This window comes from Hippocampus zosterae, chromosome 3 (genome assembly GCF_025434085.1).
Source record: "Hippocampus zosterae strain Florida chromosome 3, ASM2543408v3, whole genome shotgun sequence".
NCBI lineage: Eukaryota > Metazoa > Chordata > Actinopteri > Syngnathiformes > Syngnathidae > Hippocampus > Hippocampus zosterae.
The window spans coordinates 5,539,934-5,765,041 of NC_067453.1; the positions used below are offsets into that span (position 1 = coordinate 5,539,934).

Genomic DNA, 225,108 nt, shown 5'->3' on the forward strand with positions numbered 1-225,108 from the left:
TCCACATCAAAGTCTTCTCATGAGCTAATTCAGCAGTTCCGGCAACCCCCGAACAGTCAAAAGAGTTCAAAAATCCCACAGTGTTTAGCAAATAGAGCATATCAGCACACCATGTGGGAAAGAAAAATCTGCTTGTGTGTGTGTGTGTGTGTGTGTGCGTGCGTGTGTGTGTGGGATCGAGAGAGAGACAGAGAGAGAGAGAGAGAGAACGGGAGAATACATTACCACGCTGACATGACAATCATTTATCTGACACTATACTGCATCAAAATCACCTTTTACAGTAACTAGAGAGGAAAGGGAAGTTTTTTAGCTAGCTCATTCCATTTATCAACTTTATTATTTGTGGAATACTGTAATTTCTCCTAGCAAAAACTTGTGATGCCGTTTGATCGTTGTGACTTTAAAATATGAGTACATTTTTAAAAGAAAATATGAATATGAAAATATATATGCAAATGTACCGCTGAACGATTGCGTTTGTATGTACTGGATCGGCATTTGCCCTGATTTAGAGGCACAGAAGTGCTCAGTAGCTATTAGAGGACAGGGTTTTGTGAAGTAGAGGCGACATTTTCAGAATTCTACATCATGAAGCTTTTATAAGCAGGAGGCCGGATGTGGTCCACACCTTCACTTCCAACCCGTTAAGACACAATCATTTTTAATTTAACAGCTTTCCCAGCCTTCACCAGTCTCATGTATGTTTCAGTTCAGTATGCCTGGAGAGGTCTGGACTCCTCGGTGTGCAGCTGTTGACACTTTAGGTAGCAGAGGTGCATGCTGCGCATTGTTCTCCTGTTTTCAGTGAAAAATGAGCACGGTTGGAATATAACAATTTGTTTTCCAATACAGCGTGACACCTTGATCCTTCACCCCCCCCCCCCACCCCCCCTAATGTTCAGATACTCCCCCCCATTCCTGCACCAGGACGTCTCCATTTTTGCACATACTCTCACTCTCATGCTGTTGATCCTAATGCACTGACAGGCAGCTCTTAGGGAATGCCGAGGGATTGGCTCTGACAGAGTTACAGCACTGTGAGGACTGCACCACAGCGGCCTCTTTGAAGGAACAAAAATACCCATTTCAAAGTTGCTGCACATTAACGAACATTCCCACTCAAATTCAAGTGTATGTGCTTGCGCTCAAGAAGACACACGTTCATATTGCAACTTTGCCGTATGAGTTGTAATCAAAGGTAGCGGAGGGCTTAGAGGAATTGTGAAATTATTGGAGAGGGTGGCAGACCGTGTGTGTGTATGTGTGTGTGGTGTGTGTGTGTGTGTGTGTGTGTGTGTGTGTGATTGTGTGTGTGTGTGAGTGTGTGTTTGTGTGTGTGTGATGATGATGAAAGCGTAGAAATAAGCTGCAGCTCTCCCTGCCTGTCACCTGCTGTCATAGCATCTGAATTCTGAGAGATAATTGCTTTTTCTCGCTGCCACTTTCAATCTCTTTCTCCTTCATTTCCTTCCATCGGTTGTCCTCTGTCTGCTATGTTTTCCTTTGTCTCATCCTCGGAATGAGGAGATACAGTATTTCCAGCAAATGTAGTCTGTTTCTCAGGCAAAAGAAAATAACTCTTTCAAACCTTGACTGTAACAATAGGGTTTTCACTTTAGGTTATGCATCTATCTTTTATTTCTAAATCACCTCCCCCAGGGCCGCGACACAGCTATTGGGGTGTCATGGACATGAACACTCGGGTTGAAAGGTGCATGGTTTCCAAATAAGAACTTCACAGCAGTGATCTGTGATCTGTCCATTTTGCATCGTCCTCCCGTGGAAGTCTGCTTGCAGTTCTTAGCATGCTTCAATCTCTTGCATGGAATCCATTGAGACTTTTTCTGCTTCAGCCATGTCAAAGACCGTCTACTTCTCACGTGCTGAGGTCAAAGGGAAGGAGAAGATCCGCTTCAATAGGATGCAAAGCACCTATTTCTACCTGTGCGCATCCCATGCACGTATGTAGACTGTGCTTTGCCTCGAGACTTGCGCTGGACACGCAAATATTCTGCCTTTAAAACCGAAAGACCAAGTATGAAACCTTTCCATGCTGATAGATTTGAATCTGATTTGAAGCAGCCATATCACATCAATCACTGAAACAGCTGAATAACATACATGTCAAACAAATGTGACAGTGAATGCCTGCATGCTACAAGCAGACCAGAAGAAGCGTTCTTTTTCCATATTTTTAACTCCACTAGACCTGACTATTTTATCGGTCTTTTCCCGGACTCACTCAAAAGAAGATGCACATGTGCTTTTGTGATATAAATACATAAATAAATACATATTTGGGGAAAAAATTTAAAAAAGGGACTATAGACCCAGTTCTAGATCATGGGATCATGGGGAGATGGTGGTCAGGACCGTCTATTATTATTCTCCCAAAAGAATTTGATGTCATGAATTCATTTGCAGCCCGGTAGTCCAGTGGTTAGCACGTCGGCTTCACAGTGCAGAGGTACCGGGTTCGATTCCAGCTCCGGCCTCCCTGTGTGGAGTTTGCATGTTCTCCCCGGGCCTGCGTGGGTTTTCTCCGGGTGCTACGGTTTCCTCCCACATTCCAAAAACATGCGTGGCAGGCTGATTGAACACTCTAAATTGTCCCTAGGTGTGAGTGTGAGTGCGAATGGTTGTTCGTTTCTGTGTGCCCTGCGATTGACTGGCAACCGATTCAGGGTGTCCCCCGCCTACTGCCCGAAGACAGCTGGGATAGGCTCCAGCACCCCCGCGAAACTAGTGAGGATCAAGCGGCTCGGAAGATGAATGAATGAAATGAATGAATTCATTTGCGGATCAGCTACTAGCTTTGCAGTTAGCAAACGGAGCATGAGTTCAAATGCTACGTATACTTTCCAATATTTCACCTTTTATGTTCAAGTCACTTTTTCAATACTGCACACCACATTGTAATTTTATGCACCACATCCAGTCCCTCGTCCTAAGTAGGAGGGCACTGTCTTCCTAATCGGTCAATGCCAAAGAACCCATCGAAGGATGATGTAGGACATTTCATTCTAGATGAGGAACAACAATTCTGAAATGCCAGACTTTCACAGTAGTGTTCGTGAAGCGTCCAGTAGAGACGTATGTCCAGTAAATACTGTGTGTTTCCGCAATTTCAAAATATTCTTCATAGTTACAAAGCTTTATCCACAGTTGATTCGTACATGAATCAAATTGTTGCAGTGTTACTATATATAGCACATGTCACATGTAATTCCATTGGCACTGCTTTGTTTTGTTTTTTTTTAAATGTATTTTCCGCCGAACACGCTGTCTTCCCATCAGGTTTTGTCTTCCGCTCCCCCACCCTCGTTCCCTCACGAGACAGTGCTCCAGCAGCAGAGTGACGAGGATAAGCATTCGCTTGTTCGTTGACAGTCCGACCCCACAGTCTGTTTTCTCTCATAACGATGCAAAACAGTGGAACCAGGCTGTCAGTGACTTCCTCGTCTTCAGTTATTCTCAAACTGCTTTTCCAGAGCTCTTATAAAAACTCAGTCTCAACTATAAAGGAAAGTGTATTGAAATGATTCTTGCATCCATAACGCATAAAACAGGATGATATGCTTTTACTACCAGGCATTCACTTTCAATGCCAAGACCAAAAGAGGGTGCTGGATAAAAATTGTCCCTTTGAGATGCGTTATTCCTTGCTGGTGTACAGGCTTATGATCATCCTTGTTTTTCCAGATTTAACTACGGTATATTTTACAATCCAGGTATCTCATCGTCAAAATGTTTACCCCCAGAGAAACATTATTTTTCCTCAAGGACAGTCAAGTAGTCTAACCTGGGCTGAAACCTCAATTCTCCGAGCAGCTTTTCTGACAGGTTCCGGTCCAGAGGGGGACAGGAGTCAAACAATAATAAGCAGGGAGGAGAGAAACAGGGAGGAGAGGAACCATGTGTGTGTCATCCACATTTGAAACTTACAAGGGCATTTGCGGGATGTGCTTAGTAGTCAAAGAATATGGAACCCCCCCCACACCCCCCCATTCTGGTATTAGGGGGTATTAAAGGCTTAATTGGAGGAAATATGGTCGAACACTATGCTTCAGCATCATTTGTCTTCGTCGTGCTGTATAAGAAACCTTGCAAACGGTCTCCAAAATGTTTGGCTATGAGCTACTTCTATCCCCCTCATTAATTCATCACATCACTTGCTTCGCGATAAGACAACGCTAGGCTTGGGAGGGAATACATTTAATCCGCTTACAATTACTCCAATGCCAAAATGTTGAACATTTTTCAAATAAACAACAGTCTCAACTACAAAGGAAACTGTATTAAAATGAAACAAATGTTTATACATTTGTCAGGTCTTTTCTATCTAATGGCTGTTGGATATGCTTGGTTTGGGAATGCTGGAGGGAGCCAAATCCAAAGCACAAGAACTGTGCTTTGATTTCTACTCACCAATCATGGAAGAGAATGTGTCCTACAAGTCGGAATTTATCTCACCTGTTTTGTATTCATGCCTTCTTGAGGTAGAGTCGTATTGTAACCTAATAAATATGGGAAAATGTACTTGTTATAGTCCACGGGTGTCAAATGCAAGGCCCGGGGGCCAGATCTGGCCCACCAGGTCATTTTATGTGGCCCCCTGAAAGAAAATCACGTGCGTCAACTTACATGATCCTTGCAAAAAATGCACTGAAATAACAATTGTGATGTGTTATAAATGACGTTGAGATTTTGCAATAATTTTGTTACCCATAAAAGTAATAATGCGATAGGTGCTATTAAACATTTTTTCATAACGGCCCTCTGAGGGAAGATGTAACTCAAAAATGGCCCCGACTATAATATAAGACCTGTTAAGAGGTAAGGTTGTTCTTATTTGCAACCACCGCAAGAAAATAGATTTCAATCAAGATTTCTGCTGGTATGGCTGTCCAAATTCAGGCTGATTTTATGTCCTTATAGGACTGTCCAGACCTTGCACCAACCACTTTTGGTTGACTTTTCCACTTCACTCTCAAGAAAGACATTATTTCCTCTGGGGCCTGCCTGACTGTAAAAGTCACCTTCTAATCTACAGAAACATCTTGGGAACTTTCTCTGACAACCTGCAGCTAGCATACAGGGCAGTGATGACACTGTTCTAAAAGTAGTAAATGTTGAAACTTTTGTTACATTTCATGATTTCCAGTGTATTTTATTTAAATGCTTCCAGATGTTCATTAATAAATGCTTTCTGTGTTTACCCCATCCCTTCTATAAACCTTGACTGCAAGAACTAACAGGTTTCTTGTTTGCTCAGTTCAATCTGAGTAGTAGTATTCCTGAGCTCATGCAGATGGCATGTTACACAGACTTCATTGTTGCACTTTGGACTACATGTTACAATTGGGAAGCTGATTGGATTTAGAATATTTTCTTAAGTTGCAGACAATATTCATAATGAATTGATTTATTTGGGATTTCACTTTTGTCCTAGGTCACTCAAATCACAAAGGACATGCACTGCCCAAGATTGTGAGGAATAAACTTTCTCAGCTGAGAGACAATAAATTCATTCTAAGAACCATAACGGAATCTGACCGTCATACACACCAAAGTGGAAACACGAACAATACATATTTGACTTGACTTTGTGGTTTGCATTTTTTTTATATGAATATAGTAATAGTCAAACGTTTGGACACACTAACAAATAGTACAAATGACAAATCCAAATTTTGATTCAAAGGCTTCTTGGCTTGTGCCACATTTAACAAGGCAACCCATGTTGAAATGTACATCTTTTTGAGCCTTCTACATTGAACTACTCTTTCATCTTAGGCTGTAAGCACCTCACGGACCAAACTTATAAATGTTTCAAGTACACATTCAATGTATGCACATTATAAAAAATGCCCTTTGAATTTTTCGTCAACACTTGATGGTTCCCACGACTCTGAACAAAATCAATGTCAAAAATTGGAATGAAGACTTGCCCATAGCGTGTCGACCTCACAGTGCAGAGGTGCAGGATTCGATTCCGGCTCCGGCCTCCCTGTGTGGAGTTTGCATGTTCTCCCGCGTGAGTTGTCTTCGGGTACTCCGGTTTCCTCCCACATTCCAGAAACATGTATGACAGGCTGGTTGAGCACTCCAGATTGTCCCTACGTATGAGTGTGAGCGTGGATGGTTGGTTGTCTCTGTGTGCCCTGCGATTGGCTGGAAACTGGTTCAGGGTGTCCCCCGTCTACTACCCGAAGACAATTGGGATAGGCTCCAGCACCCTCCACGACTCTAGTGAGGATTAAGCGGTTCGGAAAATGGATGAAAAATGAATGAATATTCCACAGCCTGATTTTATTGTTGTTGTTCTATTACCTTTACTGTATGTTTGGTAATTACTTTCATGTATATCTTGTTCTGTAAACCTCAAGTCTCCCAGTCTCAGAGACTGATGGTGGCCCAATTATGACGATAGGTGAAACCTCCTCTGGACTCTGTCCAATTTGGAAACCAGCCCCATGTTGGCATGGATGATGTTGTCACCTACCTGATGCATCGTCCTCACTCACATCTAGATGAGAATGGAGACACTGTGTGGGTCATGTTGTTTTAAAGTGGATGTTGGTGCTGATGCATGAATGCTGTTTACAAGCAGCAAGATGTTAGACACTTTCAACCAATTTGCGTCAGCAAGTGCAATCTACTTGCTGTTGTCTGCTGCGGGAGCACTATCAGTGCCAGGGATGAAAAAATGATCAATAAACTCATCAAGAAGGCTGCGGACACAAGATGGACACGTTTGGGCAAACTTCTTTCCATTTTGAACAATCTTCGAAACTCTATGACAAGCTAGAGCAGGGGCGCCCAAACTTTTTGATCTTTTTTCGATCAACTAACCTCACGGGATCTACCCTTACCGGCGCGCGCACGCACACACACACACACACACACACACACACACACACACACACACACACACACACACACACAAATTTAAGATTTACCTGCTTTATTTTATTTTTTAAATATATTTTTTTAGTGAAAATGAGACTGATAAGATGATTAGTGTGCAGTGTATATTAACACAAAAAATATATTACTAACATGTACAAAGACACACAAATGGTTGTTTGTTTTTTTTCTTCTCGACACTCCTCGGATCTACTTGGGACCTGTCTTAGATCTACCGGTGGATCAGGATCTACCTAATGGGCACCCCTGAGCTAGAGTATAGGAGCTCTTTCTCAAAGAAACTTATTCAGCTTCAGTGCCGGAAACAACTCTTCAGACCATCTTTGATACCATTCGCCATTCATTTATATTGCATACACTGGTTATGAAGAGGATCCACCTGGACACTGCAATAGCACATTTTTCACATGTGCAATGAAGATTATTTGAATGTGCAATATCCTTGTGCATTTGTAATGGCTATTTACAGGTTGGCTGCATGTTTAATACATACCGGTTTATTTGAATCATTAACGTGGCATTGCATATTCACTGCCATTTCAATTAAGTATATTTTTCTTCTCTCTCTCTCTCTCTCTCTCTCTCTCTCTCTCTCTCTCTCTCTCTCTCTCTCTCTCTCTCTCTCTCTCTCTCTCTCTCTCTCTATCTCTCTCTCTCTCTCTCTCTCTCTCTCTCTCTCTCTCTCTCTCTCTCTCTCTCTATCTATCTATCTATCTATCTATCTATCTATCCATCTGATCTAATCTAATTGAAAAATCTAATCTTATTTTACGGAATGATGTTTCCACATGTAGCTGCGCAGTGAGGGCAAGGTTTCTTCCCATATTCCACAATTAACACTGAAGACTTATGAATGGGTTGAATGCGATTGTGCATCTGTGTTTCACTGTACAGTACAATATGTGCCAGGAAATTTGAGTCCAGGGTGTACAAAGAAAATAGAGGATGAGAGGACGAATCGTGGATTTTCGTTTCAAGCGCTTATCTACTCACAGTGCATTGTTGCCCCCTGGTGGATGCTTTTATCCATACGACCATCCATCCATTTTCGAAAACGCTTCTCCCCTTTCATACAATCACTATAAATTGGACGACGTTTTGCCTTCAACACGGTCCAAAATGACATTAGGGCTTTTCAGTGACACCTTTTACTTCTGTATGTACCCGGGCATAAACATTTTATAGTCCTCGCGAATGTGCACAATCAGTAATTAACTCAACCGGAAGAGGAAGGACAGAACTTTTTAGCTGGCTTTTCTCATGATCACTGCCTCTTCGTTGAATTGCCATTCCATGTTCATGCACCGGAAGTCTTATCCTGGCTATTTTTTTAAAATTTCCCCCATTACAGTTTTTAAAACAGCATCGCGATGTTTTACGTGATATTTAACAAAAAATACGTGACGGATACACACTGCAGCGGCAGTTGCAATGTGAGATGATGAGCCTCACTTCATGTTTTTTTTTTGGACATTTGTTCATGATTGAAGTGCGTTCATGTTAAAGTGACGTTCTGAGGCATGGATGCCCCGAAGAAATAGCTTTATGTACTTCGGGGCTAAGTTCGACTGAAAGTTTTGATCATTATTTTTACAAAACACTGAGCATTATTAATTTGGAACAGTAAAAACTGAAGTGCCGTTACCTGCCAATCAAATCACGCAAATTAGGTTAATGTACTTCATTACAACCGTTTTCAATTTACCAATATATGCTTCTTTTATGAGCTCTTTGCGGGGCATTGATTAAATTGTACTTTTTTACAATGTCGCTTTAGCGAGATGACATCATTAAGTTGCCGCTTTATGAACAGAACATTTCACAATGATCACGAGACTTCTTTTATTCGTGCCTGTTTTGACGTCTTCAAAATGAGCTTCGGGTCCGTCGCTATGGTAACAAAAACATAACCAACGAAGGCTGATCACCTCGCCTGGATTTTCTAGTCGGGTGAGATTTGTATTCTTTTATTTTCTTCTTCTTAAACTATGTATAATTTCTTGTTTTATTTCACGATGATTGCTGTACATTGTTTGGCTGTGACAAAAGACTTCTTGATTTACTTAATGCAAAGTAGTTGATACTGCATCGGGATAATGAGACAGTTTGTGTGAAACGACACAGAGTAATATTGAGGCTGGACGCATATTTGGTTCTGCGTAAGATGTTAAGATGTCATTCAACATCCTGTTTTCCCCTTACTGAAGCAGTTTGATAGACATATGACAATAGCAAAAGTTATTGTGATATTTATACTTCAAAAGTTAGTTTTTTTCTTCATTGACCTAAAAAAAAATCACAGTGTCATTGCTATTATCTTAATACTGTACTGTATGTGCTTCCATTGCAGGTGCCGCCTGATGTTGATACGCAGAAGATGTTGCAGTCTAGAAAAACGCGCCTTACTTCGGTGGTCAATGAAATGCACCCACCTCGATTCCTGGACCTACTTGACCCGAGCACGACGGTCCATCAAAATGTAATCATGAACTATTCTGAACTATTCTAAAAGTTGGTTAATGAACCAACTTTTAAAAAAAATGCAATCTTTATTTTTATGGTTAATGAAAATAAAAGGTGTCATTTTTTTCAATACAAATTGAGAGCATATTTTAAATGTATGCACCAATGAGGGCCGTGACCGCTTGAAGTAAAAGATAAAGCATATATTCTCTTTCTAAAACTGCACTAGTCTCATGATTAGATAACTGTGGATAGTTTAGATCAGTGGTTCTTTTTTATAGGTACCGAACCCAGCCAGTTAATATGCACATTCACGGAACCCTTCATGAGTGAAAAAAAAAAATGCATATATTTTATATATATTAAAACACATTTATTAAAAACTGAAAAAAAAGTAAATAACATTTCAAGAGATAAGTATACTTTGTTTTCTTTTTAATTGTATGACATACTATCACGACAGGGCGGCCCGGTAGTCCAGTGGTTAGCACGTCGGCTTCACAGTGGAGAGGTACCGGGTTCGATTCCAGCTTCGGCCTCCCTGTGTGGAGTTTGCATGTTCACCCCGGGCCGGCGTGGGTTTTCTCCGGGTGCTCCGGTTTCCTCCCACATTCCAAAAACATGCGTTTTGGAACACTCTAAATTGTCCCTAGGTGTGAGTGTGAGTGCGAATGGTTGTTCGTTTCTGTGTGCCCTGCGATTGGCTGGCAACTGATTCAGGGTGTCCCCCGCCTACTGCCCGAAGACAGCTGGGATAGGCTCCAGCAACCCCCGCGACCCTAGTGAGGATCATGCGGCTCGGAAGATGAATGAATGAATGAATGAATACTATCACGACAGTCACACGTTGACCACTACGCAAACGACATTTCCCACAGCACTGATTGGATAAGCAATGTAATGTGACCATCTGCAGTCAGTGACTGCCAAGCGGACGTAACTAATTAACATGCTGAGTCGCCGTGTGTCTTACCCTCAATGGCAAAGGCTCCGTCGACCCCTGAGACCGACTCACCAAACCCCTGGGGTCCGATTGAACCCATGTTAAGAACCACTGGTTTAGATATTTCATCACTAATGTACACATCAACTGCCTTTTGAGCAACCTATGTTGGTGCTCTGGATTTTGGAATCTGATGATAAAGGGTTGAAGGGTTAGTCATCCGATTTTGGGGCGGAGTGAAAAAAGTGTTACACACTCCCAATGAATTGTGATCAGGACTTGCAGACCTTTGAGCACTTATCAATAATGCAAACACCCATCAGTTTGGTGCGATTGTATGAGACCAAGACAATAATGATGATAACGTTGAGACAGCATTAGATGTCGAAAAGATACCTTTGTTGACTTGAAGAAATCCAGACCATGCATTATTAGAGTACAAAATTCAGTTATTTTGGATTGGACGCCAACGAGACCAGAATGCCTGTGATAGAAAACGGATAGATAGATAATTATAGTATGAATGTATTATTTATACTCTCCGTCATGTTTTTGTGTGTGTGTGTGATTAATTTTGAAGATGTCGAGTTGAATTTGAAGAAAGAGTAAAACTCGTGTCGGTGTCCACATTTTTTTTTTTAAAACAAAACTTGTATTTTTGCAGATGCCCCTGGTGGATGTGGATGAGTCACTTTTTCAGCCCCACCCTGCTGAGTTAGTTTTCCAGAACTTTACTCCCGCACAGTCTTACAAGCTACCTCTACAGCTGTTCAACAATGACAAGGTGTGGATTTAACTGAGCTGATGCCATATTCTAGCATTTTGTCGGACCAAAGCAGCACACAAGCAAAAGTCATTTGTTGTGTGTGTTTGTTTGTTTGTTTGTTTGGGCATGTCAGAAAAAAGTACTGTATAAAACATACTTGAATGTTTCCAACTGTGTGTTTGATGCTCTGTTGATTTGAGAATTTTCATCATGCCTTTGGCAATTTGTGCTTGCTTCATGTCAAGATATCACGGCATGTCAAGCTGGAGCATCAGGAGTCCGCTTATTTCCACGTTGAAGGTCCAAAGGAGGCAAAAACTAAAGTCGCGGCAGGACTGTCGGTGGGCTTCACAGTCTGCTTCACTCCACAGGAGAACAAGGTACCTTTACTTTCACTAAGATACAGTTAATATACAGTACTTTGCTTCAAATACACCACCTGTAGGATTTGTCTGTGACACAAATAGATTTACAATTATTTGTTTCAATGCACCACTATTTTTGATCACACATACCTGCACTGCATGATTACTTGTTTATACTGCACATTGTTCACCTTCATAATCAACAAATAATTTGTGGACCTCAGCAGACTCATGTCATTCCAATATTATTTCACATCATAATAGGCACTGGTAGCAGACCAGGAATCAGCCAGTTATGTGCATTTTACCATATTCAAGTGGCCAAGTATTTATAGAGCACTTTCAAACAGACATCGCTGCATACAAAGTGCTGTACATGGAGCGATTTAACATACACAATAAACAGTAAGACGAAATGGTAATAAAGGCAGTAGAAAGCACCAAGCAGTAAAATCATGCTGAGTCGAACGCCAAAGAATACAAGTGAGTTTAGAGGAGGGCTTTAAAGAAGGGCCAGAGTCAAGAAGATAAAATGTCATCCTATGTAAATGTTTGACTTGACCAGTGCAAATTTGGGAAGTCAAGCAAAGTAAGCAGAAATAATAATGACAGATTATTTTCTAATAACCTCACCTTACACATCATTGTTAGTTTCTGACAACCCGTTCTTAACTTTTCTTGACAGGATTACCACCATACTCTGTTTTTTGTGACAGAGCGGGAGCACTTTGAGGTGCCGATCCGCGCCATTGGCCCAAGAGCCAATTTGAACTTCCGCGATGAGTTACATTTGCCCGTCTGCCTTGTGAAAGCCTCCACGCAGAGGACTCAGCTTGTACGCAACCTTGGAGACCGCATAGCCATCTTCAAATTACAGACACAGAGGTGACTACTGAATTGAAAATCAAATTGTGAATGGACACCAAAAATATGATGTGTAAAAAAAAAGGAGTCCGTTTCAACATTTCTATTCATAGCTGTAAACTCAATTTAGCAGCCTGAAGCTGAATTGGAATTGCAATGCCATTTTTCTTCAGGCTGCCGGCTGCCACTTTCCCTTTTTTGGCTAAGTAGCACCACCCCTTCAGCAAGCCTAAAAAGACCCTGAAAATTGTGAAGAGTAAGCATGTTTTATGGGAACTGTGCAATATGTGCCTCTTAGTAAAAATGTTTAGATGTATTTCTAAATTAATATAGGATATTGAAATTCATTTGTACTTTTTCCACATCATTTAAACTTACTTGTAGTTCTGATTCAACGCACCAATTGTTGACCTCAAACAGCATGATGTACGTTGATGGTTTGCCTAAAATTATTTTGTTGACTGAAATTACGGAGAGAAACTCCGTAATTGTGCTGTGTATTTACCTTTTGTCACGTTGTGCCCGAAGCGATAGAATGATCGCTCCGTGCACAACAAAATAAGGAAGTGGATCCCCGAAATAGCAGACACAAAAAGAGATTTTGTCAGATAACAAAAGGAGTCTTTAATAACGAACACAAAATAACCTGACAGGGAGAATAACAAAAAGCGCTGGTCAAAATAGGGACCAGGGATAAAATAAAAGGACAACTGAAAACGCTTGCGGAAAAAGATGGCAAGGAGGGTCAGATTAGAACAATGAATATAAGTTTCACTCGCAAGAGGAACAACGACGCATAATAATAGCCACAAGGCTAAGAGGCAATGAATAAATGCAAGTAGGAATTGGGCGAGAGAAATTTTGGCACGGCGTGGAATTCTCCGGCAGTGAGTAGACTGCCAGAGCGTCCAAATAAAGACTGAGCAATTACTCCCTAATGGGTGACAGGTGTGTAAACGGCGGGCAGAAAGCCCGCCCCCTGCTGGCAACCCCGGGACGTGACAGTACCCCCCTCCTCAACGGACGCCTCCCGGCGGACTACCCGGTTTGGACGGATGAGCAGCGTGGAAGTCGCGCAGAAGGGACGGATCAAGGATCCAGGAGCGGGGGACCCATTGCCGCTCCTCCGGTCCGTAGCCCTCCCAGTCGACCAGATACTGGAACCCCCTGCCCCTGCGCCGAGAGTCCAGGATGGCTCGAACCGTGTACACCGGGTCACCATCGACGACCCGCGGAGGAGGGGGCGGAGTGGGAGAAGGAGCCAAGGGACTGGAGGTCACTGGTTTGAGCAGGGAGACGTGGAAAACGGGGTGAACCCTCATGGAGGCCGGTAGCCGGAGCTTGACCGCGACGGGGCTGATGACGGACTCGACCTCGAAAGGTCCGGTGAATCGGGGCCCCAGCTTAGCAGACGTGCCGGCCAGGCGAAGGTCCCTCGTCGCCAGCCACACTATTTGTCCCACCACGTACGTAGGTGCCGGGCGCCGACGACGATCCGCGATCTGCCGGTTCCGGGTCGCCGTGCGGGCTAGTGCAGCCCGGGCCTCCTTCCACACGCGATGGGCCCGTTTGAGGTGGTGCTGCACCGAAGGGACCTCCACTTGTCCCTCCTGGGACGGGAACAGAGGCGGCTGGTACCCGTAGGCCGACATGAAGGGGGACCTACCAGTGGCTGAAGAGACGAGGGTGTTGTGCGCGTAAGGTAAGTGGTTGGCCCAGGAGGAGGGACGGTGGAGACACACACAGCGGAGGGCCGCCCCCAGATCCTGGTTGGCACGTTCAGCTTGACCATTGGATTGGGGGTGATATCCCGAGGACAGACTTGCGGTGGCCCCGAGGGACCGGCAGAACCGCTTCCAGACGCGGGACACGAACTGGGGCCCTCGGTCCGAGACAATGTCCATTGGGATGCCATGGAAACGGAAGATGTGCTTGACAAGGAGGTCGGCGGTCTCCAGCGCAGACGGCAAGGTCGAGGAGGGATGGGCAACGGCTGGAGCAGCCCCGCCGGGGGCCGACGTGAGGACTTGCCGCAAGCGCAGGAGGAGCAGGCACTGATGTAATCCACCACATCCTTCCGGAGCTCCGGCCACCAGAACCGCTGGGTAATGAGTTGCACAGTCCGGTTCACCCCAGGATGGCATGCCACCTTGGACCCGTGCCCCCACTGCAACACCTCCGAACGTAGCGGTGGGGGCACGAATAGCTTCCCCGTGGGACATTCCGCCGGAACTTGGACCCCATCCAGAGCTGCTTGGATCCGCTGCTCAATCTCCCATCTCAACGCCCCCACGATGCACTGTGCCGGGAGAATGGCCTCCGGAGTCCGGTCCCTTTCTGCGGGTCGTGGAGACGGGAAAGGGCGTCGGGCTTGGTGTTTTTGGACCCTGGGGAGTAGGTGAGGATGAAGTCGAACCGGGTGAGGAACAGGGCCCACCGGGCCTGACGGGCGTTCAGTCGTTTGGCGGAGCGGGGGTATTCAAGGTTCTTATGGTCTGTGTACACGGTGAAGGGTTCTTTCGCCCCCTCGAGCCAGTGTCGCCATTCCTGTAAGGTGGCGACTACGGCCAGCAGTTCACGGTTGCCCACGTCGTAGTTCGATTCGGCAGCACTGAGTCGATGAGAGAAAAAGGCGCAGGGGTGCAGCTTCTGGTCGACCGGGGAACGCTGGGACAGCACCGCCCCCACCCCTGAATCCGAGGCGTCCACCTCTACAACGAACGGGAAATCAGGGTCAGGATGTTGCAATACGGGGGGACTGGTAAATGCTGCCTTCAGGGTCTTAAATGCCGCGTCCGCAGCCGGGTCCCATCTGAAAGGGACTTTAACGGACGTCAATCGGGTCAACGGGAGCGCCTTTTGGCTTTAACCGCGAATGAAACATCTATAGAAGTTGGCAAACCCCAAAAAGCGCTGTAATTTCTTCCGGGTAGTTGGAATCGGCCAGTTCGTTACTGTCTGCGTCTTGTTGGGGTCTGCTCTTAACTTGCCCTGTTCAATAATAAACCCCAGGAAAGAGATGACGGGTACATGGAATTCACATTTCTCTGCCTTGACGAAGAGCCGATTCTCTAATAGACGTAACACCAGTCGGACATGTTGCTGGTGTTCATGTAGCGACTGGGAGAAAATTAAAATGTCATCAAGGTAGACGAAACAAAAAATGTTTAGCATGTCCCTTAACGCGTCGTTGATAAGACTTTGGAATACGGCGGGAGCGTTTGTCAGCCCGGAAGGCATGACTAAATATTCAAAGTGACCAAGTGGAGTCTTAAAAGCCGTCTTCCATTCGTCCCCCTCCCGGATGCGGACCAAATGATAAGCACTGCGTAAATCTATTTTTGAAAATATTGTGGCTGTTTGTAAAGGGGCAAAGGCGGAGTCCAACAATGGCAGCGGATACTTATTTTTTATCGTGATGTCCTTCAGACCTCGATAATCCACACACGGTCGCAGGGATTTGTCCTTTTTTCCCACAAAGAAAAACCCCGCACCTAACGGTGATCGCGATGGCCTAATTAGACCTGCAGCGAGCGAGCTGTTTATGTATTCCGTCAGCGCCTTGCGCTCGGGTTGGGACACCTGATACAGCCGTGAGGTTGGCAACGGAGCGCCCGCCTGCAGGTCTATGGCGCAATCGTAGGGGCGGTGCAGGGGCAAAGAGCGTGCGCGATCCTCGCTGAATACCTTACGAAGGTCATGATAGCAATCTGGCACTCCGTCAAGGCAGATAGTTTCGGGGGGTTCGTCACTGGCACGTTCGTGCTCCCCTACGGCCGAACGTAAACAATGTTTATAACAGTATCAGCTCCAACTGTCTATTGCCGGGCGCTCCCAGGAAATCACGGGGTTGTGAGTCTTGAGCCAGGGCAAACCGAAAATAACCGGAGCGTTTCGAGACCGCATTAAATAAAGACGTCGATGCTCGACATGGTTACCGGATAGTTGGAGTTTTAGAGGTTCCGTTCTTTGCGTTACTACCGCCAGGAGGCGCCCATCGAGATCACAAACTCGACCAATTCCTCGATAAAACAACCCAATACTGTCACGTTCTGCTCGAGGGGAAAAAATCGCTCCGAGCAGAACAAATGAATTAAATAAGTTGGATCCCAGGTAAAGCAGACAAGAGAGAGTATTGTCACAAAATAAGGTGTCTTTAATGACAGAACGAAAAAACAACAGAAAGAGCCCGACAGGGAAAAACGGTAACAGAAAACGCTGATCAAATAAGGATCAGGAAACAAACAGAAAACGCTCGCGGCTAGAGCAAACGCGAGGAGATAATCGCGCTGGTGAAAATAGTATAAAAATACGAAATATCGAAAGTCGAAATAAGTGGGCAATAAGTATAGGTCGTAAGGCAAGTATGCAACGAGGCAAATAGCAATAGCGCAAATAGATAGCGAGAGCGAATAATGGCTCGGCGAGGAATTCTCCGGCCGTGAGATGACTGCCGGAGTCGCCTAATAAAGGCACGTAATCAGCCCGAAATAACGGGCAGGTGTGCCGAACAGGCGGCGGGAGAACCCGCCACCTGCTGGCGAGCACGCGGCGTGACAGTACCCCCCCCTCAACGGACGCCTCCCGGCGGACTACCCGGTTTGGAAGGGTGTGCAGCGTGGAAGTCGCGCAAAAGGGACGGATCAAGGATCCAGGAGCGAGGCACCCACTGCCGCTCCTCAGGCCCGTAGCCCTCCCAGTCGACCAGATACTGGAACCCCTTTCCCCTGCGCCGAGAGTCCAGGATGGCACGAACCGTGTACACCGGGTCACCGTCGACGACCCGCGGAGGGGGCGGCGGCGTGGGAGGAGGAGCCAAGTCACTGGAAGAAACGGGTTTGAGAAGGGAGACGTGGAAGACGGGGTGCACCTTCATGGTAGGAGGTAGACGGAGCCTGACAGCAGCCGGGTTGATGACGGCCTCGACCTCGAAGGGACCAGTGAATCGAGGACCCAGTTTCGCCGAGGAGCCGGCCAGGCGAAGGTCTCGAGTAGCCAGCCACACCTTCTGCCCCACCACATAGGGGGGGGCCGGGCGCCGACGACGATCCGCGATTTGACGATTTCGGGACGCCGTGCGGGACAATGCCGCCCGGGCCTCCCTCCACACGCGATGGGCCCGCTTGAGGTGGTGTTGAACGGAAGGGACCTCCACCTGCCCCTCCTGCGACGGGAACAGCGGCGGCTGGTAACCGTACGCCGTCATGAACGGGGATCGGCCGGTTGCGGAGGAGACGAGGGTGTTGTGTGCGTACTCCACCCAAGGCAAGTGGTCGACCCATGTCGCGGGCTGGTGGAGGCACACACAGCGGAGGGCCGACCCCAGATCTTGGTTGGCGCGCTCGGCCTGTCCGTTGGACTGGGGGTGGTAGCCGGACGTCAGGCTGGCCGTGGCTCCGAGGGACCGGCAGAACCGCTTCCAGACGCGTGACACAAACTGGGGGCCCCGGTCCGACACAATATCTGCAGGGAGGCCGTGGAGACGAAAAACGTGTTTAACCAGGAGGTCGGCGGTCTCCAATGCCGACGGCAACCCGGACAATGGCACGAAGTGGGCCGCTTTGGAGAAGCGGTCCACGATAGTGAGCACGACTGTGTGACCTCGGGAGGAGGGAAGACCCGTCACGAAGTCCAGCGCGATGTGTGACCAGGGGCGAGGTGGAATGGGCAACGGCTGGAGCAATCCGGCCGGGGGTCGATGGGAGGACTTGCCGCAGGCGCAGGAGGTGCAGGCCCTGACGAACTCCGTCACGTCGATTCCACCAGAATCGCTGGGCGACAAGTTGTACCGTCCGGTTCACCCCTGGATGGCATGCCACCTTGGACCCGTGTCCCCACTGAAGAACCTCCGACCGCAGGGATGGAGGCACGAACAGTCTCCCCGCCGGACACCCCGCCGGTACCTGCACCCCCTCCAGGGCGGTCTGGATCCGCTGCTCCACCTCCCATTGAACGGCCCCCACGATGCACTGAGCCGGGAGGATGGTCTCTGGGGATAGGTCCACTTCCGGGGGGTCGTGGAGACGGGAAAGAGCGTCGGGCTTGGTGTTCTTGGAGGCTGGGGAGTATGTGAGTAAGAAGTTGAATCGGGTCAGGAACAAGGCCCACCGGGCTTGACGGGAGTTGAGCCTCTTTGCGGTACGGAGGTAAGCGAGGTTCTTGTGGTCCGTGTAAACCGTGAATTGTTCTTTTGCCCCTTCGAGCCAGTGTCTCCATTCCTGCAGAGCCGAGACAACCGCCAACAGTTCACGGTTGCCAACGTCATAATTGGCTTCGGCAGCAGAGAGTCGACGGGAGAAGAAGGCACAGGGGTGCAGCTTCTGGTCGACTGGAGAGCGTTGGGACAATACCGCCCCCACCCCTGAATCCGAGGCGTCCACTTCTACAACGAAGGGAAGATCAGGGTCAGGATGTTGAAGGACGGGGGGACTGGTAAACGCCGCCTTTAGGCTAACGAATGCGGCCTCCGCGGTAGAGTCCCACTTAAAGGGAGTCTTAGTTGACGTAAGGCGGGTCAGGGGGAGCGCCTTCTGACTATAGCCGCGGATGAATCGTCTATAGAAGTTTGCGAACCCCAAAAAGCGCTGCAGTTCCTTGCGGTTAGACGGGACTGGCCAATCCCTGACTGCCAGCGTCTTGATGGGGTCCGCTCGTATTCTACCCCGCTCGATTATAAACCCCAGAAAGGAAATGACGGGAACATGAAACTCACACTTCTCCGCCTTGACGAAGAGCCGGTTTTCTAATAAGCGCTGCAACACCCGCCTGACATGTTGCTGGTGTTCCTCTTCTGACCGGGAGAAAATCAAAATATCATCCAAGTAGACGAAACAAAAAATGTTGATCATATCCCTTAAAACGTCATTAATGAGGTTTTGAAAGACAGCGGGGGCGTTAGTGAGTCCGAAGGGCATGACCAGATACTCAAAATGGCCCAGAGGGGTCTTAAAAGCGGTCTTCCACTCATCTCCCTCTCTGATACGGACCAGGTGGTAAGCGCTGCGTAAATCCAATTTAGAGAATATAGTGGCGGATTGCAATGGGGCAAAGGCGGAGTCTAGCAATGGTAGTGGGTAGCGATTCTTTATGGTGATGTCGTTTAATCCACGGTAGTCGACGCAGGGGCGCAGAGTCTTATCTTTTTTGCTCACAAAGAAAAAACCCGCCCCTAACGGTGAACGCGACGGTCTGATGAGACCTGCGGCGAGCGAGCTGTTTATGTATTCCGTCAACGCCTCGCGCTCAGGTTGAGACACCTGGTACAGCCGCGAGGACGGTAACGGAGCGCCCGCCTGCAGGTCAATAGCGCAATCGTAGGGGCGGTGTGGAGGTAAAGAACGCGCTCGATCCTCACTAAATACCTCCCCGAGGTCCCGATAGCAATCCGGCACTCCGTCAAGGCAGACTTCCACGGAGGGGGTGACATGTTCGTACCCCCCGACGGCCGACTGTAGACAGTGTCTATAGCAGTAAGGGCTCCAGCTGTTGATTGCTGGGCGCGCCCAGGAGATTACGGGGTTGTGTACTCGTAACCATGGTAACCCGAGGACGAGGGGAGCGTTGCGAGACCGCATGACCAAAAAGCGCCGCAGCTCGATGTGATTACCCGAGAGTTGGAGCTTCAGTGGCTCCGTTCTGTGGGTTACGACCGCCAGGAGACGCCCATCGAGATCACGAATCCGCTTCCTATCGATCAGTCTCTCTAACGCACAACCTAGCTCGGAAGCGAGCTCGGTGTCAATCAGGCATACGTCCGCTCCTGAGTCCACCAGGGCCCGAACCCGCTTAGACCGGGATTCCCCAGATATCGTTCCCTCAAGTACTAGTCTGTTCGGTCGCGTGTCGACTCGATCAGACTTGGGGTTTAACGCGCGTGACGGTGACTCACAGTACTCATGTTCGAAGGAAACAGATGATCCCGGGTGATTGGTGATGGTTGAAAAGGAATCTCTCTCCTCGCCACCAATGTTCTCGCTTCCCAGCTGCATAGGCTCCTCTGCTGGTGCTGTCTCCCGGAATACTCCCCCACGTTCCCGGCTTCGCTCCCTCAGGCGATTGTCCATGAGTAGGGCGAGATCGATCAGTTCTTCCAGGTCGGTGCTGTGATCACGGGTCGCCAGCTCGTCCTTGAGTTGGGAGTTTAATCCTCGGCGAAACAGCCCACACAACGCTCGATCCTCGTAGCCGCTTTGCGCCGCCAGGATCCGGAACTCGATGGAGTAATCGGCGACCGATCGTCTCCCCTGGTGGAGGGCGAGTAGCCGACCCTCTGCCTCTCGACCCCGCACGGGATGGTGAAACACCCGGCGGAATGCTGTCACAAACTCCGGGTACGATGATCGGAGATTTGGCTTGGCCTCGCTGGTCGCAATCGCCCATGACGCCGCCGGACCTGTCAACAAACTCATAACGTAGGCCACCTTGGCGGCATCATTAGCGTAGGCAGACGGCTGCTGGCAAAAAATGAGCGAGCATTGGTGGAGGAAGTGACCACACTGCCCATGCTCACCCCCGTAACGAGGTGGGTGTGGGAGCGAGGGTTCCCTCGACATAGTGGTCTGAGAGAGGGGTGCCTCCGGAGAGGTTGGATAGCTCCCTGAGGGGGGGAGTCTCCGTTCCTCCACCCGCACCAAACGAGGTTCGAGTTCATCGAACCGATGAGCCAGCATGGAGACCGTGCCTCGGAGTTCCGAAATGGCTTGGCCCTGCTGACTCATTTGCTGCTCTTTTCGGGTAAGAGCGGACAATATTCTCTCTACATCCGCGGGATCCATGGTGGCCGGAGAATTCTGTCACGTTCTGCTCGAGGGGAAAAAATCGCTCCGAGCAGAACAAATGAATTAAATAAGTTGGATCCCAGGTAAAGCAGACAAGAGAGAGTATTGTCACAAAATAAGGTGTCTTTAATGACAGAACGAAAAAACAACAGAAAGAGCCCGACAGGGAAAAACGGTAACAGAAAACGCTGATCAAATAAGGATCAGGAAACAAACAGAAAACGCTCGCGGCTAGAGCAAACGCGAGGAGATAATCGCGCTGGTGAAAATAGTATAAAAATACGAAATATCGAAAGTCGAAATAAGTGGGCAATAAGTATAGGTCGTAAGGCAAGTATGCAACGAGGCAAATAGCAATAGCGCAAATAGATAGCGAGAGCGAATAATGGCTCGGCGAGGAATTCTCCGGCCGTGAGATGACTGCCGGAGTCGCCTAATAAAGGCACGTAATCAGCCCGAAATAACGGGCAGGTGTGCCGAACAGGCGGCGGGAGAACCCGCCACCTGCTGGCGAGCACGCGGCGTGACAAATACAGACGCGAGGTTAGTGTCCATCAAACAATCATCAGCCCCCGAGTCTATCAGGGCCCTAACCCGCAGCGACCGGGACCCCCCCAAATATCTCCCCTTCGAGTTCTAGTCTCTTGGAGTGCCCCGGCCGGGAGTCGACTCGCCGAGGCTCGGGAGGCTCTGCGCGGGGTCGTGACTCACAGTACTCAGGGAATGAAGAGAACGAAGACTCCGGATGGCTGGGAGCAGCGTGAGGACCTTGTTGGACGCTGTCAGACACAGCCCAATCGTTGAATCGGCGCCTTCTCCCCTTCGATCCAACGTCTTTTCCACCCAGCTGCATCGGTTCCTCCGCGGTGGCCATGTTCCGGGATCGAGGGAGGTCTCCGGGCCCTGCTGCCCGAAGCGCCCCATGGTGTTCCTCGCGGTACGTGGCATGCCGGAACGGGAACCGATCACCTCCGCGCTCCCGGTTTCTCTCTCTCAGGCGGTTGTCCAACAGGAGGGTGAGCTCGATTAATCCTTCCAGGTCGGCACTGTTGTCGCGGGTTGCTAGTTCGTCCTTGAGCTGGGTAGTTAACCCGCGATGAAACAGTCCACACAGCGCCCGATCATCGTAGCCACTCTGGGCGGCCAAAGTCCGGAACTCGATCGAGTAGTCCGCCACCGATTGCCTCCCCTGGTGGAGTGCAAGTAACCGGCCCTCCGCCTCTCTGCCCCGCACGGGATGGTGGAACACCCGCCGTTACGAAGTCTTGGAACGAAGACCGGAGGCTCGGCTTCGCTTCACTCGTCGTCATCGCCCATGACGCTGCTGGACCTGTCAATAAGCTCATAACATAGGCCACTTTCGCGGCGTCATTAGTGTAGACGGACGGCTGCTGAATATGAGTGAGCACTGGTGGAGAAAGTGCCCACAATGCCCGTGCTCACGCCCGTAACATGGGGGGTGTGGAAGTGACGGCTCCCTCATCATTGTGAGGAATGATGCGGGTGCCTCAGGGGTGGTCGAACGAACCCTGGGGGGAGGTGTTCTCCGTTCCTCCACCCGTACTAAACGGGGTTCGAACTCATCGAACCGATGAGCCAGCATGGAAACCACGCCGCGGAGTTCTGAGATGGCTTGGCCCTGCTGACTCATCTGTTGCTTTTGTCGGGACAGAGCGGACAAAATCTTATCAATGTCTGCGGGATCCATGGTGGCCGGAGAATTCTGTCACGTTGTGCCCGAAGCGATAGAATGATCGCTCCGTGCACAACAAAATAAGGAAGTGGATCCCCGAAATAGCAGACACAAAAAGAGATTTTGTCAGATAACAAAAGGAGTCTTTAATAACGAACACAAAATAACCCGACAGGGAGAATAACAAAAAGCGCTGGTCAAAATAGGGACCATCGATAAAATAAAAGGACAACTGAAAACGCTTGCGGAAAAAGATGGCAAGGAGGGTCAGATTAGAACAATGAATATAAGTTTCACTCGCAAGAGGAACAACGACGCGTAATAATAGCCACAAGGCTAAGAGGCAATGAATAAATGCAAGTAGGAATAGGGCGAGAGAAATTTTGGCACGGCGTGGAATTCTCCGGCAGTGAGTAGACTGCCAGAGCGTCCGAATAAAGACTGAGCAATTACTCCCTAATGGGTGACAGGTGTGTAAACGGCGGGCAGAAAGCCCCCCCCCCCTGCTGGCAACCCCGGGACGTGACACCTTTCTGCCCATGCACACCTCTACATAAGTTGAAGTGCCAACAGGTTGTCAAGTAATGCAATATTTAGCCACTCTGTGACCTTGAGGTATTTCTCTTTCAGTCCCTTTTCGGTAACTCCCTTCTCTGGAACTCTTGATATTGGTGAAAGCATGCAAATCACCGTGGCTTTCAATCCCATGACTGCAGGAGACCACCGTCAGGATCTGTTGCTGCACTATGATACTGGTACAATATGTGAAAATCTTTTTTCATAATGTATGCTATCGAGAATTTTCGGTTGGTTTTTTTGTGTGTGAATTCAAGTCATCATATATTGCACATCCATATGCTTGTGGGGAAATAGTGTAATGTGCCTTCAAAATAAAGTTACAACCCAGCAGAGTAATGGTGGAAGTATGTACTTATATTTTTATCCTATGGTGGCAAAAGTGAGTCCAAAAAGTTGTCAATTGTTGTGTTGCCACTTCTGGCATTTACCTCGTTTTTCGATGGTTGTTTTGTTTTCAGAAGTAGACATAGCAAAATAAATACCGGTACGTAATTTAAAAACATTTTTTACAGCCCCCCTCGCTCCTTTTCCTCTGCTCAGGTGAAGATGTCCACATCAGCCTCCATGGTTCCTGTGTGGAGCTGAAGCTAAATCTAATCCCTGAACACCTTACTTTAGAAAAGACCTACATATCTTTGTCCAACACACATACGGTGTCACTCAGCAATAGTAGTGATACCACTCTTAAATACTGCTGGACAACATGGTCAAGCCAATCAGAAGAGATCCAGTGAGTATACTTTGCTTCTGCTTTTCCTGCAGTTCCATTAAAAAAATAAAATAAATGTGCAATCACAACAAAGCACATCTTTACATTCATGCTAGTTTATAGAAGGCTGTTACTTTTCAGGCAAACTCTCTATCTGTTGCTTGCTGTTTCTCTTTCTATTGCTTTTCCCTTGTCCCTCGACTCTAGGGATTGCGCAGGACTCGAGTTGCAGCAGAATGTGGCTTCACATTTGCTTGTTCCTTGCCAGTCTGACCCCACAGCCGATCATCGACCGGGCCTCCTCGCTCTTTCAAGAGGATGCATTACAGTAGAACCAGCAGTGTGTTTGTGACTTCCTCTGCTACATCCACTTACTAAAATTAATTTTTGTTGTTATTATCCCATTGATTTTGACTGGAAAATACATTTTTTAATGATGTGGAAAGGAATTGTAAAACCATAAATGCACAGGAAAATTATTGCATCCAAAAATATGTAGCTGTTGTTTGTAAATCAGACTTTTGAATGTCTCGGTGGCTGTGTTTGGGTTTACTTCTAAAGGAACCTCAGCTAGCATGACTTGGTCTTTTTCAGTATCTTCAGTCGTCATGAAAAGAACTTCACACCGTGTCTGCCTGTTTGGCCTTGACTCTAAAATGCCCCTTTCCCATTTCTTTAACAGTTGGGAGAAATATGGCCGAATACCACGGCACGTTTCACTGTTGTCTTCAAACCCGATGAAGCCAAACTATACCAAGAAACCATATATTGTGATGTCACAGGTAAGTGCTGAGCTATTCACAACTTACTGAGTTGAATCAAGCATACCAATTAAATCACAACTCATCTTTATCGGGTTGCTGGTTTAACGTGGAATGTTGACAATTGTGGGAGATTGGAATACAGTTCTGCTCCACCAGGGTATACAAAACCATATGACACATGATACACTGTATATACTTTCCAGTGGCCATACAAATAAAGATACCTTTTCTAATTTGACTTAATTAGTTCAGTTTTTTTGTGACGGGCGTTAAGTCCTGCCCAGCGCTTAGTGTATTTCTAAGTAAAAGCTGGTTCCACACAATGCCAGTAATTTCATAGACGAACACAAGGCTGGTGGGACTGCAAGAGGAAGGGCTACGCCACTGTGATGAGTGATCACAGCCGACTTTAATCGTGGGAAATCAAGGTGTGCTTTCATTCCCTTGAAATGTGACATGTCAAGTCAAAACAAGTCAAGTCAACATTATTTATAGAGTACTTTCAAACAGCCATCGCTGCATACAAAGTGCAGTACATGGAGCCATTTAACATGCACAATAGTAAGAAAAACAGTAAGACAAATCGGTAATAAAGGCGGTAGAAAGCACCAAACAGTAAAACCAAGAACAAATCTAAGTCATGCTGAGTCGAATGCCAAAGAATACAAGTGAGTTTTGAGGAGGGCTTATACTGAAATCTCGACGTGGCAGAAGCACATCTGAGCTGTGATGTGGGCACTTGGAGATGAACTCTCACTACTACCACCCCCTACCCCATATATGTGGCGCCCAGGGAGCTACCCAGCTTGATGGAGACTGGTTTGCCAATTTGGCAAACATACGCAGCGACTCTTGCGCAGCTACAAAAATAATTGAAAATCCTCCGGCATTTGCACCAATCTACGTAAAAAGAAACCACACGTATTCTTTGTTTTACTCTGACTCCTTCAGGTCATTTGTGCTGAATAAACTTCCTTGTGCTTGTTACGCTGTACTTTTAGGCAAAAAATCTTGCATCCCTCTGATAGTCAAGGGTGAGGGTTTGGGACCGGCAATGCACATCAACTGTAACCTAATGGAAATGAAAAACATATTCATAGGCCACACTGTCTCTTATGAGGTAAGACTTGACCAGAAAAATATCGACCAGTTTGTGAACGCAAACATTGCAGGAAATGTTCTCATCCTTTTTGGATTCCCGCAGGTGCAGCTGTCCAACAACGGGCTGATTGATGCCCCTTTTGAGTTCTCAAGTCCGAGAACCACTTTTGGTCAATTTTTCTCCTTCACTCCCAAAAAAGGCATTGTTTGCTCCGGGGCTGGTCATGTGGTTAAAATTACCTTCCACAGTAACATTTTGGGAACTTTCTCTGAGGGCTTACTGTTAAGTGTCACTGGGCAGCCACAACCACTTATTCTTACCTTCAGGTGAAGTTCGAATGTAATACCTCTCTCGCTGTGACACGACACAATGACTTTGATAATGAAAATGGTTTCAATATTGTAGTTAAAGTACCTTGTATGATTTTTTGCCTTTGCAGTACAATAACTCTGATTTTCAAACATTGGTTGTTGGTTTTTTTTTTTGAATATTTAAACCATTTGATTGATTATATTTTTGTTTTCTGTTTCAGGGGCTGTGTTATTGGGCCCACTTTTCACTTCAGTGTTTCAGAACTCAATTTTGGAGATGTTGCCTACGGTTAGTCTATCTTGCCTGGATACTCCCTGTTGAAGGAAACATTTTGTCCCCACAATGACAGGAATAACATTTTTCAAGTGTTGTAATAACATCAAGTCACATCTGTGACATGATCTTGTCAAAATATACCAAGAATCACGAATTTTGGTGCAATTTTTAAGTTCGGGTTTGAGACTTACTCATATGAGCCTGTTTTGAGGGGGCGGTGCTGTCTTGCGTGCTGCTTTCAATTAATTGACCGTCTTGCAGCGGTGTGTGCAACGCAAGTACAGCTTGTGTGGGGCTGTGAAAGGGCGCTACCCAATTTAATGTGAAAAACTCTTCACTGTTTTTATGGGATTGACCTCTCACTGCAGATTAAAGCTATTATGACCATGACAACTGGGCATGGAGCTAAGAGGTTGAACAAGGCAAACGGCTTCCAAATGAAGCCCTGATTGCGGAAAAGAAGCAAGTGCCTGAAAAAGACAATTAACTCTTTCATTCCACAAGACGTACTTGTACACTGAAACTCCTCTACAATGAAATCATGTTTGCAGCAAGAATTTTTTCACAACAGGGTTTTTTTCACTGTAGCAAATTTGATCTCAGATGTAAGCACACACAAACACACACACACACACACACACACACACACACACACACACACACAAACGTATGTGTACACGCGCACACAAACTACGTGTACTCTATTTTTATTCCAATAGTGCATAAGTATGAGCACACACTTATTTGTCACTTCATATTGTCAGTGTAGAAAGAAAAAAATGGAAAGAATTTGTGAAATGTACGATCAGCATTCACTTTCACTTACATCAATTTCTTGGATAATGTCTTTTATTTTGCTTGCTCTATCTTTCATTTTGATCACTTTTACCCTCTCTTCCGGCATCAGAGCTCTTCTTGTCTTAGCTGCTTGACATCCAATGGTCCGTTTTGTAGCCATTTTAGCAATGCAACGTCCATCCTCGTCTGAATCTGACAATAACATACTTCCTGGCATGAAATGAACTTTTAAGCCAGCCACGGGAGGCTTCGTAGTCCTCAATGGCCATAGTTAGCTGTCGAAGGCTAGCGCTCCAGTTAGCGTAAGGTTTCTAGCCTTCGAGAGCTAACTATGGCCATCGAGGACTACGAAGCGTCCCGTGGCTGTTTTTAGCATGATAACAAGTAAAGCATTCGAGGAAACGTTTGTTTATTTGAATGTCCGTCGAGCCATAAGCAATTTACTATGAGCAGCTAATCGGATGCTATAGATCTAGCTTCAGTATCTGTTGGATTCACCTGGCGAAGTCAAGTCATTTTTCTAGAAATTGTACGTTTTGTATTGAAACAAAATAATTTACCCTCGCAGCTTCATTATGTTTCACGTTACATATTTTGTATTTTACTTTTCATGGTTTTTTTCTGTTTTTGGCAGGTTTCCCACAAACAAAAATGTGTTCCCTCATTAACACTTCCTTTGTTCCAATGAGCTTTTCCCTGCGCGTTGTGGGAGACGGAATAGGCTCTCCCAGTGTGACCAGTGATCAGCAAGTGTGTGAGTTGTGTAGGAACAACTGGCAAGGCAGTACTGCTCATGACGGCAGTACTATGCCTGTTGAGTTCACCGTCAGTCCTGCTTTGGGTTCTGTGCGGGCCATGGCAGACGTCAGCATCAAGGTACAGTGGACAATTAAATTCCAGGTTGTATTAAGTTTGTCCTGCCCACTTCTCCATTTTCAGACAATGAACTCCTCTCACTTGTGTTCGACCCACCGATGCCTCATTTGTTCTTGGGGTCATTAGTTTGATTTTGTTGAATTAAGATTTAATAGATTACTTACTCTCTTTGTTGCTGCACTCAAAGGCAAAATATAGCTTTTTGCCAGATTCCATAATAATGTTCGAAAACAAAATATGATTTATTGAAATGGAAATTCGGAAGGAATACATATTTCGCTTTTTAAAGGTCCTTATAGTGTAAGATGTTTGATACATTAACTTTCAGTTGATTTATTGCTCTTTACCCCATGTTGTAGTAATTTAGCATTACTAAGTTATTTCATTATTTGAAAGGAGAAATTAAGTCATTATACCTTGTACACACATGGATAAGACTGTTGCTACCCTTCTGTTAACCAAAGAAAACCCCACAGTTGTCACAGAAATGTATTTGATAAATGTGACAATAAAAATGTGATGAAAATCAACCAATGAAAATCTGACATTGCTTTTCATTTGCGTTTTAAAAGGCTTATTTATAAAAAGAAACTCATGAAACTATCCTTTTGAAGATCTTTAATTCAACTTTTTTTTTCTTGAAGCAAGCAGTTAAAATAGATTGATTGTGATGGCATATTTGTATTCATTTTATTTTTTTGTGATGTGATTAGAGCCAAATCTATCTCTCTATTCATCCACCCTTTGATCCATCACGGTTTCTTCATAGTGCATGTTTGTATATTGTCTCAACAGGTGTCATTGTGCTCCAACACAGTCAAAGATTACAGGATGGCTCTGGTAATAGATGTTGAGGGTGTTGGAAAAAAGATCATGGCTCTGCCCATTATTGCAAGGTAAGACACACATGTAGAAAATAAGCTGAACCCAGCGGACCAAAATCAGACCGGCAAAGCAAAGTAAACTCTTTAATTAATAATATATTTTTAAAAAAATAATATATTTGTCAAGTGAAGTACCTCGAACAACTCTTAAGTCAAGGCACTTGTATCTCGAGGAACCACTGTCCAAGCAATGAAAAAGTCAAAAGCTTTCCATAATACTGTATGCCCCTATTATTGTTGCGATCAGGAAGTGAGGCTCAAAAAAACATGTTCTCCATTCCCCCTCTGCTCTTTGGAAAAGGTGTATTGTTCCAGAAATAATGGTGGAGACCCCACTGGTGGACTTTCAGAAGTGCTTCCTCAATCATCCGTATGAAAAGAAAGTACATCTAACGAACCAAAGTGCTCTGCCTGTCTGCTATGGCATGTTGGAACAGGTAAAGCAGTCTACTGTTGCTAAAAAGATAAGAATTAAAATGTCACATGATGATAGAATAGAATTACAGGTTTTCATGTTCCATTGGAAACCTTTAGGCTTCTTCACAGCCACATAGATGTGTGTGTGTGTGTGTGTGTGTGTATGGGATTAAAACTAAAAGCTTCTTTCTTTGTTTAACAACAAATAGAGCAGGGGTCGGGAACCCTTTTGATAAAGAGAGCCATTTATATATATAATATGTGTGAGTGTATACATATATATAATCTGTATTCTAAAAGTGAATTCAACAAAATGTTAGTGTAATAAGCCTCTGAATGTTTATTTTTTATATAAATTTGTTATAACACTCACCATTGATGTGAATGGTTTTCCGTTCCTCGCGATTGCTCAAGGTCCAGCAAAGATAGCAAAATTACAGTATAGTCATCTTTCCAGGTGCATACTTGGAGTTGCTGCAGGCTTGCTTGCAGCCTGCTCAGTAGCTTGCACGCTACCTTTATGTTGTCTCCCGCAGGGGATTTTGATGCGAACGTCACATGACGACTGAGATGGTTTGGACATGTACAAAGGAGGGACAGTGGATACATTGGTAGGAGAATGTTAGAGATGGAGCTAGCAGGTAGTAGAGAGAGAGGAAGGCCAAAGAGGAGATTCATGGATGCTGTGAGGGAAGACGTGCAGGTAGTTGGAGTCAGAGTAGAGGATGCAGAAAACAGGGAAAGATGGAAATGAAATGACTCGCTGTGGCAACCCCTGAAAAGGGACAAGCCGAAAGGAGAAGAAGAAGTAGCATGGCGCGTGTCAAAGTGCCGCCTTACATTCGACCGTTTCGTCGATGATATTTTGTCATTGCAAATTGGACACACCACAGAATATGTTCTCTCCACAAAGAAGAATCCTTTGGTCCATTCGCCCTGAAGTGTACCGTACTCGTCGAAGGATTAGCTTTGAGCTAATGACCGAGCAGGCTGATTTAAAAGGGGGCCTGTTACCCGGCAACTGCCAACATAGGCCAGTATAATCCAATTAAAATTGCTCCTGCCACCAACTGCAGCCCTGAACAGGACATGAGCAGTGAAAAATCGATGGATGGATTAAACAAGCGAGAATATGCAGTGTGATGGCATATGCACATACGGGTATACAGAGGCTACATGTACACGATGCAGAATAATTGTATACATAATTTCCCCGTGTTTAGGAATATGAGGAGAGCCCTTCGGTAATATTTGGGAGTACTTCATCCAGGGGAGTGATTCCTCCTCACAGCTCAGCAGATCTTCCCGTTTTCCTACTGGTGAAGAATGTTGGAAAGCATCATCACACTCTTTACATTGCTCTGTTTGGCAGCATTCACCCACCACTGGTAAATGTGTGCTCACATTACGTTACCTTCTACTAGCCATCGTTCTCTTAATTTATTGTCTGTTTGCTTGTCCCCTTGTTTCCTGCGCCCCTTCAGGAGGTTGTCTTGTCATGCACTGGGCGTGGTCCAATAGTTCTCCTTCAGTGTCAGAATCAGCATCTAGAGTTTGGCAAAATACCTGTTCTGACAGACGTGACTAAAACTATTCCCCTGTCCAACCAGTCACCTATTCCAGCATGCTTCACAGCACGCATGGTACAAATACTCAAATTGGATGAGCCTCTCAATAAATGCAATTGACATCACATAGAAAAAAAAAGAGAGCTACCATTCAGAATTATTGTTTCTATTTCTATAGAGCCAAGGAAAGTCCCCATGGCATGTTGAACCCAGCGAAGGAGAAGTGCCACCACAAGGCCAACTGGAGCTCAAGGTTGTGGCGAATCTAAAAGATACACTTTTGTTTCATGACAAACTTGAGATTTCCATCCAAGGTAGTCAAACCCTCACCGTTGCCCTGTCTGCAACGGGCACAGGCACCACGATTGTCAGTGACAAACCCTTATTTCCAAATCTCGACCTTGGCACACACTTCAGGTAGTACGAATTGATTAAACTAAGAAAAAAAATCACTTGAAATCATATCGCATCTTGTCATACTTTAAAAAAAAAATGTTATGTGTGTCCTCAGCCATGGATCGTGCGACTACTATTTCAAGGTGACCAACTATGGCCAACGAGTACACCGACTTTATTGGAAGATCGAGTGCTCATCTGGTCGGACTTTCCTACCCTCCATCTCAGCTGTAAAAAAGAGGGATTCCGTTACCACTGGGTGGTGGTCATCCCCAACTGAAGACAGACCAGTATTCAGCATCAGCCCGACGCGTATAGAACTTTTCCCGGGTGGCTCGGTTGACATGACACTGAAGGGATCTTCAGACTACCCCAAGGTGAGATAGCAGAACATTACCAAGAGACACTTTTTCCATTTGAATACTGTTCAGTACCTACCGGTTTGTGTGTCTGTTGCTTAGTATTTTATGTGTAATGAGCTGGTGGCTGTTGCCAGTGGCTGTTCCATGTCAAGTGTACGCTGTCAATTTTGTCGACCCGTGTAAGTGGCCTCAAGACCTCAAAAGACTTGGGCATTGACCGTTTGGTTTTTGGTGGGGTGGGACAATAAGTTCTGTCAAGCTGTTTTTTTGTTTTTGTTTTGCTTTCATTGGTAACATGTGTTGCTGTTTACACTTCTCAGACAAGAACCTCAATGTCAGTCTCTGAGATTGTCGCTACCCTCTTTGCCAACATTTTGGATTTCTTATAAAGTCAATAGGAGGCGATTCTCAAGGCAAATGAGGAGCGCGAGCTTGGCAGTTTTGAGGAACATGAGCGATTTATCAACACACACATTACTGGTGTGTGTGACAGGTGTCCATACGTTTGATCAATACAGAGTTATTTATTTATATTTACACACACACACACACACACACACACATTTTGGTAAATTTGGCCCCTGGTCACTCCCATGATTAACAGTGATATTTTACTTTTCTAAAGTATGGCCAGTATTTAGGTATACATCAGGTATTTTAATCATAAATGTTATTTAAACTCAAAGTTGCACTTACAATCACATCGCTAATACAGTAGTCAAACAGTATTGTTTTGGAATGTTTCTCATTAACAAGTACAGATACTGAATACAGTACTATATTAAAGCATGTGTGCCTCATTGAATTGCCTTTATTCAAATAACCTTTCCTTGCCCACTCAGGTTGTGAGAGAGACTCTTGTCTGCTGTGGCATTGTCGGTCATCAGGGGATTAAGGAACATATATTTTCGGTGGAGGTGACATGCCAGTTTGTGACCCCCATACTCAGCATGTCTTCCCAGAAACTGAATTTCTACATAGAAAAGGTTGAGCAAAGAATTGCCATCATCATATTTTTTTTCACCTCGGAACTTTATGTCACCATTGCCTAACCATGATACTCATTTACATATGTGTCTGTCAGCTCCCGGGTGTAGATCTCACCCAACTCTATGAGGAGCTGGTTTTAAAGAACGTCTCATCTCTGTCTCTATCTATGGAGCTCTCACTCGCTACTCCTTTCTCCCTGTGCGAGGCCCGAGGAGTCCTGAGTACTGCTAACATTAAAGTATGTCGTCACGTCTCCTACTTTTCTTTTTTTTCCTGTTTAATTGTCACCCATGTTTTCATTGTGATATCTTGGAGCGACAAAACAAGATAGTTGACTGGATGGGATTGCCTTGTATTGATCTCGCTATCCAATTTTGGAATTACTTTGCCCTGCCCATGCAATACTTCACATACTGTAGTTGAATGGAAGAGGGTGCTTAAATGCATTCATCCCATCGAGGAAATGTGTGGTATTTATGCGGAGAGTGGTTGCAAACATTGTGTCACCCTAATGGCACAGTAAAAAAAAATCATTGCAGGACATCTGAGGCTATATTTGTGCAAAGTGTTTGGGCAGGACTCTACAATGTTGAGGCGTGCACCAAATGAAAATGATACAAAAGAAAGCATTGATCTCAATATTTTATTCAGTTATCTGCTGCTTTCATAGAAGCATTTGTTGTATTTCTATTTCCCTGCCCAATGGCTCCACTACCATAAAGCAATCAAAAACTATGTGGGCTTTGTTCAAATGGTTGTGGCTATAATTAAAGGCCACAGGAGCCACATGTAAGTGTAGAACGATGTCCAAAAAAAAGCACTGTAAAAATGAAGACTGTCGATGATGATCTTTTCACTGTGTCAACCATGAGATTGCTGAAGAGTCCTTTCTTTCAGAACATAGCATTAGTTCAAGGGGAAGAAACTCACTTGTGGATATGTTTTGATCCAACTTGCTTCCATGGTCAGCTGTCACAAGTGGTGGATCAGGTAACATGGTGCTTTTTTTAAATGTTATTTTTGGGGGGGGGGGGGGATACTGTATCTTTTCCCCAAGTTGCATAGTACATTACAATGAAATAAATGGTTTTATAATCGGCACACGTTTTTGATAATCTTGTATCATGGGGAACATTAACAGGTATCTTGACGGGCAACTATGTTTAGGTTTCAATAACCTGAATGTTAGTAATCATCATGTAAAATGAAATCATTACATGCATGTTTTTTTTTAAACTTATATATCTATATTGACATGTAGACACACACACACACACATATATGTATTCATATATTGGACATGTTTTCCAGACCCTCAATATTTGCTACAAAGGACACCCACAACAGGACAAGGTGGAAATGCATGCTGAAGTCCATTATCCCAACCTCCATTTTTCCTCCACCACAGTGGATTTTGGCAGCGTCCTCAATTCCACAGAAAATCACCAGGAAGTCACCATGACAAACTGTTCCCCACTACCGGTATTTTACCACTGGGCCTGTTTGGTGGATCATACACATTGTGTCGTCAGGTACTGTATATCAACACGAGACATTGACGGTCGACATCGCTTATAAATTGTGTTTCAACCGAATTATAAAAAAATAAAAATACAAATTCATGAAATGGCCTGGACAAAATTGATTTCTCCAAATACCTTTGAGCCATTGAGTGTGCTCGAACACAGTCATGCTTGAACTCTGTCATTAATTAATAATAGTATTTTTGTGAATCTTATAAATTAAAGCTCCAAGTACACCTCAATCATGTTAACTATTTAATTTCATTTACATATGCAGGCAAAGTCACAGCTCAGTCACTTTTCCAAATATGTCTGCATATTGTATTTGCTACCTTGTGGAATTGTATTAGAACATTTTAAATTCATCTGTGGGAAGAAATTTCATCTGTACTGTCTGTTACACGTACAGTACATTTGACAATAAAGTTTATCCAATCCAATCCAATCAATATGGCTATTATAATTATTTCTTTAGTTTACTCCTATTTTTTTACGATTCCACACTGTATCCATTTTTAAAAAATAATATAATACTTCTTCCTCAAAAGGTCTTCTGACCCCTCTGTACCTGCTCTCAGCGATGAAGGTATTATCCCAGACCCGGACGTCTCACAATGCTCTGTGTGTGTGCAAGAGGTACGCTTCAACATGCAAGTAAACAACAGTCATTATGAAAAGCTCTTTGTGCAGATTATGAATTATTATCCATCCATTCATCATCTGAACCGCTCATCTTACTGAAGCCCATGGGTGTGCTGGAGCCTATCATAGCTGACTCGAGGCACCCTGAACTGATTGCCAACCAATCACAGGGCACACAGAGACAAAGAATCATTCGCACTCATAATCACAACCGAAGGACAGTTTAGAGGCCTCAATTTGTCTACCAGGCATGTTTTTGTAATGTGGGAGGAACCTGAAGAAAACCCACGCAGGCACGGAGAAAACATGCAAACTCCACGTAGAGAGGTTCGGATTCAAACTGACAACCTCTGCGCTGTGAGGTGGACGTACTAACCAGTCGTGCCACTCATTATGTCATGGATTGGAGTACAGTATTCTTTATCCATCAATTTTCATGGTTCAGGGGTGAGTTTGAGTCTGTCCCAGCTGTCTTTGGGTAAGGTGGGTGGGGGCATAGATAGACAACCAACCATTTAAACACATATTTACACCTTATGAAAATGTAAAGACTTTTACCGAATGAGCATATTTTTGGAATGTGGGAGGAAGCCACACGACTGAAACCCACACAAGCACAGGAAGAACATGCAAACTGCATACATGATTGTGTGACCCAAAATTATAACCCAGAACCACTTTGGGAGAATGAATGCTTTTGGGCCGTGGTGCCCAAAAATGTAGTATGTGACTACAGTAGTGTGGATTGAACTGATGTTGGTATTCTTTCTGTAGATTTTTGATGTATTGCCAATGCATGGACATCTGAAACCCGGCGAGCAGCAGTTGGTCACGTTCATCTTCCACGCCCAGGACTTTGTTACCCGAGAGGTGGTCGCACAGTGCCAAGTAGAACATGGACCGATATATAATATTGAACTCAGAGGGGAAGCATCAGAGATCAGCTTCATTCTGGATTCAACTACCGTCGACTTTGGCCTACAGGTTTGACTGCCTTTAATATACCAATTTGCAGGGCTGGCCTGAAGCTAATATCTAAGCCTCAAAATTGACGCTTCAGTGCTGACATAAGTTTGCTCACAGAAGGATGAACTCATTCCTAAGCAACATTCATTTGACTGCAAAAGTGCCGTTATCGCTCACATTTCCTTATTAACATACATTATACAAGGTCGTTATTTCCTTTATAATGTACTTTGTGAGATTTGCAAATATAAAACAATGAATAAAAATTTGAGAAGCATTTAATTTTTTTTTTCCCCAGCGTTTTGATCAAATTGGCGAATCAACTCTAATTCTGAGGAACACTGGAAAAGTTGGCTTTAAATTCGCTACTGAAAAGCCACAAAAGAAGAAGACCACGGTGGAACAAGAGAAGCAAGATACCACGCTGGAAATTGAGGATGAGCAGAACGAGGAAATCCGACCTGGTCAACCAAAGGTCATTCCGGCTAAGGTGAGCTGAAGATGAGACCAGGAACGTCAATCATTTAATCAACAGAGTCGGGTTTTTTTTCCAACTCAGTGTTTTGTGTGGCAGGGTTACATTGACGCCGGCTCGAAATATTGTTTGCGTGTACTCTACCTTCCTGGCATCCCTGAGAAGTTTGAAAAGCAGTTTCAACTGGATGTGGCTCACTTACCACCACAGATTATCACACTCACAGGCGAGGGAGTGTTCCCAAAGATCTCCCTGAATTTGCCTCGCAGCCTGGGTAAATGTGCAATGCAAGACACAGATGTGAACCTATTGAGAACATGAGAACATGGAACTGTAGACCTCTTTTTTCCAAATCTATTATTTCTTTGCAGCTAAGGAGAGCCACAGTGATGTACTTGACCAGGCCAGAAAAACAGTCAAAATGGAAGGTACCAGTGCCCTTGATGTAAGTCCTTAAATTAGTCCTCAAAATAAATAAACATAAATCTTCTGTTCTTGTAAGAGGTCATTTTTGATGTGTTTCAATTACCGGTAATTTAATTACCGTATTTTTCCGCACTATAAGCCCTCCCACAGCCTGCTTTTCCCACTCACTTTTAATGGTACAAAAATAGGAGTACTACTCACAGAACCCGTGTAGTATTCTCCGGAGCCAATAGAAGTTACGATGGAATGTTATGTCATGCCCAAGGTAATTATCCAACTGGTCCATCTATGGGTCTGTACATATTGTACGGGGAGCCTTAACCTGAATCTGCAGACCTCTGAGCCCAACTTGGTTTTAATTTCAAGTAGGATTTCTTGAATGTATTCAGGACCCAAACCATTCAGTACTGTATTTTCCGCACTATAGGGTGCACCAAAAAGTCTTCAATTTTCTGAAAAGCTCACTGAGCGCCTTCAAATCCAGTGCGCCTTGTGTATGGTCTTTACGGTAATATGTCAACCTCAAAATGGCTTCTACAGATTTTATTTTGTGACTTCTTCATTTGTGAATACAGTACGCAACAAAGGAATAAATAAACACTTCTGAGACAGTGCAGTCTCCTATAGTCCAGTCTCCTATATTTTACTGAGATCCGATTGTTCTGTTGGAGTTACGCTCAAGGAAATGCCAAAGTAAATTCTATAGGGGGCTATAGAATTTCTTTTGAGATTTCCTCGCTTGATTTTCTGTTTTGATGCATTATTTTTCATTTTTGTAGTTTCATTGAAGGAATAGTTAATCTTCGTTTTTCGGAAACGGTCATGAACGCCTCTCGAGTCAAATGGATGGAGCATAGCTCCATCTAGTGAATGCATTGTAGATTGTGTTTTATAATCCAGTGCGTCCAATATCTGAAAAAAATTACAAAATAGGCCATTCACTGAAGGTGCACCTCATTATCCAGTGTGCCTTTCAGTGCGGAAAATACGGTAGGTTACATTAAAGGGATTGGAACAGATGGATTGAGTATCTTAATTGCAACTAAGAATGAGTATTATGTGTCCTGGAAACAGCGACTATATCCTACATGTACACATTGACTTTGAGCTCATCTGTCCTCTTCTAGTATGAACAGTTGCTTCTTTTGGAAATTGAGAAATTGCTGGTCACAGAAAATGCTTTGGCTGTCAGCAAAAGGCTTCTGGAGGTGGGGAACTCCCAAGGTTCCACAAAAAAATGGAACAAACTCAGCAAGTATGTATTAGCATGCCGACGTACAGCTACACGTTGTGAAATCTATGCGCCAACAAATCGACCTAAAAACCATGTATTGTACTGTATTGTATTGTAAATATGAACTGCCCCCCCCACCTGGACATTTAGATCAGGAATGTTGAAAGTGTGGCATAGTGAGCCTCAACTCAGAGAATGTAAAACTTTTCTATCTCCTTCTTCGTCCCCCCAGGTTCCTCCTCCCAGAGTACGTTCTGGATTTTGGTTATGTTGTTCCGAGCCAAGTCCTCAAACAAACTGTTAAGATTACCAATAATGGGCCATTACCAGTGTCCTTCCATGCCAACTCCAAAGTCACTGCAGGTAAAATGCATTTACATGTTTAATACAAACATTGATGTGCCCTTTTCAGTACTTTAAGATTTGATACTTGTAATGTTACGTTATCAAAAAGAATCCCTTATGATTGGATTTTTAATGTAGCGTGATTACGATGTTCTGCCATATAGAGTCAAAACATGCTTTACTGCTTTGTTGTCTTTCCTAATTGGTGCCATATGCTATTGAATTGATGTGCTTATGTGCTTGGTCCTTCAAGGTTTCAAAGTTGAATTTGGTAGTGTAAGGAACCTTTCCTGTGGCGAGAAAGAGACTTTCACCGTTGAATTTGATTCCCAAAAGGGCAGCCTGTCGTTGGGGATTAGAAGTGCTATCATTCCAATTCAGGTACTCGTCACTTCATGAGAGTCATTTTCATTTAAAGTACATGTTATGGAAATGTACCTGGCCCTATAGTTGGCTGCATCTTTTACTGGAAAGTTTTGGTTCTATACCTTTCACTGGTGCTGAAAAATGAGCCTTCCTTTAGGAAGTAAGCGTCTTGTAGAAGTCGAGCCATTCTGTTTTCTGATGTCCGTCTTAAGTTTCTCCATGGAATTGAAAAGGCATTTCGTTAAGGCAAGCCAGATTTGATTTGATTTTGATTTTACTTTTTATTAGGTCTCCCATAGGAGAAACTTGTCTTGGAGGACAGTTCCTCTGTGCTCCTACATGCATTGAGCAAAAAACATGCACAGCACAACATAATTAGAACAATTACATACAAGACAATCCACTCTACACACATTGGACACTACATTACAGTCATCTGCATCCCCTCACCCCCACCACACTTATGTCCTTCCACTTGTCTCTCTGCCTCCCTCTAATTGTTTCTTGATTAGACCGGTATGAATGAGTTTTTATACCGGTTTAATTTTCAGAGAAGAGTCCTATACCACTTTCCTGAGTTTCCTCATTAATTTGTTAATGCTTGGTTCTGCCTTTTGTCAGCCATCTCACACTGTTCAGCTTTGGTTTCAGCAAATTGCAGTGAAGGCTACTGGATGACATACTGACACTTCCACAGGCTACAAAAAGGCTTCTGTGTGAAGCTAACTAGCTGTGTGTTAGCCTTCTCCCGTCGAGTTTTTTTGGGACATCAGTTAAGAGCTTTCACTCCGGACAGTCCATTTACATCCACATACTCTATTTTCCGCACGAAAAGGTGCACGTAAAAGCCTTCCATTTTCTGAAAATCTCACAGCGCACCTTAAAATCTGATGCACCTTGTGGTTATTACGGAAATATGTCGACCCTCAAAATAGCTCCTTGCTAGAGATACACTTACAACGCTGAGTTCAAACTGAAGGTGATCGGGTTATGCAGTTGAACACGGAAAGAGAGCAGCGGGAAGAGAGTTCAACGTTAACGAGTCAGTGTTATAACTTGCTCTTGGTTAATTGAACTGTGTCGATGCTTTATGAAATAAGTTTTACTAACGTCTGATCGTTCTGTTGGCATTTCCTTGAGCGTAGCTCCGTCTAGTGGATGCATTGTAGATTGCATCTTATAATGCGGTGCGTCCAATATATGAAAACATTTACAAAATAGGCCATTTATTGAAGGTGCGCCTCATAATCCAGTGTGCCTTTTCGTGTGGAAAATACGGTACACCTAAAGGCAGTGCACTTCATCTCTAGTTCTGCCATCTTTGGAAGGAGTTTGTCGGAGGCATCTCGTTCTTAGTCTTGTTGCTTGCAGCAGTCTTATGCTATTAGCGGGCAGCTGACATAACTATGATGAGGAGGTAACAAACATGTTGAAAATATACAGTATATAAATGAGGGCATCGATAAAAATTACCTGACACAGGGCTGCTTCTTCAAAAGGAGCTTCTCAATGAAACAATACAATGAAGTCTACAAGAATAATTTTTCTTGGTCTACTTTAATTGTCAGAGGGTTTTATTCAGACACAAAGCAACTGTTTTAAATTCTTAAAAAGAGAGAATATGTCTCCTTTAATGCAACGTCCAGTTGTTTTAATTGTAAAATGATATCCTTCACAATGCAAAGTATATATGGGATGTTTCCTAGATTTACAGGTTATTTTATTTTGGGTTACAGGTCATAGGTGGTCCATCAGTGCAAGTGCGTCTTTGTGCAGTGGTGACTGTGCCGTCAATCTCTGTTTCCTCAGACACACTGCAGTTTGACATTGTGCGGTGTGGATTGTGTAAGGTAATAAATACAATGTGATAAATTAACATGCTGTTTGGCAACATGATTTTCAACAAAATGTATTTTTACCTTTACGTCATATGTCATTATTTGCACGGAGTGACATAAGAATACCATGTGTAGCGTATGTTGCCTTTTGGAAAACGTGCAGGAAAAAGTCGAGCCAGCAGCTAAAAAATGTCAAGTTTTATATTCCACCAGATTCAAACAATGCAGCTATTTAACCATGAATCTGTGCCCTGCCAATGGAGCATAGTGGAGGATGTGAAGCCTGTAAAGGTACTCAACAATACAAGCTATCGTCCGCTCCCAATTACAAGTTAATACATGTCACTCCATTAGCTTGAGACTTAGATTTTTTCTACTTTTCGCTCAGGTTGATAAATTCCTGCCACTCCATCAGCTCAGCAAATATCTGCAGCAGCACCCGCCACCACCTGTGATGTTTGAGATGACTCCTTCTTCCGGTATTCTCACCCCCGGCGAACGGGTCAATGTGCAGGTCAAGTTCAGTCCCACTGAAGGGGTAAACGCATTCATCTTGTAGAGATTGCACCGAAATAATGCAAATACAGGGAAAATAATGATTGTGCAAAATGTGGACAAGCACATTGACTCACAATAAGTTGATTTCTTTGCAGTGTCTTTACAAGAGGCATTTGATAATAACTGTAAATGAGGGCACCCAGCCGGTGATCATCACAGCCCTGGGACAGGGTGAAGACCCAGAACTGGTCTTTTGTCCACCAGATTTGACTATGGGGCCTTGTCTGCCATTCAGTATGGAGATTGAAGCAGAGGTCATCGTTAAAAACCCTTGCTCTTACCCCATCGAGTTCTACTCACTCGAGTTTGACACACAGTACTTGAAGGAAGAAAAGGTAGAGTTCTTTTTGCAAACTGTTTTTAATGAATCATATAATTCCATATTTGATGCCATATGTTGTGTTCTTGGGTATTTTATCAAGCCACACGTAACTATGTAAAAGCTATTGTTTTGGGTGCGATTGCTATGATGTGTCCATTCACTCATTCATTCATTTTCCAAACTGCTTGAACATGAAATTATTTTAAGGAAGAAAAATAACTATTGATGGGGGGGCTTGTCAACAGTCAATCAGAGGGCACATGTAGACAACTCTTCATGCCTGGATGGATTATTTCGTGTCTCCAATCTTTCAAAATTGGGTGCATGATCTTATTGTGAAATCATTGTTGGAATTGTGTCATGCTGTGTTAAGGTGCCCTGTAACAAAAGGCACATGTGCCGAGTACATGAAAAGTCTACCTGAGTAATGGTTATCCAATATCACTCTCAAGCCGCTTCAACTGAAATTTGATCCATCCATTTTCTGCACCACTTTAGCTAGAGGCCCTCTGAGAGTACATCTTTAACTGGACGCCAGTTAATCACAAGGCACAAACAAGAACTACAACAACCAATCGTATCCACACCTATACTCATTTTCGAGCAATTTGTTCGAGGGCTGAGAGCAATTTTCTCGAGGGCCACTTTCCGGCATGTTTTAGATTTTTCCCTCCTCCAACACACCTGATTCAAATTATCCGAATCATTATCAGGCTCTTGCCAAGCTTACTGATGAAGCTGATAAGCACAGAGAGAACAAATACACCAGAGATTCAAAGTCAGAGTTCTTGACTGTGAGGCAGAAACACTCAGCAGTATCATACCCTGCTACCCTTAAAATATAATCCATTTTACCTTTTTTTTCCAAACCTCAGTTTTCTGTATTATCCTCAACTGCTGCACATCCTCTGAAGTACTTTAGTACTTCAGTTTAGTTCTCCATATGGGAGGCATGTCATTGGTATCATTATAAGGAATAATGGACTGAAATCCAGCATTTTGCTGATCTCTCTCTCTCGCTGACATACTCTTTCTGTATTTATTTGATATGTGTCCCTTCTTTACTTTCTTACATCACTCGATCAAGATCCTGAATCTTTTGGATGGATATGACGCAAACGATGTACTGTTGTTGCCTCCAAGATATGCCGGAGAGAGTCTACCTGTAGAACTTATGGACTTCTACAAGGATCACTGCTCTCGGCTAAAAGGTGATGGTAGTATCAAGCATTGGTGCCTATGTGCATTTGACAGAAATTATTTTATTCATAGGGTGTTGACTGCAAATTTAATGACCTAATCTACCTTTATACTCCAGATAAAAACGTAACTGGAATGAGTCTGCAAAAACGAAGAGGTGGCAAAAGGGGTGAAAGACGTAGAACTGAACTCAGTGAGTGTGATTGCTCAAACTTTGCAAATCATCGCTGTCCTGTGAAAAGCACTCGTGTTCATTTTTGTCATATTTTACAGTCATGGGGTGTTCGGGTTTTCAGACATCCCATGAACGTAAAAATGGAAAAAAATAAAAAATAAAAATGGACTTGGGTGTTTTTCACAGGACAGCCACAAATTGCATTCAAACAACTTGAAATGGGAGATCCTTCGGTCAATTATTTTAAATAATCAAATTGATCATTGCAATGTACTATCATTTTTATTATTTTAATGTTCTTCTGTGTATGTGTACTTAAGTCATTTCAGATATAATGAAAGCAGAAGCTACTGGGAGTCTAGGAACACTTGAGATAAACCCTTTGTCCAGTGCAATTGCCCGCTACATGGGTGTTGACCTGTCACCTAATGGTCTAGCTGCTCTGAACTGCAGAGGCATTGCTATCATTATATATGGAGCCCCATTAACAGGTAACCAACCAAACAATGGCGAATCAAGTCTTTCCGCAGCCCAAAAACAAAACAAAACAAAACAAAACAAAAACACTTGATGTGATGTACAAACAAACCCCAATTCCAGTCAAGTTGGGGCATTGTCTAACACAAATAAAAACAGAATACAATGACTTGCAAATCACTTTCGACCTGCAGTTCATTAAATACACTAGAAAGTCAAGACATTGAATACATCCATCCATTTTTTGATCCGCTTCATCCTCACAAGAGTCGCATGCGTTTTGAAGCCTATCCCAGCTGTCTTCGGGCACTAGGCGGGGCACACCCAAAATAAAATTGCATTGAATGACGTTAACTCCAATGTCTAAATACACATTGACTCTTTTTCACCGACATCACGCATGACATCTGAGCTTTTAAGTGACTGTAAAGGCGTTGTATTTTCACTGTTATGACGTATCTCTGGAATGTACTATACATGAACAGCACACCTCTCCGTGAGCCGTCACCTTACCGTGGTGGAGGGGTTTGTGTGTCCCAATGATCCTAGGAGCTAAGTTGTCTGGGGCTTTATGTCCCTGGCAGGGTCACCCATGGCAAACAGGTCCTAGGTGAGGGACCAGACAAAGCACGGCTCACAAAGCCCCTTATGACAAATAAAATCGATGGTACCCAGTTTCCCTTGCCCGGACGCGGGTCACCGGGGCCCCCCTCTGGAGCCAGGCCTGGAGGTGGGGCTCGTTGGCGAGCGCCTGGTGGCCGGGCCTACACCCATGGGGCCCGGCCGGGCTCAGCCCGAAGAGGCAACGTGGGTCCCCCTTCTCATGGTCTCACCACCCGTGGGAGGGGTCAAAGGGGTCGGGTGCAATGCGAGCTGGGCGGCAGCCAAAGGCGGGAACCCTGGCGGTCCGATCCTCGGCTGCAGAAGCTAGCTCTTGGGACATGGAATGTCACCTCTCTGGCAGGGAAGGAGCCCGAACTGGTGTGTGAGGCAGAGAAGTTCCGACTGGATATAGTCGGACTTGCCTCCACACACAGCCTAGGTTCTGGTACCAGTCCTCTCGAGAGGGGTTGGACTCTCTTTCACTCTGGAGTTGCTCACGGTGAGAGGCGCAGAGCAGGTGTGGGCATACTTATTGCCCCCCGGCTCAGTGCCTGTACATTGGGGTTCACACCGGTGGACGAGAGGGTTGCATCCCTCCGCCTGAGTGTGGGGGGACGGGTCCTGACTGTTGTTTGTGCATATGCACCAAACAGCAGCTCAGCATACCCACCCTTTTTGGAGTCCTTGGAGGGTGTGCTGGAGAGTACTCCTGCTGGGGACTCCCTTGTTCTACTGGGGGACTTCAATGCTCACGTGGGCAATGACAGTGAGACCTGGAGGGGCGTGATTGGGAGGAACGGCCCCCCCGATCAGAACTCGAGTGGTGTTTTGTTATTGGACTTCTGTGCTTGTCACGGATTGTCCATAACGAACACCTTGTTCAAACATAAGGGTGTCCACGTGTGCACTTGGCACCAGGACACCCTAGGCCGTAGTTCGATGATCGACCTTGTGGTCGTGTCATCGGATTTGCGGCCGCATGTTCTGGACACTCGGGTGAAGAGAGGGGCGGAGCTGTCAACTGATCACCACCTGGTGGTGAGTAGGCTCCGATGGTGGGGGAAGATGCCGGTCCGTCCTGGCAGACCCAAACGTATTGTGAGGGTTTGTTGGGAGCGTCTGGCGGAATCCCCTGTCAGAAGGAGTTTCAACTCCCACCTCCGACAGAGCTTTTCCCATGTTCCGAGGGAGACGGGGGACATTGAGTCCGAGTGGACCACGTTCCGTGCCTCTATTGTTGAGGCGGCCAATCTGAGTTGTGGCCGTAAGGTGGTTGGTGCCTGTCGTGGCGGCAACCCTCGTACTCGCTGGTGGACACCAGCAGTAAGGGATGCCGTCAAACTGAAGAAGGAGTCTTACGGAGCCTTTATGGCCTGTGGGACCCCAGAGGCAGCTGACGGGTACCGACTGGCCAAGCGGAACGCAGCTTCGGTGGTCGCCGAGGCAAAAACCCGAGCATGGGAAGAGTTCGGTGAGGCCATGGAAGCCGACTTCCGGACGGCTTCGAGGAAATTCTGGTCCACCATCCGACGTCTCAGGAGGGGGAAGCAGTGCACCACGAACACTGTGTACAGTGGGGATGGGGCGCTGCTGACTTCGACTCGGGACGTTGTGAACCGGTGGGCAGAGTACTTCGAAGACCTCCTCAACTCCACCAACATGCCTTCCTTGGAGGAAGCAGAGCCTGGGGACTCTGAGGTGGGCTCTCCTATCTCTGTGGTTGAAGTCACCGATGTGGTTAAAAAGCTCCTCGGTGGCAAGGCCCCAGGGGTGGATGAGATCCGCCCAGAGTTCCTCAAGGTTCTGGATGTTGTGGGGCTGTCCTGGTTGACACGCCTCTGCAACATCGCGTGGTCAACGGGGAGAGTGCCTCTGGATTGGCAGACCGGGGTGGTAGTCCCTCTTTTTAAAAAGGGGGACCGGAGGGTGTGTTCCAACTACAGAGGGATCACACTCCTCAGGCTCCCTGGTAAGGTCTATTCAGGGGTGCTGGAGAGGAGGGTCCGTCAGGAAGTCGAGCCTCAGATTGAGGAGGAGCAGTGTGGTTTTCGTCCCGGCCGTGGAACAGTGGACCAGCTCTACACCCTTAGCAGGGTCCTTGAGGGTATGTGGGAATTCGCCCAACCGGTCTACATGTGTTTTGTGGACTTGGAGAAGGCGTTTGACCGTGTCCCTCGGGGAGTTCTGTGGGGGGTGCTTTGTGGGTATGGAGTACCGAACCCCCTGATACGGGCTGTTCGGTCACTATACCACCGATGTCAGAGTTTGGTCCGCATTGCTGGCAGTAAGTCGGAATCGTTTCCAGTGAGGGTAGGACTCCGCCAAGGCTGCCCTTTGTCACCGATTCTGTTCATAACCTTCATGGACAGAATCTCTAGGCGCAGCCGAAGCGTTGAGGGGGTCCGTTTTGGTGGCCTCAGTATTGCATCCCTGCTTTTTGCAGATGATGTGGTGCTGTTGGCTCCTTCAAACAGGGCTCTCCAACTCTCACTGGAGCGTTTCGCAGCCGAGTGTGAAGCGGTTGGGATGAAAATCAGCACCTCCAAATCTGAAACCATGGTCCTCAGTCGGAAAAGGGTGGAGTGCCCCCTCCAGGTCGGGGGGGAGATCTTGCCCCAAGTGGAGGAGTTTAAGTATCTTGGGGTCTTGTTCACGAGTGAGGGCAGGAGGGAGCGAGAGATCCACAGGCGGATCGGTGCAGCGTCTGCTGTGATGCGGACGTTGTATCGGTCTGTCGTGGTGAAGAAGGAGCTGAGCCAAAGGGCGAAGCTCTCAATTTACCGGTCGATCTACGTTCCAACCCTCATCTATGGTCACGAGCTATGGGTCGTGACCGAAAGAACGAGATCCCGGATACAAGCGGCCGAAATGAGTTTTCTCCGCAGGGTGTCCGGGCTCTCCCTTAGAGATAAGGTGAGAAGCTCGGTCATCCGGGAGGGGCTCCGAGTCGAGCCGCTTCTCCTCCACATCGAGAGGAGCCAGATGAGGTGGCTTGGGCATCTGATTCGGATGCCCCCTGAACGCCTCCCTGGTGAGGTGTTCCGGGCATGTCCCACCGGGAGGAGACCCCGAGGAAGACCCAGGACACGCTGGAGAGACTATGTCACCCAGCTGGCCTGGGAACGCCTCGGGATCCCCCGGGGAGAGCTGGAAGAAGTAGCTAGGGAGAGGGAAGTCTGGGCTTCCCTGCTAAAGCTGTTGCCCCCGCGACCCGGCCCCGGATAAGCGGTAGAAGATGGATGGATGGATGGATGAACAGCACAGGTTCAGAATTGAGATAAAATCCTATCAATGTTTTTTTTGCAGCGACGGCTGTTTGAAAGTGCTCTATAAATACTGTTGACTTGACTTGACTTTTTCTGCTCTTCCATTTATTCAGATCAAAGCAGCATAGCGACTGCTCTGGCCAATCACTATGGAGGGGCTTGTCTAAGTATGGATGCGATGCTTGCTGACTCACTGATGCATGGGACTTCCCTCGTTAGCTTGGCTGGAAGACAGCTGTTTAACCGTGCTGCTGAGGAGCACGCTCAGAGGATGGAAGAGGCTGGTATGCACAGTATTCTCTATATTCAAACTTTTTAGACTATGGCATCATTGAAAGAGGACATAATAATTTGCCTCTATAATGTCTTTCATTCAAATAGCTGTTTTTCCAGAATGGCGGGCATCAAGTGTGAAAATTAAATAACTGAGGAAATCTCATTTAGAATCAGAATCAGAATCAGAATCGTCTTTATTGGCCAAGTATGTAGAACACACAAGGAATTTGTCTCTGGTATAACACGCTGCACTAGTATCAACGTAAACAACAAAATCATTGAACCATTTTAGAGTTGTTTATAAATATACAGTTACAGGAAAACGTATGACGTAAACTAATTGTGAGATTAATTAATTATGATCTGTAATTAATTGATCTAATTAATCTATATTGTAGTCGATAGTCCAGTGGTTAGCACGTCGGCTTCACAGTGCAGAGGTACCGGGTTCGATTCCAGCTCCGGCCTCCCTGTGTGGAGTTTGCATGTTCTCCCCGGGCCTGCGTGGGTTTTCTCCGGGTGCTCCGGTTTTCTCCCACATTCCAAAAACATGCGTGGCAGGCTGATTGAACACTCTAAATTGTCCCTAGGTGTGAGTGTGAGTGCGAATGGTTGTTCGTTTCTGTGTGCCCTGCGATTGGCTGGCAACCGATTCAGGGTGTCCCCCGCCTACTGCCCGAAGACAGCTGGGATAGGCTCCAGCACCCCCCGCGACCCTAGTGAGGATCAAGCGGCTCGGAAGATGAATGAATGAATGAATCTGTATTTGAATCTCATCTAAAAAGTGCTAAGAAACTCCCTATTTTCATTTTTAATTCATTACATTACTGAGGCAGGTCATAAAACAAAAAAGTGGCATTCTAAAGTATTTCATTGTTTGTAAACAGATTTGAACAGATGCAGTTCTAGCCATTCACTTGCTGCTGTAGTTGAGACTAGTCCCAAGTCCTACCTGCAACTTTTAGTTTCCACCACCAGGGTGAATATCACCGCTTTGTTTGTTTTTTTGTAAATCTCCAAATAATTACAAAATTAAAATTAAAATAGAACATCAGGTCCATAAAAAGTGCTTAGGTTAACATACCAAAAACAGTAACTTATATGTTTTTGTCAATGTAAATCAATTTGTGTTGTCTATTTCAGCTCATATATCTGCAAACATCGGCTCAAAGCCAGATTCCCCCGTTGAAAACATAGATCCAAACTCAGTTCCCACTGAAACTCCTTCAAAACATGCTGAAAGCTGCAGCAGTGACATGAAAGTTCCAAATGAAAAAGGGAGCACATCCAGCAGCCAGGTACATTTGCTCAAGTCCTCAATGAATGTACTTAGAATTTGTTGGTTTGTCTTCGGAAATTTTCATTTCTTCATTCTAAAACCTGACCTCTTTTTAACCCCCCCCCCCCCCCCACACACACACAGACTTAAGATAATCAAGCAAATGTTGATTTCAGACAAAGAAATCTGAAGTAAACATATAATGCAGTATTTAGAGGAATACACTCGCACCATGTTTGACTGATGACCTTCTACTTGAAATGCTGTGTTGTTACTTTTGCTCCAGATGTAACGAGTCATGCACCTTCCCAAAAAGTCCAAATTTCACCCAGACCATTCAAAGTCTCTAAATTATTCTCCCCAAAATCTTGGGAAGCAAATGTGTTTTGCAAAAATGAGATAAACCTTTGTTTTTATTTATTTTTTTGTTGTCATTTTTGCCAAGTCTTTTTGTCATTGTTTAGTCATGAAGACTGTTGACTGGCACGGTGCCAGGATTGTTTTGTTTTTCAGTGCAAGCATTCCACGTCGCATGAGCATGTCCATTATAACAGGAGTTTTAACTGAATTTGACCAAAGGATATTACACAAGAAACAAAATACAATACAAGTGACCACAGGTCAATGGCAAAACCTTCAGCCTAAACGCTGCAACACACTGCGATGCTTTTGAATTGCCCATTATGCTATGCAATGAGTGGACTCCCCTTGTGATGTAAACTGCAAGCCTCTGTCATGTTTTGAGGCTGCCCACATTGAAGTGTATGACTTTGTTTACTCCATAAAAAAGGGTTTTCACTCAGGGAAAACGCAGTTTCTTACAAAAAGAGGACATACATTGATGAGAATTAAAGGAAATTTACAATTAAAATTAGGATGTATTGAAGGTGGGGCCTACTCCTATTCACTTTAATCGAACCGAAACGATGTGGTTTGTATGCCACTCATGTACAATTTTACCATAAGGTTTGCTCTGTTATCCACAAGTAGATACATATGTAGATACATGTGTATTTCTGTATTTTTATTCCTTGGCAAGGTCTCAGGGCAGCCCAGTGGTCCAGTGGTTAGCGTGTCGACCTCACAGTGCAGAGTTCAATTCTGGCTACGGCCTCCCTGTGTGGAGTTTGCATGTTATCCCCGGTCCTGCGTGGGTTTTTTCCGGGTACTTCGGTTTTCCTCCCACATTCCAAAAACTTGCATGGCAGGCTGAATGAATGCTCTAAATTGTACCTAGGTGTGGGTGTGAGCGTGGATGGTTGTTTGTTTGTGTGTGCCCCCGCGATTGGCTGGCAATCTGTTCAGGGTGTCCCCCGCCTACTGCCCGAAGAAGGCTGGGATATGCTCCAGGAGCCCCCGCGACCCTTGCGAGGAGAAGTGGATCTGGAAATTGATGGATGGCTAGGTATCACTGTTAAAACCGGAAATTGGTTTGTCATCGGTGTGGAAGCTTTTGTACATTTTGATTGGGCATAATTTGCAACATCACCACATTGCGCAACTGGAATTCACATTTTGTCAAACTTTCTTGTTAATTTCTAAGGGGTCAGACGTTACACCGAAATTGGTTTCGACACTTGGAGTTAACTGGGATGCAGACGTATGACACTATCAGTGAGCCAGCATTTTTCTAATTATATCTCCCCAATGATGACATTTTTGATCTTGAAAGAAGTAGCAGCCTGATTGTATTTGATGCCCCCTAAAATGATGTCTATAGGTTGGTGTAGGGTGGAAGATTTTGAAACTTACTGTCAATATGTAGCTGCTGTCTGCTTGACTGGATCCCTTCTTTAATGCGATGCACAATAGATATTTTTGTTGATGAGCGGTGGTGTAAAGGAAGGAAGATTTTGCCATTTGCTGTTGAAATACAACCACCACAACAATGGGGAAATTCCAATATTTTCAGTGTCATGGCTCTGAACTTTGAACTAGTTGTTGGAGAAAAGCAACTTTCCGAACACGGGCTGTATTTTATTTTCATTGGAATCTTTTTTTCAGCGCCAAAAAAGTTTTTCTACGTTACCAACACCAATTTTCAGTGTCAAAATCGGCAGTGTTCTCGCTCCATCTCGTTTCAGGCAATAGATAAGGCCACACTCAGCAATCTCTTGCCTGAGCAGATCCTGGTTGAAATTCTAACAGAGAGGTTTCAGGTAGGATGACGCTTGTGATTACACAACTGTTAATATTGTACTTTGACCACAGAACTGATTTATCTATTAATCACTGCGTCTTTTTTATTTTGTCTCCTCCTGTCATGCAGTTTGATGACTGCTATTGTGGCATCATAATTCATGGTCTTGATTCAGTCTACACCACGTCTGTGACATACTCTCTTCAAGTTGTTCTCAAGGCCCTTAAGAACCGTAAACATATTTATGTGATGAACTTAGTTGACACATACAGTGCCCTGAAAGCTCGGAAAAAGGCACAAAAAAAAGCTGAAGGTAAATAAGCATGCACAATTACTTGTTCGCGAATGAGAAGGTTTAATAATTTTCAGGATGAGCAAGGAGCAATGGTTTACAATAGTTATGATAGTTGTCAGCGGACCTGATGCAATGATCATTTATAGTAATGATCAAATTATTAAGTGTGTGTGTGTGTGTTGGGCGGGGGGTGTCACGGTCAGATGCCATGCTGAAGGAAAAAGCACTACTGGAGGAGGAGTGGCTGCAGAACATGGATGAAGAGGAATACGAAGCTCTGCCAGAGGAAGAGAAGGAGCGTATTATTGAACAACAGAAACAAAAGAAACTCAAGTAATGAGGGAATAAACACAGCCTTCTCCCAATTTCACAATATAATATCTTCATGAATTAATGATCTGACATTAACATGAAACACTACGTGTTTCTGTCTGTCAGAGTTCTTGAGCGAATCAGGAAAATGCAGAAGGACAAAAAGCAACAGGATGAAATGAAGAAACTCCGACTCGATGAGTTAAAAAAGAAGAGTAAAAAGGGTGCAGTTAAGGAAGGCAAACAAGCGTCAAGGAAGAAGGGTTCCGTGGAGAGTAAGCAGGTCTGTGAATTTCTTTCAAAAACAAACATTCAAGCTCCCAAGAGGAGGACTGAAATACACCCGAAAGTATTCCAATCAGCCGGTGTGTGTTCAGTTAGATTATTTCATAAAACAGCAAATTCTTGAATTTGTAATCATGCATTGTCAGTGCCTGTAAAAGGAAAGGAAAAGAGGCAGCTGTGAGATGGCAGCCTGTTACAACAGCTTGGCTAACTTTCTCCTTTAATTTTACTTCTCCATCCTTTCATGCTATGCAGTATTTGTTTTGCATTGTGCTGAACCTCTATGCACAATTTACTGTGATTTTGTTCTAGCAGAGAATATTGGCGCTTGTACTGTAGTACTCATTGCTAAATTCAAAGACAGCGGTCGGCAGGAATGTCGGCCCGGTTGAGCTTACTTGGAAATCAAAGAAGGGTTTCTCCAAGTCGCAGACAAATTTAAAGGATCGATTGTAGCTGTGGACATCCTTCTAGCTATGTTAAAGAGTTTGTACATCTTTTATATATATACAGGATACACCTGTATATAGTAATATATATAGTAATCCAATTTCAAATGGTTTTGTCCCTTTAGCCATCTAGTGCAATGGCCGCTCCACGAATGCCATCTTCAAAAGAATCCCTAGTGGACAAGAAAGATCAATCTTCAAATGATGGTGCCAACACATTTACAGAATACCTGCAAAATTATATTAATTTGTGTATTAGCAAAGTATGATTCTGTCTACGTTGTATTGTCGTGTCACTTCTCTTTATTGATGCAGCAAAGCAAGGCAAAGAAGAAAAGAGTAAAGAAGACACCATAGGAGACACGCAGTCTGATCCAGCATCAGAAATGGTAGGTTTACTGTGACCAGCCTAGGTTGTAGCCCACCTCTCAGACCCAAGTCAGTTGAGATTGGCTCCAGCACCCAAATAAGGATACGTGTTCTAGTCGATTGATCCATGGATTGTAGAATTTTCAAAGAACTGTCTTTACTGAGACTTCATTTCTGTTATTTGTGTCATCTTTTTGCCAAGCCTACAGTAGATAAACTGCACGGTATGTTCAATGCATATGAAAAGTGCCAGACCCAAGTGGAGCACATTCTCCATCACTGGGACCGTGAGAAGGGCTTGTTGCGGGTCCCACTACCTGGTCAGGAGCCTCCGCAATCCCAAGAGGACCACCCAGCAGAGAAGCAGGTACCGGTACTTGTTTTGCTGTTTTATTTTAGATCTAATAATATATCCACATTCGTAAACAGATGAACGGATACTCTCTGGATTTGACAAATTCCATGATCCGAAACGTTCGCTCTTCCTACAAAACTCATCTTCATAATTCAATGGTCCTTTTTCACAGGCCCCTGCAGCAAGGAAGAGCAAAAAATCCACCAGCAAGATCCCGTCCCCAAGCAATCAGATGGAGCCAGCCAAATCAGAAAAGGCAGCAGAGAAACCAGCCATTATCCCTCACATTGTTCTTAAACTGGCAGGCAAAGACTATCCAGATGTATTGGAATTGCTCCGAAGAAAATACCTGCCTCCACTACATGAGGTGGAGCCAACAAATACCATGTTGTTTCCTGCATTTATCAATCATCATGCCAGTATAGTTCCTGTTCTTACCTTTGGGATTCCCTCTTCAACTTCCATAGGTACTTGATGAGCTTGGTTTGGGAACGGGCACACTTTCTATCCCTCCACCTATTATCTTCTCAGTGGTCCATCTACCCAAAAATAGGGAGCGGAATAAAAGACAACTGAACTCTAACTGTTTTACCTTTCTGAGTCGTTCTGCCGGAGATGATCGAGATGAGAGAAAAGAGGAAGATGATGAAGATGTACAATCGATCAAGGTAAACTCTACAAATGCAAATTCAGCATTTTATGGCGAGCGGAATTCCTGAAGGACACACACATTAAACAGAATTTACAAAACATTGAGATCACCATGTTCATGATCAAACAATATTTTTCCCTCTGTAAAAAATGCATAAAAGATCAAGAATTACAGCATGTTTCATACTCTGTTGTCACAGTCTTGTTGGAATCATTCAGCTTTGGGAGGGTGGTTTTGTCTCACGCAAATCCTGATCATGACATTTGTGACTATAACGAAGATGGAAGGAGCCATTGTATGCCATTGTGGTGATGCAAGAGCTCTCTAGTGACCTTTAAAAAAAAGTGTTGTTGAGTCTGGAGCTTCTGAGACTCCTTCCAAATCAGATTATGCATGTCGGTGTTAAAGAGGCCTTCTGCAGAAGTTGGCTGTAGTCACGCATGATTTAGCTTCGCTTTCAGCAAATTTCAGGGAGTGCTGATGGACGATTTACTGCCATTACCGTTTCTTTTGGCTACATTGTGGAGATAACTTCGTGTCTCTTAGCATGTCTACTGTTTTAAGACCTTTGTCATGTGATTTCATTTGCCAATTGTCCATTTACTTTCATCAACACTTCGAGGTGGTTCAATTTCACGCACTGCTATCATTTCAATACCTTTATCAAAGTACTTTATGCAGGTATAGTAGCATCAAAATCAAAAATTTACGATTGCTTCTCTGCCGTCTCTGATAAAGCTATTCCTGTCGCAGTGTGGTGTGTTTTGACGCAACAATTAACCTTTCATACACCAATAATAATAACCTGTAACCTGATAATATCATATCATAACCTGTCCACTGTAGTGACCGCTGTCCCTGAAGGGGTTAAAATAAAATTCAAAGCATTTTCCAGGTTAATTATGGGTTCTTCTTTCATCATCAATAGGCTACCACCAATTTTGTGTGTGTGTATACAACCAATCAAAAAAGGAATTGTCCTTTTTAAAGGAGACAAGAGGTATGTGTCACCTTTCAAATTGAGTATCAGAAGTGTTTCAAAACACCTTTTCAAATGAAATGCTGACTGTCAAGGTACCCTTGAGCAAGTATGTGCCGCATCACACGGCCATCTTTCCTTGCATGCCTGATTGTGTGTGGTCTCCTCTGTGTTGTATGATGTAAAAAAAAGGAAATAAATAAAATTACATTTCTGTCTTGATGTCTTACAGACACCAAAAGGTCGCAGAGCAAGTGCAAAGCTTATGAAGGAAAAAGATAAGAAGGGCAGAGAGAGTCAGAAGAGTGTAAAAAGACCTGCTGCCCTTCCAAAAGCCAAAGGTTTGGAGCAAACTTTAACTTCGGCACTTGCGTCTTCCACAACTGATCTCGCGGAACAAGATCCCCACCATGCAAGTGTGGAGCAGAAACGCAACCAGAGGTAAAACAGCAACAAACAATAACATTTTACATGAGATTTCATCTTTCATTGTCTTCTTTTAAAGCTTCCAAAGGATTAATTTGCTGTTTTCTTAATGTATGCACATACAGGTTTTTCAATTGTACGCTATATTTGTATTATTTCATTTAAATGTGGTTGTGAACGATAATAATGCATTTTACTGTGGATTACAAATTGTTGTGTAATGTGCTACAACGGCAACTTCAACCCACCTTGAATTGGTTGCTCGCCAATCTCAGGGCACACTGAGACAAACAACCATTCATGCTCACAATCACACCAAGGGACAATTTAGAATGTTCCATGAGCCTGCCATGCATGTTTTTGAATGTGGGAGGAAACCGGAGTACCTGGAAAAAACCTACATGGGCACGGGGAGAATGTGCCAACTTCACGCAGGAAGGCCAGGTCCAGAATCGAACCCTGGACCTCCGCACTCTTAGGCGGACATGCTAATCTGTTGATCACTGTGCTGCAAATTTACTGTATATATATATTTTGTATTTATTGACTATATATTTTTTGTAATCAAAAGGCAACTGTGTGTACTAATGAACATTTATATCTAAATATGTCAGATTATAGCAGTTGGCTAGTTTTAAATGTAGTGTAACAGAGGATAGGCACATCCCTGACATGGAATTGCCAAGCACTTGGCTTTAGTTAAATCAAACAAAGCACTGCTGGCTTCCCAAAACTTTTTGGAATAATCAATATTTGAAATATTACGTATTTTAATTTGAATGTAATGTAATCTGCTTGTTTCGGTATTCCCCTAACACTTCCAAGTCCATCTCCTCAAACTTCATTTTGCACACATCATCAGCATTGTGTATCAGGAATGAACAAGCAATTTAGCGCAAGATATTTGTCATCTGAGTCAATCAGGCCGCATGTGTTTGTGTCTTTGTGTGCAGCCTCACAGCATTTCGCTGGGTTGTACCAGCGAATGGACAAGTGGTGTTGAAGATATGGTTTTACTCCGGCTCCCCTGGGAAATTTGAGCAGACCTTCAACTTTGAGCTACTCGGGACTCACAAAGTATATCAACTCCTCTGCAAAGGAATTTGCACATTTCCCTCCTTCTGCAAAGACTACAAGTCAGTCACTTATAAATAAAGATGCCGAGTATTATATTGTACTTATGAACTGTAATGATGAGATTTTTGTTTTTCACTGCAAGATGTTGCCACTATCTCTAAAATCCTTGTTGGAATTCGTAAAAGAAATGTCTTCCATTTACGGATTGAGCCTATACTAGACTTTGTATAATAATGAGGAAATATTTTGAATTCATTCTTTTAATTTTTCCGCAGGGTTCTTTTTCCCTATTGTCGAGATGTGCCAAAATTCACCCAGGGGATCAAGAGGACATATGTTGTGAATCCTGGATTCTATGAGTTTGGACCATTACTCTGCAGCAAGACCAGAGACAGGTGAGAAGAAAGAAATGAGGCTGGAACTGTTTTTTTTTTCTTTTCTTTTTTCTCCCCCAGCTGCACATGACTTGGAATATGTCTGTCTGCAGATACAAGGACAACCGGTATCCAGAAAACACAGAGAGAATGGTGATCAAGAATAATTCCGGACTCGAGGCCGAGATTCAGTTCCATTTCCAAAATGACACACAGGCCATCACATACATGTTAGATCCTCCCAGCATGACTCTACAACCTGACCAGGAGCAGGTAACATGTTTACTGTCACTTCAAATTGCCCCATAGAGTTGATTGTTTCCACTTGCCACGTGTATGGTCTATCACAACAGCTACAGGAGAATAATTGGTCACCATTTTTTTTAATTTGGGCTAGCTGTTAGCCATCTGTAGTTTAGTGCACCAGTGGTTTCTTTTTTTTTCATGGTCATTGTTATATTGTCAATGTCCAGAGTTTGTGCAATGGTAATGGTTGGTTTTCCATGTTCTCTTCGCATCCCAAATGCAATTTATTGTTTGAATAAAAGGAAGATATCAACTGTACTGTACTGTACTTATAGAGATGACTGTTTTCACATTCTATTGGATTATTATTCTACCTTGTCAGGAGTTGACGGTCTGGGCTTACCCAACAACTCCGGGAGAAATCAAAGACAATATTGTGTGCTGTATCAAGGATAATCCAGAGCTTTTCACCATCGCTCTCTCCTGCTTGGGAGTGAGACCAGAGCTGGAGCTCGAAAGCAAGCGTATGCATTTCAACAGGGTTTTACTTCACAGGTAGAGTGGCTTTTCCAACAATCACGATCCGTCAGCCATGTTTCCCATGCGTCAGAGGCATGTCTTTTGCACTAAAGGCAGGAGAGTCGAAGCGTGAAGCTCCACAACAGGACTCCTCTGCCAATATCTTGGAGGCTTCATGGCTTAGAGGAACTCGGCGATGAGTTCAGTGTATCTCAGGACCACAGTGTCGTTTTACCCAACACTTCCCTTCTCTTGACAATGCACTTTTTGGCCAAAAAGCCCTTGAATATTAAAAAGCAATTACGCCTTGAGGTAAATGACAATAATGCATGGATACATGACATTGTGGGGAGTGCTATTTATCGGGGCAATTTCACCCATGATGCCTATCTGATGTATTTTTTTTACTCCCCCAGGTTTCGGATGCAGAAAATATTTTGGGCGTCTTATACACTGACAAAATACAGGTTTCTGCAGAGGGCTTTGATATAGCCATGGACATCACGCCAGGTACAAATCTAAAGAGCTTAAAATACACAATATGAAAAATATTTCTTTTAGATATTGGTATGGCATAGTTTTGCCAGGTTATTAATTAATCTCTGTGGCAGATGGCTGTCTGGATTTTGGAACTATAAAAGTCTTTGAAGAGGTAGAACGTACCATCAAACTGAAAAACCAAGGAAAATATGAATTTGTATACAAGTGAGTATAGGTGACTTATAGGTATTTAATGTGTGCCTTGGTAATACTGCATTACTGTTGAGACTTCTTCATGGAGATAATTTTTTTTTTAAACAAGGATTTTAGTTGGAGACAAAAATCCCAACCTAATCTCAGCCTTCACGATGTCCCCTGCAACTGGTACCTTAATTCCTCGAAAAAAGTACACATCGATTCAGATTGTCTGCAAACCCAAGAAGGAAGTCTCCGTCACAGACAAGCCTGTCCTCTCCTGTCAGGTAGCACGACTGCAGGCATCCACAAAAAACACACGAGCACACACACGAGCACACACACACACACACACACACACACACACACACACACAAGTGGGTGCCAATGAAATTTGATTATCGAGGGAAAAGTCGATTAATTTCATTAATGTGGTTCAAAAAATGAGACTTGGATGGTAAATTACTTCACCAAGCCTGTATTATGGCAGAAAGACACAAAAGTAAAGAATCCAGTGCAAGAACTGACTTACTTGTATTATTACTCTCTCACTAATTATAATTAGTGTCCTGGGTATGACGTTAAACTGCATCCAACTGGTCATCCAGGTTGGGGGTTGGGCGTGAGGTTAACAACCTCACCCTGTAAAACAAAAACCTGTTACAGAAACGACGAGAGGAAGCCATTCCGGTAAACCACGGCGAAGAAGAGACGGCACATCCTTGGATATATCTATGACGGGTGAAATCCAGCAGGAAGCCCGACCCCTGATGACCCCGATCTTTGGAACCAAAACCAAAACCAGAGTAGGCAACTGGAATGTGTGCACAATGTTCCAGTCTGGTCGCATGGTCCAGGTGCTGAAGAATATGAGGGACTATCGCCTGGACATCTTAGGCGTTAGTGAAATCTGGTGGACGGGGCAAGGGCGCCTCATGGTTAATGGAGCAACTTTTCTGTACTCTGGGAAGCAAGACCACCATTCCCATGGAGTCGGCATCATCCTTCTCCAGTAGTGCAGCAAAAACATTGATTGGATGGAAGCCGGTGAATGAACGGATTATTACAGCACGGCTCTACACCAGATATGCCAAAGTAACCATCGTATAAGTCTATGCCCCAACCAAAGCTGCCTCAGCGGATGATAAAGACACCGTCTACAACCAGCTCCAGACCGTGCTTGAGGAGATACCCAGACATGACATCAAAATGCTGATTGGAGACTTCAACGCAAAACTGGATCATGACAGAAGGGGCCTGAATCCCACAGTTGGACCACATGGGTCTGCGAGCTCCACGAATGACAACGGGGAGAGACTGTTGATGCTAACCAGTACCAACGGCCTCAGCATTGGCAACACCTTTTTTGCGCACAAGCGGATCCACAAAGTAACCTGGGTTTCACCTGGTGGCGGGACCTGGAACGAACTGGACTACATCTGCATCAACACAAGGTGGCGCTCGTCATTGCTCGACGTTCGCTCCTACAGAGGTGCAGATGTGGGTTCAGACCACTTCCTTGTGGTGAATAAAATCAAGCTGAAGCTGAAGAAGGTGAAAAGGTGCAGCCCAAGAGACCTTACACGGTGGACAAGCTAAAGAATAAAAACTTCTCAGAAAGCTTCTATGAGGAGTTGAATAGGAAGCTCAAGGTATCACAACAACTTGCAAACATTGAGGAGCAGTGGAGTATGTTCTCTTGTGCCATTGCTGAAACTGCAGAAGCAGTTATAGGCAGAAAGAGGGGTACCAACAAAAAGAGATGGATAACAGACAACACCTGGAAGTTGATTGATGAAAGGAAAGTGGTTAAGATAAAAAGAGAACAAAAGAGGAGGCTCCGGAGCTAGAGGATGGAAGACGAGGAGTACAAACTCTTGGACAGGGCAGTGAAGAAGAGTTGCAGGAAGGATAAAAGACAGTGGCTAGAAGAGAAAGCAAGAGAGGCGCAGGAAGCAGCAGAGAACAACGACACGACGACCCTATACAAGATCGTGCGGGAGTTAACCAACTCCAGGAGCAGCTCTAGCGTTCCAATCAGGAGCAAGGATGGCAAGACACTTCTAAGCGACGAGGAGCAAGAAGCAAGATGGCTGGAACACTTCAGGGAGGTTCTCAACCAACCAATACCTCCCGTGCTCTTCAATTTCGATCAAGAGACACCAGCTCCAGCTCTAAATATGACATCGAAAGAGATATCCGAGACTGAGGTTGCCAGAGCAATCTAGGGCCTTAAGAACAACAAGGCACCGGGACTCGATGAGATAGCTGCTGAGCTGTTGAAACATGGCCAAGATGCTGTTGTGGAGAGCCTTACCCACCTGTTCAACCTGATTTGGCATGCTGAAGAGGTTCCTGCTGACTGGAGACGTGGGGTCATTGTCATGCTCCCTAAGAAGGGAAACCTCGCAGATTGCAATAACTGGCGGGGCATTACACTGCTGTCAATCCCCAGCAAGGTATTCTGCAGTGTTCTGCTACATCGTCTTAAAGATGAAGTGGATAACATCTTGAGGGAAGAGCAAGCCGGTTTCAGGAAGGGAAGGTCTTGCGCCGAACAGATCTTTACCCTTCGAAACATCATAGAGCAGTGCCAAGAACTTCAGATACCACTCATGATCATCTATATCGATTTCAAGAAAGCCTTCGACAGCATCCACCGGGAGTCACTGTGGCAGATCGTCCAGCTGTATGGTTTACCCCTCAAGTACATCAACATCTTCAGGTCATTGTACCACAATTCAACCTGTTGTGTCAAAACCAACAGTGGCACAACTGATGATTTTGACATTGTCACTGGTGTAAGACAGGGTTGCATTCTGTCACCCCTATTCTTCATCATCATAATTGACTTTGTGATGAGGAAGTCCATCACAGTAGCAAAAGTTGGTATCAAGTGGGGGGGAGCAGACTAGCTGACCTGGAATTTGCAGATGATTTGGCTCTGTTAAGTCACACCCATCCCGCACTTCAGGAGTTGACCAACAATCTGTATGAGCACGGAGTTAAGGTCGGTTTACGAATTAGCCAGGAAAAGACCAAGGCCATGGCCGTCGGACAGCACCAACACCTTCAACCACTCACTCTACACCAACATGACATAGAGTACATTGACAGCTTCACATATCTTGGGAGTAACATCTGAATTGCAGGTGGTGTGGAGAAAGACGTCAACAGTAGACTTGGTAAAGCTGCGGGAGTGTTCCAACGCCTCCGCAACATCTGGTCATCGAAAGCCATCACTACGACCACCAAGCTACGCCTCTATGTCAGTGGTTATCCCAACAGCGATTTACGCCTGTGAGACATGGATGAAGACAGCCAACATTACCAACAAGTTAGATGTCTTCCATCGGCGTTGCCTGAGATCCATCCTGAGGATCTAATGGAGAGACCACATCACCAACGAGGAGGTCATGAAGAAGGCAGGAGTGGCTGAACTGTCAGACATTGTCTCTGAAAGGAGAAGGAAAATGATCGGCCACATACTCCGACTGCCAAGAGGGAGACCGGCAAGTGTGGCCATGGACTGGATGCCAGAGGGTGGAAAGAGGAAGAGAGGTAGGCCAAAGAAGAGATGGAGACAAACTGCCAAAGAAGACCTCAGTGAGATGGGTGTCAGCTGGCATGGAGCAAGAAGGGTCGCCAGTGACCTGAACAAATGGATGAAACTCGTCGCCCAATGTTCCAAATAGGAACGGGCGGAACTAACTAACTAACTAACTAATTATAATTATATGTGAATGAGCTCAACTCAAGCGAGAAACTTCAATCACGAACACAGCAATCTCCAGCCAGTTGTAATTCTAACATCCGTTTTATATACCGGAGATCTCGCATTGGGAATGTAAAGACCGGTGGCCCGGTAGTCAAGTGGTTAGTGTATCGACCTCACAGTGCAGAGGTCATGGGTTCGATCCGGCCTTCCTGTGTGGAGTTTGCATGTTCTCCCCGTGCCTGCGTGGGTTTTCTCCGGGTACACCAGTTTCCTTCCATATTCCAAAAACATGCATGGCAGGCTGATTGAACGCTCTAAATTGTCCCTAGGTGTGAGTGTGAGCCTGGATGCTTGTTCGTCTTTATGTGCCCTGCGATTGGCTGGCAACCGGTTCAGGGTGTCCCCAGCCTACTGCCCGAACGCAGCTGGGATAGGCTCTAGCGTCCCCGCGACCCTTGTGAGGATAAGTGGATCGGATAATGGATGGATGGATGGATGTAAAGACTGAGTAGTGTTGGCAGTGGCTTACAATACTGGCATTAGTATCATTATGGAGCAGCTTCGAAGGCACAATAAATAATAAAAAGAAAAAAGCAGACCTCCAGCTCTTCATAGGCTTCCCAATTCCAGCTCTGAATGACTCTCGGTATCACAGTAAGCCTTTTAACATATTAAGGTGTGAGCAACATCTAGATTGTGGTCTGGTAATCCAAGTGGGGCATATGGGTGTCACGCGAGATGCAGTTACGTTTACATACAGCAGATCTTGTGTATAGTAATGCCGTGGACATACTGGCAAAATACAGGTAGCAATGAGCTCACTCTGCAGAAAGCAGACAGCGATTCATGATGACAAAGCATATTGTGCATGTTCACCTAAGTATGTTGTTCAACTGTAGTCACTGATTTAAAAAGAAAAATACAGGAACAATTTGAAGAGGTTATGTAAGTAATTGCACTTGTCTACTGCAGGTGATTGAACCAAGCATTGGGGATGGAGGACATATCGTAGCCATTTTGCCCATCAATGTTACAGTCCAGTCCGTCTTTTCCAGGTTTAATTTAAATTTTTACCTTTTTTATTTTTTTATTTTTTTTACAATATGTACGTATAAGTTGCTGATGCTGCACTGAAAATTTTGGTAGAAAGAACTTTGTAATAGCAATGAGTGCAAACATAGATAAAATCCTTGTGTTTTACATATGGCAGAAAATTAATTTTGGTAATGGAATGATTACACCATATCTATTTTTTTTGATCTGGTATACTGTAGGTACACAATCTCACCTTCATGCGACATCAATTTTGGTCCTCTTGTTTATGGCTCCAAGAAAAGTCAGACCTTCATTCTTGAGAACAGTGGAATATTTGAGACCCATTACACCATCTCCTGTGTGGGCATCGGCATTTGCCCTCGAGCAAGGCAGGGGTAGGGCAGCACCACGGCGTGAAACACAAACATTTCTGTGCTGTGTGCATGATTGTATTTCATTTTGTCTTTGCATAATCTGTGCTTTATCAGAGGAGATACTGTACAAGACTGTATTGTATTTTGTGTCATTTTGTGCCGGTCACAGTGGTAAGAAAGCCACTCGAGAGAGCACTTCAGAGAAGTCTCATACACCCGGGACCAAAATGAAGAGCGAGTCCTTCCAGAAAGACTCAAATGTCTCACAGGTGAGAGACTACTAGCGGAAATAATTAAATGGGCAAAATTTGATCCATACGTCTCTGCTTTTAGTTATTCTATCAATGTATTGTGTCCCCCATGTTTGGCATCAACATCAAAGAGGACACTCCTTTGAAAAACAAATATCAATTTTTCAATGAGCTTTATTACAGCTCTCAATATGTCAAAAGTGCTGCTTTTGGTTATTTGAAGCTAATGTTAACAGCTAACAAATGCTACTTTATGTGTCCCAGCATGCGTTAGATACATTGAACTCTATTTTCGGGACCAGTGCATATCTGGTCAGAAGCGGAGTATAAATGTGTGCAGGCGAGGGCTAGACTTTGTTGTGGTATTTTTGCAGCACCATATAGCTTGGGGCGTAATTTAGAACTTGCATTTTGTACCATTTTAGGCGTCAACATATACTAAGTGAAGTGTCCATAGAAGGTCGATGAGAAACTGTTCTCCATCGCTGCACCAGAGCCAGTGGGATGATTTTAAAAATGAATTGTCTTCTGCATTGATTCAGAGGGTTTGATGCATGCTGTTGACAGATTAATGAATGAAGATTGATGACATTCTTCCAATGGTCAAATTAGATTTTTATGTTGTATGAAGACGTTGGCTATAAATTGATACATATTCACTAGTTTTAAAGAGTCCTAAATTAACATAACATAAACATATTTAAAAGATCTGTCTGATAATGCTCGTCTCACTTAAATTCATTAATTTTTGATGTTGTACACCCATAGGCTACCAAGTACAAGAAAGTAGTGAGTTCCACACAGTTTGAATACTAAACTTTACTTCTTTACTTTTTCTACAATCCAGAATCGACTCAGCACAGGTGTATTCGCGGTGTTCCCTTGCACGGGAACAATGCAACCAAGGACCCGGCAGGCAGTGACGGTTGAATGTATCGCTGAACAGCTTGGCAGCTGGAGCCAGAATTTGCTTATCGACATCAGTGGCCGTGACCCCTCGGACCACCCTGAAGGCATACCATACAAACTGATAGCTGAAATTTGTAGGCCAGGTGGGAACTGCTTTGAGTCACTCTTACCTCTTTAAATTGTAGACCACTAAACTATCGAGGCTTTTTCTTGCTTCACACCAAATCTTAATTGAAGGATCACAACTATCGCAAAAATGTACATTCCTGCGCAAAGAACGACCTTTTTAATTTTTCTGCCTGCCCTCCAATAAGCTCTCTAAAGCTGAACACATTTTATTCAAACAATGATTGAACAACTTCCCAGGGAAACCTATTAGAAGTGAATTAATTGGTTTCAGGCTGAAACTGTCGCAAACATACACTGAACGAAAATATAAATGCATCACTTGTTTTTGCTCTCATTTTTCATGACCTGGCCCCAAAGCTTTCAGACCTTTTCTGTTTTATGTACAAAAAAAGTGTAATTCTCTCAAATATTGTAAGATCTATCAAGCAGTATTAGTACACACTTCTCCATTGCCACTAGAATCTATCCACCTCAAACAGGTGGGCTGTGCATTGATAAAGCATATTTTGTCCCCTCTTTGTTTTCTCTTTATTAATTGACTTTTTTTTGTAATGAAGGCATCGTGTTGGACATGGCCTCTATCTTTGAGGAGCACCATATATGTCAAAGCATCAGTCAGTTAACATCGGAACCATTTTTCAGTGCTGAACAAGTTTTTATCCTGGATGACAACAAGCTAATTTTCAACAAAATTCTCGTGGGGCGAACTTCTCAGGCTCGCTTAAAACTCACCAACAACAGCAAGGTGCCATACACACTCAACTTGGGCATCAGATATGTTGGCATTAAGGTACACATCTGTCGACTCTGCGTGGAATGATACATCCTAACTGAAGAATGCATAAAATGACCATTATTCTTTTTTTTTCCCCAGATGTCCGGCAATGTCGATGTTTTTGAATTGTCTTCTCCAACACTGTGGGTACCAGGCCAATCCCAAGCATTCACATCTTTGAGCTTCACGCCACACACGATGCATCTCTACAACGCTGTGTTTGAGGCGACGTTTGATAAAAGCAGCAGGTATAGTTTGGGATGGAATGATGTTTTGATTTGTTTTTTAATCCTTTGAGTCATTTGTAAGAGGCACGTTCATACAGATTTTTTTTCCTCCTCTCTTTGTTGAAGAATAACAACAAACCTAAAGAGCAAGGTCCTGGAGTTTGACATAATTGGTGAAGGCTGTCTGCCGGTTGTGTCTGTGATACGTCCGGCCAGTAAATCAAATCCAGTCTTACGGTTCAGACGGACATTGGTAGGGCGTACTAATACGCTACCCTTGGTGCTGTTAAATGATGGCAATGTGCCAGCTCAGGTGAGAGAATGCATCTTCTGTTCTTGCTTCATTTTATTGTCAATACTGCACTGTATACTGTGTGCCAACAAATTTGTACGTTTTTATCGTTTATGAGACAAAGAAAACTTTGTTTACAATCATGTTTGTGTTTTAAAGGTCCAGATTGACATGACGGATAAACACAATGTGTTAACACTCAGAGCTGTTCCTGAAAACAAATGTGGCACCATCAACTTCTCTCAATTTGAGGACACCCTTGACTCTGGTAATAGTAATCATAATGATAATAATTATTATTATTCAAAATTCCTGTAAATGGTAATTTGACTGTGAATGTCATGACTCGAACTTTTTAAAATTATTGCTGTGCGCTGTGTATAATATATGACCCAACTAGATGACTAAACTTCTTATTAATCCTTTTATGTAATAAAACAATGGCATCTTTCCGATGCTTGCACCCGTCTTCATTCAGCTGTTCTTCTCAACAGCACGTCGGTTAGTCCACAGAGCCTGCCTGAAACTTGATGTAAATGAGGAGGTTGAATTTGAGGTCACTTTCTCCTCAACCAAACCTCTGAGGGTGGAGGACAAGATTTCAGTGCAAGTAAAGGGCAGCCTTTACAGCAATGCTACAATACAAGTGACTGGAGAAGCTTACCAGCAACTCGTCAGTCTTGACAACCTCAGAAAGCCGCCAAGAGAAATGAATCCAAACTATGAGGAGGAAGGTAAGAGTTAAAGCAACTAAACCCGAAGACTGGGGGGCAGTACAATTACTAGATTGTACCATAATAAAAAAAAATGCAGAAGTATGAATTGGTTCCCAACAACCTCACAGACGTTTTTGCATCTTATCAGAGGCTAATGCTGTTAGCTAACTCCATCCATCCATCCATCATCTACCGCTTACCCGGGGCCGGGTCGCGGGGGCAACAGCTTTAGCAGGGAAGCCCAGACTTCCCTCTCCCTAGCTACTTCTTCTAGCTCTCCCCGGGGGATCCCGAGACGTTCCCAGGCCAGCTGGGTGACATAGTCTCTCCAGCGTGTCCTGGGTCTTCCTCGGGGTCTCCTCCCGGTGGGACATGCCCGGAACACCTCACCAGGGAGGCGCTCAGGAGGCATCCGAATCAGATGCCCAAGCTACCTCATCTGGCTCTTCTCGATGTGGAGGAGAAGCGGCTCGACTCTGAGCCCCTCCCGGATGAAAGAGCTTCTCACCTTATCTCTAAGGGAGAGCCCGGACACCCTGCGGAGAAAACTCATTTCGGCCGCTTGTATCCGGGATCTCATCTCGTTAGATGAGGGTTGGGACGTAGATCGACTGGTAAATTGAGAGCTTCGCCCTTTGGCTCAGCTCCTTCTTCACCACGACAGACCGATACAACGTCCGCATCACAGCAGACGCTGCACCGATCCGCCTGTCGATCTCCCGCTCCCTCTGGCCCCCACTCGTGAACAAGAGCCCAAGATACTTGAACTCCTCCACTTGGGGCAAGATCTCCTCCCCGACCCGGAGGGGGCACTCCACCCTTTTCCGACTGAGGACCATGGTTTCAGATTTGGAAGTGCTAATTTTCATCCCAACTGCTTCACACTCGGCTGCGAAACGCTCCAGTGAGAGTTGGAGAGCCCCGTTTGAAGGAGCCAACAGCACCACATCATCTGCAAAAAGCAGGGATGCAATACTGAGGCCCCCAAAACGGACCCCCTCAACGCTTCGGCTGCTCCTAGAAATTCTGTCCATAAAAGTTATGAACAGAATCGGCGACAAAGGGCAGCCTTGGCGGAGTCCTACCCCCACTGGAAACGATTCCGACTTACTGCCGGCAATGCAAACCAAACTCTGACATCGGTGGTATAGTGACCGAACAGCCCGTATCAGGGGGTTCGGTACCCCATACCCACGAAGCACCCCCCACAGAACTCCCCGAGGGACACGGTCAAACGCCATCTCCAAGCCCACAAAACACATGTAGACTGATTGGGCGAATTCCCACATACCCTCAAGGACCCTGCTAAGGGTGTAGAGCTGGTCCACTGTTCCACGGCCGGGACGAAAACCACACTGCTCCTTCTCAATCTGAGGCTTGACTTCCCGACGGACCCTCCTCTCCAGCACCCCTGAATAGACCTTACCAGGGAGGCTGAGGAGTGTGATCCCTCTGTAGTTAGAACACACCCTCCGGTCCCCCTTTTTAAAAAGAGGGACTACCACCCCGGTCTGCCAATCCAGAGGCACTCTCCCTGTTGACCATGCGATGTTGCAGAGGCGTGTCAACCAGGACAGCCCCACAACATCCAGAGCCTTGAGGAACTCCGGGCGAATCTCATCCACCCCTGGGGCCTTGCCAGCGAGGAGCTTGTTAACCACATCGGTGACTTCAGCCACAGAGATAGGAGAGCCCACCTCAGAGTCCCCAGGCTCTGCTTCCTCTAACGAAGGCGTGTTGGTGGAGTTGAGGTCTTCGAAGTACTCTGCCCACCGGTTCACAACGTCCCGAGTCGAAGTCAGCAGCGCCCCATCCCCACTGTACACAGTGTTTGTGGTGCACTGCTTCCCCCTCCTGAGACGTCGGATGGTTGACCAGAATTTCCTCAAAGCCGTCCGGAAGTCGGCTTCCATGGCCTCACCGAACTCTTCCCACGCTCTGGTTTTTGCCTCGGCGACCACCGAAGCTGCGTTCCGCTTGGCCAGTCGATACCCGTCAGCTGCCTCTGGGGTCCCACAGGCCATAAAGGCTCGATAGGACTCCTTCTTCAGCTTGACGGCATCCCTTACTGCTGGTGTCCACCAGCGAGTACGGGGGTTGCCGCCACGACAGGCACCAACCACCTTACGGCCACAACTCAGATTGGCCGCCTCAACAATAGAAGCACGGAACATGGTCCACTCGGGCTCAATGTCCCCCGCCTCCCCCGGAACATGGGAAAAGCTCTGTCGGAGGTGGGAGTTGAAACTCCTTCTGACAGGGGATTCCGCCAGACGCTCCCAACAAACCCTCACAATACGTTTGGGTCTGCCAGGACGGACCGGCATCTTCCCCCACCATCGGAGCCTACTCACCACCAGGCGGTGATCAGTTGACAGCTCCGCCCCTCTCTTCACCCGAGTGTCCAGAACATGCGGCCGCAAATCCGATGATACAACTACAAAGTCGATCATCGAACTGCGGCCTAGGGTGTCCTGGTGCCAAGTGCACATATGGACACCCTTATGTTTGAACAAGGTGTTCGTTATGGACAATCCGTGATGAGTACAGAAGTCCAATAACAAAACACCACTCGGGTTCTGATCGGGGGGGCCGTTCCTCCCAATCACGCCCCTCCAGGTCTCACTGTCATTGCCCACGTGAGCATTCAAGTCCCCCAGCAGAACAAGGGATCCCCAGCAGGAGTACTCTCCAGCACACCCTCTAAGGACTCCAAAAAGGGTGGGTATGCTGAGCTGCTGTTTGGTGCATATGCACAAACAACAGTCAGGACCCGTCCACCCACCCGAAGGCGGAGGGAGGCAACCCTCTCGTCTACCGGTGTGAACCCCAATGTACAGGCACTGAGCCGTGGGGCAATGAGTATGCCCACACCTGCTCTGCGCCTTTCACCGTGAGCAGCTCCAGAGTGGAAGAGAGTCCAACCCCTCTCGAGAGAACTGGTACCAGAACCCAGGCAGTGTGTGGAGGCAAGTCCGACTATATCCAGTCGGAAATTCTCTGCCTCACACACCAGCTCGGGCTCCTTCCCTGCCAGAGAGGTGACATTCCTAGTCCCAAGAGCTAGCTTCTGCAGCCAAGGATCGGATCAGGGTCCCCGCCTTTGGCTGCCGCCCAGCTCACATTGCACCCGACCCCTTTGGCCCCTCTCATGGGTGGTGAGCCCATGGGAAGGGGGACCCACGTTGCCTCTTCGGGCTGTGCCCGGCCGGGCCCCATGGGTGTAGGCCCGGCCACCAGGCGCTTGCCAACGAGCCCCACCTCCAGGCCTGGCTCCAGAGGGGGGCCCCGGTGACCCGCGTCCGGGCAAGGGAAACTTCGATCCATTTATTTTAATCTTCATCAGGGGTCTTTCATCCGTGCTTTGTCTGGCCCCTCACCTAGAACCTGTTTGCCATGGGTGACCCTGCCAGGGGCATAAAGCCCCAGACAACTTAGCTCCTAGGATCATTGGGACACACAAACCCCTCCACCACGGTAAGGTGACGACTCACGGAGGAGCTAACTCTGTTAGCTAACTCAATGTTTCTCTTTTTGCCTTTTGGATTAGTGTTTCAGACAGTGAAGCACAGCGGCTGTACAGCCTAGCTGCCAAATCATCGACACACAAACTCTGTGCTAAGGAAGTTATAACGATACATCAATTAAATTATAACCATTTGGAATGTACACAATGTTTTGTGTCTCCACAGATTATTCCGACTTGCTCAGTTTTGGTCACTGCCATGTAGCTTCTCCAGTCAGAGAGACTTTCACTTTGATGAATCACAGCAGCAGCAACAAGGTGGTCAGATTTGAGTGGCCCTCAGAGGACTCATATCTCACCTTTTCACCACAGGTAAACACTGTTGAGAAGTCGTCTCTCAAAGTCTAATATTATGCATTAATTGTTTATTTGTTTATTTATTTATGCTGATTTTGTGTATTGCCAACTGAAACTGGTTCAGAAATATCAATGGCTTTAATTATGGATTTTCTGGGGCCTGCGTGGGTTTTCTCCGGGTGCTCCGGTTTCCTCCCACATTCCAAAAACATGCGTGGCAGGCTGATTGAACACTCTAAATTGTCCCTAGGTGTGAGTGTGAGTGCAAATGGTTGTTCGTTTCTGTGTGCCCTGCGATTGGCTGGCAACCGATTCAGGGTGTCCCCCGCCTACTGCCCGAAGACAGCTGGGATAGGCTCCAGCACCCCCCGCGACCCTAATGAGGATCAAGCGGCTCGGAAGATGAATGAATGAATGAATGTACCACTTATCCAAACAAAGGTCACAGCTAAACTGGAGCTTGTCTGTTCTTTAATAACTACCAGCTATCATACTGTTTGTGCTTCTGTTATATTTCATGCCGAAAGGTTGGTCACCTCCATGCAGGCTGCTCTAAGGAAATGACAGTCATCTTCTGCGCCAAAGGACGAGTGACACTAACAAAACAGCAAATTACATGCAAGATTTGTCAGGTGACATTCCAGCTGCCATTGGATCAGGTTCCTGATTGGGATGACCAAAAGAAGACCGTACAGGGTTCATGGACACAGCCACAGCAAACTGGAAAGAATAAGGTTTGCATCCTATTACATTTCTTGACAGCGGAAATGTTTTGCATCTATGTACAGAACTGCATCTATTTATTTATGCACAGAAACAAAATTCTGAGCCAGGTTGTTCCGTGGTCAAAGGCTCAGATTGGGATTTGCATTTACGTGTCAGTGCAGTTTGCGACTTTGTGAAGTTTAGCTGCAACACAACAAATATCCGATATAAAGACACCTTGGCTTACCAAAGCAGCACCCACCAGTAAGTTCTGTTATTCCTCCCTGAGACATTTCAAGTGTTAGTAATGTATATAAATGCTTGTTGTCAATGACAAAACAACCCCATATTGATTGAGCTTCCGAATGAATCAGCCTCTACCATAATACTGTAAATTGCTTGCAGGTTCAAATTTCTTATGGAATCCCATATCTTTGTTTCATGTGTAGAGTGCAGATAGTTAATGAGGGTGCTGTGAGACTGGAGTTTTCTTGGCAAGTCTTGATAGATTCAAGCAGCTGTCCAATGAGCCAAGAAGGTAAACAATTTGATATTAATTAATTTAAAAAGGCTGCAGCTTATACACCAACACTGGCCAGCCTTTTCATACTGCACTTAGCAATGCACAGCATACTTAGCATTGTGCAGCGTACTGTCAATGAATTCCACTGGGCAAGTGCAGCGAGTGCTCAAATATGGAATGCTGTATTTGCATGTGCAGGATAGGCGTCTTCCATGCCCTCAAATTGAAAAAAAGTTCAATTCGAGAGTGCCACTGTGACAACTGCAGAAGGCGGCAATTCGATAGGTGAGGGGCTGGCGGGGTGATTTTAGAATGCTCAGAGCACAGTGGGTAAAGCCTTGTCTTAACTTCTGGGTTGGCTGCTACTCAAAAACATCTAAATGTGGGCAAGCTTGCAGGGCGCTTTCGTCCTTGCACGCTGCCTCTCGACAAACATTCCGAAAACCAAGTGCAGTGTGAAAAGGCCTTCAGACAGCGTCAATTGTAGCTCGGCATTATTTCCTTTTCAAAGCCAAATTTCTAGATACTATTCTTGTGTCGGATATCATAATTTTTTTCTGCGCAAGTGGTCTCATGTTAATATGGCATCCTCCCTCATACATGTTCAGGTGGCATGTCATCAAGGACCGTGACTGAGGAACGGCCTCCCAGCACTCTGACCACTGAGAGGTCTCTTCTGATGGGAAGCCCCCATATGCATTATTTTACTGTGGAGCCAAGTATTGGGGCCATTTTGCCCGGTACTGTCCAAATTTTCAGTGTTTGCTTTTCACCTTTGGAAGCAGGCCAGTTCCAAGGGAGATTGCACTGCAGGTAGTTGAAGTCTGACAATCAGTTCAATTTGTGCATATGTTAAAACATGTACTCAATGCAAGTAAATCAAAAGAGAGTATTCCAGCACAATGCAGAATGTGTCCAACTTGTTGGAGTTTTTAAGCCTTCATGTAACCAGTGACTTGTAATGCCTGACTCTATTATATCCACGTTTTACAGTTGTGACAAATCTAACACGTTACGTCTCCCACTGATGTAATCTGACTACAGTTACTCGGATTATAGATTAAGATTATAAAAGGTTATGGCCTAGCAATTAATGGAGTTGAGAAGTAGGTAACATAAATCTTACTGAGATTTACCATTCACCAGTTAAGTGGTAATGCAGTCAACTATGTGGGTGCAGTAGTAACAAACATTTGACAACACTTGAAAAGGGAGCGCATAGTTTTCAATCAGTGTTCACTCACACATGTATGTGGAATAAAACCAATAGTTAAGGAATAATAAAATAAAAGAGGAGAGCCCATTTTTAGAAACAACTGAACATTATATTACACATAAGAAAATGAACTACAGTGAATACAGCTTGTGAGAGGTGAAGCCTTCTGCGACAATTTAGCATTCATATAAAAAAGTGACGGCTGCACCATTTCAACATGTGAACACATGAACTATATCCAGAGTAGTTACATAAATCACAAGAGGTTTAGAGAAGAGAAGGAGAAGAGAGATTTGCATTTTCAAGATGGAAATCCAGTCGCTATTTTAAATTTGTGTCAACCTAAGAAAATATTAAGGTACATCATACACTTTGTGCTGTTGACAAAGTGTTATATATCTTAAAAAACCCTACCTTTAATTAAAGAAAACATTTTTAAAAACCACCATTAATCGCAGCACATTCAAGCGTAAAGAGAAAGACCCACAACACTGTGTAACTGTATGAGGTCCCTAAATTAAATTGGATTTATGAACAATGTACATTATAAATAGGTTTTGGCATGACAATATGAAGAGTTAAATGTCAGACCAAAACTGATTGCCTTAAAAATATTTACGTTGCGAAAATAAATAAAAAAGTAGCAAGGCTCTTTATATTAAAAAAATAAATAAATACTCAAATCAAAAAAGGTTATATTTGTATTATTGCTAATTAAAAAAATATATTATTAGACATCACTGTTAAAAATCCACATCTGAATTAATTATTGGCAAAAGTGGTTGTCACTTTTGTGTTTAGTTGGGTTGTTGGTTGTCTGTTGATTGTAACTAATACAGGAACTTATAATCGTACCATGTTTTTTGGACTATCACTCAAAAAATGCATTATAACCAAGACCAAAAATATTGGTTTGGAGTGTAATGTTTTTCATGCAGTTTGAACTGTACAATTCTCATACAAACGCCTCTTTTGTAGGTGGATATGTGTGCGATACTTGGTCTCGGAGCTTGGCAAATACGCTCAGTGCATTACTGCCATCTTCTGACCAGCAGTGCTAATGCACCAAAGTTTTCACACCCAGCTAAAAGAAAATCACCACGATTAGGGAAAGGGCAGCTTTTGGGTGCCAGTACAAATTTAATTTTAATATATACAAGTCGCACCTTAGTATATATTGCAGTACTGTACCAGCAAACTATGAAAAAAAAGTTACTTATTAACTGATAGTCCCAAAAGTAACTCCTTTTAAAATCAAGTAATCAGTAAAGCTACTTTTTCAGGGTAACTATGACAACAATGCCTGCGACAAGGTGTTTCCATGATGTCTTTCAGAGAAGTAATTTTGCAAATTTCACCAAGCTTTTACTGAGAAAAGCTTGTTGAATATTGCCAAGACTCATGGGAGATGTTTATATTTTTCTGTTGGTACCGGTAATTAAAATGGGGCATGAAATGTTGTTGTTTGTCTTTGTAATTTGTGCCTAGAATAAAACCAAATCTGTGTTTTCAATGGGATATCAACATGATTGCTTGATGGTTTCTCTCTGTTAATGCACCTATTTTTTTCCAGTATCCCTAATTTACGTGCTGGGGCTCAGGGGCCAACGATCTCGTTTTGTGGGCGCAGCATATTGCCCCATTGCCACTTTGACCTTGAAGACTCTGACTATATCAGCGGGAGCCGACGCAATCCTGAGTTCAGGACTTATTTGGAACCTAACATCAGAGTGATAGAATGTAAAACTCTTGGCCTCTTCACCCCAGCAAAAAGGTTAAGGAAATACGATACATTAATCTAATATCTGATGTTTAGTTCATGGCTATGACTAGAAAGATGACTTGTGCTCATAAATACCGTGCTGACCATTCTTTGTGCAGATCTTTTACTGTGTTGAACCCAACCAATGTAGCATACTCATTCCATTGGAAGTGTGAAGACACCGGTAACAGTCCATTTAGCTGCCTCACACCATATGGCTGCATTCTGCCTGGAGGGAAGTCAGAGGTAAGGAGCAAAGTGATTGCTATTTTAGCATGATTGATGTAGCTGTGTTCCCAGTGACAGTAATAAGATAAGATAAGACGTCCCGTTCCAGCTGTACCGAACCACCGGTATCACCATTCATTTTCTATACCGCTTTCCGTCATCGCGTCACGGCCTATCCCTCCTTTTCCTGGTTGCCAGTCAGTCATTGCACAACTAGACAAACATTTAGACTTACACTCACACTTAAGGGCAAATGTGATTCTTTAAATGATCTTGTTTCTGCAACATGGGAAAGGAAGATGGAGTGCCCAGAGATGACACAAGCATGGGGAGAAATTGCACACAGGACGAGACTTTACACAGATCCGATAGGCCGGATTGGATCTGCAGATAGTTTGCATTTTAAGCAAAATCGGTCATAGGTTTTAATGTGATAATTTGACGATCCGTCAATGACATCATTGATCGAATCTGCAATATAAGACATGACACTAAAGAGAATCGCGTTCACTCAAGGGACATTCTGACTCACTCAAGGGACATTCTAAGATTTCTTCGCATATACGGTCAGATCTTTTCTCTTTTTCTTTTCTTCTTTCTACTCTTTTTTTTCCAATATTCTCTAATCAACAACCCCCCCAGATTTTCTGTGTTTCATGTTCGACAGCATTTTGGGGAGAACTTTTTTTAGGGTTTCAAATTTTCCCCAATACATTTCACATTTGATTTTATGCAAATTTTGAGTCTTTGTAGGCCAGTCCGGTCCCAGTGCCCTGTGTGAAAAGCCGGGGTCGGAGGTACGGTACAAGAAGTTGCTTGAATAGCCAACACAGGATGACCTGTGCCAAGATTTGAACCCAGAACCTCTTGACAGTGCAGTTAGATGTGCTTACCCACTAATCGACCGTGCTTCCTACTTTTACCTCAGAGCATAGCATTGCTCTGAACACTAATAAAGTGTCTGAACTACTTTTTTCCTGGCGAGGACTTCTTAACACTATGAAGCTGCTTTTTTGTGTCACCATTTAAGATAAGAAGTCCTTTATTTGTTTCACAATGGAGAAATTCCCAATTTACAGCAGCAAAATTATGAAATAGGACATATCTCCCCCCTGCAATCTCCCCATATGTCTGTTTGGCTCTCTTGAAGAATCATGATTTTACCGAACCTTCAACATAATCTTTTTCTGTTTTTAGATGTGCTTTAAATATGTAGCCGAACAGGTTAATGATGTTGAGTCATTCTGGAGCTTTGTGATTGAGACACTGTCTCTATCCATGCCCTTCCTTTGTGTGGGCTCCATGAGAGAACCTCTCGTCTACTTTGAAATACCTCACATCGACTTTGGCGAACAACTTATTGGTATGTCACGTCCGTTGGCAACCAGTGACATCACACATTATAGTCTCTGTATTTGTCAAAATCAGGACTTATTAGATCAGGCCTTCTTCTTTTACTCATTTGTATTGGGTTTTTATTTTTTATTCTCTTTTTATGTTTGAGATAAAGGAAGATCAAATCAAATGAAATCTCACTGTCAATGTGAACAATTGTACAACTGAGCATGCGTTTCATATTTTGTAGAATAATTCTTGACCATGAAGCAGTAAATGCATTGAGTATTTTGTTTTCTCCTTCAGGTAATAAAGTGTCAGAAACAGTGAATATAGTGAATAGAGAAAAGGAACCGTTTCACTTCACTGTTTTGCAGCCATCATTACTCTGCGACGATCAGGAGTCCAACCTCATTTTGCAGCCAATGTCTGGCACGGTGCCGGCCAACGACAGGTGAATGACATTCAAGGATCCACTTCAATGTAACAGAATAGAGTGGATTTTATGACCAAGAAATGACTTGAACATGATGAGGTTTGACCTGTGACATATGATGCAGGTTTCCCTTGTCGGTGTCCTTCAGTCCTTGCCGACAGGGATACGTGAGCTTCAGAATAACCCTGAGGGTGAAGAGAAAGTCCCAGTTCCTCATTCTCACTTGCAAGGCACATTGTTTTAAAATGACTGCCTCTGTTCAAGTGGAAAATCCAGATGGCGGCCTCAGAGAGCTGAGTCCTGACATTTTAGATACTTTAGACTTTGGAAAGGTAAGAATACCTTCTCACAAGTATGATGTTGGAACCCCGACACTGAAAAAAGTGAGTTGTACATCATGTGGACATGTGTGTATACTGCAGGTGGGGATTTCCGAGCAAGCCACCTTCAATATCCTTGTGACCAATACAGGGAGACAAAACATGGATGTGAACTTTGAACTGGAAGGGCCAAGTGAGCTGCTTCAATACCTACTAACGAAACCCAAAAAATCCACCATCGCTATTGGGCAGAAGCTGCAGTCTGCAATCTTCTTTTCTCCCCGGAGCAGTTGTACCCTCACAGATATCAGACTGATTATCAGGGTAAGATGCAATTGAATACAGAAAAGGGGTGTCAATAGTTGTGCATTCGGGCTCACGTATTCTGGAAAAGGAAAAAAAAGTGGACTGATACCACAAGGTTGGAAGCACAAAATTGTCCAAAATGGTGAACATGAGAAAAATTAGATGTATATTACATTAAAGATATTTTTGTGTTTGTGAAAGGTTGAACTAAGGCATGGGTCGGCAACCCAAAATGTTAAAAGATCCATATAGGACAAAAAAAACAACAAATATGTCTGGAGCCGCAAAAAAATAAAAGCCTTCTATATGTATGGATGTAGGAGTCTGGACTGTCTCAGAATTGTTTGTTATGCATTCCTTTGTTGTGTGTTCACAAACGCCCCCATAGAATTTATTTTGTCATTTCCTCGCTTGATTTTTTTGTTTTGGTGCATTATTTTCGCTTTTAAGATATCCTTTATTTGTCCCACACTGGGGAAATTTACAGCCTCTAGCAGCAAGAATGTGGGTAGAAGAAAGAAGAAACCTCTTTCTTGGACTTTCTTGGTGTCAGTGAAGTGATCATTAATTTCCGTTTTTCTGAGGCTCTCTTTGAACACCTCTCGAGTTGAAAGAGAAGAGAGAAGGCACGGACGGACGTGTTGGACGCAGACTGTGTTTGTCGAGACTGTTGAAAGCATAAATAAAGTGTACGTTTTAAAAAAAACAACACCACAGCTCTCCATTTTTTCAGAGCTGCAACATGTATCTATCGCTATTTGAGCTATATTAGCCTACTATCAAAATATTTTTCCATTTTCAAACGTTTTTTATAAAGCTCCAGTGAGCCACTAGATGTCGCTAAAAGGAGCCGCGTGATGCCGACCGCCGAACTAAGGAGTCTAGCCTAACACTTAACGGACTAATTTTTCACAGACAATCGTCCCGGGACTGTCAATAAAATGTGTTGACTAGAATGGTTTAGTTATGTTTGTGGGCATTTAAAACTACTGAAGTAAAAGTCAAATGCCCAAGGGAAATCAGAAATCGTAAACCTTCCTGCTCAACACCAACTCCAACCCATGTGACTCTTGAACTCTTTAGGTTAAGTTCTCCTGCTTTTGTTTCAGGTGAATAAAGGCCCATTGTTTACCATCGCTATTGAAGGCAGAGGTGTGTCACCCGAACTTGAATTCTCTTTCACAAAGTACAACTTTGGCAAGAACTTTGTGTATTGTCCTGGCATGGTGCCAGCATCCCACACCCTTGTGTTAAAAAATAAAGGGAACAGGGACATCAGGTTCGTAGCTCTTCCAGCCTGTGTCCTTGTTACGTCAAGATGAAAACTACATCAAGGAACGTTGTCATTAATACATGGGATTGTGTTCCTCAGCGTCAAGTGTCAATCGAAAAAGTGCTCGTTCCTGGAAATTGGATTCAAACCAGATGTTTTGTGCCCTGGCGCAGTGGTGGAGGTTCCCATCACCTTTTACCCCCGTGAGCCACGACGTTACCACGAAAGCGTCATCTTCTTAATAAACAGCTGCATTAAAGAACAGGTGGACATTTGGGGACAAGGAATTGAATTGAAGGTGAACACATTCAGAAGCAATCTTTGCTCCATTTTCCCAATTTCAGCACCTTATAAAACTTTTTTAACGCTTTACTGAAATTGGAGATTCAAGCTTCACCCACAGTTTGTTTTGTCATCTTTTGCCAGTTGGGGGTGTTGGCGCCCAAGCACCAGAAGGTGAAACTTGGAAATCTGACACCCGGTCAGAAAGTTGTAAAACGGGTGCAGCTAGTCAACCGAAGTATTTTGGACATTTCCTTCACCTTGCAGCTAGACACAAAAAAGCCACGTCTCGATACCAAGGTATGGAAGCATGAATTAAATCATTAGGAGTGGTCAACAAAACAGTCGCACAAAGTACATTCCATCTTCTTTTTTTTTATTCACCTCCAGGATTTATCAATCAGCCCGGAAGCCGAGCTGTACCTCAAATGTCTTCAAGGTTCATGTAATGTCGAGATTTTGTTCACACCCCACCAGCGTATTTCTCCCTTTACTGCTGAGCTCAATGCTGAGATTGACAGCTATTTACATCCCCTGCTGAGCATCCAGGGATGCTGCCAGGTACGGTTCAAATGTGCAAGGCAAACCCTGTAACATTCGATACCCAACCCCCTTCTGAAACGCTTGTTCATTTCTTGTGAGCGAGTGAGTTAGTGAACGAGGGAGTGTATGAGTGAGCAAGTTCCCCTAACAAGGAGGCAGGCACTCACTGCGTCTACACTCTGACATCTCCCTTGTAAATTGAGACACATCCATAGAATCAACGTGTGCACGTGTTTGAACTGGTTTTGTGCTTGTATTTCAAATTGCCGTTATTGCAGTTTATTTATTGTAAGATTAAATAAATGCGATTGGCTGGCAACCGATTCAGGGTGTCCCCCGCCTACTGCCCGGAGACGGCTGGGATGGGCTCCAGCACCCCCCGCGACCCTAGTGAGGATCAAGCGGTACGGAAGATGAATGAATGAATGAATGAATAAATAAATACACTAAAATCACAAATGAATCAAATCACAAATTGAAGAGACAATCGTGATACGGTTGGTTACTAATTGTGGGGTAGGATAATGCGTTTCTGATTCATATTTTCAGGGTGTAGAGGTGCGTCTCGAACAGGACCACCTCGGGTTCGGAGCAGTTGTCCAGCATTGCCAAGGCAAAAAGAAAGTTGTCATAATCAACACAGGAGAACTTTGTGCCCGGTAAGAATGATTTCTGAAATTCTCATTTGTAAAATCGCAAAGACGAAATGTGGAGAAATTTCTGCTTTTACAAATGCACTTATTATTTTGTAGTAATAGTCTGATCTGATTTTTAACACCATCCCCTTCTGCTCTTTGAACAAATAAAAAGGTTTCAGTGGAAAACTGAAGACTTTCCTCCAGAGTTGTCCGTCCACCCAAGTAAAGGCTCGATCCAGCCAGGAACGGAGGTTCCTCTGGAATTTACATTTGCCCCCGTTCGCTTGAATAATGACTCAAGATACGAAAACTTAACTTGCTGCATAGAAGGCACAGCTTCACCCATCACTCTCACTGTGACGGGCTCCTGCATTACAGCCGCCTCCAACAAAGAGGTTTGGTTCATTTGTACAATATTTATACTGCTTATGCTCATCTGCGCAGTGTTTGATGAAAATAATTTTCAGTGAAAGACATTTGTGTATTGATGTAAATGTACTCAGAAGTGGTATGATCAAATATATTCATTTCTTCATTGCATATCAATGAGTATTAGTTCGGAATTGTTTCTTTTTTTTCTTGTTCTGTTCTAAATTGTGATGCTTTCCTTTTATTTCCTTCTAGGTCATAAATTTTTCTTGCCCAGTGCGTGGTTCACACACCCAGACGCTGTCTGTGGTCAACCCAACAAACCAGTGTTGCAGCATACGACCTGTCATCAATGGCAAGCACTGGAGAGCTGCACCGTCTGTGGTTCTTGAGCCTCTCCAAAGCAACTCCTATGTGGTCACCTACAGACCGCTGACCATGACTGTTGATGGAAAGAAACATTTGGTAAAGTAACGATTACGTTGACAATTTAATTTCCATCTGTTTAATTGTTTATATGCATCTAATTATAGTTAACGTTGTATCAAATTATCCACTAACTGACACGACTGATTAGTATCGCAGCCGTCTTCGGACAGTAGGCAAGGGACACCTTGAACCGGTTGCCAGCCAATCACAGAGACGAACAACCATCCACGCTCACACTCACACGTAGGGACAATTTGGAGTTTTCAATCAGCCTGCCACATATGTTTTTGGAATGTGGGACGAAACCGGAGTACCCGGAGAAAACCCACGCAGGCCCGGGGAGAACATGCAAACTCCGCACAGGGAGGCCAGAGCCGGAATTGAACCCCCCCACCTCTGCACTGTGAGGTCATCGCGCTAACCACTGGACCACCGGGCCACCCCTTTTCGTTCTTTTGAAAGTAAATTATTGGGGGGTTTTTTTGTACCCTCCTTCCTTGCCTTCCTGCAGTTGACCAGGTGAATTCCAGACCAAAAAAAGTACAGATACACCCCCACCACCACCCCTCCTCACTCCAAATGCTTGCATTATTTTGAATGCAAAAAAAAGACATCAACTCAGCAACCTTTTGCATTTTTTCAAAGTCGCAATCGTAAACAGCAACAACAAAGTTAATGCAGGATCCTATGAATTTTGATGGAAATTCCAACGACAGTGAGATTGATCAGAGAAGCCTGAAGAAATTGATATTTTTAGATTTTTACAAAATTAGTCATCGATATCATTTCACATTGCCATTTCTAATATCAGCTATCGATTTCTCCTTTATCTTCAGGGGTCTGTTTTTTTCTCATTCCCCAATGGAGCTGGCATGCTGTATTCGCTGCAAGGAACTACTGAAGCTCCGAAAGCAGAGAGCACGATTGTACATGAACTACCGGCCAAGACCCATCACACACAGATACTCCCTGTGACTAACTGGCTCTCAAAGCAGAAACGGTAAAGCATGCATAGTAGATTTACCACTTCATTCACACCTAATTCTTTTAAATCTCGGGTTGTTAATTATTTAGTTTTTGTTTTTTAATTTCATTTGTTTTTTATTGGTTGTTTCTCATCAACTCAAAATTAAAGCTATACCCAGAAAAGTTTGGCACATACAATATTTAGTCGCGCTGGAGTCAGTGTCCCCTTAAAAATGGCAAATGTCAGAAAACATATCAACCACATATGTTGTACAAAATAAGTTTCTTTACATCAGTGAATTTACTCTGCAGTCACAAAAAAAAGAAAAAAACAGAAGTGCTTTTGACCAAAAGTCTTGAAAGTTGTGCATTCTTGCAAAAAGAAAATATTAATTCATTCATTCAACCGAACCGCTTGATCCTCACTAAGGTCGCCGGGGTTGCTGGAGCCTATCCCAGCTGTCTTCGGGCAGTAGGCGGGGGACACCCTGAACCGGTTGCCAGCCAATAGCAAAAAAGAAAATTGTTGTTACAATAGCTTGGATAGCTGAAAATGATACATATCAAATTCTGTGGAATCAAACGTGTTGATGCAGAGCCCCGTCATAAATGTTTATGTGTGCCCAGGTTCCTTGTCATAATAGAGTTTCTAAGTCCTGAAAATCCAGATACTACGGTGTCTCTGAAGGGTCGTGAGTACATTGATGTTCCGGCTTTGTCTAAGAAGGACTACAAGATTCATTTTTACACATTCAGAGAGGGCCAGTACAATGCCAAGGTTTGAATACAACCACACATTTGAGTTCTGATTGAACTATTTTATTAAGTCACATGAGCCTCTCTCAATAGGTGACATTTCTGAATGAGGCATCGGGGGAGTACTTGTTCTACATCATTAACTTCAAGGTTACCAGCCCGGTAGATTTGTCTGTAGTCGAATTGGTGTCAAATGTCCGCGAGAAGACTTCAGCCACCATAGAAGTGGAGAACCCCCTGACCACACCTATCTGCCTCACAGTTGACTGTAAATGCCCTGACATCAGTGCCCCAAGTCTGCACACTGTTCCAGGAATGTCAAAGGTGAAAGATTACACAGGGCATACCCAACGTGCTTTGGTTTGAACCCACAAGCACTATTTATGTGTTCTCTCTCATTAGGGTGCTCTCACCTTCGACTACCAGCCTCTCCGTGTCGGCGAGACGACCTCCCGGCTGTCTCTGTTTTGTAGCGATCTTGGTTACTTTCACTACGGCCTTCTTCTCCGAGCGCTGCCTCAACCACCAGAGAAGACGATTCAATTCAGCGCGTCTCTGGGGAGCAGCCACAGTGTTGCTGTTAAGTTCCTCAACTTCTCCCACTTCAAAACAGAATATGCTTGCAAGGTAGGAATGACAGTGCGGTGTTGAAATTTAAAGTGGAGCCCGACATGTTCTAAAAGGGTGTGACATTTTCATTGTTTGTATCTTTGTGTCTCTCCTGAGTGCCTGCTTAGCCATCAGTGTGACATTAAACAATCAAGACTTCTGAATGCCTATTTCTGAATTGAGAATATATTATTTTTTACAAATCATCTTATTTCCACAATAAAATGTCCCCACAAAAATATCCAGAACTCGGCCGCCAGGTTGAATGACGATCTGCCCCTCTCAGGCGACAGCCAGATGCCTTTACACATTATCACGTCAAAGGCAAAAGATAAGCAAAATTGCGCAGAGTTTTGCACAGATTAGCACAAGTTTATAGCATTAGCTTCTGCTAAAGAGTACATACTTGATTGCTCCCTGAAGTTGTCAATGCGGGGAAGGAGGCGTGGTGTATATGTGTGGTGGTGTGTTTGTGCCACATGCGCAGATCAGCACAATAATTGACTCTTGTACGAAGTGTAGGACCTGAAATTCTGCCTCTCTAAGTGAACATGTTTTAACTGTCTTTTTGGTCACTCCGCAATGAGAGGCCACTCACCTAGTTACAATCAAGTGTCAAGTACAACTTTATTGTCAAATGTATAGTTACCAGCTGTGCCTCAGGTGATCATTTTAATACTTCTCTCCATTGACTCTACAGCATAAATCACTTGCATGTGAGAGGACCACTGGCTCAAAATGGGCTAGATTGTGGGAAGAAGTGGACAATAATTATTTATCTTTGTGGGTTTTTTTTTTCTCCATGACGCCTGATAAATGGACAGTGCAATAGTAGATCACTGACTCTCACTCCTCGGCGCCTTGAAAATCTTCCCTACGTACTTTACTCCGGTTGTATCGTGCAACGCGTTGCAGGACGAGACAGCGTAGGATGGCCAACAGTTACACATGTTACAGTCATGTTTAGAGACACTTAAAAATTGTTTTCAGAAATGCTTAACATGTCCCCTTTAAGGAATTTTATCGACAGCATGTTTTGTTTCTATCTCCCGTTCTTCCCTTGCCCACTTGCAGACTGACTGCCCAGCGTTCCTTGTGAACAAGACTGTGGCTGCATTGCCAGGTAACCAGACAGGATCTCAAGTCAGTGTGGAGGTTTGTTTTGAGCCTTATCATCTTGGAGAAGTGAAAGGCCAGCTTCACCTGTCTTCTGGAATCGGGGGTGAATATGTCTTTCTATTACATGGGGTTGGCCTCCCTTCCAAAACACAAGGCCCGTTCAACATTCGGAATGGCCGTAGCATCTCTATCCCCTTCAAAAATGTGTTCCTGCAGACCACAGTATTTTCTTTTCAGGTATTGTATATGACATCACGGTCAAGTAACTCCAGCTTCTAAAATATGTTCATTGTTGTCAAATATACAGTATGTAACTAAACAGCGGTATGTTTCACAGGTGGACAACCCCTGTTTTACAGTCAAAGCAGCAGACACCTTCCTCTCGAAAAAAACACAACCCATCCAGGTGTACTTTGTGGCCCCAGAAGGAGGGTCGCCAGGGCCATGTATTGGCAAATTGACCATCACCAACCAAGCCACAGAGGCGCAAAGTATCTGCTCATGGATTTATTACTTGAGAGGGAACCTGCTGGAGTCATCCTAGTCCCAACAAAGATGGAGTACGCAGAACCACAAATAATACTTGTTCAAAATGTTGTGATTTGCTGTTAAAAAAAACAGTTTGTTGTCACATGTATAAAAAAATGATAAACAAGCCCATGTCCTCCCAAAATAAATCCAACAATACTGTACAGCAGTGGTCACTAAACTACGGCCTGTGGGCCGGATCCGGCCCACCTCCACATTTGGTCCGGCCCCCCTGACCAATACCAGAAAGTCTTTTGATTTATTTTTCATTCATTCATTCATTCATTCATTCATTCATCTTCCGAGCCGCTTGATCCTCACTAGGGTTGCGGGGTTTATTTTTCATCTATGTATATTTGTATTTTATCATAAAATATGGCTTTTGCACTAAAATATTCCTTAGTTATGAACTATTTTCATGATTAACTGTTAGCTAGTAACAATTTCATAAACACATACAGTATAACGTGACATTTGTTCCATCCTTCTGCAGTCTGTGCCGTTATCTGGCAACTCCAGAAAAAAAAATCCTAAATCCGTCCCTCTCAAAGAGAATGTAATCATGGCGAAAAGGTGAGGTAAAAGAAAAAAATATTCAGAATACAGGGAATTTAACCCAAAATGGAGAAACGTTTTTTTTTAATGCTAACAAAAGATTGTCTGTCTCATCTGTCGGGTTCGGTATTCAAAGAATACAATCTGCGGAGACACTATGAATCCCGTCACAACAACAAGTACGATTTTTTGCATGGGCAAATGAGAGCAGACAAACTGTCAACGCTAAAAAGAGGAACGTTAGCTCAACAAAATACATTTGTACGCCAAGCTCAGCTGAACCAGCCATCTGTTCGGGCGAGCTTTCGGTTTGCTCAACTGATAGCAAGCAGCGGTAAGGAGAGTTTGTCAAGAAATGCATGAATGCTATCGCAGAGGTGGTGTATCCCGAGAAGAAAGACGTCTTTAATACCGCGAGTGTATCAAAAAAAGTTATTTGATTTTCTGTGGGTTTCCGGGAAACAATACATTTTTACGTCTAGGTACTCTTGCAGTCACACTTTTGCTGTTACAAACTGACACCGGCCTCCCCATCAAAGAAGCAAAAAGTTAAGCTACTCTTTTCAGGCATGTGATGCAGAAGTAAAGAGTGACCCCAGAAGCTAGTACACAAAAACAAACGATCAAAAAACACTTCCTCGGAAAGGTAAAAAGATCAAATCATATGACTGAAGAAGAACCTACACCTTTCAAGAAAAAGAAAGCCGCATTTGAGAAACAATCCATCAAGAAGCAACCCGCATCGGCACTCGCTGTAATGACCAATGACCACACGAGGGCACTCGTGTTTTGTCTATGGACACCTGTCTGTGACCAAAGTCCCATCATCTCTTTAGGGCCAAAATTGTGTTGTTACGATCACATTTTTGTTACGTTCACAGTTTTGAAGAAGCTGGAAAAGACAAGGTGATAGTTCCTTACAGTACCACTGTTTGTAGTAAGGAATAAGTCTTTGTTGTTGTTTCACAAAATCTGGCACATGTGCCTTCGTTCGTGATCCTGTGTAGAGGCCTGATTGAATCACCCTCGTAATCCCACCGCCAAGCTCTTAATACCACTACCATATGGAAACCATCAATTACATATAAAAGGGTAATATAACAGCTGCATGATGTGCCACATCTTCGGCAGCAATTCCGAATAAATATGTTTGTAATGACAGGAAAAAATCAGAGCAAACCTTGAAATCTGAATGATCTCATTGCTAATGTAACAAAGTTAAATGGGCCAGCAATATTGATGATATAGGCCAGCACAAGTTATTCTCAATTTTCTCAGTCACACTGTCGTGGGTGGGTTGGGTCACCCGCGTATAAACTACCAAACTTTACATGTGAGTAAGTGAAAATATGTATGGAAATAAAATATATATATCACATACTGCGTATATATAATACTGTATGTCAATAAATACGAGAAAGCAGCCAAGAAAAACGCTACAAATCAGACACTCTGAGAAAATAATTTCGAATATTTTATTAGTATGTTATCAACTAAAATGCGGGAGCGGTTTACCTGGGGCCACACAGAGTTCTGACGAAGTCATAGCACCCCCTAGCCTCGGGGTAACGCCATCCCTGCTCCAAATGGAGAGGAGACTGAAATCAAGGAAGACATACAGTATTAGAATTTAGTAAAATCAAGTGCAACCTTTACATGTCACTTTTCGAGCTAAAGTCAAATTTCAGCAGCGATTAGAGAATGTCTTGCTGTGCCTGACCACTCAGCAACGGCACCTTTACAAACAAATTGTTAAATAGTAAGCCGTATAACAACATTTTTAATGGAATTGTTTAAACGCAGTAGTATAATTCACAGCAATTCTAGCGTGTTTTGTATGTGATTAAGTGCAGGTCATTACTCTAAAAGGTACAGAAAGAAACCTTTAAAACGCATCATGGGGCGAGAGATGACCAGTGTCTTGTCGAACATCGTGCATGGCAGTCAACGTGAAGTACCGTAGTTCAACTCTCCTTTTGTCGACGTGTAAAAGTGGCGACCGTTCAGCGTGTTTTAGGGTGGGGTTGTGATGTAACCGGGAAGGGCGGCTCGGGGATGGGGGGGGGGGGGGGGGGTCGCTTCTCCCCCATCGAACGCAGCATGAGCGCTCCCGAGCAAAAGGATGTGCGAGCAGGCAGCGCGCTACTGTAGGGACGGAGTCCACAAACTGCTGAACAAAGAACAAGCCAAACTTCGAGCCCAGGAAAGCCGCGAACAGAACAAGCCCGTAGCCGGTCAGGACAGCGAGCCCGAAACGGCAGCTCAGTCCGGAAACAGCGGCGCCCAGCCCGGTGGAATTGACGGGCTCGTCCGCTGGATCGTCACCAAAATGAGCGACAACAAGAACATCTCCAGCCGGGAGTATGCCTCCAGCAAGGAGGAGGTGGCAGTGGCTCAAGAGCAATTCTTTGCCCCGGAACCGCGGAGAGGCATCTCCGTTATTTTGGATGTGAGTACGTAGAACCGAGCCGCCGCACAACTGGTTCAAGGCATCCAGTGGGCAGTGCGCATTTGCGCACGCCGAAGCTCCATTTAGTGGTGCGCTGGAATTTAGCAGCGCCAAAACGTTTTACTTCATGCTAATCATTCGTAGGAATAAGAACGAATGATAACATATGGTTTCAGTGATCTGTGGCAAACTGTAGAATTTGGAAAGACTTTTGAACATTGAATACACGTCCGAGATGCACAGCTTCAGGACCATGGACAGTACCAGTACGCTATTTCTCATCACCACTAAGACAATTCAGCCTCCCAATAGAATGGGTAGGGCACTCGTAAAACATATTTTTATGCCCCCCCCCCCCCGCCCCCAGCTACATGTAGTGCCTTCCACTACTGCTCTACTGTATGACATTTCTACACAGGCTCCCAGAAGGACGACTACTGATGGTTTGGTGAAACAAAACCGTGCACTATTTGACATATGCGCACCACGAGTGTTACTTTCAAGCGCCCCATGTTAGCTAGTAGAAAATTGTGCCTGGAAGTGCTCAAAGCACACAACCAGTGCATAATTTTACTCGTAGCACGTTGTTAACCTACCACTGTAGTCTGACAAAGTTGTTCAGAGTGTGTCGTAAACAACAAAGCGTATGTAGGAAAAGTGGCAAAGAATGCATGACTGTCCGTGTTTTACGTTGTGTTGTGTTACATTATTTTGTTATTTAATGTTAACTGTTGGGCATCCCGGTGGTCCAGTTGTTAGCGCGTCGACCTCTGAGTACAGAGGTACCGGGTTCGATTCCAGCTCCGGCCTTTCTGTGTGGAGTTTGCATGTTCTCCGCCTGCGTGGGTTTTCTCCGGGTACTCTGGTTTCCTCCCACATTCCATTAACAAGCATGGCAGACTGATTAGACGCTCTAAATTGTCCCTAGCTGTGAGTGTGAACACGGATGGTTGTTCGTCTCTGTGTGCTCTGTGATTGGCTGGCAACCGGTTCGGGGTGTCCCCCGTGTACTGCCTGAAGACAGTTTGGATAGGCTCCAGTACCCAGTGCGACCCTTGTGAAGATTAATTGGATCAAAAAATGGATGAAAAATGAATTAATATTCCATAGTCTGATTTCATTTTTGGTGACATTTTATTGTTGTAGTTACATTTACTGTATGTGTGTTACTTTCATGTAGTAGTATTTATCCTTTTTTTTTAAATACGAAGCTTTGAAGGTTCATGGAGAGTACACGTATGCTCTTTCTCCTCACGAGTAAGCAAATTAAGCACCGTCGATGAACGACGGTCGCAGCCACTAGTCATGTTTTATGCACGAATACTGGTTGTGGGCTTAGTTGGCTTACCGAGGAGAAGCAGCATACTACTATATGGATTTTAAACTGGATGTCAATGATGAAGTAAAATAGATAAACTTTTTGGGGACGTCTGTATAAAGTGGTTGGATGATTTTAACCAATTTCTTACAGGCAGAGATGGGTATTCCGTCCCTGGGACTGAACGGTCCGTCCGTTCGTCCCGGAAGGACACCCATTTCCGGTACGCAGGACGAGATGTTTTTTTGTTTGTTGAAAGGATGAACTAATAAAGGACAGAAGTGTGTTTTCGTCCGACACTTCAAATTGTCTCGAACCGGGTTAAGTATGTGTCGAGAGGCAAAATAAGGCCAGAGTGTAGCCAAACACTGTATTTTGTTACTGTATCAGCACGTTTTTCAGCTCAACAGTATTTGTATAGCAACACTTCCACCTAGTGTACAATGAGAGCGCATAACAAAGTTCCTATGGAATTCCATTTCATGTTTTTCCATTCAGTTAAGAAAGCTGGCTGTGTTGTACGACTCTCGGTACCCGCCCACCAAAATGTTAATGGCATTTGCGGCATGGATTTTTAAAAGTGAAGTTTTGCTGTAATTACATGAAATTTTAATTCTATATATGTTAACGGAAAAAAAAACACAATCCTGGGCATTTTGCAATTATTAATGGTATCGAGGCATACAATTTTGTGTTGACTAGTTTTTGTGGTCAACACAGTTCAGCTGAGTCGGTGGACTTTTGTTTCTCAGCCCGAGAAAGGTCCCTGCTTAGAATGCTGCAGCTCAGGTTCAGAGAGACCAGAACATATTACTGAAGTTCAACAGGCTTCACACTGGCTCCCAATTAGCAGTATAAAACATAGATTTTAAAAATCTGCGACTGGTCTATAAATCACTGAATGATCTACAGATCTGGGTTAATTAGTGGAGCCCAAAGTTCAAATTAACATGGTGAAGCTGCATTTAGCTGTTGTGCTGCACGCAAATGAGATAAGCCAACAAAAATGAAGTCAGCTTTTAAATTCAGGTCAAAAACACTGAAGAGCACTGAACTGGTCTTAACTGTTCTGTAAAGCTCTTTGTTACAGCTGCAACTGTAGTGAAAGCATCTGCAGGTCTGCTTGTTAAGCCTCCTCACAGATAATTGATGACAAAGCCCCTGTATCTACCTCAAATGTCCTGATTTTCAACTATGACTATAACATAATATACCTTTGATTGTTCTTCACATTCAACACGCACAATACGTTCCTACACCACACATATTGTCGACACACCCTGCCTGCTCGGTCATTTGCCTTTACTGTAGGTGATGTGTGCCTACCTGTCGCTGCAGAGCTTTTCCTTGCCAAGGTTTAGCTTTACTTTTCAAGCTCTTGCACTTTGTCACTGTGTCCTTATTTTGTGATACAGAACAGGATGAGACACACTCTAAATGTACAGTAATTTACATAGTGTACTCCTCCACACTTAGCGGCCTCTTTGCCAGTTTCTCTTCTGACATGGCGCACGGCCGTAGCATTCGATCCTCCATTTCCTCTTGTAATGTCTCAGCATTTTAGTGACCATATCCATGGCCAGGGAAAGCTCTGAGGCTTTCCCTGGCATGAATGTCAACGGTGGCATTTCTCTCAGGCGGCACCTCTGAATGGCATCATTGTTTACACTGTCTACAAGGCTACCATGAAGCATGTTATCCAGCACTGCCTGGACAGGATTAAGTGATAGAAAATGGATCGATGGGCTCATCAATATTTGGACAATTTAATATACAGTATATTTAGATTTAATAGCTATCCTCAAGTCTGGAGCCCTTAGACAGCACCGTATTTAAAATGTTCTCTCTGGAGATCCCATGCTATTTACTTTCAGTTCCTGCTTGTTTCTGAATTCAGTTTTGTCTTCAGTAAGTGGTAAACAAACATCCTTCGATTCTTTATAAAAGTAGCCTCAAACCAGGGAGGCTTCGTTGCCCTGGAATGAAATTCTTTAGATAAAAACCTGTGTCAACGTGTATTACAATAATGGGAAGAGATTTGTTTGTAGAAGGATAAGAACACCTCATGATCGAAAGCATACTACATCTCAAGTCATTGAGACTAGTCTACAAAAAAATCAACTGTGAACAATTACCGGTATTTTCCCTCTTCTCAAGTTCCCAATTTTTTTCATAGTTTCCCTACTTTAAAGGGCAGGAAGCAATCTTAAAGCTGTGAGCATGATTTAAGATGTCCTTTATTTGTCCCGCAATGGGGTAATTTACAGTCAGAGTTCAGAAAGGAAAACACTGGGTAGGGAGAGGGGAAAAAAAAACCCATGCTCGAACTATCCTCTTCTGAATCTTTGAATCTAGCCTCATTTAAGCCCACCCTCCTCGTGGCCCTGGCCAAAGCCACACCACTCGCTGATGTTTATGCGTACAATATGCACTGTATACAAGTCGACTTTAGCCAAGGCGACTACATTGGTAGCATGTCTTAATCATTTTGGAAACTTGCCAAACAAGAAATGTTGTCGGTTTTATGTATTATTTTGAATGAACGTTAAAGATAGAGGTGAGATGATCAACTGACTTGATGGCACAGTGAGAATGACCAATTTGGCGGTGGTTTTCCAGGTATGGCGTTGCAGTCAGCCACACACACACACAAAAAAATCATTGTATCAATTGACCTTTCATTTGTGTCATGAATCCAGCCCAAAAAAATATCAATGTGACAGCGCTGTGTGGCAGACTGGTTGCACTTTTACACCGAGCTTGTGTGACTGCAAGTGCGCACACGGGAGTTTTGGATGACGTGAAGTACTTGTCAAACTGATCACACATGATGATGATGACGTGATGATTCTCCAATTGGATGTTGCTGTATGGATTCTGGTCCGATCGATATGGGTGTTTTAGGCCGGGTTTTGAAGTTTCCTAAAACATGCATGGCAGGCTGATTGAACACTCCAAATTGTCCTGAGGTGTGTGTGAGCGTGAATGGTTGTTCAATATTGTGTTAAATGTTGCCCACTCGGTATCCATTGCAGCCCTGTGATACTAAAAGGGAATTCTACCATCTGCGGCCCCTTCCCAAGGTTTCTGATTTTTCCTCAGGTGGGATTTGTTTGTTGTTGTTCCTTGTCCCTGTCATTTAGGGAGCGGCTACACTTTCGGATAGACATCATTTACAAGTCAGACAGAAAGTGGATAGGTTCAAACATTTTTTTTTTTTTGAATGAAACAAGTGTATTAACTACAGTTGTTCTTTTTCAGACATTTTAACAGTGTGGATGTTGGATAAATTGAACAGGGCTCATTACTTTTTGACTGCCACTTGTATATTAAAAGCATTGTGATGACCAAATTCTAAATCCTCGAATCTGTTATTTTGCAGGTACTTATTGGAGTTGTATGCTATTTGACTGGGCACGTTGGCACAATTTCTCAAAAGAAAAAAAATCCACACAAATACTTTTGTAAATATAATTTACATAACACTCAGTTGATATCCAGGAAGCACACGATGAATCACGGTGCATAATAATCTGCATTGATTCATATCTGTTCACTTCCCTACTGGTTTCCCCATATGTATTTACTGTGTGTTTTTGCTCTTTTAAAGTGCAGTATTTATATACCAGAGACCCAAACACTGACTGTGAATTCATTGCAACAATTAAGTGTATAGATATGGAGTGTATGGTTGTTGGAGAGAAGAAAAAGTTGTTCCGAATTGCTTGCTCATGTCGATGGAAATTAATCGATGTTGTGTGTTTGAGGGAGAATGTTCATGTACACACAGCCGTTAAAAGTGCATGAATTGACTGGAGATAGTGGATGTGGTGTTGGCAGAGTAAGCTTGAAAAAGTAACTTGGTTACTTTACTGATTACTTCCTTGAAATAAATAACAAGTTACTTTTTTACATTCAACAGACACTCACAACCCCACGTAAAATAAGACCTTATGGGAAGTGTTTATTTAACAGTAATATAAACAGTATTAACAGTATTAAAAAATAAAATCAAGACAGCATTTTTTTGACTTGACATAATTGCTTTAAATAAAAATGAGTGTTTCTGGATTTCACACATACTGACTTCTATAATGTACTGTACGTGCCCAGCCATTCGATAGCAACTGTCCTCGGCTGTAAGGACAAGCTGTAGGTAGAAAATAGATGAATGGACGTTTACATGCTTAGGCCAGGTCCTTTTGAAGTAAGAGGGCTACAAAGCATCACTTATTTGACTACACATGTGTATTGTATTTAAATTTAAAAAAGTCTATCTCGACTTCACTCAACATAAATAATTTAATGATTACAATATAAAGTAAAGGCAGCCTCACAATAGACAATAGAACATAGATGACCTTATCCCACAATGACAATGCTTCATGATTGAAGATGTTGTCATGTTTTGGTTTGTGACCAACAGGTGGCACTGTGGGGCTTTTCCCTGCAGCTGCACACCTGTTGGTCGTTAGGTAATTAGTGGCATAAAAGGACTCCCGGCCGACCACTCATTGTCAGGTCATTGTTAGCCGCTTTTTGCTACTGACATGTTTGTTTGTTGCAGTTGGCTACTGTCATGTTTGTTTGTGGCTGTTCTTATGCTACTGTCATGTTTATTTCAGTCAGGTTTTGGTCATTGTTATGTTTTATCTCCAGTCATGGTTTTTGTTTGTTAAGGATTTAGTTTTCTGTGTTTTATCAATACACACTTCAAGTTCACCGTGCTCCTCCCTGTTGCCTGCTTTTTGGGGTCCGCCACCACCTCGCAACGTGACAAATATAAATTGTTTCCATTTCATTATCTTCCATTATGTACATTTGTTTGTTCTGTGCCTGTTGATTAGTAAATAGGGTGTGTTTTACATCCTTTATTTTGTCATTTGTTCACAGTTGTGTTGCATGTGCAAACATGCATGTACCAAAGAACTGTCACGTTTTGCCCGAAGCGATAGAATGATCGCTCCGTGCACAACAGAATAAGGAAGTGGATCCCCGAAATAGCAGACACAGAAAGAGGTTTGTCAAATAACAAAAGGAGTCTTTAATACGAACACAAAATAACCCGACAGGGAGAATAACAAAAAGCGCTGGTCAAAATAGGGACCAGGGATAACATAAAAAGGACAACAGAAAACGCTTGCGGAAAAAGATAGCAAGGAGGGTCAGATGAGATAATGAATATAAATTTCACTCGCAAGAGGAACAACAATGCGCAATAACAGCCACAAGGCTAAGAGGCAATGAATCAATACGAGTAGGAATTGGGCGAGAGAAATTTTGGCACGGCGTGGAATTCTCCGGCAGTGAGTCGACTGCCAGAGTGTCCTAATAAAGGCAGAGTAATCACCGACCAATGCGTAACAGGTGTGTGGGCGGCGGAGAGAAAGCCCGCCCCCTGTTGGCAAACACGGGACGTGACAAGAACTTGATGCACTCATCAATGAGTCTTAGTTTCTTCTGCAGCCTAGTGGGAAGTGTCTGTTGTCGCCTTCTCTCAAGATAGACTCTGCAATTGAATAATAAGTCATTTTGGTTTTGTCAGAAAAGTAATGGTTCAAAGCAGTGGTTCTTAACATTCTTAGAGGTACCAAACCCAACCAGTTAATATGCACATTCACCGAACCCTTCATTAGTGAAAAAAATATATACTATATATATTAAGATATTTTTAAAAATGCATTTATTAAAAACAAAAAAATAGGAGCCAATTTTTTTTTAATTGTATGACGTACAATGATAAGAGTCTCACGTTGACTACAAAGCAAACTAAATTTTCCACAGCTCTGATTGGACAAGCAATGTCTTTTTTTTTTTACAGCAATTGGACCTTGAAGAGTTTAAGCGCTGTATAAAAACTGATGGATGCCTGAATGACAGTTGGCTTTATGATCTCATTTAGTTATCGCATGTCTTCAAAAGAAAACAAAAAGTGGAAGTCGAGTCTGAAGGCAAGGTACATTTTCCATCAGCCGGTGGAGTGAGTCACCAAAATATGGAATTACAAAACATGTTTTGTTTGCTTGTTTAGCTTCCCGCTTTTTATAGTACATGAAGAAGGTCATAATGTTATTCATGTCATCCATTCTTCTCTTTTCTAATCTGGTTGTCCGCATTAGGGTCTGTGGTTGAGTTCCGAAGCCTAACCCATCTGACTTTGGGCCAAAAGGATGGATCACCCTGGCCTGGGCTCTTCTCCAGTCAATCCCAAATTACGAACACTTTAAGTAACCATTGCAGTCACTGTCACATCTTTGGACAATGTACAATTTTCAATAAACCTAACCTGTACCGTATATACAGTATATTTATGGAATGAAAAACAAAACAAAACGGGATACCCAAGAGAAAAGCCTCACCAACACAGGTGGAGCATCCAAATGCCACAATTATTCCCACAAAGTATACAATATTGATTTGTTATATTCTCATCATTTCAAGCGTCTTGCTTACACAAAGTTTGTCTTTTACTTTAGGAAATGTGAATGGATTCTATGAATCTATTATTTCTGTGTAAAGCCCATGCAATTGTTTGTTTTGTTTGTTTGTTTGTTTATTGAACATAAAACATATAGTAATAATTTGACAGAAAATAAGGTAGATAAAAAAGTAAAAAGAAAGAAATCAGTCTTCATTCAACACAGTTATGTTCAAGGGAGTAGGATGAAGTAAAAAAACTTATCTAGTCCTACCCCGTTATGTGTTTATATCTACTAAATCATTTTTATATCAATCAGAAAAGAAAAAGTAAGAAGAAGTCTCTATTAAGGCTCATACTTTAGCCTTAACCGTGATATTTTCACAACTTTTGGTTTGTATCAGGATTATATACATCCTCACCCTGGCACTCTTGTGTCAATTTTCTCTTGTATTCATAATGGATATTTCAATACCTTTCTCTATTTATCAACTTAGTTCTGATTTATCATTTTATTTAATCTTTAGAATTTATCATTTTAACTCTGATTGATGTAGGTTGTTTGTACTATTTTTTTGAATTTGTTTTTGAAATCAGCAAGCGATTTACTCATTTTTAGGTCCGTTTCGAGATTATTCCACATATTAACACCTTTGCTGGATACACTTCTTTGCTTGATGTTTGTTCTTATTTTGAGTTTTTTGAATAAGTTGGTACCTCTTAATTCATAGTTGCTTTCTCGAATTTCAAAAAACTTCTGAATGTTTTGGCAGTTTAATTGGGCGATTTTAAAGTCAACCAGGTCATAAAATTTCATCGTATTTAATTTGATAAATAGTGGATTTGTGGGTTCCGTATATTTTGATCTATTAATAATTCGAATTGCTTTTTTTTGTAGTTTGAGAATAGGGAGTGTGTTTGTTTTGCAGGCATTTCCCCATATTTCCACACAGTAGGTCATGTATGGTAATAATATCTTCTGAGCCGCTTGATCCTCACTAGGGTCGCGGGGGGTGCTGGAGCCTATCCCAGCTGTCTCCGGGCAGTAGGCGGGGGACACCCTGAATCGGTTGCCAACCAATCGCAGGGCACACAGAGATGAACAACCATCCACGCTCACACTCACACCTAGGGACAATTTATGCCATGCATATTTTTGGAATGTGGGAGGAAACCGGAGCACCCGGAGAAAACCCACGCAGGCCCGGGGAGAACATGCAAACTCCACACAGGGAGGCCGGAGCTGGAATCGAACCCAGTACCTCTGCACTGTGAAGCCGACGTTCTAACCACTGGACTACCGGGCCGCCATGGTAATAATAATGAAGTATATAATGTGTACAAAGATCTCTTATGTAGCACTTCCTTGGTTTTGTAGAGGATCCCTAAGGTCTTGGCTATTTTTTTTTTTTACGTTATCGATATGTGGTTTCCAACATAGTTTTGAGTCTATTACTAATCCGAGAAACTTGGTTTCATACGCTCTTTCTATTTCAATTGAGTTTACCATAATTTTAGCTTGGTGTTTGATTGGTCTTGTGCCAAAAACAATTGACTTCGATTTTTCAGGTTAAGTGACAATTTATTTCTGTCGAACCAGTTTTTTAATTTGTTTAATTCGTTTTCTACGGTTGTCAGGAGCTGTTTCAGATTTGTTCCAGAACAGTAGAAAGTTGTATCATCAGCAAATAGGACACATTTAAATAGTTTTGAGACCTTGCAGATATCATTTATATATAAGATGAATAGTTTTGGACCAAGCACTGACCCCTGAGGAACTCCGTGAGTGATTTTCAGTTGATTCGTTTTTTTATTGTTGAGTTGCACGTACTGATATCTGTTTTCTAAATAACTTTTTATCCATTTATAAGCTACACCTCTAATGCCATATCTTTCTAGTTTTTTCAATAATATACTGTGATCTATTGTGTCAAAAGCTTTTTTTAGATCTAGGAAAACCCCAACAGTAAATTCTTTGTTGTCTATATTAGTGGCTATTTCTTCCACAAACTCCATAACTGCCATTGAGGTGGTCCGTTTTTCCCTGAAGCCATATTGATTCTCACTTAACAGATTTTTTTTTAATGTCGTCTACCTCTTTTTGGGTAAAGTTGATGCTGGTTTTTATTTCTTGGACTTCCCTGGTAAAAGTGTCAAGTCGTGAGTTTGTTGAGTCTATTATCATCTTGACAAATCCTTTGAAATTTTCCTGTTGTTGTTGCAAGAGCGCCGTAAAAAGTTCTTTTTGTTGCTGGAGTAATTCATTTACTTGAGTGAGGGTCAGGGAATCCTCTTCCTGCTTTGTGTCTTGCTTCTGTTTGGATGGCATTTTGTCGGGTCTCGTTGCTAGCCGGTTGTATGCTAGTTTGTGACGTGTCCAGTAGGCTTGCTGCTGGGTGTTTCTAACGTGGCAAGTGGGTTTACCGGCTCCCTCACGCTCGCTGGCGTTTGGTTGGTTGGTCTCTGGTCGTGGGTTCCAGCTGCGTAGCGACTTTTCGCAGTTAGCTTCCGTGCTAACGTCCGCGGTTAGCTTCCGTGCTAACGAGCTAGCGTTTCGTCCAGCCCCCTCTTCACGTCGCCAATTTCTACACACGCGCTGCCACCTTTGTCTTTGCATATCAAACATAAATATTGTGTTAACATTTGTGAATATATAAATTTGTAAGAACTAATGACAGACCAACATGTAAACTTTCACTTAAAATTTGTTAATATTCTTTGGTGTGATTGCATGTGTTTGAATGTGAGTGCTGCGATTGGTTGGCAACCAATTCAGGGTGTCCCCCGCCTACTGCCCGAAGACAGCTGGGATAGGCTCCAGCACCCCCCGCGACCCTAGTGAGAATCAAGCGGTTCAGAAAATAGTTGTTAATAGCAGACCGACCAATCCAAGTCAAACACACAGTTGATAGTGTTCTGTAAAGATCTCCTGCATACAACATCTAAGAGTGAATGATGAGCAAAGTCTCATGACACCAGCGGTCATGGTGCTTTTTTTTTTTTTTTTAATCGGTGGGCCAGTTCAATCGCTGTTCTCCGTGCTTTATTATTCAATAAATGAATTGGCATTGCCAATATGTGTGCCAGACTGATTTTCACACAGATATACGATGAACATCAGTGGATAACTATACTGAAGCTTGTTTTTAGCGGGTGTCACTGTCTGATCGTTTGGCTTGCTTTGCTATCATCACACAGACACACCAGCAGATGTAGTTTTCTAGAAAGGAATGACAACTACAAAGTTTATTTGACAGAATTGTGATATTTACCAGGCAGCCCATTGTGTTTTTGAAAGGTTGAACTTGAATGGAAACTTGGATTTACACTTTGAAATTTGAGCGGAAATTTTATTTGAATTTGAATTAAACATGGTCTCTTACTAGTAGCAGTGTTCATGTGAGACTTACCAAAAGAAACATTATAGGATCAAGACAGCAATGCACACGTGTAGTCAAATAAGTGATGCTTTGTAGCCCTCTAAGCATGTAAACATCCATTCATCTATTTTCTACCTACCACTTGTCCTTACACCCAAGGACAGTTGCTATCGAATGGCTGGGCACATACATTATAGATAAAAAAAAAAAGACAAGCGACTGTTCACATTCAGGACAATTTGGAAGATTCAGTTAACATAACAGGCATGTTTTTTGAATGTGAGAAGATTCCGTAGTAATTGGACAAAAGCCTCAGTGAGAACATACAAACTCCACACAGAAAAAGAGCCCGGATATAAACTCATGACTTCTGAATTATGAAGGGGATTTGAACCAGTCGGGCGTATAAACAATAAAAGAAGTTGAGCCATCCATCCATAATACGAGCTGCTTATGCTTAACTCTTTTATTCCCCGTGATGTACAAATACATCAAGAAAAGCCTCTACAACGGCATATCCATGACGTATTGATACGTCTTTTCCTTTTTTATGGCGTCCTAGAGTGCAGAAGGATCTGATGTAGCCTCTGACAAAAAAAAAAATCTTCCACCATGACAAGGGAGATGGAGTTGCTGAAAGCAGCAAGACACTTTTCTTCCACGCAAAAGTATGAAGCAGCCATCAAAGAGGCTCAGAACATCGTCTGCCTCATGCAAAAGCCACACCGCAGCCCATGTGCCTTCGCAAAGGCAAGCGAAGTGAAATCAGAATGCGGTGTAAGTCATGGTGTATGCCCTTGTGTCAGGGCAATTGCTTCATTTTATACACACACACACACACACACACACACACACACACACACACACACACACACACACACACACACACACACACACACACACACACGTACACAAAATATAGATATGTATAAATTGCAGGATGGAGGGGACACACATGATTTCACATGCACGCAAACATGCACAAGTCCAAGTACAGTGGATTTACACGTGCTGATACTCACATGCACACGCTCACTGAACCCATTGTTTCACTTCTCTTCATAGTTCATTTCATTAGTGCAATAAAGTGCAAATAAATATTTTTGCTAGCAAAAGCCCCTCTGTGGTGTTTAGGTTGTTTTGAGGAAGAAAACTCTTATTTAGATGTTTGAGATGTCATAAAAGCAAAAAACAGTGGTGCCATATTTGAAATTATGCTTGCAATCCATGCTTTTCCAAAAAGGTGTTTTTCTCTTTATTTTCCTGGCAACCGGTTTATGGTGTACCGTGCCTTCTGCCCAAAGCATGCCCGCGATTTATGTGAGGATAAGTGTTTCGGAGAAAGAATGAATGAATGGATAAAAATTAACTATGAAAACAGATTTCATCAATACTGACTCACGTTCATTTTGTGTCCACAGATCTTCAGAAGAGCTGACAAAGATGGTGAGTAGCTGTTGAATTTACTCGCAGCATCTTAGATTAGAGTCAAATCATCATTTATCTCCGTACTTTGAGGGGAAAAATTGCATAGAAATGAAAGCAGACACAAATTTGTCACAGGAAACAACAAAACTAAGTGATACATGAATATACATGAATAACAAAGACAGTGATAATTAAATGGCTTGAGACTGAAGGAGGTTGGGGATTATCGCGCATAGTGTATAGTAATAGATGGAGTTTAGGCCTATTGTAATTCCATATGAAATGTGAGAGGGGGTCTGAATTGGGAGGTGTGATATTTGATTTCCTTCTTCATTAATCTCCTTAAAACCTCAAAGAAAATGGAAATGAGAAAATAATTAATTGCGCAACAAATATCCACACTACACATAGAACGTAAATATACAGACCAACAAATATTTGTTTATATATAATATATATATATATATATATATATATATATATATATATATATATATATATATATATATATATATATATATATATATATAATTTGTTTGTAGACCATAAAAATGTGAGTATGTGTACCAAGCTTTAACTGGTTTTAACTGTGCAAGCGTGAAAATAGATAGGAGAAGGTGGCGAGCCAGCAAGTGGAAGGTCACATTAATAGAAAAAAAAAAAAAAAATACAGCTCAATTTACACTCCCAAATTCTTAATGTATGAGGCCTAACTCTAAAAGTAACCTGAGGGCCTGCGTAATTTTTACTACCTGGACATGCGACCCACTTGAAATGGTACCGCAACCTACTTTTTGGTTTGAGACACCATTTGGGAATCCCTGCGTTTCGTGCCTCGACAGTGCTGTTATCTGCGTGTGGCTGTGGGTTCACTATCACCTGGATGACAGCGGTGACAAATGTTGCAGAGCTCTCAGTTTTTGTTTTTAATTTTTAAAGTTTCAAGTGTTCCAATGAAATTACCTGGAATTGATGCGTGTATGCTGGAATAAAGAGGGTTCAAATTTTTCTTGGAGGATAATTAATACAGTATTTTCACGACTATAAGGAGCCATTAAAAGTCTTCAATTTTCTCCAAAATGGACAGGACGCCTTATGATGCGGAGCGTCTTGCGTATGCGCTAAGTTCCAAAATCTGACTGACAGCCGACACGCTGTTTATATAGAGAAAAGGCGGAAGTGACTGTGGACAGGCATGCAGCAAAGAAGTCTGCCAATCAGGGAAGGGTGGGCGTGTATATATACATATATGGAGAGGGGGAGAGAGAGAGAGAGAGAGAGGGAGAGAGAGAGAGAGAGAGAACGCAGACGTGAGAGAGGAAAGGCATGCGGGGGAACAGTCCGCCAATGGGTGAAGGGTGGCCGTGTAAGTGGATGCTAAAGGGTCGCCCCAAGCAGGTACCAACACCTGTATAGAGTGTGGCGATGTACAACAACTTCGGTTTTGGTTTCTAAGAACCCCCGAAAATAAATTCTAAAAAGAGACCACGCCTACGAAGCTCAGTTCAAACTTCAAGCCATCGGTTATGCTTTTGGCATGCTTGCCCATCTTACAGCAGCGGTGAAAAAACAAGTCAAGAAAATGAACTCTGAGCTTGCCGTTATTCCCGGAGGCTTGACTAAAGAATTCCAACCGCTGGACATCGGCATCAACCGGGCGGTCAAAGTAAAGTTGCGAATGGCATGGGAACAATGAATGATCGATGGCAAACACAACTTTACAAAGAGTGAGAGGCGCTGGGTGAGTTACGCCACAATTTGCGAATGGATTGTGGCTGCTTGGACGAACGTGTCTGCTTGCACTGTTGTTCGAGTTTTTGGCAAAGCCGGTACATTTCTGTGGAGCCACTTTGCAATGAGAGTGACTTTGACAACAAGAGGGAACCCTGAGTTTTTGATGGATTACCGGTACTTGCACAATTGTTTGATTCTGATACAGAGTATGAGGACTTTGGATTTCTGGGTGATGATTGATCGAAAAATGTGAGTACATTGTACGATGGCTAAATAAAATACAACCGAACTCAGTTTTGCTTCCGTTGCCTTTTTAAAAACGTGTTTTTAGCTTGTATCTGTATGTCTTGGCATGCTACCGTATGCTTCAAGCTAACGTGTTTTTAGCGTGCGCGCATGCATGCCGTATGTTTAAGCTGGCGTATGTTTTACCACACAAAACTGCGGCCAATAATACAGTGCGTTTTGTCTATGTGTAAAATACAGACATAGCACCCATTAATGAGACTGCGCCCAACAATACGGTGCGGCGAACGGTCGTGAAAATACGGTAATTATACGCTGTCGAACACTAAAAATTATTTTCGTCTCTTTTCTTTCTTACCGCTATTTTTTATTTTTCTTCTTTGTGCTACCGCTATTTTTATTTTTATTCTTTGTGACAGGGGTTAAATTTGGCTTGGAGAGTCAAGTTCGCTTCAATGATATCTGGCACCATCTAGTGTCGTAAATGGGGATAATGTCTAGACCCCGAATATAAGACGACGCCCACTTTTTCAGTCTTATTTCAATGCAAAAAACACCGTCTTATATTCGGGCCAATACAGTACTTCACAAGTTAGTTAGTTAGTTCCGCCCTTTCCTATTGGGAACATTGGGCGACGAGTTTCCTCCATTTGGTCCGGTCACTGGCGACCCTTCTTGCTCCATGCCAGCTGACACCCATCATGGGGGGCACAATACATTGATAGAATAACTAAAAGCAGAGACGTATGGATCAAATTTTGCCCATTTAATTATTTCCGCTAGTAGTCTCTCACCTGTGAGACATTTGAGTCTTTCTGGAAGGACTCGCTCTTCATTTTGGTCCCGGGTGTATGAGACTTCTCTGAAGTGCTCTCTCGAGTGGCTTTCTTACCACTGTGACCGGCACAAAATGACACAAAATACAACACAGTCTTGTACAGTATCTCCTCTGATAAAGCACAGATTATGCAAAGACAAAATGAAATACAATCATGCACACAGCACAGAAATGTTTGTGTTTCACGCCGTGGTGCTGCCCTACCCCTGCCTTGCTCGAGGGGAAATGCCGATGCCCACACAGGAGATGGTGTAATGGGTCTCAAATATTCCACTGTTCTCAAGAATGAAGGTCTGACTTTTCTTGGAGCCATAAACAAGAGGACCAAAATTGATGTCGCATGAAGGTGAGATTGTGTACCTACAGTATACCAGATCAAAAAAAATAGATATGGTGTAATCATTCCATTACCAAAATTAATTTTCTGCCATATGTAAAACACAAGGATTTTATCTATGTTTGCACTCATTGCTATTACAAAGTTCTTTCTACCAAAATTTTCAGTGCAGCATCAGCAACTTATACGTACATATTGTAAAAAAATAAATAAATAAAAAAGGTAAAAATTTAAATTAAACCTGGAAAAGACGGACTGGACTGTAACATTGATGGGCAAAATGGCTACGATATGTCCTCCATCCCCAATGCTTGGCTCAATCACCTGCAGTAGACAAGTGCAATTACTTACATAACCTCTTCAAATTGTTCCTGTATTTTTCTTTTTAAATCAGTGACTACAGTTGAACAACATACTTAGGTGAACATGCACAATATGCTTTGTCATCATGAATCGCTGTCTGCTTTCTGCAGAGTGAGCTCATTGCTACCTGTATTTTGCCAGTATGTCCACGGCATCACTATACACAAGATCTGCTGTATGTAAACGTAACTGCATCTCGCGTGACACCCATATGCCCCACTTGGATTACCAGACCACAATCTAGATGTTGCTCACACCTTAATATGTTAAAAGGCTTACTGTGATACCAAGAGTCATTCAGAGCTGGAATTGGGAAGCCTATGAAGAGCTGGAGGTCTGCTTTTTTCTTTTTATTATTTATTGTGCCTTCGAAGCTGCTCCATAATGATACTAATGCCAGTATTGTAAGCCACTGCCAACACTACTCAGTCTTTACATCCATCCATCCATCCATTATCCGATCCACTTATCCTCACAAGGGTCGCGGGGACGCTAGAGCCTATCCCAGCTGCGTTCGGGCAGTAGGCTGGGGACACCCTGAACCGGTTGCCAGCCAATCGCAGGGCACATAAAGACGAACAAGCATCCAGGCTCACACTCACACCTAGGGACAATTTAGAGCGTTCAATCAGCCTGCCATGCATGTTTTTGGAATATGGAAGGAAACTGGTGTACCCGGAGAAAACCCACGCAGGCACGGGGAGAACATGCAAACTCCACACAGGAAGGCCGGATCGAACCCATGACCTCTGCACTGTGAGATCGATACACTAACCACTTGACTACCGGGCCACCGGTCTTTACATTCCCAATGCGAGAACTCCGGTATATAAAACGGATGTTAGAATTACAACTGGCTGGAGATTGCTGTGTTCGTGATTGAAGTTTCTCGCTTGAGTTGAGCTCATTCACATATAATTATAATTAGTTAGTTAGTTAGTTAGTTCCGCCCGTTCCTATTTGGAACATTGGGCGACGAGTTTCATCCATTTGTTCCGGTCACTGGCGACCCTTCTTGCTCCATGCCAGCTGACACCCATCTCACTGAGGTCTTCTTTGGCAGTCTGTCTCCACGTCTTCTTTGGCCTACCTGTCTTCCTCTTTCCACCCTCTGGCATCTAGTCCATGGCCACACTTGCCGGTCTCTCTCTTGGCAGTCGGAGTCCGTGGCCGATCATTTTCCTTCTCCTTTCAGAGACAATGTCTGACAGTTCAGCCACTCCTGCCTTCTTCATCACCTCCTCGTTGGTGACGTGGTCTCTCCATGAGATCTTCAGGATGGATCTCAGGCAACTTCACAAGAAGGCTATCGAAGCTGACGTTGGACAAAAAGCAAATCACACCTGGACTGGTTGCCAGTCAATCACAGGTCACTGAACACTCAAATTCACATCGTGACTGAGTAAGAACTGAACACCCACGCTGCCTGCTCGGAAGTTCGGCAAGTGAACCAGTACATCATAAGTAAGACTGAAACTGAACATTCTTATTTTCCAATGTTTTTTTTCCTTCTTAATTTTAATATGTCTTTAAATGGCAATGCTAAATTATACAACAACCAAAAAAACATAAATGGTTGATTCATTATAAAACTTGACGGCACAAATTTTGGCTTTCAGAGATAGGAACAGAAAAATGCCATGATTCATTTTCCTGGTCATGACCCTCAGAGTTCATCGGGCGCAATCCTAACTGCCTCATGGGCCAGTGAAAAAGCTGCTATGCTGTATGTCAATCATGCCTGGGCTGTTGACTGACAAACTTGGGACCCTGGAGAGAGCCAGCAGGACCAGAATGTCAATTCATTTTCGAATGCGCTTATACATCATATCCCAGCTTATCTTGGGGAAAACACATACCATATTTTCTGGACTATAATTCGGCCCTGAGTATAAGTCGCACCAGCCCCCCAACTATGAAAAAAACTGCGACTTATAGTCCGGAAAATACGGTACTACCCGCTGGACAGGTCACCTGTCAATCACAGAGCACATTTGGATTAAATGGTCAAATGAATCATGAAAATATATATTGGCTAGACAAAAAGAAAATGGCACATGTGATATACTTGCAGATGATGCAGATTTGCCACTGCTCTTATCTTCTCTGGAGCAGCTGTTCTAAAGCTAGAGCATCCTTCCAACCCTGCTGTGGTTTGATTCACTAGACATCTCGAGTCTTTCGACTATTAGTGCAGAAAAAAACTGTGTCAAAAGAGTAGGAATTTGGTTGGTACTGTGAGGAAAGATGATAATTATAAGGAAACTTTGATGTATGGAAAGCGGACTGGAAAGGAACCAGCAAGTGCAAGTTGAAGCGAAGCTAATTTTATCCTGCCTCTCTTGGGAGAAGACCGGGGGAACCGTTTTAATGAGAGGGACATGGAAAGAGAGAAAGGTGCATATTTTAGGGAGCGAGACAAAGGGATATGTGGGGAAGCGAAGAAGTGACAACAATAGCAACAAAGAAAAAAGGAAATGACAATGATTCCATTGGACATAATGGCTTTACATTCAGTCTTAGAACCACAGGCTCATTTTACAATGAGCCTCTATATCATTCATCCCTGCTTTCATTAAATGCACACAAGCCTCGGTAGACATTTTTATTTATGTTCGTCGGTAATCGAAGCATAATGCATCAGTGTATTCAAGATGGTTTGCGTGACTTGGTCTATGGAGTGTGTGAGTGCACATGTACCTTGTGTCTGTAGTAATCTGACTTTAAAGGCATTGTTATGCTCCGTGGAGTGTTGCAGTAGCCCTGAACTATGAAATATTAAGTTGGCAGCCCCGCACCTAGTTTAGTGTTTCTACTTGCAGAAACAAACTAAAAAAACAAACAAACAAAAAAAAACTAAAGGGGAATTTCATATAATGCTTAAATAGTTCAAGATACTGACTTCAATTTTTCAATGGCTTCTGACTGAAAGTCATCACAATACATCCATCCATTTGCTATGTCAAGTATCCTGTTCAGGGTCAATGGGAGCTGGAACCTATCCTTGCTGACAGTGTGGGTTTGGTTCCAATTCACCATCTGTCAACGTACCCCATGATTGACTGGGGTACGTTTACACCATAGGTGTTGTTAAGGAATTATTCCGCTAGAAGTAGTAGTACAACACTGTTGAGGAATTTCACCTTGCTATGAGAACTATTGGTACCGGTCTCTGTCCTGAAGATCCGCTACTTAAAACAAAGAATGTAGGGTGAAGTTGGGGTCCTATTTCCCCTTGAGTGATTAACAGCCCCCAAGTGTCTTCTTTTGTATCCCCCACCTCAGGAAAGTTCCTGAAGGCTGCCAAGTTCCCTTGATGAGGGACTCTTATCTCGAGATTTGTGCACAGCAGATCTGGTCTGTACTTTGTCAAAATGCCAAGATCGAACTGCATTGACCTTTCTTTGTTTCTTATTTTTACATAAGGGGAAGGACTGCCCGCCCCTAATTAACATAATTAACATACTATGCCTATATGTACGTGTGACTGTAGTTGCTCAGGGGTTCCTGATGAAATCTGAGACTCACAGGAGCCCGAATCGATTTGTGTTGCGTTGTGATAAACTGAAGAAAAGACAACGTGGTGTTGGGTCTTCTTCCACCTTATAGAGAGATAAAAGAACCTGTAACCAAGGAGGGCCAAAAGCAAATTGACAGCTCCCATTCCTCAACACTGTCAAACTCAGGTCCTGGAGGCCCGCTGCCCTGCATGTCTTCAAGTCTCCCTGTTGCAACACACCTGATTCAAATGATCAGATCATCAGCAAGCTCTGCGCAAGCCTGACATTGAACCTGTTCATTTGAATGAGGTGTGTTGCAACAGGGAGACTTGAAAACATGCAGGGCAGCGGGCCTCCAGGACCTGAGTTTGACACCTATGGTTTACACTGACAACCATTTTTTTCAGTTTTAAAGCACGGCTACAGACAGCAACGCTAATTTGAGGCTAACATTTTATCAGCATACATTTTTCCCCCCATTCATTTCAGATTTATTCAACAGTCCCACACATGTCGGATAATCTAAAATAATACAGCGAACTAATAAGGAATTGACCAATAAGGAATAATAAATACGCCGTATACTGTAAACATCGTCATTTATAAGTTATGATCCTACAAACGGCGTTTGCATCATTGCTATTTGCAAATGTGACTGATCAAAAGATGACAGGATTGATTGCTGCTTTCATCCGGTGGCTGCCAGCTCGTTATTAGCGACTGAACTGCTAATCAAGTCAAGTACAAGTTTACTGTCAAATAGAGCACAGATGAAATTTCTTCCCTCTCAACCAGACAACACGACAACAAGAGGAGGCGCTGCGGGTGCCCGCACCGCCATCATATGTATCGTAATGGATACGTGAGCCACTATTGTATAAGATGCAAGCTGCATGTAAATAGAATGTATTTACGGCGGTTATTATTATGGTCCTCCTCTTCTGTGATATACCCTTGATATATTATAAATACTTCTACATCACAGAATTTTTGGGGACAATTTAAATTCATCATGAAAGTTGACTGCCTGCCTTTAATACATTGTCAACAGGCATAATTCTGACAATAATATTGTAATTCCTACGAAAATGAAGGTCAATACAATCCAAGTTGATCCCATGTTTGGTAATTACCAAGTAATTTGGGAACATATACTGTACAAAACAAAATGCAGAGCGCTTTTGAGCTGCATGTGGCATTGGAGTTTTATTTGAGTGACAGACCGTGACCTTCTGATACAGTTTGACTTCGTACACAATAAAATTGATTAATTTCAGACTTTCAATCAGCGAATGGGTTTTTAATTCCTTGCCCTCCTGTGTCCTGTGACTCATCCACTGTCTGCTAATCATCGTAATTATGTTTGCCGTAATGACAGTGAGCAGAAGGGTTTTCGGTAGGCTTGTTTTTCTTTGCTCTCAAGATTGGACAGAAACACAGCATTGTAGTTGACAGTGTGCTTCCTAGTGTGGGAGTAACACAAGCACGCGTGTTGTACATAATTAATATAAAGATCTGCATGCATTGAAGTGATGTTATCACTATTAGTTTGATGATTGATACATGCAATGCACTCAATAAACAAAAAGTTTACTTCACCACGATGGAACGATACGGAGCATGCATCACAGCAGATTGCTATACTGATCCACTTGTTGATCTCTGGCTCCATCCACCAAGATAGTTGAACTCCTCAACTTGGGGCAGAATCTCATTTCCGACCTGGAAAGGGCACTCCAGCATTTTACCACGGAGGACCTTTGTTTCAGATTTGGAGGTGGTGATTTCATCCCAAGGCGGCCCGGTATTCCAGTGGTTAGCACGTCGGCTTCACAGTGCAGAGGTACCGGGTTCGATTCCAGCTCCGGCATCCCTGTGTGGAGTTTGCATGTTCTCCCCGGGCCTGCGTGGGTTTTCTCCGGGTGCTCCGGTTTCCTCCCACGTTCCAAAAACATGCGTGGCAGGCTGATTGAACATTCTAAATTGTCCCTAGGTGTGAGTGTGTGTGCGACTGGTTGTTCGTTTCTGTGTGCCCTGCGATTGGCTGGCAACCGATTCATGGTGTCCCCCGCCTACTGCCCAAAGACAGCTGGGATAGGCTCCAGCACCCCCCACGACCCTAGTGAGGATCAGGCGGCTCGGAGGATGAATGAATGAATGAATGATTTCATCCCAGCCGCTTCACACTCAGCTGCGAACCAGTACAATAAGAGTTGAAGATCCCGGCTTGAAGAAGGCAACAGTACCACATCATGTGCAAGAACCACATCATGTGCAATTTCCATACTTAAAATATGTAGATGGGTGTCCTGCTGAAGGATGAACTGTTCCCCCAAAATGAAAAACACAATCCTTGGAATTTTCTTAATTTAAACATGTATCTCAGTTGCACATGATTATAATCTGGTAAACTGACATTTAAAAAAAAAATCCTTCTTCTCGTCAATAAATTACACCAGTGTTGCACATTTGAAATGCATGAAGCCAATGGACAGTGGATGTTCAAATTAAGTCAATTCAAATAACTTTTTTTTTCCATGCAGCCTGAAGTTAGGAGCACTGGACTAGGTTTTAATTTAGCATATGTGTGTACATTGTTGAATTCTGCCGTCCTTCAATCCTGATTGGGAGACTCCCCATTCCTGCCACTAACCCCCACCACCCCCCAAAAAAAAACATTTGCACGCCATGATGCTAATTCACTGTGATAATGGCCAATGTTGAGCAGTGCCTGGCATTTACACAGAAGAGGCAAAACAATAATAATCCTTGCCTCTTTGGCGCGGAGACTTTTGTCTCTGATGGTGTGGGAGTTTTTTACGTACCTTTCGGTAAACTCCGACCACTTACGTTTTACTCAGGAGTGACTTCTGTCTGGCCACTGTTTGGTGGATGGCTGCAGAGATGGGTTTTCTTCCAGGAAGGTTCTCTTTCCACAAAGCCATGTCACAATGACCATTGGAATCTTGGTCACCTCCCTGACGATGGAAGGAGAAGGCTCCTCTGATCGTTTAGTTTAGCCAGGCGGCCAGCTCTAGGAAGTGTTCTTGTGGTTCAAAAATCGTAGTCTTTGAAACGGAGGAAGTGTCTGAGGAAGTACCTACTTCAGTGCTTGAAAAGTGAGGCGTGTCAGTGTCACCACCAGCAGGGTTGCCATGGTGAGCAAAGCTCCAGTGGTTGATTGGCAGTCCGCTCAGTGTTTTTTTTTTCTCCATCTCAGAACAGAATCTGGCTGCAGCTGTCGATTCTACACCTTTCCTAATGAGTTAACGGTTGGGAACTTCCACTCAGCGGAGAATGGGGGTGCTGTGCTTAGAAGCTTTGCACACCCGCAGAGTATATTTTTAGAAGTGTGGGGGTCTTCTGTTATGAGATGAAAGCACCAGGGGGACTTAAGACATGACATTTACATGCCATCATTAGCTACATGGCTTTGCTGGGTGTGTCTGAATTTTTGTGTGTGATGTGCACAGGATAAATAATTCAATCTCTCACACCCAAGAGTGACATCTTTATTTATTTGTTTAGTTGTTTTGACTAAATATCTAAATTTCAGTAAAGACAATAAGGATTAGGAGTGAAGAAGGTCAACATAGAATGTATACAAGTCTAAGCTAATACTAAACTCATAATGTGTTTGCTTTTTATGTTGAGCACCATTTACTTTGTACTTCTCTTCAGATCAGCGTGCATTAACCCACAACACCAAACACGACTCTGTTGCCCCTGGTTACAACATGTACTTGTTCTCCAAACCACCTCCCCCGCCCCGAGTGTCATTCGGACCTAATGTTTCCATAGCAACAAATATAACCTCTGCTTGACCCAAGGAATTAGTTCTGGGTCAGAGTGTTCCACTTTTATCAGGTCAACATCAGGCTTGACATAAATTGACCTGGTTCGTGAAAATGGACTATCGCAGCTGAATGATCCCTTTAATGACATTAATTGCTCACACCAACATAGTTAATGCACAGACTTCGTCAATGCTCTGCTGTTAATTGGTCAACTTTAAGCTATAGATTTGTTTTTGTATTAAATAAGTAATGTAATGAGAATGCCTTTAGAGGTGTTCAGCATCGAAGATGACGTGGTGCTGCAGAGTATCTTGTCAGAAGTCTACTCTGTCACCAAGTGCAGCCGGAGGTAAATAAACACGCCCAGAGTTGCTGTTATCAGCTGGAACTGGTTGCAAGCCAATTGTAGGGCAAACATCGACGAACAACCATCTGCGCTCACACTCACACCTTGGGACAGTTTTGAGTGTTCCATTAACCTGCATGTTTTTGGATTGTGGGAGGAAACCGGAGTACCTGAATAAAACCCACAGGCATGTGGAGAACATGCTAACTCCACTCAGGAAAGCCCAGAGCAGAAATCGAACCCTGCACCTCTACACTGTGAGGCCGGCGTGCTATCAGTCGACCACCGGGCCGCCAGGGTCTTTATTTTTGTCTGGACAATTATGTATTCAGAATCACAATCATCTTTATTGGCCAAGTATGTAGAACACACAAGGAATTTGTCTCCGGTACAACACGCTGCATTAGTATCATCGTAAACAAGGACATGACAAATATGCAAGGACATTTCGTAATGTAAGTGAGAAAATGTGCAAAAGTATCAAGCAGAGCTAAAGTGATCAGTGGTAGAATACAATACGATGACAGTTTGTACAGATGGTGCAGAAAATCATTGAACCATTTTAGAGTGACCAGTAGCAGTATTTGTAGTACAAGAAGAGTGACTACATCAGTGACTGTTTAGGGAGTTAATGGCTATAGGGAAGAAGCTGTTTAAGTGTCTGCTGGCTTTGGTGCGCAGGGATCTGTAGCGCCTGCCTGAGGGGAGTAGCTGGAAAAGGTGGTGGGCAGGGTGCGGGGGATCCAGGAGGATTTTCCGTGCCCTTGTCTTGATTCTTGCAGTGTGCAAGTCTTCAAGAGTGGGTAGGGCGGTGCCAATGATTTTTTTTCCGCCGTCCTAACTGTCCGTTGAAGTCGGAATTTGTCCTTTTTTGTGGCGGCCCCAAATCAAACCGTGATGGAAGAACACAGGATTGATTCGATGACTGCCGTGTAGAACTGTCGTAGCACCTCCTGTGGCAGGCCATGCTTCCTCAGCAGCCTCAGGAAGTACATCCTCTGTTGGGCCCTTTTCAGGATGGAGATGGTGTTGACTTCCCACTTCATATTGTTGTTGTTGTATATTGTCCATCAATGTGCAGACCACTGCAGTTTTTAAATGACACTTTTCATTTTCTTCCTTTTGTTCTTTTTAATCCAATTGTAAGAGAGATGTGATGTTCTCTTGTGACCAATGACTTGACACCAGGATGTCTGTCAAGCTCCACACTACACATATCGTCAGGTTCTGACGAAACTCGAAGCAAAGAGTGTTGAAAAGTCGGACGGGTGTGATAATTTGGGACCCTTTACAACCGAAATGTGAAAAATGTCTTGTCATCTGAAGCACTCCAGAGTGCTTGATGTAAATACGGCTTCAGTCATCCACTGGGAAATGATACATACTGCACATCACGTAAATCCAGCCAAATAACATTTAAGGGAAGTCATAAAAGTAGTTTATTGTGACACATGACATCAGGCTTTCTTGTTGTAGAAAATGGGCATCCTCCACTGCAAACTCATTAATCTGCAGTGCCGCCACGGCACCATGTTAACAACAACAAGGTGGATACGACATGCTAAGCTGACCTGGTTTCACATACTAGCATTCTATTATCTGCCATTAAACACCATCACGCTGCATTAAAAAGCACCGCTGTGGGCAATGGCAGTCAATTATTGGCGGATGAAGTAGTATATCTGGCTGTTAACAGGAACCATAAAACCATTTGTGCAAATGAGACCTCCCTTAAGGGAGCAGGAGAGGCTGCCAGTGGGTTTCAGATAGTTGGATGTGCAGTGAAAGCAGGCATTGAAATATATCCTCTTTCAGAACGTACTAAAATACAGCAATTATCCACCATCACGCAGGATGACCCATCATCAGGATAAAACCACATCGCAACCCTCGAAACACACATCCCAAAAGTTCCTCATGAGCCCGCCGATGAAGCACGCCATCTACTCCCAGTAAATCTGCTGTGCAACGTTGTGCGCTGCTACACTCCTCCAATGACATGATAATGTTCAGCTAGCAGATTGATGATAATTGCATACTACTGTATTCTACTCTGTGCCGTGCCACAAAATAGGTAAGAGTGGAGTGAAAGATGATCATCCACTGCGTCTCATCTCTTTATTTCGAGAGACAGGCTGACGCGCGTTGTTTAAACAGAGGAAATTATCTTTCACTGAGACATAATCACAAGGGATAATTGTAATCCGGTTGCAGTTGAACTTTGTTTTGTAAATGGTTTTAGTTTTAGTTTACTGATGGTCAAACTCAATTGCGTTGGTATTTTTGTATAACAAGGTTTAGTCCTGCTACTTTGGCAGAAGGTTGAAGACCTCGACATACGAAAACACATGTTTCATGATGCAGTTTGTCATTCACATTAATAATTTTATTTCACTGTTCTGTGTTCAATAGAAAATGCAGATTCAAACAAAATGCCCACAATAAAAAGTTGGGCAGATTCCCTCACTCCAGGATCGATTTAATTCAGTGTTTGATTCAGTAGATCTGACTCAGTAGTGTTGCTGCCGTACAGGTGCAGTTAAAATGTCAGTCCAAAGACTTGCTCTGACATTTCTTTGACTGTGTTCTGACATGAATGGTTTAATCTTCAGCCAGTGAATCAGTTCTAGGTCATCTTGACAAGCAGATGTCACAGATGACCTTAAGAACATTGATGACGATGTTTTATTCTGACTGAGTGGACATCGTGTTGAAATTTAAAAACTGGACTTCATTTAAGATTAGAGATATATAATGGGAAGACTTATTCAATGTGTAGAATGGAAAATGATCCTTACAAATGACAATGAATTACAAAGGGCCATATTTTGGCGCAGTGGTGCACGTGCACCCGGTGTAAAAAGCGCAAATTCATTTTTCATATGGCGAAAATCTAGGTTATCGTGTTTGAGAATTTGGCAGAGAGCTGTCGCTCCCCCAACAAACCTGAAAATTTGGTGACAGAGAGATTGTACATCATTTGTGATTTTGGCAGGTCATGCTACGCCAATCTCCTGCATCCAAATGCCATGCAGGCCGTGTGTTGTGCCTCTTTGCACTGAGTTTCAAGGGAATGGAGGAGTCACCTAAATTGGATGACAAAAAGGTTGGCTGCCTTTCCTCCCCACGACGACATACACTGGCGCAAACCTGTGAGGGTGTAGGAAAATACCAAATAAAATCCCCATGCTCATCCGTACATTTGCACTGCACTTTGCATTTGACTTGCGCTGGGCACAATATTGTCCCATATCATCGTATTCCATTCATAAATATGGCAACAGTGTGGGACAATCTTTCGATATCATTGTCATTATATATATACTGTATATATAATGAAGGAACAATAGCAGACATTGAGGACAGCTACAAGTACCTTGGTATACCACCAGCCAATGGCAACCTCGAACTGGCAACAAGGAAAGCGGCTACGGCCAAATACCTCCAGCGAGTGAGGCAAGTCCTAAGAAGCCAGCTCAATGGCAAGAATAAGACCCGGGCAATAAACAGCTATGCCCTGCCAGTGATCAGATACCCTGCAGGAATAATAAGGTGGCCAAAGGAAGAGATTCAGACCACGGACGTTAAGACCCGAAAGCTCCTAACCATGCATGGAGGGTTCCATCCCAAATCCAGCACCCTGAGACTGTACGCAAGCCGAAAGGAAGGAGGCCGGGGACTAGTGAGTGTGAGAGCCACTGTCCAGGATGAAACATCCAAGCTCCATGAATACATCAAGGAGAAGGCTCCAACGGATGACGTACTCAGAGAATGTCTCAGACAATGGGGAACAGAAGATGAGGCGCTGGAAGAGGGACCATCATGGGAGGACAAGCCCCTACACGGGATGTACCACCGGACTATAACTGAAGTGGCTGACCTCAAGAAATCCTATCAGTGGCTAGAGAGGGCTGGCCTGAAGGACAGCACAGAGGCACTCATCCTGGCTGCTCAGGAACAGGCCTTGAGCACCAGAGCCATCGAGGCCCAGATATACCACACCAGACAAGACCCAAGGTGTAGGTTGTGCAAAGAGGCACCTGAGACGATCCAACACATAACTGCAGGGTGTAAGATGCTGGCAGGGAAAGCCTACATGGAACGCCATAACCAGGTGGCTGGCATAGTCTACCGAAACATCTGTGCGGAGTATGGATTGGAAACCCCAAGGTCAAAATGGGAAACACCACAGAAGGTGGTGGAGAATGACAGAGCGAAGATCCTGTGGGACTTCCAGATCCAGACTGACAAGATGGTAATGGCGAACCAACCAGATATCGTGATCATAGATAAAGGGCAGAGGAAAGCCGTTGTAGTGGATGTAGCGGTCCCAAGTGATGGAAACATCAAGAAGAAGGAACATGAGAAACTCGAGAAATACCAAGGGCTCAGAGAGGAGCTGGAGAGAGCCTGGAAGGTAAAGGTGACAGTCGTGCCTGTGGTGGTCGGAGCACTCGGGGCAGTGACCCCCAAACTAGATGAGTGGTTGCAACAGATCCCGGGAACAACATCGGACATCTCAGTCCAGAAATGTGCAGTGCTGGGAACAGCAAGGATACTGCGCAGAACCCTCAAGCTTCCTGGCCTCTGGTAGAGGACCCGAGCTGAATGAGGGACGGACACCACCCGAGGGGTGAGATGAGGATTTTTTTTTTTATATATATATATATATATAGGGCGGCCCGGTAGTCCAGTGGTTAGCACGTCGGCTTCACAGTGCAGAGGTACCGGGTTCGATTCCAGCTCCGGCCTCCCTGTGTGGAGTTTGCATGTTCTCCCCGGGCCTGCGTGGGTTTTCTCCGGGTGCTCCGGTTTCCTCCCACATTCCAAAAACATGCGTGGCAGGCTGATTGAACACTCTAAATTGTCCCTAGGTGTGAGTGGGAGTGCGAATGGTTGTTCGTTTCTGTGTGCCCTGCGATTGGCTGGCAACAGATTCAGGGTGTCCCCCGCCTACTGCCCGAAGACAGCTGGGATAGGCTCCAGCACCCCCCGCGACCCTAGTGAGGATCAAGCGGCTCGGAAGATGAATGAATGAATGAATGAATATATATATATAAATATATATGCGGCCCGGTAGGCCAGTGGTTAGCACGTCGGCTTCACAGTGCAGAGGTACCGGGTTCGATTCCAGCTCCGGCCTCCCTGTGTGGAGTTTGCGTGTTCTCCCCGGGCCTGCGTGGGTTTTCTCCGGGTGCTCCGGTTTCCTCCCACATTCCAAAAACATGCGTGGCAGGCTGATTGAACACTCTAAATTGTCCCTAGGTGTGAGTGTGAGCGTGGTTGGTTGTTCGTCTCTGTGTGCCCTGCGATTGGCTGGCAACCGATTCAGGGTGTCCCCCGCCTACTGCCCGAAGACAGCTGAGATAGGCTCCAGCACCCCCCGCGACCCTAGTGAGGATCAAGCGGCTCGGAAAATGAATGAATGAATAAATATATATAAATATAAATCCTCGTCTCACCCCCCCTCGGGTGGTGTCCGTCCCTCATTCAGCTCGGGTCCTCTACCAGAGGCCAGGAAGCTTGAGGGTTCTGCGCAGTATCCTTGCTGTTAAAGAGAGAGTGTGTGAGAGAGAGAGCAAGAGAGAGACAGAGAGAGAGATACACAAAGAGAGAGAGAGAAAGGAATGGTCTCTATGTCTTGTCCTAAAGGCTTAAAGCACAGATTTTTTACTTTTTTTTTGTATATTGTTGGTCTTGACTATCCCCCACGCCACCCCCAATGTCTCCTCTCTTCCCCTCACGCTGTTTAAGCTTTCAATTTGGGGCTCTACATGATGGGTTGTCATAGCAACAGGAAGAATGGGGAACTGACCCTGCTTTCAGAATGAGGGCACAACCATATTTTTCTTGCTGTACCATGAAACACATGCACGCATACATGCACACGCACACCAACACACACACACACACACACACATACAAACAAATAGTAAACATCTTCTTGTCTGTCTTCCTTCCACCAACTCTTAATCCAATTTAAATCCCACTTTTCTCTGCCGCCGAGTTATTATCAGATGTCTTGTCTGGCGCATTGTCCGTGTGTATGCATGGATGATAAATGAGGGACAAAACTTCATGTCACCGGTCTGTCGGCTTCTTTCCTTTCTTCCAATCACGCTCCACATTCCACCAGGAACAAACACGCCGCCAACAAATTATTTTGCATCTCCTTCAACACCTGCTCAAGCATTGTTTTAAATGTACTAAAGGGATTGTTTCACTTCTCCGTATTTAGAGTGACAGACTGCTGTTCGGTATCAAGACACCAACACGCACCACTGGGTCCAATCTGTTAGGGCTTCGAATCTTGAACAAATTCTAATCCTACAAGTTCATGACAGTTGTACAGTCGTTAAAGTTGAACCTCTAGTGTGAAGTTGTTCAATTTAGAATTGGCCTAAACATTTGTGTCGAATCTTTCAGAGAGCAATCTCAGAAACTGAAAAGATGAAAAGTAGTCGGTCGGGGCAATTTATTTTTAGTACATGTGGTTTTCTTCATATCTTTTTGTGCTGCAGTAAGGCAGCGATGTATTATCTTAAAATGAAGAAAATAAAAATTGAAAACTCAAACACATTTGGGAAAATGTTATGTTTCAAATAAACCGGGGTAAAAGTTTTGAGCCATCAATTTTGTGTGGAGAGGACAGAATAAACAATTTAGGTCATGTAAAATATGGAAAAAGTGAAGTGCGATCAATGCTGTCCAGAAGCACTCAACAAGTATTTAGAATTGTTATGAAGACGAACTGAATCCACTTTTAAGACTCAAAACACAGCTACCGAAAAGGAAGCAGAGCATATGATTGCAATACAGCATGGATTATACACATTATACCAAATGTGCAAGGTGCGGGGCCAGAGAGTGTTTGTGTAATTTTGCTGATTGACGCACCTTGGCGCAGGTAGACAGAGGGTGACTGCACCATTTGGGCATCAACACAGCCGACTCCAATGGTGTCCAATCAATCCACCGGCTTCTTTCCACCCCCGTTAAATGTGGTCCAACTGACTTGCGGTTTAGTGATGACAGACGAAGGAAGGGCTAAGGATAAACTCCACGCAGAGCAGCGGGTAGTAAGTGTGTGTGTGTATGTGTGTGTGTGTGTGTGTGTGTGTGTGTGTGTGTGTGTGTGTGCGTGTGCGTGTGTGTGTGTGTGTGTGTGTGCGCGCGTTGGCTTCTACCTCCTCCCTCGGCCCCTTGGGGACGTCATCTTTCCTGTTTTATAATTTAATTTGTGTCCGTGAAAAATTGAGAAACACACACTCAGCTGTGCTACGCCCCCCCCCCAAAAAATTGTATATATATATATATATATACACTGTATATATATCTATATATATATAGATATAGATATGGGATATTGTGATCGTAGATAAAGGGCAGAGGGTAGCCGTTGTAGTGGATGTAGCGGTCCAAAATGATGGAAACATCAGAAAGAAGGAACACGAGGGGGGGGTGAGATGTGGATTTATATCTATATATATATATATATATATATCTATATATATATATATATATATATATATATATATATATATATATATATATATATATATATATATATATATATAGATATAGATATAGATATATATATATATATATATATATCGGGTGGTGTCCGTCCCTCATTCAGCTCGGGTCCTCTACCAGAGGCCAGGAAGCTTGAGGGTTCTGCGCAGTATCCTTGCTGTTCCTAGCACTGCACATTTCTGGACTGAGATGTGTTTTTCCCGGGATCTGTTGCAACCACTCATCTAGTTTGGGGGTCACTGCCCCGAGTGTTCCGACCACCACAGGCACGACTGTCGCCTTTACCTTCCAGGCTCTCTCCAGCTCCCCTCTGAGCCCTTGGTATTTCTCGAGTTTCTCATGTTCCTTCTTCCTGATGTTTCCATCACTTGGGACCGCTACATCCACTACAACGGCTTTCCTCTGCCCTTTATCTATGATCACGATATCTGGTTGGTTCGCCATTACCATCTTGTCAGTCTGGATCTGGAAGTCCCACAGGATCTTCACTCTGTCATTTCCACCACCTTCGGAGGAGTTTCCCATTTTGACCTTGGGGTTTCCAGTCCATACTCCGCACAGATGTTTCGGTAGACTATGCCAGCCATCTGGTTATGGCGTTCCATGTAGGCTTTCCCTGCCAGCATCTTACACCCTGCAGTTATGTGTTGGATCGTCTCAGGTGCCTCTTTGCACAACCTACACCTTGGGTCTTGTCTGGTGTGGTATATCTGGGCCTCGATGGCTCTGGTGCTCAAGGCCTGCTCCTGAGCAGCCAGGATGAGTGCCTCTGTGCTGTCCTTCAGGCCAGCCCTTTCTAGCCACTGATAGGACTTCTTGAGATCAGCCACTTCAGTTATGGTCCGGTGGTACATCCCGTGTAGGGGCTTGTCCTCCCATGATGGTCCCTGTTCCAGCGCCTCATCTTCTGTTCCCCATTGTATGAGACATTCTTTGAGTACGTCATCCGTTGGAGCCTTCTCCTTGATGTATTCATGGAGCTTGGATGTTTCATCCTGGACAGTGGCTCTCACACTCACTAGTCCCCGGCCTCCTTCCTTTCGGCTTGCGTACAGTCTCAGGGTGCTGGATTTGGGATGGAACCCTCCATGCATGGTTAGGAGCTTTCGGGTCTTAACGTCCGTGGTCTGAATCTCTTCCTTTGGCCACCTTATTATTCCTGCAGGGTATCTGATCACTGGCAGGGCATAGCTGTTTATTGCCCGGGTCTTATTCTTGCCATTGAGCTGGCTTCTTAGGACTTGCCTCACTCGCTGGAGGTATTTGGCCGTAGCCGCTTTCCTTGTTGCCAGTTCGAGGTTGCCATTGGCTTGTGGTATACCAAGGTACTTGTAGCTGTCCTCAATGTCTGCTATTGTTCCTTCATTATATATATATATATAATGACAATGATATCGAAAGATTGTCCCACACTGTTCCCATATTTATGAATGGAATACGATGATATGGGACAATATTGTGCCCAACGCAAGTCAAATGCAAAGTGCAGTGCAAATGTACGGATGAGCATGGGGATTTTATTTGGTATTTTCCTACACCCTCACAGGTTTGCGCCAGTGTATGTCGTCGTGGGGAGGAAAGGCAGCCAACCTTTTTGTCATCCAATTTAGGTGACTCCTCCATTCCCTTGAAACTCAGTGCAAAGAGGCACAACACACGGCCTGCATGGCATTTGGATGCAGGAGATTGGCGTAGCATGACCTGCCAAAATCACAAATGATGTACAATCTCTCTGTCACCAAATTTTCAGGTTTGTTGGGGCAGCGACATCTCTCTGCCAAATTCTCAAACACGATAACCTAGATTTTCGCCATATGAAAAATGAATTTGCGCTTCTTTTTACACCGGGTGCACGTGCACCACTGCGCCAAAATATGGCCCTTTGTAATTAATTGTCATTTGTAAGGATCATTTTCCATTCTACACATTGAATAAGTCTTCCCATTATATATCTCTAATCTTAAATGAAGTCCGGTTTTTAAATTTCAACACGATGTCCACTCAGTCAGAATAAAACATCGTCATCAATGTTCTTGTGACATCTGCTTGTCATGATGACCGAGAACTGATTCACTGGCTGAAGATTAAACCATTCATGTCAGAACATAGTCAAAGAAATGTCTCCCAGCTGTCTCCAGGCAGTAGGCGGGGGACACGTGAATCAGTTGCCAGCCAATCACAGGGCACACAGAGACGAACAACCATCCACGCTCACACTCACACCTAGGGACAATTTAGAGTGTTCAATCAGCCTGCCACGCATGTTTTTGGAATGTGGGAGGAAACCGGAGCACCGGTGGGGAAAACCCATGCAGGCCCGGGGAGAACATGCAAACTCCACACAGGGAAGACGGAGCTGGAATCGAACCCGGTACCTCTGCACTGTGAAGCCGACGTGCTAACCATTGGACTACCGGGCCGTCCACAAAAAAAAATAAATAAAATAAAATAAAATAAAAAAAACAACTCCCCTGATCATATTTAGTTTTTTTTCAATGGCTTTTTGTGACACCCGTTATAGTATCAGCGAGGGATGTGAAGAGATCAGATGAAAATATCTGGTCGTAAAACTCATTTACACTGTTTTGGTGTCCATCGTAATGTAATGTGATGTGCAACATTGTTTCCATCCATGCTCCGTTAGCTGTGCCACAAATGCTTTGTGGAAGACGCTACCAAGAGAAAGTATTGTTGATATTATACTTCATTCAATGTCCATACAATGTCAGTGTAGCGAAATAATACTCTCTTGGAGTGCGTTCATTATCGATGACCAACCGTCTTGGGTCGACTTGAACGTGTTGACAGGCTTATTATCGCAAATGTACATTCATTGTTTTACTTGCCAGATTGTGACGTCAGTGCAGTGCTGTCACTTATTGCTGGCACGCTGGAGCTAGGATGTCAAAGGCAGAGAACACCTTTACTGGTACACATCTGACGTTGCGAAACGATGTGCACACAGGTGATGGGTCATTATTTTTGAAAGAAGTTAAGGTAGTTACATGCTTGTAACTGTTGCACAAATTGAACGTCATACTGTAGCTTCCAGCATGCAGAATGCCGGGGTCTGGGTTTTGTTCCAGAGTTTTTTCAAATTGTAAAATTGATTTTCTATTGATATTGATCACATGTCGATCGTGATAAATATTATTTTGGAATTATTGCCCAGCCCTAGGAGTACCCAACTAAACAGCAATATACAAATCACATTTTGGCTACAGTTGCGGGCTTGCTTCCTTTTGTGCTCCGTAATGTTGATTAAGGTTAGCTTAAAGTGCTTCTGCAGTAATCCCTCGCTATTTCGCGGTTCGTTTATCGCGGCTTCATGCATCACGGATTTCTTCAAACATTCATTCATTCATTCATTCATCTTCTGAGCCGCTTGATCCTCACTAGGGTTGCGGGGGGTGCTGGAGCCTATCCCAGCTGTCTTCGGGCAGTAGGCGGGGGACACCCTGAATCGGTTGCCAGCCAATCGCAGGGCACACAGAAACGAACAACCATTCACACTCACACTCACACCTAGGGACAATTTAGAGTGTTCAATCAGCCTGCCACGCATGTTTCTGGAATGTGGGAGGAAACCGGAGCACCCGGAGAAAACCCACGCAGGCCCGGGGAGAACATGCAAACTCCACACAGGGAGCCCGGAGCTGGAATCGAACCCGGTACCTCTGCACTGTGAAGCCGACGTGCTAACCACTGGACTACCGGGCCGCCTTCTTCAAACATATTCATGAAAATATACTTTATATATATACTGGATACCTGGAGTACAGTACTGTATATGTGACTCTCTATGTGACTATATGACTCATTATATCAGCTATGTGACTCGCTGTTGTTTTGCAGCTTCTCGCGGACCGTTTGTGGACTGAAATTATTTTTATTTTTTTTAACCTGTATATGTTTATCGGTTGCTACTTCGCGGATTTTCGTTTAGCGAGGGTGGCTTTGGTCCCCATTAATCGCTATAAACGAGGGATTATTGTATACCCGAAGCACAGAATAGATAAAAAGCATACACCCACAGACAATTAGACAAAGGGACCCAACCATCGCAGCAGTCTGATTCTCCTCTAATTGATGTCAAACCATGGTGAGAACATGCCATTATCATAAGTCACACTTTCACTGCCAAAAACCTCATTTCAAATTGTGGCTCCTGCAATGTGCCTTTTTTTTAAACTAAATTGTCGTTTAGTATCAGTTTGGTTGTGTTCGTGGTATTTATTTTTTTGGGATGCTGTAGGCGATTAATTTGGTTTGAAATTACGTACATGCAGAGCAACCGCCACATCAGTGACACAAAAGCTTCTGATTACCGAATGATGAACAATCAGGTAGAGAAACAAACTGCTTCTCGATTACTTTAACTGTTTGCAAGATAGAATATTGTTGGTATGATCAGCCATATAGTGGATCAGCTGATTGCTTTTAGACCCAAATTCAAATATAGCATCGCTTGTAAGTTACCTAAATGTGATTTTGACCTTAAAACTAATCTCACAAAAATAACACTTTTATTGTTTGTTTCAGTCTGTCCTTCTAAAAACAAATAAGGAATGTCCTACTAATGAAAACAAAATGTCATTGAATAAGTCATCACAGCTAGGGTTATGTTTTATTCCATGTGCAAAAGCAACATTGAAATATCCAATCAAGGACAACGCTTTCAGTGAGTGACCCAGACAGAGAGGGATAACAGATGGTGTTGATCACCATGTGTAATATGTGAATGCAAATACGCTAAACAGGTTCTCTGCCCTTCCTTGTGTGGAAAAATGTCTACTGCTCTGCTTCTACCCGTTTTACTGGTGAATTCCTAAGTAGGTTTAACTGGGCTTCCTGGATGCTGACAGGAAACTGGGTCACTACTGAATTAAACACCAGTGCCTTGATTCTCAGGGCTGCTTCACTGCTGTGCCAGAGAGGGCTATGTTAGAAATAGTTATGGCCGGCAAGTCTGAATAAATATCTGAGCCCAGGTGGAACAGCAGAGTATCCATTCTGTTCAGCAGAGGTTTTGCCATGCGTCACCAAAATAATGCATTCATTCTGTGCACTTTAGCACTCCCTCCGAATTCCAGCCTCCATATGTTTTCTCCTAAGGATCGAGAGAAGAAAGAATACAGTAGTGCGAAATGGGACAAAAAGACAGCTGCAGAAATGAGCCTGATCCAATAAAAAAAACCATTAATTGACTTCCTGGAAGTGACAGTTTTCACATCTGTTTTGTAAACAAACTTGAAGCATGTTCCAAAGTCCATCGTGTTGACTTCCACTGTGATGCACATCAGCCAGACTGCCACCATCCTGTATTGGTAGATAATAAAGACATACTGTATGAAATAACTCAGGAGAACACTGAGACACCTTTTTAAACCAAAATACATAAAAAAGTTGTTTTTAATACAAATTTTAAAAAAGAGGTCACTTTGAGATACCGGGCGGATTAAGCGGTTCGGAAAATGAATGAATGAATTTTTAGATACCACGCAGGCCAAAAGAATATAACAAAGTTATGAATGTTATGAAATTGATAGCTTTTACCAAGACAACCTAACAATTACAATTTAAAAGGATACTTCACATAGTCTGGGTCACTCACTGAAAATGTCGTCCTTTGTTTGATATTTCAGTGCTGCTTTTGTCACAATAAATAATTTTGATTACTTATATGATATTTTGTTTTGGTTGTCAGGACGTTCACCATCAATATCTTCTTTGTTTTTCTTTTAACCGAAGAGAAAGCGGGAACATACAAGAGCAGTGTTTTTATCGTGCAAAGTAGGGTTGATATTTGAAAGCGGAAAACAATTAGATTGTTGTTGTTTTTTTTACCTAAAAAAACATTTGTAAACTTAACAAGCTTTGCCGTTTTTCTGTTCTTGGTCTGAAAGCAATTAACTAACTCAATACATACCTGATTCATATTTCATCTGGAAAACAAATAACATTGCACTTCCACTCTTGAGTGTTCACCTTTAATTTTTTTACACTGCCCCCCCCCCCCCCCCCCCCCGTCTTGCCAGAATCTACTTGGCACTCATCAACCATAACTTCAGAGCCCTAGTAACTTGTAACACTAGTCCCGCCTAACACTGACTATCAAACATGTTCTAAAAGCACAATTTAGCTATCCTGAAAAATACTTATCCTGCAGCCATGAAACAGACAGAGGATGAAGATAGCCTACTTTTTACAGGACTGCATTTGAGTTGGACCCTTTGCGAAGCTGCAGTCTCTGTGGATTTGGACTGTGCTGCAGTGGCCCCACAGCTCAACCTGCTGCATCCAGTCAAGCACACTCAAGGACGAGCACACTTTGAGGGCAGGCAAATGAATATTTGATATCCGGCTCTGCATCATGTGGTGAGACAATCAGTCCTATGAGTGGTGAATCCAGGAAAAACCCCTATCTTGCTACAGTCCACCCAAGCGGTGAAATTCTTCTAATGGACGGCGATGAAATAAGAAAAAGCAGATGCACTTTTCAATAACGTTTAAAGGAATGATCATAACACTATGAGTGAATACTCACCAACATATATATATTTTTAAATTAGTGATAAAACATTTGAACATTTGCCTACAGCAGCCTGTGATTTTAAAAAAAAGTATTACAATTTAAAATTTTCAGTACACGTCCTGTTTCCAGCTGAGGGTAATAAGATTACCGTTCGATGAAAACATTTTTTGTTTTGCTCACAGCACTGGTCAAATGTGATGCAAACTTGAAAGCAGAGACAACCAGTGAACGACATTTTTTAGTCTGATCATGGGAACATTTCATGTTATCTCCTCCCAGCAGGGATTTTATCAAGGAGGCAAAGGAGAAAAGGTTGGAGGAAGGCCGTGTTCTTTCCTCTGTGGCATCAGTTCATGGACACGTCAATTAAATATGAAGTTTTTCACGGATGAATCATCTCTGTTGTTGAGTTCTAACAGCTGCTGTGACATTTGCCCACAGCAGATTTCTGATCGATTAAACAATATTACTTACATACCGGATATGTGTTATTGGTTCAAGCCTTGATTCTTTGGTCCCCTGCTCGCATATTTGTGACAGTTGAGGTTTTCAATAAAATGGTGTCGAAGCAGTGAGGGGGGGGGGGGGGGGTTGCATTTAGACACTTGAGACACAACGGCAAAATTTATTGTTAAATAGGAAAAGTCCAATATACAAAGTGATTGAAATCATATGAAGGACATTACTCCAGTTTGTGCTTTTCTGTTTTGTAAACCAACACTGCTCTTATCATGCTGCATATGTGCGCCAACCATTAAATTTTGCGACGCTGAATCAAAACCAACAAGCTTGAGCAAGACTGTAAAAGCTTGTAAACATTATCTAAGTTACACAGTAGCACACACACATACACACCCACACCCACACGCGCACACACACACACACACACAAAACCTCAGATAACGTTGGGTTTCATAAAACAAGCACTCAAGCCTCAAGGTTTTGAAACATAAACAACATTGTGTTCCTGCCGATATACTGACTCAGAGAGGCAACAGGAGTTTGGCTGGTTTGTACTTGACTGAAAGCCATGCTGGATTGATTTCATCGTAGCTTGAAAAAGGATTGAAGAAAGCAGCCGTGCTGTGTATTTGTATAAGTATTTGGTAGCTACTAGCGAGGATACCTGTGAATACTCTCATTCATCCAGGTAATTTTATTCTCAGGGTGTTGAATCGATTGCAACTCGACTGTTCTAATTGACGTTTTGTCTCTTGGGAAGGGTAGATCAGTTCACGCTTTGAGGCTTTGTTAGAACACCACGAGGGCGGCACGTTGAGCGACTGGTTAGCTTCACAGTGCCTGGGTACTCCGGTTTTCTCCCACCTTTCAACAACATGCATGGCAGGTGAATGGAACACTCTAAATTGTCCTTAAGTGTGATTGTGAGTGTGAATGGATGTTTTTCTATGTGTGTCCCACGATTGGCTGGTAACCAGTTCAGGGTGTCCCCCACCGACTGCTGAGATAGGCTCCAGCACGCGACCCTTGTGAGGATAAAGCGGATCAGAAAATGGATGGATGGATGGTTGGTTTAGAAATCCATTTATTTGAATTATTTTTTTTAAAGATTTGAAGGAATTTTAAAATGTTTTGACCATTCCTCCCTGGCTTTGTTCTGTGTGAGGAGTCGGTGATGACTTCACACACAAGCACACAGAGAACCTTGCAAACGTTCGACTGATCCACAAGCACACATTGTAGTTTCTGTCAATATTTAATGTAGCCCATTATGGGAAATGCCTCCTGCTCCTAATGATTCAGAGGAAACGTGTACACTGCATGTATTTTAAAAATGATTCCTTTTGGCTCTGCCCACATCAGTGAGAACAGTTACGTGATTATCAGCTGCAAGGCACTCAAACACAATTCTTCCAACATGCAAATTGAGATAAACTAAAGAAAAAGAAAAGTCACAGTTCTATCTTGACTATTAGGTGTTTCAATTCTGTTGACTTGGAAAAACAAATGACACAAAAATGTGTCGAATTTATCTGAATAAAAATACTAATACCATCCTTGCCTGTCAGTTCTACTGACAAACTACAGTAGTATGAACAGCATTAAAAAGATCATATACTTCATCACACATAAACCGAACAACCTGAACCAGTGCTGCAGTCAGTAAAGAGAAACAAAGAAAAAAGAGCAAGGCTCTAAAAAAGCAATTTTGCAAAACCTTTGGCAAGTGAAAATTAGCATTTTGCGCAATACAGCAAAGCACATTTGCTTCGGGGCCGGCATTTATGTGGCAAAATACAGAGCTGCCAAATGTTACAGAAATCACCACGTGATTGCGAATGTTACGCCCATAAAACATCAAGATATATATTTTTAAAAATCATCAGATGGCTGCAGCAAACAAGGGCTTGGTTTCCCTCCGCTCGCTCTGCGCGACATTTTGGAAGGCGGAGAAACTCCAGCATCGGTCTATGAGGGAAGAGAGCCCGTTTCATGTGAGCCTTCGCGCCAAAATGAAAACTATTTCTTTGATGTACGTATGTAGGTGTCGACAGTGATTGTGGGGTGTAATTCACAGGGCCGAGCCCCTAATCACACACTTAATGTTCGTCAGTTTGCGATGTCAAGCCAGGTTACATCCAGTCTGCGTATGTTCCGTCTTAACATATATACGTAGTGAGGTTTACAAATGGGAGACCTACCAGAGCTTGTCTGTGACGGGAGAACTACTTTCAAACTATTTGTAACTTGTTGATAAAAGTGTTCACACAATTGCGACTCGAGATGAACGAGAACTCCGTCTCGATAAGTCACGTAGTGTTTTTGTTGATCCACGTGTGTTAACGCGGCCGTTCCGATGAACGAAGTGGAGCATATAAACAGCATATCAGAAGTGATCGCGTCACACACGAGCATGTGACCAGAGACTTTCAGTCGGAATCATTTCAATCGGAATGTCCAAAAAGTTTCCATGTCAAGCCAGCTCAGCGCAGCGCAGAGGCCAGTGGGTTGTGCAATTGAGACCACTTTGAAATCAGTTACAATTATCTGACAGCTTAAGTGATGAATATTTACCGCAAATGATGTTTCTTTTTTTTTCCACCGACACGAAAATAAATAAATAAATAATGGGCGTGAGCAAAAGTCATTACACTCCTCGAGGAATATTATCGAACAAGTGAATCATCAAAACACTTGATCTGAAATTAAAGAGCACATTAATCGACATTTAATATGGTTGGATTTTTCAACTGTTTACTCTTGAGAGGGTGTCTTAATTTTAAGGCCTTTCACACGTCCATAATTTATATTCGTATAAAGAATGTTTGTCGTCTTCCTAGTTGGTCTAAAATCCTAAACGCAGACCCATGAACCAAAAGGACTGGATTATGACGCCTGTTAAAATGCAAGCAGCTCAAATGAAGTAACACAATACAAGCCACTTGTATTCAATGCCTTTTATGTTTTGATACAAGAATGTTGAGTTTGTTTACATTTATATTTGTTTGAAATCGCCCCACTGAAAATATTCCTTGAGAACATCCAGTTTGCTGCTATTCAGAGTGTGAATTTAAGAAAGAAAGAATTTGGAAAAACTGCTGAATATAAAAAGGAAACGAATTGGTTGCTCATTATAAAATTAGATGTATTCAGTAAAACTATCATTTATCAGAATACACAGTTATTCTATGGAATTTTCAGTAGGATACTTGGATACTGAAATATTTACTATCCCTACATTCAACCACATTATATTGTCCCTTGCTGCAGGTCGCTGACATTAGCTAATTCAAATATAAGATAAGATAACCTTTATTCGTCCCACACTGGGGACAGCAGCAAGAATGTATGTAGACTGTGTGTATGTACTTTTTAGATACTGTATTTTTATGACTGTACAGACATATCTAAATATACAGACAGATTCTTTGAGTGTACTTTCAAATTTGTTCCAATTTAGTATGAAAAAGTACACTTCATATACTTTATAATGTATACTTCATATATGCTACTTTTTTGTAAGGGTGAGATAACCTGCAATATTTTTTTTTTTAATTAAATAAAAGCCGGCGGCCCGGTAGTCCAGTGGTTAGCACGTCGGCTTCACAGTGCAGAGGTACCGGGTTCGATTCCAGCTCCGGTCTCCCTGTGTGGAGTTTGAATGTTCTCCCCGGGCCTGCGTGGGTTTTCTCCGGGTGCTCCGGTTTCCTCCCACATTCCAAAAACATGCGTGGCAGGCTGATTGAACACTCTGAATTGTCCCTAGGTGTGAGTGTGAGTGCGAATGGTTGTTCGTTTCTGTGTGCCCTGCAATTGGCTGCCAACTGATTCAGGGTGTCCCCCGCCTACTGCCCGAAGACAGCTGGGATAGGCTCCAGCACCCCCCGCGACCCTAGTGAGGATCAAGCGGCTCGGAAGATGAATGAATGAATAAATAAAAGCCCCAGGAAAATTCGGCATTTGCTCCTCAATTGAACTCAATGATGAGTAAAATAGCTCCTCAAAGACAAAAAGTTATTTTGAGCGTCCAGCAGAGAGGCTTGCAATAGGAATTCTTAAACTAAATATGTCGCTGATACTGATGTATGTGTGTGTGTGTGTGTGTCTTTCAGATGATGGTAAACTCTCTCTAGATGAGTTCCAGGCGTTCTTCTCTGACGGCTCGCTTAACGAGGAAGAACTGGAGAAGTTGTTTCATACCATCGACTCTGATAACACCAGGTGAGAACAAACTACCGCCTGCCTCTTTGAGTGCCCTCACACTTTGTCCAGCTCTTTTGTCCTACTTTGAAGCACAGCAATCTTATTGTCGAAATATTCAGTTGGCCTTCAGGCTCAGTTTCCTTGGGCGGCGCATTGCGATACAACACGCACGCGCTGACAAACATGATCTGAATGTGTCTGTGGCGTCTTGAGTTTGAAAATTAAAATCAGACGTTGCTTTTTAAAACTGTTTTTTTTAGTAAGTAGTTGGCATTTATTAATCAAGCTGCATAAATACGATTTTAAGGTGGCAGCAGAAAGCAGGTTGAGTGAAGGCACTGCCGTGGCATGATGATTATTATTTTTTTCATCAGTATCATCATGAAGTATCTGTATCTCTGTCAACGCAGGCAAAGTGTTGTCCCTTGAGTTTTGGTTATGCTTGCTACAAAGTGAAACATTGATTTGCTTTCACGCTTTTCCCCTTGTTTTTCCACTGTTATGATTAAATCAGTCATTATTTAGTCATTTGCAGTTGCTCCTTGTAGACCTCCTGGATTGGCTCTCATTAAATCAATGTACGGACCAGATATGGCGAGCTAATCAAGCCCATCAATTCTGCAATCAGGAGAAGTGATTGTGAGTGCCTCTTATCAGCATTGGCCTTGAACATTTCCACAGCAGCCATACCTTTAAGCGTTGAAAATTCATAAACGAAGCCAGGCAGACCAGAACCTTATCACTATCGTTGTTTAAGTTTTGAAATAATATTATGCATGCAGCAGTACGAATTGTGACGACACGTCATATTTGTCAGTGTGATAAATGGTGATACAGACTCATGGCATTGCCATTAACACATTTCCCTGCTTGGAGCGGGTATATTATTCATCTACACCTTTGCGGTGGTCGCAGACATGAATGATTCTACACATTAATTTAACCAAGCATGACATCACACACAGGTTCCCATGTAAACGCCATAAAAGTATTGATTTGCTCAAGTAAAACCTGAAATAACAGTGTCGGCATTTCTAGAGACAGCAGGAGGCTGATAAGTGGTTTAATGAAGAGGGATGAGCATATGGAACAACTTGCCGCCACTCAGCCGTCATCCATTTGTCTATGTCAGTCATTCTTCCAACCGTCACCAATTGCAATAAAGGGGTTAACACAGGGGTTGGCAAGCCAAAATGTTGAAATAGCCATATTGGACAAAAAAAAAACAAATATGCCTGGAGCCGCAAAAAATTAAAAGCCTTATATAAGCCTTACGTTGAAGGCAACACATGCTGTATGAATCTATGTGAGGTATATTTGCCTGCTATCAAAATGACTAAGTTGGCTAGAAATACACAATAAGCCTTCATGATTAAATGGGTTTTTTTCCCCGTGCAATGCATCTTTTAGAGAAGGGGTGTCCAAACTTTTTTGACGGAAGATCGACTTTTCGATCAACCAACCTCTCGCGATCGACCCGTTACCGCACGCATACACATGCATTTACACACACATGACATAATGAGCAGATGATCGAGGCATGGGACGCACTTTTGCAGCAAGTTAACTATCGTAGCTCGCGTGTCGCATTTAAAATGCTTCTCTCAGCCATCCACATTCCCATTCTTTGCCAGTGTACTCGGTGAATTGTACATGAAATGCTGTTTTTTTTTTTTTCACTACAGCCACCTGCCTGGCATCTCGTCCTGCTAATAGAAACGTGTGTCGCAGGCTATGACGTAAATCCTCGTTGACAGAAATATTGACATTTAATATTTATTCTACACGTGTAAAACATTGGAAAATATTCAGAATGTGTGTGTCATGTTTATCCTCCTACAGATGTCATATGAAAACAAAAAATATGTTTCCCCCATCTTTTTCAATTTTCAAACATTTTTGAAAAAGCTCCAGGGAGCCGCTAGGGCAGCGCTAAAGAGCTGCATGCGACTCTGGAGCCGCAAGTTGCCGGTTAACACAACATATGTATTTGATGATTTGTTACAGTCATTAAGAAATTGCCACCTTTCTCGTATTTCACTCAAATGACAAAAGCAGCTGTGCAATAATCATTACAATAATGTCATTTTTGGTGTGGGTGGGAGGGAAATGGCCAAGTTATGGTGCAACATATTTTGTTTTTTGTTAACGGTGAATATAGTTAATTAAGAATGATGAAGTCACAGAACTTTGCTCTTTGCATTCTACCACCAACAAAGTGTTTTCTTTTTGAATCAAATGAAAAAAAAGAGACATTAGCACTTTATTCAGCTTTGTACCAACATCGGGTCTTCCTCTTGCACTCCACACACCTTGTGGACATGGTTTGAATTTTCTTGCGTTTTCTTTCTTTCTTTCTTTTTTTAATCCAACCATCCTAACAAGTCACAAACTCAATGGTGTCAAATTCAACTCATCACATTTTGTGCTAATAATCTTGGATGTTGTCAATATAACCTGAGGTAAATGCGCTCTTGGTGCTCCACAACCACTCTAGGCCTGGATCAAATTACAATTCTATAATTACTATATTTACTTCTCCGAGTGGCTTCATTCCCCTGTGAATTAGCAATGAAAAAGTAATTTTATTTTTGGAGCGTTCACTGCATTTGTATTATTTACCAACCATCATTCAGGCACTGAGCAGATGGTGTCTTTCTTTCCATCTCCTCCTCTGCTTCGTTATCAGCTACAATTTCTCCGTCTTTGGCTCTGTTTCAATTCTTTTTGTTTTTTTATCTTTCCATCCATGCCTCATCCCTGTTGATCACTTTCTTCCCTGCTCCACCAGACACACAAACAAACCAGACCTGACTCTTGCCAAATGTGTGTGTTTGTATTTGATATTGAATGCAAAAGCCTGTTCTTTTCTAATCCCACTCTTGTCCTTCCTTCCCTCTTTCCTTCCTACCTTTCCCACGGTCTCCTGTGATGCAATAGTAATGTTGACACTAAGGAACTTTGTGGTAAGTATCATACTTTGTATATGCACACACACGCACGCGCACACGCACACGCACACGCACACGCACACGCACACGCACACGCACACGCACACGCACACGCACACACACACACACACACACACACACACACACACACACACACACACACACACACACACACACACACACACACACACACACACACACACACACACACACACACACACACACACACACACACACACAAATGCTTGCTTCACTTCGATCAGGGGTGTCCACAACTATTCCACAGGGGACTGCACGCAGAAAAATCTTTGGGGGTCACTTTGACACTCTTCACATTTAGTTCAACAAATGCACTAAAACCGTTCCATCAGCGGACGTAAAGGTAAGCAAAGCAAGTCTATATTGTTTTGACAAATATTATCTGTATTGGTTTTTGTTGCCTAAATCCTAGTAGAATAGAGCCATTGCACTGGCAACTAGCCGTACTCATCAGTAGCATAACCACATCTTCACATGCGAAAACAAATGGAGCAAAGTGTACCAAGCTGACTAGATTTAAAATTGTTACTATGCTGTAAGGTTTTGTCACAGAGTAGCAGTAGTAGGAGCAGAAGATGCGCTTGCCTTTGGGTCACTTTAAGCTTTATGGTAAGTCATAAAACATGTTGTTCCGATTCTTCAGTTCAAACAACTTCTCCAGAACATAAATCGTGTACAGTGAGCAAATTACGACAGTCCATTAAAAAGAGATACATGTTTTACCGTTGGCATAGTTCTAAATGATTCTTAAAACATGTGGCCAATTGCCCAATACAGACGTCGACAAAATCGTTGGTTTGTCTTTCATTCAAGGAACAGGCATGGTAAAGGGTTTGGTCAGAGAAATAACTTAAAAAGAGCAAAAGTAATAATGAATATAGGTTTGCTTAAAATCGACTAATCAGACATTGCTTCTATCAGTGCAGTGATGCCGTCTTGAATGGTAGGAATAAACTTTTCCGCATATATTTTTGTGTTCAGACTACTTTGCCAAGCACATGGGGGACTACGAGGGAGTTCTGGCCTCACTGGAGACACTCAACCTTTCCATCCTCAAAGCCATGGACTTCACCAAAAAGGTAATACAAGTGTCTGATGTTTTCAAGATGCATAGCATGATTGTTTCTTTGTGTTTAATCACATCTTTTGATTCGATTCTCTTCATTTTCGTGTTTATGGCCTAGACCTGTGAAAACATAAAACACAAAGCAAAACACCCAAACAGCCCACTGTATAATGATTGCTCTTACACACCACATGACCACCAGAGATCTGATAAGTGTTCGAGTGCACAATGGAAAAATTGTACTCCTTACAAAGCGTTCAAAACCCCCTGACAAGGTTTCAAGTCATCACTCCACCTTCTCGGGACTCCCTTTTCGAGACAACAGCATGCCCTGCTCCTGCTCTGGGAACATCCTCTCAGCGTTGTTTTTTACACCTCTTATGGCCCTAGAACAGAAAAAAAACAATTCAATGCGCAGCACAGGGAAATAGTAGTCACGCCTGCTCTTCTCGCTGCTGTAGAGTGCAAAGACTGGAAAAAAATGCAAAATCCCTTTTCATACCCAAACTGTATTTACCACACGCTTCTCTTGCTGCACAGTCAGTAATGGCATGCATTCGCGTTGCGGACTACTGGAAAATATCCAATACACATTTTGTCTTTTGAATCTGTGTGTGTGTGTGCGTGTGTGTCTGTGAGTGCGTATTGTGTAGGGTGTTTTTGTGCATGGCAGTCAGCTATGCTAGTTTTTCCCATGAGCTATATATAGCAGTAGTGCCACAGCAGCCTCCCATATCCAGCAGACGTTTTAGTCGTTACCTGTCTGTCACGTTGTACCCGAAGCGATAGAATAATCGCTTCGGGTACAACAAAAAGCTAGGAGTGGATCCCCGAAATAGCAGACACAGGAAGAGGTTTGTCAGAGAACAAAAGGAGTCTTTAATACAAACACAAAATACCCGACCGGGAGAATAACAAAAAGTGCTGGTCAAAATAAGGACCAGGGATAAATAAAGAGAACAACAGAAAACGCTTGCGGGAAAAATAGCAAGGAGGGTCTAATTAGAGAATGTTATAAATATCATTCGAAAGAGGAACAACGACGCGCAATAACAGCCACAAGGCTAAGAGGCAATGAATAATACGAAATAGGAATTGGGCGAGAGAATTTTGGCACGGTGTGGAATACTCCGGCAGTGAGTAGACTGCCAGAGCGTCCAAATAAAGGCTGAGCAATCACTCCCAAATGGGTGACAGGTGTGCAAGCGGCGGGCAGAAAGCCCGCCCCCTGCTGGCAAACACGGGACGTGACACTGTCCTTTGGCGTGTGCATGTGGTAGAGGCAGTGTCCATTGTCTCGGGTTTGCTCTTATGTCTCCATATCTCCAGCTACCAGCTCCGTCTTAATCTTTCAGCTCAAGGCTACACCACAACATGCATCCATACACAGAGGCACAAGCAGTACAAAATGTACCAAACAACACAGTGATGTAAGGAGGTCCAAGTATTGCGGACTTATTGGGTTTTAGATTTTCCTATCGCATACATATCTCTTTTTTTCTTTGTTTTGCTTCCGCTGACTGCATCACTGGTTCACCAGTTAGGAGAATTGACATGTTGCTCATTTTAATTGTGATGAACTGTGCAAATTTTAGTCATTCATACTGCAGACCATATGAGAATGTTGATCATGAAATAAAATCATATTGTAGGCAGGGCTGGTATTAGTCAGTACAGTTTTTCAATCATGTTTTTCATGATAATTGGTGAATTATGATTATTGTGATTTTTTTTTGGTGTACACTTCAAATCTGCCGTGTTAATTCAACACACATTGATTTTAACATCGACAAAGTGTCAATATGCATTCACGCTGCCCGGTGTCAAAGTAACATTTCCTTCAAGTGCTTTGAAACACTAAACAGTGTTTTAAAGCAACAAAATGTAGTGTTGACAGTGCAATAATGATGACAGTAATGAGCATTTATGAGTGTTGATGCCAACACGATATAATGTGGGGAAATTTTCTCCATGCCTTCCTTAAATTATAGACAAATTTTCAATTCAAAACACTTGTGTTCAATGCATTTCAGACAGCTCATATGTAACAGCAGTAGGGCAAAATGTCTGTTCTTTCATCAATTTCAATGATAAAATCAGGTCAGATACATCATCACAGTGAACAAATCCTCCTCAATTCTAAATCCATTCAGGTAATCATCAAAAGTAATAACAATTGTAGTGAAAAGTAATGCTTTATCTTCAAGAAGAAATTAACAGTTTCCTTGAAATTAGGGAATTCATGATTAGTACCCACACAATCAACGGAAAACAAGTTATGAGGCGCGGTGGTCGACTGGTTTGCACGCCGGCATCACAGTGCAAAGGTGCAGGGTTTCTCTAAGTAGCGCGCCACAGAATTTGCAGTGTTTCCACTTACATTAATGGCAAATTAATTCCATATGGTTTTCAAAAACAAACTTCATTACTAAGGAGTGTGCCCTGTCCTGGACCGACACAAGACAGAGTAAAAATGATTCTGAGATGACCTTTAAAATGTGACCTTGAAAGCAGTCTCAAGACCAAACCGATCTCGAGAAGTACAAAGCTAGTGACTCTGCCACCCCCTCCAAAAAAAATAAAAAATACAGTTTGGAGAAAAAAAAGTTAGTCCAAGCAAATCCACCATTAATGAAAGCAATTCAGAGGAGAGGTGACTGTTTTCGTGAGTTTTGTTTACATTCTGTACCGTTTCGTTATTGTGACAAATCTTTGAATTTATTTATTAGAGAAACATTTTGAAAACATTTGCCACAAAATGTCCATTAATGACGGGATTTTTTCACCCCTCAGACATCAAACGTCATGAACAAACACATTTTCTACAAAGAAAGCGTCAAACTCTTTCATCCCTTCATCCCTTTCTTTTTGTGAAACTATGTCAGCGGTTGTTCTGGAATACAATTTTAATTGGCTCTGTAGAAGTGGATTTAAGTGTAAGTGCCCTTGTGTGTGTGTGTGTGTCTGTGCGTGTGTTCAAGAATTCATTGAATTTGTCTTGTATAAATGTTTCCTTTAATGAGCCATTCTCATTAATAGTGTATTTTCCCTTTTTTTCCCTGAGCTTCAACATGTTTACACACACACACACAAACACACCATACATTCTGACATTCTGCCACCCTGTCATCTTGTTGAGCTTATCTTTTTTTTCTTTTTCTGAATCTGTCTTGGAAAATGTAAACCGTTCTCCTTCACATCTTCTTACTTCCCACTTCCTTTTTATCATCGTCTCCTCTTTGATATCTACTCCATTGTCTGCCAGCAGCACCTCCATCTCATGCACTTCACGCGAGCCCGAGGATTACGGTGAAATCGAGCACGGTGAGGAAGGCTTTCTCTATACAAACCACAGGATGAGCAGAGGACAATCAATGGAGGAAAGAGGAAAGCGGACAGAGGTTGATTCGTGGCAAAAATAGAAGTAAAGAACGGAAGGGAACACAAGAAACACAGTGCGTGTCGACTCGGTCGAAAAGTTAATACGTGGTCATTGGTGGGATGGTTTCTGTTACAGTCATCCCAAATTCAAAAGCATTTAATGAAGTTATGGGCAAGATTATGCAGTATCTGTTACTTGAGAATGACTGTAAAGTCTTCTTATAAAAATCTCCATATAGTCACTATTTTCTTCTAAATGCACCAATAAATAATTCTGCAATATCTCCTGATATTATTCAGCTGGGTAATGTTTAGTTCATGGAGACTGATGTAAAATGATATATTATAGATATATATAGACATACTGTACGACGTACTCAAACAGAAAATAAACGCCTCTGCCTTCACAGTTCACACTTATTGTGTGTCTTAGTTCTTGCAAAATGTACCTTCCTTACTGCAATCCCCAACTTATCTATATATATATTGCGCGTCGTCCCGCACGCGGTCTGTCCTTCCGTCTGTCCCTTTTCAAAACGTACCTACTTCACCGCGCCGCCACTGCGCCGCTCAGGCAGTGGCTCACTACGATCGCGCGGGCATCTTAGCGAAAAAATGTTGTCTACCCACAAGCATTGCAATGAAATTGTTAGTTATTTAGTAGAGCTAAACATCTCTTTATTTTCGCGATAAGCAATGAAGATGAACAAAAAGTTCAACCAAGCAACAACACTTTTGTGGGCCGAAGGCCCACCTTACCAGCCTTCCGCAGGAACAAGCTGATGAGCCGCCCGGAGGGCGGCGAAGCAGCTAGTTCTATATATTTATAGCACAGGTTGGTTAAAAAAAAAAGTGTGGGTATGTTTCTACATCCTCCATAGAAATTAAACATAACAACCCTATAATGTTCCATGGTATTATCAGTGCTGAATACTGATCATTGGCAATTAAGTAGAACTACTCCTCAGGGCTGTTGGTATCTTAACGACAGTAATACAAGTCAGTCAATGTCCTTATTCAATTGAATGCATGCACAGTATTGACAGTTGTGTACCCCAAAAAGCAGAGATGGGCACTTTACCCGATTTTGCCGGGCAGTCCTTAAATGCTTCTGTCCTTATGTCAAATAATATGCATCTTCATTTTAGATTTCTAACTAGTTTGTGGCTCCAATGGAATCTGATATAAATCTGTGACTTGTTTACAACTGTTTAAGTGTCAACCAAGATAGCATTTAGCTGCCAACACAACCACCAGACTGACTGGCAATGTGTAAACCTTTTGGGACAGACGATGAGTGCTCCACTTCTTGTCTGTTTGAATAAGATAAGATATCCTTTATTCGTCCCACACTGGGGAAATTTACAGCCTCCAGCAGCAAGAATGTATGTAGAAAGAAGAAAGAAGAAAGAGAAAAAAAACAACAAACATCTTTCAATTAAATGCAATATGAACACAAAATGGATAAATCGCAGTACTATTTACAATTTTCCTTCACATCATTTAATTATTATTATTATTATGATTGTTATTTTTTATTCATCAGCCTGACAGCAGTCGGTAGGAACGAGCGTCGGTATCTCTCCTTGCAGTGCGGGTGTAACAGTCTCTGGCTGAAGGAGCTACCAAGTGCTGTCAGGCCGGGCTGGAGGGGGTGGGAGGGACTGGCCATCATAGCTTTTAGCTTAGTTAGCATCCTTCTGTTGCCCACCTCCTCCAGAGTGTCAAGGGAGCAACCCAGGACAGAACTGGCCTTCCTGACCAGTCGCTGCAGTCTCTTTCTGTCCCGGGCTGAGATGCTGCCTGACCAGCAGACAATGCCATAGTGGATGGCCGAGGCCACCACCGCAAATGGAATGAAGCAAAGTGAAGTTACTCCTTCCCGAAGTGAAGTCATTCCCTCTCGCGTGCAAACATGGTAATCATGCACGAGACATGCGGTGCATCGTGATATTTCACATTTGGTCTGAAGTAGCGTATTGGTGGATTACACACGCAAGACTGGCTAGGCGGGATTCTGTCAGTCGTGAGTGAAATGGATGTCTGTAAGTACTTGACCCAGTTAGGGAGGATTACAAGTATGGATGAAAACCCACTTCCGTCATTGCTTAGTCTTTCCATTTTGAAAAACTTCTCGCCCTCCTTCCCCAAAATGGGTCCCGGTCTGACGGAATCCTCCATTACAGGGACGGAATGCCCATCTGTGCTAAAAGTGTATTTGGCAAGTATGCTTGTTTTTGCCTTCAGTTTACCGTATTTTCTGGACTATAAGTCATTTTTTTTATAGTTTGGCCGGGGGTGCGACTTATACTCCGGAGCGACTTATGGGTGAAATTATTAACACATGATTATGTCATTTTACATGTTATTTTCACATTAAACCACAAGAGGGCGCTCTCGGCCTGTGTTGATAAATCGACGATGAGTCTGACGTAAACGACGTATAAGAGGAAGCGGTGCATCGTCTACCTCCCGAGTTGGGGGAGTTGTTTAAAAGTGACACAGAGGGTGAAGATTTCATTGGATTTAGTGATTTGGAGTGAAACTGAGTTTGGTAAACTTGTTCGCATGTTCTTTAGGCTGGAGTTATCTGAATAACTCTTAATATGTTACGTCGTTACTGACATTACTAGGCATGTCAGTCATGTAACATTAGTATACCGTACACTTATTCAGCCTGTTGGTCTTTATTTTGTTTTTATTTTAAATTGCCTTTCAAGATGATGTATGTTTTTGGTGTTGGATTTTATCAAATACATTTCCCCCAAAAATGCGACTTATACTCCAGTGTGACTTATAGATGTTTTTTCTTTCTTAATTATGCATTTTTTTGGCTAGTGCGATTTATAAACGGGAGCGACGTATAATCCGGAAAATATGGTAGTCTTTATAGTATGCTTACACAAATTGTATTACTGAAGGACAACAAGCGCACTCTTGGAACTTTGGATAATGTTCATTGGAAACCGAGGCTCAAAATTATGTGGTCATTATGTTGGATGTGTAAATTGAACAAAATTTGGGGAGTGGGATGTGATATGACAAGATCACATTTCAATTTACTTCCATTGTATGACATTCTAGCATTGTTGGTTGTACTGTATGCAGTTACAGGCTGCCCCGAAATGGTTGCATTTTACCCCTAAAATTAGAGACAGTGTGAGGAAATCTTTGCTTTGTCATGTGTAACCAGTAAATTTGCAATTTTTTAAATTAATATTATTAAGTATTTTTTTTTTTGCTGGGAGCTGGTTTGCCACTGTTAACACTGCGTGGTGGCGAACAGAGAGGAGCAAGTTCACTAAAGCCCGTATGCAACTGAGTCGCAAAGGTCTGCGGTTCTTTGCGAGGTTAGCGGATACATTAAATATTCTCTTGTACGGACTCGTGTTTGCGCTGTCCAATTTGTCCTGATAACAGAAATTCCTCATTTGGGAAATGAGCATGGTACATGTCCTTTATGAACATGCAAGTATTTTGACAAAATGCACGTGTAACAACACAATCAATAAAATATAAAAATATACTGTCCAAAAACTGTTTATATAACAAAAACTGCAATACAGGTGTATCAAAAAAATCACAACAGTAAAATACGTACAGTATTTTAATGATTATTTTTTTCTGTCTTGGGAAAAAAAAATATGTATTTTGGATTGTTTTGTTGGATGCATTCTTTGGTTTATGACAATGTTTGCCTGCGTGTCATACAGTTTTCTTGCTAGTTGCAAGTAACTGTCCCGTTGATCACCGATATCTGGTAATTCTTATGCATACTGAAGGATTTTTTGTTGCCATTTGTATTGCTTCCTTGCTGGATGGTGGCTTGTCATCTGGAGTTGAATCGATGCCTTGTTTTTTAAAGTTTCGTAGATTTGCGTCTTTCCAGCCTCGCTCAAACGGATGCATTTCACTCGCTCCGGTCTAGTTGTTACAGTTCTTCTACGTTTCGATGCGATGATCTACACGACATAAGTGAATAAAGTTACAATCTTTCGCAATTACACGCACGCCAATAAAAAGTCACTTACACGTCTTCGTTTGAGAACGGGGAAGCGAATACGTTTCTACGGTCGTGTCGAGTGGGTGCTGCTTTTAAGCGAACAAGACATTGTCGCCATCTGTGGACTTTCATGCTAAAACACACTGACAACAAAGCAATGTGCTTCCCTTATCATGTGCCAAAAACTTAAATAAGACGGACATTATACTATATATATACACCAACAATAGTTTTCATAACATGATTGTACCCATCTGTTCTTCTACTTTCTGCAGATGCAGTGATGGAAAAAGTCTCACTGTTTTGGAAAGTTGGTGCAACTAGGTTCTGGGGCCAAATTTCTGACAGAATTGTATTTTGGAGTTTTTAGGAACGGTACTGTAAAATGACATCGATTTGTCTGCAGCACACCGGTGCACTGGTTCGCCCTGCCTCTGCTCGCAGTAAGCTTCCAGTTTTTCTTGAACCTGACCGGTGTGGTGTTTACAGAAAACATATTTAAGGTGGAATCAAATAACTTTGCGGTCATTCCCACATTGCCGCCAATAAGTTTCTCTCCGAGTTGCGGAGCAGCAATTCGGTCGAGGAGCAGCCAGTGCTGCAGCTCTTAAGGTCTAACTTCTGTTTAATTGTTTAAAGGACGATTTTTAACACATCAGATTTGAGGTTAAAAGCCAGCACATATCTGACAACGTGAGCAACATCTGTTTTTATTTTTTGCTGTTAATGCGGGCGTGAATCATGTTTTTGTGTGGCAAGGGAGCTGACTGGCAGTTTTTGTCAGCTGGGTGAGTTGACTGATGAGGTTATACCCAAGTATGAATAATGCAGCATACTTTGGGGCGAAGAAGGGAGAGATGTAGCTCAGTAATTGTGTGAAAAGAGAACAGATGGAGGACGGACACTTAAGCATTTAATGCAACGGCAGTCCACCTTTCTCTTTATCCTAACTCTATTCTTACTCTCTTTCCTCTGCTTTGTTCTTTCCTGTCTTCACATCTATTTCTTTGAGCATCTTCGGTAACTGTTTTCCATCTCTGCTGTCACTTCTATCATTACCCTCCTGATGTGTCATGTCTTTCTGAAAGCCAATAAGGCTGGCGCAGGATCTGTGTAGTGTCAGGTTGTCAGATTGTCAGTTTATGGGCTTGACGTCTGATTGGAATAACTTTAACCTGCTGGTAGCTGTTTGATGACTTTCACACTATTCCAGCCACTCACTGCAGTTTTGTTTGTCTCACGTGCTTGTATAGGAGGAGCGCTGGTTACAAAGTGCGCCATTTCCTGCGAACCACACTGAAGAAGTGGTGTCTTGAATTTACTCAATTTCATTTCATGAAATGAGATCATCTGGATCCAGATCCTTTGTGTTGGAATACGACTACTTTGAATTGTTTTTTTTTGTTGAGATTTTGTGCAACCACTTGATGAAATGAAATTCAGTAAAATCAACACAGCATGGCAAAGTGGCCGACTGGTTACCACGTCCTCCTCACAGTACGGAGGTTGACGGTTCGAATCTAGGCTGCACCCTTCCTGTGTGGAGTTTGCATGTTATTCCTCTACCTGCGTGAGTTTTCTCCTAATTTTCCGGTTTCCCCCTACATTCCAAAAACATACATTGCAGGTTAATTGAACTGTTAACTGTCCCTAAGTGTGAGTGTGAATGGTTGTTGTTTGTCCATGCGTGACCTGGGATTGGCTGGCAACCAGATCGGGGTGTCCCCCGCCTACTGCCCGAAGACAGCTGGGATGGGCTCCAGCACGCCTCGTGACCCTTGTAAGGAGAAGCAGATCAGAAAATGGAGGGATGGATAAATTCAGAGAAGCTTTGTCATCAAGGTGAAACTTGGAGTCATGTTTTTTTTTTTCTGTAAATCAAGTTACTTGTCTTCAACGATAAGTAATGCTGTCTTGCTATTTTGAAATATGACGAATATATGTGTTCATCCAATAAATGAGATTGCAACAGTTTTTGAATGTTTTGATTTTATCTGATGTTTTTTGTTTGTTTGGTACTTCTGCTTTGGCGGGCTGCCCCTGCGTTGTGTTGCACACTTTTAATAACAATTTCAATCAGATACAAAAACACCAACCCAACTACTTTTATGAGATAAGACTCTCTGCAACATTAACTTTATTGATTGTCGTGGCCAAGACAGAACATATCAATATGAAGAAATAAGTATTTCAAAAATCGACAGCTCCAGTATTCTTTAGAGAAAACACCTCAGCAGTCTGAGATGTGGTATTGTACTGCCTGAAGCTATTTGGAAGCACATTAAAGAAAATGCCTTAACAGCAGTATGAAAGCCTGAGCCACAGCTTCCCTCAGGAGAATTTGGATTCACTTGTCTCTCAACATATTCAGTCTCATGCCCTGTAATGGAGAGTGTAGTACAGTGACAGTAAAGGATCAAAAAGAAATAGACCTTTTTTTAATTGTTGTGTGTGTGTTGGGGGGGTCATTAATTGTGGGTAATGTATTGTATTTTACCTACAATCTTTGGTCAAAATGTAGATTTTTTTTTCATAAGAAAATGATCTTTCGTAAAGTATGCTTTTATTCATCACCATGCAGTTTAAAAAATACTACCACAGGTAACCACCCGCATATGTAAAGGTTTATGAAAATAGAGAATAAATACAGCTCGCCATAAGACAAAATCTGTAGGAGCTATGACGTCGTGTGGTGATGAAGTTTTGAATACTCCAATGGCTACATTGGATTACGATCGGTATTCGCTTTGCAGCAGGGTTAAAGCTTGACAATTATCCATTGCTTTGAACCTCTCTTTGGAGCATGAGTGTGTATTTTTTTTTAAAGCAACTTTTTTATGTAGACTACATTGGAGTCGACGGCACGGTGATCAACCAGTTACACATCTGCCTCATGGCAGAGGTGCAGGGGTTTGATGCTTCCTGCGAGTAAGCCACCTGTGTGGGGTTTGTATGTTCTCCGCGAGCTTGCGTGGGTTTTCTCCGGGTACTGCGTTTTTTTCCCACATTCCAAAAACATGCGTGGCAGGTTAATAGAACACTCTAAATTGTCCCTAGGTGTGAGTGTGAGCATGGATGGTTGTTCTTCTGTGTGTGTCCTGTAATTGGTTAGCGACCAGTTCAGTGTGTATCCCACCTACTGCCCGAAGACGGCTGCAATAGGCTCCAGCACACCGCGACCCTTGTGAGGATAAAGCGAATTAGAAAATGGATGGATGGATATATTGGAGTCTTATGTTTTTTTTTACCCATCATCTATTTTTCAAAGAAATCCAAGTAAGAATTGTGTTTATTTCATTTTACTTACCTATTTTCAAATACCTTTCGAAATTTTAGTTTCAATTCAGTTGTCCCAAATGATCAGACCCGTTTTTGGCATCTGTCCGGGCAGAGCATGATGGGATAACATCTGAGTCCAAAAGGATTTCTACCTTAAAACTCTTTGATTATCTCTTGCATAAAGTGTATGAGTGTGAGCATGCTTGGTCTGAGGCAGAGGTGCTGGTGTATGCCATTAAGTCAGTAAATGTGTGGGTGGATAATACACACACACATGCACACACACGCACGCACACACGCAAAGATGTTCCCACACTACTTCTGTGCCCCTGCTGGCTCAGTCAATTCTCCTACCAGATTAAATTTTCCCGATTTCATCTTGTTACGTTTATTTTGTAAAAAGCAATGTGAACGTTTGTGTGAATGAGGGCCATATTGGATATGCACGACTTCAAATAAATATTTTCAATGAAGCTACTGAGGCTCTGAGATGTGATGCGATGTGGCGTGGTCCTTCACCATTCACAAGGCATAACTACTGTAGACTGTCATTCAACCTTTAAACTTTGAACTTCATACAACAAAGTGTGCAGGAAGACACACACATACGCAGACACACATTCCTGTAAGACTATATTTGTGAGGTCCGGGTAACTCCAGATAAGGAGTGAGGACCACCCTTTCTGATAGGTTTAGAGAGGAACTAGTCTTAGATTTGTACACTAGATGTCACCCCAACTACTTTCCCCACTTCAACTTCTTTAAAAAACAGAGCAATAAAAAGTAGACTTGAAACTGAAATCATAGCAGGAGTGAGGACTCTGAATGGGCACATTCAAAGTCCTCACTCCTGTTGTGACTTTGGTTAAAATCTTTTTTGGTTTTGTTGCAGCATACAAATCAACTTTTGGTATGGACTTCAGAGTTTTTCCTCTCTTATTAACCTGCAAATTACACAGCAGACATTTTGTATTTTAATTTTAAAAAGTGTGAGTAGTCTGTTTTATGAATAATTTGATAGTTTCAACTTAAGACAAGCAGAGTTCCTCATTTATACATTATATATATCAATCACAACTTGAACCGATTGATTGCTGTACAATTACTACTACAATAAAAGTGACCCATGCTTTGGCCAATTAATTTACGGAACTAAATCAAATGCATTGTAAAACTTTATTAGAACATTTCAACATTAAATCTTACCTCAAGTAGGACATTTTTAACAACACTGCTCAGGAAGAGTAGAAAAGAATTGAAAAAAAAATACTCCAGCAAGAAAATTTAAATTTAAAAATGAAGAACTCGAGAAGCAGATCTTTTCTTGAAGTTCTTTACGTCTTTACAGGTTCTTTGAGCCAAGGCCTGCGGCTCTTTCATTTTGCAGTCAGTGCATTGTTCTTTACCAGGCACGTGACACCCTTTTATAAGTCTCCCCAGGTGTTTTTCCACAGCAGCCTTTTCTTCTTCATTCCATGGTCTCCTCAAATTTGCTCTGGGAGACCCTAAATATGATGACAATTGCAATTTAATGATACTCACAAAGACCACCTTGTGATAGCTTTACAATGTGGATTTTATACGTAAAATAAATAAAATTACTTGTCTTTTTCTCCAATTTAGATTTTGCCTGCTCTTTGGGTGTAAGGTTTTTTCCTGGACTCGAATCTGCAATGAAATGGGACATCCCTGATTTGACACTCATTGTCAAATACGTTGCATGCATTTTAACTGGTTAAATTATGAAAAAAGAGATATAGTTCCTCATCCAAAGCTTACCATCCAATTCAGTCTTCCCTCTTCTGGAGAGATGCTTTTCCCTTTTTGGGGGTAAAGGTCGATACCACCACATGAAAAGGAGAACAAAGTGACACATTTTACTAAATCAGTGTTGAACAAAAATATGCTATATAGGCATTCATTTAGTAACCCAATTCCAGTGAAATTGGGACATTATGCTCATCAATCAAAACAGAATACAATGATTTGCAAATCATGTCCAACCTATATTTAAGTGAAGCATTACAAAGACAAGACAACATTCAATGTTCAAATTGGTACATTTAATTTTTTCCAATAATATTTAACTTAGAATTTAATGGCTGTAATGCGTTCCATAAAAGATGGAACAGCGAGCAAAAAAAATAATGTTGAGAAATGCTCATCAAACCCCCGTTTGTCACATCCCACCGGTGAACAGGCTAACTGTGAATGGGTGGGTGCCATGATTGGGTCAAAAAGTAGCTATCCTGAATTGCTCAGTCATTCACAAGCAAAGATTGGGTGAGGGTCACCACAAGTTGAATCGTTGAAGGACAGAGTTTCATAACGTATAATTGCAAGGAATTGAGGGATTACGTCATCTTTGGTCCATAATATCAAAAGGTTCAGAGAATCTGGACCAATCAGTGCATGTAAGCGGCAAGGCCAAAAACAGATAACATTCAAAGGCCATGACCTTCGACCTCTCAGAGAGCACTGCATCCAAAACCACCTTGTCCCAGCTTGTTTGGAACGTGTTGAAGCCATCAATTCCAACATAGTAGTGTAGTCAATTAAATAGAGGTTGAACATGACATGCAAATCATTGTATTATGTATTAAATACAAGTTTGTGCTTCCTTTCATTAAGAATAGAGAAGATTTACTGGGCAACATATAACATTTGAAAGGTATGTTACAAGAACATCTTGTATGATTTCATGCTAGTCAGTGTGAACCAACCGACATAATTAAATTTTGTTAGACCAATGCAAATATTTGGCAGAAATAAAATACTGATTCCTGATTCAAAAATTCATCCATAAATTATCTTCCCCCTTCAAGTGCATTCCAGTGGCAGCCAGTGAACGTGCCTGGTCTCTATTGAACGCGAATAGCAGGGGTGAAGGCTAAATATGTTTCGAAAAACAACTTTCATATTGATAGATTACATTGTCCAGTGTGGGCAATGCATTTAATAAATGAAATGGTAAGAACATGAATCTAAATACAAAAATACCCAAAACAATGCTGTAATCGATCGTGTAATATTGTACAGTAGAAATTTTTGTTGCATGTCATTTCATAGTGCTTTAGGTGCTAGAGTGAATTCACGCCGCATCATTTCCCCCAAGAAACATTTGATTTATAACGGATAAAAATACACAAGGATTAAATATAATGTATACATGTTCCTCATACTGCGTGACAACTGACCGGAACAAAATATGGAGAAATTAAAACTCTTGACATGTCCATTCATCCGTTCTCCCCCCCCCCACCCCCCCGACCCCAAAAGCCGACTGCCCCCATGTAGAGCGTTGCCACGTACAAAGTTACACAAGTGTAGCCCCTGAAAACAGCTTAAAACGGAGCAAATGTAACTCTGCTCAGGAGGTGGTTTAAACATTTAGTCTGGAGTAAATTCTAGTATGCGGGGCAGCACCGATATAAAATGGGACGTGTGAACGCTACAGGAGTAGACTTGCTACGCGTGAAAAGAGTTGATTACATACGGGTAGAATGTGTTGCTTTCGTGCTCGTTTGTACTTCTGTCATCTTTCCTTTTGTAGGAGACTGGACTGTCTCAGAGTTGATTGTGTAGTTTGTTCCTTTGTTATGTGTTCACAAACGCCCCACAGAATTTATTTTGTGATTCCTTATGTTTCCTTTCCAATTGCCTTGCCATCTTTAAATTTGATTGGCCACAGTAGAAGCAATAATGACTTCTGTGCCAAACTCGTTTGCCTTCCCTTTTTGTAAATGTTTTTATGGTTAAAGAAGGATCTTCTTTGGTCATCTTTTGTTTTTACATAGGTTAATGGGTTACCTTCTTTACGAATTGCAGACGTGACTGTGCTCCTCTGCTTCATATGTCTGATGACTTGTAGAGTCTTCACTGGATGTATCATAAGAGAACAATTTTTCTACCTTTGGATGGAATATCTCCTCGTCATCACTCGACTCAGAGGATGTCTTAGTTGGTTTGTATTCCTCATCTGATCCAAAAAGACTGAGTCAGAATAATTACCATCTTCAGTGGGATTGTCCATCTGTTATTAAAAAAAAAATAGATCAGAAAATACCATTGCAATTAATGATGTTAGAGAATAGTACTGATAATTCAGGCTTACATAACAAGATAGTTCTGTGGGATAAAATATTAATCGAACACATTAACATGGCAAAACAGAAATACCTTATAGAAATAACTTATTTTGTTTAATATGGGCAAATAAAGCATTTGAAACTGAACGGGTAATCAATTAAAAGTAGACTTATTGTAATTTTTAAAAATGTCTATATCACTCATTTCCAGTGCTTGGCAAAGATGGGTAAGTGCCGAAACCAAATAATGGTATCAGCCTGATACCGGCATTATTTTAAGGTTATCGTGGAGGCTGCCAATACCAGCAATCGATATTTCAGAAAATTAAAAACTTAAATAGAAATTTGGATATCAAGTCAGTCCTCCACTGTAGTAGTTGACACTACACATTTGGCGAATCATCTGCATCACAAAGATAGGCTTATTTCCAAGTATTTGGCAATCCAATAACAATGATGGCCGACACAGAGTGCGGAGAGAACAATTTTCCACGTGAGCTGTACCCAGGTCAATCATTTCATACACCTATTAAGATGCAATTTCTGTATATAATTACAATATTTACATTAATTCTTTGAACGCATCATGTGTACTTTTTAATCAAATTTGTTTGAATTCCTTCCACGTTCATCCTATTATATTCCCAGAAGAGGAAATTTCTCTTAGTATGTGGCGACTAAAATGAACGCATATTCACTAAATCTCTGCACGCCAGAGCATTTTTTTTCTCCTTGAATTACATCAACATTCATCCACTAATTTGCCGATTAACGTCTAATCACCAAGTTGATGAGTATGATAAGGTTAAGATTCATGCTGAGAATGCATCACTAGTGTGTTTTTATAAGCCTGGGCCAATAACTGGTTTGACGTTTGAAAAGTCAAAGTTTCAAACACCACTAATTCGGCTTTGCCAATAAGGATATTTGGGATCAATAAACGATGAGCGAGTGTGGTTACAAATCGCAAAGGTTGATGACAGTGACAATGTATGTTGCCACAAAAAAAATCATCAAAATGTCCCCATAAAATAGTAGAAAGCTTAACAAACATAGAAAATATGCATCTCTCCTCATATAAGTGGGGGGGTTTTCAGCCCAAAATGCATAGGTTTTGGTGATCCACACATTTAACCTTTATTATTGTTTTTTATTCATTTATTATTTAATTTTAACTTTTGTGTTGATAATGGTTCACAGTATAATATTTCGTTCAACCCACTTTATCTGTAAATTGCTTGGTATTTTACATCGTCTTTTTGCAGTTACTTTCTGTATATGGAAAGACACTGGTTCCATTTGCAACTAATTCTCTGCTCAACTAAGATGGCGGCGGCGGCGAAAGACGCTGGGTCATTTGCAACTAATTTTCTGCTCAACTAAAATGGCGACGACGACGACGACGGCGAGACGACGGCGGCGGGGGGGGGGGGGTGTTAAAACTTCATTTTACCACACCAACGGCCTATTCTGTGGCGCTGTATTGTGTGTCTGACGGCCTATTGAAAGTTTATTGTTTGAGAGGAAACTTTCTATCTTGGTGACAACTCCTTAGGTACAGCATAGTAGAGTTATTCATATAGTTGGTTTCACTCTAATGCTGATATAACACGAACCTTTGAGCCTGCCCGAATTACTTAGAATAACTAACTTGTAAGAAAATATTCAAAACTTGAGTGTCTTACCTGCTTTAATTCTGAAGTATTTGTCACTTTCTGGGGTTTTCTCGATGATGCTGACTCGTACGCTCACTCTTCTCAACGCCTTCCTTTTGTGCAGGTAGCAAAGCGCGCGTTTCCTAATTGATGGTCAGCGAGTGTGATGTGGGGGAGGGTAGCTGTAGAAACTCGTTTCCTGCAACGTAACTGTGACGTTTTGGGGTGTGAAAACAGCCCCGCCCCTTCATAACCAAAACTCCTTCACTTTTCCTCTGAGGTCCGTTTTGAAGTGGGGCATAGTAAATGTCAAGCAATATCAACATATTTTATGAACTCTTGTTTACACCAATGTCATGTACTCCTAAAATGAGCACAGCATATATACGTGTGTGTATATACATACTGTATATATATACAGTATATACACACACACACATATTTTAAAAACGACTTAAAATATTGTAATTGTTCTGAAAGCAACATTATTCCCAAATGCTAATATGGAATTGTGATGAAACATCATTATTATTTACTTATTGGATGCAATTCGTATTATACAGTTTCGATGTCCAAAGCAGAAAAAAACGAATTAGATTTTCTGGGGACACGACTGCAACACTCAACTCTTCTTGCAAAGCTTTGTTGCTGCTGTATGAACCGCGCTCCTAGTTGATCACGTGCTCAAACTAGTGTGGGGGAGGGGAGCTGAATAAACTAGGTTCAAACAGTGCAACTGCGAGGGTTTGGAGCTGGGAACAGCCCCTCCCCCCTTCATGGCCAACGATAAACTAAAATTGCTCAGCCTTTAACTTTTATTTTACTCTGCGGTCTGTTTTGAGGGGAGCATGATAAATTTCAAGCAACATCTATATGTTTCAGCAACTGTAATAACACAAATGTATATACCTGTTCATATTTTTTAAACCAGACTTAAATATTATAATTGTTCAATGAAACATAATTACAGTAAGTATTGCCATCTATTGACTTCTGTCAAACGAAAATTCCCTCACCCAGAATAAAAATCTATGCATTACACATTTGAGTACGATATTACATTATATGATTGCTTCAGGAGTATGAGGTACCGAGTCCCCTGATGCGGGCACTTTGGTCCCTCCACCACAGATGTCAGAATTTGGTTCACATTACCGGCAGTAAGTCAGAATCGTTTCCAGTGAGGGTTGGACTCCGCCAAGGCTGCCCTTTGTCATCGATTCTGTTCATAAACATTACGGACATTGGCAATTTCTAGGCGCAGTGTAAGTGTTGATGGGGGTCCATTTTGGTGGCCTCAGTATTACATCTCTGCTTATTGCAGATGATGTGGGACTGTTGGCTCTTTCAAGCAGGGCCCTTCAACTCTCACTTGAGCGTTTCGCAGCTGAGTATGAAGTGGTTGGGATGAAAATCAGTCGGAAAAGGGTGGAGTTCTCTCTCCGGGTCGGGGAGGAGATCTTGTCCCAAGTGGAGGAGTTTAAGTATTTTGGGGTCTTGTTTGCAAGTGAGGGCAGGAGGGAATGAGAGATCGACAGGCGCAGCGGTGAAGCGGCTGCTGCTTGCTCTGCGCGCTTTGTATCGGTCAGTCGTGGTGAAGAAGGAGCTGACCCAAAGGGCGAAGCTCTCAATTTACCGGTTGATCTACGTTCCAACCCTCATCTACTGTCATGAGCAATGAGTCGTGACCGAAAGAATGAGATCCCAGATACAAGCGGCCGAAATGAGTTTTAAAGGTGTTCCGGGCATGTCCCACCGGCAGGAGGCCCCGGGGACAACCCAAGACACGCTGGAGAGACTGTGTCACTCAGCTGGCCTGGGAACGTTTCAGAATCCCCGGGAAGAGCTAGGAGAAGTGGCTGGGGAGAGGGAAGTCTGGGCTTCCCTGCTAAAGCTGCTGCCCCTGTTACCCGACCTTGGATAAGCGGTGGAATATGGATGGATGGATATTACATTAGTGATCTATTCATAACAACGGACGAACGTTCCGATACCTGGAACCTGGAAGCCATACCGAAGCTCGAATTAGAGCAAACTCAAGCAAGTCCCGTTCAATACCGCGGAATAACTGTCTGCACCACTTTTTACTCTCTTTGGCACAAAAACAGCAGAATCTCTCTATTAGCATGAGTTTACTGGAATCGTGAACGACTTTCTATTCCATTCATTTACATTTACGTCCTGTCGATCGTTGCATCCAAACAAAGGAATGGTAATGACTGTGGAAGGGAACATGGAATGCATCCGATTAGATGCTCAAAGCAAGTTGCTTGTGGCTCGACGGACTGTAGAGTAAATGAACGTTTCCTGGAATGCTTGACCTGCTATCATGCTAACTCAACTCAACATTATTTATAGAGCACTTTCAAACAGCCATCGCTGCATACAAAGTGCTTTACATGGAGCAATTTAACATATACAACAAACAGTAACGCAGTCTGTAATAAATACGGTAGAAAGCACCGAACAGCAAAACCAAGAACAAATCTAAGTCATGGTGAGTCAAATGCCAAAGAATACAAGTGAGTTTTGAGGCGCGTTTTGAAGATGGGCAGCGAGGAGGCTTGCCGAATGTTCAGTGGGAGGTCATTCCAGAGAGAGGGACCAGCAACAGAAAAGGCTCCATCCCCTCTGAGCCTCAGTTTAGTTCTTGGTCCTTCTAATAATGTCTGGTCCGCAGACCAGATGAGGTCAGCGAGGTAAGGTGGCACGAGGTAATTTAGAGATTTGAAAAGGTCATTTAGAGATTTGAAAACAATTTGCGCTAACTGGAGCGCTAATCAGAGAGAAGGCGAGTTCCATCGCGCTATGGGCATGGAGGACTTTGAAGGGTCCCGTGGATGCCTTCAGACATTTGTTGCACAACATCAGCTGAGCAACGCTGTCTTGGGTGGTGATCGAGGGGAGGTCAAGTTCGAGATAGTGAGTGATTGGAAAGAAAAGCCACCAGCTGTTATAGGTCTCATTTTGGAGCAAAGAGCCCTCATTTTGTGACTACTCTTGTTATAATGTATTTTGTTCATATACCTGTACTGTATACTGCCGTTTTTGTGTTATTTGTGTTGTTGGAGCATATATTTTTGCATTTTACTGCTTGTGTTCTTACACATGTATTTTGTTAACACACTTGCATGTTCATAAAGGACGTGTACCGTAGTCATGTCCCACATAAGGAAATTCTGTTATCAAGACTGATTGAGCAACGCAAACATGATTTCTTACTAAAGAATACTTACTGTTGTTACTTATTGGATGCAAATCATAATGATGCAGTTGAAATGTCCAAAGCAGAATGAAACAAATTGGATATGCTGGGGACACTTCTGCAATACAGTACCTAATTCATTTTATCTTGCAAAGCGTTGTGGCTGGCTTCTGCGCAGCTCTGCTAATTGAAATGTAAACAAACTCATGTCTGGGGGGAGGGGTGCAGAAAAAACTTCGTTTTGGAGCAGGTAACAGCCGCTCCTCTTCATGGCCAATGACTAAGTCAATTATCAAAATTGCCATAGCCTTTTTGAACTTTGAGGTCTGCTGTGAAGGCGAGCATGATAAATTTTGAGCAACATCTACATACAGTATTTGAGTAACTAGGCTCACCAATGTCACATACTCCGTCACATACTCCGCGCACACACAGTATATTTAAACTGACTTACAATTTTACAATTGTTTTTAAAGCAACATAATTCCAAACTCTAATATGGAATTTAGATGAAACAATTATTTACTTATTGAATGCAAGTCATATTTTCCAGTTTCAATGTCCAAAGCTGAATGAAATAAATTGGATATGCTGGGGACACTTCTGCAATACAGTACCTAACTCATTTTTTTCTTGCAAAGCGTTGTGGCTGGCTTCTGCGCAGCTCTGCTAAATGAAATGTAAACAAACTCATGTCTGGGGGGAGGGGTGCTGCAAAAACTTCGTTTTGGAGCAGGTAACAGCCGCTCCTCTTCTTGGCCAATGATTAAGTCAATTATCAAAGTTCCCACAGCCTTTGTGAACTTTGAGGTCTGATGTGAAGGAGAGCATGATAAATTTTGAGCAACATCTACATACAGTATTTGAGTAACGAGGATCACCAATGTCACATACTCCTAAAATAATTACAGCAAATAAAATTATATATATGTTCACAAACACAACCGCACACACAGTATATTTAAACTGACTTAAAAATTTACAATTGTTTTTAAAGCAACATAATTCCAAACTCTAATATGGAATTTAATCGTTTCTTGGTTTCTTGGAATTGGAATTCTTTACTTATTGAATGCAAGTCATATTTTCCAGTTTCAATGTCCAAAGCAGAATAAAATGAATTGGATTTTCTGGGGCCCTCCGTGAGTCGTCACCTTACCGTGGTGGAGGGGTTTGTGTGTCCCAATGATCCTCGAAGCTAAGTTGTCTGGGGCTTTATGCCCCTGGCAGGGTCACCCATGGCAAACAGGTTCTAGGTGAGGGGCCAGACAAAGCACGGCTCAAAGACCCCAATGATGATCGAAATAAATGGATCTAGGTTTCCCTTGCCCGGACGCGGGTCACCGGGGCCCCCTTCTGGAGCCAGGCCTGGAGGTGGGGCTCGTTGGCAGGCGCCTGGTGGCCGGGCCTACACCCATGGGGCCCGGCCGGGCACAGCCCGAAGAGGCAACGTGGGTCCCCCTTCCCATGGGCTCACCGCCAATGAGAGGGGCCAAATGGGTCGGGTGCAATGTGAGCTGGGCGGCAGCCAAAGGCGGGGACCCTGGCGGTCCGATCCTCGGCTGCAGAAGCTAGCTCTTGGGACATGGAATGTCACCTCTCTGGCAGGGAAGGAGCCCGAGCTGGTGTGTGAGGCAGAGAATTTCCGACTGGATATAGTCGGACTTGCCTCCACACACAGCCTGGGTTCTGGTGCCAGTTCTCTCGAGAGGGGTTGGACTCTCTTCCACTCTGGAGTTGCTCACGGTGAGAGGCGCAGAGCAGGTGTGGGCATACTCATTGCCCCCCGGCTCAGTGCCTGTACATTGGGGTTCACACCGGTAGACGAGAGGGTCGCCTCCCTCCGCCTTCGGGTGGCTGGACGGGTCCTGACTGTTGTTTGTGCATATGCACCAAACAGCAGCTCAGCATACCCACCCTTTTTGGAGTCCTTGGAGGGTGTGCTGGAGAGTACTCCTGTTAGGGACTCCCTTGTTCTGCTGGGGGACTTCAATGCTCACGTGGGGAATGACAGTGATACCTGGAGGGGCGTGATTGGGAGGAACGGCCCCCCCGATCAGAACCCGAGTGGTGTTTTGTTATTGGACTTCTGTGCTCGTCACGGATTGTCCATAACGAACACCTTGTTAAAGCATAAGGGTGTCCATATGTGCACTTGGCACCAGGACACCCTAGGCCGCAGTTCGATGATCGACTTTGTAGTTGTATCATCGGATTTGCGGCCGCATGTTCTGGACACTCGGGTGAAGAGAGGAGCGGAGCTGTCAACTGATCACCACCTGGTGGTGAGTAGGCTCCGATGGTGGGGGAAGATGCCGGTCCGTCCTGGCAGACCCAAACGTATAGTGAGGGTTTGTTGGGAGCGTCTGGCGGAATCCCCTGTCAGAAGGAGTTTCAACTCCCACCTCCGACAGAGCTTTTCCCATGTTCCGGGGGAGACGGGGGACATTGAGTCCGAGTCCCATGTTCCGTGCCTCTATTGTTGAGGCGGCCAATCTGAGTTGTGGCCGTAAGGTGGTTGGTGCCTGTCGTGGCGGCAACCCCCGTACTCGCTGGTGGACACCAGCAGTAAGGGATGCCGTCAAGCTGAAGAAGGAGCCCTATCGATACTTTATGGCCTGTGGGACCCCAGAGGCAGCTGACGGGTATCGACTGGCCAAGCGGACCGCGGCTTCGGTGGTCGCCGAGGCAAAAACCCGAGCGTGGGAAGAGTTCGGCGAGGCCATGGAAGCCGACTTCCGGACGGCTTCGAGGAAATTCTGGTCAACCATCCGACGTCTCAGGAGGGGGAAGCAGTGTACCACTAACACTGTGTACAGCGGGGATGGGGCGCTGCTGACTTCGACTCGGGACGTTGTGAACCGGTGGGCAGAGTATTTCGAAGACCTCCTCAACTCCACCAACACGCCTTCCTTGTAGGAAGCAGAGCCTGGGGACTCTGAGGTGGGCTCTCCTATCTCTGTGGTTGAAGTCACCGATGTGGTTAAAAAGCTCCTCGGTGGTAGGGCCCCAGGGGTGGATGAGATCCGCCCGGAGTTCCTCAAGGCTCTGGATGTTGTTGGGCTGTCCTGGTCGACACGCCTCTGCAACATCGCGTGGTCAACAGGGAGAGTGCCTCTGGATTGGCAGACCGGGGTGGTAGTCCCTCTTTTTAAAAAGGGGGACCGGAGGGTGTGTTCCAACTATAGAGGGATCACACTCCTCAGTCTCCCTGGTAAGGTCTATTCAGGGGTGCTGGAGAGGAGGGTCCGTCAGGAAGTCGAGCCGCCAATTGAGGAGGAGCAGTGTGGTTTTCGTCCCGGCCGTGGAACAGTGGACCAGCTCTACACCCTTAGCAGGGTCCTTGAGGGTATGTGGGAATTCGCCCAACCAGTCTACATGTGTTTTGTGGACTTGGAGAAGGCGTTTGACCGTGTCCCTCGGGGAGTTCTGTTGGGGGTGCTTCGTGGGTATGGGGTACCGAACCCCCTGATACGGGCTGTTCGGTCACTATACCACCGATGTCAGAGTTTGGTTCGCATTGCCAGCAGTAAGTCGGAATCGTTTCCAGTGGGGGTAGGACTCCGCCAAGGCTGCCGTTTGTCGCTGATTCTGTTCATAACCTTTATGGACAGAATTTCTAGGCGCAGCCGAAGCGTTGAGGGGGTCCGTTTTGGGGGCCTCAGTATTGCATCCCTGCTTTTTGCAGATGATGTGGTGCTGTTGGCTCCTTCAAACGGGGCTCTCCAACTCTCACTGGAGCGTTTCGCAGCCGAGTGTGAAGCGGTTGGGATGAGAATCAGCACCTCCAAATCTGAAACCATGGTCCTCAGTCGGAAAAGGGTGGAGTGCCCCCTCCGGGTCGGGGAAGAGATCTTACCCCAAATGGAGGAGTTCAAGTATCTTGGGGTCTTGTTCACGAGTGGGGGTAGGAGGGAGCGGGAGATCGACAGGCGGATCGGTGCAGCGTCTGCTGTGATGCGGACGTTGTATCGGTCTGTCGTGGTGAAGAAGGAGCTGAGCCAAAGGGCGAAGTTCTCAATTTACCGGTCGATCTACGTCCCAACCCTCACCTATGGTCACGAGCTATGGGTCGTGACCGAAAGAACGAGATCCCGGATACAAGCGGCCGAAATGAGTTTTCTCCGGAGGGTGTCCGGGCTCTCCCTTAGAGATAAGGTGAGAAGCTCAGTCATCCGGGAGGGGTTCAGAGTCGAGCCGCTTCTCCTCCACATCGAGAGGAGCCAGATGAGGTGGCTTGGGCATCTGATTCGGATGCCTCTTGAGCGCCTCACCGGTGAGGTGTTCCGGTCATGTCCCACCGGGAGGAGACCCAGAGGAAGACCCAGGACACGCTGGAGAGACTATGTCACCCAGCTTGCCTGGGAACGGCTCGGGATCCCCCGGAGAGAGCTGGAAGAAGTAGCTAGGGAGAGAGAAGTCTGGGCTTCCCTGCTAAAGCTGTTGCCCCCGCGACCCGGCCCCGGATAAGCGGTAGATGATGGATGGATGGATGGATTTTCTGGGGAGCGGCCTGGTGAACTAGTGGTCCGCGTGTTGACCTCACAGCGCAGAGGTACCAGGTTCAATTTCAGCTCCGGCCACCCTGTGTGAAGTTTGCATGTTCTCCCCAGGTCTGTGTGGGTTCTCTCCAGATCCCACATTCCAAAAACATGCATGGCAGGCTAATTGAACAATCCAAATTGTCCCTCGGTGGTGAGTGTGAGCGCGGATGGTTGTTTGTCTGTGTGTGCCCTGCGATTGGCTGGCAACCGGTTCAGGGTGTCCCCTGCCTACTGACCGAAGACGGCTGGGATAGGCTCCAGCACCCCCCGTGACCCTTGTGAGGATAAAACGGATCGGAAAATGACTGAATGTATGTTACAATGAGAACTCCGACATGCCTGAGGGCGTAAATATGCTTACAGCTTTAACTTTTTTAATTTAATTGCACTTTCCTATTTCTATTTAATGTGGTAGTTTGAAAATATAAATAAGAAGTTCCTCACCAATTACTCAGTACTTGTGATTCTTTCACTACGTACATTCATTCATCTTTCGAGCCGCTTGATCCTCACTAGGGTCGCGGGGGTGCTGGAGCCTATCCCAGCTGTCTTCGGGCAGTAGGCGGGGGACACCCTGAATCGGTTGCCAGCCAATCGCAGGGCACACAGAAACGTTCAACCATTCGCACTCACACTCACACCTAGGGACAATTTAGAGTGTTCAATCAACCTGCTACGCATGTTTTTGGAATGTGGGAGGGAACCGGAGCACCCGGAGAAAACCCACGCCCGGGAAAACATGCAAACTCCACACAGGGAGGCTGGAGCTGGAATCGAACCCGGTACCTCTGCACTGTGAAGCCGACGTGGTAACCACTGGACTACCGGGCTGCCCCACTACGTACATATTTACTCTTATTCAAGGACTCTTTTTTTTTACATGTCATATTTTTCAAAAGTAACACTAATACAATTGAGTGCACATTTATTCTGCCACCTCTGTCCTTGTGTCCTTATGGAAAAGATGAGACTGATGCCCTAAATATAATAGTAAATAATAGTTCCATCAGTAGTATACAATAGAATATAAAACATTACTCAGTAAAAATACTCAGAGAGCTTTGCTTAATGTTAGAAATGTGCACTTCAAATTACAAATGTGGAGCTATGAAATGACAACTAAAACCTCAATATGTCACAAATGGAATAAGTGTGTACTTCACTAAATTATTTTAGGTTTTTTATTTAGTGGTTTGATTTAAGGTGTAATTTCGTGTGGGTCTGAGGCCATATTCCAGATTTGGGTTTGCATAACAAGTTCTATTTCATAAGATGTTTGTTAAAAAAGTTAAACTTAGACAAATATTAGATATAATAAAAAATACATCATTGTTTTACTTTCTAATAAGCCCATGAGACTGTTTTCTATAGTTTCAGTTTTGTTGGAACAAAAATATTTCAGAAATCAATAGGTGGCGGTAGTGAGTAAAAAGTGTGTGTATTGAATTTAAATGAAAATACACACAAAAAATCATTTTTGGTATATTTGTGAGGACCTCTCTGAAACGTTGAGAGATGCCTATATAAACCCTCTAGAGGCCTTTAGAATGAAAAACTTGTGAGGACTGGCCTAAATGTCCTCACTTGTCAAAAATGTCCTCACTACGTTGGTCTTATAATCACAGTGGTCCTCACAAGTATAGCCGTACAAACACACACAAACACACACACACACATATACAGAGATGCCAATAATAGTGTGCACAGTAGCTAATTTACCCGGGGCTATGTTAAGGGGCCGAGGATACATTCTCTTGGGTCAGTGATTCGTGTGAATTATAGATCACAGTGTTTCTATCTCATGTTTTATAGCTGGGCCTATGCGGCCCACTTGGCCGTGTGGGAGAGCATGAGAGATGTGTGTTAAATTCAATATGGGAAGAAGCATTATCAAGGTGTTGCATGAATGCCGTTATACCAATGCTAATTTTGGAGTGTACATTGAAAATATTTTTTTAAATTCAGCAAATAGGGGAATATGCTATAATGTAAGAGACAACGCATCTGCGCCTTGGCTTGAATGCCGATATTGGTATCAGTGCAAAAGGGTCGCTGAGGGTATTTGCCTATTTGGCAGGTGGGCAGGGTGGCCCTGGAGGAGTGTCCCTGAGATGCACCTGGCGGAGTGAAAATTTGGTGACAGAAAGACATGTCGTCTTAAATATGAAGAGCATGCCTCAAACTCTCTGAATTATTGCACAGGTATTATATTTTTGTAAGCATAGTTGCTTTGAAACCTGTATGGGACCTTTCAGTGTGAATGTTGCTTTCACAGATGGGCAAGTTGGCCATACCATGGGCTTCCTTTTGAACTTAGCACTCAAAACAATCTGGATATTACCGTTCATTTTTAGCAAAGAGGACACAACGTTTATGATTTCCCAAAACAATTTCAAATGTGGACTCGTCAGATCACAGTAGACTTTTACACTTACCATCAGTCCATCTCAGAAGAGGTTGGCCCCAGAGAAGCCACCAGTATTGTTTATAGATGGTTTTCTCTTTGCGTGCTAGAGTTTTCACTTGCATTTGTTCAAATAGCGACGAATAGTTTTAAGTGCCAATCATGTCCAGAAGTGTTCCTGAGCCCACATGGCAATATTCTTTATACAATGAAGCTGTGCTTAAGTGTGACCTGAGGGATTGAAGGTCACAGGATTACATTTTTTGGGGTGCTTTGGCCTTGCTGCTTTGTGTAGAAATATTCCCAGATTCTCTGAAATTTTTGGTATCTGTCCGTTCCTGGCAATTGTGCATTGAGAAACATTGTTCTTTTGGTGTTGGAACTGTTTACCCACACATTTATTCACAAAGTGGTGAACATTGCCCCATTTTTGCTGCTGAAAAACGGAGCCTTTCTGTGATGCTCCTTTCATAACCAGTCATGAGACTCACTTGTTTCCAATTACGATGTTCACCAGAGAAATTGTCATGTTTCTGTTTGTGACCAACGGGTGGCACTGTGGGGCTTTTCCCTGGAGCTGCACACCTGTTGGTCGTTAGATAATTAGTGGCTTTAAAAGGACTCCCAGCCTGAGCACTCATTGTTGGGTCATTGTTGCTCTTTGCGATTGTCATGTTTGTTCAGTCATGTTTTGGTCATGTTTTTGTTCTTGAGAGTTTTTAGTTTCTGCCATGGTTTTTGTTTGTTACTTTGGATTCATTCTGTTCTGAGGACTTTGTTTTGGATTTAGTTTTCTATGTTTTAATACAATTCATCAAGTACACCCTGCTCCTCCCTCCCTCCTGCCTGCTTTTTGGGATCCACCACCACGTTGCATCGTGACAGAAATGCTCTAAACATTTTTTTTCTCACTCCTTAATTTTCCCAGTTTTGTGTTATCGATGGCTGTTTAATGAAGTGCTCGATAAACTTGAATTGAGGTGGTGGTGGACATGTCTCACAGCGAAGAGGTTATAGTTTTACTCAGCTCTGGCCCTCCTCTGTGGGGTTTGTATGTTCTTCAAGTACCGTATTTTTTCGGATTATACGTCGCTCTCGTTTATAAATCGCACCAGCCAAAAAATGCATAATTAAGAAGGAAAAAACATATATAAGTCACACTGGAGTATAAGTCGCATTTTTGGGGGAAATTTATTTGATAAAATCCAACACCAAAAACATACACATCATCTTGAAAGGCAAATAAAAATTAAATAGAGAACGACAGGCTGAATAAGTGTCCGGTATACTAACGTGACATGACTGACATGCCTGGTAATGTCAGTAACAACATAACATATTAAGAGTTTAGTTTAACTCTAGCATAAAGAACATGCTAAAAAGTTTACCAAACTATCAGTTTCACTCCAAATCACTAAATCCAATGAAATCTTCATCCACTGTGTCACTTTTAAACAACTCCCCCAATTCGGGAGGTAGACGATGCGGCGCATCCTCTTCTACATCACTTATGTCAGACTTATCGTCGATTTATCAACACAGGCCGAGAGCGCCCTCTTTTTGTTTAATGTGACAATAACATGTGAAATGACATAATCATGTGTTGAAAATTTCACACATAAGTCAATCCAGAGTATAAATCGCAGGTCCAGCCAAACTATGACAAAAACTTATAGTCCAGAAAATACAGTACTTGTGTGGGTTTTCTAGGGTATTACAGCCCACTACAGTTCTTTTGGCTCCATCAAGCAACGATTTTGAAATCTCATTGTATCATTTCAGCGGTTCACAGAATAAGAAGCGGTTCGGTTAAGAATCAGCAACTCCAAAACTGAGACCATGGTACTCAGTCTGAAAAAGGTGGAGTGCTCCCTTCCACTCGAGGACCAGATCCTGCCTCGAATGGAGGCAATTCTAGTATCTTGGGGTCTTGTTCACAAGTGAAGCAAGAATGGAGCTGAAAAGCTAAGCTGAAAAACTAAGCTCTTGATTTATTGTTCGATCTATGATCCTGCCCTCAGCTATTGTCATGAGTTGCAGGCCGGGACTGAAAGAACAAGATTATGGATCCAAGTGGCCTAAATGAGTTTCCTTTGCAGGGTTTATGGGCTGTCCCTTAGGGATAGGGTGAGAAGCTTTGTCATGCAGGAAGGATTCCAAGTAGAGCTGCTGCTCCTTTGCATTGAGAGGAGACACATGAGGTGGGGCTCTAAGACCCCTGTTCCAGGACCATCCCACCAATTGTGGCCTTTGGCATAACCCAGGACTCGCTGGAGAGACTACAGTATGTCTCTCCACTGGCCTGTGAAATATTTGGGAACCTACACGCAAGAGTTAGACAAAGTGACTGAAGAGAAGGATGTCTGGATTTCTCCGCTATAGCTGCTGCCACTGCAACTCAACTCCAGATAAGCAGAAGAAAATGGATGGATGGATGTGTGCCCAAGCTCAATAAAGGTTGGCAAACACTGCAGAGAACATCATTACATGAAGCGACAGGGCTTTTGCACGATCGTATTTGTAGGTCTTTGTTTGAGTGGATTTTTAATGATGGGTGCACCTCTGTGTGTACCTTTTTATGAAAGCCATCAACTGAGATAAGAGAAGTCAATGTAGCCTACGTGAAGGCGCGTCGCCTTGGAGTGCTTGTCTTTTGATTAGAGAGCAGCAGAGAATGGCTGACTGCACTAGAACTTTAATTGTCTCCCTGAATCATTGAACTGTGACTTCTGACAGCAAAGCTGACATGACTGGTTGACTCTGCCCTCCGGAGTGCAAATGCAGTCAATTATGACATTTACACGAGTGGTTCCAACAGGCTTTTTATCATGGGTGTCAAATTATTTTATTTTTATTTTTTTTATCCAGTTCATTTAAAGCCTTGCCATCTAAGTACAATAAATAAATTTAAATACAGGCCACATTAGAGTTTTGAATGTCATCAGACATTTGTTTTGAACGGTAAAACCTCTTTTTTTTTTACATTAAATCCCAAACTTTCCCAAAGCGGCTCCTAAAGCCACAGCGACCCAGGTACCTGCAGACGCAATTGTTCGTAGCCCGAAAGCACGCCCAACACCGCTTGGAGGTCATTCCCGAGTTGGACACCTGATGTTGCTGTGGCACTTGGCCGGTGACCTGTCACGGTGCAAGCAGGAAGCACAGCACAAAGTTCAATGTGCGTGTTGTGGCACCATGCTCTTCTTCTGCATTCTGCACATGTAGAATGCTTCGGTGATGGTGTTTTCAAACGAGTACTCTACGACTATTTTTTCCTGTTATCCTCAACCCTGGGAAGGTGCTGGAAACTATTGTTTCTCTCACCAACATTATCTCATCGTCATCTGGCAGCCAGTTCAAAACATGGCTCTTGTAGACACAGATTCAACTTCTTCTGCTTGTTAAAACAATTAGCTAAACCATACAATCTATGTTTCGCTGCAATGGGAGTTTATGATTGTTTTGAAAAGGGGGTGGGGGAACAAAAATTAAAATAAATCGCTCTGTGAAATGAAACCCGCAGTAACAAATGGCAAAATTCTAACCAGACGTCTGTTATCGGAAGTGTAACAAGGGCTACGTTTGTTTTATAATTGCTGGAGATGATAAAACACTATGGGTAGACAACGGGTTTCTACTTGGGCCAGTAAGGGGACACTAGGTTCGATTCACTGGAGCCAATGATGTCACTATTGAGGGGGTGGCATGGGCAAAGAAACAAGACAACAGTTGTAAAAACAATTAACTTTTATATCAAACAGACACAGGACAGCAAAATTATTATCACAACAACCACAGTGGAAAAAAGAAAGTAAATAAATACAATTTAGTCTCAACCTCTTAGTTGACCTTTCCCTCAAGCAAAATAATTGGTGATCACTTTTCTCAACACCGGTGTAAGTTCCCTTTTTTTCCTTTCAATCTGAATCAAATAACTAAACACAAAATGTTCTTGTCAGCTCCTGTCGTACAAAATAAATTCTTCTAAACATCACCAACACAAATAAAATAAATTAAAATTTATCAAATGTTATATACTGTATGTTCTTTGGTTGGCTCGCCACCACCACTGTACCCCCTTTTCCAGCACTTTTGGACGTCAGGGCACCGTAATGGAATCCACTCCACTGAAGGCACGCTAATCCCAGCGCTGTCCTCAATTGAAACTCCACAAAAGACCCGGCCTAATAGGGCCGAGTGCACACGAGCGCCGACAATAAAGTAACTACAGTAATTAATATTAACTACAGTGCACTCCGCTTAATAGAACACCATTGGGCCGAAGCGCTTCTGTTCTACTAAGCGGGGTTTCTATTAACCGGAGACACTTTATTAGGTACACCTTCAGACACGTCGACGACCAAGTTATGCACGCAGAAAAACCCCTGCTGACGAGTTAGAAGAGATATTTCGACTGTGGACGTCCATATCTTTAATCAAACAACAAAACAACAACTTTAATCAACTTCAGTCAAACATCTCAAATCACGAGAAAAATTTCGTTACTTTTGTCTGGAAACAGGAGTCCGTAATTTTGCGGTTGACTTCCCTCTCAATGCGCTGGATAAGAGGGAAGTCCTGGAAACCGCGGGCGTACCTTCTGAGAATCCGGCAATGCATCGTATCGTCTGAGTATGTCCTTCTTATCCGCAGGTGATAGCCCTCGTCTCTTGAATGAAGTTGAAGCCATTGTGACGTGCGTGTGTCTATGTGTGGAGTGACGCGTGCTACCTGTAACTGTATACGGCTAGAACTACCGCGTTTTCTCGCGATAGTGGTACAGTATCGCGATAGCTACACTTCGTCTCTCTCTCGTCTCTTGAATGAAGTTGAAGCCATTGTGACGTGCGTGTGTCTATGTGTGGAGTGACGCGTGCTACCTGTTACTGTACTGTATACGGCTAGAACTACCGCGTTTTCTCGCGATAGTGGTACAGTATCGCGATAGCTACACTTCGAAAACCACTAGTTTACAATGTTCATTGCTTACGGCCTGTTCTATTAAGCGGAGATCTGTTCTACTAAGCGGAGTATCTTTATAGGAAATTGCATTAGGCAAATCGGTTCCAGAGCCTTTTGCTCTATTAAGCGGATTACTCTATTAACCGGTGTTCTATTAAGCGGAGTGCACTGTACTTAATTCCAAGTACTGTGAGACGTTATTAACATTTATGTACACTCACCAGAAGAATGTTGAACGATACTCCGACGATGTTATACGGTCGGCGAAATCCCGGCGGTACGTAATGCTAATAGCTACGTTAGCCCAGTGCAGTACTCGAGGTCTAAGGAAAGTGACTATGTTTTAGCAACAAGTGATTTTAAACGAAATGCGCATAACACGTTCAAGCCTCTGAGCACACTCACTGCGTAGAATGACTCTCTTTCTCCCGAAACACTTCCTCACAACGGCGAAGAATACGTCCGCTCGCGTTCAGGTCCCGTCAGAAAAAAGAGACCGAGATAGGTTGCGCCGCACGCTCGTGACGTCACGAAGGTGAAAAACTGCACCTCTCATTCGCTGACACCCCACTAGTATTTTGTGCCTTGATTCGCTCGGGCCACGGCAATATTCAATTCTGTTTAATTAAGCAATTTTTTAACGACGCTACTCTTTTAAGTCAATATAGATTTTGGTTATGTCCACTCCCCATTGCCTCATGCCATAATCCGGGTTACAGAAGTCACTCACATATTCGTTTCTCCATGAGAGACTTCAGGAATTAGGCAGATACAATTCATTTCTAAAGGTGTGTTTGGTAAAGTAATTCCATTTCCCAAAGCATCAATATTTATCAATCTCTTCTCGCATATTGTATGCAGCTCAATAGTTTCAGTACTTATTTGGTTGAACCATCAGTTTAAATGTGTGGTGGCAGAACATTTCAGTTTGTCAGTGTAACGGAACGTGACCCTGGGGAAACGGCAGTAAGGCCTGACTAATTATCCGCACAACAGAATTACCTTAATCAAAATGGTCCCCTTGACATTGGGGTGACAGGCCGCATCCACCATTGGCCACCACCTAGCTCTGCCCCTGGTTAACACAATACAAGATGCTCTCGATAGACCACAAAGTGATCTGGGAACAAAGCCATTGCCTTGAATGAATGAATTCCCTCAATAGGAAGCTGTTACTTTTGGTAATTATTCAGTATTGTGACATGTGACAGTGATGATGGAAAGAAGCTCTTGGTGATGATGTAGCTGAGTTGTTTTCCCTTTTTCTATGAATATAATCTGAAACAAGCCAACTCTTTCCAGGCACCTCCGGACCAAATGATACGAATCTGTCTACATTTTTGGATTCTTTTTATTGTTTTTAATCTGAGATGCAGAGAGCCCACAAGGTGTTTGTTCTGTTCGATAGTAAATCCGCGTACAGCTGTGATTGTTGCATTCCTGCTTTCTGCTGCCTACTATGAGATGACAAGTGGATGAAAGAGAAGAATTCAGGTAGACAGATGCGCGCTTCAAAGTCCTCTGATAGGCAGAAACTTGAAAGAGAATTATAACACAATGTATGGTGAAAAACGTAACTTCCAAAAAAATTAAATACAGTTTCTTTTCCAAAATAACTACTATTCTCTGAACAGGTCTATGAGAGAGGAACAAATGTGGAGCAGTTTGTGACCCGTTTCCTCCTGAAAGAATCAGCCAATCAAATCCAGTCTCTCTTGAATTCTGTGGAGAGTGCTGTGGATGCCATTGATGAACAACACAGCCAGTCGGGGTGAGTCCTTGGTGTGATTTCCCAAATATATGTACAGTATATGTCAGTGCATGTTCTTCAAAAGTTATGTTTTAAACAATAATCACAACCTTATATGAGGTCTGTCAGAAAATTTCCAGGACTGTTTATCACAAAAAATATATTTCCAATCTAACTGACCTATTCTTGTGGGCCAGACAATCAAGTAGCGTGTTCACAAAGAGATCCTACTTTGCTCAGTGCACGAAAAGAAGCAAGAGTCGTGGCAGGACAACTCGTAGCTGCTTCACCATGAGAAGATATGACTGAGCATCTAACAGTTCTTGGTCGAGAGAAACCGTTATGCTGGAGAAACCTCCCTCCTCTCTTCACATGGCTCTGTGTAATCTTATTTCTTTTTCCAAGCTCAAGCCGGTCATCAAGGGGACGTGTTTTGGCCATAGTGACTGAAGTGTGGAGTCTCCTAGAACAATCTATCCAGCAGTGCATTAGAATGTGGCAGAGAAGGCTGTGAATGTGTGTAAGACGCCAAAATGATTACCTGAAAGGGAAAAACTTGAAGCGGATTTGAAAAGTGGCTTGTGACTCCGGCCCTGAAACTTTCCTGCCACCCTTAATGTACAGCATGTTTTCTTCACTAAACACAATACTGATTCTTATACACATTGACAGTGAATGCTGAATATCATCTTTCTGGCATAAGAGTTGAGCGTTTGTTATCATGTCTGCCTTCTATTTGAAACATTCTGGGTTTTGAATCTCAGCTCGGGTCTTGTTGAGTGTGAATGAGTGCGTGCGTGTGTGTGCGTGTGTTTGGCACCTCACTCATTGCAGAAACATGCATGTTAGTTGTTGATGCTTATGTGAATGTCCTTGCATACCGTATGTGCCTTGTGATTGACAGGCAGGCAGTCATGGGTATACCTTTGCCGAAATAGTCGTTGAAAATGAATAATCTTTCTCATAATCTCATCATTTGAAAGACAAACATGTCCGATGTGATTTTGATTTTGGTCTGCATGGAAATGGTGTTTCTGGGCCCTGATAATTGGCTTTGTGTATTGGCCAAGATGAATACTTTTCAATAATGTATTCCATTCCATTTCAGTCATATTCCAGCAAAGACGAGTCCCCGGATCTCAGACAGGCGCCATGACAACGTTCCTGATTATCCCCCTAACAACAGAATCAGTACAAAGGAGGCTGTCAGGACCATCAACACTGCCTCAGGTGCCACACACACACACACACACACACACACACACACACACACACACACACACACACACACCCACACACACACCGATTGCAGCACATCCTTATATTTTATGGCCGGACACATCCATCATCGTTTTGTATGATTACCTTCACACCCACAATCATGAGGCAGAGGATGCTCAACTGACACTCAGCAGTTTATCATTCACTTAACTCGAATGCACACATGGTTTTGTGTCATGGGCCATGTGAGATGGCATTAAATCATCATCAATATACGGAGAACTATAACTGCAATATTTTATTTGTTGTTTCAATATTTACTGTTTAACAATATTGTGTAGGCTTAGTGTCCATTATGCTTTGCTTTGGGATAACACATTTATGATGCCCACAACGTACTGTAAATACAACAAATAGAAAGACCCACATCTACCTCCTGGGGTTTTTTTTTCCTTTTGAAACAAGTCTCTTTCGCACAGTGCCATCTGGCCAGGGTGAACCTCGGTGCCCCTCACAGTGGCAACAGTCAACCCAGATTATCTGCTTGTCTACTTGACTGAACATGATTTATTGTGGTAGAGTCAATTACTTGCAAATGTGGTTAGTTAATTTCAGTGAATCAATTTATGATGTGAATAATGATGAGGATGTGAGCAGGTTGCAAGAAGTTTCCATGATTTGTCACAAAAAAACTTGAATGTTTTGTATCACAAATACAGATTACAGTCACTCTGGTCTAAAAGTTCCAGTTACAGGAGTAATTCTCGACCCGGCAACCTCACAGTACAACCGATCAAATACAATAATACATGAAACAAAATAATATAACACAACACATCCAATAAGACAAGGACAGTCATGCAATCGTAACCACTATTCCTGTGTACGCCGTTTTGGTTGAAGCAGTTATAGATGAAAGAGCAGAAAATCGAAGTGTCCTTTCAACAGTGGATCAGAGATATCATGCTCAAGCATGATGTCCCACACGTCTGCTATCAGCTAAATTTGAAAGTAAACAAGAAGCTGTAATGTCCACTGATGAAAATATGAGATTAATTCACGTCTCCTGTCCCATGTAAATCCGCTTCAATTCCAAGCGCCGACTCTCAGGTCCAAATACGCACCCGCGCTCAGCGTCAACACTCCTTTCTCCTCATCGTCAGCTCCAGCAGCCATCCATCTAGCCGCACCAAGGAGGACTCTCCAACAGTGCCGACATCTCCGGTGAACAAAACGGGGCAGTGAAAAATGCTGCTCATTACAGCCGCAAAAAACACAAGCATCCGGGGGCTGTTGCGCGGTGGCAGTCAAATTGCGCAGAGATTCCCCCCTATCAAAATCAGGGCTGGAACACATGTGCTGCTGAGAAGGTGCAACAATCAAGCACAGATTCTTCTTCATCTTTCACTAATGCATTACAATTATCGTTGTTTCTATAAAGTGGTACCAATCACTTTATTTCATATCTGAGAAAGTCAGATCCGCTAGCATCTATTTCTCTTAACAGCTCTGCCTGTGACAATAACATTTTTTAATGCATTTCATACTTATTGATAAATTTGCAGGGACTTCACACTTCTCTGCGACACTATTTCAGTTGTACATAACCATTGGCAGGTGAAGGTGATGTAATGAGGTTTCATTTCACCACATGAATGGCTTTTCACCCGCAGTTATCCCGATAATAGTTGCAGAAAACATTGCATTTTTAAGTCAGCCTGATGATGTAAACGAGGGTGTCTGGCACCATTACAAAGTAATCATTCTCAGATGATAAATTTTCTTAATAATGAGCGAAACTACTACAAAATGGTTTGAATGGTTTGCTGATATTTTTGTTTTTATTTCAACCAAATTGCTCCTTTACACTGATAACAATGCATGTTATTAGAGATGAGAATCTCCTGTCATCGCATGCACAGTATGATCACAGTATGATATGGCACAAGCTTAACATTGGCCTGTACCATATGTGGCACAATGATTGAATGACATTTCGGAATCGATTAGAATAGTCATCAAGGCACCTTGGCAAGGCACGACAGCTTTCTTTGTATTGCACAATTCATACACGAGGCAACTCAATGAGCTTCATACAAGCAAAGACACAGCACCTAAAAGCATTCACAAACAAGAGCTGACAACATTCAGAAGCAAAGCAGAGAAAAATAAAATAGCTTCTCAAAATTAATAAAAGAACGTACCTTGACAAGATTTTAACATTTAAATGAGGATAAGCCGCGGATGGATAAATTATTCACAATTTATTATTATTTTTTTTTGCCTCAGTACACTCTTTCCGAATTTCAGTATGAGCTTAAGAAACATTCCCTCAACATGTTAGTGTTCTCTACTCGTCTTGTTGCACCTATCGAAAGCACAGAATGTCATCCTTTTGTGCTTGTGATATAGCTACTGTACAGTACAAGATGTGTAACTTGATCAGGAGAGAGTAAACATGCAAAGCAGTGGAATTGCAGTGGAGTGGGGATGAATTGGCGAAGGATCAAAGATGAGAACGAAAGTGGGGGAAAGAGAATGGAAGAGCTAAAAATATCTTGCGCTAACTACAGGCTGAGCAGCCACTTGCTGTATTGTATTTCTGTGCAGTGGTTTACTGCATCTCTTCCTTGTACTTGTTGTAAATCAGCTGCATTTAATTGTTTAGGGTTTTACCCGCACATGGGGAAACAAGTCCTGTTTGTGCCTGTTGTGTGTGTGTGTGTGTGTGTGTGTGTGTGTGTGTGTGTGTGTGTGTGTGTGTGTGCGTGTGTGCGTGTGCGTGCGTGCGTGTGTGTGTGCGTGTGTGTGTGTGTGTGTGTGTGTGTGTGTGTGTGTGTGTGGAGACACTTGCACTCTAAATGTGGTAATGAGCTGTTAAAATGAACAAAGGAACAATGTTCAAATCATGCTTGGGCACACTTAAGTCTTACAACAAACCTGACTTGAAGATGTATACTATTCATGATACTTTTATTGGCTGTTTTTGTAGACAACGCAATGTAGCCAATGAAACCCAAGACAGTAACCCCCAGCAGTCCAGTCATAGTAGAGTTAGAAGAGTTGCAACAGACCAACTGTAATCAACTGAAGCTGCTCCACAGACTAGAGGAGTTGTCTGCACTGGTGTACACACAGTTCATACTGTCACCAGGAAAAGATCAATATGCATGCAGCAAGGCTGGTGATGTTGGTTTAGAACTACTGGCAATGTAATCACCCGTTTGTACGCATAAAATCCAATATGGTGGCCATTTTTCAAGATGGTCACCAAAATGCCTTTGCTGCGAGGTTTTCTTTGAAAAAATATCATTAAGTGTGATATAAACAAGATTCCTAAAATTATTATGAGAGTTCAATACACACTGTAGTCATATCCATGAATTAAATACGGCTACTTCCACCACACGTCAGCCCTGGCTGCCTGTTATTCGATCAAATCTGCTAAAATCACATGTACCACAACTTAGACCTGCTTTTTGTTGGTCTTAGATCTTGTCTACTTTCTGTCAATAAAATGTGAGGTGTAGTGATGGGTCCAGCGACACCGATGCGTTGATGCATGCGCCGGGCTCACAAAGCAAACCACGTGTCGGTGCATGTGCCGCTTCGTTACGTCACGTGATTGACACATGAACTGCACCGGTGCAGTTTAGACTGCATCTGCTGCTTGGCACAGTCCAAGCTGCGGCACTTAGTCCAGGGGGCGTCGACTCAGTGCAGGGGGCGTTGACGCAGCAAAAGCCCACACAGTGTATCCTAAGGAAGTGCGTCTGGCGACACGATGCCGATTGCCGAAACAAGCTAGACCCCACCCTCGCTCGAATAAGAATATATGTTTGGGCAACACCCTGATTATCAGAAAAAATTTGTCCGTCTGACTTCTAGCGTCATGCCGGCTGTCATATAATAGGCTATTATTATATGAGAAGTGTTTTATGAACGTTTGTACTGTACGTCATACTCCAGTTGATTGAGAGGTCCCGCCTCTAAGGGGGAGTTCCAGAAAGTGATTGCGAGTGAGCACACCGCATGTTTGATGACTCTGCCACGTTGCTATTAAAAGTCACATAAAACATAAACCTTGGTTGCTGACCATCGTTACATCGGCTAGGCTAGCTTAGCTGTTGTCGTAGTTCAAAGCTTAATATGTGGCGTGGGTTGGGTCGGCGCCGCAAGTACGTGCTCGCGCACACAGCTGAGAGCAGCAGACTATCGACTGCTGAGTGCTGAGACGCGCTTCACTCGAGTGACGTTGCTACAGTCCGTGCATATTATGGAGCAGCTTCCGGACAAATACAAATTGTCCGCCACGTAAAGCCATTTTGATCTCCTTTTGGAGAATAAGGTGTTCATTAAAATCTCCTTGTCTCACCAAGTGCCTCTCGGATTTTTGACATGTCTTATTCCATTGTGTGTGTGTCTTCTCCACAACAGAGGAAATATCAAGCATTAAATGCATTCATTCATTCATTCATCTTCCGAGCCGCTTGATCCTCACTAGGGTCGCGGGGGGTGCTGGAGCCTATCCCGGCCGTCTTCGGGCAGTAGGCGGGGGACACCCTGGATCAGTTGCCAGCCAATCGCAGGGCACACAGAGACGAACAACCATCCACGCTCACACTCGCACCTAGGGACAATTTAGAGTGTTCAATCAGCCTGCCATGCATGTTTTTGGAATGTGGGAGGAAACCGGAGCACCCGGAGAAAATGCAACAGACTGAAATTTAAAACACTGGCGCATCTACACATGAATTTCACATTATTGAAACACATTGAATGATACAATATGAATGCATGGATGTGAATGATATTGTCAAGGGTCAAAGTCATCTTTATTGTCAAATATGCTTTATGTATGACATGCAGCATAGATGAAATTTCTTCCTCTCAATCCTCAGTGCATACATGCATGTAAACATGCTGTGCATTAAACACACGCAGCTAAGAAAGGATAGCAGCTACACTGTATAAAAAAAAGACATGTAATCTGAACAGTCTTTTTTTTTTTTTAAAGACATGTAATCTGAACAGTCGGATAAGCGGTAGATGATGGATGGATGGATGGATGGAATCTGAACAGTATAGACAATATAAACAGCATAAACAACAACATAAACAATGGCGCTTGTGGCTACACTGAGCTTTTAACTCATTCAGTACCAGTCATTGGGTAGAGTGATGGTAGTGCAGTGTATACATGTCATCATCAAATCATTTTTTTCAGTCTGTCAAGTGGGTTGGCTGCAGGGATTTTGAAGGTCCAGCAGGTGGCAGTGGTCAGCGACACAGTATCGGTACAGTATCAACACAGTGTGTCATTGTGTCGACACGCCTCATGAGGCCTCATGGACCCATCACTAGTGAGGTGCACTTAGGGGCTGTAATTGAAAACCCCCTCGGTCCACTCGATGCCCAGCATAGCGTACCTCAGTTGGCCAAATTCCTTCTAAACTGGACTTGCACTTGCCTGGCACGAAAATAACAATGTGCCAGTTTTCAAACTGAATGCATGTGCGACTGTCTTTGAAAATAGAGCCCTGACTATTAAATGTGTGAGATGAGCTACTCGCAGGCTCCCAAAGTGTACATAAATTTCTAAATGCCGTACAAATCATATTTATTAGAATGCAGATTCAAACAGTTCTCATAAGCTTTACCATCTTGCATGCGGCCCTTGTAAACTAATTTCCGGGCCTGCCTAAAATATAAAATCGAGGGTGCACAGTTGCACTGGTAAGCCAGCAAACTGTGACTGATTAGTTAATATCTACCACTGGGCGTTAATGTCCAAGTGCCTCCATGGTTCCAAGCTCTAGTTTAATTGATGAGTTTCTGTGTGTGTATGCGTTGGTGTGGAGGAAGGTAGCTGCTAATTGACTGACTGTTAAAGCTTTTAATGAAGAGTGGGCAGTCAGCTCTCCAATTAGCTGTGGGAGCCATCAGGGGGAAGAAAGTGGACGGGTGCTCAGGAGAGCGTCAGAGAGAGTGTTGGTGGGGGTGGAAGCGGTTGCGTGCGGATGAGTGCAAAGAAACAGAAGCACACTAGTCAGAAGTAGGGGAACTTACTCAAAAGGGCTGCGATTATTAATCATGTTTTGTGAGCGCCCGCTATTCATGAAAAAGTGAAAATTAGCCTTCAGTTATATTGGATCAGATTCAACTTTGTTGTCTTGACAGTTGTCACAAGTGCAAGGTAGTAAACTATACATTGCCTCGAATCAGAACTGCATGAGCAGTAATTTGATAGACAGTGTATAAAACGTGCAAGGCATGCAATGATACATACAGTCGATTTATTAAGTAGTCTTCCCACCCCGATTTGAATGTGAGGTTTATGTAATACACAAAAAAAAATGAGTCCAAGATAAATCATATCAAAGCTCTTAGCACAGTATATGTGCCTGAAACTCTACAACTGGAAATGACTCTGTGTGTGTGCGTGTGTGTGTGTGTGTGTGTGTGTGTGTGTGTGTGTGTGTGTGTGTGTGTGTGTGTGTGTGTGTGTGTGTGTGTGTGTGTGTGTGTGTGTGTGTAAAAACTCAAGTGGTAAACAAGCTATGAGGCATTTTTTTAAATCAAATATCATGATGTGACAGTTTTACTATGTTCGGGAAGTGTGATTCTATCTTCCATGCAAGGAAGAAATTGTCTCGACTCTTACCAGTCAAGTTGCATCATTACGTTCCAAGGATTTGGTTTCAATTTGAAATAGACACCAATCAGGATGGAATCCAGGTGACACCCCATTTTATCAACATATTAATGTTACATCCTAGACTACACAGGTTATACATTGTATAATATATTGTATACAGGTTATACAATATAATGAACATTCTTAATAAAATGTGAAATGTAGTATTGATAGATTTATTGCCAACAGCCAGCAAAAGCAACTGAGGGTCAAGGTATTTGGTCAGGGTGACAGCTGCCACCTTTTAAAACCGTCTATGAATTTGACATGACTTTTTATGAGAGTTTGACGTTTTTTGGGGACTCATATTTGTCACGGGAATCCCGTAGGATCGCCTCGGGATGGGAGTCAAGTTCACCTTTGATCACAGGATTGGGAGGGTACAAGATAAAAAGTTCTAATGGAATAACCGTGTTTATCCATTAGAAGAAAAAAAAACTCGTCCATTTGTTAGGAGAGCTATGAAGCCGAAAAAAAAATCACTACTCTGTATTACATGTAAAATGATTTGGGCAAAAATAAACATTGATGGGGTATTTTCGATTAATAGTTGTGAATTGACTAACCCAACTGTCACAAATGGGGGGGGGGGGGTCTTTTAGTTATTTTTTTTTTTTTTTGTCAAAAAAGTTTTCCCATTTATTATATACTAGCTGGTTCGCCGCCCTCCGGGCGGCTCATCAGCTACTTCCTGCGGAAGGCTGGTAAGGTGGGCCTTCGGCCCACAAAAGTGTTATTGCTTGGTTCAACTTTTTGTTCATCAGCTCGTTCCTGCGGAAGGCTGGTAAGGTGGTGGTTCGCCGCCCTCCGGGCAGCTCATCAGCTAGTTCCTGCGGAAGGCTGGTAAGGTGGGCCTTGGGCCCACACAAGTGTTGTTGCTTGGTTCAACTTTTTGTTCATCTTCATTGCTTATCGCGAAAATAAAGAGATATTTAGCTCTACTAAATAACGAACAATTTTATTGCAATGCTTGTGGGTAGACAACATTTTTTCGCTAAGATGCCCGGGCGATCGTAGTGAGCCACTGCCTGAGCGGCGCAGTTGCGGCGCGGTGAAGTAGGTACGTTTTGAAAAGGGACAGACGGAAGGACAGACCGCGTGCGGGACGACGCGCAATATATATATAGATATATATATATATGCAGTAATATATATTAATTATTATTAATTATTAATAATTATTAATTATATATATATTAATATGGGATATTATATATATATATATATATATTAAGGGTGTGGAAAATAATCGATATTAATCAATACATCGATGCGCACGTGCGCGATCCGAGTGCATCGGCTCATTCACTGGGTACGACGCGATTGACGGGTGAAATCGCGATTCATCACGATGCATTGATGGGTATCGCTAAAATCCGATTCAAGCGCCGTTTTATTCATGTTAAACGTCACATATCAGCCCTTTCCTAGGCGCAATGAATGCACCATCATTGCTTTGCGTTTTGTGTTGAATACGGACGGTCGCCGTGCGTCACATACAGTCCAGTACACAACTAGCGAAACATTATGGAAGTTAGCGCACGCAGCAGCAAGGAAACTACTATATTTAATGCAGCCGCAACATTCAAATCTTATGTTTGGAAATGCTACGGCTTCGAAAAGAAAGACGGAAAGCTTGATAAAACCTCCGTAATTTGCAAGGAATGTCGCACTAAGAAGCCATACAACGGCAGCACCACAAATATGCAGACCCACTTAAACCGATGGCACCAGATCACCGACAAGTTACCCTTCCGCTTCCCCGCCCAGTTCCTCGTCGGACACCGGAGAAACTCTTGTTAAACCAGGTCAGAATCAGAAAAAATTGCCTCTTATTTTGGGAGTCCCCTTGCAACTCACTGTGACCGCGCAATGGCTATAACTAGGGCCACTGCTTATTTCATATGCAAAGACGTCCAGCCTTAGCGTGGTGGACAACGAGGGTTTCAGACAGCTCTTGCACGTTTTGGAACCCAGGTATAAAATACCAGACAGGTCTGTGTTCACTTACAAACATATTCCCGATGTGTACAACAAAGTGAGAAGTGAGATTACTGTGTCTGAGTTGCACTTACAGTGGATGGGTGGACATCTTGCGCTATAGATTTATATACATATATATATTATTAATATATTTCATATAAGACACTCAGTGAGAATAGTCTGTTTGTGTTTACACTATAGCAACAGCTGTGAGTCTCAGGTGCCAAATTGTTTACATTTTCTTTGCACAAAACCCAATTGTGAAAGGGCTTAAATAAGTTGTTTTACAAGTTCTACTCTTTATAAGGAATAAAGTGGCATCCTTTTTGTAATACCATACTGAATTCCATCTTTTTAAAAGCTTTTTTTCTTTGCTTATTTGCATCATGTTTAATTGCACAATATCGCAACAAATTGCATTGTATCATATCGGATCGCATTGATTTGAACTTAATGTGTATCGAATCGTATCGCATCGTGACGACGGTGAAACGTATCGCATCGTATCGCCAGAAAATTCCATGTATCGTTCAAGTATCGCATCGCTGGCAGTGGATCGTGATGTGTATCGAATCGTCCTCAGTGCTGAGATTCACATCCCTAACATATATATATATATATATATATATATATATATATATATATATATATATATATATATATATATATATATATATATATATATATATATATATATATATATATATGTAGCCGGGTCTTTGGAAAGACTGGACTGGACACAAAATAATTTTTAGGTGGGCTTTATTCCCGACTGAACAATGAAAAATTGTTCAGCATTAAGATGAAAGACTGAGATGTTAACTGAATTTTAAAAGAGGTCGAAAAGGGATCTAAGAGATCAAAGAAAATCATTTAACAGAGTACAGACAATTACGCCACAATAGACAACAGCAGTGGCTTGCTTAATAGGAAAACAGAAATAAAAATACATTATTTACAAGCCACAATACTTCTTAGTGCAGAACAAATAATCATTACAACCCAATGTTTTGAGATGCAGCCACACTTACTCGATATGTTCCGGTGTGTTGGGTGTGTACAAAGCACGTGGTCAAACACAAACAGAACAGATAAAGAACAGATAACACAGTTCATATAATTTACAGTAAAAAACATATTTACATCTTATAACATTGCGAACACTTACGCTGTACAGCTGTTCACACGACTCACTAGTGGTAGATTTCAACTCCAACCCAAACCACTCCAGATATTGTGCTCTACAAATACCATTCACTAATTAATCATTTGTCCAAAATTAACACCTAACATGCGTCATGGTAAACTAGTTACCAATTACCTGAATATCGCCAGGGTTACGAGGACGATCATGGGTGTATCAAGTTGGGACAAGCAGTGGGCACAGTTCAGCGACTACCCTCCTTTACGTGCATGTCACCCTTTCTGGTCTGATTCTCACACGCTGCATATGTTCCCGCGTGTTTTGATCTAGTGTGGCTCTTAAAGTGACAGTGCTACATTTGTTAAACAAGGAAGCCTTCACTACAAGCATCTAAGTAAGGTTCACCTGGTTACATATATATAATAAGACCCGGGCAATAAACAGCTATGCCTTGCCAGTGATCAGATACCCTGCAGGAATAATATGGTGGCCAAAGGAAGAGATTCAGACCACGGACGTTAAGACCCGAAAGCTCCTAACCATGCATGGAGGGTTCCATCCCAAATCCAGCACTCTGAGACTGTACGCAAGCCGAAAGGAAGGAGACCGGTGACTAGTGAGTGTGAGAGCCACTGTCCAGGATCAAACATCCAAGCTCCATGAATACATCAAGGAGAAGGCTCCAACGGATGACGTACTCTGAGAATGTCTCAGACAATGGGGAACAGAAGATGAGGCGCTGGAAGAGGGACCATCATGGGAGGACAAGCCCCTACACGGCATGTACCACCGGACCATAACTGAAGTGGCTGATCTCAAGAAGTCCTATCAGTGGCTAGAAAGGGCTGGCCTGCTCAGGAGCAGGCCTTGAGCACCAGAGCCATCGAGGCCCAGATATACCACACCAGACAAGACCCAAGGTGTAGGTTGTGCAAAGAGGCACCTGACACGATCCAACACATAACTGCAGGGTGTAAGATGCTGGCAGGGAAAGCCTACATGGAACGCCATAACCAGGTGGCTGGCATAGTCTACCGAAACATCTGTGCGGAGTATGGACTGGAAACCCCATGGTCAAAATGGGAAACACCTCCGAAGGTGGTGGAGAATGACAGAGCGAAGATCCTGTGGGACTTCCAGATCCAGACTGACAAGATGGTAATGGCGAACCAACCAGATATCGTGATCATAGATAAAGGGCAGAGAAAAGCCGTTGTAGTGGATGTAGCGGTCCCTAGTGATGGAAACATCAGGAAGAAGGAACACGAGAAACTCGAGAAATACCAAGGGCTCAGAGAGGAGCTGGAGAGAGCCTGGAAGGTAAAGGTGACAGTCGTGCCTGTGGTGGTCGGAGCACTCGGGGCAGTGACCCCCAAACTAGATGAGTGGTTGCAACAGATCCCGGGAACAACATCGGACATCTCAGTCCAGAAATGTACAGTGCTGGGAACAGCAAGGATACTGCGCAGAACCCTCAAGCTTCCTGGCCTCTGGTAGAGGACCCGAGCTGAATGAGGGACGGACACCACCCGAGGGGTGAGATGAGGATTTTTTTTTTATACATGCAGTATATATATATATATAATGTTTTTTTTTAATTTATACTGCATGTATGTTCTGCAGGCGCTGTGGAGATAAGGAAAGAGGGTCTCGAGGCTCAAATAAATCGCCTGTCCGAACTCATCGGACGACTGGAGAATAAAGTAAGTGACCATCCAAACATGCCCAGACTGTGCATGGCTGTGTGTCTGCCGTCACCCTTGAATTGATACTCTTCATTCTCCTCTGCTTCACTCACTCTTAAGTGTCCACATACTGATATGCCCTTGCAGTAACATGAAATCTGATGTTATCTTTTTTTAGCCATTCTTTTCCATCTTGCTGCGACTCATTGAAGCTGAATCAATGTCTGGTTGTTGGATGCAAGAAGAGTTAAAAAACAAATCACTTTGAGGGGGGTAGAAGCAGGTTTGATCTCAAAAGGAGGAGGGATGTTTGGTCCAGGAGAGAACATGTTAAGCCAAATGGATCCCCAGCAGACTCAGCTGTTTCTGAATGAGTGAACCACAACACCAGAAGGAGCTATGAATAACTAAAGGCAATGTGCACTTTTGGAGGTGGTGACAAAAGGAGACAAATCACTCAAAAGTGTGGTAATAAGCAATGTTTCCGAATCGGGGTTCCGTGTACCCCGAGGGGTACATGAGCACTTTACTGGGAAACAATTAATATTTTGTTTCCAAGGTAGGTAAATATTTCATGAGCCTATCTATAAAATGGTATGTGGGTATGATGGTATGCGCTCCAAGTTGTTTGTTTCCCTTCCAAGACAATTATTTTGTTCCTGATCGTTAAAGTTTAAATGCCCGTTTAAAGGGGACTAATTCAAAGGAGCTCCAGTTTTGTGGGGAAAACGTTTTATATGAACCAAGGCAGGTTCATCATTTATTTTGCTTGTGTACTTTTAAAAAGCATGTTAAAATCGTTTTCAAAGACACACACCGTATTTATTTTGTCCAATTTGGGTTAACAAGAAGACCATGTCTGAGAATTCAATGTGTTCCGTTCTACTTTTGAAGAATCATCAACATGGGATGAATAAGAGGGTGTTCATTGTATGACAAAAAATGTTGCGAACTACTGATCTCCAGGATTGCAGTGTCCATGTTCCCATTCCATTGGTTTGATGCCCCACTTGTTGATCCGTGATTGCGTTTTCTTTGTAAGCTTTAGGCCTTGACCAGCTAATCACATCCAACTTAGAAAGCCCCAGAGTTCAATTGGTGAAATGTGTCTGTGACGGTCATCCAAAGCTGTGCAGTTAGGTGCACTTCTCTGACACACACACAAAGATTTGATGAAGCAGCAGTGTTTGTCAATTGTGTTATCGCGACAGCATACAGTAAAGATGCATTTGCTGGCTATTAGCTCGATAAAGTAGCATAATTCATGTCACGGGATGCGGTGTGAACCTAATGGCTCACATCTTTTTTCCGGCATGTGTAAAAACACTGGCCACAGAAGAGCCGTTACACCTTTACTCAGCATATTAGTGTTAAATTCATTATATTATGCCTCGTGGTGAATATACTGTATGTTGAATATTTAATGTCCCACTGCAGTGACTGAGAGTTGCAGGAAATTGAAGCTTATGCCAGGGCTATGCATGTCCAGCCTATTTTTTTGCTACATGCAATATTTGTAAGTAACACAGTTTTGTCATCTTACATCACACATTCCTGCGGCAAAGTTGGAATGCAGACTTACCTTCTAAAAAAGGTTTGTCATGACACGCCATTGAAGTTTGACATGTTGCCCCATTATAATACTTATTACCGGTTGTTATTTTATGAAACATACGTTAATGTTAATAGTCATATGCCGATTTCTATTTGCATTGGGGGTCTACTATATATCATTGATATGCAGCTGAAACAGGCAGCCTTCAACGTCACATTTCAACAAAAGTTTATAATCATGATTATGGCCTTGAGAAAATTCTTTTGAGGTCATGTGGGGTCGTGCACAATAGAGCCGTGTGAAACTTGAAAAGCTTTTCCCAAGAGTAGTTTTTCTTTCTTTTTTTAGTGAGTCGTCACCTTACCGTGGTGGACGGGTTTGTGTGTCCCAATGATCCTAGGAGCTAAGTTGTCTGGGGCTTTATGCCCCTAGCAGGGTCACCCATGCCAAACAGGTTCTAGGTGAGGGACCAGACAAAACACGGCTCAAAGACCCCTTATGACGTGTAAAATTAATGGATCTCAGTTTCCCTTGCCCGGACGCGGGTCACCGGGGCCCCCCCTCTGGAGCCAGGCCTTGAGGTGGGGCTCGTTGGCGAGCGCCTGGTGGCCGTGCCTACACCCATGGGGCCCGGCCGGGCTTAGCCCGAAGAGGCAACGTGGGTCCCCCTTCTCATGGGCTCACCACCCATGGGAGGGGCCAAAGGAGTCGAGTGCAATGTGAGCTTGGCAGCAGCCAAAGGCGGGGACCATGGCGGTCTGATCCTCGGCTGCAGAAGCTAGCTCTAGGGACGTGGAATGTCACCTCTCTGGCAGGGAAGAAGCCCGAGCTGGTGTGCGAGGTAGAGAAGTTCCGACTGGATATAGTAGGACTTGCGTCCACACATAGCCTGGGTTCTGGTACCGGTTCTCTCGAGAGGGGTTGGACTCTCTTCCACTCTGGAGTTGCTCACGGTGAGAGGCGCAGAGCAGGTGTGGACATACTTATTGCCCCCCGGCTCAGTGCCTGTACATTGGGGTTCACACCGGTAGACGAGAGGGTTGCCTCCCTCCGCCTTTGGGTGGGGGGATGGGTCCTGACCATTGTTTGTGCATATGCGCCTCGTGTTTTGGACACTCGGGTGAAGAGAGGGGCGTAGCTGTCAACTGATCACCACCTGGTGGTGAGTATGCTCCGATGGTGGGGGAAGATGCCGGTCCGTCCTGGCAGACCCAAATGTATCGTGAGGGTTTGTTGGGAGCGTCTGGCAGAATCCCCTGTCAGAAAGAGTTTCAACTCCCACCTCCTGCAGAGCTTTTCCCATGTTCCGGGGAAGACGGGGGACATTGAGTCCGAGTGGACCATGTTCCGTGCCTCTATTGTTGAGGCGGCCAATCTGAGTTGTGGCCGTAAGGTAGTTGGTGCCTATCGTGGCGGCAACCCTCATACTCGCTGGTGGACACCAGCAGTATGGGAGGCCGTCAAGCCGAAGAAGGAGTCCTATCGGGCCTTTATGGCCTGTGGGACCCTAGAGGCAGTTGACAGGTATCGACTGGCTAAGCGGAACGCAGCTTCGGTGGTCGCCGAGGCAAAAACCCGGGCGTGGGAAGAGTTCGGTGAGGCCATGGAAGCCGACTTTCGGACGGCTTCGAGGAAATTCTGGTCCACCATCCGACATCTCAGGAGGGGGAAGCAGTGCACCACTAACACTGTGTACAGTGGGGATGGGACACTGCTGACTTCGACTCGGGACGTTGTGAACCGGTGGGCAGAGTACTTCGAAGACCTCTTCAACTCCACCAACACGCCTTCCTCGGAGGAAGCAGAGTCTGAGGATACTGAGGTGGGCTCCCCTATCTCTGTGGTTGAAGTCACCGATGTGGTTAAAAAGCTCCTCGGTGGCAAGCAATGGCAGTGTTTGGAACAGTTTGGTGAACAGCTACAACAACTTAGAGAACATGTTTATACCCATTCATGATGGAAGAAATTTTCTCATTTCAGAATTTTTCTCATGGCCAACTACAGTGACCTCAAGTGTTGTTGTGGGAGAAAGGGTCTGAAATCCAAGAGACACATTCAATGTTGGATGAAGTCTCCCCCTGGAGTGGAAGATGCTGTTCACTGCAAAGTGGAGACAATTTTCAAAGCTTATTGTCTTTTACGGTGTGATTCTTATTGGCATACACCGTCCACTGATAGCCACAGTTGAATATTAAAAACGGAAAAAAAAACAAACACACCTCCACCTCCTCCTCTCTTCTGTGTTTACCATTCACTACTCTACTAAGTGGCCATGTACAGTATGTTCCAAGCTCTTTCTTAGTTGCTGTCCAGTTTTACTAACTGACCTGGTGCTGTTGTGTTTGTGCTTCCCCTTCCAGACAGTCTGGTTTGATCTGCACCAGAGGCTAACAGACACAGATGGCACCACCAGTGCAGTAAGTTGGCGCAAAACAAATAAGAGTATTGAATTTAATGCACAGCCTCAGGAGTCGCATCAGCCAGTATGGAGGCGCAACTGGCGTCTTTAGTATCTCAGAATCAGTGGCCTTCACGACTCGGTAATATCATTTTGTGATGAGGGCGAGGGGTGGCACCAGTGTTGGTATATATACTGTATATACACACACACACACACACACACACACACACACACACACACACACACACACACACACACACACACACACACACACACACACACACACACACACACACATGCAGAGAGAGGGAGAGAGACATCTATCCATTTTCTGATCTGCTTATCCTCTCAAGAGTTGCGGGGTGTGCTGGAGCCTATCCCAGCTGTCTTCGGGCAATTCGAGGGGGAACACCCTGAAGTGGTCGCCAGCCAATCACATGACAACTATCCATGCTCATACTCACACCTAGGGACAATTTAGAGTGTTCCATTAAGCCGCCACACGTGTTTTTTGGAATGTGGGAGGAAACCGGAGTACACAGAGAAAACCCACGCAGGCACGGGGAGAACATGCAATCTCCATGCAAGAAAGCTGCAGCCGGATTCGATCTCTCTCTCTCTCTCTCTCTCTCTCTCTCTCTCTCTCTCTCTCTCTCTCTGTCGGTCTCTCCATATAAATTTTATATATATATATATATTAGAGCTGTCAGTTTAGTGCGTTTTTATTGGCATTAACTTAAATAAATTTGAACCGGATTGAATTTTTTAACGCGGCACACGTCATAGCGGATGTTACGTTGCTCTATAAATAAACCAGAAAGAAAACAACAAGCGCGCTGCATAGGTCATATATATATATATATATATATTAAAAAAATAATAATAATCCTCATCTCACCCCTCCAAGTCTCACTGTCATTGCCCACGTGAGCATTGAAGTCCCCCAGCAGAACCATGGTCCTCAGTCGGAAAAGGGTGGAGTGCCCCCTCCGGGTCGGGGGGGAGATCTTGCCCCAAGTGGAGGAGTTTAAGTATCTTGGTGTCTTGTTCACGAGTGAGGGCAGGAGGGAGCGAGAGATCGACAGGCGGATCGGTGCAGCGTCTGCTGTGATGCGGACGTTGTATCGGTCTGTCGTGGTGAAGAAGGAGCTGAGCCAAAGGGCGAAGCTCTCAATTTACCGGTCGATCTACGTCCCAACCCTCATCTATGGCCACGAGCTATGGGTCGTGACCGAAAGAACGAGATCCCGGATACAAGCGGCCGAAATGAGTTTTCTCCGCAGGGTGTCCGGGCTCTCCCTTAGAGATAAGGTGAGGAGCTCGGTCATCCGGGAGGGGCTCAGAGTCGAGCCGCTTCTCCTCCACATCGAGAGGAGCCAGATGAGGTGGCTTGGGCATCTGATTCGGATGCCTCCTGAGCGCCTCCCTGGTGAGGTGTTCCGGGCATGTCCCACCGGGAGGAGACCCCGAGGAAGACCCAGGACACGCTGGAGAGACTACGTCACCCAGCTGGCCTGGGAACGCCTCGGGATCCCCCGGGGAGAGCTGGAAGAAGTAGCTAGGGAGAGGGAAGTCTGGGCTTCCCTGCTAAAGCTGTTGCCCCCGCGACCCGGCCCCGGATAAGCGGTAGATAATGGATGGATGGATGGATGGATCTCACCCCTCGGGTGTTGTCCGTCCCTCATTCAGCTCGGGTCCTCTACCAGAGGCCAGGAAGCTTGAGGGTTCTGCGCAGTATCCTTGCTGTTCCCAGCACTGCACATTTCTGGACTGAGATGTCCGATGTTGTTCCCGGGATCTGTTGCAACCACTCATCTAGTTTGGGGGTCACTGGCCCGAGTGCTCCGACCACCACAGGCACGACTGTCACCTTTACCTTCCAGGCTCTCTCCAGCTCCTCTCTGAGCCCTTGGCATTTCTCGAGTTTCTCGTGTTCCTTCTTCCTGATGTTTCCATCACTTGGGACCGCTACATCCACTACAACGGCTTTCCTCTGCCCTTTATCTATGATCACGATATCTGGTTGGTTCGCCATTACCATCTTGTCAGTCTGGATCTGGAAGTCCCACAGGATCTTCACTCTGTCATTTCCACCACCTTCGGAGGAGTTTCCCATTTTGACCTTGGGGTTTCCAGTCCATACTCCGCACAGATGTTTCGGTAGACTATGCCAGCCATCTGGTTATGGCGTTCCATGTAGGCTTTCCCTGCCAGCATCTTACACCCTGCAGTTATGTGTTGGATCGTCTCAGGTGCCTCTTTGTACAACCTACACCTTGGGTCTTGTCTGGTGTGGTATATCTGGGCCTCGATGGCTCTGGTGCTCAAGGCCTGCTCCTGAGCAGCCAGGATGAGTGCCTCTGTGCTGTCCTTCAGGCCAGCCCTTTCTACTAGGACTTCTTGAGATCAGCCACTTCAGTTATGGTCTGGTGGTACATCCCGTGTAGGGGCTTGTCCTCCCATGATGGTCCCTGTTCCAGCGCCTCATCTTCTGTTCCCCATTGTCTGAGACATTCTTTGAGTACGTCATCCGTTGGAGCCTTCTCCTTGATGTATTCATGGAGCTTGGATGTTTCATCCTGGACAGTGGCTCTCACACTCACTAGTCCCAGGCCTCCTTCCTTTTGGCTTGCGTACAGTCTCAGGGTGCTGGATTTGGGATGGAACCCTCCATGCACGGTGGAGTGCTGTGAGTTTTTTTAGCCAGTAGGTGTGGACCATGTCCGGGCCTGGTGCTGTCCAGTTCTTCATATCTGAGACTCTTTCCTGTATGTCTGCCACTGTTATGGTAACTGGGTTCTGTTCAGGGAGGTTGCTGTGCTCCTCTCTCAGGGTCACCAGCCATTGTGCACTGCTGTTATGTGCAACCTCCTTCTCCCATATGCCTTTCCAGTACCTTTCAGTTTCCAGTCTTGGTGGGTCGGCTCTGTTGTTAGGACCCTGCCACTGAGCGTACACTTTCGCAGGTTGTGTTGCGAACAGCCTGTTTATTCGTCTGGCCTCATTCTCTTTCGTGTACCGCTTTAGGCGACTGGACAAGGCTTGGAGCCTTTGTTTGGCAGTTTCGAGTGCTTCAGGTATGGTCATCTGGATGTACCTCTCGGGTATCGGCCTTTTCATCACACCTCCCTGGGCCTCCATCAATTGACTCACATCTTTCCGGGCAGCCTTGATCTTAGCCTCCAACCGTCTTTTCCATGGTGGGTAACGTATCTCATGGCTTCCATGGTTGCTCTTATAGCCCAGAGTCTCCAGGATCACTGATGCTGAAGCGTATATCAGCTCATTGGTTTCTGTGATCGTTACGGTAGGGATCGCCTTCAGTGCTGCATTCACACTTTCTATGAGACTTTCATATGGTACTTCACATAGCCGTAGTAATCGGTTTCTAGGTTGCCCAGCTTTCATTCTCGCCATGATCTTAGCTTTCAGGTCAGTTGCTGCCTCGCTCAGCATTTCATTCATTGGGGCTGGCCACCCAATCTCATCATCTGCATTCATTGGGGCTTGCCTCCCAATCTCTTGTATGACCTCCTCCTCTGATCTGGCAGCCTGGGGCCCTTCACCATGGAACCTGCATTGTACCTCATCAATCTCAAGTTGTGACAGCAGTTGCCGTTTGTGGATGTTGGAACACTAAGCTACTAGTTGTTTCGTGGTCAACCGTGACTGTGGGTTTCGAAGTAACCATTTAGCCCACATTCTCTGCATGTAACCCCTCTGACTAGGGTTGCTTGAGTAGTAGCATTCCAACAGAGCCATGTTATCGCATCTCGCCCATCTCCGCTTTGTTCCAGTAGGCCATTTTTCATCAAGGTGCTCTGGTTCCCCAGCACCTGACACCTTGTTTGGCCGGGCGACGTCTGAGCCGGCATGTCATTCGTTTTATTGTCTCTCATCATTGTATGAGGTAGGCATTAGCGTGAAGGATCTTGCCCAAGGACCCACACTGGATGGTGTTAAGTGCTCATTTTTTTGCCCCAAGCGGGATTCGAACCACCGTCTCGCATATGCCAAACCGATGCCTTACCAACTGAGCTATCCAGCTATATATATATATATATATATATATATATATATATCTCCATCCATCCATACATTTTCTGAACCGCTTAATCCTCACTAGGGTCGCGGGGGGTGCTGGAGCCTATCCCAGCCGTCTTCGGGCAGTAGGCGGGGGACACCCTGGAACAGTTGCCAGCCAATCGCAGGGCACACAGAAACGAACAACCATTCGCGTTCACACTCACACCTAGGGACAATTTAGAGCGTCCAATCAGCCTGCCACTCATGTTTTTGGAATGTGGGAGGAAACCGGAGCACCTGGAGAAAACCCACGCAGGCCCTGGGAGAACACGCAAACTCCACACAAACTCCACACAAACTCCGGTACCTCTGCACTGTGAAGCCGACGTGCTAACCACTGGGCTACCGGGCCACTATATATCTATATATATATATATATAAATATATATATATATATATAGAGAGAGAGAGAGAGAGAGAGAGAGAGAGAGAGAGAGAGAGAGAGAGAGAGATATTCAATTGTATTTATAGAGCACTTTCGAACAGCCATCGCTGCATACAAAGTGCTGTAAATGGAGCAATTTAACATATACAATAAACTGTAAAACAAATCGGTAACAAAGACGGTAGAAAGCACCGAAACAGTAAAACTAAGAACAAAGAACTAAGTCATGCTGAGTCGAATGCCAAAGAATACAAGTGAATTTTGAGGAGGGATATGAAGATGGGCAGCGAGGAGGCTTGCCTAATGTTCAGTGGGAGGTCATTCCAGAGAGAGACCAGCAACAGAAAAGGCTCGATCCCCTCTGAGCCTCAGTTTAGTTCTTCGTACTTCTAATAATGTCTGGTCTGCAGACCTGAGGCGGCGGGCAGGTGTGTCGGGGCGGATGAGCTCAGAGAGGTAAGGTGGCTCTAAAATGTATGGGGAGCCAGTGAAGGGATGCCAGAGTAGGAGTTATGTGCTCCCTCTTACAAGTACCAGTCAAGAGGCGAGCAGCGGCATTCTGGACCAGCTGAAGGTGCTTAATGGAGAACTGGCTGACTCCAAAGTAAAGGGAATTGCAGTAATCAATCCAGGATGTGACAAAGGCATGAATTATTGTCTCGGTGTTCATGAGAAAGGAGAGGTTTTACTTTGGCCAGCTGTCTAAGGTGAAAGAAGCTGGATTTAACAACGGCACCAATTTGCCGGTCAAGTTTGAAATCACTGTCATATATCCTTTTTTATGGCTTTTTAAAAGAGCGAAGCTTTTGAATGATTTCCCGGGATAAAGCTTTCTCATTTTTGCTGTTGTCTGCATGTGAATCATTTATTGATGTTCTGTAGAATAACAAGTCAAGTCACACACATTTTTTAATATCGAACACCCACTAAGGAAATAACAAATTATTTACAGTATTCATTTGAAAAGTCACGAAGCAGTGTGTGAGCCTTTTTATTTTTATTTCTTCTTCTTCTTATTATTATTATTTTTATGAATAGCAAGGTTATGAGCATACTGTTGCTGCCAACCATTTGGCCCTTGTTTCACCCCTTTTCACACCAATACGTTCATGCCTGTAGAAAGCTTGCGTACAGTATATAGTATGTATGTATATATATATATATATATATATATATATATATATATATATATATATATATATATATATATATATATATATGGGCGGCCCGGTAGCCAAGTGGTTAGCACGTCGGCTTCGCAGTGCAGAGGTACCGGGTTCGATTCCAGCTCCGCCCTCCCTGTGTGAAGTTTGCATGTTCTCCCCGGGCCTGCGTGGGTTTTCTCCGGGTGCTCCGGTTTCCTCCCACATTCCAAAAACATGCGTGGCAGGCTGATTGAACACTCTAAAATTGTCCCTAGGTGTGAGTGTGAGTGCGAATGGTTGTTTGTTTCTGTGTGCCCTGCGATTGGCTGGCAACCGATTCAGGGTGTCCCCCGCCTACTGCCCGGAGACGGCTGGGATGGGCTCCAGCACCCCCCGCGACCCTAGTGAGGATCAAGCGGTACGGAAGATATATATATATATATATATATATATATATATATATATATATATATATATATCCTTGAGCACCAGAGCCATCGAGGCCCAGATATACCACACCAGACAAGACCCAAGGTGTAGGTTGTGCAAAGAGGCACCTGAGACGATCCAACACATAACTGCAGGGTGTAAGATGCTGGCAGGGAAAGCCTACATGGAACGCCATAACCAGATGGCTGGCATAGTCTACCGAAACATCTGTGCGGAGTATGGACTGGAAACCCCAAGGTCAAAATGGGAAACACCTCCGAAGGTGGTGGAGAATGACAGAGCGAAGATCCTGTGGGACTTCCAGATCCAGACTGACAAGATGGTAATGGCGAACCAACCAGATATCGTGATCATAGATAAAGGGCAGAGAAAAGCCGTTGTAGTGGATGTAGCGGTCCCTAGTGATGGAAACATCAGGAAGAAGGAACATGAGAAACTCGAGAAATGCCAAGGGCTCAAAGAAGAGCTGGAGAGAGCCTGGAAGGTAAAAGTGACAGTCGTGCCTGTGGTGGTCGGAGCACTCGGTGCAGTGACCCCCAAACTAGATGAGTGGTTGCAACAGATCCCGGGAACAACATCGGACATCTCAGTCCAGAAATGTGCAGTGCTGGGAAGAGCAAGGATACTGCGCAGAACCCTCAAGCTTCCTGGCCTCTGGTAGAGGACCCGAGCTGAATGAGGGACGGACACCACCCGAGGGGTGAGATGAGGATTTTATATATATATATATATATATATATATATATATATATATATAGTATGTGTGTGTATATATATATATATATATATTTAGACTTAACTTGTAGTGAAGGCTTCCTTGTTTAACAAATGTAGCACTGTCACTTTAAGAGCCACACTAGATCAAAACACGCGGGAACATATGCAGCATGTGAGAATCAGACCTGAAAGGGTGACATGCACGTAAAGGAGGGTAGTCGCTGAACTGTGCCCACTGCTTGTCCCTACTTGATACACCCATGATCGTCCTCGTAACCCGGGCGATATTCAGGTAATTGGTAACTAGTTTACCATGACGCATGTTAAGTGTTAATTTTGGACAGATGACTAATTAGTTGAATGGTATTTGTAGAACCAGAGTTGGTTTTGGCAGGAGTTGAGACCCATATGATCAGACAGCTGCAAGCGTCAGAGGCCAATGAGACAGTAAATGATGAAACTGTTCAAGATAATACCCCCACACTGCCGGGATATTCCAAGGAGGTACTTCAAGGATTTCAAGCTGCCGACCCGACTCTCAAAGTGGTGCGAGACTTTTGGAACCATCAGAGAAAACCATCTTATCAAGAAAGAAGGGGCCTTTCAAAGCCAGTGCGCGCTCTGCTAAAACAGTGGCCCCGTCTCAGAGAGAGAGATGGACTCTTGTACCGAGTGATTAACGATGTTCACCTGGGAGAATGCTACCAGTTGTTACTACCCGCCTGTCTCAAAGATAAAGTTCTCAGAAGCGTCCATGACCAGATGGGACATCAGGGTATAGAGCGAACATTAGGTCTGCTGCGGCAAAGGTGTTTCTGGGGAGGCATGCATGAAGAAGTTGAGCAGTGGATAAAGAAGTGCCAGAGATGTGTTTTGACCAAAATGCCACAACCAAAGATTCGGGCCCCCCAAACTCCATTTTTGGCGACTCGGCCACTTGAGGTCGTTGCTGTGGATTTCACGACACTGGAACGTGCAACAGATGGGCGTGAAAGTGTTCTCGTGATAACGGATGTATTCACGAATTTCAGTCAGGCAATTGCTGTTCGAGATCAAAAGGCAGATACTACTGCAAAAGTCATCTTGAGAGAGTGGTTTCTCAAGTATGGTGTGCCAGAACGCCTGCACTCAGACCAAGGCCGGAATTTTGAAAGTGCTGTCGTGTTTGAGTTGTGCAAGCTCTATGGAGTTAAGAAGACCCGAACCACACCCTATCACCCCCAAGGCAACCCACAGAGTGAAAGGTTCAACCGAACCCTACATGATCTTCTGCGTACGCTCCCCCCTGAAAAGAAACGCCGTTGGCCGGAACACCTGTCCGAATTAGTCTATGCATACAATGCGACTCCACACTCAACAACGGGACATTCACCCCATTACTTGTTGTTTGGCGTCCATCCTCATCTTCCAGTGGATGCCTTACTGGGCCAAGAGCAACAAGTCAAAGATGATACAGTCGACTGGCTTGCCATACACCAGGAACGACTCAGAGATGCACATGCCCGGGCAAGAGAGATGGCTGAGAGCAAAGCGGCTGAGAGAATGGCCCAGCAACAGGAGAAAGTCTGCTGTCCACCTGTTGATGTGGGTGAACTCGTGTACCTACGTTTCAGGCCTCTCGGAAGAAATAAGATTCAGGATGCATGGGCCTCGACCATGTACAAGGTTGTGGATGTACAAGGAACCACCTACACAGTAGAGACCCTGGATGGAGGACTGACAAAGAGGGTGCATAGGTCCAACCTCCGTCCATGTGTGGGACCAGCGCCAGAACAGAGAAGTCTTTGCCAAGCGCCTGAAAAACAACCTATTCCAGCTCCACCATCAAGAGACGAGGCGGATGATATCAAGTTCGTATTGGTTGAAGAATTCAATGAACCACTTGCGAAAGAGGAAGTTTCCCAAGAGCCAGATGATAAGGATAAGGAGGAGGAGGAAAATTTGGAAACGGACTCGCGGCAAAACCTTGAGGCCACGTCAGATGTTAGCATGGCCGAGGAGAGCCCAAGACCTGGGCCTGCACCGAGGGGAGAAAGAAAAGTGACTGGCAGTGTAGGTGTACCCAGTTCTGCCCTACGCAAGAGTCAGAGGAAAACTGCAGGGAAACACAAGAATCCGTTCAATCTCCCTGTGTCAGCATGCAACGCCATTTCATTAAGTCCAGATGTATTCTCTCAGATTTTAGCAGGGGTGGTTCGCTACACTTCGACCTTCTCCAGAGAGGTAATCGATAAGCCACCGAGGACGTTGACTTGTAGCAGGGGAGAATGTAACCAGGTGAACCTTACTTAGATTGTTGTAGTGAAGGCTTCCTTGTTTAACAAATGTAGCACTGTCACTTTAAGAGCCACACTAGATCAAAACACGCGGGAACATATGCAGCCTGTGAGAATCAGACCAGAAAGGGTGACATGCACGTAAAGGAGGGTAGTCGCTGAACTGTGCCCACTGCTTGTCCCAACTTGATACACCCACGATCGTCCTCGTAACCCTGGCGATATTCAGGTAATTGGTAACTAGTTTACCATGACGCATGTTAGGTGTTAATTTTGGACAAATGATTAATTAGTGAATGGTATTTGTAGAGCACAATATCTGGAGTGGTTTGGGTTGGAGTTGAAATCTACCACTAGTGAATCGTGTGAACAGCTGTACAGCGTAAGTGTTCGCAATGTTATAAGATGTAAATATGTTTTTTACTGTAAATTATATGAACTGTGTTATCTGTTCTTTAGAGGGGAGATCATTTGTGTTTGACCACATGCTTTGTACACACCCAACACACCGGAACATATCGAGTAAGTGTGGCTGCATCTCAAAACATTGGGTTGTAATGATTATTTGTTCTGCACTAAGAAGTATTGTGGCTTGTAAATAATGTATTTTTATTTCTGTTTTCCTATTAAGCAAGCCACTGCTGTTGTCTATTGTGGCGTAATTGTCTGTACTCTGTTAAATGATTTTCTTTGATCTCTTAGATCCCTTTTCGACCTCTTTTAAAATTCAGTTAACATCTCAGTCTTTCATCTTAATGCTGAACAATTTTTCATTGTTCAGTCGGGAATAAAGCCCACCTAAAAATTATTTTGTGTCCAGTCCAGTCTTTCCAAAGACCCGGCTACATATATATATAGTTATAAATATAATATATATTGGGTGAAAAGAAGGAAGGCTACAAGAGAAATTATTCTGCTGGAATGCTTTTCACAAATTCGGCTTCTTCGAAAGTACCAAAAAAAATGGAAGAGAAATCCCATTAACTGAAGAGATTGAGCATGAAGTAGAAGCCACAAGACGGGACACATATCTAAGCAGCCCTGTGATTGCTGGGTGGAAGTTGCTGAGGCGGCCAGTGCCACCATGAATGAGATGATAATACCGGTAATACCATAATGTGTTTGAGAAACACTTTGAAACCAGTAAGAATATGGATTACTGTCGATGTGTTTTGCTTGTCGGGGGCCATCGTGAGCGATGAACATGAGACTATTAATGTGTGTCATTTGAAGTGCGGTCGACCAAGCCCATTTGCCGTATGGGCTCGGTCTTCTGATCCTCTGGAGGCGCCTCAAAGAGAAGAGAAGAAGCAAGAAGATAAGCCGGCAGAATATTCTAAACGGCAAAGCAACTTGGCTCAGGCAGGCAGCGAAGTGAATTATGGTGTAACAGAAAGGAGGGAATAGAATAGACGGAAGGAGTAAGTGATGATGTCACAGAGCCAGAAGTGGTTTCTCTCTTAAAAATAGGCATTATTTTTCCAGTCTCCTGGGCGTTTTTAAACATCGTAACGATTACCTTTTTCTTTCTTCTCTTCCCACACAGTGTTTTTGCAGCCCTATATTTGTCACAATGAAACACATAATTAACTGCAGAAGACTAGCAGAGTACCCACCTACTCCAACACTCATTTCCCATCTTGCAGAATTGCAGCCTCTAATTGCTCTTTGTTTTGTTTAAATCTTTTGCGGAAAAAAAATGAAGTCACCAATTGACTTTCTGAGAGAAGCCTTCTGTTTCAGAAACAAAACAAATAGTACAACCTTATTGCCCCAAATATTTCAATTAATACCCGGGTACATTATTCTCTTAAACAAATAAACACCTCCCCTCAAATAAATGCCTATTTTCTTCAGGAAAAAAATTACTAACACAGTTATTTTTTAATCTTTCGCACTCGCACACAGGTAACCTGGAACTATGAATGTGACGGAACCTGTCAACTGCTCCACGCATACACAAGCTTTTGTCCAGATAAAAGTGTCTTGTCTGTAATAAATGCCTGAGTTAGATGCCTTTTACTGCATTTTTATTGACCGCACCAAAACAGTTTAATAAATTAAAAGATGGCAATAGAAGATCATGACATTCAGACTAGTCCCATAAACTAATGCTCTTATGAAACATGATAATCATTTACTGAGTAGCCTTCAATCTTGGCACTGTGTGTTCAGTTGTCACTCAGTGATGATGTGAAGGATGGCACAAAATCTCTTGAATTACAATGAAAAGAAGACAGAAGTGATAGTGTTTGGTCCCAGTGGCCCTTGTACATCCCATCCTGTTCACTTGGGCCCCCCGGCTCCTTATCGTAAGTCAACAGTCTCAAACTTGGGTCTTAAACTGAACCAGCAAATTGGTGCCGTTGTTAGATCCAGCTTCTTTCATCTTCGGCAGGTGGCTAAAGTAAAACTTCTCCTTTCTCATTATTAGAGGTACCAAGAACTAAGCAGAGACTCGGGGGGCATCGAGCCTTTTCCGTTGCTGGTCCCTTCTCTTTGGAATGACCTCACACGGAACATTCGGCAACCCCGCTTGGTGCCCATCTTTAAAACCCGTCTCAAAACTCATTTGTATTCTTTGGCTTTTGACTCAGCGTGACAAAGATTTGATCTTAGTTTTACTGTTTTTGTGCTTTCTACTCTCTTCGTTCTTAATTTTTTGTTTTATTGTTGTATATTTGAGGTTTGCTCCATGTACAGCATTTTGTATACAACCATGTTGTTTTAAAGTGCTCTATAAATACAGTTGAGTTGAGTTGAGTTGAGCTGAAGTGAATTGTTGTTCATTTCGAGATGTACGCTGTGATTGACCGACAACAATTTCGGGGCACCTCATGCCTGAGTTCAGACAGGGTTGGCTCCCACTTCCCACAAACCCAAACATGATATGCAGTCTTAAAAATTGGACAGATGAATATGGGTAGAAAAAGCGCTGATCCTTCACCATACAGCAAGGCTTTTATCAGATAGTGTCATGTCTTACATTAACTCACTACGTTCATACCAAAGCTGAATCTGTAAACTAGACTCGTGTACAGCAAATATTTCTCAGATTCACGCAGAAGTGTGTGGAGACTTCATTGAACAGAAAGGCTGAGCATTAATTATCTGGTGTGAAATTCAAATGCATACATGTCAGTAGTTTTGCAATTGTGAAAACATTGCTTAGGAATGACAATGTCCCATCACTGGAAAGCTATATTTACGACAGGCCTACTGAGTGGTCGTTGGGGACCCCGTTCTGTATACACTATAGGTATTTGGCAGTACATTCCCAAATGCAAAGGCACCTTGAGGCAAATCTAAGGAAGAATAGTCACATGTAATAAATGCAAACATTTTTCCTGGGAAGAAAACAGAAAAACACACACGGGCACACACACACACACACACACACACACACACACACACACACACGCACACACACACTTCTTCCAATTAGCCCTTAGATGTCTGAGTCAGCATGCATTATTTTTCGATGACATTCGCTCAATGAACGTGAATCAGAAAGTCAATATTCCTGGCACCACAGACAAACGAAGCAAAGAGAAAGAGTGAGGGCACTTGGATTGAGCAAGACGGATGAGTCACGATATATAGTTTAACTTAGACAATGAGCAAAGCGAAAGTCACAAAATGATTGCCTGTTTTAGCAAGAGCATTGCAAATACTGTACAGTGCAACCATGAGAATACTTTCTGGTCAGGACACCACAGATATGTGAATGCGAAGAAAGGCGTGTCGAGAGCAACGTAGAGGTGGGAACAAAAAGAATAAATCGTATGTCCTTTTTGTGTGCATGCCACACCCGCAAAGCGTTAAGGCCACACAATAACTCTATCCACTTTTTCCTATCATCTTATGCGTTACTTGGAATAATCCAATCATACCAACAAATATGTTGCCCCAGGACATCCAGAAAGGTCATGTCTCTCGAAACAATGAGCAAAACTGAAATTTCTCACTCAGTCCAAGTGTGTTTTGTCGTTGACTTGGTGCTTAGACAAAGAAATCACAATTCTGGGTACATTTGTTTTCTACTTAATATGTAATTGTACCTCCTGCAATATTAGTCTGGACATTAGGTTTATGTAGATTGGTAAATTAGAATCTGTGGATGTTGATGGTACGAGGATTCCATTTGTGCTTGCATTTTCTTGCATGTATGTATGTACAACCAGCCCACAAATGAGTCTGTTTTAGCTTTCGTTTTCATTTCTTTGTTGATTGTACATAAAAATATATACAGGAATAAATTGACAGAAAGTAAGGTAAGTAAAATAGTAAAAAGGAAAGAGAAATCAGTCATCATACAATAAAATTATTATGTTCAATGGAGTAGGAGGAAGTCAAAGAAAATATCTAGTCCTACCCCGTGTTATGTGTTTATGTATAAATAGATCATTTTTATATCAATCAGAAAAGAAAGAAAGAAGGAAGAAGTCTCCATAAAGGCTCATGCTTTTACCCTTAACTGTGATATTTTTAATACTTTTGGTTTGTATTGGGATTTTATACATACAAACCCTGTCACTTTTGTGTCAATTTTCTCTTGTATTCACAATGGATATTAAGATTAAGATATCCTTTATTTGTCCCGCAATGGGGAAATTACAATCAGAATTCAGAAAGGAAAACACTGGTTAGGGTGAGGGGAAAAAAAAAACACGCTCGAACTATCATCTCCCGAGGATAATTTAAGTCTAGGATAAAAAAGACCCTAGCACATAAATAAGCATATGACAGTTACAAGACATTATATGTAATAAGGGGGGAGGATGAATGGGAAGGGGGGGGGGGGGTAACCGCGACGCGCTGAAATGACCAGCTGCACGGTCACCGTTGCGCTCCGCATCTCGAACCACGTCACGGGGGAAAAAGAATCGGAGCGATGAAGACGGTGATAACAAGGATGTGTATGCTCGTGTGGTTGTCCAGTTGTGTGTGTGTATGCGTGTACAGGTCATAGCTGCTTCGTCGAGGTCTGCTCATCATGAAGACAGTCCCGGCTTATCAGTCCATGGCCGAGAAGGAGGGGGGTGGTGGTGGGGGTCCTAGACTCCATGCGTACTTCCATCCAGGGGAAAGGCCAGATAGCGTTGTTTGTTTTGGAGGGACGGCCGCCAACAATTCCTGACAGCCTTGAGTCCTTGGTCTGTATCTCCTCACTGGCCCCGATCAGTCGGATCGGAAAATTCTTTCCGCAGCACGGATTCCAACTTCTCCATGGTGTTGTCGATCGTGCTGAGTTGCTCCAAAACCGCAACAATATTGCGGTTGAGCTCAGTCACCGCTTGAGACTGAGTGTTGGACATTCGCGCCAAGCCATCCAGAGTGACCAGCAGCTCTTCACTTCCAATAGAGCCGCTCCCGTTGGTTGAATTTTGCGATAGACCAGAAAGCTGCCAACACCAAACAGCAGCATACCTGTTATCAAAAGGCCAATAATGTAGATGTCTTCCACATCCTCCACGGACAGTACTGCCAGGCACACCGGTCTCCACTTTCTCCATGCATCTAGGGCGTATCCGGCAGCAAGCAGGGCAAGCAGGCTCTCCACTGCCAGCTCTTTTCGTCGAAGAAATGTTGTCGATTACATCGAGACTAATTCCATGGTTAGTTCTTCGAATGAAAAATACGGTAGGAGGCTAGGAAAAAAGTTAGGCAAAGACAGCACAAGGACTAAGTGGCGAGCACGGAAAGGGTGGGTTGAAGTCAGGAGGAGCAGTGCAAAAAGCATCCGCCTTCGTCGAGAGCCAAGCAGAAAAGCAGAAAATTGAAGTACCTTTCTCTAATTATCAACTTAATTCTGATTTATTATTATATTTAATTAATGTTTAGAAGTTTTCACCTTAACTCTGATTGATGCAGGTTGTTTGTACTATTTTTTTTTATTTGTTTTTGAACTCAGCAAGCGATTTCAGGTCCGTTTCGAAATTATTCCACAGATTAATACCTTTGACAGATACACTTCTTTGCTTTATGTTTGTTCTTGTTTTGAATTTTTTGTAGAAGTTGGTACCTCTTAAATCATAGCAGCTTTCTCGAATTTCGAAAAACTTCAGAATGTTTGGGCTGAGCAGGTTATTCTGTGCTTTGTACATTAATTGGCTCCCACAAATTACTTGTTTGGATTGTGGCAAAGCCCGCACAAGTACAGTAGTAACTCCTAGTCCAGCCCAAGCCTTTACATTTTCTGTTCATTTATAACCGATTTTTTTTAACTCTACTTTCTACCTTCGCTTCTGGATTCGATAATCATATGGATTTATGCGACATGAGATTACAGTACAAAATTGTACTCGTGACTTTTCACCGCACTTATAAAATTGAGGGGCATGACCTCCGGCGGAGGAAACGTAACCAAAGGCGGGACTGCCGAGCCTAACGGCTAATATAGCTTGACACTCAGACCTCCGCTACTGAGCCCGTCTAGCTCGACCTCAGATCCATAACACACAAAATTGGTGAATTGGAACTACAACTAATGGCAAGTCGCTTTATTTGGGACTGTTGAATTTTATTAATCACGGAAACATGGCTACACATTCACATTTCTGACACCTCGATGTAACTCTAAGTACTGTAAACCGTGGTTTACAAAGTAAAGTTTCATGGATATTTTATAATAAGAAAACCTTTATTTGTCTAACAATGGAGAAATTCCCAATTTACAGCAGCAAAATTATGAAAGGGAGAAAGTAGAAGAACAAAAAGGAGATACATAAATTTGAATATTCATTCATTCATTCATTCATCTTCCGTACCGCTTGATCCTCACTAGGGTCGCGGGGGGTGCTGGAGCCCATCCCAGCCGTCTCCGGGCAGTAGGCGGGGGACACCCTGAATCGGTTGCCAGCCAATCGCAGGGCACACGGAAACAAACAACCATTCGCACTCACACTCACACCTAGGGACAATTTAGAGTGTTCAATCAGCCTGCCACGCATGTTTTTGGAATGTGGGAGGAAACCGGAGCACCCGGAGAAAACCCACGCAGGCCCGGGGAGAACATGCAAACTCCACACAGGGAGGCCGGAGCCGGAATCGAACCCGGTACCTCTGCACCGTGAAGCCGACGTGCTAACCACTTGGCTACCGGGCCGCCCTAAATTTGAATATAAAATGTAAATATAAGCATATTAAAAAAAAAAAAATGGGTGAGTGGGGTCCAGGTTTTCAGGACCGTCCATTCAATAGCCTGACAGCAGTCGGCAGAAACGAGCGGCTGTACCTCTCCTTCTTGCAGCGAGGGTGTATCAGTGTATGGTTGAAGGAGCTGCCCAGTGACGTCAGGGTGGCCTGGAGGGGGTTGGAGGGTCTTTCCATCATAGCTGTTCGCTTAGCTAGCATCCTCCTGTTGCCCCCCTCCTCCAGAGTGTCCAGGGAGCAGCCAATAATACACAGACGAGTGAGCATAAGTAGTTCAGAAAATGGATCGACGTATCATGTATAACAAACGATCTAACACTGCATTGTCGCCACCGTCGTCATGGAAAACAAACGGCCATGGCACACAGTAAAGCACTCGTGCGCAGTCGGCTGTCATGTTCTTGACAGAATTTTAAAATTAGGAAAATTAAAATAAATTGTTTTCAGTAAGTACATTTCTGGGAGCTCTGTCAATGAGATGTGGTCAAAAATTTCAGTGCAACTAAGTAGCTGCCCTACACAGCCTTTAAGCATTACTTGTACTAAGACATGATTTCTCCATTATGCTGCATTTCTATTATAGACCTCTAAAGAATGGCTATCCAGGCAGGTTTCCTGAACAATAACACCGTTATTAAGACATAATTATCCTTAAGTTAAAAATAAAGTAATAAAATCAGCATATCGTCAACAAGATTTTGAAGCCCTTAATTTTAATTACAAATATTGTGTGTTGATTCTTCGAACCGTTGCATTGCTGCCTTGACTTCAGCAACATTTCCTCTAGTCGACTGGTTGTCAATCAAACTAACATCAAATTAGCACGCTGCTGTTTGTGGACTGCGGGTCCTATTGTAACGCTATTTAGTTCTACTGTCGCAGTCGGTCTGGACACAATCAACAACACTCCATCTTTCCTCATAATACTGCAGTCGAACGAGCAATATGCAAATTGTTCCTGAACTAATACAGTGTGTGTGTGTGTGTGTGTGTGTGTGTGTGTGTGTGTGTGTGTGTGTGTGTGTGTGTGTGTGTGTGTGTGTGTGTGTGTGTGCGTGCGTGCGTGTTTGAATTGGAATAAATGAGGGACTGTTTAAGTCCAAAGCAAGAAGCGAAATCAGGAGAGACAGCAAAAATAAATGAGAAAGATTAGGGGAAAGTCAAAATAACAATGATTGGTGTTGAGCGAAAAGAAATCGGGTGTCTCTGCAGGAAGGAGAGGGAGGCATTTCCAAGTAGAGTGGGAACGTTGTCGAGCTTGAAGGGGGCGAGAAATGGGCCAACGAAGTAAAATGGGGAAAGAAGGCTTGAGGACAAGACCAAATGGGGGAGCATCTGGGAGGTGTGGAGAGCAAAATGAAATGAGAGATGAGACTTTGGTGTGAGTATGCCTCAGTTGCCATGGTAACGCTAGACTTACTACCTCCCGACGACACATGCTCGCTCATTCTTCTGCTTCTCTTCTGCACAACCACTGCTATCGTGCATATTGTACACTAACACACACATTGACGACTGTGTGAGAGCCGGGTTGCTCACTTCTTGCTCTTTGCCATGCCGCATTGATTATTAGAACAATGGAAAATATAGTTTATTACAATTGCATGCGGTAAACAAATCATAGGGAACAAAGACCAATAGTAGTAAAGATACCCTTATTGCCATTGATGGGGCGAAGAGAATGCAAATGGTTGAAGTGGAGGTTTGTGTTTCAAGATTACATATAAAATACAATAAACAATACAAAATGATACAGTGCAGACGAGAATACGGTACATGTGTTTAATGTATGATAGCAACAAAGAAAGGGATGCTGTCTATAGTGTACACAGTCAACAATACTAAATATACCGTGCAAAGGGCAGTATCGCTCACATTATCGCCACTTTTCTAGTTGCCCCAAATAGCCCCGCACCACACCTCTCCAGCACTCCACTATGCCCGGCCGGCACCACGGCGCACGGTCTCCGCTGCTTTTCCATCGCAATAGGCGCGCCGCGGGATCAACTGAATGGTTCAAGCTTGCGCCGCACTATTCACACTCGCAGCGTGTGAACGATTCACAAGTGCCGAGTCTCGACGGGCTGAAATGTGTGTCAGCAGAAACTGTATCTGAATCATCTGGTTTTGAATTTGAATCACTAAATTTAAATGTAAATGTGTTGATAAACTGAATTGGATTTACATAAACTGATTATGCATTGATTAATTTGAATCGTTACTTTTAAAAACCGAATCTGAGTTGTACAATTTGAATTTGTATTGCTCACCAAAAATTCAAACCTGTTTACTTTTTCATGTTCAGATTCACAAATGTAAATCAATACTTTTCCACACAGATTTAGCTATTCACATTCCGTTTTACGTCTCAAAATTCAAATTTTCAAGGCGCAAATTCAGGACAAATTCGTTGTCCAATCAACATGTTGACATAAGCTCCGTGAGAAAAAAATGTGATCTCCTAAGCGCCTCTTCATCTTAATAACATCTCTTTAACTTTTGTGGTACAAGTCATTCAGTCAGGTAGATATGTTAGGATGTTTCGTTTCAAATTTTGGAAATGACAGTGTATCTTTAGTAAAGTCCCGTAGTGAGTACATTTCACGGCTAACACCACGGCAGCTTTGGGCTACTTCCGAACTGCCATTAGCAAAGAACAGAGGGTCCAAACTGAGTGTTTTTGTGATAGCAGGTGACTTTAACAAAAGCAACCTAAAGTACGTCCTGCTCACATTTTACCAGCATGTTCAGTGTCCCATGCGAGGGGAACAAAAACCCACCTTGACCATCTCTTCAAGGAAACTCCAGTTTACAGACACCGCTTAAACCTTTCCAGACCCAGACAGAGAAACAAATGAGCAAACACTTTTTTAACCACTTATCCTGGATTCAATGATCAAGGAGCTTGTCCATGAATAGGACACTGGTGAAATTGTTATATGAGTACATCCTGTAGTTTTGACCCTCAGAAAGAGTGGAGGCCAGCTTCATAACAACATCACCTGACAGTCCAAGATCAGATTTGACTCTCCTCCAATCAACACTCCCTTGGTCAAGATCAAAGTTGCACAGTATGCCAGATATTCCAGTCCTCACCCACAATTTCAAATACCGCAAACGTCTATTTCAATATTCATGAAGAAATGATGCTCTAAATTTAGCAACCTTGAACATAAAATCACATTTAGAACATAGCTACACAGAATCATCAAGTATTGTCGTATTGTACTTCCCGTCAACACCCAGGCAGGTGGAAGGAGTTTGTTCTCCCCATGTCTGTGCGGGTTTTCTCCGGGTACTCGGGTTTCCTCCCACATTCCAAAATATGCATGGCGGGTTAATGGAACACTCTCAATTGCCCATAGGTGTGATTGTGAGCGCAAATGGTTGTTTGTATGTCTGCCCTGCGATTGGCTGGCAACAAGTTCAAGGTGTTCCCCGCCTATTGCCCGAAGACAGCTGGGATAGGCTCCAGCACACCCGCGACCCTTGTGAGGATAAGCACATCAAATAATGGATGGATGGATGGATGAACCTTTGGCCCAAGGCCATATCAGTTGTTGTGTGTTGGTTCTGATGTCTGGTATAAATGCACTGTGCAGAATGCAGAAAGTTGAATATAATAAAGAATTTTGAATGTACCGTAATCTAACATGGGGGATTAACTATCACACATGAATAAATAATTATCTACAGGGTGTCCCATAAATCTCCAGACATAGACAACATTTCTTGACATACACCATACAACTGCTTGCCGAACCAGCCACCAGGATGATTTCAATTTGTTGCTCTTTATTCAAATGCATTCTCTGGCTTATCTGAAATAAAAAGAAATAAATGTTAGAATCATATAAGTATGGAATATATTATTTCTCCTATGTATGGCGCTTTATGGGACACCCAGTATAATCTGTATTGTATATTATGCATTCTATACTGTATATAAAGAAGCCAATGTCGTACAGCGCACCATGATGAAGATGGTGTGTAATTTTGCCACTTCTGGAAGTGTGTGCATTTTGCCTCACAGCAAGAGCTTTCCCATTTGAATCTGAGTCTGCATCATTCTTTGCGGAGTTTCAATGTTCCATCTACACGTGTCCTCCCCAGGAACAAATAAATGAACTGAAAGGTTCTAATGCTAGATCATTTAAGATCCTGGTCTCACTGTTAAAACCTCCCATCGGGAACATTAACAGTTATTCAGCAAGTCCTCCCTTTGCTAATACATTGTCATTAATTCAGTCGCACAAGCTAATGGGAGTACTTAAGCTCGCCGTTCCTTGCAGGTCAGAGAACACTTTGTGTGGTTGTGTTTGTGTTCACGAACGTAAACCAGGTCGCACTCCAACTATCAGTGCCTCAATTTAATTAATGCCAGAACAAAAGAAACCAACATTACATTTCATGATTCAACTTTTGGAAAATATATTGAGGTATATGTGCCGTTACAAGCACAGGCACTGAAAGGCAATTTATTTCCGTTTGAAGAGAGGATCAGGACGATTGTCCATCAATATTAAAGTCTATCGTTAGGAGGTTAAATGACCAAAGGCTTTTCTTACACCTTATTTGACTGAATATTACCCTTGCGATAGTTGTGTTTAACTTCCTGTTTTTCGGAGTCGTTGGACGCTCAATTGGCTGTAGCTAATTAAATGAACAAGGCTGAGGGCAATGCAGTGTTTCTAATTGAGTTGGCTGGAGGTTTGCCATGTTTGGGCAGGTGTGCTATATCGAATGGACATTCAAAAACAATTTATATTCGTTACACAATGTGTGGATGTGTGTGCCTCATGGATGTAGAGACGTACAGTATGTTTACAATATCTTAGAGTGACCATATTTTAATTTACAAAAAAAAGGACACCCGGCCCGGCATTGAGATATTGAAATGATATTCAAAGATTCCATGTATTATATATTTAAAATAGGGCTGCACGGTATTGGGAAGAAAAAAAAAACACGCAATATGTGATGTCGGTGTTGCATGTCAATATTATTGCAATATTTGACATGGCCGTAAACAATTGACATCTTTATTATCGAATGAAACAATACTATTTCCACGTGGAGAAATTCGAATGGATCCTTATCCAATTAGTGATGGCCCGAGATACCGATTGGATGCCGATGTGCAGTTCAGGTTGCATCTGATTGGTCAAATTTACATTGAATCATTCAATTCCAGATGTATTGCACGTACTGCATTCGGGACTGAATGTGCCATTATGACAACGACAATACTTAGTCAATATATTGTACAAATCTAATTTGAATAAGATTCTTACTTAAATATGACATTCTTTTCTGTTAAAAAAAAAATCAACATTTTTATCATTGTAAATGATAAAATATGTAATATTAATATTAATTTAGCAAAGACACTGTTCACTTTAGACTTTAGTTTGCTTCCTAATAATTGCCTTCTTCTCCATCCTGTGTTCCCGCGTCTAACAATTAAGCAACTCAGTTCAACTTTGCAGATTCTCCCCTCATGCAGCCTTTTTGTGTTTTTCTGTGTCCACTTGGGTTTTGAGATCTCCAACCTTCATTAGACATTGAAAAACCATCTATATGTGCGAGCTTTGCACACCGTTACCTTAGTTGTGTGTCAGTACTGTCCTCAGCTCCGAACGTCAACGGAACGCACCTCTCGGCCAGTGACTTCAACCACAGCGGCGAAACATTAGATGAATGAAAGAGATGGCGTTCCATCCCATTTCAGCAGCCTACACTTTTCTTTGGCTCTCCTGTTCATTACTGAGTACACCTGCACACTGCTGCTACTTTCGGGTTGAAAAATGACCTCTATTAAGAAAAAAACCCAACAACAACAACGTAAAGGACCCCAAAATGTGGGCTTTGTTTTCCGGCATGCTTGCTTACTTTTATGTGAAACATTAGATTGTTACATTATTTCAAAGGTTACCTTTTTGCCTACACTTCAGTAAAAAAAAACAAAAAACATGCTGTTGTGATTATTGACGAGGCTGTGTTGCCTGCGTGCCACTTTTGCTTGCTTCTCGTCCTTCTCTTTTCCTTTATTTGAAAATTGTGCAATGAAAGCTTTGTGCTTTTCCTCTCCACGTAGATGAAAAGTGTAACTTGCATTTCCCAAGAATTCCCATTCTGCTTCTCTTTTATCGAGGGTGTTTGTAAGGGGGTGCAGATAATAGAAAACCATTTCACATTTTTTGCAGGGGGGACATAGCTGACCCTCACACCTTTTCTGTGGCCGTACATTTTGCTCCTGCAAAATAGCGCCATTGATGGTTTCCAAGAAATTGAAATCCACCTATTCTAACAAAGTTGAATACACTCTATAAACTCTGTCTGATCTGTATGCATTAAAGACAACGCTTTTTAATAATGATTTTCTCGATGCAGTCACTACTGCTGATCCGTCAGGAAATGGTGGTTTCCCAGAAGAAGCTCGGTGACTATTGCGAGGCTCTGAAGCAATACCTAAAGAACGTCTCCACTCAGAGAGACTGCTTTCAGTAAGTCCCCTTGACATTGTTTTCTGTGTACTAACAGCTAAAATGATCTACAAACAAATAAATAAATACAATATAAATTAAAAAATGCTGCAATCACTCAAACAAGACATTTAAAAACATTTTTCTCACCTAAATTTCCCCAGTGTGGGACAAATAAAGGATATCTTAAGTTAAGCATTTTATTAAATTCAAAGACCTCAGACCGTATTGTGTAAAGGGCCCAATGTCCGTTGGGAGCAATAGTCAATGCCTCCTTTGAACATACAGTACATTTGCTAGTCCTAAGCTTGAATGTCAGCACAACGAGACACATAACTCAAACATGTTCAAGCTCTGCATGAATCTTGTGTATAGTGTGATTTCTTATTTCACATTTGCAGCAGTTTTGACATGAAAATAGCTTCAGGTATCCCATGACATACAAAAGGCCCAGGTCAATGACAGGCAATGGTGGTAAATGTGCTGCGTCGAAGAGATCATGAACATAATTATGTGGTGAGACCTCGCCTACTGTATCTGTAGGGGATATAAAACTTGGAGAACTTGCCTATAACGTGTAGAACTCAATTTTTAAAAAATGAAGAGCGGAAATAAAAACAAACCAATGCTAAGATGTGATTTGCACAAGTGGATTTGGTTGTGTTCAGAATTAACAAAAAATCATAAGTGGGAGTCAGAACACCTGCCACCTTTTTAAGTGCCTCAAAATATTCCCAGATAAAGTTCAGAGGTTCTAATGGGCTTTTCTGAAGGCTTTGCTTTCAAGCAGAAGCTTGATGGGAAACTTGCTATTTCAAAGGGTTCATAATTCCGTTCAACTTAACTCAGGCCCTGTTTTCAGTTTAAATGAAAGAACGATGCTGTTTTACTATTCGTATGGTGTCCTTTTGGTCATACCTTTTGAAATTATGCCTAAAAGGTTCAACCTTGGTTTCATGGCACCAATTTACCAACGTCTTTGTTTGTGTGTGTGTGTGTGTGTGTGTGTCTGTGTGTGTGTCTGTGTGTCTGTGTGTCTGTGTGTGTGTGCATTCATTCCTTCATGCTGGTGAAAGTTTGAAAGAGAACTTTCACAGATTATTGCTGCCTAAACCCGTTCATGCATCCTGTCACCTGATAACATGATCAGACATTTCTGCATTTTTCTGCCCACTAAAAACTCAGGTCGTTTTTTAAGCTCTGTGATCCAGTAGGTTCCAAGAAATACAGAGAATTACAGTACTATTTTGAGAAAAGTCTCTGAGACTTATGAGAATAAAGAATAATGTGGAAATTGCACAAGACAAAAGGTTATCATAAAGATCTAGTCTGTCCTGACCCAATAGGAAGGCCTTTTCTGAGCTGTGCTACTGATCTCTGTCTCTTTTCCAGTGTGACTGCAGTGCGCCTGCCAGATGGCTTATCCTTTGTCATCTATGAGTTCTGGGACGGAGAGGATGAGTGGAAAAGGTACAATTGTAATTCGATGAATTTTGTTACTTTCTGTGGCAAAATAAGCCATTTCAAAGCAGCCGACTGACTTCATTAGAGCGTAGAGGGGAAATAACACTGAGCAAATTAGAATTAAGAGTACCCGCTCCTTCATATTACAGTATTTCTTTCATTTTGCTTTTTTGACATTTCAATCAGCTTCCACATTACTGCAGCTCCTTTTGTTTCATTTACATACTTCCTTGTTATGTTGTTTTAACTTATGAAAAATGCTCTTGCATTCATAATGGATTAGTCATCCCGATTTCTTATGAATGGCTGCGGGAAGTTGAGACGCAGCAAAGCTGCTGAGGTCGAAGCTGCCTGCTGCTTCAAGTTTCCGCTTTGATGCTCGCATCCAGAACCAGATACTCACTGTCATTAATATTTTAACTCTGACAGGAATTGCTAAGGGCCATATTTTGAAGGACTTGGTCTGTGTATGTGAGTGTCTGGATGTATCATATGTGAAAACTCAACCACATGCTATGTTTCCAGGCACCTTCAGTCAGGCCCTAACAAAGCCTTTCAGCACGTGAAAGTGGACACGCTGTGCCAGCCAGAGGCCATTTCCTCTGTCGCCGTGCCAGGTTAGTACTTCAAAATGACAAATGAGGACTGGAATTACGTCGTACAGCTTTCTGGTATTCTACAGTTACAATTTATTTCGGGTTCAACAAAAATTACTCATAATCGGGTTAAAATCACACTCATTGTGTGAATAGGGAAACACACCCCTATTACTTAAATTATTCAAAACATTAAAACTTGCAAAGATTCAAAAAAATCAGAACATGAGAGGAAATACTTTCCACATGTCAAAAATTCCCACTGTCAAAAATGTCACATTATACCAGTGCTTCTCAATTATTTTCTATCATGCCCCCCCCAGGAAGAAGAAAAGATCTCACGCCCCCGCCCCCGACTATAAATAGTGTCATTTGTCTTTATATAATTGTTATAAGTACACCTCTGCATAACACTGTGTTCTTATTAACGTATAAGAGAAAAAAAGAAAGAAATATGGACCAACTTACAACAAAGAATAAATAGCTTTCTTAACTGTAACAGAAAATATTTAAAGTTCATCTGAAATTCCAAAATAAAATTAAATCCTGAATTAAACTGTAAATATTTTGACTGACCATGTCAAACCATACGAAACTGAAAAATAAAATTACAAAAAATCTATAAATAGTAATGCATCCAAACTGATCACCAACATTAACTCAGGAGGACAATATTAAAAAAAACGTTAACCTGCAAAACAAAAATATATAAAATAATTTGTGCTGAGTGCATGAGTAATTCGGGTTCGATTCCAGCTCCGGCCTCCCTGTGTGGAGTTTGCATGTTCTCCTCGGGCCTGCGTGGGTTTTCTCCGGATGCTCCGGTTTCCTCCCACATTCCAAAAACGTGCGTGGCAGGCTTATTGGACGCTCTAAATTGTCCCTAGGTGTGAGTGTGAGCGTGGATGGTTGTTCGTCTATGTGTGCCCTGCGATTGGCTGGCAACCGATTCAGGGTGTCCCCCGCCTACTGCCCGAAGGCAGCTGGGATGGGCTCCAGCACCCCCCGCGACACTAGTGAGGATCAAGCGGCTCGGAAGATGAATGAATGAATGAATGAATTTGTGCTGATTTTTTTTTTTTTAATCAAAGATGATGTCTGGATTAATGGCTACAATGAGCACGTTTTGCAAAGCACAGCTTTAAGAAGCGAGGTTTGAAGCAGGAGACAGCAACTCTCAGCTCCTGCTCAATGTGTAGCCGGGACGTCTATTTTAGTTCACTGAAGTAGCAGTCACAAAGCAGAATGGTTGTTGGCAATATTCAGCACGTTTTCACTGAAAAAGCTCAAGCGGCTTATCAGCGTGATTGGGGTGTAATGTCTTTAAGTGACACCTTAATTTATTTGCTGTCCGCTACCAACATTTTTAGACACAGTCAGCACAGCGGTCTTTCCTCGTCTGCCACCGGAGTCACAGTGAAGCCAACCGCGACATACGCCTACATCATATTTCCTCTCTTCGAATGCTCCCTGCGCACACTCTGCCAATGAGAGCGCCACTACCCCCTAATGTAGTGGAGGTGCAACTGCACTTTTATTGTAGGACAGTAAAAAAAATAAAAAAATAAATAAATAAATAAATAAATAAAAAGCATGTTCCCTGAGGTCAGACGCACTCCCCCTCCCCTATAAATATATACGGAGCCTCGTGCCCCCCGCCCCACTATTTAAGAAACACTGCATTATACAAACCCAAGTCAAAAAAGTTCTCCATCTTTTCCTTTCCAAATTCAACCTCTCACCCCATTTGAAACAATGTTGGGAGCTACAGTATTTTCTACATTCCAATAATTCCTTTTCACATTTATGACAATAAAATTACCACATGAAAAATATGTAGTACCGAATATATTTTCCTCATCCTTCCTCCTTTCTCAGCTGAGTCGAACCATTCCAACTTCAAGTCTTACATTCATTCTACATTGATTCAAATAATATCCCTGATTTTCATATCAGGGCAAAGCTTCCTGTGTGTTTGCCAAGTTCTCGAAGTGCCCACACAATGGGGCAGACGCTTCCGCCAAGTTGAGACTCCAGTGCACGACCGAAGCACCACATTTAAACGGAATGAACAGAATCATGTAGATCCAATTATTAAGTTGGCTGCAGCCCACTCACTATCACACATCCCTATGCCTGCACTCATATATATATCATATGCATATACTCATATGATATATATACAGTATATCATATATACTGTGTGTATATATATATATATATATATATATATATATACAGACGCTCCCCAACTTACGAACGAGATACGTTCTGAATTCGTGAATTCGTTCGTAAGTTGATTCAGTGCTGTCTTTTGTATGGAATGTACAGTATGTTTAAGGGTTATATAAGTATGTTTAAGGTTTATATAAGTATAATAAAATGAAGTTTAACTTACTTTTGTAAGATGTACTCGAAGGCTTAAGGAGATGATAGAGGAGAAGGAAGAGGAGGATTTTATATCATGGGGCCGAGAGAGTCTTCTTCGTCGCTGGAATGGGCAATCAAGAGTTCTTCCGTAACATCAATGAAGGAAGAAGTTGAGGGTCCAGGAGAAGAAGATGAGGGTTGACGAGTATCTTCCTTAGGGGGTGTAGTAGAAACTGGCCGAAAGAAGCGATCTAACAACGATTGCTTTTTCAACGTTTTCTTCTTTTTATCATCATAAATGATGCAGTAGCACTGTATGGCATCATTCATTTGATTTGCAACCTTTGTGCAACGTTCAATATTTGGTTCTTGCTGCTCAAATAATGCAATGGCTTTATCTATGAGCGAAAACCCCTCGGCCAAGAGTTCCGTCTCAAATTTCTTCATGGGGACAGGCGTTTCCTCCTCCTCCTCCTCTCACAGCACCTCACGTCGGTATTAGCGGCGGAAACAGGCACTACTCGGAAAAAGGCGTGCAATACAAAATCTAACTTACAGAAAATCTAACTTACAGCATCTCTGTCTGAACATTTTTCGACATACGACAGTGTACCTTATAATCCGATGCACCTTATATGTGGATCAATATTATGATTTCTTGGACGTAATTTAAATGTTCTGAAAGCACTTTGTTACAGCTGCAGCGGTTTTGAAAGCTCGATATAAATAAAGCTGTGTTGAATTGTATTGTATTCTTTTTAGCGTCGCTCCATCTTGTGCATGAATGACAACCGCAGACACTCGTTTGACTTCTATTATTTGCGCCTTATAATGCAATGCACCCAAAATATGAAAGCAGTTTTAAAACAGGCCATTCATTGAAGCTGCACGATATACTCTGAAACTCCTTATAATGCGGAAAATATGGTGCATATAAAAGTAACAAATACTGTATTCATTCTCATGTCTTGCAATCGTGCACCACTCATTTGCTCATGATTGTCTTTTTCAGCCAGGCTATTTAAGCAGGGCGCGTTGCTAATTCCACATCTAACTGCACTGCATTATTACCAGGAACCATCAATAAAAGAAAATGCAAATAGAAACCGCTAATGTGAGAGACAGATTCCATTTACATGGAACACAGAGGTAACTATTTCCCGTTGACCAACCTATCATTCTTCATTCTTGAAGGAAATATGGTATTTAGCTCTCAGAGTACAGAATGAAGGATTCCATTAAAGTAAAACTGGTTGATAAGGTACACTTGATATATTTCAATCAGCTTGTTCAAACTAATAAAATTAAATGACTAAATGTCAGCATGGCTTGTGTGATACATTGACAATCTCATTGGTCCAATACCAACAAATTTATCACGATTATAAATGCACAATTAAAGAAAAATGATGTCAATACCAACACAAATCAAACAAAACAGCTTATAGATTTGCATTATTATTTGTCTATTACTATGACTACGGTATTTTTTTTGTGTTTATTGTTGAGTGACATTTTTTGCTTTGTACTTCGTGTACTTGAAACTTGGAAGGAAGCCACCTTGTTGAAATGGATTCATTGCCTCTGTGAGGCAGCGTTTCAAACACTTGTTTTTTTAATCCATCACTTATTTCCTGCACTGTGAAGTTCTCTCTGCTTTCTGTATGTCCAAACCTCTTCGTCCTGTTTTTCCGCAGCCGCCTGGTGCAGCGTGAACAAGGCCTGAGCATGAACAGATCCGACTCGACACCAAGACTCTTGGACACCAACTTTTCGACCTTTTCCTCGCATTTCTTCCCTCCTCCTCACTTCCCTCACATCCCTCCAAACTTCTTGAAATAATATGTTTACACAGTGCAAATGTATGGTGGCAGTGACAATTGAACAAAGTGCATTTTCCAAAAGTACATTTGCATCCAAACCTTGTGGTTTACTTCTTAGTATTTATGATATGTTCAATTCATTAATTTATGTTCTAGCCGGTTGGGAGTTTGTCATGTAGCATGGAGCTTTGGGTTAAACTTTTCATGTAGCAGGAACCCGAATGACTCTGGAAAGTCCTTTTGGCAATGCGGCCATTTTGAAACACGCTCTAAATGTATTCTAGAAAGCTTATCTATGTAGACGTGAGTCCATATAAGTTCCTCATTTCACATTTGGTCAAGGGGTAGACGGGAGCATTCTGGAAATGATGGAAGTTCTTTTTCTTGTTATGATTGTGTGTAGCTGACCACACACTTTGACATCATCTTCACATCATCTTGCATAGACCAAATCTATTTATATAATAGCAGTGATCATTTTACAGTTTGAGCCCTGATCGGAAAAGCATGAGTCCCATTATGCATTTAGAGAGTCCCAAATTTCGAATTCTGAAATGGTCTACTTATTCAATTGCAAATGATCATAGCAGAAACAAGTACAATATATATTTATAATAGGTTTATTTCTAATAAACAAATACTGAAAAAGAAATAATAATTCAAGCATACAAGATTTGCTGAGAAATTGGTTATTTCATTACATGGTTCAGTCTTTGAGTTCATATCTCCGCAATAAACTTTCGCAACACCTGTTGGCAACACTTGTTTTATCGTTACACAACTTGGCAATCGTGTGCTTTCCGCAAAGTGAAGGTCCATCTCGCCAAGCTGGTCTCGCCAGATTACTTAACGCGAGCTCAAAACAACAATGGCGGCTATTGTCAAACTGTGTTCGTTGGTGGAAAAAAAGATTTACCGTAGTTTTTTTGTTTGTTTGTTTGTTTTTTTTTACTAAGAAATTTCCTTGTGTTCCAAAAACGCACATTATCTGGAACTGTGCGTCTGGCGGGAAAATTATTTATCTAGGAAGCGTGACGCAGAGGTAATGAGATAGCTGAAGTAGTCGGCCTCAAACCTTTAACTTGATCCTTCCTTAAATTAGCTCATTCCGAAAATGTTTCAATTATAAAGAAGTGGGCTTTAAATTGACAAAAGATCCGTCAGTTCAACACTGTTTCTGTTTCAGTGTTTCCGGCTGACCCACCTGGGCCCAGTCCATCCCTCGTTGGCGACAGCCAATCAGTGTCGAGAACATAATTTCCACGTCGCACACAGGCGACAAGTCGACACGCAGCCAAATAAAGAAAAAAACTAAAATGAGGACACGCGCACACACACACGCAGTGTGGTGATTGTTGAAATAAGAACAATACGGGACACATGTCACTGAGGTCTGTGATATTGAAAGGGAAACAACACTTATGTTTACATTTTTGAAGTATGTACACCTGGTGTCAGGTGTGCGGCACTTGAGTGTGACATAATATTGGCAAGTCCATTTTCGACGCGGTTTGGCTGATGCCGATGACTCGGACAGACTGGGCGGGCCCAAAATACTAACGATAGCTCAACAATGGCCTGACTGTACCGACGATGGCCACCTGAGAAAGAAAAATTCCAGACTTAATTAACTGATTGTTAGCCATAAAATTAGCCTAATGAATGTGCTTTGTTTTTTTTGTACAAAATACAACCATTCATCAGTATCCACCTCCAACTTACAGCATGACCATCACTTTGGAATTGCTGAACCCTTCCTCTCACCATATAATGCAATATGACCCTTCAATCAGCTAATTAAGAAAAGCAACTGGACTTCAGAAATCATTATCATCGTATTCACAGGTTATGGTTAAAGTTCAAATTTCAATTACATATTTTGAAAGATGCAATAAATAACCATTTTTGCCAACCATGTTGCACTGGAATTTGAGAGCTTGAATTTATTGTAAAGTAACATACTTGGGTGAACTCCGCTTTCTTATCGGAAAATTTCCAAGTATGACCTCCAACACACTATATAAATGACTGACAGTTCACATCCATCGACCGACAAGAGAATAATACTACTTTGATAAATAATATAGGCTCTCAGAGGACCATCATTGTAATGTCTGCTGTGGAGGATATCAGTGAAATGAAATACCTTGTGAGAGCAACAGCCTTTTTTGCCCCGAGGAAGGAACTATATCTGTGTAGCCCGCTACCATGTCTTCATAAGAACACAATGAGGCACGTCCACTGAAGAGTAGTCAAAGAGCTTTGCATCTATGTACATTTTGAAAAGAAATGACATTTAGAGTGGAGGTTTAATCATTTCACTTGCAGCTGGAACATGAACCACATACCAACAGTGTCCTGTGGATGGTCAATATTATCAAGTAGACTTTGAAAGTTTCCTTCGGAGCTTCAGTTTTTGGTTTTTTTTTTTGGTGGAGGGGTGCATTTTTGGGGGGGATTTAAAATTGAATCGGTTAGCTTTAACATCAGGGTTAAATAAATACATAGGTGAGCTGTGTAGTCACTGTTGGATTAAGAGTCCGTGCTGCTACCTAAACAGAAGAGACAAGAGAGAGAGAGTATATAAACCTGTTTTGTTTTTTTGGTTTGTTTTATTGCGCCGTTTGTGTCATAGTAGTCTTCAATGATGATCAATTGCTTGTATTCGCTGTGTCAGTTGGGTAGAGCTTGTATGTGTGAATAATACTGTTCTAATATGAATTATGTGTATTATTTCAATATTTTAGTGCTCTGGTGCAAATCTTTTCTCAGTGAAACTGGCAGTGGCTTCTCACGCGCTTGTTTCAGAAACTCCTGACTTAGACTGTAAAAGCCTTAATAATCATGACCTGCAAAGAAAAGGCTTGATAGTTTTTCAAAATGTTTGTTCACATTTTGTCTCACCGGAAGCAAAGTAATGTTACATTCATGCCAGCTAAATTAGATTCAAACACCGACTATGTAATATTTGAAAAACTTGTTACTTGGCATGCGGTTTATGATTTCATAAATTGTAGCTGACTTAACAAGAAATACGAAATTCCTTAAATATTTAGTCACAGATCGTGTTTGATAAATGTATATTCAAAATAAAAACAGGCTCTATTCTTTAGACAAAGCAAGATGTGAAAACTGCTTTGAAAGTAAACAAATCACTTCACTAACACATATGACAACCAAAATAACCAGGAGAGTGCTGCGAACTAAAACTTGAATCAAGATGCCAGTCCAGTTCATGTCTCACTCACTACAGGGCTTGTAAAACTATCTCACCTTGTGGGTTTCTTCAGGTAGGAAAGTTAAAAAAAAAAGAAAAGTGGGAACAATTACTTCACCTCCAACTGCACTCACTGCATTATTGAAAGGAACGGAGAGAAAAGGACACGCTGACACCAACTTTAGTGACACATTTCACTACCATTGTAACAGGAAGTAAAGAAATGACTGGCTGGTACTTAGTGCAGTTGGCAAAGCAATGTCCACGATTTGATGAAAAATGTTATATTACGGTTTAAGTGGAGGAAAAATTACCTGAACACCTTGCAGAGGTTGGTTCTCTAATCAACTTTGGTCTGCTCTGTGTTGAGGTCAGAAGTAGGAAAATTGATACCTTAAGAACTTTGGTGAGCCCCATCACATCTAAACAAACGATCGCCACCATGGTCAAATCTATATGAGCCCAAGTAGGAGCTGATAATGTCTCAAAAGGCTCAATTTAACCCTTTCACGCACATATAATAACCTGTAACCTGATAAGCTGTCCACTGTAGTAACCGCTGTCCCTGAAAGGGTGAACATGGATCAATATTGTGACTTTGTAGTTGCTAGCAGATGACTATTTATCATGCCGATTTTGTCGCAGATCAACCAGCCAGTTCACTGCTTCATCAATTTTCCCTCTGTGAACGATAGCCAGTGTGCTTGACTTGTTTGCCAGCAGTGGAGAGTATGCTTTGACAACGATTTCATGAGGATCACATCTCGATTAAGAAATTGGCGGTTTCGCTGGCCTTATGACAGCATTTCCAACCTTTCCACAGTATGACAAAATCAAATACAAACCTATAGAATATTCTGCCTTACAAAGGTCATTTCCACTGTCAGAGAGGCATTCGTTCATTACATTAGTACAATGATAATCGATGCTTCTGTGCCAATCGGATCTGGGTCCAATCTGTGTGGAGAAAGCTGCTGTATTTGGAGGAGAGGCTCGTTGGACAGTTCAATGTTTACATGACATAAAACCACGATGTACAGTTTGACAACACAGGAACGTTTAAGTCACTGCAGCCCAACGACGTAACGGCTATTGTTCAACATGCCCTCTCCAATTAGGTTGATGAATGCCAATATTGTTCCCCGTTGAGAACATTCCAGATAGTCGTTCAGAGTGCCACCTGTTCCGATTCTCTCCTTTGTATATCCTGAGTGCGACTTGTGCTTCGTCATCAAATGAAATAGCGATGCCTTTGAAATGTAGTGAAACAGGCCTTGACTGAATGTTTCCTGACTTCAAGGACTGACCGTGACACACAGTTCCGGAACTTGGCCTCACGCCTCCAAATGCTGAGAGCTGATGTCACCGGGTTTACCTCAAGGAGTCTTAGTACATGATTCCAGGTTCCAAGTCAGGAATTCGCCAAATTTGCCATTCCCAAGGCTACGTTTATTTCCTTCTGTGATTGTGTTCTTTTCTATTTTTCAATTGAGTGCATGTCAACTTGAATGTCGAGTAACTTCTTTGCCGTAGTATTAGGCTATGCTACTCCTTTTATGGGTTTGGTGCATTTCTTACGTTCTTTTCTTATCTAGTAGTCCTAAAATATGAAGGTGAAAGAGACTAAAATATATTCTATACATACTGTATGTACGACTAGAAAAGTGGAATACAAAGATGAATATTCCATTTTCTGAGATTGTTTAACTATTAATTCTTCATGTATGTTTCTGTAAAACAGATCTCGTAGACCTTGAAGTACCGGATGCAAGTACCGGTATTATATTCTAGAAAATGTAGAGTGATGCAAATTCAATAAAGCTATAAAAAAATGAAACGCCTTTGCTGCCTTGATATGAAATGTTTTGCATATTTGAGATGCCAATGTCAGACGTTGACTGGGTATGAAGCACACTACACCCAACATTTAAATGGCCACACTGTAGTCTAGCGGTTAGCATCTCTCTTGCAAAGTCGGTCGATCTATGGGTTCGAATTTCCGTTGAAAGAACTCGGCGTAACGTATGCGTGTTCTCCCCGTGTTTACTTGGGGTGTTTCTTCCCACTTCCCATCAACAGGCATGACTCAGAATGGCTCATATGTTTAAATGTGAGCATCTGTCAGTTCTCTGCAATTGGACTTTCTTAACCAAAGTCAACCAAGACAGGCGTAGACTCCAGTTACCGGCAACTCTGAGGACAAGCGGTGGAAAATGGGTGGAAGGAAAAGGTTTGACTTCAGATGAGGGCCACCGTTTGCTTGTCAACTGGGTTTATATACATCAACAACAAGAAGTTGACCATAGAACAAATTACAGTTAGTTTAGGTCTACCAATATTTGGGCATGGTGAAGTTTTCCTGATTTTGCATTTATAAAGCAAAACATGTTTGTTTGCTTGGCTTATGTTAAATGTGTTTGTTTTTGTTTGTTCTTTTTTGTGTGTGTGTTTTGCCTTCATGGTTCATTGTCGAATGAGTAAGGGATTTTACATTCCTTACTCATTCTACTATATTGTTGATGTTGTTTTACCATTGGTGGTACTGTTTGGTTTTTCAAGTGACCATCACACAAGGTTTGAACATCTCAGTCTCTAGATTATTTTTCTATGATTGTCTGAGCAATATAGAAGCCTTAATTTGGAACTTGAACCTGTCAGAAGAATCCCACGGAGCTTGTTGGAAGCTTGCAATGACATGGATGAGAAAGGGAGGTGGGATTCAGTAAGATTTTCTTCTTCACTACACTTCTTTTCAGGCACTATTCTTTATTCTTTTTGTCTGTGAAACATCAAGATACAACCACTCACAACGCTTTACACACACACGAGAAATTATTATTTATTTTATACACCTTCTTTCACAGATAGGAAAACACTGAAGTCAGGTTCTTAGGTTGGCACCAATTACAACTATTGGATGTCTGCACCCTGCGGTACATATGCAGACTGAAATTCCACTCTCCCAAAATACCATCTTGACAGCATGAAGCATCCATGTCTTTTTTTATACAATAATGTGTTTCAAACTGGGACCATATTGACTTGCGTTAGAACAGGGGTGGGCAGTTATATTCCCAGGGGGGCCAAATGAGAAGCAGAAAATATTGTGGAGGGCCGGGCCAAAAGTTAGAAATAGAAAATAAAGAAGATAGCACAATGTCTTTGTATGCCAGTAATAATGTAACATTCTCCTCCACCATCACACTCAGCACCGGTTCTCCTCAAGGATGTGTACTGAGCCCAGTGTTGTTCACGCTCTACACATTTGACTGCTCTCCGACTCTTATTAGCGGTCCAGTTTGCGGAAGGTTTTTAACATGATAACAATTAAACCATTCTAGGAAATGTTCATTTACTCGAGCTACAAGCAATTCACTCACTCATGGAAATTGCCAGAATCGGACTGAGTAAGAATCGCTTCCTTGGTTTTCAAAGTCTCGTAGATTTGAGTCTTTCCAACTCCAGGCGTCTCCTGAATGTTTCGTACTTTGTTACCCGCTTCGTTTAATCAGATACATATCACTTTCCCTTCCATGGTCGTTACTCTTCCCTCTTTCATCGTCTTCCCCTCCCTCCCTCTGCTCTGCAACTTGAAGTAACTGCGCCACCTGGCGTTGAAATACCTATCATTACAAGTCCAAACAAAATGAATGCAATCAAATCTTAATTGTGCACCAATCTTCGGCGGGCCGGATTAAAAAGACCAATGGGCCGGATCCGGTCCTCGGGCCATAATTTGCCCACCACTGCGTTAGAATTACTGTACGGTGAAATACAGTTACAGACCCTGAATTTGGAAAAGCTGTCCCTATTGATAGCACCCTGGTCCCAAGCTCTTTGTCTTGGCCACACTAGACCACAGCATATACAGTATTTCTGCTGCACAAAAATGATTACCGTATATTTCGCACTATAGGGCACACCAAAAAGTCTTCCATTTTCTTAAAAGCTCACCAAGCACCTTAAAATCTGGTGCGTCTTTTGTATGGTCATTACGGTAATATGTCGACTCCAAGATGGGTCCTTCCTGGAGACATGCTGTTGGTTCAGTGAACTGTGTCGCTGCTTTATTAAATATGTTTGTGTTGCAGCTCTGAAAAAAAGGAGAGCTGTGGTGTTAATTTTTCAAAACTGTCTCAACAAATACAGGTACGTCTTTGTCTGGCTCCGTGTTTTCTTCCGTTGGACTCGAGAGGCATAAAAGACCGCCACCGAAAAACGTAAACTAACGATTACTTCAATGAAACTACAAAAATTGAAAATAATACATCAAAACTGAAAAGCAAGCAAGGATATCACAAAATAAATTCCATAGCCGCCCCGCTCCCCCCCCCCCTACAGAATTTATATTGTGATTTCATCATTTGTGAATACACAACAAAGGAATAAATAACTACGACTGACATCTGCCCATCCGTGAGCCGTCACCTTACCGTGGTGGAGGTGTTTGTGTATCCCAATGATCCTAGGAGCTAAAGTTGGCTGGTGCTTTGAAGTCAAGATGGCGCCCGAGTAGGCAGCCGTCAGCAAGTGCTCTCATGAGCCTTGCTTTTTTTTTGTTTTGTTTTGTTTTGTCACTTTGTGATTGTTGTTACGTCGTGTGAACCTGATGTGGACTTTTTTTCAGCATTTTTTGGCCACGACATTCATCACGGAGGAGACTCTGTGCTCAGTGGTTGCGCCTTCTTGGCAGCATGGGTATACCAGCACTGTTTTTGACTGGGAGGAATGTCGGCGCCATTTGACTGTCGTTGCTGGACAGTCCCGGGGCGGTTGTGTCTTGCGCCTGTAATGGGCAGCATTTTTCACAGCCCCGCTTTGTTCAGCGGAGAGATCGGTGCTGTTGAACGGTCTGCGGCTGGATAGATGTAAGTCTTGAGGAGCAGACGATGAGAAGAAAGGAGCATTAGTGCGGAGCGCCGATGCGGATTTGGAACTGGAAGTCGCGGCTTGGAGTTTGAAGCGGATTACGTGGGACAAGAGAAGTGAACTAATCTCTTTTCGTCAATGGACGCTACAGGTTCATGTTTGCTTTCAAAACCTAGCTTGTAGCAGACGTGTGCACATTTTCAGCATGATGTCTCTGATCCACTGGTGAAAGGACACTTTGATCCTCTCCTCTTTCATCTAGAACTGCTTCAGACAACAAAGTGTATGCAGAAAATTGGTGAAGATTGCACGACTGTCTGTGTCCTAAGTGTTGTGTTATTTTTGTTATTTTGACTTCAAAATGGCGCCGCGAGAGTGGCTGCCTTTCAAGCAGCTCCTATATTTTGTTGTTCTACTTCTTCCTTTCATAACTTGGCTGCTGTGAATTGGCAATTTCTCCATTGCCAGACTAATAAAGGTTTTCTTATCTTTTCTTATCTTTATGCCCCTGGCAGGGTCATCCATGGCAAACAGGTCCTAGGTGAGGGATCAGACAAAGCACGGCTCAAAAACCCCTTATGAAGAACAAAATTAATGGAACCCAGTTTCCCTTGCCCGGATGTGGGTCACTAGAACCCCCCTCTGGAGCCCCTGGCCTGGGGGTGGGGCTCGTTGGCGAACGCCTGGTGGCCGGGCCTGCACCCATGGGGCCCGTCCGGGCTCAGCCCGAAGAGGCAACGTCGGTCCCCCTTCTCATGGGCTCACCACCCATGGGAGGGGCCAAAGGGGTTGGTGCAGTGTGAGCTGGGTGGCAGCCAAAGGCGGCGACCCTGGCGATCCGATCCTCGGCTGCAGAAGCTAGCTCTAAGGACATGGAATGTCACCGCTCTTGCAGGGAAGGAGCCCGAGCTGGTGTGTGAGGTATAAATGTTCAGACTGGATATAGTCGGACTTACCTCCACACACAGCCTGGGTTCTGGTACAGTGCACTCCGCTTAATAGAACACCATTGGGCCGAAGCTCTTCTGTTTTACTAAGCGGAGTTTCTATTAACCGGAGACACTTTATTAGGTACACCTTCAGACACGTCGACGACCAAGTTATGGACGCAGAAAAACCCCTGCTGACGAGTTAGAAGAGATATTTCGACTGTGGACGTCCATATCTTTAATCAAACAACAAAACAACAACTTTAATCAACTTCAGTCAAACATCTCAAATCACGAGAAAAATTTCGTTACTTTTGTCTGGAAACAGGAGTCCGTAATTTTGCGGTTGACTTCCCTCTCAATGCGCTGGATAAGAGGGAAGTCCTGGAAACCGCGGGCGTACCTTCTGAGAATCCGGCAATGCATCGTATCGTCTGAGTATGTCCTTCTTATCCGCAGGTGATAGCCCTCGTCTCTTGAATGAAGTTGAAGCCATTGTGACGTGCGTGTGTCTATGTGTGGAGTGACGCGTGCTACCTGTTACTGTATACGGCTAGAACTACCGCGTTTTCTCGCGATAGTGGTACAGTATCGCGATAGCTACACTTCGAAAACCACTAGTTTACAATGTTCATTGCTTACGGCCTGTTCTATTAAGCGGAGATCTGTGCTACTAAGCGGAGTATCTTTATAGGAAATTGCATTAGGCAAATCCGTTCCAGAGCCTTTTGCTCTATTAAGCGGATTACTCTATTAACCGGTGTTCTATTAAGCGGAGTGCACTGTACCAGTTCTCTTGCGAGGTGTTGGATTCTCTTTCACTCTGGAGTTGCCCACGGTGAGAGGCGCAGAGCAGGTGTGGGCATACTCATTGCCCCCCGGCTCAGTGCCTGTACATTGGGGTTCACACCGGTCGACGAGAGGGTTGCCTCCCTCCGCTTTCGGGTGGGGGGACGGGTCCTGACTGTTATTTATGCATCCGCACCAAACAGCAGTTCAGCGTACCCACGCTTTTTGGAGTCCTTGGATGGTGTGCTGGAGTGTACTCCTGCTGGGGCCTTTGTTCTACTGGGGGACTTCACTGCTCACGTGGGCAACGACAGTGAGACCTGGAGGGGAGTGATTGGGAGGAACGCCCCCCCCCCCACCCCCTCCCCGCGCGATCAGAACTTGAGTGGTGTTTCGTTATTGGAATTCTGTGCTCATCACGGATTGTCCATAACGAACACCTTGTTCAAACATAAGGGTGTCCATATGTGCACTTGGCACCATGACACATGGCCGCAGTTCAATGATTGACTTTGTGGTTGTATCATCGGATTTGCGGCCGCATGTTTTGGACACTCGGGTGAAGAGAGGGGCGGAGCTGTCAACTGATCACTACTGGTGAGTCGACTCTGTTGGTGGGGGAAGATGCTGGTCCGACCTGGCAGACCCAAACGTATTGTGAGGGTTTGTTGGGAGCGTCTGGAGGAATCCCCTGTCAGAAGGAGTTTCAACGCCCACCTCCGACAGAGCTTTTCCCATAGACCATGTTCCGTGCCTCTATTGTTGAGGCGGCCAATCTGAGTTGTGGCCGTAAGGTGGTTGGTGCCTTTCGTGGCGGCAACCCCCGTACTCGCTGGTGGACACCAGCAGTAAGGGATGCCGCCAAGCTGAAGAAGGAGTCCTATCGGCCCTTTATGGCCTCTGGGACCCCGGAGGCAGCTGACGGGTATCGACTGGCCAAGCGCAATGTAGCTTTGGTGGTCGCTGAGGCAAAAACTCGGGCGTGGGAAGAGTTCGGTGAGGCCATGGAAGCCAACTTCCGGACGGCTTCGAGGAAATTCTGGTCCACCATCCGACGTCTCAGGAGGGTGAAACAGTGCACCACTAACACTGTGTACAGTGGGGATGGGGCGCTGTTGACCTAGACTCGGGATGTTGTGAGCCGGTGGGCGGACTACTTCCTCAACTCCACCAGTATGCCTTCCTTGGAGGAAGCAGAGTCTGGGGACTCTGAGCTGGGCTCCCCTATCTCTGTGGTCGAAGTCACTGATGTGGTTAAAAAGCTCCTCGGTGGCAAAGCCCCAGGGGTGGATGAGATCCGCCCGGAGTTCCTCAAGGCTCTGGATGTTGTGGGGCTGTCCTGGTTGACATGCCTCTGCAACATCGCGTGGTCACCGGGGAGAGTGCCTGTGGATTGGCAGACCGGGGTGGCGGTCCCGCTTTTTAAATAGAGGGACCCGGAGGGTGTGTTCCAACTACAGAGGGATCACACTCCTCAGCCTGTGTTGGAGAGGAGGGTCCATCAGGAAGTCGAGTCTCCGATTGAGGAGAAGCAGTGTGGTTTTCGTGGTTTTCGCCCAACCAGTCTACATGTGTTTTGTGGACTTGGAGAAGGCGTTTGACCGTGTCCCTTGGGGAGTTTTGTGGGGGGTGCTTCGTGGGTATGGGGTACCGAACCCCCTAATACGGGCTGTTCGGTCACTATACCACCGATGTCAGAGTTTGGTTCGCTTTGCCGGCAGTAAGTCGGAATCGTTTCCAGTGAGGGTAGGACTCCACCAAGGCTGCCCTTTGTTGCTGAGTCTGTTCATAACCTTTATGGACAGAATTTCTAGGCGCAGCCGAAGCGTTAAGGGGGTCCGTTTTGGTGGCCTCAGTATTGCATCTCTGCTTTTTGGAGATGATGTGGTAGTGTTGGCTCCTTCAAGCAGGGCTCTCCAAGTCTCACTGGAGCGTTTCGCAGTCTAGTGTGAAGCTGTTGGGATGAGGAACAGCACCTCCAAATCTGAAACGATGGTCCTCAGTCGGAAAAGGGTGGACTGCCCCCTCTGGGTCGGGGAGGAGATCTTGCCCCAAGTGTAGGAGTTTAAGTATCTTGGGGTCTTGTTCATGAGTGAGGGCAGGAGGGATCAAGAGATCGACGGGCGAATCGGTGCAGCATCTGCTATGATGCAGACGTTGTATCGGTCTGTAGTGGTAAAGAAGAAGCTGAGCCAAAGGGCATAGCGTTCAATTTACCGGTCGACCGGCTCACCTATGGTCACGAGCTATGGGTCATGACCGAAAGAACAAGATCCCGGATACAAACGGCCGAAATGAGCTTTCTCCGCAGGGTGTCCGGGCTCTCCCTTAGAGATAAGGT

General features: G+C 43.4%; 2 protein-coding genes and 1 long non-coding RNA gene across 5 annotated transcripts; 2 read left to right on the forward strand and 1 right to left on the reverse strand.

Annotated features, from left to right (window-relative positions):
• The first annotated feature begins 7,946 nt into the window (after positions 1-7,946).
• hydin (HYDIN axonemal central pair apparatus protein) lies at positions 7,947-84,714 on the forward strand. Of its 2 annotated transcripts, none has more exons than XM_052060792.1 (91): positions 7,947-8,883; positions 9,284-9,412; positions 11,004-11,123; positions 11,351-11,485; positions 12,156-12,355; positions 23,435-23,559; positions 23,924-24,113; positions 24,300-24,432; positions 24,775-24,874; positions 25,858-25,976; positions 26,061-26,284; positions 26,491-26,558; positions 27,979-28,220; positions 29,016-29,116; positions 29,406-29,541; positions 30,745-30,909; positions 31,006-31,164; positions 31,268-31,506; positions 31,601-31,862; positions 32,690-32,833; positions 32,932-33,075; positions 33,735-33,827; positions 34,149-34,369; positions 34,909-34,996; positions 35,777-35,986; positions 36,267-36,458; positions 36,543-36,717; positions 36,815-36,888; positions 37,997-38,124; positions 38,336-38,466; positions 38,702-38,829; positions 40,551-40,664; positions 40,866-40,943; positions 41,041-41,190; positions 41,306-41,545; positions 42,620-42,743; positions 42,851-42,925; positions 43,228-43,398; positions 47,367-47,537; positions 48,673-48,827; positions 50,893-50,967; positions 51,078-51,261; positions 51,447-51,576; positions 51,682-51,838; positions 52,415-52,496; positions 52,605-52,678; positions 52,861-53,025; positions 53,186-53,380; positions 53,481-53,681; positions 54,877-55,085; positions 56,024-56,206; positions 56,423-56,542; positions 56,635-56,794; positions 57,150-57,322; positions 57,400-57,598; positions 57,703-57,796; positions 57,898-57,991; positions 58,089-58,248; positions 62,652-62,734; positions 62,954-63,109; positions 63,258-63,357; positions 64,187-64,391; positions 64,935-65,167; positions 65,252-65,400; positions 65,506-65,692; positions 65,831-65,939; positions 66,166-66,405; positions 70,080-70,225; positions 70,738-70,944; positions 71,025-71,179; positions 71,365-71,453; positions 72,047-72,251; positions 74,228-74,428; positions 74,536-74,662; positions 75,842-76,007; positions 76,286-76,433; positions 76,540-76,747; positions 76,838-77,059; positions 78,151-78,320; positions 78,414-78,612; positions 78,741-78,896; positions 78,987-79,157; positions 79,689-79,798; positions 79,950-80,172; positions 80,402-80,611; positions 81,412-81,575; positions 82,169-82,319; positions 82,391-82,621; positions 82,700-82,924; positions 83,981-84,262; positions 84,363-84,714. In XM_052060792.1, exons 2-91 carry the CDS (start codon positions 9,311-9,313, stop codon positions 84,567-84,569), a joined length of 14,316 nt encoding a protein of 4,771 aa, XP_051916752.1. In that variant the 5' UTR covers positions 7,947-8,883; positions 9,284-9,310; the 3' UTR covers positions 84,570-84,714. The 2 variants fall into 2 exon arrangements, with proteins under 2 accessions (XP_051916752.1, XP_051916753.1); XM_052060793.1 differs by having other exon boundaries at positions 52,614-52,678.
• A 2,386-nt stretch (positions 84,715-87,100) lies between these two features.
• Positions 87,101-217,294, forward strand: necab2 (N-terminal EF-hand calcium binding protein 2). Of its 2 annotated transcripts, XM_052060942.1 has the most exons (13): positions 87,110-87,557; positions 100,095-100,119; positions 129,908-130,016; positions 132,939-132,964; positions 133,970-134,067; positions 167,210-167,346; positions 168,434-168,555; positions 179,994-180,073; positions 183,971-184,027; positions 206,619-206,731; positions 208,103-208,180; positions 208,700-208,791; positions 212,838-217,294. In XM_052060942.1, exons 1-13 carry the CDS (start codon positions 87,231-87,233, stop codon positions 212,864-212,866), a joined length of 1,293 nt encoding a protein of 430 aa, XP_051916902.1. In that variant the 5' UTR covers positions 87,110-87,230; the 3' UTR covers positions 212,867-217,294. The 2 variants fall into 2 exon arrangements, with proteins under 2 accessions (XP_051916903.1, XP_051916902.1); XM_052060943.1 differs by lacking the exon at positions 183,971-184,027 and having other exon boundaries at positions 87,101-87,557.
• On the reverse strand, positions 145,943-152,061 carry LOC127597770 (uncharacterized). The gene is made up of 5 exons (XR_007961733.1): positions 150,491-152,061; positions 148,528-148,750; positions 146,497-146,537; positions 146,320-146,385; positions 145,943-146,222 (listed from the first exon to the last, which is right to left on the reverse strand). It is a non-coding gene; the product is annotated as an uncharacterized LOC127597770 (long non-coding RNA).
• Positions 217,295-225,108: the final 7,814 nt, after the last annotated feature.

Bases quoted from the DNA above. Each gene is read 5' to 3' on its own strand.
- hydin (XM_052060792.1), top strand. From the start codon at position 9,311: ATGTTGCAGTCTAGAAAAACGCGCCTTACTTCGGTGGTCAATGAAATG. The intron at 65,401-65,505 runs GTATAGTTTGGG...TCTTTGTTGAAG, and splicing joins ACGTTTGATAAAAGCAGCAG to AATAACAACAAACCTAAAGA. The intron at 65,940-66,165 runs GTAATAGTAATC...TCTTCTCAACAG, and splicing joins TGAGGACACCCTTGACTCTG to CACGTCGGTTAGTCCACAGA.
- necab2 (XM_052060942.1), top strand. From the start codon at position 87,231: ATGTGCGAGCAGGCAGCGCGCTACTGTAGGGACGGAGTCCACAAACTG. The intron at 167,347-168,433 runs GTGAGTCCTTGG...ATTCCATTTCAG, and splicing joins GAACAACACAGCCAGTCGGG to TCATATTCCAGCAAAGACGA. The intron at 168,556-179,993 runs GTGCCACACACA...TATGTTCTGCAG, and splicing joins GACCATCAACACTGCCTCAG to GCGCTGTGGAGATAAGGAAA.